At 41.0% G+C, this 224726-nt stretch overlaps 12 protein-coding genes across 23 annotated transcripts; 5 read left to right on the top strand and 7 right to left on the bottom strand.

The window, feature by feature from the left end:
• Positions 1 to 3058: 3058 nt before the first annotated feature.
• On the bottom strand, positions 3059 to 37081 carry LOC124142395 (RNA polymerase II degradation factor 1-like). Of its 5 annotated transcripts, XM_046510841.2 has the most exons (10): positions 36610 to 37081; positions 34973 to 35027; positions 33910 to 33967; positions 27879 to 27989; positions 25262 to 26442; positions 18626 to 18648; positions 18121 to 18264; positions 12447 to 12488; positions 9662 to 9678; positions 6390 to 6525 (listed from the first exon to the last, which is right to left on the bottom strand). In XM_046510841.2, the coding sequence occupies exons 1-9, from the start codon at positions 36982 to 36984 to the stop codon at positions 9667 to 9669; spliced, it is 2001 nt and encodes a 666-aa protein (XP_046366797.2). In that variant the 5' UTR covers positions 36985 to 37081; the 3' UTR covers positions 6390 to 6525; positions 9662 to 9666. The 5 variants fall into 5 exon arrangements, with proteins under 5 accessions (XP_046366796.2, XP_046366800.2, XP_046366798.2 ...); XM_046510840.2 differs by lacking the exon at positions 9662 to 9678 and having other exon boundaries at positions 3059 to 6525; XM_046510844.2 differs by lacking the exon at positions 9662 to 9678 and having other exon boundaries at positions 3059 to 6525; positions 25925 to 26442; positions 36610 to 37077.
• Positions 37082 to 42673: 5592 nt separating this feature from the next.
• LOC124142431 lies at positions 42674 to 45687 on the top strand. The gene is made up of 3 exons (XM_046510895.2): positions 42674 to 42976; positions 43419 to 43593; positions 43915 to 45687. Exons 1-3 carry the CDS (start codon positions 42788 to 42790, stop codon positions 44850 to 44852), a joined length of 1302 nt encoding a protein of 433 aa, XP_046366851.2. The 5' UTR covers positions 42674 to 42787; the 3' UTR covers positions 44853 to 45687.
• Positions 45688 to 47160: 1473 nt separating this feature from the next.
• On the bottom strand, positions 47161 to 49380 carry LOC124142397 (elongation factor Tu, mitochondrial-like). Its single transcript, XM_046510847.2, has one exon. The coding sequence runs from the start codon at positions 49341 to 49343 to the stop codon at positions 47928 to 47930; it is 1416 nt and encodes a 471-aa protein (XP_046366803.2). The 5' UTR covers positions 49344 to 49380; the 3' UTR covers positions 47161 to 47927.
• Positions 49381 to 49562: 182 nt separating this feature from the next.
• Positions 49563 to 57295, top strand: LOC124142396. The gene is made up of 10 exons (XM_046510846.2): positions 49563 to 51151; positions 51404 to 51463; positions 51749 to 51801; positions 52189 to 52333; positions 52785 to 53336; positions 53915 to 54029; positions 54346 to 54478; positions 54693 to 54807; positions 55146 to 55255; positions 56561 to 57295. The coding sequence occupies exons 1-10, from the start codon at positions 50003 to 50005 to the stop codon at positions 56664 to 56666; spliced, it is 2538 nt and encodes an 845-aa protein (XP_046366802.2). The 5' UTR covers positions 49563 to 50002; the 3' UTR covers positions 56667 to 57295.
• Positions 57296 to 62536: 5241 nt separating this feature from the next.
• Positions 62537 to 87441, bottom strand: LOC124142398 (ubiquitin-associated protein 1-like). Of its 3 annotated transcripts, XR_006862177.2 has the most exons (9): positions 87323 to 87441; positions 86049 to 86106; positions 85359 to 85432; positions 78200 to 78259; positions 76392 to 77516; positions 75490 to 75711; positions 69113 to 69214; positions 65844 to 66864; positions 62537 to 65811 (listed from the first exon to the last, which is right to left on the bottom strand). XR_006862177.2 is itself a non-coding variant. In XM_046510848.2 (8 exons), the coding sequence occupies exons 2-8, from the start codon at positions 86092 to 86094 to the stop codon at positions 66739 to 66741; spliced, it is 1755 nt and encodes a 584-aa protein (XP_046366804.2). In that variant the 5' UTR covers positions 86095 to 86106; positions 87323 to 87441; the 3' UTR covers positions 62537 to 66738. The 3 variants fall into 3 exon arrangements, 2 of the variants coding, with proteins under 2 accessions (XP_046366804.2, XP_046366805.2); XM_046510848.2 differs by having other exon boundaries at positions 62537 to 66864; XM_046510849.2 differs by having other exon boundaries at positions 62537 to 66864; positions 76503 to 77516.
• Positions 78352 to 81685, top strand: LOC124114164. Its single transcript, XM_046474733.2, has 3 exons — positions 78352 to 78832; positions 79912 to 80027; positions 80753 to 81685. Exons 1-3 carry the CDS (start codon positions 78379 to 78381, stop codon positions 81527 to 81529), a joined length of 1347 nt encoding a protein of 448 aa, XP_046330689.2. The 5' UTR covers positions 78352 to 78378; the 3' UTR covers positions 81530 to 81685.
• Positions 79218 to 83102, bottom strand: LOC124114165. Its single transcript, XM_048399567.1, has 3 exons — positions 82919 to 83102; positions 81717 to 81904; positions 79218 to 80700 (listed from the first exon to the last, which is right to left on the bottom strand). Exons 1-3 carry the CDS (start codon positions 83100 to 83102, stop codon positions 80359 to 80361), a joined length of 714 nt encoding a protein of 237 aa, XP_048255524.1. The 3' UTR covers positions 79218 to 80358.
• Positions 87442 to 90015: 2574 nt separating the features above from the next.
• Positions 90016 to 105297, top strand: LOC124142399 (putative ankyrin repeat protein RF_0381). 6 transcript variants are annotated; one of them, XM_046510851.2, is made up of 4 exons: positions 90016 to 90055; positions 101275 to 101354; positions 102640 to 102696; positions 103222 to 105297. In XM_046510851.2, exon 4 carries the CDS (start codon positions 103780 to 103782, stop codon positions 104938 to 104940), a length of 1161 nt encoding a protein of 386 aa, XP_046366807.2. In that variant the 5' UTR covers positions 90016 to 90055; positions 101275 to 101354; positions 102640 to 102696; positions 103222 to 103779; the 3' UTR covers positions 104941 to 105297. The 6 variants fall into 6 exon arrangements, with proteins under 6 accessions (XP_046366807.2, XP_046366806.2, XP_048255507.1 ...); XM_046510850.2 differs by having other exon boundaries at positions 90027 to 90146; XM_048399550.1 differs by having other exon boundaries at positions 90027 to 90146; positions 103222 to 103516.
• A 2131-nt stretch (positions 105298 to 107428) lies between these two features.
• LOC124142401 lies at positions 107429 to 110075 on the bottom strand. The gene is made up of 2 exons (XM_046510855.2): positions 109281 to 110075; positions 107429 to 107617 (listed from the first exon to the last, which is right to left on the bottom strand). The coding sequence occupies exons 1-2, from the start codon at positions 109947 to 109949 to the stop codon at positions 107567 to 107569; spliced, it is 720 nt and encodes a 239-aa protein (XP_046366811.1). The 5' UTR covers positions 109950 to 110075; the 3' UTR covers positions 107429 to 107566.
• A 7451-nt stretch (positions 110076 to 117526) lies between these two features.
• LOC124142402 (sorting nexin-24-like) lies at positions 117527 to 133967 on the top strand. The gene is made up of 6 exons (XM_046510856.2): positions 117527 to 118128; positions 119071 to 119154; positions 123542 to 123646; positions 127525 to 127601; positions 129734 to 129825; positions 132836 to 133967. The coding sequence occupies exons 1-6, from the start codon at positions 118063 to 118065 to the stop codon at positions 132910 to 132912; spliced, it is 501 nt and encodes a 166-aa protein (XP_046366812.1). The 5' UTR covers positions 117527 to 118062; the 3' UTR covers positions 132913 to 133967.
• A 2157-nt stretch (positions 133968 to 136124) lies between these two features.
• On the bottom strand, positions 136125 to 146024 carry LOC124142403 (basigin-like). The gene is made up of 7 exons (XM_046510858.2): positions 145848 to 146024; positions 144231 to 144545; positions 142891 to 143073; positions 142501 to 142584; positions 141298 to 141594; positions 140910 to 141042; positions 136125 to 140000 (listed from the first exon to the last, which is right to left on the bottom strand). Exons 1-7 carry the CDS (start codon positions 145903 to 145905, stop codon positions 139940 to 139942), a joined length of 1131 nt encoding a protein of 376 aa, XP_046366814.1. The 5' UTR covers positions 145906 to 146024; the 3' UTR covers positions 136125 to 139939.
• A 22476-nt stretch (positions 146025 to 168500) lies between these two features.
• LOC124142404 (hemicentin-1-like) lies at positions 168501 to 215056 on the bottom strand. Its single transcript, XM_046510859.2, has 5 exons — positions 214711 to 215056; positions 193560 to 193856; positions 183215 to 183400; positions 174489 to 174581; positions 168501 to 173983 (listed from the first exon to the last, which is right to left on the bottom strand). Exons 1-5 carry the CDS (start codon positions 214763 to 214765, stop codon positions 173604 to 173606), a joined length of 1011 nt encoding a protein of 336 aa, XP_046366815.1. The 5' UTR covers positions 214766 to 215056; the 3' UTR covers positions 168501 to 173603.
• Positions 215057 to 224726: the final 9670 nt, after the last annotated feature.

Genomic DNA, 224726 nt, shown 5'->3' with positions numbered 1-224726 from the left:
GGTGCTGATAAACCTAGAAACATAATCAGGGCGAACCAGGATTTGAACCCACAATCAAAGGTTTCTGGCATGCCTAAGGGACGCAACTCTGCACAGCAAATCGCGGCGCCTTAGACACCTGGGCCACCCTTGCCCCCCTTAACGCAAAGATTGCTTTGAGGAACAGGACCCAGGTCTCAACTTGAATCCACAGTTTAGTCACATGTGACAAGCTTGTTGTGCCCCAGTCAGCGATATTCCATCTATAACAGTGACCAGGTAACTGAGTCTAGGCTATGACCCTCACAATGGAATATATTCAGGACATGATTTTACTGCAAACATCCAACAAACACATTAACTGGTGTGTATATAACAATTTATTTCCCTCTGTTGTCTTCGCCCACAATGTACAAAATATGTAAACCACATGAACAAACATATATTATGCACATCTGTATAAAACCCACATATACAGGTAATGAAAAACAACACCAGTCATGGATACCGCTCTGTTGTCACCTAGCAACCTATTAATAACTGTTAACCCAACTGTTACCTGATAATAAAAACCTTTCCTGAAATTTCCCATTTTAATTAATCAGTTTTAATTTTATTGTGATTAATTGAAAACCATTGTTATAAATCTTCCAAATAACAAAACCCTTCACATTTCAAAACAGAACATACCCCTGACTGGAGAGGATGAGACAAGCGCAAGACACAGAATGTGGTTGAAAAATAGCATCAGTGATGGACTTTGTGTTGAGTAATTTGTTTGCAAATATAGCAGGTGTCATTTGAACAATATTGATGGTCACAGACAACACATAACTGTGTCAGCAATAAATATAATCTTAATCATACAAATTATATTTACCAATTCGACAATTCAGAAAAAAACATGAAACACGTCACTTTTAAACTAGGAAAATACGGACTTTGTTCTTGTAGAAAGCCATCTGCCAATATTATACCACTCACAAGAAGACAAAGAACACCCAGTGATAGCCATGACAGATTAACTATAGTCACATGAAAAATCGGGTGTTTTTAAACCTCTTTTTAGTAGTATATATTAAGCACCTTTTAGAGAAAATGGAAACGTGATTTATTTAAGCCTGAAAATACAGTTACAAGAAAGCACAACTCGGATGATTATGGGCCACAGTGAAAGACTTTCAGTCAATAAATATGATGCGTACTGAACAAAAAGACAACCAACCACATTACTTCAAATTTTGACACGAGTAAATGAATCGAATGACTTAGAACCCACCCACAGACAACCAGTTTAAAGTAACACTGATCTTTTCATGTGTCTTCACACTAAGTTCTCACATTTTCTGAATTGAAAAATGAAATGTTAGTCTTACAAACGGCATCCATTTGCATAATTCCTGTTGAAAGTGATGTTTCCATGTGCCTCCTATGTAGAACACAGGCACAACACAGACTGAAGTGGGAAGTTAGGGGCTTCACAACATTATTCCCACCGATTCCCAGGCCACTATGTACATGCATAGTTTTTGTTGTTGTTGTTGTTGTTGTTAAGCCATGAGTGTGAGTGAGTTGGGTTTAACGCCGCTTTTAACAGTATTCCAGTTATATTACGGCGTGTCAGCTTAAAGTGGGAGGAAAGCCAGAAGTGATGGACATCTCTGACGTTTACCACTTTGGTGAAACCCACGAGCACGGGTATGGTGTTGACAAACCTAGAAACATAATCGGGGCGAACCAGGATTCGAACCCACAATCATAGGTTTCTGGCACGCCCAAGGGATGCCACTCTGCACAGCAAATCGCGGCGCCTTAGACGACTGGGCCACCCGTCCCCCCCCCCCCCCCCCCCCCCCCCCCTGTTAAGCCATGAAATCTCTACTGTCTACTGAATACTGTCCGATCATGTCCCGCTGCTGCAATATGACAATGTGAATCGTGAGAAGGAACTATAGCTGTACATTTCATGAAATACTCACTACTAAGGTTGTTTTCAAATCCATTAGGTCAGGAAATATTTAAATAAAAATTGCAAAAGCACTATTAACAAGGATTCTGAAAAGTAAGTGAAACTAAATTACAACATAAAAACTGTATCATGTGTTCTCCATAAAATGACAATGATAAATATTCAACTGATCTTGAGGACTAACTATAGTTCTGAAATTGTCATTAAGAAAAAAAAAGCTTATATCATTTCTATTCCAAATTTGTGTCTTCTTTGGTTATCACATCATAACCAAGCAGTACTTCCCCCTGCCATATCAGATTCAATAACAACCACTTTCTTCATGCATAACAATGTTTCCTTGTGTCCACCTCTAATTACCGTATTCGACGTAATAAGCGCCCAGGGCGCTCTCAAAATTAGAAATAGGGGGCTCTTATTAGAATATTATTTTGGTAGGGAAAAAAACAAAATTGAAGGATAAATTTCAAGGTTTATGCTGACAGCCTGAAATGTTTATATACGACAGATATATTTTTCCAAAGTTTAATTGCCCATAATTAAGGATGCATATAACACACGATTGTGTATGTACACGAATATATAGGTCTTATGTACACTGATCAATCCGAAGTGGTGCTAATTGGGATTGTTCACTTGCCATTACATTAGCAAATATTGCAGGGGGCGCTTATTGCTTATTAGAGCGGGGCGCTTATTACGTCGAATACGGTATATAGTAATCCTAGGCAGTATCTTTCCAAAAATTCTCAGTTAATCATTTCCTTGCCATTTCACCACCAATTTCATTACAGCTCATAATCTGACAAATATTGTGAGAAATTCGAGAGATCTGATTTCACACGAACAGATATCCATGCTAGACTATTTGTCCAACTAAGTTACTGCCTCACTAACTCTGAATACATTATGGCCAGGCTTAAACACGAAAAGCATTCGGCCATGACAAAAGATGTGATTTTTTTCTCAAATGTAAGAAACACCACTGACAAATAAACACTGACATTGCTCTCCACTTGTCACACCACACCATGCAACATAACAATGTTAGCGAGACTACTTCACGACAAGTGTTTTAAACTGAGCAAGTTGCAATATATAGTCTCATTCTTGTTCAGTTTCGTAATCATTGGATTTTATCACAGTTTCACAAGCAAAAATGGGTCTATAGACTGTGATATATATATTAATATATGAATGTTTGTTCCCCATAGCTTTTGTTCAGCCATAACTACAAATATTCTAATATAAAAAAACATAACTAAACAAAACACTATTACAATCTGAGAAAATAATTCAGACCAGAATTATGTAAATAAATACATCTACATGAACATGAAACATGTACACATCAGTGAGGCCCCTCAAATACACATACTTACTGAAACTAAAGTGAGATCATTAATGGGGTGTTTTAAGGTCCTACTCTCTCTTTTCTATATTCAGCTGACTCAATCTAAAAGATCTAATAGTAAGTAAATCCAACGTCAACATGATCACTTTTAACAGCTGATTGGTTGGTTTGTTGTTTAACGCTGCACTCTGGTCTGTAAATAATTGAGTCTGGACCAGACAATCCATTTGGTCAACTCTTGCTACTAACAATGGTTGCTGGGGACCTATCCTGAGCCGGAATTCCAACAGGGGCTTAGCATCATTTAGTGGCTAGGTGCAAACAGTATTACAGTTATATGGCAGTTATATGGCATGGCATGTCAGTTTAATGTGTGAGTGAAGCCAAAGTGATGCAGGCCTTTGATCACTGTGAGCCCCACATACATGCATGGGTGTGATACAAGACACCAAATTCCATATCAACGTCAAATCAGTAACATCGGCTAGTGAATCATGAAAATATAAAATGTTGCCCTTTTGATAGGAAAGAAGGAAAAAGAAAGGATTTCTCTCGTGTTCTGACTATGACGCTTCAAGTGAAACTAAGCAGAGTGTTGTGAAATGGAAGCATTACTCTTCATCATCATCAATAAGTGAGGGAGACTGAGGTGCTGCAATCTGTTGCTGTAACAGACGGTGAGCACAAGGGAAACTGACCCAGGGCTGATGTGCTTTGGTTGGCCTGCTGGGCTAGCCTCTCACACCAACTGTTACTTGTTACCAGAGTAAGCTGTCAACACAACATACGCGAACATCACATATATCTGCACACATCGGTCACACATCGATCAGTCATCGAAGTCACAACCTGGATTAATGCCTTCGATAATGTACCAGCGATATTTAAAACAAAACATTATTATTTCTGTTTACGATGAAAATCAAATTTGAGGTTGTTCAGTTAACATGGCAAGTGAAATATTGGTTCTCATACTTGTCATAATTGTTTTAATATTTTCTGTAGAACTGCAATATTGAATATGAATTTATTTCTTACACATACCAGTTACTTCTTGACTTCAAAGGCAATATATGTACACATTCATCACAAAATCACTGGAAAAATAATAATTCTTTGTGCTCATCGTTATCACACAGATGAAACATATACGTAAGTAGTTTTACCAACAGCTATATTTTCATTTTGCACAAAATCAATGACATCATACAGTGTTCGAAATTAAGGGGGCCCTGGGGGCCTTGAGGTCTTGTTTGGAATTTGAATCTATAGACCCCCTGATTCTCTAACTGTTATCAGACCCATGAAGATTCGGGGAAGATTAGGTCTTCAGCAATCCATGTTTGCCGTAAAAGGTGAATATGTTTGCCGGAAGAGGCGACTAATGGGATCGGTGGTCAGGCTTACTGACTTGTTGGATGCATGTCATCGTATCCCAATTGCATGAAGCGATGCTAATGATATCAATCACTGGATTGTCTGGTCCAGACTTGACTATTTATACAGACCACCATCATATAGCTGGAATATTGCTGAGTGCGACGTTAAACAACAAACAAAAAACAAACCTAACTGTAATGAAGCTCATGCCAGTGAGTGAGTGTGTACGGTTTTACGCCGCTTTTAGCAATATACCAGCAATATCACTGCAGGGGACACCAGAAATGGGCTTCACACATTGTACCCTAGTCGGGAATCGAACCTGGGTCTTCAGCATGGCGAGCGAACGCTCTAACCACAAGGCTACCTGACCGCCCCGAAGCTTATGCCAAGGACCCCAAGACTATCATGCTTAATTCCGAACACTGTCATTCAAAAAAAAACCCAGGCAGGACAGCATTTTCCCAGCAAATCTGTCCGTCCTATTTAATCTATGTTACAACAACCATCCACTCAAATATACAACTGCAAAGACACATTAAAAATCTCGGAATGTAATGTTCATAAGGAATTGTGATTATGGTGAGTTAACATTGTTAAAGCCATAACCTTTAACTAAAATTGATTCACAATTTTTCATCCAAAATTTAAGGATGGTAGGGAAGTGGACACGCAGAGCCCAATCGAGGGATTGAATAGTTTTTCTCTGTGTTCACCCCGATCATGAAGAGAATATGTTAATGATGATATAACTAATGACAGTAATAGTTGAATACCAGGAATAACTAAAAGCTAATGAAAGAAGATTTCATGCACCATAAATCCAATGCAGGATAACAAAACGTTCTCGAATCTAAGTATGAATGGTGTTCCAGGTACCTTCATCCTGGGATATAACAAACCTCAGCATGCATAAAAAGAAAACCAAGTGCTACATTCCGATGTTCTCAGAAACAACCCCATAATCTAAATCCATGGATCAAAAGGTTATCCAATCAGCCAAACTACTGTATTCAAATGTGCACCCTGCTCAAAAATCATCCTTACATCCCTTATAAGAAGGATTTAAATGATAGAGATATACTTCCGTCTCCAGTTGTATAATTGCTGAAGTACTGAAATGCTAAATCTACTCAAGTCGATGTGAAATATGTAGTTTTTCATAAGTGCCATCACTGGTAACTAAATACCAGAGCTTAATACATTGACAGTCTGTCTTCCCTTAAGATTCCCAAGAGTATATTTTGCAAAAGGATGGGGCATTAATATCATGTCGAGTCTAAGTAAGCAACATTACCACATTCTCTCAATACTGAGGCAAACGACATGTCTGTCACAAACAGCCAACAACAGACAGTACAAATCAGCCTGCCAGTCTACATGGTCCAGTGACTTCAAATAATACTCCTGTCTTGTCAATAGTAATTGTAATTGACTTTTGCATAACAGCCATTCGTTGTTGGATTTCTATCATATAACTTGACCACAACAAGATAAATATTTAGAAAAGCACTTCTAAAAGTAAAGTTTATCGTAAATCAAGTCCTCTTGATACTTTGAATAATTTCACAAATATGAATACATATTCTCTGATCCTTGTTTTCCAGATAAGTAACATCAACTAAAGAAGATATTTCTAATAAAAACTATTCGATATCTTGCAATAAACACAAAGAGGCCATTTACTAAGTATATTACAAGCATTTGTCTATATTCCTTCACTTTCTTCAATCTTGTACGCCGCCTCAGGTTTTTTGTCATCAAGAGCCATATTGTCATTCATACGGTCGATTGCATCTTCATCCTTTTCTATATCTCCTTGATGTTTCAGTTCTTCTCCAAGCTGCAAAAATACAAACATAAAATAATCATTCTTCATGAAGTGTCTGCAAATTCAAAGGTAGTGTAATATTTGCTGTAAAAATATCATTACTGAAAATTAAATTCTAGGTGTCTCATATATGATATTGCCAAGTAAAACCCAGTTTACAAGCCACGATAGGCTTTTCTATGTCTGTCTTTAAGAGTCAATTCAGAAGCTATAGTTTCAATGAAGAGAGAGTTGAAATGGAATTCAACATCTATATTCTTTCAATGCAACACACACTGAAAAAACCAGTGATTGATATTCTGCTGTTGGGTCATATTTTATGACCAACATAGGTTGGTGGGGACCAATTATAACACAGAACTATAAAGGCAAGATAATCCTAAAACTACATCTTGCATATAGAAATAAATAAACAAACAAGGTTCAGTAGCTCCCCTTACTTACGAAGAAATAATTCTTTGACACTTTAACCATATTTTGGAGCAAACATCTGCAGAGGGCTTAAGAAAAATTTCTGCCAAAGATAATTTCCGACAACACTATTGATTGATAATAGTGATGCCTTGAACAAGCTTGGAAGACGGGTTCGATCAAAATTGGCAATAAATCTTGCAAAAAGATGACATAATTAATAGCCAATAATGGGTTTTTAAATATTAGCACTATAGTGGCCATGTTTAAAAGCAGATCATCAGTATTCTGCAAGCACTTTCCAGACACAATAGCTAAGATCATTCATGCCAAGTATCAGCTTCAAAGCCCTTGCAGTTTCAGAGATGTCGAAAATGCAAAAGTTAAAGACGGATGGACAACCACAACATACGTTCACTTAACTTTCACTCAAGTGAGCTAAATATAGAATTTTTTGTTTGTTTTGTTTGTTGTTTAACGCCACACTCAGCAATATTTGATTTATATGACGGTGGTCTGTAAATAATCGAGTCACAGACAATATCGTGATGGACATCATAAGCATCAATCCACGCAATTGGGATACGATAACATGCATGAACTAATTCAGCGAGCCTGATCAGCCGATCCCATTAGTCGCCTCTTACGACAAGCATGGGTTGCTGAAGACCTATTCTCTACCTGGATTTTCAAGGGTCCTAAATATAGACAGAATTCCCTTTTAGTAAACAACATTGATTTGAACCAATTAACCATAGGTGAGGTGAAATGGGGTTTAACGTTGCGTCCAAGATTATTGCACTTTTATAGCGACGTGCATGCACGTGTGTGTGGCTGCTTGTGAGCATTAACATTTCCACTGGTAGTGGTGGTTCTTTAGACTTTCATCAATATGAGATCAAGATCACATGTAGGTGAGGTGAGGTAAAATTGGGTTTAACGTCTCATCCAAGGTTATTGCACTTATATAGCGATGTGCATGTACGTGTGTGTGTTTGTGTGGCTGCTTGTACTAGTCCGGACTGATGCTGATTTATAGTGCTAGCTCACTGAGATACCATGCCGCATTTTAACATGAATATCCCTCTCAGACACAGTATACTGACTCCGAGCAGACAAGTCCTTGTTTTAGCCTTAATGCCGAGCGCCAGACAGGGTAACACCAGACTCGATTATTTACAGACCACCATCATATTGCTGGAATATTGTTGAGTGTGGCGTTAAACAACAAACAAACAAAAGAAACAAGACAGATTAACTATAGTAATATGAAAGAATTGAGTGTTCTTTAACTTCTTTTTGTAGTACATATCACAGTTGAGTGAGTGAGTGAGTATGGTTTTACGCCGCTTTTAGCAATATTCCAGCAATATCACGGTGGGGGACACCAGAAAATGGGCCTCACACATTGTACCCATGTCGGGAATCGAACCCGGGTCTTCTGCGTGACGAGCGAACGCTTTAACCACTAGCCTACCCGACCGCCCCCCATATCACAGTTGCATGCAGGGTGTTGGATAAAGTAATGATGTAAGCAGGTTTGTTTGTTGTGTAACTCAGGTATATTCCAGCCATATAATGGTGGTCTGTAAAAAAGCGTCAGGACCAGATAATCCAGGGATTAACATATTGAGCATCTTTCTAAGCAACTGGGTTAAAATATGCATCAACCAATTCAGTGAGTTTGCCACCTCTTACTGTGGGCAGGGGTTGCTGAAAACCAATTCTTTTCCCAACCTAAATCGGAGAGCCAATTACCTGAAGTAGGTGAGCTTGGGTTTTGTCTAAGGTATGCAGTGTCTTGGGGCAGACACCAAGAATGCCTTCACACAGAGCATCTATGTGGAGATTTGTACCCGGACCTTTGGCATGTCAATTCACCATTTTAACCACTACGCTAACAAGTCAAAGTACTACACTACAGTGTAGGCAATATTAGCCACAATGCTTACACCAGTTTGCATTCATGAATAAGACTTTTCACCACTCGCCCACATAATGATTGTAAATATGTACACTTTAAAACAGACAATTTCTACTAACCAGGATGCCTTAATGGGCAGATATTTAAGGTAAGTGTGCCATTTTAATTTCTGTCCTTGCATTTGAAAATGCTGTAAATATCATATGGATGTTCAAATTAACTGAGTACCATTCCACAGAGCGATGTAAGCACAACAATTATTGTAAGCCTATGTTAAAGCATGGGAGTTACGATCATCTTGGTACTACTTCTATGGTAAGCCTATGTTAAAGTATATGAGTTACGATCATCTTGGCACAACTTCTATGGTAAGCCTATGTTGAAGTATATGAGTTACAATAATCTTGGCACTACTTCTATTGTAAGCCTGTGTTAAAGCATAGGAGTTACGATCATCTTGGCACTACTTCTATTGTAAGCCTGTGTTAAAGTATGGGAGTTACGATCATCTTGGCACTACTTCTATTGTAAGCCTATGTTAAAGTATGGGAGTTACGATCATCTTGGCACTACTTCTATTGTAAGCCTATGTTAAAGTATGGGAGTTACGATCATCTTGGCACTACTTCTATTGTAAGCCTGTGTTAAAGTATATGAGTTACAATCATCTCAGCACTAAATTTGATGAACAAAACACTCAAAAAAGGATTCATTGGTTTCAGGGAAGACTGCATTCTCATATTCTCCCTCAACACAACTTGGGCCATAACACCAAACAAAACCCGGCACCAAGTAGCTAACATAGTCTGTTACCTTATTTAGTTATTGTGCTGGAAGAAAAACAGGCATGAAAACATATAGCATTACTGTTTAAGAAAGGTTTGCAAAAACTAATACTGTTTCAAAGCAATATATTCTTTACAAACAAAAACATGAGGTATGTATTGTTACATTTTGTGAAGGTAAATGTGGTTGAAATTGCTAGAGAACTTTTCATGTTTCTCCAAGGCATTAACATATGGTATACTGAAAACACACAAATTAAGGATCACGAATATCTTGGGAAATATTTTTTTGTAGTAAACACTGAGCAGTCAGTCTTTACGGTCGAGACTGAGCACACAATTTCATAAAATTTGTTTGTATGTTTGTTGTTATATGAGCATATGACGGCCCTCTATATATAATTGAAATCTGGACCAGACAATCCAGTGATTGATATCATGAGCATCAATCCACGAAACTGGCATATGATGACATGCATCAACCAAGTCAGCTTGCCTGACCACCCGATTACCTCTTACAACAAGCTTAGTCGGCTTTTACGACAAGCATGGCCAATCGGGTGCCTGTGTTCTGTAATATTTGGTTGACATTAAATATGTAAAAATGTATTAGGGCTGGGAAGTGTAACTTGGGTACTTGAGTCAGGTGGGTCCTGAGTAGGACACAGGTACCCACAGGACTTCCCAGACCAATGGTTAGTCACATGATATTTTGCTTAATGACAAAAACAATAAAACTCCTTGGTTACACCACAACTTGCTGATGTTCGTATCTCTTTCTGACAATGCACGCATTCCTTCTGACTTTTACATGTTTGAGTGAAGACAAGTATTTGTCACAGAGTGACGAAATATCCCCCGCCATATACACCATAGTACCAAATATGAAGACAATCCAGCAATTAGTTCTTGAGATATTGTGGCAACACCGTTTTCCAACTCCAAAAACAGATTTGCCTGCTGTGACCTTGAAAATGGGGTCAAGGTCACCAAATCTGACAGGTGTATGCGGTGTCTGTATATACACTATAGTTCCAAATATGAAGACAATCCAGCGATTAGTTCTTGAGATATCGCGGCAACACCGTTTTCTAACTCTAAAAGCAGATTTGCCTGCTGTGACCTTGAAAATGGGGTCAAGGTCACCAAAACCGACTGGTGTCTGCGGTGTCTGTATATACACCATAGTTCCAAATATGAAGACAATCGAGAGGTTTAGTTCTTGAGATATCGCGGCAACACCGTTTTCCAACTCTAAAAGCAGATTTGCCTGCTGTGACCTTGAAAATGGGATCAAGGTCACCAAAACCGACTGGTGTCTGCGGAGTCTGTATATACACTATAGTTCCAAATATGAAGACAATCCAGTGTTTAGTTCTTGAGATATCGCGGCAACACCGTTTTCCAACTCCAAAAGCAGATTTGCCTGCTGTGACCTTGAAAATGGGGTCAAGGTCACCAAAACCGACTGGTGTCTGCGGTGTCTGTATATACACCATAGTTCCAAATATGAAGACAATCCAGTGTTTAGTTCTTGAGATATCGCGGCAACACCGTTTTCCAACTCCAAAAGCAGATTTGCCTGCTGTGACCTTGAAAATGGGATCAAGGTCACCAAAACCGACTGGTGTCTGCGGAGTCTGTATATACACCATAGTTCCAAATATGAAGACAATCCAGTGTTTAGTTCTTGAGATATCGCGGCAACACCGTTTTCCAACTCTAAAAGCAGATTTGTCTGCTGTGACCTTGAAAATGGGATCAAGGTCACCAAAACCGACTGGTGTCTGCGGAGTCTGTATATACACCATAGTTCCAAATATGAAGACAATCCAGTGTTTAGTTCTTGAGATATCGCGGCAACAAACAGGTGGGATGTACGGACGGACGTACGGACGGACGTACGGACGGACGTACGGACGGTCGTGAATACTATATCCCCCGCTTCGCGCTTTCGCGCGGCGGGGGATAATAAAGATTCAGTCAACAGCAGTGCATCCAAGATCAGATCGTTCTATATGTGTATCTACATAAATTTTGCAAGGGCTCCAATAAAACAGTTCTGAATCTGACATTTTGTATCCAACTACAGCAGGAATGCGGGTAGGGTTGGATGATCGGGGGGTTGAACTCAGGTAGTAAATTTGGACTAATCCCAGCCCTTAAATGCAGCTCTCTAAAACATTATAGATAATATATATGTATTCCCATTAGCTTGATGGTAAACATGCCCTTGTTTGGGCTATAAAAAGTCCATCCTATGTATGTTAATCAACTTCAACTTAAAAGTAACTTTTCCAGTGTTAACCAGCTACTAACAGTACAATATCGTTACATCCTTGTCAAACACCTTTCAACAATTATATCATTTGCATTCAGTAGCTCTCTTTCAGACTTCATCATGGATTTTCTGTCAAATCCATATTCGTCTCATTGATTTGCAATTTGATGTTTGTTTGTTTACAAAAAAAATTCTGAAATCAAACTGTGACTTGGACATTGAGTGTCTGATCCTGTAACCATGGTATCACACCAAGCCATGAAGCTCACTGTCTTTTAGTGACATGAAACAGCTTCAACAAACACACACAACTTCAAGTTGTAACGTCTCCTTAAGACAACTTCACGGGTAACGTGAGATTTTCGTACACCATACAAAATCCTTGAACAAACATGGAAAGTTTAATTTCAACCCACATCTTCCTTGAGGGCAACAATGAACACAGGTATAGCTCAAATTCCTGATTGATCGAGGTTGGGGGATATCTTAACACAGCAAACTGTTCACTGTGTAAGGAGTGGGGTATACTCACAGGTTCGAACTTGAGTTTATCATCCCCCTCTTTGTGTCCTTCCTGTAAGCAAACAAATAGATCATTTATTACATGTTTTACACCCATCATTCACATTGTTCAGTTGCAATACATTAATTTACCGTATTCAACGTAATAAGTGCCCCGAGCTAATAAACACCCACAGAGATATTTGCTAAGATATTGGCTAGTGAACAATCCCAATTAGCACCCCTTCCGATTGATCAATGTACACAAGACTTATTTATTCGCGTATACTCGTGTGTTTTTGCACCCTTAATTATGGGCAATTAAATTCTGGAAAAATATATCTGTCGTACATAAACATTTAAGGCTGTCAGCATAAACCTTGAAATTTATCTTTTAACTCTGTTTTTTTCACCAAAATAACATTCTAATAAGAGCCCCCTATTTCTAATTTTGAGGGCGCTCTGGGCGCTTATTACGTTGAATACAGTTTGTGGTTTTCATACGCTACACAGATGTGCTAGCTGTTGTATTTAGTAGAAAAATGTACTGTTCGTGGATGCACCATTGTGGATGAGATTTATCAAAGTTGGTTTCTTTAACTTGAATTCTTGGTACTTCAAACAAAACGTTCTTTACCAAGGTAAATGTCAGTAATTATCAATCATATCTAGTCATGTACAATCACATATATTGAGGACCATGATATCAGTAATTTCCTCAAAGAATCTATCAGATAGATATGAGAATGTAATTGTACCATCATATCTTGTTATATACCATGAACCAAGTGATATTGTTAGTATTGTTTATACACGTACACACTATCTCTCACCTGGTATGAAAATGATATAGTCTTCAGTGATCTTGTATTTGATTCATATGAACTTATTATTGCTCACAAGATCATGGTAATGCATCAACATGAGTAAAAACATGGCTACTTCTTACAAAATACAAGCAAAGCATCACTCATGTTTTTAACATTTAACTCCATCTTGCAGGTTCTCAAAAATTATGTTTGTTTGATGGTAGTGTTTAATGCAGCACTTAGAAGCCTGTAAAGTATCAAGTCTGGACCACTAATGCCTACTTGAAGCCCTACCTCAGCACTAAGATTTTCCTATAAAAAAAAGTTTTAAAAAAGTAACCAAGTTTGCTTTTCTTTGTTTGTTGAATGTAATCCAATCTGGACCAAGCAATCCAGTGCTTGATAACACAATCAACATTCCACGCCTTCAAGGCATGAAGGGGGCACAGGTGGCCCAGTTGGCTAAGGCGTTGAATTTGCTGTACAGCTGCCTACCTTAGGCAAGTGAGAAACCTATCATTGTGGGTTGGAATTTCGGTTCAACCCGAATAGGTTTGTCTATACCATACCCATGCTCATGGGTTCCACCAAAGTGGCAAACATCTGAGACCTGCATCACTTTGAGCTTTCCTCCCATTGTGAGCTGACACTCCGTGATACAACTGGGATACTGTTCAAAATGGTGTTAAACCCAACTCACTCACTAACTCAGGGCATGAGTGAGTGAGTGAGATTGTTTTTACGCCGATTTTAGCAATATTCCAGCAATATCATGGCGGGAACACCAGAAATGGGCTTCACACATTGCACCCATGTCGGGAATCGAACCCCGGTCTTCGGCGTGACGAACAAACGCTTTAACCACTAGGCTATCAGACCGCCCCTGTCAGGTCATGAAGACACAAAATCAGACACAATCAGACACAAAGCCTTACCACCCTATCCCCATTTTGTCAAATGAAAAGCAAGATATACTGGAGACCAACACTATAAGCTTTCTGATACGATGAATATTGCCGGAGATAAACGTTCAGGACACTAACTAATTAGTGCTCCAAGAACAAGAAAATGACAGAGCTAAGCAAACTTTCAACAGCACCTCTGTCTATATTCTAGTGCGCCTCCCTACATCAGCAATGGCACAATACACAATCAGACTTATTGTCAACATTAGTATCCTTGCAGAAAAAACGCAAGACAAATTGTGGCGGGATAAGCTCGGTGAGGCAGGGCAATGTACTGTGATGTGTGTCTGTTGACACGCTCTCTAACTAAACTATTTTCCTAAAGTTTTACTGCAACAAATGGTAGAATAACATGCTGTAGAAAAATCAAAAGAAAGATAGAAAATTGAAGTGAGTGAAATTTCAGGCTGAAGTGGCTATTGTGTTTATGTGTTAGTAACCTATTACCTGCAAAAATTATGGAATCAATGTGTATAAAAGTAGTGGGCTTGGTGTATGAGATGATCCATATTGTCATATTGTTTCAGACCTTAAACCCCTTGCCAAGTCAAAGTAATGTCAATGTGTCACATAGATATCTTTCTCTACCATGTTACAAAAAATTACCTTTCCTTGCTTTGAGTCTTTTATTCAAGAATGTATCATTTAAATTTAAGGGAATGTATTTTATCATAAATGGAAATTTTGTCCCCATTTCTGAAATATCACCAGTATTGCAAACCAGTGTTATTATTTCTTGATAAAGTTCATTTGTGAAAGCTGTTTATTAAATCTGTATTGTGTCACGTAAACTACCGAGCAAAAGAAAGTAAACACAGAGCTCCAGATAAGCTTTTGGTGTTGTGGGTATTTTACCCATGCATTTTAAAATCATTGGGTATCAGTAATTCTATCTGGGTATTCAAATTCTGTTACCCACTAGTTTTTACACATGTTGGTGTTTAAGTTAAATATTTAAAAACACTATTCATCTAGTCCCTGCAAACTGGTGTCGTGTGGGTTCGAAAGCTTTATAGGACTCAAAAATACCAAGATACTTCCACAAGAAAGTGTGATGGCAAGTGATCATGATGTAACTGTCATCGTGGAGTTTGGCAAGGTTGACGGAATGCCCGTTTATAATTTCAAAATATGTTGCTGATTTGCTAGTCGAATACGCAAGGTTACTTCACAACATTTTGATGATACGCACAAGTTTTATTTTTGTAGCGTATCTGTAATGTTCGTTGTGTATTTGATACGCTTGGATTTTATTTTACTGCGTATTTCTGCATTTCTGATGCGTATTTTACGCAGATATGCAGCTTATCTGGAGCTCTGATACACTTAAAAACTGAATTTGACCCAAATTACAAACGTTATCAAAATTCTGATGCGTATTTTACGCAGATATGCAGCTTATCTGGAGCTCTGATACACTTAAAAACTGAATTTGACCCAAATTACAAACGTTATCAAAATGTTACTAGGCTGAAAACAATCACTGCAAACTTAAGGTTCAAAACACAACTTTGATCAAATACATCACCATGAATAAACATTTCTTGCATTTTTCATTTTAAGCCATTATGAAACATTGACATATACTTTCTTGGGCCTGCAAGTTTAATTCTGCACATCTATTTACACCATGTTGTATGAGACACCGACAGACTGGAAACAAACACACATTTGTGAAATCCAGGGTGTAGCTTCTACCCTCCTCCCTCTTCATGTGATCAGGAACAGGTAACCACATTTAACTCACAAATTCTTATTTTGGCCAATATTGGAAAAAAACAACCTGCATGATTAGTGATGATGCAGGAAGTGCTCTTCATCATTAGACCCAGCCTTAAGTCTGGAAGGACTAGTTGCTTTCTCCAAATATCTAGTTATAGGGTGTCATGGTTCACTGATGTATACTACTCAAAAGAAGTTAAGGACCACACTGCTTTCATATTACTGCAGTAAATCTGTTATTCAAAGACAAATTAACTATAGTACTATGAAAGAATCAGTGTTCCTTAACTTCTTTTGAGTTGTATATCAATGCATTGTGAATTTAAACCTGATGATACGTTACACAATTAATCTTAATGCTGAACTGATTTTCAAAGAGTAATATTTACCAAGTTTTGCAATCACTGCCAATTATAAAACAAAATACTAATGTGATAAGACAACAATGCTTGAACAAGCCTAAATTAACCAGTCATGTGAGGGAAATGACAACTGGTTGACAGCAGTGGTTTCTGCCTGGCACATTGAGAATTCACTCGAATAAAGTATCATGATATCTTTCTAGTATTGCCATTTGCATTGTATCACGTGGTAGACATTACATGACATCCCTCAGGGCTCCAGATAATAGTCTTTGCATTACATGACATCCCTCAGGGCACCAGATAATAGTCTTTGCATTACATGACATCCCCCAGGGCTCCAGATAATAGTCTATTCATTACATGACATCCCTCAGGGCTCCAGATAATAGTCTTTGCATTACATGACATCCCTCAGGGCTCCAGATAATAGTCTTTGCATTACATGACATCCCCCAGGGCTCCAGATAATAGTCTATTCATTACATGACATCCCTCAGGGCTCTAGATAATAGTCTTTGCATTACATGACATCCCTCAGGGCTCCAGATAATAGTCTATTCATTACATGACATCCCTCAGGGCTCCAGATAATAGTCTATTCATTACATGACATCCTTCAGGGCTCCAGATAATAGTCTTTGCATTACATGACATTCCTCAGGGCTCCAGATAATAGTCTATTCATTACATGACATCCCTCAGGGCTCCAGATAATAGTCTATTCATTACATGACATCCTTCAGGACTCCAGATAATAGTCTTTGCATTACATGACATCCCTCAGGGCTCCAGATAATAGTCTTTGCATTACATGACATTCCTCAGGGCTCCAGATAATAGTCTATTCATTACATTACATGACATTCCTCAGGGCTCCAGATAATAGTCTATTCATTACATGACATCCCTCAGGGCTCCAGATAATAGTCTTTGCATTACATGACATCCCTCAGGGCTCCAGATAATAGTCTTTGCATTACATGACATCCCCCAGGGCTCCAGATAATAGTCTTTGCATTACATGACATCCCTTAGGGCTCCAGATAATAGTCTATTCATTACATGACATCCCTCAGCATGCTCAGGGCTCCAGATAATAGTCTATTCATTACATGACATCCCTCAGGGCTCCAGATAATTGTTTTTCGGCACTGAGTATTTATTCACATGTTAACACTCACACTGGATATTGATAGTTTTCTTTGGGTCCAGCCTACTGGGTTCTACACCAACCAGTAGACATTTTTTTAAATAATTCTAATTGAAATGCTGTTTCAGGTGAATTCTAATTTGCATAACAGTGATAGTTTGTCTCATTAACAACAAGCAGGAGATGGTGCCTCGTTTATGCATTATTCCCTGCAGCAGAGTTAATGTACGTGTGATGCTGGACTCGATCAGTAAATAAAGATGTGCAAAGCAATACAGTATACATTGCAATACAGGAATACACAGGGTGTTGTTTTTAAAATTGTTCAACTCAAATTAACTGGGTAATGGTGATATATTTTACATATTTTATGCAAACATGCAGCTGATCTGGACCCCCAATGTTACATACCATGAGTGAGTGAGTGAGTGAGTGTGATTTTACGCCGCAATATTCCAGCAACATCACGGCTGGGGACACCAGAAATGGGCTTCACACATTGTACCCATGTGGGGAATCGCCTTTGGCGTGACGAGCGAACGCTTTAACCACCAGGCTACCCAACTGCCTCTCATAACCAAGATAAACCACTAGTCCATAATGATCTGTGTATTAGATGGATTGCCTCCATTACAGCAAAGCAAGGTTAAAGCCCAATATGCAGACAAGGCTACAGTAACCATAGTAACAATACCTCCTCTAGGCCATCAAGACCTTGAGCCGCCTTGTCATCTACCTCTTCATTATCAAAGACTATGTTGTCACCATCACCAGCGAGCAATGGAATTGCCTGGCCTCTCCCATCATGCAATGGGTCAGCAGGGTTCAAGTGAGCTTCCTGGGCGATACCAGGTTGATTGGGTAGGTTGAAATGAGCAAGGTATTTATTTATCAACAGGTATATATAAGTCAAGGTTTGTAAAGAATATGAGTTTTTGAAAAAAATGTATATATATAAAAACCTTCCGTCTTCTCAGGGCACATTATCAATTTTCAAAACCTCTTCAAGGTCAAAGTTGAAGCACTTTCAAGACAGACCTAAATATTCAAGACCTTTTGAAGTCAATCCAAACCCTGAACAATAATCAACTCCATTTGTAACAGAATCATGTCCTATCCGATCAACAGCATGAGGAACTGCCACATTAGCATGTTGAGCAACTCCCTTTATAACAGTCTGGAATATAATCATGTCTTACCTGATTAGCAGCATCTTTGTCACCTGGAACACAAACAGAGATCATTTCAGAAACAGACCATCACTGATTCACGTTCATCAGTTTCCAAGGTTAAACTAACTTGTCAATTACAATCTTGTAACCAGAGGGGTACAAAAAGTATGTGATCTAGACTACCAGTTGTCAGAGTTTCATTCTTGTGGAAGCCTCGGTGGCTGAGTGGGTTTGATCGCTGACTTTGTGTGCTGAGCGATTAGGTGCCTCACTCTGGCAGTGTGGGTTCAAATCCCAGATGGGACTCAACCCCAAAAAGTATGAGAAACTGTCCTTTACTAAGAAAATGTTATTCCACATATAACATTTGTCACAATTACAATCTTACTTTCAGCATTACGTCAACTTATAGCAAGGTCGTTCTATCATGTCTTGGAAAACATTATCTTCTACAACAATATCTGATGAAGCTTTCCAAACACAGTATCAACACTGATTCCAACAAAGTTAAAACATTTAGGCTAGGTGTTAGAGTACTATAAATTGAAGAACAAATACTCCCACAGTACAATACAGTCAACTCCAGATGTTTGAGACAGAGGATATCAGAATCGTGGGGCTCTTTAGCCTATCCATCTTCCTGAGGCAAGCGTATCCACTAACCTACACCAACCCTAGTTTCTACCCTTGCCACGTCAAGGAGACTTTTCTTGGCTCAACCCTGGTGCCACCTCGCGAGTTGTGCCCCTTGTATTGTAAACGCGATATCCATTTAGATTGCTGTTCTTATCTCGCATAGCTTCACAAAGATGGTTACTACCACAGGTGACGACCTTGTCGATCAGATTACAAAAACATTCGCAATTTCATCCCTGACCCAAAAACATAGGCAATTGTCGGAGAGCTTAAAAGATTAAAAAGACACCAACAAAGACAGGCAGCGGTAAATCACTTTCATACAAAGGTGTACAGTCTTGGATGTTGATTTGTTTTAAACGTTCTCTGACAGGACTATCAATATGCGCAATAGTCCAATCATATTTAGCACAGGAAAGTTGGGCTTGATGTGGCAAAACTTTGATAAAAAGGCTAGTGGACACTCTTGTCTCGGGAAGATGTAGCTTATCTGGATTAGCGATAGAGTCAGTAAATGAATCTGGGTTTTTTAACAATATTTTGTTGTATCACAGTGTCAGCTTAACATGGCAGGAAAGCCCAAAGTGATGCAGGTGAGACAAATAGCGAATTGCATCGGCTTAGACCGGGCCACCTGTGTTATGATGGTAATCTAAACCCCTGGACAATGACCGACTTTCATCAGCACATGACTCGGGATCACAACCTTCAGTTCAGATAAACAACAGTTGTACCAAAATACAACCTAAAAGAGTCACATAATTTTCATAAATAACAAAATGATTTGTAAAGTCTTTGGATTTCTGGAGTTGATAGCAGTATCAGTGTCTAATTGTAGCACTATATCTATGTGATAGGCTATGTTAAGAAAAAGAAGAAAAAAAACCTCATTAAAATCATATTTTAGTTCTCACTATCGCTAAACAGACACTGAGGACATTCCATTACAGGTCACTTCAATATGACCTTTTCGCGGACTTTGACCAACAAATGAAGTGACTCACAGAGAGCTCAACATTTGCCAATCAGAAAGGAGCTTTCTCGAGCTCCACAGCACTAGTTTCAAAATGGTGACTTCTACTGCAGACTACACTTGAAAGATATTTTGACAAAGTTCTTGATTCAAAATTTGGAGATTTTTGGAATGTCGAATAAGATAAGATAAGAGCAAGAAAAAAGATTCTGTAGAATGGGGTCAGCTTATGTAAAATTTATACTTTCATGAAAGTACATCGTATCGCTTCATGTAATATATATGACAGAGATTGTGTGGCAGGACTTCCCACAAGCTATTGAAAATCTTTCGTTCCAAATGTGTCTAATTGCATTGAAGCGAAAAATAGATGATGTCTATTATTCTGAATCAGTGGAAAAGTTCGAAGCTGTCCTTCGGAAACCCAGTGTTAATTTTTTTTAGGTTGCATGATTAGAAAACACATTCCAACAGTAACTTTCCCAATCTGAAAAGCAACGCTCTGATTGGTCAGATAAAAGACCTAAGCTTAGCTGTTACGAGAAGATTGCATACCCCAATCAATATACTATTTACACACTGAAGCATCAAAATAAGTGCACAAAAAAAACAGGTGTACAAAATAAGCACATAGATTTTGAACAAGAACATAATAATTCTGAGGATGAGTTATTGTTGTCATAACCATGATAAATAAATGGTTCCAAATAATTGGCCATTAATCAAATAAAACAAACAATAACATAAAAAAAAACATGTTGATAATCTTAATCTTAAACATGTTAAATGAAAGTGGTGACTAGTTGTTGAGAATGTTCATATACGGCCTTACATATAAAATAAGATGATAGGTTGACTTTCAGTATAAAAATATAATCCAGCACATTAATTCATCCCTACTTTAGCACAGGGAACTGATTGACTATAGATTATAACTGATGATGATCACTGGAAAATGAAGCTGAATTGCAGTTGAAAGCAGACGTCTGGTTCAAGACATCTTCCCCTGGGTCAGGGGGATATCTGACTATAAAAGTCTAGTTTCCACTCTTGCCAAACTAGGCTGCAATCATGGAATTATGTTTTGGCTGGACTACAGAGTCTATGCATACTCAAAATTACGTAACGAAATCGACATCCGGTTCAATTGCAGTATTTGCAGAGCATGTGTTCCGTCAAATGGGCGGTGACAGATATTTTCCAAATTTTTTGATGTTTTTAATCAAGGTGCTCATGTTATTTGATGCACTTTGCGAGGTAAGACCCATTTTATTACAAAATAGATCTTCACTATCGTTGGTTTGATTGGATGGTTTGTTGTTTTACGCCGCACTCAGCAATATTCCAGCTATATGTTGGCGGTCTGTAAATAATCAAGTCTGGACCAGACAATCCAGTGATTGATATCATGTGCATCAATCCACACAATTGGGATCGATGACATGCATCAACCAAGTCAGGGAGCCTGATCACCCGATCCCGTTAGTCGCCTTTACGGCAAGAATGGGTTGTTGAAGACCTATTCTAACCCAGATCTTCAGGGCTTCGATCAGACTGGACGCCGCCATTTTGTTAGAAGCAAAAGCAAGTGAAATGAGAGGTGGAATCTGATTAGTCAATAGGAGGGACATAGAATGGACGTAACTTGTAACAGCCACTGGTGCCACTTCAACCAAGCCCAGAAATTCCAGCATAGTTCGGCAAGGGTGGAAACTGACCTTTTACAATCACTTAACTCCCTTGATTCAGGAAGATGGGTTCAAGAAAGCATGCTGCCTACATTTAGATTGAGCAGTTGAAGTTAGCATAGACTTCACCTGGCATGGCCACCCATGACGGGTTGTCAGATGCTGCCTAGAGGCATAGAATCAGGTAAATTGGAGAATTGTCCTTCCTACACATGCCTAGGATCTCCTTATCCTGACGATGATTTTGTTTGTTTGTTTGTGTTTTTGTTGTTTAAAGTGGCACTCAGCAATATTCCAGCTATGTCACAGCGGTCTGTAAATAATTGAGTCTGGACCATGATTCACATCATGAGCATCAATCAATGCATGGGATACGATGACATGTATCACCCAAGTTAGCGGGCTTGACCACCTGATCCTGTTAGTCGCCTCTTACAACATAGTCGCCTCTTACTGCAAGCATGGGTTGCTGAAGACCAATTCCGCCCCAGATCTTAAACAGGGTTCCATAGTATGAAGGTCTCAGACAGGTTCATACTTAAGATATATAACAGAGATTATTTCCAATAAATGTCATTGAGATTTCAAGTTTTGTTTCAAAATAATAAGAGATTTCTAGAAAAATATTGAAGACAAAAGAATTTTATAATGGGGTAAGGTCATTTGTTTCGAGAAAAAACCCTTGAATTCCCATAATGCAATAAACAGATGCTGAACATCAATAAGCATAACAACAGAGTAAAAACCTGGCTGCAACAATTGAACCAACCATCTTACCTGAAACTTGAACAGAAAATATTGTCATACAAGCAGGAACACTTCACACACTTTTGTTTGGATGGTTGTTAGTTGTGTAAAGCCACACTCAACAATATTCCAGCTATATGATGGCGGTCTGTAAATAATCGAGTCCGGACCAGACAATCCAGTGATTGAAGTCATGAGCATTGATCCACGCAATTTGGATAAGATGACATGCATCAACCAAGTCAGCATGCCTGACCACACAATCTCGTTAATTGCCTCTTACGACAAGCATAGTTGCCTTTTACAGCAAGCATGGGTTGCTGAAGGCCTATTCTAACCGGGATCTCCACGGGTAACTTCACACAGTAAAAATCCTAGATCACTGGTGAATGGTGAAACAGTAACCTCCACTAGATGATTGTTGAAGCAATATCAATACATAGCCATGGATTCCTATACTTTCAGTCTTTATGTAATGATATTCAGTTGTCCATAACCTGATAAATTTCTTTTTTAATCAGGTCACAAGTTTCTTAACTTAAAAGGTTACCGGTACTTGGCCTATCAGGAAGTTACCAGTCCTTATAATACTTGTATTAAGAGATAAAGGTACCAACAAACAACTAGAATGGTACATGTTGGACGTGCAACATGAAACGTTGCCTGAGGGGCATCTGTTGTGTGCGTAGATGAACAGGGCCGAGTAGTAGACTTAATACCCGTCCTGACTTCCATTCAGCCTAAGATGATAGTCTTTCATAGTGGATGATTAAGTCAGGAGGGTCAATAACAGACATTTATAAGGAAATATGATAAATTCATAAGGACCAAGGACATAGTCATCAACGTGGGTAGATGAAAAACAAGATAAAATCTCATTGGTAAAGGACATAGACACTAATAAGGGTAGATGAAAAACAAGATAAAATCTCATTGGTAAAGGACCTAGACATTAATAAGGGTGGATGATAAACATGATAAAGACTCAAGGGTAAAGGACATAGACATTAATAAGGGTGGATGATAAACATGATAAAATCTCATTGGTAAAGGACATAGACATTAATAAGGGTGGATGATAAACATGATAAAGACTCAAGGGTAAAGGACCTAGACACTAATAAGGGTGGATGATAAACATGATAAAGACTCAAGGGTAAAGGACATAGACATTAATAAGGGTGGATGATAAACATGATAAAGACTCAAGGGTAAAGGACCTAGACACTAATAAGGGTGGATGATAAACATGATAAAGACTCAAGGGTCAAAGGACCTAGACACTAATAAGGGTGGATGATAAACATGATAAAGACTCAAGGGTCAAAGGACCTAGACACTAATAAGGGTGGATGATAAACATGATAAAGACTCAAGGGTAAAGGACATAGACATTAATAAGGGTGGATGATAAACATGATAAAGACTCAAGGGTAAAGGACCTAGACACTAATAAGGGTGGATGATAAACATGATAAAGACTCAAGGGTAAAGGACCTAGACACTAATAAGGGTGGATAATGAACCGTTGGAAGAAGAAGACCAGGGTGAGGTGAGGTGAAATTGGGTTTAATGTCGCGTCCAAGATTATTGCACTTATATAGCAACGTGCATGTACGTGTGTGTTTGTGTGGCTGCTTGTACTAGTCCGGACTGATGCCGATTTATAGTGCTAGCTCACTGAGATACCATGCCGCAGTTTAACATTAATATCCCACTCAGACACAGTATACTGACTCCGAGCCGACCAGTCCTTGTTTTAGCCCCTTAATGCCGAGCGCCAGACAGGTTAACAACAAGTACCATCTTTTAACGTCTTTTGGTATGACGCGGCTGGGGATCGAACCCCAGACCTTCCGCTCTCCGGGCGGACGCTCTACCACAAGACCACGGAGGCGGTAAGAAGACCAGGGTGCAGTGGTACAAAACAACCTCAGCGCTACGACTGTCGTAGTCTATGTCAAGGTATGGGAGTTACAATCACCTTGGCGCTAAGATCGCTTTGTACAATGGCACCCTGGCACTGTACCTAGCTATCTAAATGCAGTTATCCTTCCCTATATTAAATCCTATAACATATTGCAATTTGTTGATCAAACATGTTGACCACGTCACAATAACGACATATACCTTTTGATTATGGATACAAATCATCCCCATTTCCAGATATGACGATAAAATATACTCACCTGCAACATTCTTACTCAAAAGCATAAGAAAATAGCATGCATCAGAAATGCTCTAAAATAAGCTGAGAAACAGCTTGTGACACTACAAGCAGAACCACAGTTAGTTAACTGCAAAAGGGAGGTGCCAAACGTTTCACAACACCAGGATAGGATGTGGATTTATCATAAACTAGTTCAAAACTGCCAACGATATCTGTTTAATGTTACTTACATGATGAAGGATGTTTTCAGTTCCATGATCTTTGAGCGATGATGCTAAATGTCATTATCTGATTGTAACTCATCTGTAATCAGTGTACTCAATGAATGTGACATGTATACTACATTAGTGATCATAATCCATCCTATCCTGGTCACTATTACCTAACTTGAACAAGCGGTAACCTCACGGGGGCAATGATAATATCTGTTAGAGTCCCATCTAGCTTACCATGCTTCGACTTATTGAGTCTCTTCAGCTCTTTTCCAAACTCATCAAGAACTTCGAAGCCTTCTTTGCCTTTAAAGTTCTCTACTGGGCCTTGACCTTCTTTAAAATTATATCTTGTTTTCTTGTCTTTATCTCCAGTTTCTTTGTCGTCAGCTGCAGGTTTTTCGCCGTCTGCTACTATTTTGGAAGTACCATTTGTGCCAGACTTGGTTGTTTCAGTGTCCTTGAGTTCCTCAGCAGACCCTGTGACATCTGCTGCAGGTTCTTTGCCGTCTGCCACTGGCCCTTCTTTGGGTGTACCATTTGTTGTCGGGGCTTCTCCAGCTTTGGTAGTTTCAGTCCTGTCTACTTTCCCTGCTGAACCTTTGACATCTGTTTCTAGCCCCCTCGCATTTGCCAACAGCCCTTTCAAAAGACCTCCACTTTTCGTTTCTCCAGTCTTACTGGTTTCTTTCCTCTCTGGCTCTCCACTGGTTGTTGTGATGGTGGTGGTGGTTACATTTGACTCCTTTGCAACTGCTTTACTATCAGCCTTTCCTTCACTACTTGGCACCTCCCTATTACCCTGTTCATGCATGGCACTACTATTTACACCAGCAGACACACCTGCTTCATGCTCTGAGACACCACCCTTCCCTTCTACCCCAACTACATTCTGCTGACCTGGATTTTCCTCTTGATTCACATTGGGCTGCGGAACAACATTGAGCCCCTGCTGAGGTTGATCGGCAGGATTCTGGGGTGGTTGTTGGCCAGCGTTCTGTTGCTGTTGTGGATCGGCAGGATTCTGGGGTGGTTGTTGTCCAACGTTCTGTTGCTGTTGTGGATCGGCAGGATTCTGGGGTGGTTGTTGTCCAACGTTCTGTTGCTGTTGTGGATCGGCAGGATTCTGGGGTGGTTGTTGTCCAACGTTCTGTTGCTGTTGTGGATCGGCAGCATTCTGGGGTGGTTGTTGGCCAGCGTTCTGTTGCTGTTGTGGATCGGCAGGATTCTGGGGTGGTTGTTGGTCTGCAGGATTCTGCAGTTGTGGCTGTCCACCAAGGTTCTGACCGGACTGGTTCACTCCTGCAGGCTGCCCCTGGTTGTTTACAGGCTGTTGATCACCAGTCTGTGGTTGGCCTGCAGGATTGAGTGGCTGAAGATTTGGGTTGACTCCGGGCTGCTGGGCACCTTCAGCAGGGCTGGAAAGGTAAGCATGAGTGAGTGAGTTGGGTTTAACACTGCTTGGAACAGTATTCCAGTTATATCACAGCGTGTCAGCTTGATGTGAGACGAAAGTCAGGATTCAGTCAGGATTGAATCAGGATTCAAACCCAGAATCAGAGATTTCTGGCATGCCCAAGAGACGTAACTCTGCATAGTGTAAGCAAGTAATAAGATTACAGATGTAAGAAACTTCAGATTGGCCTGCAGGATTGATTATCTATCATGTAAGGTTGATACATATTCCAGAACATTACATCAAACTCACTTGTATTCAACTTCACATAAAAAATTTCACACTGCTTTGATTTTTTGTTTGTTGCTTAACGCTGCACTCAGCAATATTCTTGCTATATGACGGAGGTCTGTAAATAATTGTGTCTCTAATAGACAATCCAGTGACTGATATCATGAGCATCGATCTATACAATTGGAATACGATGACATGCATCAACCAAGTCAGCAGGTCTGACCATGCCATCCCGTTAGTTGGCTCATACGACAAGCATAGTCGCCTCTTACAGCAAGCCACCGCTTCGAACAGTAATTTAGTTATATCACTGCATGTCAGCTTCAAGTGGCATGAAAGACCCAAGTGATGCAGGTCCTAGACACACCCAAAAGATAACTAAACACAAGTAGTATAACATTGAAATCAGCTACAACATGTCTTAGATGAGGATATTGAATTCTCTAATCATTGTTGAAGAGCAATATCACAGCAGCCTGTACATAATCAAATTTAGGACAGGCAAACCAGTGGTTGACAGCATCAGAAGCCATCCAAATCCTCTGGGCAACACCCAACACAAACATCAAGTCACATCTTGTTATTGATTGTAACCACCGAATCCTCAGTGGTCAGCTTTTAGTTGTGGGATAGTGACAACTATTCTGACCCAGGAATCCCTGTGAACTTCAGAGACTCATTTGACGATGTAACTATTGCTCTTGTGACAAATATGTGGTGCTGCATGGGGCCCTATTCTTACCAGGAATCCCTGTGACAATGTAACTACTATTTTGTTTGGGTGTTAGTTTGTTGTTTAACGCCACACTCAGCAATATTCCAGCTATATGACAGTGGTCTGTAAATAATCGAGTCTGGACCAGACAATCCAGTGATTGACATCATGAGTATTGATCCACACAATTGGGACACGATGCATGCATCAACCGAGTCAGCGAACCTGACCATCCGATCCCGTTAGTCGCATCTTACGACAAGCACAGTCGCCTTTTACGGCAAGCATGGGTTGCAGAAGACCTTCACTACCACAGATCTTAACGGGCCTGTAACTACTTTTGTCCTTACTATTCTGTCCCCGACATCCCAGAACCCCACTGCGATGGAATACTATTGTTCCTGTTAGATACAATGCTGGTTAGCTGACACAGGGCACTGAAGACTCACATGAACTTGTTGGCGTCAATGTTGTTGCTCTGAAGTGTCGCAATGATCTGCTGTCTTCCCAAGCTGTTTACCAGTACAGTCAAAATGTTCCTGATAGGTTCTTCACAGGAACTGAAACAACATGACAACTTACAACATACAACATACTGTTTGTCACACTTTCAGTCTCAGACACACTTTATCTTGGTTTACTAATCATAGAAACAAACATACTCAAGTAGAACCAAAACACTTGCTGACCACTAGACTGTGTCATGATTTTACATAAATATTGCTGTAAAACGTAATAATCTTGAAGCATCCACAGTCAAGCCCGAGAAAATATGATAAATTACATACAACCCAGGGATTAATGATGTGGTATGGTACATAAAGCTTGGAGGTATTCACTGTGTTCAAAGATCATTGCTGTGTAGAAAAATAAGGGTTAGTTGGACACAAATCCTGCCAACATCCGGCCTTGTGCTTTCTGAGCGTTAGATTCCTAAACATTTATTTCAATGCATTCAGTCTACTTATGATGCCGTTATCCCTTCAAAGGTTCGGAGAAGTAGTACACGTCAACTAAAGGAGAACAGACCATGCTATAACTATTACCGTATTTGACGTGATAAGCACCCAGTGCACTCTCAAAATTAGAAATATTTGAATATTATTTTGGTGAAAAAAAGTTGAAAGATAAATTTCGTGGTTAATGCTGAAATGTTTATGTACGACAGATATATTTTTCCAGAATTTAATTGCCCATAATTAAGAGTGCATATAACACATGAGCGCATATTATACGCAAATAAATAAGTTTTGTGTACATTGATCAATCGGAAGGGGTGCTAATTGGGATTGTTCACTAGCCAATGTCTTTGCTAATGTCAGCGTGGGCGCTTATTAGAGCAGGGCTCTTATTACGTCGAATACGTTAGCTCATTCAGATCTTCTGTGCTGGACAGCTTACTGGCGGACCAGAACACTTCAATTACTTAATTTAACTTAAACTGCGAAATACAAAAATATTATTTGAACAAAAGTTATTAACTCTAGAACGTTTATTCATTTATTTCATGTCCATTTATTAAAGATTGTTCAGCTGTTACTAACTATCAATCAAATCTTGGTTAATCCTATTGAAAAACCATGTTAACAGTATCCTATAACTGTCATCTGCCACGGATTAATTGTCCCTACTGTCCTACCACTAGTGGGATCATGTGCCACATCCTCAAGCCCAAGTTACCATGGTTACAAGTGAAAACTAACACTGTCACAATTGTTGGATATAAACAGTCTGTGCCCCAAACTTTTGAGTCTACGAGCTAAAAACTTGACACTTAGCATCATGTCTGGTACATTTTAGTGTTATATATCTAAAGTTGCGGACTGCATAAAATATATTAACTTAACTTGAAATTTATAGAGTGAGTGAGTGAGTATGGTTTTAGATTGCTCTTAGTAACATTCAAGCAATATCATGGCGGGGGACACCAGAAATGGGCTTCACACATTGTACCCCTAACCACTAGGCTACCCCACTGCCCTATCATCTATAGAAAACATTATTGATCAAGGTGTAAAAATTGTCACCTGTGCCATAACTGTTCCCCTGTATATAGCATAAACACCTTCCATTATAATTCTTGGGATAACAATGCCCAGTGTTCCCGTCTACCGGTAATTACCAGTTTTTTACCGGTAAAATTAGGCTTGGACTGGTAATTCATGTGACGGCCGGTCCCTATGGACCGGCAAATAGAGTACCTTATAAATCTTTGTTGTTGAACAAAACATTAGCAATATTCATATAAGTATATTTTTCGAATGAAGTCAGCTTGTCTGTCACCATCAGGGTTTCCCCTTGTCAAATTTAGTGCAAGGAAATAACATTTTGCATTGCTTCCAGGTTAAATTTGTATTTTTAGTGACTTAGAGTAAAAATATTGTTAAAAAGGAGAAATTTATGACTGGACTTTGTGTGAATGACCTGTAGATCTAACTAAGTTACTGCAAACAGGAAGTCATTGCATTGAACATGATGTTGAAGGAATTAAAACCAGGTAATTTTCATACATTTTTTCATTTGTTGAAAGTTGGGACTGACAAAAATTAGAGGGGACTGGTAATTTTTAGAGTTGCCAGACACCAGGACAAGCAGTTTCAAAAGCCAGTGGGAACACTGAATGCCTCAGAAATATTTCAGCTTGACAGTCATTATTATGAGGAGATGGGGATATGGCATCTTCCCGAGGCAAGAGAGTTAACTGACTTTAAAAGTCAAGTTTCCACCCTTGCCGAACTACCGGGGTAGGCTGGAATTCCTGGGCTCTATCGTAGCGCCACCAGTGGCTATTACGAGTTATGTCCTTTCTATGCCTCTCCTATTGACCAATCAGATTCAACCTCTCGTATCACTTGCATTTGATTCAAACAAAACGGTGGCGCCCAGTCAAGACGATCTGATTGATAATCAAGATCTATATTGTGATAAAACGAGTCTTACAACGCGAAGTGCATCAAATCACGTGATCACCTTGATTAAAAGCATGAAAACATTTAGAAAATATCTGTTGACAACGAGTTAGCGGTGAACATGCTTTGCAAATCCTGCAGTCGACTGAAATCTGCATGACACTTTAAGAACCGGATTTCGATTTCAGTGCGTGATTTTGATTGGACTATGCATAGACTCGTTAGTCCAGCCAAAATGTAACTCCATAATACCAGCCTAGTTCGGCAAGGGTGGAACCTGGACTTTTATAGTCAGTTAACTCACTTGCCTCGGGAAGATGGGGATATGGCAGCTTAACATGCTTAAGGAATATGTGAGCCTTTAAATTCATGGGTACTTGCTATTAATGTAAATTAATGTCTAATAAAACAGATCAGATACAGGCAAGAGGCATTATCAATCATTTTAATAAGTCATTTCTTAGGTAAGAATGTTTTTAAATTTGTATTATTTGCCACTCAAATGATCAAAAATTGAACTTGAACCAAAATGAATGATAGATCAAGACCAATTGTTTGATAGGCAATACTTAGAAGTTGACTGAAGGTGATGTTTCGGTATAGAAGCAAGGTTGACAACAGTATAAGGATCTATTCCAAAACGTTACCATTACAGTAAATAAAGAAGTTGTTATCCATTAATTATCTCTACTTTGAGATCAAGACCATCAAAGAGTGGTCATAGTCATATTCAGCTTGGTTCAGACTTGTGGTTAAAGTAACACAGCTAGATTTGGGGAGAAAACAAGTAGTCCTTCTCCATTTCCAGGACTAACTGACCGGTGTCCATGTCTTAATCATGCATGTGTTAATAGCAAAATGTGTCGGAAAAAAGGGGATTTCTCATAAAGCATATTTCTGATGATTTTGGTCTTAAATATAACTGAGCGAACTAGACCAAAACAAATCATACTAGTATAAAATACAAATGAATATTTTTATCAAACTGTTGGTTAAATCTACAAATCATGTGTCTATGTTAAGATAATGGACTTTGTAAATAGTATTCTGTCTGCCATGTCTACAAAAATGTTGAAGCCAGCGTGGTGGAAAAGTCATTGATTGAGATACAATACCACATCGATATGAGGCAGAAGGTTTGCTGTCCACTATTGATCCCCAAAGTCCTCCGGCAACAGATGTGGCATGCCACATTGACAACTCATGGCAACACACTGGCTGCAGTGGCTGAACAACGTCTGTGTGCACAAAATGATTACACCCCACTCAGTGATTCAAAGAAAACCTACTCTGATGTCACCATTTTGCTTTCACCCTTAATTCACCCTTGCAGTCAAACCTTAGATGGTTCCAAGTCAATCTCTTGTATCATTTTTACTTTTTCAACCTGGGACTTTTCAAATTGATTTTCAGGATCTACAGATTTCTCATCACTTGACATTCCAGAGACTTACTTTGAATATATAAAACACAGCAGTAGGGCTGGGATGAGTCCAAATTTACTCCCCATGTACCCAACCTGCTATTACTCGACCCTACCCTGATGGTCACTGTAGATCTCAAGAGCTGGAACAAAATGACTGATTGGGAATTGTTTTACTGCAGCCCTGGCAAAAACTATTTAGATACATGTATCAAACAATCAGATCACGCGTACACTGAATTGACTAAAGCTTTATCTTTACTCAAACATATACAAATCAAAAGGAATGTGTGCATCATTAGAATGAAATGGGAACATTAGCGACTTGTAGCATAACCACTGAGCTATGGTGACTTTCTGTCATTAAACACTATATCACTTGACTACCCACGGGTCTGGGTAGTCCTGTGGGTACCCGGGTCCTTCTCAGGACCCACCCGAACTGGGTACCCAAGTTACGAGTCCCTGCCCCACAAAGCAGCATTGAATAAGCCAGTGATAGCCTGTGCAGATAGCCCTCAGCCTAGTTCAGACTGGAGGTTAATTATTATTGCCAGAGCTAACGGAAAAAAACTCCACTGAATAGTGGAATGTGTTTAAAAAGGGCATTTCTCACAATGAATACTTGTTTTTATCTGAATTACTGGCTAAGCTAACTAGAGCAAAACAGATCATACTAGACATGTTTTGTACTAGTGGTAAAGTCAGAAGAAGCTGTGACAACAGCATGACGAAGAACTCTGTAAGTCGTCCTCATGCTGCAGGTCCCCAGTAGAACCCCCTTCCATAATACTGTTGTTAATTCACTCTTTGTTTGCCATCACTCATACAGAGATGACTCACCACCCCAACCCCAAGTAGAGGCAATAGGAATATCTGGGAAATCACCTTATGCATGACTAACTATAAGGTGTCAATAAACTTGAATCATCCATTGCATGTCATCATCAAATCTCCTAAAAAACAAACCTTTAAAATCACAAGCTAAACCAAATGATTTATCGTTTACAACTGGTTTGTATGTGACAATGCCTGTAACAAGGTCAATAACTAGTGTAAATGACAAGGATGTTTCTCAAGAAAATTGTAAATATAATCGGATTGGCAGTATATGGTTCACAATAATGGAATGACTCATTCCACCGAAATCGTAATGGCTGGTACCTCTGGTGATAAACACCCCTAGCAATCATGGTAATGTAGCCCAGCCTGAGGATCAACTTCATCATGATAGTGTTATAATGTTTCTGTTAGATATCAAGTTTCTTATCAACAAGTAATAGTATTATGTACATACATGCTCATGACCTCAGGCTACAAGTGCCCTCCAGACGGCCGTGATAGTGGAAGGCTTTGTATTACTTGATGTTATGATAGGACTCAGGCACTATTGGTACAGATTACAACCTGTTTTATTGTTGAACTGACAGAACCTGTTTTATTCATGACCTGGCTGGATCTGTTTTATTGGTGACCTGACTGAACCTGTTTAATGTCTGAAATGAACCTATTTTTTGTGTTTGTCCTGTCTAAACCTGGTTTCTTATTTCGATCTGGAGAACCCGTTTTTGTGTTGACATGACTGAACCTGTTTTATTAAAGATCTGACCATGTTCATTGAACCTGTTTTGGGGGGTCCAAACTGACAAAACCAGATTATCTGACCAAACACATATTACCACATCGAACATGTTGTATTGTAGACCTTACTAAATTTGTTCAATTGTATGTGACCCCATTGAACACATTCTAATTCTACCTGGATAAATCTGTCCTACTGTATTTGACTTCACTGGATTGTGTTATTGTTGATCTGACTGAACTAGTTGTTTGTGTTTGCTTTTATAACTCACCACCCCACCTGTAACTGAACCTACTTTATGAAGAAAGTTTGTTGTTTAACCCCACACTCAGTAGTATTCCAGCTTTATGACTGTGCCTGTAAACAACCAAACCTTGCCGGACAATCCAGTGATCAATATTATGAACAACAATCCACACCGTCGATGACAGACATTCAACTGTAAGACACCTACCCTGACCCGATCCCTCAAGTCGCATTATACGACAAGCATAGGTTGTTGCTAGGGACAAATAGTTTATTCTAACCAGAATCCCTACAGGGATTGATAGAAAGACAAAACTTACTTCTGATCACACTGCACTGGCTTTTTGTCCATACTTCCCTTCAGAGACTCTGTCTCCTCTGAAAACAAAAATTACCAGAACAAAATGTTAATGCTGCTGGTCTATTAAATGAAAACCTTGTCTTTTATTCATTGCATTATTCATGTCCATCAACTGCAAATAAAACAAGTTTCATTACATTGGTAGTGTAGTAAGCCCTATTTCCATTTGCACATTAACAATTACAACCTTAAGCTCTTTAACTGATGGACACAAGGACCAGAAAACACCTTCTTTGTAAGACACACTCTTTGACTTGTACTATACATGCTATAAGTAGAATATATCTCAATGGCAACAGCATGTACCACATAATTTCCAAGAGACAACCACAATACTGAAGCTGTTATTCCAGGTTGGCAATGGTTATGTTATGAATCGGCCCCAAATCTGAAGCAAATATCATTCAAAACTCCAAAAGTGGAACTAAAATGTTCCCAATTCATGTTAAAATATACAGTAAAATATGTTTATGACGAACATGCTTATAACAACAAACGGACGGATACTGGTATTATGACCTTTATTTTTGGTCCCGGTCATTTATTGTATAGATGTTGTCAATATGCTTATAACGAACTACTTTTATAACGAACTAAAATTAGTGGTCCATTTGAGTTCGCTATATCTGTAGTTTACTGTTTAACTAAACGCTAATGTTACTGCTTTGTAGGGATAACCTGTATTTCACTGACGTACTAGACCAATAAACACATCTCAACTTAAAGAAATGCCATTTTGAACAAAGCAATGATCAGGGCCTTTAGTTTAGAATTCTTGATAAATCCCAGTGCTTAAAACAAAGCATGAAATCAATGGGTCTTTGTCATGACCTAGTCATTAAAAAGAAATGCAAAATATTTAGAGCGTCTCCAGATTACATTCCATAGCAGCAAACACCAAGGGCCCTTCAATTTCAAACAGTGTTAACAAAAATCACCACTTATGCGATCTTGTATGAATCCTGGCACATGATCATTAAATTGGAACATTATTGAAATATTAATAGTTAGTTGTAAATTACCTTTCAATTTTTGGAGCTCTTCTTTAATTCCATTTGAGTCTTGTTCACATTTAGTCTGAAATCACAGAATCAGCATGTTAGAAGTCTTTAGACAGTTCAGCATGTAAAGACAGTGTTCACAGAGAGATTACTTCCTCAAAATGTCCTGTATAGATCGAAGAAACTTACATATGGCAATCTAACTTCCCCTAAATCATGAACCAGAATACCACAGGTACGGAAGCTCACCTTTATTCAGTGATACAAAAACATTTGAGGTTGGAGGATGTGCTCAAACTAATTGTGTATACTACCTTACCATACTAACTGTATAGTCTCACTATAGAAAACCTCAATGAAGGGTTGAAGGATGGAATGTATACAGGAAATGAGTGAGGACTGGGGGGCTCTAGTATCAATATACAAAGCCATCCAATCCTTTTTGTTGTTTCTTATAATAAGCATGGGATACTAGGGACCTAGTATTCCCGGGTATCCCTACTTTGGTATATCACAATAAATGAACAGCAGTGATTGCAGTCTGTATAGAGTAATCATCTGATACTTACATCATGTACATGTTAAAAGAAAACATTTCAAAATGTGTAACTTTCTAATTCTATTAGCCCCGAAGGATATATTAACTTAATTTGCATGTCATCTATTAGGATAATTGTGGGAGTCACATGCTCTGTGTAGCGACAAGTCAATATCAAAATCGTTTATTGGGTGCAGCGCGGAGATATGGTTACTGCAGCTTATTCTGCACCAGCCTACATCAGCATGGCCACGGAGCAAATTTCATATCATGGAAACTAACTTTACCCACACCAAACCATTTACTTTTGAAAACAGACAAATCTTTCGGGGAACTCGAAGAGGTTGAGCTTACTGCCTCGACTGCTCTTACTATTTTTATTACATCATGCATCATAGTTTCTTATTAAACATGTTAAAAGCATGACTAGTAACACAAGAAATCAGAGCATGACATGACCTATGAGTAAGCAGTTATTGGTAAAAGTCTTATGCTAACCATGTCTTCACAAGAATGGTTCAAGTTTTTATACATACAATTTTTGGAATTAGCATCCCAGAAAAAACTATCAGAGGAAAAAGCAAGTGCTTGTCGTAACATGTAGGGCGGGGACGAGACCACATTTACTACCAGGGTACCCAACACCCTATCACCCGGTATACACTGCAGTTGATTGACGCTTTATCCCTACTCAAACATATAAAAGTCAGAACGAATGCCTGCATAGTGAGAAAGAAATGTGAACATTAGCTATGCTTGTAGTGTAACCATTGAGTTTTGTTGTTAATGTCATTAGACAGTATGTCACGTGACTAACCAAGGGTCCGGGTAGTCAAGTGGGTACCAGGGTCTTACTCAGGACCTACCCAACATAATAGTATATATTTCCATTTAAAATTGTCTCAACTGTGTACTAACGTTTTTTTCATGTAAGAGATTACGTACTCAACTGTGTAGATCGAAGAAATTACCGAAATTTCCGTGTGCGAGGTCGTTTTGTGTACGAGATTAGGACCCACCGCAACCCGTTATAACATGCATAACCATGGAAACATGTATGTTGAATTTTGGTAGCTTTTTTTAAGCAGTAAACTCTGCTCAAACACTGAGAACAACTCACCAGTCCTTCTGCTTTGTTGTCCAATTCGGTGTTAGAATTCCTGAGGTCCTCTTCTTTCCGACTGAGTTCACTCTTAACTGATTCCATTGCTTTTATTTTTTCTTGTAACTCAGACATCAGATTTGTGTTTCGTTTCTCAAGAGTCCCAATTTTGTCATTTGAAGATTCACTCCGTTTGTCAGCTTCCATTTTTCGCGTTGACAATATTCTAACTTCATCTTGTAGTGTCACGATTTGTGAAGCTTGGTCGCTGCTCGTACTTGCTACACTCCAATAACTGTACCCAAGGATACACATTACTACTAACAGGCCAATTAGGAGAAAAGGTGGTGCACGTCCTTGGGGTCTCATTGTTCCTCGACCGTTTGCTGTCATAATCTGAAACTACTCAAATTATGACGTTAAATTTGAGGCACCTGTCGTGTTGCTGTGAACGTGTCAGTGAGAAATAAAACAAGTGTTAGCGCCCTCAGCGGTTTAGTTGGCCACATCAGGGGAGTTAACTCTGATTTCGCGAACTTCAACACAATCTCACGTTCGGCTATTTCCGTCAAGCCTGGAAAAAAATCACTAGACTGGTTTGCCTGCCCTTCGCATTTTGTGCAGCTGCTAAGGAGAAGGAGAGGATTACAGTCTAAAAAAAATTACTGGTTATGCCAGCGACCTCTGTTGGCAGACTGGCTTCAACGTAACAATGAGTTGATACCATTTAGACCAGAGACCGTAAAAATATATATATATATATATATATTTTATGGTCTCTGTTGAGACTAAGTTCTATCATACAAGTCCGTCGTTCTATTCCACAGGGCCACGGGTAGCCATACTATACTGACTGTACTGATTACATTAAAAAAAGATGTAATCAGTACAGTCAGTATAGTATGGCTATCCGTGGCCCTGTGTTCTATTCGATGTTTTCAACAACGGTATTCATAAACCTGTTGATAACTTTTTTTTGTATTGTATGGTTCATCCAAGTCTCAAATATGAAGTTGTTTGGGGAATAATAACGACTTAGGTATTTTGCTAAATGAATTTGGGTGTGTCACCAATTAATGTTACCACCTCGTGTCATTCCGGGACACGCCGAATGCCTTGTTGTGTTACGGAAAGATGCGATTGGCGACGAATATTCACAATACATTTTAGTCAACCAAAATGTGTGCTGATTCGCACCCAAGCATTTTTCTATGAGAGGACGATGATGCTGTGTTTTGTTTGTTTGTTTGTTTTATAGTTTCACGATATGAGCGACAGTCGGTCTCGTGACGCCCCGGTACACTGGTACCAATAACATATTTTTTACCAGGAAAGTTTGTTTGTTGTTTAACGACGCACTCAGCAATATTCCAGCTATATATCGGCGTTCTGTAAATAAACCAATCTCGACTAGACAATCCAGTGATTGACATCATGAGCATCGATCCATGCAATTGGGATACCATGACATGCATCAACCAAGTCAGCGAGCCTGACCACCAGATCCCGTTAGTCGCTTTTTACGGCAAGCATGGGTTGCTGAAGACCTATTCTACCCCGGACCTTCACGGGTCCAGAGTAGATGTAAAAGATGTTTGATAGTGCTGACGTAAAACAGTTTTCTACATGTGTGTGAATACTCGTGTGTGATGTATGGCTATGCGTAGATGTTTGATAGTGATGATCGAGGTAACCATCCTCTATTTATAACAGTGTATGAAAGGACACATTGTTCATAAAAAAAACCGTAAAATAAAAGCCATTATCACCATCCTCTCTTTCTTTGTACAGTTTTTGGTAACCACTTATGAATTCAAGAGCTGGATCTTCGAATTCAACACCCCTATCACTTATAATTACCTAAATCAAGTAATGCAGTCCACATCTCCTGATTTCTTTTTATTCCTGTATTTTACATAAAATGTAGGTGAAGTGTACCATTATTGTTAACAATCTATGTCAATTTAATAATGACTAGCTTTAGTAGCTTATGCAACACTGTAGTGTCATGCGCCGTGTCTCTTATAACAGAAGGGTCGGCCATTATCCGATGGGTTTGGAAACGTGTTCAAAGAATACAAGTGCCGATCGAAGCGCTATATGTTAAGAGAAAAACGGAATATATCTACTCTCAAAATCAGTATGCTTATTTTCTGAATGCATGATAGACAACATCTTAACATAAACATTGAGAGAATATAGCAACGAGCTAATACGAAGTATTAATTATCCGTCCTCAGTGAATGAATTTCGCGAGACTTGCAACATTTATTTACCAGGGACAGATAAACCAATGACGAGTTCACAGTACGTTATTAAGAGAATAATATACGAGCAACGAGGAAGTGCGGATTGTCTTTCCATCTTGACTTAATGTTGAACATTACTCGCCAAGGCCTGGAGTTTAAAAAATAATTCACAGGAGACAGATACTCCGTAATTAAGAGTTGCGTGTATATTATTCTCTAAATAACGCACTGTGAACTCGAAATTTATATATTACAAATAGGTATTGTTCTGAGGAAAAGAAGAGTAAGTGGGTTTCCTGAGCTCAAGTTGAAATATGTGTTGTTGGAATTACTAAACTAATTTACAATTGTTACCTCATTTCATTTATTTTTAACAATGCTACGCTGCCGTCCATGGGACTCTTCGCAAACATTGGAATAGGTCATAAACTGACGGCCAAAAGAAACTAAGCCACTTCAAAAATGAAATTGCAAGAATTTGAAAAAACACAAGTTCAAAGCAAACCCATACACAACACATCGTCCAAATACAACAATGCTCACGGCACGTTTTTTATTTGTAGAAAGTGCGAAAAAGTTAGAAAAAAAACGTGCTACGTGCACAACCGAAACTACGCGAGCAATAAGGGTAAATAAATGATACGGACGGCATGTCAGACACTCACACTGATAAACACCACCCAAGAAATGCCACGAGTGACACCCGAACAACGCGAGCGAGCCCTGGGTATGAAACAGATGGAAGCCTACCATGCCCACATTGCTAGAACTCTTGACTGCTCCCGGGCACGGGTGGCCCAGTCGTCTAAGGCGCCGCGATTCGCTGTGCAGAGTTGCGTCCCTTGGGCACGCCAGAAACCTATGATTGTGGGTTCGAATCCCGGTTCGCCCCGATTATGTTTCTATGTTTGTCAGCACCATACGCGTACTCGTGGGTTTCACCGAAGTGGTAAACGTCAGAACAAGTTGGGCGTTAACCCAACTCATTCACTTGATTGCTGTGCAGACAGACAGACAGACCGGGTAGACAGCAGACAAGCCAAGAACAGACATACCCTGGGTAACTACGCCCAATGAAGACCGGTCATTGCGTACTTTCACTACTTTGCATCTCTGGAATCGATTCCTGGCAGTGACTTCATCAGCGACGAATGCCTTAGGGCATATGGTTAGTCGACAGACAGTCGATTCAGGGCTCAAGGAATTAGGGCTGACAGACCGTGATAGAGGACAGGTTTTGACAGCGCAACATCGTCGTCAGAGATTGAGATGGGCCTGGACTGTACGTCGTTGTCCGCGACGTGACTGGCAGAGGGCCATCTTCACTGATGAAAGCCGCTTCTGTTTGTTCAGAGTTGATGGAAGACAGCATACTGCCGAATGGGATAACGAACGGCGGCATGTTGCGTTCAGGAGGTCGTGCCGTATGGTAGACGGGGTGTTATGGTGTGGGGTAGAATATGTCCTACCATTTCTACAACAGATGCCATGTTATGTATTTTATCAGCATGACAACACCAGACCCCATCATACAGCCCGAATCGTACAGAACTTCCTTGCAGCCAACGTCAACGTGTTGCCGTGGCCTGCACGCTCCCCAGACATGTCCCCCCCCCCCCCCCCCCCCCCCCCCCCCCAAAGAAGAATTGGGACGTATCCCACATGACGTCATCAGACGACTGACCTTCTGAGCGCCGGAGAGTTTTTTCGTGTCTTATAGCAGGGAGTGGTTATACACGCTATTAATGTGACGTGTTATTGAACTTAAGCGATTTTTAGATGTGTGCGCACTTTGTCAGTTTATATTGTGTAGATGAAAATATAACAACTATAAATACTGAACCAAATTAAAAACTTTATAATCCTAAAATTTTAACATTTTGACCAGTTATCATTGTGGGCCCTTATTGTGTATTTAAACAGTAATGGCCACGTATTGTCTTCAGACAACACCGGTTTTTGTGCAGGTGAATCGATCAAAATCATGTGCACAGCACTATAGTGGCAAAAGTGGTTCTTCACGTGCAACTGGTCACGTGGCCATAATATCGCACGTGTTTTCAGCCATACTTGTTAGCAGTCATTAACAAAAAAAGAAAAACACAAGAAAACAAAAGTCTTTACGGCCATTTGTCATGCCACGCCTTTCAAATGTGCAACGTGAACGTGCCATCGGCATGTTGCAGACGGGAACGTCCGTAGCTGAAGTCGCAAGGACGATGGGTTGTAGTCGACGGACTGTTTATGATTTACAGACGCGTCTACAGCAAACGGGTACAATCGCTGATCGCCCTCGGCCAGGTCGACCACGTGTCACATGCAGAGGATCGTCAGATTGTCTTACGTCACCTCCGTAACCGATTTTTGACGGCTACATCAACCAGAAATGAACTGTCTGAGAACTGCTCACCTTCAAGCACGACGGCCATACTGCGGGCCGATTCTGACTCAATAACACAGACGTCAACGTCAATTGTGGGCACAGCGACACTTACGATGGACTCAGAGGAATTGGAATCAAGTCGTCTTCAGTGATGAATCCCGATTTAATCTTCGATTTGCTGATGGTAGGGCGAGGGTGTGGAGGCGCCGTCATGAACGTTACGCCCAGTGTTGTGTACAGGAAGTTGACAGATTTCGAGGCGGAAGTGTCATGGTGTGGGTTGCTTTCTGTGACAATGCACGTTCCAGGCTTCTTGTCATCCGCGGCAACCTCAACGTTGCTGCTTACCGCGACCAGGTACTGGCACCAGAACTTCTGCCTTTTATGGCAGCACATGGACCCGGTTTGATCTTCCAACACGACAATGCCAGACCCCACACAGCAATTTTGACAAGGAATTTCCTTCAGAATGCGGGAGTCAACGTCATGGACTGGCCGTCAAGGTCTCCCGACCTCAGTCCCATCGAACACGTCTGGGATGCTCTTGGCAGAAGTCTGCGCACTCTCCAGAACCAACCACAGAATTTGCAAGATCTTGGCACCATTTTGCAGCAACAATGGCGTAGTCTTCCCAATCATGTGTTCACAAGCATCACAAGGTCCATGCGGAGGCGTTGTGTGGCAGTTGTCAGCGCACATGGTGGCCATACACGCTACTGAACTTGTGTGCCATCAGATTCTCGTGCTTGGGACTTATGATTTAAACTGTTGATGCTATTACCGAATACCGTATGTGCTTGGAACAAATTATGGTTACCACCGTTAATTAAAATTCTTCTTTGGACATTAATGATAAAAAATTACCTTCTCTGATACATTTGTCCGTTGTATAATATCATATATGGGATTACTTTTAAAAATGTGAGGTTTTTAATTTGACTCAGTTATTTCAGGTCACGAGATAAGTCAGGTGACGGGTGCCCCCGTCGGTGCAGGATACACTCACCTTGTCGCGAACAACTGGCATCATCACTTATTGATAGTGATTCATAAACATATGCTTATGATAGTATGGACTCTGCTTTTTTTCAGGGATTTTGTGTGATTTATGTGGAAAGCGTTTCGTCGCTTTTGTATGTAAGGGCGGATCCAGCATTTTTAAAAGGGAGGGGGGGTCCGGACCCCCTGGGACAGTCTATATAATATATATTGTCTAACCGCCCTCAGCCATGTTCCAGCTTTATGACAGCGGTTTGTAAATAATCTAGTCTGGACCAGACAAACCAGTGGTTGATATTATTTGGAGCGATTCCCCTCACACCGTTCCGATGGCATTTTGCCAAGTTCGAATCTAATCATTGAAAAGTAGGCTCCATTGTTATCTGTATCCTGATTGGCCACTTCAAAATTTCCGCCTGCCGTGTGATAAGTTAGAAAGGTTGGCTGGGTAATGGCCCTGCTGATGTCAAGTTGACGATATCAGCTGGACAAGTACTGATAATCAAGTTGTGGTAAAGAAAGGAAGGTATTCTATACTACATCGTAAATTTTACTTTTGTCGGCCATGTCAAGTTCTGATATTGTTACATGTGAGCTCTTCAGCAATGGTCTCGTGTGTGAGTTGTTAGCCGGTCATGACCAGAACGTTCAGAAAGTCATGAAAATAGCAGACGACACTGTGGCCTTGTCCAACATATCGCTACTCAGTACTCTGTATGGAGATCTATCATGGAAGACACTTTGGAAAATGTTGGTAAGTAGAACTAAGCACCAGGGGAATGTTTTTTTGTGGAATACATATTTAAATTAAATTTTCTTTTCCGACGTAATTCTGTGTTTACGCAAATTATTTAAAGGGTGGGTAGTAGGTTCGGCTATCCAAGTCCAGGTATTCAAACACACAGCGACCTCAAATCGTATAATATGTAACGTTCAAAAAGTTGATAATTGCTCTCATAACCTAGAGAGACGTTTCTCGACCTATACACAGTAAATCCTGAAATTGATTACTGGTCAAAACACTGCCTGTTCGAATTAAGAAAAATGGTATTCTTTTCCTGTAAAGTAATGGGAGTTGGCAGTTTAGCTGCATGTTTGTATACAATTCACAAACAAGCAAATAAAAATATGACATTGCTCTAAATTTGTTTTTTTAGTCCTCAAAGAGCAAAATATGACAGGGTACATTTTTTCAGTATCTCGCCCAGTCACAGGATGTCACTGTGGATCGATGCACCATGCTAAGCCTCTTGACTGACTATTTGGTAAACAACAGTACCTTCCTCACAACTAATGATGTCCATGATCCAAAAAGACTTCTGACTCATCTTGCCAACAGTTGGATTACTACCATCGAACACGGAAAACAGGGTCAGGACATACTATTTTTGTTTCATGTTTTTTGGATGTATTTTGTATTGATTTGACAAACCATGTATCATAATCAGAGCAAATAAGGGGTTCTAACCCAGATGATAGGATCCTGGCATGTCACAGGGAAGCAACTCTGCACAGCAAAATGAGACCCTTTTCATGACTGGGCCAACCATGTCCCCTCATATCAGCTCAACTCATACCAGTCTCTTAATGAAGAGGGGATGGGATGGGGGAATAATGATGGTAAACCAAGAAACTAGTGAGGAGGGTTCTGAAGTTTGCATATGTGTAAGAACCAGTATCCTTTCATTTCAGATTTATCAGAGAACAGCTTCACAACATTGGTCAAGATCCTTGATAGATGCGTGGGGACACTGATGTCATTTAACTGGCATCATGAACTGGCATCATGTCTGAATCTGGCTCAGGCATTAAAGCCCCTAAACAGGAGAGAGCTCTCCATTGACAGCTACCCGTGCAGCCCTTTGCCGTTTCCACCTTTTGGTCGTATAAGCCCTGACAAGCTGAGGAGAATATTTGAGGCTGGCAGTGAAGTATTATGTCTGTCAAAAGATGTATTTGAACTGTGGAGGCAAAGAGAATCGAAACCTGCCAATGGTATGCTTATGTTCCACAAGTTTAGCCAAAGTGATCAAAGATTCAATTGCTCTCAGGCTCATCACCAATTTGAACAAGATACAGGACTGAACACCAGTAACAGTCAAAGAAAACATGTTGGGAACGGGAAAGGGTTAATATCTTGTGAATCTAAGTCTGAAGACCAGAAAGGGACATCTTTTAGTGGCAAGGCTGCCACAGTCATCACTCATTCTATGTCTAGGAAGGAACCTCGCATGAGAACGTTGGACACATACTTCAAACAGAATTCTCTTCAGTCACAAAGCTCTGGATCAAGAACACATCCTTCTTCTCTTTCCCTATCATTGACTCTCTCCCAGTCAGACATCTCCCAGGTGAATCCATGTGGCAGCAAAGAACCAACCACAGATATGTCCGATACTGCCTCTACAAGCATGGGCCAAACATCAGCACCAAAGTCCACCAAGCTGCCTCTCCAAATAGATCTGATGAACTTCATCTCCAACAAGCATGGTCCACACAAGGGACATGTGAAGATAAGCTCTAATAAGACCAATGACATTTCATATCCTTTGAGGGGGCAAGTGACATGCTATGCTGAGAATGCCAAAGACACAGAAACTATGCTGGAGAAAAGATGTCCTGCTCTTTGAGGGTACAGAGAGATGTATTGTCAACAGGCCTATTGTAATCTCAGAGCAGAATCATTCCAGACTGATCATTGGACCTCCTTTGTCTCCTCTGACCTCAGAGCAAAATAAAAATAATAATGTGCATATTTATAATGCACCAAATCCACACCCTAAAGTGTGCTCAAAGTGCTACATTCCAAACACTTCCCTGATGACCTCCTTCACCTCCATTAACCTCGGCGCCATTTCTTCTAGACGACCTCCTTTGCCACCACTCAAATGATATTTGATGAACAGAAACACAGGTTTCCACATCTGAGAAGTGAGCTCAGCATGCTCTATTCTGATGGTACAGATTAAACTGAGATCAAACAGGAAGATGAAGCAGTGACCCTAAGTGAATATCCAATATTATCAATGTGTATTGTTTTTCTGTTTCTCTTAACTCATTTCATGACACCATATCTATCATTTCACCATATTTACTGAAGTTGTGAATTTATCTGTTCATTAGACACTGAATATGACATGCTGAAGCAGTTTTTCTATTTATTTACATTTTGTTGCAAGTTGTTGAAAAGATTCCACTCAGATTCATTGTTTTCATAAAGTTAAGAATTATGTTTAACAGTTATGTGTCTTTCATGTTCACAGTAATTAATTTGTTAATTTGTTTATACTATTCAGTCCAATCAAGTCAGACATTTTTAAGTTAAACATCATATATCTTATGCAAATGTAACCTGAAATGTTAATACCTTTCATAGATAAAAAAAAATGCTTTCAGGGGCCAAGACAAGATGGCAAATTTGTTAGGCCATTAATGAAAGTTGTACAATGTCATAAACATGATTAAAGAACACAATTGTCTGTCTTTGTCTTTTTTGTTGTTTCTTCATATTAATATTAGGTCAGGTTTGTGCAGAATTCTGCACATTGTGTGCAAGTCTTAGGTAATGCAGGCATGTCCCACATAAACAGAGAAGCAAAAGAAAGTATACTGAGTTTATATTTTATGTTGTTGAAGATTGAAAGAGCTGTTGTTTAATGTAATCATGTCTAAGTAACCATCACTCTTTCCTGCAACAGTAAAAAGAAATCTGTTGCTGGTTTATTTTGTGTAAAAATATAGTGGTTCAATGAAGACTGGGCTAAGAAATGAATTTGCCACCACGACATATCATATTTAAAATGTAAATTTGTGCTGTAAAAAAAGCAAATTTATTGATTTTCAAAGATAAGATGTCTAAGATACCCTTGAGCAGCTGTGAATTATGAGAGAGAAAAATATTGTTTATATCTTGAAGAGTTATAAGTCAAATTATCATGGTAGACATATTCTTTGAGATGAGTGCTGACTAAGCACCAGTACAGTTAATGTTTAAAATATAATATTGCTAGCTTAAGATATTTACAATTGAAAATCAAACATGATAAAATCAATGGGGAGGTATTGTTTCTTTTGCACCTCAGTCTATTTAGATCAGAAGCGCATTGTAGTAAATATGGTGAACGAGTTGGATGTATTTCTGCTTCTCACAGTATTTCATTGATATCCCAAGGTGTCGCCTTGATGTGGGATGAAAGCCTGAAGTGATTCAGGTCTTGAATGTTTTTATGCATGTATGGTGCCGAGAAACCAAGAATCTGAACCAAAGCTAATCCGGGATTCAAACACGGTCAGGATTCTGGCACACCTAATCACACAACTCGGTACAGTGAATATCCAGCTCCTAAGAAGAGTTGGGCACCCCCTAACTTATTGTTTTTGTTCATCATATGGTTTCAGAGCAGGTGTCAAATTGTAATAATATAGCGGACAACAGAAAATGCTACATGACACAAGCTCACGTGAACTTTCAATGATGCCCAGAGCGACATATTGTACTCAACAGTGCGTGAATGTTGTTTGAAGCTGGAGCCAGCAATCTCCCAGCAGAATCAGGACGACAGGTAAAAAATAGAGTCTGGCCATAAGGATATGATGACTCACAGTCTGACCATCAGATCCATTTTTGTTACTGGGGAACAATTCTAACACAAGTCCCAAAGGGGCTACCAAACACAGAACAGGACAATCAAATGGCATGCTTACTGAAATAAGCTCTTTGATAATTGATTGGTCCTTATTTTCTTCTGTTATAGTAAACTCCAGACCTGAGAGTCCAGAAACCCTGCTCTACATTTATACAAAGGATACTCCTCTTTAAAAATGACTTATTTATCCAGACGAATTCAGGGGAAATATTTCAGTCTGGCCTGATGGGGTTTCACAGTACATCATAATAGGTCCTGTAAATGTGGTAAAGAAGTACACTTAGAATCTGAATTTAATTTGTAGTCTTTATTCCACATTCTTTCATTGCCAACATATTATCACAGCAAATCCACCACTAATAACTACTCATCATTCTCATGGTGTTGGGCCTATCACACAAACTCTGCACCAACCTGCACTGGAAATAGTGATGGCACCCTTACTATTGACATATAGAGTTGCCATGAAGACTGAAATTCATTTCCCAAACTAAGATGCAATAGCTGTTAGGCTGTCCATATATATTTCTGTGTTTCCCATCTGCCCACCCTGAATTCCCCCCTCTGACATGAAATAAAAAAGTTTTCTATTTCAGTTTCCCCTGCCGCTGTGGAAATTTATGCTACGATGTAATAATAAAAGTACTCATACAATTGCACATACATAAAAAACCAGGCCAGCATGATCTTTCTTCAGTTGTATTTATCAAAACTTCCCTGAAGCAAAGCGACTCAATCTGCGTCATAAATTTATTTAAAGACTATTAACAAGTGTTCAACTTCAAAATTTCATAAAATAAGTTACACAATTATTGAAAAAAAAAAAAAAAATTAAACAAAAAATAATTATTCATTTTTTTAACCCGCCCACTGTCTTGCTGGTTGAGGTTGGAGATGAGAAACACATAAAAGTGTGGATGGCCTTATGTCAACAGAAAACTTTGATCATGCTGATATCCCATTAATATATTTCTGATTTCAATAAACATGATGAATAAACAGTTTCTAGTACATCATAATCATGATATTGATGATTTGCTTCCAGTGTCAACTTGACAATCATGTCAGTCTTCTTTTCCTAGTTAGCCAAGCATTTCCTTCTATTCTGTGACTTCTTGGTCGTTCAAAATTGAAACCTTGGATTCTGATGTCCAGCGAAGGCAACACTTTAGTTATCACACCAGTGAGGGCAGTCAGTTTATTTTCTCTAACAGTGTATCGCTGTCCTACAGTGAATACCATTGGTTTTCTAAGTAGCACAGTTGCTGTAACAGTGTCTCCTCCCATCACAATATCCCTTCCTTCAGGAAGCTTCACCATTGCCGAAATATTCCACATGTTACAGAACAACATTTGAATATATTTGTCTGTCAAAGGTTTTGACCGACCACCTTCAGTCTTTGTTAAGACATAAAGCTGAGTCTCAAACGTATCTTTCTGTTCAAACAAATCAGGATGACATAAAAACATTCCTCTTTGAACAAATTCAGATTTCACACCTCTGAGAAGAATGCCAACATTTTCACCTGCACTACAATGAGGAATCGATTTATTGAAAACCTGAATATCAGATGCTGCGGTTTTCAGAGCATTTCCAAATCCAAGAATATCAGCGCTATCACCTTTCCTTATAAACCCCTGTTGCACAGTACCAATGACAACTGTTCCTCTGCCACGAACAGATATTGCTGCTTCTATCGGCATGTAAAACGGACCGGATGTGTCTCGATTTGGAATTGGCACATGCTTATCTATGCTTTTCAACAAACTGTGAATCGAGTCCTCACCAATACTTGGATCAGTCCCATGTAAAGCCTTAAGTGCTGATCCAGCAATAACAGGAGTTTCATCTCCGTTGTATCCATATTCAGTCAATAGCTCTCGAATTTCTAATTCCACAAGCTCAACAAGTTCTCCATCTACCATGTCTGTTTTATTGATATATACAACAATATTCTTTATCCCAATCTGTCGTGCCAGAAGCAAGTGTTCTCTTGTTTGTGGCATAGTGCCATCTGTAGCTGCAACCACTAATATTGCTCCGTCCATTTGCGAGGCTCCTGTGATCATATTTTTGACATAATCAAGATGACCTGGACAATCTGTATGTGCATAATGTCGGTTATCAGTTTCATATTCTACATGAGTAGAATTAATTGTTATTCCACGAAGCTTTTCTTGGGGCGCTCTATCAATTTCATCATATTTGATAAATCGGGTTCTGCTTCCTGTTTTACTTGCAAGTACTTTGGTAATAGCGGCTGTCAAAGTGGTTTTACCGTGATCAACATGACCTATCGTCCCAATATTACAATGGGGCTTATCAACAGTGTTCGACGGTGGCGTATTTGTGCAAAAAGGCTTTAGGGCATTCCAAGTTATTTTAACCTTGGTGTCATTCAACAGCGATCTTGTAGTAAGCAGATTAAAACGCCCTGGCACACGCCACAGACACTGAAACATGTGCGCGGCCATGTTTGTACTTCTGTGACCTTGACCCTGCGTAACAATATTCAAGATATATGTTAGAGACCATGAAAGTCTATCACAATTTCCTACCTCCAATTTTTTTTAACAAGGGATTATCATTTTTACAATTGTATGTTAATAATGTTCACTTGATATGTTTAATTTTAAAAAGTGTTTACAGAACTAGGATTTAGCGTGTAGTAATTTCCTGTCATGTGTTGTAAGGCACTTCCGGTAACATCATTGCACAACTTCCTTCAACTGATACACTGAAATTTGGAGATATTGGCCCTTGTGGTGCAATACCCACCAGGTGTATATATATACCGGCGTCTTCACTGATCATTGCTCCGAGCCTATTCCTCCCTTCTTGTAGGAGTGAGGTAGTAAGGTTAAGTTTATTACAGAGGTTTTACATTTTGTACTTTTTTCATCTTTGTTTGCATTATTTAGGTCTTGACCGAGTGAGGTAGGACAGTCACCTGACAATCTAACCAGTGATTATTTTCGCCAAGTCTTTTGCAGACTTAAAGGCAGCGTTGTTGCTGGAAACTTCAAACAGCAGAAGAAATTTAATCACGTTCAAATCAACAAGTTCAGAGGATTTGAAAACAAAGATCAATCTGTTCAAGCAACAGCCAATCGAAGGTTCAGTTGATCAGGTTATGTCATTTGCTTCAGGACAATTGTGCAGATTTTATTCACGAGGAAAGATATGTCGGTACGGTGACGCTTGTCGATATCAGCACACAGTGAGAGATTTATCAACTGCTAGTGATCACCAAGCTGGTAGACCACTTGCTGAAGAATCTCCTCCGTCACTCTTGAACCCAGGTGAAAGTTGTCCCAAGATCACCCCTGAAGGTAACTATGAAGGCCTAAATCAAGAAAACTGTGATCAGGTTGTTTCTCAGGCGAGCAACAGTTTAAGTGAAACTACCTCAGGTATCAAAATATGCAGTTTTTTTGCTAAACGCAGGTGGTGCAGTTTTGGTAAGAAGTGTCGTTTTCTTCACGAAATTCCTGACACTCAACATGCAGTAAGTCAAGCATCTTCAATTGCTCCAGTCCCATCCACTGCAGATTCGTTACCTTTTCAACAAAAAGATAATGAAGATGATTCACAAGCAGTAGACAGACAACAAGGACCTGAAACATCTTCTCATGATGACAAGAAGAATGAAAAAAGAATTTGTAATTTCTTTGCTAGAACTGGACGTTGTCACTATGGGCAACGGTGCCATTTCCAACATGACAAAAACCATCGACAAGTTGTTAAACAATCACAAAATATCGATCGAGAAAGTAAGAAAGAGACGGTGCAAGCCTCAGAGAAATCAAAGAGTGTGCTTGATCGGCCTGACCCAACCAGAAGCAATAAGAGACTTTGTCCTTATTTCAAAAAAGGGTACTGCAGATGGGGAGAGAGATGTCGGTTTTGGCATCCCATGGACATGATGGATGATTTGATTGAAAATTTTGATGAGTCAGTTGATATTCAAGAAACAAGCAATCATGGCAATACCAAGATTGCGGCTGAATCTAAGGATTCTACAAATGGTTCTGGAGCCAGACAACAGATGAGCTCAGGTCAAAGACAGCAGACCTTTCCCAGCAGGCCCCCTGTTAAGCCCCCAAATCAGAAAATCCTTTTGAGAAGAGAGACAGCTTCTCAAGAGGAAATGGATAAGCTAAGAAAGACAGAGATTGATCAACTGAAAAAAAGGTTCCCCAGAGACAGATGCAAAGTCATAAATGATGATCCGGACACTTTTCAGTGCAATGTCAACTTCCATCCAAGTGACCCTGATTGGGTAAGTACCGGTACTTTAACGCCGTACTGTACTTTAATTGAATATGCTGAAATAGCACATAGTAGATATGTTAAACCAATGTATATCAAACTACTAATTTCTAAGTGGATTGTACACCTGATGAAGATCAACATTTTGTTAACATGATAAATTTATTTACTCATAATTACTCTTACTTTGTGTTAATGATAGCCATCTTTGAGAAAAGAACTTTTATTTATTGCTGTTACCATGGTTACATCTTTTTTACAGCCATATGATGTCAAGAACTTTGAACTTGAGTTCACTATTCCTTCTACCTACCCCCGTGAGGTAAGTTTGTGACTTTATTGCCTATTACTACAGTGTACTTTGTGTTTCTTGTTTAATAAGAGAAGAAATTGTCAGATGTTTTATTTAGAAAAGTCTTTTTAAGTTAGGGTATTTGCTTGATGATCCTTTTGAGTGGATTTTCTCATTAAAATTTAGCATCAATTATAACTAATGATGACATGTATGACAGATAAAACAAGGTACTTGACATGCAGATGTTGTTTCCACCACATGATCTGGACAGAAATAAATTGTGTGATACAGTCTCGATTCTAAATGTTTCAGATGCTGAGTATCACTCTGCCAGAGGATCAAGATTTGCCAGCTACAGTGGGAAGGTTAAATCTGTCTTGTTTTTGTGCATGTTGAGCAAAACAGTTAAGCATAAAATGATTAAAAAATGAAGTAACATTACCAGTACAAAAGAATCAGCTTGGGTAAATTATTTGTCTTCTACTAGAGTTTCGAATATGAAGATGTATCGCATGATAATTTAGAGATTATCTAAACATGCTAATACAGCTGAATAAACAATTTATATTCCATGAATATGAAGGATGCACTATCAAAATATTTCCAGTATGGATTGCAAAATAATTATAATATGTTTAACCATGTTAACCATGATCACCTACTGAGAACTTAAACATGATTATTTTTAAGCTGTCAGATCTTTTGATTATCTTTATGTGGTTGATCTCTAAAAGATCATATGATTTCCACAGATACCTGGACAGTTGTGTTGTTGGTTGGGTGAAGGAGAAAAGGGACTATTTGGAAACACAAGGAAATTATGAGATTATCTTCAGACCATTTCTCCGATGGTTTGACAAGAGCCTTGAAGCTAATGTTACTGAAGCACTGAAACAGGTAAATTATGCACTGTTGCACTGGTAATATATAAAGGTTGTTTGTCCTGAGATATTAGAAATAAAACCTGTATTGTGTGAGCCAGTGGTGAGAACAAGATTTATTTCTTATTCCTGATTTATGATATTTATGATATGGAGACACAGGGTAGTAATACATGTATCTTTATTCTTTATCGTATTGTGTCTTGCTTAAAATTATGGATGTTTAAGATGTAATTTCATTGAATGAAGTAACTTTTGAGACTGTGTATGAACACTATGTTTTAGTGAATCCCCCAATTTATCAAACAGTGCCAAATGATTTGCCGCCATGTTTCGTCTTCAGATATGTGAAGCCCCTGTCTGTGATGTTGCTGGTATGTTGGTGTTAGCAGTGTGAAACTAAACTTGTGTATTCTCTCATCCAGTCATCCATTTAGGTTCAGGCAAGATATGCATTTTATTTACAGATGAAAAGAGAAATTGTGGCGAAGGCAGCTGGTTTCCAGTTCATTAATGCCACTGAGCTGCAGACTAAGTACAAGGCATCGGAAAATAATGAGGACTTGGAACTGGACGGCTCAGAGGAAGATTCTGATGAGTACAGCGACGTGGATTCAGGGGAAACTTGCTCAGATGAGGACAGCGAGCCTACACCTGCCTCTCACAATACTGACCGTGATATGGACACGGAGAAGAAAGGAACAGAGATCACTTTGAAAAATCTGCAGTTGCGAGAAGGAGCAAACACCCTGATGTGTGACAAGATTCACATAACTATTCAGTGTGGACGATGCAAGAACCACACTGACTTCAACACTCCTTCTCATAGAATCAACTCCGTGTCCTGCACCAAGTGTAACCAGTCCCAACTGCTCACCTTCCGACCAGTGCTCATGCACCAGTTCTCCTCAGTCATGGGTTACCTTGACCTTGAAAACTGCACAGCCTTTGACCTTGTGCTACAAGATTGCGAAGCAAGGGTTGGCTGTGTCAACTGCTCTAAAGAGTCGAAGATCAGTGTAAGCTATCATCTTGCCAACTTCATGTTGAACACAACATAATATTATATATATAATGGTTTATCTTGGGATAGGCATTGGTGCACTGATTAAGATTTTTGATCTAATACAGTAGTCAGTGCCCGAATTTAATTAATTCAGACTTGTTTGTATTTCTTGGACTGTATACCTAATCGTATCCTTAGTCTGGGAAGTAGTATTGTGGGTTTGTTTTTGGTGGAATCTGTTGGTCTCCTACTAAGTAGCTGGTTGACTTTCAAGGTTCATACTCTTGATTATGTTGGGGTGATATTGTAGCCTAGTGGTCCAAGTCTGCTTGTCAGACCCAAAATAGGGTTTTATACCTATGTGAGGCACACATCAGGATTCCCTGTCCCATATTGCTTGAAAATAGCTAAAGCAGCATTAACCCATTGTTATTTCCAATCAGTCACAAACTATCACAGAGGTAGATCATGAAGGGGGGATCCAGGTCGCCTGGACAACCCTATCCAATTTGAAAACCAAATGTAGATGTTTGACTGAGAGAAGATTTTGATTATCATTCAATAGTTTTAGAATTTTTTGTTTAATTTTAGGGTCTGCTTCCTGGTCAGGTGTCCAACACCTGGTGTCGTCACTGCCATCAGAAGATGAAGATTGCTACGGATACTGTACAGTTTTTTCAACTTCAGCCATCTGGTGTTGTCACAGGTAGGTTGTAGTGGGAAGACAACAAGAGCAACTTGCTTTTGAATGTCTGCTAACATATGCACTAATGCTGTGTGCTTACGAGTAATTTAAACGTGAAGTCACAAGCTGGAGGCTGTGTACATCAGTCAAATGAGTGAACTTCTTGTTTGTTATTTATTTGCCTTGTATTTGACTGAAACTGCCTTGAAAAAGCCCAGAAAAGGCCTTGAATTTGTTGAGGACAAACTTGTACCACCCTTATTATTGATCAAACCCTGCATATAATCTTGGGAGTCCACTTAAAAAATTTCTTCTAACCTCAGTTTCTCTATTTCAGACCCCAAGCAGAAGGTTCACGAGGTTGCAATTAAGAAACGAAGGGTACTGAAGGACCCTGCAATAAAGGAGGGCAAGCCACTGCCAGACAATGGTGCCTGCAAACACTACAAGAAGAGTTACCGCTGGTTCAGGTGAGTGGAAACTGACAACAGAAATGAATCCTGCTGTACAACACTAAAACTGTTGACCACGTATAACACAATTCACTCAGAAACTTCATACTTGACAAAAATCAGCATTGAACCTGTGTAACTTGTCACAATGTGTTTGTGATGCTGTGACGGCTATTAACCAAGGTTTCGGCCCCCCCTGACCCCTCCTGACCAACTGCCTGGTGTATTGCAGGTTCCCCTGTTGTGGCATGGTGTACCCTTGTGATGTGTGTCATGACGAGCAGTCCGATGGCCATGAGATGGTGTTTGCCAACAGAGTCATCTGTGGCTTCTGCTGTAAGGAACAGGTAAGCATTCATGTTCTTAAATCTTCATATTATTCATGTTGTGAAATCTTATTAATATGCTCATGTAGTGCAGAATACTTTTCTCACTTTGAAAATTGAAAAAAGTTGATTAACATTAGAACAAATTAATGAAAGAGAAATGCATGTTGTCCTATCATTTGGCAGAGACTCATATACATGTATACAATTTCATTTTACCAGTTGTAGAAGTTGCCCCAAAACGGTCATAAAAATTATTTTTCTTTAAGCATGTTTAGCCACATCTACAGTTTCCTGACCATGCCTGGTGATGTAAGATTTGTGACATCTAATGTTAGTGTAATTATTCTTTTGTTCAGATGTATGCCCCAGACCGACCGTGTGTGACTTGTCAGCAGATGTTGACCCGAGGGAAGTCCTCACACTGGGAGGGAGGTTTGGGATGTCGCAACAAGGTCAAGATGGGCAAGTAAGTGCACTGAAGTTCTTTCATAGGTAGTATTTTATATACACTACAATATTTATTATATCTTAGTATACTTATCATAAAATGTTGTTAGCAGCATTCAGATAAGTGGAAAGTGGGTGTTCAAGGGAAGGTCAGTGACGGGGAGAGAGCTCCCCTGATAGAGGCATGTTCTGGGTTCCGTGTCATGGGATCGAAGGGAGAGGTATTGTGAAAAAGGTTGTATGAGGATAAGAAACTATTAAAATATGGGTAAGTGGTGACTAACGGGATCGGGTGGTCAGGCTCGCTGACTTGGTTGATGCATGTCATCGTATAACAATTGCGTGGATCGATGCTTATGGTGTCAATCACTGGGCTGTCTGGTCCAAACCGTAGTCATATAGCTGAAATATTGCTGAGTGTGGTGTTAAACAACAGACAAAACACACGTAAATTTATAGTATGACCTACCTCTGGACCCTCAAATTGTTTTATCTGAGGTTTGTCAGTACATGTTGTACATGAATCAGTGACATTTTGTTTTGTTATCACTGATATGTTCAGTAGGTACAACATTATATCATGAAATGTTTACTGAGCTTAATTAGTATTGGTTGAACTATGTCTATGAATACTGTCTTGGTGAATGGCTTTGTCATCTGTAAAAAGGTTGTAAAATGGAAAAATCTTATGATTTACTATTTTCACATCAAATCTATGTGTTCACTCACTTTAAGATATCTAATCTGTTGTTTGTGTACAGTACATAACATAATATTACATATATATCCAGCTTGTTGTTTGAGTGGACAGTTTGTTGTGTACCAGTAAAAAATAATTAAACTAAGGCTTAAGAAAATAATAATTGGTTCTCAGGCTATAGCTTTTGAAAATATAGTGTATTCGGGTGGTGTTTTTTTGTTTTTGGGGGGGTTGTTCAAACTAGTATGTAACCAAAAAAACAGTTGTGGGAAAGGGGCACCGGACATAAATGTATTCCTTGATGAGTTAAATACATGTGTACAGGAATACGATTTTTGACTTTGAATATTTAGGGAAATGGAAATTAAAATGAAGCATGTGTCAAACTTGATGATGATGCAGGGGGTGCCTGGGAACCAAGACTATTTTTTTTTTTAGCCTAATACCTACTCATAATTTAACATCCTTACAAGTATTACGATTTGAAATACCCCAGTTGAAGTTGTATTCCGTTGTCATTGAATGCAGATGGTCAATCTTATTTCCTTTAATTACGTTGGCTTTGGTATCAATCAATATTATGGTCCAAGGAGGATAACTCTTGATTATCACCTTTTCTGACAGGAATGACAGCCAGAAGTACAGCAGTTTGAACAAGACGATATCCAGACAAGCTCAGAAGCTGAAGGAGAGCAGGCTCAAGAAGGGAAACAAACACCGAAATGCTTAGCATCGTTTAGTGTGCTTGCTGCTTTGGTCAGCATCTTCAGCTGTGCTGCCATGATTGTAGACGTCATGTCCACATCATACAACATTGTGGGGGTGATACCACCATCTACTATCGGCCGACTCAAAGTACATAAAGGCAGCCATATTTGAGTCCTTCACCTACCATATATATTTCTGTACCACGTTCATTACTCGACCTGCTTGACAAAGGTATAAGGTTGTATACTGAAATGTCGCTATTACAGTATATTAAAGTTGTTATCCATAAACTTGATGCTAATAAAGCCTTTTATTTGAAATAAAGTTGACACATTTAGTTTTGAACTTATTTGATCAGATTAAAAATTCTATTATAATGTGTACTAATGTTTTAAACTTTTCTAAGAACTTGATTTCAATATGATTATTAACTATTGCCTTTATGTTTTTAAGATAATTACCAATTATTACAGAAATTTGAATATGCGTTTTCCAAGTGTATCTGTATTATTGGTCTTTATGTTCAACTTGTAGGAATTATGTACAAGTCCTATCTGCTTGTTTAGATCATAGTATAGTACATTAAGTATAAGAATAAAATATGCAGCTAGACACTGTGGTAAATCTGTGAATAAAGCATTTGGATCTTGATTGGCTGGAGAGTTAGTTCTAATTGCACACTGACAAGTAATAAATCATCAATCGATGAGTGAGTGATGGCATACAGTAACAAAATACAAACAGTTATGGCAGCTGTCAAAATGTATTGTCCTAGAGCAGGGAAATCATTGATTGGTTTTGTGAGTATTGATCCATCCCTTCACGGTACGATGATCCAAACCTGAGGCAGATCACAATCGAGTTTCTGCCCTCAGATGGCCACTGATGCATGTACTACCCAAAAGAACAAGCTTATGGCATTGATGACTTGATAAACCTAAAGCTAGGACTTGAAAATTGTCTGCCCCTAACATAGTCAGTTTGACAGGTATACTAGCAGTGTTTTGGATGACGGATGGGCCGTGCTGGAAGTGAATGAAAAAATGATGTAACAAAGCTTTTCCGTTTACTAGATGATGTCATCACTAAACAAAACACTTAAAGGAAACAGAATAAATGCTTAACAGATATTGATTTTCTTGGAAAGATAGTGCCAGTTGGAGTAAGTCACTGGAGCTGTGTATATTCTGCAGGATCTGCCTGATTCTAGTGAGTGAGTGAGTGAGTGAGAATGGTTTTACGCCGCTTTTAGCAATATTCCCGCAAAATCAGGGCGGGGGGACACCAGAAATTGGCTTCACACATTGTACCCATGTCAGGAATCGAACCCGGGTCTTCGGCGTGACGAGCGAACACTTAAACCACTAGGCTACCCGACCGCCCCCTTCCTGACTCTAAGGGAGAAGTGCTTACACAGATGTATCCAGAACAGTTACTATACTCCATATGACTCGGTCATTTTTGGTGGACTGAAACGAAGAATTGTTTGTTTAAAAAATAATTAGTTACTATTATTATCATGATTAACTGTAAGGTAGTGATAAAAATAAATCACCTATTAAATTTCATCACCAGAACTCTAAACCTTCAAGCTAAAAGAATTAGGACTTATTTATTGGTCATGTGACAGTGCCTGAAACAAGGTCAGTCACTTGTCTGAATTACTGGTAATGTATTTTCTTATCAAATTAATAATACAAAAGAACACTTGATTCTTTTATATGACTATAGTAACTCTGTCGTGACATGAAAAATTATGTATGACAGGCAGATTAACTAGAGTCATATGAAAAACTGGGGTGTTCAACTTCTTTTGCCTAGTAAATGTGATTTAATCATTAATTCTGGAATTTATTCCCAAATATTGTAATGATTCTGTCAAAATCGAAATTGCTGGCATCTCGGCTAAACATGGAATCCATTGACAAAATGTCGCTGCTACAATTACTTTGAATAACAGGAAACTTCTTACTAAAACTCAGAACCCTTGTTCAACAGCCTGGAAATACAAGCTACTCTTTGTTGAACTTACCAAATAAAAACAAATACACTTTTCTATAGATCATCATTTAATATACATTCTGTACATCAGCTGAAATTTTAAACACCTTTGAATTTACAATGATAAATATACATGACAGCTCCTCTATACCGAGTCAGGTGGCACGAATATACACATGCAAATCAATATATACACATACAGGATGGTTGTCTAGAGCCGAGATCCACACAGAAACAACAGCATGTATATACAGTCATCTGAGTACAAAACACATGAAAGCACAACCATATTGAAAAACAAAATATAATTAACAATATTCACTGTAAAACTGACTACATATTCTGTGTATGAAACATGAGAGTGTACAAAATCCTGACAATGAGTAAGCTGGGATTTTCACCACATTGAATTTTGCATTTCAAATACCGTATTCGACGTAATAAGCGCCCAGGGCGCTCTCAAAATTAGAAATAGGGGGCTCTTATTAGAATGTTATTTTGGTGAAAAATACAGAGTTGAAAGATACATTTCGTGGTTTATGCTGACAGTCTGAAATGTTTATGTACGACAGATATATTTTTCCAGAATTAAATGCCCATAATTAAGGGTGCATATAACACACGAGTGCGTATTATACGCGAATAAATAAGTCATGTGTACATTGATCAATTGGAAGGGGTGCTAATTGGGAATGTTCATTAGCCAATATCTTAGCAAATGTCGCCGTGGGCGCTTATTAGAGCGGGGTGCTTATTACGTCGAATACGGTAAATCATGATAGCTTTCTGAGTGAGGAAAACTCAAAGTGATGCAGGTCTTTGATGTTTACCATGTTGGCTAAACCCATGAGCATGGCGTTGAAAAAGCAAGGATCAGAATCGGGGTGAATCTGGGATTCTCACCCATGGATCCCTCACTGCCTACCTGAAGGATGCAAGTCTGCAATGTGAAATGTGCCACCTTAGAAAATCGGTCAGGACATTGATCGCTGGTGTATAATTCATCTTAAAATGAATTGCCTAACTCTCATCCACCGCAACTTCAAAACAATACCTCAAACAGTCGAGTGTGAATGGGAACTCAGTATTTTGATTGTTAACCAAAGAAAACCTATATCATCGAGGGAGAAGTTTTACATCCACTTTGTAATGTCTGTTAGAGACAATACAGTTCAACAGCAGACTATTAGCACCTGGGAACATTGTGAAAATAAATTTGACGTATAGAGACTAGAACAGAATTAATTTTTAACAATTTTATCACTAGTTCAAATAACTAATTTCGACACATGTTTATGAGTATCTAAGTCCTTTGGCACAGTGGAGTAGCGAACATCAGTGTCTCTAATTTATCCCTGGATGGAAGATAGTTTCACATTCAGGCTACTCCATGTAATACATACCTTTGACAATATATTATACCTAAACACAGTTAAGGATCACCCGATTCTTTCATATTAGTATAGTCAATCTATCAACTACAGTTACATGAAAGAATCAGGTAGTCCTTAACATTGTTTTAGTAGAATATATACTGACCATTTTAAAACACAGGTGATAATACAAGTGAGTTTTGATGCAAAACCATAACAAACCATATAAGCATGACAGTGCATCAATATTCATTGCTATGAGATTATGTTAATTTTCCTCTGCTTATAAAAATGATCGTAACAGAATAACACAAATAAGAAAAAATGTGCCTTTTGAATAAATTAAAGTGATGAGAAATGATTTTATGGTGACAATGAATTGGCGCTCACACTTAAGAATATTCAATGTTAATATTTTAGTGTTGTGATCAACAGGTAACATCTAGAAGAAGCACAGGGCAGGTGCAAACAAAGGCTCTGAATCAACTGAACTGGGGACTTGACCCCACAATAAGCATATCCTGAAACTAAATGCAACAAAGCTTATGACAAATAAATATTGACAAAACACATTGTCATACCCCCATGTCAGAATGATGAGATCTGATTGGTCCACGTGATCTTGATAAAATACTGTGTAGCGCCTTAGAGGGTAATAAATTTCTCAGCGGGGGAATAAATCTTTTATACCCTGCCACAAGCAATACAGGCTGCACGTGGATTTCTGAGTGGCAGAATAAATCCCTTATACCCTGCTTCAAAGCAAAAAGCTGCACAATTTTTCCAAGTCAGTGGAAGTCATATGACATGGCACAAACTAACATCAGCTCAATTGAACAGCTGCTTTCTATCAATTTTGAATTTGTTTGTATTTCTTTTACAATGTCGCATTAAAACATGTTGGTAAGATACATTCATTGAAGCGGGATCACTCGGGGTACATGGGGTTTTATGCGTCCCTCATTAGGTTTTATACCAACCGCTTCCAGCTGTTTTCTATGGCCCGTGGTATAAAACCTAACGCTGGACGCATAAAACCCGCTATACCCCAAGTAATCCTGCTACACCTTATAGTGTACTAACATGAGGCTCTGTTGAAACTTAACTAGGTTCTTAACAAGAGAAGTTACAATGTCAAGTCTTATTACACGTGAAGACATCTCCCAATAGCTCCATTCCAGGTGGAGATAGATTCCCCTGTGTGTCCACACTCCTTGCATGTCATCAGCAACATGGAGCAAATACCACAGGGTGCATGCAGCTTTGACATACCGGTCTGTGACCTAATGGATCCTGGCTGAACATGGCTGTGTGAAACATTAAGCAATAAATTTAACCGTCATGAGATGTTACTTCCTCTTCTACAGAGCCAATAAAATACTCTTGTATTAATAAGATGAACCTGCCACCATAAAAGTTCAACGCAGTCTGCGACTTTAGCCACTTGTCCGAGTGAGTGAGTGAGTTGGGTTTAACACCGCTTTTAACAGTATTCCAGTTATATTGCGGCGGGTCAGCTTAATGTGGGAGGAAAGCCCGAAGTGATGCAGGTCTCAGACATTTACCACTTCGGTGAAACCCACGAGCACGGGTATGGTTCTGACAAACCTAGAAACATAATCGGGGCAAACCGGGATTCGAACCCAATCATAGGTTTCTGGCGTACCCAAGGGACGCAACTCTGCACAGCGAATTGCGACGCCTTAGACGACCGGGCCACCCGTGCCCCCGCCACTTGTCCGAAGTCTGAGAAGAGTAAATTTCCTTTCTGTGTCGTACACTAAGCTTACATAGTAACATTAAACTTAATAGTCAATAGAATCTGTTATTACACAGAAGTTTCTATCACTTTCATACAGCTACTAGAAGTAATTGCTAATTTTTATAATCTATTTTTGTTTTAATTAAACAAAGACTGGTGAATGAATGTTGTTATATGCCACAGTCAGCAACATTCTGCCATGTTGCAATGGCTTGTATGTAAAGGTAAGTCTGGGCCAGGTAAATCCGTGTTTGATCTCAAGAACAATGACATCATATGTCTGGACACGATGACACACAATCAGGCAGGTGACCAACTGATCCTCACTATAGTCACTTCTTCTGATATATAGTACTCAAAACAAGTTAAAGAACACATGATCCTTTCAAATTACTACAGTTAATCTGTCATGCCCTAACTTCTTTTGAGTAGTATACATTGGACCAATCCCCCACCAGGGTTGGGTCATTACCAGGTAACCAGGCACATTATGACACAAAGGTTACTTATACACAGGCCTTTTCGACCTCACGTAACACCCAACCACAGACAGTATTCCCTTACCAAACTTGGGAAGTTATAAACATAGTCACATCCATCAACACCACAGATTTATCTACGATTCCAAACACAGTGCCTCTGGCAGACAAATTGCTGAAACAAGTCGTTATTTTTCAAAATTGGGATTTTTCGTTCGTAGTTCTTATTTTCGTACAGGTATTTAACCTTGCATTCAATACAATACTGTACAACTAATCATTGTAACCTTTGCCTCTTTATTGTCTTGTAATCTGTGTAATACAAGTTGCCACAACAAAGCCATAGCATTTCATCATAATCTTACTACATGCATTAGGAAAATATAATTTCTAATTTGAGAATTTTTGTACTGGCATCTGCTGCAGACTTGGGGACAAATATTGGCTTGTAAGCAGGTGTAGATACATCCTTGAACACACACTGAGGTTACATCCCAGCTTATCACGCTAATAATATCATGCATGGAAAATAGGATCACAAGTTGTTTGTAGGCCAGACTTTCATCACTGTTTGTATGGACTTTTTATTCTGCATGTCCCACCTAAAGCTCCTGTAAATCATATATACATTTTCAAAGACAAGGATCTAAAACATTTCAACAAGCATAACAAGTGGGGATATGAAAAAACCCACATACATTTAATGAAACCTTTTTTAATCCAGTGACCTTTTTTGTACTTCTGCAAAATTTGCAACAGGCCGATTGCGAAATAAGAAAAGAACAGGCTGGCCTTAATAGTAATACATACAAGTTGTGATCAAGTAAACTGACATGATATACAATAATTAAATTAAAATTGTTTTTCTTTACAAAAGTACAAAAACGTGTTACAAACATCATGAATATAGAAAGACAGCAGAAATTACATAAGATCTCTGTTAATATTGCACAATTGAAAAAAAGAATTGGCTTCAATTTATCCTCATCTGACAATGAGCAAATAATAAAAGACAAAACATTAGCTACAACACAGTTCTCCTGGCAAGCCCTGCAATATAGCAATACTGTTGATGGGCCCTACAAGCAGGCAACACAGTATGACAATGTTCTAACCATTAAATAATATTCAATTCAACATTTGCTAAGGACCACACCTTAAACTGAAGATGACTATTTTGGTCCTTAGCAAATGTTGAGCTCTATACATGAACCCTTCATTCTGAATTGATACTTAATGTTTCTTCACTTCAGTTACCATATATCAACATTGCCCTTAATCACCTGCTCGTTGAGGAATTCGTAAGACTGGGTGCATGGGCTGTTTCGATTCACAAGATCATGCCCAATACTAAATAAGAAACATGCTGTTGTCAAAAATGATGTTGAAAATATCACTTGTCTGCCTTAGTTATTTCAGAACTTAGACATAATCAGGCACTTCTTGTGCCACAGCATCTATATATACCCTGGTAAACATCATGACGAAGAGTAACATGACTGCATCCCGCTGCTCTCATTGTAGCAGCAACTAGGTCATGTCCCGGACAGATGTGTGTTCATTCAAAACTCCTACCCACACACATGAGAATGCGCATATATCAATATGGGGAAGTTTCTACTGCAGATATACAAACTTGTAGCCACACACAGTAGCTTTCTTAAGAAACATGTGTTTCCATCATTGGTGTGTTTGCTCACAAATATCACAGTTTTTCAAAGTATTCTTCCTAAAAACAAAAGTAAATCACTTGGCTATTTCATGATCAATCTACCATAAATCTACTCTAACTCATCTATTCTGAATCATTTGACTTCATCAATATTCACCCTCATACATACCTAACCTAGTGACAGAACAGACATGTAATGCCATGGCCTAGTGACAGAACCGACATGTTATACCATTGCCTAGTGACACAGCTGGTGTGTCATACCATGGCCTAGTGCCAGAGCTGGTGTCATATACCATGGTCTAGTGACAAAGCTGGTATGCTATACCATGGCCTAGTGACAGAACCGGCACGTTATACCATGGCCTAATGACAGAACTGGTGTGTTATACCATGGCACAGTGACAGAACCAGCATGTTATACCATGGCCTAGTGACAGAACCGGCATATTATACCATGGCCTGGTGACAGAGCTGGTGTATTATACCATGGCCTAGTGACAGAGCTGGTGTATTATACCATGGACTAGTGACAGAACCGGCATGTTATACCATGGCCTAGTGACAGAGCTGGTGTATTATGCCATGGACTAGTGACAGAACCAGCATGTTATACCATGGCCTAGTGACAGAGCTGCTGGTTATACCATGGCCAAGTGACAGAACCAGCATGTTATACCATGGCCTAGTGTCAGAACCGGCATGTTATACCATTGCCTAGTGACAGAGCTGGTGTATTATACCATATAATAGTGACAGAGCTGGTGTATTATACCATATACTAGTGACAGAACCAGCATATAATGCCATGGCCTAGTGACAGAGCTGGTGCGTTATACCATGGACTAGTGACAGAGCAGGTGTGTTATACCATGGACTAGTGACAGAGCTGGTGTCATATACCATAGCCTAGTGACAGAACCAGCATGTTATACCATGGCCTAGTGACAGAACCGGCATGTTATACTATGGCCTAGTGACAGAGCTGGTGTGTTATACCGTGGCCTAGTGACAGAACCAGCATGTTATACCATGGCCTAGTGAAAGAGCCGGTGTGTTATACCATGGCCTAGTGACAGAGCTGGTGTGTTATACCATGGACTAGTGACAGAGCCGGTGTGTTATACCTTGGCCTAGTGACAAATCTGGAGTTATACCATGGCCTAGCGACAGAACTAGTGTTATACCATGGCCTAGTGACAGAGCCGGTGTGTTATACCTTGGCCTAGTGACAAATCTGGAGTTATAACATGGCCTAGTGACAGAGCTGGTGTGTTATACCATGGCCTAGTGAAAGAGCTGGTGTCTTATAACATGGCCTAGTGACAGAGCTGGTGTGTTATACCATGGCCTAGTGACAGAGCTGGTGTTTTTTATACCATGGACTAGTGACAGAGCCGGTGTGTTATGCCATGGCCTAGTGACAGAGCTGGTGTCATTTACCGTGGCCTAGTGACAGAACCGGCATGTTATACCATGGCCTAGTGACAGAACCAACATGTTATACCATGGCCAAGTGACAGAGCTGGTGTGTTATACCATGGCCTAGTGACAGAGCTGGTGTCATATACCATGGCCTAGTGACAGAACCGGCATGTGATACCATGGCCTAGTGACAGAGCTGGTGTGATATACCACGGCCTAGTGACAGAGCTGATGTGTTAAACCATGGCCTAGTGACACAGCTGGTGTGTTATACCTTAGCCTAGTGACAAAACTGGAGTTATACCATGGCCTAGCGACAGAACTAGCGTTATACCATGGCCTAGGGACAAAACTAGTTTGACTGCAACTAGACTGACTGCAATCAAACATGGCCTAGTTACAAAACTTGAGTAATACAATGGCCTAGTTACAAAACTGGTGTGTTATACCATGGCCTAGTGATGGAGCTGGTGTCATATACCATGACCTAGTGACAAAACTGGAGTGTTATACCATGGCCCAGTGACAGAGCTGATGTGTTAAACCATGGCCTAGTGACAGAACTAGTGTTGTACCATGGCATAGAGACAAAACTAGAGTTATAACATGGCCTAGTGACAAAACTGGAGTAATACCATGGCCTAGTTACAAAACTGGTGTGTTATACCACGGCCTAGTGACAGAGCTGGTGTGTTAAACCATGGCCCAGTGACAAAACTGGTGTGTTATACCTGGCCTAGTGACAAATCTGGTATGTTATACCACGGCCTAGTGATGGAGCTGGTGTCTAATGTGAACAAGTAAGGGTATTTTAAGACAAGGCTTCACACACATTATCCTTGTGATGATCTGCAACACTAACCCCTGAGTTACCTCAGTGACAGATCCCAGGGTGCATTACATTAAACCTATAAGTTACTTTGTCGTGGACTAGGATGAAATGCTGTTTATGACTGACTGCAATCAAACATGTCATCCTGTTAGACTGAGGTTAAACAGGAGATCACTAAGTTGAAAACAAATCTCAATGGACAAATGGTGAAGCTATCACACACCATTTCACTACAGTGATGCATATCCCCACCTCGCAACACTGGTTCTGGAGTTACCTCCACTATTTCTGTGCATCAAGCCAGGCATGACACATTTTACACGACTTGGTTTCGTTAACAGTGAAATGTCACACTAGTAAATGTTTCCAGTTGACAAAACAAATTTAACAGTAGAACAAAAATATAAAATAAACTGACTGATCAAGATAACATAGTGTTTTGTCTTGTAGTTGTACATGTACTACACATGGCTAAAAGATCGTGTAACAGAACTAACAATCGAAGGAGGTTGATCATAGTGACGGTGTCAGCTCTATCTGGTGGCGTGTGTCACGCAGTGAGGAAGTCCAAAGCTTTGTCACGATCCATGTTCTCCTTGACAAGGGCTTCTCGGATCTTGTCCTCACCAAATCCTAATTCCTGGAACTGCACAAACATCTCGAGGTACTTCTCAGCCTGAAATATGAACAATGTGCCACGTCAAGACAGCTATTCAGATTCAGTCCTATTTTTGAAAACAAGAAAGTCTCTTTTACATCCCTAAAACTATAATAACCTTTACCCAACCTTTCAGTGTATAGGACCTCACTAACACATCCTTCTTGAATCAAGAGCTAACAATTAAAAAAAATAATTTTAAAGTAAAATCGAAATATTTTTTACATTTGGATAGTGGCGATGGGTCCTTTCAAAAGTAGACCGAATGTGAAAACATCATTTTTTCTTCATCAAGGACCATCACCAGGTGCTGTTTCTTTGTTGTCAGGTAAGCGGTGGTGAGGTGAAATTGGGTTTAACGCCAGGTCCAAGATTGCACTTACATAGCGATGTGCATTCAAGTGTGTGTGTGTGTGTGTGTGTGTGTGTGTGTGTGTGTGTGTGGGTGTGTGTGTGTGTGGGTGTGTGGGTGTGTGTGTGTGTGTGTGTGGGTGGGTGGGTGGGTGGGTGTGGCTGCTTGTACTAGTCCGGACTGATGTCGATTTATAGTGCTAGCCCACAGAGATACCATGTCGCAGTTTAACATCTATACCCCACTCAGACACAGTTTACTGACTCCAAGCCGACCAGTCCTTGTTTTAGCCCCTTAATGCTGAGCACCAGACAGGGTAACAACAAGTACCATCTTTTAACGTCTTTTGGTATGAACGTCGCTATATAAGTGCAATAATCTTGGACGCGACGTTAAACCCAATTTCACCTCACCTCTTTTGGTATGACGCGGTGGGGGATTGAACGCTCTACCACTAGACCATGGAGACGGTCTGTCAGGTAAGCAGCAGATGCATTAAGGAGTAATGTAGGATAAGTAAAAATATATGTTCAACATTTTTTCAAGATTTCTTTCAAAATATTCTTTGTTCTCAATCATTAGTGGATCAACATATACACCAAAAACAGGGAAGTACAAGCAATCCATTCATTTCAGAGATTGGGTAAGATGGGTCTTAACACCATGTTGAACTTTAGGTATCACAATCATGTTAATGGCAGTGAAGCCCAATGTGTACGCAGTACACAGCCCCCTTCTTCAAAATCCTGGATCTGCCGGTGTGTGGACAAACCATGGGCAATCTGTTACCTCTTTTTCATCTTGCATTCACAAACTGATGGGGTCTTTGTCCTATGAGATGTTTTTTGTTTGTATGTTGTTTAACGCCACACTCAGCAATATTCCAGCTATATGACAGCGGTTTGTAAATAATTGAGTCTGGACCAGACAGTCCAGTGATTGACATCATGACCATCGATCCCTCCAATTGGAATACGATGATATGCATCAACCAAGTCAGCGATCCTGAACACCAAATTTGGTTAGTTACTTCTTACGACAAGCAGTCACCTCTTAGGGAAAGCATGGGTTGCTGAAGACCTTATCTAACCTGGATCTTCACAGGTCTGTGCAGTACATGATTCTATCCCAGGTACCTCCACTAACTAATTTGTTAGGCAGCCCACAACCAGCATCTGTTACACTAACAGTGAGTGAGCTTGATGTTACTCCGCTTTTAGCAATATTCCAGCAATATCACGGCGAGGGATACCAGAAATGGGCTTCACACATTGTACATGTCGGAAATCTAACCCTGATTTTCGGCATGACAAGCAAACGCTTTAACCACTTGGCAACCAAGACCACTGACCCACGTCCATCATGGTTTCAAAACATGCATAACATGGTTAAACAAGTGCAAAAGTGAGCGTGGCTAACTAATACTCCCGACATGCCTAGTGTGTCAGTAGTTACAAATTAAATAGCTAGGATAGGGTTAGCCTTTAGGGTTTGAAAAATTCATAAAAAAATGGAAAATTAATCAAAACAATTTTTTTCTTTTGACTGCACCCCTCCATAGCACACAGATTACATGTACTAAGTTTGAGATAAATCCACTGAATAGTTTAAGAGAAATCTCGTGGACAAAGTTTTCAGACGGACGTTAGGGTTTGAAAAATTCATAAAAAAATGGAAAATTAATCAAAACAATTTTTTTTCTTTTGACTGCACCCCTCCATATGACACAGATTATATGTACTAAGTTTGAGATGAATCCACTGAATAGTTTAAGAGAAATCGTGCGGACAAAGTTTTCGGACAGACAGATGGACGGACGGAATCTTGGTATAACTATAAACCCCCGACATTTTGTCGGGGGTATAATAAAACATATAAGTTCAATCAAATGAAACGCAGTCAAGCCAACTGTACCTTTGGGAAATTGTTGTCGAACAGATTCAGTGCCAACTCAGCACGGATTGGATTGAATCCTTTCTCCACCAGATTGTTAACATGACACAAGTACTCCACCACCTGAAAACAAGACCACAGTCAAATTAAATGTCTACACTGTCCACAGGGACTTAAACTGAACTGCCTGATGTCCATGTATAGTAATATGTACAGGTTGGACAGGTATAGCATCACCTGCAATTGATTTATTTCTGATACAAGCAAGAATGTTCTGACTGAAATTACGCATGTTGAATGTCTAATACTCTATGAAAGGGCTTTTAATGACATTACAGATGACTGGGTGGTGGTCAAGTGGCAAGAAACTATTTCATTTGTTAACCAAGCAAATTTATGCATTTCTGTTTCCATAAATGAAAAGGACTAAGGCCATGCCCACTAATGGACCACCATTTTCTGATTGGCTGATTATAGAATAGGCCAGGTTTGTCTCGCATTATTGCACTGAACTATGTCATCATTTGTTTGTTTTTTGCTTAACGCTGCACTCAGCAATATTGCGGCTATATGACGGTGGACTGTAAATAATCAAGTCTAGACCAGACATTCCAGTAATTTTGTAGAATTTTCCTATTCGGAATATTCTATAAGTAATACGTTACCACTGTTATACCGAGGCTGTTGTCTCCCACAACTGCTGCTATAGCGAAATCTACCACAGAGATCTCAATTACCTCATGCAGCACGTGCGTAACCACCTAGCTGCCATGTGACACCCTTCACTCTTGTCTCCTGCGAGAGCAAGTGCTCGGGGGACGGACGGGCGGGCAGCAGCCCAGTGGTAACGTATTACTTATAGAATATTCCGAATAGGAAAATTCTACAAATTACATTAAGTAATACGTTACCACTGTTATACCGAGGCTGACTACCACAGTAGGCGGTGGGGAGCACCTACAACCCGAATCCTGACTGCTAGCGTTCCTTCCGACCAGCGGAAGTAAACACCAAGGCGGAAGCACTCGATGCGCATGCACCTAGCTAGGCATTACCCTATAGGAATACCAAAGCACTGTCAAGCGCATACCGTAAGGCTCAATCGTCATTGCCAAAACGATTGGTGACTCCAAACAGCCCCACTGGATAGGTATTTCATCGCAGCAGCGGATGAGAACACTGTATCCGCGTGAGCTTAATCTTAGATCAGGTTAAACAGTCGAAAAGAGGGAAATTAATTTCATTCAGACCGTATATCCCAGAGCAAGCCTACTTAAAGTATGCATTAGGCGCGTGACCTAATTCCAGTATTTGTAAGCATGCATCACAAGGTTGGGATACACGACAGACAATTAAAGACATAATTGTCAAAATACAAATAAGGACAAAGCACACAAAAAGCCGCCCTCACCTGTGGTGTGAGTGCGCTGGTTTGCGGGACCCCAACTCCTGTACCCACGGCAGTGGGAACATTGGAGTCGACCCAGATTGACCACCGTGCAAGGTCAGACGCCTGAGGAGTTCGGAATTGCGCTGGGCACACCCCTTAGGTGCCCGCTTGCGCCGCGATCCGCGGGCCAAGACGGTGCACACTCTCCACGACGGCATCAGCGACCTGTTTGAGGTAATGATTGGCAAAAACCGAGTCAGAACGCCAGTAACAACCTCGTAATATTCTGCGAACAGAGATATTCGAGTGTAGGGCAAATGTCGCCGCCAGCGCCCTGATCTCGTGCGGGTTTGACCCCGCTACCGGTAACCCCCGAGACCGGTACGCCAGATTGATGACAGAACGAAGCCACAACGCAATCGAGTTGCGAGTTATGTCAACCGTGCGATTAGGGTTACACGATATGAACAGACGGTCACGCCCTTGTCTACGTTCATTCGAAGCCTTAAGATAATACTTAAGGGCCCTAACCAGACACAGCGCTCTGTCCTCAGTATCAGCAGGATGTAAGATTTCTTTGAGTGATCTTACAGTGAATTCTCTGCCCGACTCTCTGATTCTTGGCGACGAAGCCCATGAGCAGGCCCAGGCGGACCGCTCCTTCGTCACCCCTATCGAATCATACCTTGGCGACATCGAGTGCATGAATTTCGGATACACGTGCCGCCGTGGCAAAGGAGAGGAGAAATGCTGTTTTCCAAGTCACATGCCGGAACGAAACACTATGCAAGGGTTCATACGGAGCTTCCGTAAGTGATTGCAACACTAGGGAAAGATCCCAGGCCGTCGCCCGAAGGCGGCCCTTCTTAAGATCGTGCTGTTTGAAACCCTTGATAATACCCCGTATCACCGGCTCTTTGGAGAGACTGGTACCCATAGCAACGTCCCGTACCGTAGCCACGGACGAGACATAGTTGGCAATGGAACCCCCGGAGAGTTTCCGGGTCTCTCGCAAGTGAGACATGAAACGAGCAATATCCTGCACAGATACCTTATCTGGCGAATGAATGTGATGTTTACAACACCACTTCGTGAAAATAACCCAAAGTGCATTATACATGTACACCTTCTGGATAGAATCACGATGCATACTAACGTATGCCCGAGACGCCCGGCGAGAAAAAACTTTACTCCTCAGACGCTCGGTGACAACATCCACGCGTGCAGATTGAACTGCCCTGCGTTTGGATGAAGCTGACGGGTGTGAGGGTGGATCAAGAGATCCGGTCTCACAGGCAGTGGAAGTGGCGACTGCGTGACCTGGGTCAGCAAGTCGGGGTACCACGATCTGTTCGGCCACATGGGCGCGATCAGTAACATTCGACAGCGAACTCCTCGGAGCCGGCTTAGAATGTGTGGTATCAATGCTGTCGGCGGGTAAGCATAAGCGACCAAGCCCGTCCAGTCTAACGCGAGAGCATCGTGATCGATGGCCCTTGGGTCCGGGACTGGTGATACAAACAACGGGAGTTGATTGCCGGACCACCGGACGACCCAAACGTTCGCACAGCCACTGAAACACTACTGGGTTCAGCATCCACTCTGTGGGGCTCGGATCCTGAGGCCTCGATAGAGCATCGGCCAGAACGTTCCGCACACCTTGGATGTGACGGGCGCGTATCTGGCACGGGACACTGTCCACCAGAGCGTAAAACTCGAACGTGAGATCGAGTAGCGAGTGACTGTGGGTTCCCCCCAGTTTGTTCACATAGGACACTACCGTCGTGTTGTCGGTCGCCAGCATGAGCCGAGCGTCGACGAGACGATGCTTCCAGTGATTGACTGCGTTGATCACTGCCTTGAACTCGAGACAAGTGATGTGAAGACCTAGTTCGTCTACGCACCACAGCCCCAAGCTCACCTCCCCCTTTAGATGGGCGCCCCAGCCCACTAGAGAGGCGTCTTTATACAGGGTCAACGTGGCCCGGTAGGGCCGCATAGAGACTCCTGATAAGACAATGTAAGGGACCGTCCACCACTCCAGATGCGGACGGAGCAGATCCGGGAGGGCGACGGTCGCACTGTTCACCTCCGTTGCTAACAACTGGATTAAAAACCGTTGCAGCGGGCGGAGTTGGAGACGACCCCGTGCGGTGCAGTCCTGGGCTGATACAAGTAGCCCTAACAGCTGTTCCCAAAAGTGAACAGTCTGTTGCACCGCTAAGACTTTGGCAATCATCGCCTGAATTTTGTGCCACCGGTCTGGGGGGACAAAGAGGCGATGGGACACCGTGTTGAACCGACCTCCGATGAACAGCAAGTTCTGAGAAGGGGTTAACTCGCTCTTGGGGAGATTGATAATCCACCCAAATTGCTCCAAGAGCCGACGTGCGAAATCGAGATGGCGTGACAGGGTGTCCGTCATTCGATTTGCTACTAGCGAGTCGTCCAGGTACGCGAAGTACCGGACACCCCTCCTGTGGAGGAACCCCACTATGGGGGTGGTTAACCGGGTGAACAGCCAGGGAGCGGACGTGTGAATCATTCTGAGTTCGGCACTGTCCTACTTGGGAACGAGAAATATCCTGGAGTAAAACCCCGGTGTTATTTCTAGTAGAGCTAACTCCCGTACTGCCCCTTCTCCACCAACCTGCCGATGGCATCGGCAAGGATGGGAAGATCGGTTTCCGAATCGAAACCTGCCAACGGGGCAACGGATTCGCTTTGAGATCAAGCCGATAGCCGTCCCGAATCGTGTTGACCACCCACGGGTCGTTTAACAGTAAGTCTGGAGTCTGGCTCCCACTGGGGAAGGAGAGGGGGCCCTGACAGGTTGCGGCAGGCGCAACTGTCCAGGGCCAAGTGACTCGGGTTCACCTAAGGGCCAACCGAAGTTGGCGCTGTCGGCATACGAACCCCTCCAATGAGAGTCACCTGGAGGGGCCCTTGCCGTCCGTCGACGACTTGGGCTCCCCCCAGTTCCTCGTCTTCCCGCGAAAGGGCAGCTGATTGCCCATACTGGAGCCCTCAGGGCGGGGCTACTTCCCAGAGAAGAACCCGACCCCTTAGACCTACAGGCCGCAGCAGTCTGGGGCGCGCTCCGGTTAGGAGCGGCACCCAGGCGCCTATGCAGGGACCCAACAAGAGCAAGTGTGTGCCGAGAGTCCTCGGCAACGTACTCCAGGGAAGCATTTAAACTGAGCAGGCAGTTGTAAATGCGCTGGTCACGGTCCGTGGGAGAACCTTCGACCAGACGGGCCGCTGCAGCCAAGTAAGTGTCTCAGTGAGACATGGAGTCCAGCTGGTGCAAGGTAGCTTGCGTTACCGTAGCAGCCGGTGGGGCACGGACACCCAACCGCTCAACATGGGCCTCCGCGGTAGGACCAGCCTCGGGAAAGGCAAGGTCATGTACCGGGAATAAACCCTTTCTCCACGACGTCGGAGGTAACGGGAGACCCCGACCGGAGGCCGCCGCGAAGGCGTTCTCCAAGGAAGGCTTGAAACCGCGCAGCAAGGTCGATGCGGGGAAAGCCGTGTCGGAAGACTCATCGTATACCTCGGAGGAACCCACAGTCGTGGATTCCCCGCGGTACCGGCCGAGGCATGTCCTCAAAGAGGTCCTAAACCATGGCCACGCGGTCCTAAACCGATAGCGGGAGCAACGGTTCGGGGGAAGGACCGGTGACCACGGGAGCCGCCGCCGTACCGGTGGACCCCGCGGCCACCGAAGTGGCCGGGGACGGAACAGCCAGCGGCCTATCCTGAGATAAGGCCGCCAGCTTGGAGTCCACAAGTTATGCAAGTAATGCAGCGACGGAATCCCCGGACAGCACACGGGCCGCCAAGAGATCCGCCGCTTTACCGGTGGACCCCGCGGCCACCGAAGAGGCCGGGGACGGAACAGCCAGCGGCCTATCTTGCGATAAGGCCGCCAGCTTGGAGTCCACAAGTTTCGACAACAATGCGGCGACGGAATCCCCAGACAGCCCGAGGGCCGCAAGGGGATCCGCCGCAGCCGAGGAGGTGGTACCCGCACGGGGACCCCGACCGGACGAACCGGCCACCACAGGGGTGGAGACGGACTGTACGTACAGCCGGTACCGCTCAAACTCCGCAGGCCCCAGACCTTCGCACAGGATGCACCGGGTGTCCCCGCAAGGAACCCTGCACCGCGGGCAACGATCGTGGGGATCCCGGGACGACAAAAACTTTCTGCACACCCCACAACTCCTAGGAGCAGGGGTAGAGGGGGTGGATACTGGGGACATATCCATGTCAGACATTGATTGTTTGCTATAAACAAAGAACAAAACATGGTTACAACGCACGCACCACAATGATTCACAAACGAACATTTTCACAAGAAAATAAACGAGCAATGTGAACATATAACATACACATATAACTTTTATTAAAGAAATAAGTTATGTTAACCCCCAAAACATACAAGAACAGGGGAAACGTAAAACACAACGTGCATACGCGAACCCCGCAAGTATATAGAAAAAAGGGCGGGAAAATTTTTTCGTTTGGCGGGAAAATTATAACCAAGCGTAGCTACCGCAACGACCCATAAAAACACAGTTTATTAGAGAATAAACTATAATAAATATCACCAAATCTTCAAGGAACGCTTCAGCAGGAGAAAACACGTCTTGCTAAGCAGACGAAGGAGACAAGAGTGAAGGGTGTCACATGGCAGCTAGGTGGTTACGCACGTGCTGCATGAGGTAATTGAGATCTCTGTGGTAGATTTCGCTATAGCAGCAGTTGTGGGAGACAACAGCCTCGGTATAACAGTGGTAACGTATTACTTAATGTAATGACATTGAATTTAAATATGATGTTTATTTATTTCTATTTTTTTAGCTTCCTGCCAATTTACCACAATTTCAATGTAAAGGTAACCATATAAATGTAAAGAATATTATGCCCACAGATCTGATATAGATAAAAGAGTTTTTAAAAAAACCAAAACAAGTTAATTAAATAAGCATGCAGTCCTCACCTGTTTTTCGTCTGTTCCCTGTTTATGTACAGCTCGAGCCACCTGTGGTCGAGAGAAGCCCATGGAGATGAGGTTAGCAGCAAACTTCTGCGCCTCGCTGGAGAGGGTTGTGTACGGGTCAAACTCGGAGGGACTGGTGAGGTCCGAGCTGCTGGAGGAGGAGTGCACCGAGGAGGACATGACGTCAGGTGTCGGGGGCAGGGGCTTGTAGGGGTTCCAGGTCTGCAAGCAAATATACACAACATTTAGGTCATGAGGCTGAAGCATAAACTTAGGATACTAGGAAAAATTATATCAATATGAGGTCTAATACTTGTAATAATAATATAATTATTAAGAAGGAAATGTTTATCATGTTTATCACAATCTTATTAGATCAGATTAAAATAATTATTTTTGATAGCTTGTAAAATTGATCAAACAAAAGACCTGACTTCAAACTCCTGAAGAGTCAAAACCAAAAACAACAAAGAAACAACGATATATTACAGACAATATTAGTAGTTGGAATAGTTCGTAGCATGGTTACCGTAATTAAATGTAACCATGGTAACGTGCAATTTCTTACAACAATCAGACAAACAACAGAAATAGGATGTATGCAAAGAATCATGCATGCATGCATGCATAAGTCAGGTATGTTATTAGTCTGGTATTAACTAATGCGTGCATATATCAGGAATATTATAAATCTGGTAATAACTCACTCATCCAGCATAATTAAATAAGCATCGGCCACTGATTAGCACTGATGGTAATGCTGTAAAGAATCAAATAGCCCATCATCACTGTGTCAATATGATCTCAACAAAGCTGACACTGTAGGTCAAGGGGTATGATTTATACAGGGCCAGGGTGTCAGTAGGCATTTCAGCCATGTTCCTAAACTGCAGGCAACCCACCTGTCCTGACGACGGTCTTGACGGTGGTGAGTAAGAGAGAGGATACACGGTAGACACGTTGCTATGATCGGAGTACAAGTCAGGGTTACTTCGGGCCGTTCTCATACTTGCCTCACTCTGTTGTGCACATGTGACAGAAGAAGTCTCACAATGTCGACTGTACTTGTTCAATACGCCATTGCTAACAGCCGACGGGTTCGCCGCTACAGCCGCCGCACTGGGCTCAGGGACAGTGTTTTCACTTAATGTCTTCGCTAAACTATCAAGCCCTGGGGACAACACTGGTCGGACTTTGGACATGGGGGTACCTATAGGGGGTAACACTTGTCTGTATATCTTATTGCTAGCAGCAGGATCAACTCTGGGGCTGCTGTTGTCAACACTGTCCACTGTCTCTTTGTCACTGGCCTTGAAGGAGACACTGTTACTCCCTTGACTGTTGTAGTCTAGCCTCAGTTCAACATAGTCGCCCTCCTCAAAGGGCTGACTCTGAGGAACGAACACTGGTGCTGGACTGTGTCTGTCCAACCTCTCCCCATCACTGCCAGGCTGTTGTGCTGTTGTGCTCTGTACATCTGTTTTTGACATGGCGCCATTAAGAGCAGGACTGTTGCACGTGTTATTTGACATGTTGGTATCACAGTTAGTTGTATTGTTGCTAGGCGACAAGTCTGATGGTGGATTATTTAGAGGCCCTAACAGAGTTTTGAGCTCCTCCATTTCATTTATCAACTGACGTTCAACATTCTCAAATGGGTCATCCTCCCTCTCAAACAGGGCGAGATCAAGGTCAACAGTTTTTGTGGTTTCTTGTTGAGCTGGTTCAACAGTCTTTGCTGGCATGATAGGAACTGGTGTGAGGATATCATTGGACATTGTAGCAAGGGCTGGCTGGGGCTGAAGTGCAGGTGCTTGCTGGGGGAGTAATGCACTTCCCTGGAATGGTGCCTCAGCTGTTCCGTTTTCCCCCCCATCTGAGCTATCACTGTCATCTGAATCCTGTGGCTGAGATAACTCCTGGATGGCATTGGCCACTTTTTCTGCCTTCAGCCTCTCTTGTTCCACCTTGGCCTCTTCTCTGGCTTGTGCCCACCGCAACACTGCATCTTCCGTCTCAAACAGGTACTGGAAAAAACAGCAGCATAGAAATAATCAGGATAATAGTGGCAGTGAATGCAGCTTCAGCAAAATTTCAGGAAGTTCAGGGAAGGTGCACAAGACATGGACACACATTTTACCCATGTGGGAATCAAACCCACAACTTCAGAATCCTGAGCAAGCACTTCATCAACCATCCCATAGATATATCACAATTACATCACTGTCACAAAATAAGCATTGCCATGTTTGTGGTGTCACTTGATTGATTATTTAGGGTGGACGACACTAAAATTGTCTAAGTTAGTCATCGGGAACATCCCTATCAACGGAATCTAATGGTCCCAGGACAAAACCACCCTCACTCAAGTCACAAATGACAGAACAGAGTTTCATGTTACCTGCAGTTTAACTTGGTGTGTTCTGTCTTAGATATTAGAATTAAAAAAAGTAATAGTCTTGGTTCCCAGGCACCTCCTGCATCATCATGAAGTTTGCCGCACGTTTTATTTCTATTTCCATTTTTTTTTTAAATAAAAAAATCCTCAAATATAAAGTCCAACGGTAGACAAATACTATATTCCAGTATTTTACTCAGGCAAGGAATACATTTATGTTGGAAGGCCCTTTCCCACAACATCTGTTTATTTGCCTGAGAACCATTTATTTTATTTTTTTAAAGCCTGAAGTGACAACTGTATTGCACCTACTTCATCATTCACAACTTGTGAGGCACTGGCTGTATCCCTCAACTCAGGTGGTAGGAAAACCTGCAAATTGGCAAAATCATTAAAAACTTGTATGAGTGATGGAATCATAGGTGAAATAAAGAACTACATTATGTAAAGGGGCATTCACACGGTACAACTAGTTGTATACAATTTGTTGCATGCAACTAGTTGCACGAACTGAAGTTGTATACAACTCGGCATTCACACGGCGGCGAGTTGCATACAACTCGGATCTCGCGAGATCTCAATTTTTAAGACGATGTTTACATTACGTCATGGCGTCCGCGTATGACTATGATAGCGATGACGATATACTTGAGATTGCCACAGTTGCGTTGCTTGTGGATTGTTCACAAGTAAGAACCAAGCGGTCATGTTGGGTCAGGCCATGGATTGCTAGGCGAGGGCAATTTGGAGCATACAGCGCTCTTTTGGCTGAGCTCGAAGCCGAGGATACAAAGGCCTTCTCCAATTTTCTTCGCATGAACAAGTCAAGCTTCACCGATCTCCTAGATCGCGTGTCACCTCTTATTGCCAAAACAGACACCCCCATGCGTGATGCCATTCCACCCGGTGAGAAGTTGGCCATTACTCTCCGCTATCTAGCCACCGGTAAGTATACTCTTGCGAAAAGAGATCTATTGTTTACCCGTGATCAGCTGTTATTGAAGGGCAAGGACACGATGAACAGGCAAATGCTCCTCACATTGTACAATGGCATAATCGCTTGTTATGCATCAACGGAATAAGTGTGCGAGGAGCTTTGAACGAGGGTCTAACTGTGTGCCCGCCAGCTTTTCGCATATGTTATTGTATCTGTTACGTTACCTAAAATAAAGATTAGGCCAATCACTACCTCCAACAAACACATTGCTACATCTCATCATACCAGTATATAGGCAAACAGTAAAACTGAGTATGGGTGAATGAGAATGCTTGATTTTCCACTGTAAGTCTATTATCTTTAATGTATTGCCATAGAAAACATAAACGCTCATTTTGAAGATGAATTGTATTTATTTTGTACATGTTCAGGTATATTTCATCAATGTGAAGTGTCTGTTTTGAAATATAAATATGTTAAGTGCAGACAATTTCTTCTTCGCACAATTGATCACATACAGCTTTATTATTTCAAAATATTTTTCTTATTACATTTTACTCAATTAAATTATTCAAAACCCGCAAACAATTCTTTATTTGACACCAATACATAGGCACTTTAAATTGGCATGTTAACATTAAGAGACACAACCACCATCTTTGGCATTTACATTCTCATTCTGGGTCTGTTACTTAGAATTTATTAATTAGAAATGTTAGTTAGAATTAATGTTGTTTTTATTCTATAAAAAAATAATTACAAGTTCAGATCATGACATATTTTCATCAATTATTATTGTGAACTGTATATATCAAAGTGATATAATAATTGACACAAGTGTGTAAATAACCAGATGCCATGAAACAGTTTCATTTACATTTGTTATTGATTCAAAGATGTGAAAATTAGTACATATGTACTACATGAAGTGGGTATGCAATTGTAAATGATATAATAATTGATTTAAGTTTAAATTCTACTTTGTATTACATCTTTTTATGGTAGGTAATGTTATCTCCAAGATTGAGTGATGCTATAATGATAATCTATGAATACATATTTTTATGGTTTTTTTAATTTTCAACAGGAGATAGTTACAAGTCACTGGAATATCTATACAGAATACCAAGCAACACAATATGTGGATTTATTCCTCATGTCTGCCAAGCGATTTATGACTCATTGAAGGATGATTACCTGAAGGTATTGTTGATATTTTTATTAAAAATTATTTCCTGAAAGCAAAGTTTATTGAAAACAATATAAATAGCATAGGCACCAGTTGACAACCTGGTCTTTTGTGTGTGTACAGTTTCAAGAAAGAGTACTGGTCTGGATATGGTCTGGAAAAACACACCACTATGTACAGAGTCAAAGTAAAAATTGTTGCCATGGAAACATGAATTTTTAAAAAAATTCTAATTGACAAAATGCACCACATCATCCCCTGATTAATACATATACAAGATTTGGTCAAAACTCTCATGTTTTTCAAATTGTGCATCATAAATAACCTCTAAATAACAGTTCCACTTCAGTTGTCTAACTGAGCTTCAAAAATTAATTGTTGTATTTTTATTTTTAATTCTTGTCTCTTTCTGTCATTGGTGACATTTGTTAATTCACTCGCTATGTATTTAGCAAACAACATGTCCCCACTATTCTCTTTTGCTGCCCTTCTTTGCTCAAGTGATTTCAGTGTTTGCAGAACTTGTGTTTGCAAACTGTTATTGTCTGAGCGCCTTGCTTTCTTGATTGGTGTTGACTCTGCCAGGGGCAGAGAAGGGCAGTCTTCTGTATCCATTTGACTTGTGAACAAACTGTCAGAGGCGCTGCTTTGCTCCTGTTCATCTGTGTCTTGTCTCTCTGAGCTGTTCTGTAAATTTAAGGTTCCAATGTTATCCTTTATTTTTTATTTCCAATTTCAGGTTCCAACCACAGAACAGGAATGGGCAGACATTAGTCAGGGATTCAGTGACAAGTGGCAATTCCCACACTGTATAGGAGCACTGGATGGGAAACACATTGCCATTCGGGCCCCTACAAACTCTGGATCATTGTATTACAATTATAAAAATTTCTTCAGCATTGTTTTGTTGGCCCTTGTTGATGCAAATTATAAGTTTATTTATGTTGACATAGGAGCCAATGGAAGAGCCAGTGATGCAGGTATATTTGCAAACTCCTCATTGTATGCAGCTATGGAGAACAATACTCTGAATGTACCACCCCCTTCCCCCCTTACTGGACGCCAAGAACCTGTGCCCCATGTCATTGTTGGGGATGATGCTTTCCCACTAAAGACATATATCATGAAACCATTTCCCTTTAGAGATACTACAGAGGACAAAAAGGTCTTCAATTATCGCCTTTCTAGAGCTAGACGTGTCTCTGAAAATGCATTTGGCATACTTGTAAACAGATTTGCTGTATTTCAAAGAACTATTACTGTTGAACCTGAAAATGGCATTAAGATTGTTATGGCATCTGTGGCTCTTCACAACTTTCTTCGCACAAAATGTGACAATGTATACACAGAATCAAATAGCACTGATATTTCTGTTGTAAGAGAGAGTAGAGCAACATCACTTGTCCAGCAAGGGGGAAACAGAAACACTGCCAATGCAAGAACTGTTAGAGAGGAATTTGCAGAATATTTCTCTACAAATGGTCAGGTTCAGTGGCAATGGGACCATGTCATCTAAAGTTATATTTCTAATACCCTTTACCTATAGTACAGATGTATATCACACATTGTACCCATGTCGGGAATCGAACCCAAGGTCTTCGGCGTGACAAGCGAACCCTTTAACCACAGGCCGCCCTCATTTGAATGAATTTTATCAACAAAATAATGATAATGATAAATATGCCTATTTTCATGACACCAACCATGTTGTTCACTGTGTTCTTTTGATGAACCTGCCTCCTCAGAAATGGATCCAGAAGTTGGAACCATTCCCATGTGGAAACATAGACCTCATCGGTCCCTGCTCCACTCTTCTTGGACAGGGTCTCCTTCCTCAGCTCCTTACCATAGTATGTTCGTAAGGTAGAAATTTTAGTTGGGACTTGATCAACTAGAAGAGACATAAATATTGTCATATTAGTATCAAATGCTGGAAACAAGAAAGTGACGGGTAGTTGGATTCTTTAACAATGTTTACTGATGGAGTGAATGTAATTCAATATTACATTTAGGGACTGAATTTATTAAGATTAAGATACACAACACAGAGCAATTTAGGTTTTATTACATAAGAACATAAATAAACATGAACTTGAGTTCATTAGTGTGAACAATCTGATAACATTATAGAACTGTGTGGAATTAACATAATGATTGATAACACACACACATGACAAAGTAAGACTATTTGTAAGACTGTTATTTGGAATATGCTCATGTACTTTATGATCATGTCTGAAAATCATCATGGAAATATATGTCTACTTGAATTAACTGTGATATGAATTGTTGCTAATATAATTTAAATGATTTTTGTATGTATATATGCAGCTGTACAATATGATTGATTGTTAATATTTCATTGTTGTAAAATATCCAGATAAAATATAATTAATCACTGAGCCGGAATATTCCTTATCATTTCATAGAATAACATACTTAAGCGGTCTCTATTCCAACATTAGCATGACATGTATCACTCCAATGGAGCCTCTCGCATGTAGGTCAAATAGTGTAAACAGAAAAGCGTGCATCGACATTAAAAAGGGTTGTAATAACATATATCGGTGACTGCACATAGTATGAGATATAGCTTCTCAAATTCAACATCATTTCAAGCTGAACACGTATTTCTGATTCATTTTATGTTCGTTGATCTGTCTGAACACGCTCGAAGAGCAGACGTACGTTGTACACACCTATCAATCGCCGAAGTAAGAGGTCAGAGTTCATCACATAAAACAATGAATTAGAAGTATGAAATCGTTATCTGACCCTTCTATGTGTACACATGTACCAAACTAACCATTTCCGCATTGTCATAATACCCGAAAACGAGTACAGCTTCTACAAATGCCGTGTGTCACCAGCTGATACTTCGCATATCATGTTCATCAATTCTCACCTGTAATCCCATTACCCATCATCTCTGCAATAGAGATGTAGGCTGCTTGTCGGTGTTCCCGCTTGGAATAAAATGGACTGGATACATTCCACAAGCAATCATGGGACGCATAATAGCCGATAAACCGCTCCGTTTCCACTCTAGACATCTCAAATTTCTTCAAGCGGGACGCTGGGGTCGCCATGATTGTTTACATTTGGAGGTGAAAATATCACGTGATTTGGATACGCGTTTTGATTGGCTGCGTACGTACAACTTGTCGCATGAAAATAGAGCATGTCCTATTCCGTACAACTCACGTCCAACAAGTTGCATGCGTCAAAAGTTGGACCGACTTGCCCATTCACACGATGCAATGTGTTGCATGCAACAAATTGTATACAACTAGTTGTACCGTGTGAATGCCCCTTAAGTAGTGTAAAAAGTAAGTAGTAAAAAAAACTGCCAGGCTACCATCAGGACCCACAGATTTTAGAAGCTGCAGGCCCGAGGAAAAATCTTTAGGTCCTCATTTAAATAACTGCAGCTTATTGTGACAAATAAATAGACACATAAATTGACTGCAGGCCATAGGGACCCATGCAAATTTGAAACTATGAGCCCAACACAAGATCTGCCTGCCACAGGCCTACGTCAGGTGCATCCTTCGAACACTGCTTGTAACACCTGTAAGCAGGCAAGTCTGCTTTAATGCCGCTTTGAACAGAATTCATGATCATATAATGATGTGTCAGCTTAATAAGGGAGGAAAGCCCAAAGTGCTCAGACATTTACCACTTTGATGAAACCCATGACATGGGTATGGTGCTGACAAACATTGAAATGTAATAATTGTGGGAAAGCAGGATTCAAACCCACGATCATCACGTGCCTAAATTGACGCAAATTTGTACAACAAACTGCGGCACCTTAGACGACTGGGCCCCCAATTATTTGTTAAAGAATCCAGCTATCTGATTGGCCAGTTGCTGTCTTGTCATGACTTCATGATATAACCTTTGATGTAGCATCACTTGCTTGTCACGTCATAATTGATCCTGTTAGTGTTACGACACTGTAAGTCGGTCACACGATAGAGGTTATTGTCACAGAACCATATTCTCACCAATACATGCTTGCCGTAAAAGGCGACTATGCTTATAAGAGGAGGTGACTAATGGGATTGGGTGGTCAGGCTCTATGGCTTGGTTGATGCATGTCATTGATCCCAATTACGTGGATCGATGCTCATGATACCAATCACTGGATTGTCTGGTCCAGACTCGATTATTTACAGACCGCCGTCATATAGCTGTACTATTGCTGAGTGCGGTGTTAAACAACAAACCAATCAATCTCACCAATAATAAGTCTTTGTTACACATAATGATAAATATGTTCCATGTGTCACCAGTGGGGCATACAGGATTTTATGAGATGAACATTTGTGTACACCTCAAACCTTCTACTTTGACCCAGATTTAAAGATTTGCACCATGTGCATGTTGACATGAAAACCTATTTACACCAAACAAAACCAGATTGCACTCTGGTCCCATAAATGATCAAAGTTCAAACATAAGTTCAAACATAGGCCAATCTGCGACAAGTGTCACATAAATTAGAGACGTATTGCTGTTAGATGTAATACATTTTACGAACATGGGCACTGTACCCACAGTTTGATGACCTCAAGCCCAAGAAAGCATGACAAATTACCCACAACACAGGGATTAGCGATGTATGGTAAATAAAACGTAGAGGTATTGAGATATTTGTTGAGTGTGATCGATGTTGTGTGGACAAGTCATGAAAAAATTTGAAATATACTGACATGCACTTGGTTCATGCAGACAAAAATATTTGATTGCATTTTGCAATTACAGGTTGCAACAGTGCATGTTATTATATTCATACATAGCTAAATCAAGCCCTGATACCATGTTGCTGATCATGTCGATTGTCATGATCGTAATTATAATAGAAACATGAATGACTTTCATGAACATGACGAACATAGTCGCTGATAATGAAACAATGGATCATATTGAATACAATTTCTTGTCAACAATTTGTAAATTTTACATTAAGTTATATTTCTATATACTTATCCTATCTCACACTATGCATTTCTTCCTAATTTTTCCGATCCTTATGTGAAAACAAGGTTGAATAAAGTTTCCAGCTTCTAAAAATAATTCGCCCAAACACATCCAAGCATCACCATGGTCACTACCCCAACAAATGGGTCACGCAAAGTAATCCCGTAAGTTCGGGTGAACTGCTTTTAATAGCTGGAAACGTTTTTTTCCACATAAGGATCGAAAGAAGAAGGAAGAAATGCAAAGTGTGAGATAGGGTAAGTTTAAAAATTAAAGTTAACATTCCGATGTTCATCTACTATTTATTCTGAAGCATGCATTTCTCAGGTCATAGTTGTTAACAAAATGCTAAAACTTACCCTTGGTGGCGGTTTGAATTTCGGTCCCACTTTAAAAGGCACTCCATCGAGACAAGAATTACTGGATGCTAGACCTGAAACGTCATCCAATAACCATGATCAAAAAGTCAGCCAGGAGAGCCAGACTCATTTATTATCCAACATCTGTCCAATTCAACAAACATGCATTTAACATGTTTAGCAGTCACGTTCCGTGTTTACACAAATGCCTACATCACTAGACCGAAATGAACTGTGGACTAGTTACATATTACCAATGACATCTACCCCTGCCATGCATACACAGGTTACAAATAGGTGTGTTCATTAGTGGTGGGGCAATACACCAATGCATCGCTGGATCGCGATATTTTACTTCCCGATACAAGTATCAATCTTACTTCTTAGTCGCACATGAAGTAAAAAATATCGATTCATACCTTAAATGTTTACTTTAATGGCTGTTACACCAAACACTAATTAGTAGTGAAAATTAATATTAAAAAAGTTCATATTTTCATCCGCTGCATTATACTTGACACTGCCAGCTGTAAATCGTCAGTGTGCCAGGTAGTTGAGCATGTTGAGTGAGCGAGTTTGATTTTTGCATCTTCAAATGTCAATGCACTTTATCATGTTTATCATGTTAATCACTTTACACATGCTGACTGATGTTTAAAAGAAGATGAGAATGAAATAATCAGTACATACCTGTGCTGGAATTTCTAGAATGACTTCTGTTGTATGAGTAAGCCATTTCTCTTGTGATCTGCAAGAAATGGAACACACCAGAGTCAGTGTTTCTGAACCTGCTGAATTGTAGGCAAGAAAAAGTGATATTATTCACAAATGTACACAGGGGTACAACTTAAGTATGAACATTCTTAGAATTAGAGGCCCATAGCTCAACATGCTCAATGTTATTTACATCTTCCTGAGGCAAGGGAGTCAACTGACTATAAAAGTCCAGTTTCTACCCTTGCCGAACAAGGCTTGAAGTATGGAGTAAGATTTTGGCTGGACTAACGTCTATGCATAGTCCAATCAAAATTGCTAACGAAATCGATATCCGGTTTGTCAACTGTTGTGCAGAGATTTCTGCTGGTTGCACGATTTGCACAGCATGTGCACTCCCAACGTTCATATGTCTTTCAAGACAATTTGGCAGACGTAGCACTGCTGAAACTAATATTGATAGAAACATCCTTTTTTTCAGTCATTGTTGGTAGGTTGTTTAAAATAAAATATATATGGGTCATTGGGGAAATGACTATTTGGGGGAAATTGGAAAAATCATTTGACTACTAAATACATTCATTTATAAAAGTATAAAAGATTTAATCATTTTTTACGCAATTTAATCATATTAAAATATAAATTAATAAAAAAATTAAATTTGAAACCTCACACTGCACATTTGATTCCAAATAATTAAATTGAGCATGGTTAACTCTATTTAAAACATAGTGTGTTCATCTGCTAAATGAACTCACACAAAGTGAAAGTCAATTCTTAAATATTGCGGGTTGTGGTAATAGGTGGCCAAGATTCCTTTCCAACATACACACACATTCAAACAATTGACAAATATAAAAAAAATTTAAACTAAAATAATTCTATTGTGTGAAGCCATAAATAACAACATAAACATGATGGACCTCGAAGTTGTAAGATAATTACGAGATATTTTTAGGTTATCCGGAACCTGACAGGAAGCCATAATGTGATAGTACTCGTCACAATCAAGACTCCCAAACATGAGTTCCAAAGAGATGTAAACGTGCTCCTGTTTCCTCGAGGCAACATTGACAACATATTTGTGTAGCACTTTTTCAACATGTACCATCTCTCAGCTGTCTCTTCTTCTTGTGCGATGTAAACTAGCCTAGGCCTGGCCTGCACGATAGTTGTTAAACAAAAGAGGAAACCCTTTAGGGATACAACCGAGGCTAAATTGTTTCTAAATAATCGGAATCAGAACTCACACATCAGTTTATCTCCAATGAAACCATTGCGAAATCGTCACAAGATCTTGACATCTAGTTCCCTTTTACTCATTCTACAGCCATTTTCTCCACGGACGTCACTTCCGGAAACAACAGAAGGGAGGTAATCAGTGTTTACAAACGAATTCTTGTAATCAATCCAAAAGATAATAATGAATGTCCTGTTCCAGAGTGCATTTATTTTTGTTCAAAGTTTGGGTTGACTTTCTTAAGTGCGAAAGAATGATATTTATTGAAAGGTCAGTATTATGGACTATAAAATATGAACGAGGTGCATTTAATTTTTCTAGATTACGTAATGTACTTTTAATAGGGCCGAGAGCATATATCTGGTCACACAGTAATTAATCATCAAAAAGTTGCATGTACCTTTGCTGGCTCAAGTGTTATGACACCTTAGGTGGGACGTACAATCTAAAATTAGACACAAATGTCACCGAAGAGACACAACTTTACCTAAGAGATATCTTTTCTATCAATGAAATACTTAATACAAGTATATAATATTTTTCTTTTATTACTTGCCCGTGAAGAGACCACCTGTTTAATAAACATACAGCTGTATTACACATTGTGTCATACCATAGCGCGTGCTTATGTAGTGCCGGAACAAGTTCCACGAACAAACATTGAAAGCAGTGTTATATAGTTTACCAATGGTCTGGTGGATAACGCGTATGTCGGGTGAGGGGAAGGTCGGTGGTTCGATCCCCTGGCCACGTCATACCAAAAAGACGCTAAGAGGTGGTACTTGTTGTTACCTGGCGTTCGACAATTACGGGAAAACAAGGACAGGTCGGTTCGGAAACAGTATCATTATGTGTCCGAGTTGGGTATTCATGTCAAACTGTGGCATGCAATATCAACTGCATGGCTAGCACTAAAAGTTCGGATTAGTAAAAACAGTCACACCCGCACATGAGCAGTGTACAGCACGAGATTGAAATGCTCGTATACAAAAGAAATAATCTTAAACGCGATGTTCAACCCCATTTCACTTCATCGGTAAATAATCGAGCCTGCATGATCAAGTAAAAACAGTGGTTGATATCATGAACAATAGGGTTGCCGTTGGGAGTATGATGACACACAATCAACCTAGTAACCGAGTCACCACTTACTTCCTTCAGTTGCATTTAGCAATCTATTTGCCTTTTTCTAACATACAGATTATTTTCTTTCTTGCAGCAACTTAAGCCGCTTTGAACAGTATTTCAGTTATATGAGGAAGGCCCGGCGTGATGCCTATCTAAGATGTTTACCGACAAGCGGTTGTATAGTGCAGTCAAACCTAGAAACATAACTAGGGCGAATCTTGAATTCGAACCCACCATCATGTTTCCGACACAAGCTCCTCACAGCGATAGCCCGTTCGCGGAGCTCTCGATACCGAGTGTGTAAGTGAGTGAGTGAGTGAGTGAGTATGGTTTTGCGCCGCTTTTAGCAATATTCCAGCAATATCACGGCGGGGGACACCAGAAATGGGCTTCACACATTGTACCCATGTCGGGAATCAAACCCGGGTCTTCGGCGTGACGAGCGAACGCTTTAACCACAAGGCTACCCGACGTTCCCTCCGAGTGTGTAACGAAGGTGTCACGCGCTGGGAAGGAGCTTGGTTTCCATCACACCCTAGGGACACAACTCTGAACGGCGAATCGCGGCACTTTAGAAGACTGGGTCACGACAGATTCTTAATATGTGCAATTACGTTTAGGACTATACACCCGGCTGTCATACTGAAGCACTATGAATATTGGTAACACGATTGTATAAAGATAACTATCATGTTGTATGTTACTAGGACGAGGTAGGTGTAATAACACCTCTTTCGGCCAACTGGAATAGGCCTACATGTTTGTTTATTTGTTGTGCAACGCCGCACTCAACAATGTTCCAGCTATATGACGGAGGTCTGTAAATAATCGAGTCTGGACCAGACAATCCAGTGATCGATATCATGAGCATCGATCCACGTAATTAGGATACGATGACATGCACCAACCAAGTCAGCGAGCCTGACCACCCGATCCCGTTAGTCGCCTCTTACGACAGGCATAGTCGCCTTTCACGACAACTTGGGTTGCTGAAGGCCTATTCTACCCCGAACCTTCACGGGTCCCAACTGGAATGTCAAATAATTATTTTAAAATTAGATGAAACGTTGATAGTTTTATGAACATTATTGGGCATGTGCGTATGCGTTATATACTGACTTTTTGCGTCTTTCTTTATTACGCTTTCACATGATGGACATTTGAAATAATAAAGCACCCCGGTAAGTTTGACGATTTTCGAACTGTCGAAAAGAAAACTGACTATGAGACAATCCGTAACCCAAGAAGAATATTTCACCATGTCTGAACTGTTTTACCATTATCACCCAAGAAATCATTTTGGGTCAACGGCTTGCTAATGTTCAGATAATATTAAAACACTTCTTTCCTGCGCATTACAGACAGTGCTTAACCGCTGCATTTGGGGTTGCCATAAGTCCAAAACATGTGAGAAGTTGAAAAGGAGCAAGTCAAAAAGAAATAACACATGATTTTATATTTAGAAATGTATAATTAAAAGTTTTTAATAACTATGGTATCAAAAAGTGAGATTTGACCTCGTTAAGATATATAACGAATGCTTCACGTTGATAAGACACACTCGACGCGACTTACCTCCCTTTGACTAGTCACGGAAGTTGTCACCACTGTGTAGGTAAGCCCTTCCTTTTCGCTTTTTCATGTACAGTGGACCAAGCCTGTGACCAAAATGTATCAAGAGGATTATGATTCAAGGACACTGTCAGGTCAATATGCTCAACAGTTCAATCATTGTTGCAGCTTAGCTGTTATCGCCCTCGAAGGTGTTGCCTGAAGCTGTTGTCCCTGTCCGAACGAACGTGTCGATCGTCACTCGGTGGGGCATGTTTACACTCAATGGCTATTGGCCTATATTTAGAGTATTTTGGCGAAATATGGGCATATGACTCACTTGAGTAATCCTTCATCGATACGATCCTGTTGTGTGTACTTGAGTGAGGAGGGGACAGAACATGAACTAGTGGATACAGAGCAAGTTGGGTAAAGATTCAGTGTCAAGTGGATATCACAGGACCTCCTTATTGGTCAGTAAGTAAGATATGAACCCCCTTTTAGTAAGGAGAGAATCTGTGCTTACATGTGGGGGCTACATGTTTTATTCACTGCCCAATACCGAGTTCCTGTGGTCTCTGCTTACATATGGGGGCTACATGTTTTATTCACTGACCAATACCGAGTTCCTGTGGTCTCTGCTTATATATGGGGGCTACACGTTTTATTTACTGATCAATAACGAGTTCCTGTGGTCTCTGCTTACATATGGGGGCTACATGTTTTATTCACTGACCAATACCGAGTTCCTGTGGTCTCTGCTTACATATGGGGGCTACACGTTTTATTTATTGACCAATAACGAGTTCCTGTGGTCTCTGCTTACATATGGGGGCTACATGTTTTATTCACTGACCAATACCGAGTTCCTGTGGTCTCTGCTTATATATGGGGGCTACATGTTTTATTTACTGACAAATAACGAGTTCCCATGGTCTCTGCTTACATATGGGGGCTACATGTTTTATTCACTGACCAATACCGAGATCCTGTGGTCTCTGTTTACATATGGGGGCGACGTGTTCTATTTACTGACCAATAACGAGTTCCTGTGGTCAATGCTTACATATGGGGGCTACATGTTTTATTTACTGACCAATAACGAGTTCATGTGGTCTATGCTTACATATGGGGGCTACACGTTTTATTTATTGACCAATAACGAGTTCCCGTGGTCTCTGCTTACACATGGGGGCTACATGTTTTATTCACTGACCAATAACGAGTTCCTGTGGTCTCTGCTTCCATATGGGGGCTACACGTTTTATTCACTGACCACTAACGAGTTCCTGTGGTCTCTGCTTACATATGGGGGCTACATGTTTTATTCACTGACAAATACCGAGTTCCTGTGGTCTCTGCTTACATATGGGGGCTACATGTTTTTTTCACTGACCAATAACGAGTTCTTGTTGTCTCTGCTTACATATGGGGGCTACGTATTTTATTTACTGACCAATAACAAGTACCTGTGGTCTCTGCTTACATATGGGGCCTACATGTTTTATTTACTGACCAATAACGAGTTCCTGTTGTCTATGCTTCCATATAGGGGCTACATGTTTTATTTACTGACCAATAACGAGTTCCTGTGGCCTCTGCTTCCATATGGGGGCTACACGTTTTATTTTCTGACCAATAACCAGTTCCTGTGGTCTCTGCTTACATATGGGGGCTACGTATTTTATTTACTGACCAATAACGAGTTCCTGTGGTCTCTGCTTACATATGGGGGCCACATGTTCTATTTACTGACCAATAACGAGTTCATGTGGTCTATGCTTACATATGGGGGCTACATGTTTAATTTACTGACCAATAACGAGTTCCCGTGGTCTCTGCATACATATCGGGACTACATGTTTTATTCACTGACCAATACCGAGTTTCTGTGGTCTCTGCTTACATATGGGGCCTACATGTTTTATTCACTGACCAATACCGTGTTCCTGTGGTCTCTGCTCACATATGGGGGCTACATGTTTTATTCACTGACCAATACCGAGTTCCTGTGGTCTCTGCTTATATATGGGGGCTACACGTTTTATTTACTGATCAATAACGAGTTCCTGTGGTCTCTGCTTACATATGGGGGCTACATGTTTTATTCACTGACCAATACCGAGTTCCTGTGGTCTCTGCTTACATATGGGGGCTACACGTTTTATTTATTGACCAATAACGAGTTCCTGTGGTCTCTGCTTACATATGGGGGCTACATGTTTTATTTACTGACAAATAACGAGTTCCCATGGTCTCTGCTTACATATGGGGGCTACATGTTTTATTCACTGACCAATACCGAGTTCCTGTGGTCTCTGTTTACATATGGGGGCGACGTGTTCTATTTACTGACCAATAACGAGTTCCTGTGGTCAATGCTTACATATGGGGGCTACATGTTTTATTTACTGACCAATAACGAGTTCATGTGGTCTATGCTTACATATGGGGGCTACACGTTTTATTTATTGACCAATAACGAGTTCCCGTGGTCTCTGCTTACACATGGGGGCTACATGTTTTATTCACTGACCAATAACGAGTTCCTGTGGTCTCTGCTTCCATATGGGGGCTACACGTTTTATTCACTGACCACTAACGAGTTCCTGTGGTCTCTGCTTACATATGGGGGCTACATGTTTTATTCACTGACAAATACCGAGTTCCTGTGGTCTCTGCTTACATATGGGGGCTACATGTTTTTTTCACTGACCAATAACGAGTTCTTGTTGTCTCTGCTTACATATGGGGGCTACGTATTTTATTTACTGACCAATAACAAGTACCTGTGGTCTCTGCTTACATATGGGGCCTACATGTTTTATTTACTGACCAATAACGAGTTCCTGTTGTCTATGCTTCCATATAGGGGCTACATGTTTTATTTACTGACCAATAACGAGTTCCTGTGGCCTCTGCTTCCATATGGGGGCTACACGTTTTATTTTCTGACCAATAACCAGTTCCTGTGGTCTCTGCTTACATATGGGGGCTACGTATTTTATTTACTGACCAATAACGAGTTCCTGTGGTCTCTGCTTACATATGGGGGCCACATGTTCTATTTACTGACCAATAACGAGTTCATGTGGTCTATGCTTACATATGGGGGCTACATGTTTAATTTACTGACCAATAACGAGTTCCCGTGGTCTCTGCATACATATCGGGACTACATGTTTTATTCACTGACCAATACCGAGTTTCTGTGGTCTCTGCTTACATATGGGGCCTACATGTTTTATTCACTGACCAATACCGTGTTCCTGTGGTCTCTGCTCACATATGGGGGCCACGTATTTTATTTACTGACCAATAACGAGTTCCTGTGGTCTCTGCTTACATATGGGGCCTACATGTTATATTTACTGACCAATGACGAGTTCCTGTGGTCTGTACTTACATATAGGGGCGTTATATTTTACTGAGTTCCTGAGATCTCTACTTACATATTGAGGGTAAATGTTTTATTTACTGACCAATAACGAGTTCCTGTGGTCTATGCTTACATATGGGGGCTACATGTTATATATACTGACCAACAACGAGTTCCTGTGGTCTCTACTTACATATAGGGGCTACGCGTTATATTTACTGTGTTCCTGAGATCAGATATCAGTTCGCTGTAGAGAGTTCGTTATATACGTACATTTTAAATGATATTATATTGGAGATAATGCGGGGATTTTTTAACAGTTCGTTGTATCCGTTTGTTCGCTATATCCGTGATCGTTATATCCGTGTTCTACTATATTTGTACTGAGAAATATGGAGTGCGTGGCTCACATTCTGAATAAATCTATATTGAAGTCGCCTCTTACGACCATGCAGCATTGATCTCGGGTGTCATCTTTACATCTTTCATCATATGTATAAGTCCAGTTTCCAACCTTGACGAATTAGGCTGGAATTATGAAGTAATAGTTTAGTTGGACAAACGAGTTTATGCATAGACAAAATCGCGTAACGAAATCGACATCCGGTTCGTAATTTCTTTTATTACAAGATAGATTTTGATTATAGATCACATCGTCTTGACAGGGCGCCGCCATTTTGTTTGACGCAAATGCAAATGATATGAGAGGTGGAATCTGATTGGTCAATAGGAGGGGCATAGAAGGGACATAACTCGTAATAGCCACTGGTGCACTACGATCGAGCTGGACTTTTATAGTCAGTTAACTCCCTATCCTCGGGTAGATGCTAAATCTTATGCAGATGAAAAATAATTCTCGTATTTTACCTGAGCATAATCGTTGCAACTTGCTCTTACTCTGAAGTATGGTTAAAAGCAAAATGTGTCAGTAATCATACACATATATACGATCCATATGAAGGTGGCTGCATAGAAAGGTGTGGCACCAAGGGGCTACAGAGTACTCATGGGAGAAAACGCCTCGAATAATTTGGCTTTTTGAGAATAAACAGTTCCTGTCAGATTGAACTAGATACAAATTGCTGGATGAAGTGGAATGTATTGATAACTGAAGCCAATCAAGCATGCAATGCTTAATTTAAGGGAGACCACCCACCAGTAGGATACGAGGCCACAATTCGATACTGATTCTCGTAACTCTTCGAAAGTCATATTTTTAGTTAAAGACGTTAGTGAACAATTTCGATCCATTTGCTGAGTTGTCAATTAAAATGCACACATTACTCCAGGGAAATATGGACTTTTTAAAAACTATTAACTGTGATTCTCAAAAGAAATCATCTTGGTAAAATCGATCTGGCTTACGGAAAGGCTTGAAAAGACATTCAATGACTTGAGTTCCCTCGGCTCTTTAATTAAATCTGTCCGAAGGAGACGTAAAATATATCCATATTAACTACCATGACCGGTCACATCATACATCACGCATTTGAACTCCATTAGAAATGTGTGTTTATGTCTCGTGGAAGTGGTCTAGGAATGGTGATGCGAGTGCGACTCAATTTGACCTTTTTCACACTTTCGCCATCTTGGATCGAAAACGAGGCTTGGAGAGCATAGCTCCATGCAGTGAGAGTCGCATCAGCTCATAGGGAACAGGCAGCATGTTGTGCATTTCACTGATGGACATTTCAAACAAACCAAAAATGGTATCCTCTGTATCTAATACAGAAGATATTTCACATTTAATCATGAGGTCCAACTAAAATATGCCTGTAATACACTGGAATTAGCATTTTGCTGTCAGGATCCCGGAAGTGAATCGAAAGGTGCATTTCGAGATACGTATTTTAGAAATAGATTGTTTTATCATAACCTCGTCGGCATATAGGTACAATGTGACAGTACATTCAATGAGAGAAGTTTTGTATCGTAAATAAACCGCATAACATGAAACACGTCAGTGTACTTTTGCAAAATTGCTCAGTCAATGTGTGGCTTGGCGAACTCTAGATCAAGATTGAGATCATGTTTATTTCACGTTTCATAGTGGTGTTTGCTGCACAACGCACTGTCGTTTTGCCATGAGTCCAGTTGACAAAAGACACTTTTTCTGCTATGATTTTCATTTTAACATATTACAATGTTAATAATGAAAATAATTCGTGTGTCAAAATAAACATTCAGAAGGCGCGATAACTCTATTCAGTGTGTACAATGACAGATGATACTTTACTTGTTCTTCAAAAATCACTTACTTAACCGATTATTGCCGATTGAGATTGCACCGGGCACGACAAAAGTAGTAATGTGTGAACTGTTTAAAATAAGTTAAAAGGAAAGTAAAAATTGATAAATATAAATAATGCATGAAATTGAAGAAATATAAGAATTGATACAACTACCAACTTATTGAACACCCTCACCTAATCCCGTATGATGATAGGTAATTGTATATCAAAAGGAAGCTACTAATACATTTATTCTGAATAGTTTGAAAATGTCTTGATCAGATATGAGTACAGATAAAATAACAAAAGATAAAAAGGAATCAACTTCAATTGGTAATCAAGCCAAGATAAAATATATGTATCGGTACAAATTATGTTGATAGAACAATCTGGATTTCTCATATTTAACAAAGAAAAACAAACCAAAATTTTCATATCTTTATTTCTCACAATATAAGTTTTCAAAACTTAACATGGACTGGGTGTCTTTGTCAGTCAAAAGCACCTAATTAAATTCCAGGAGAAAATAATTTTCTTGCTTGTAAACAAATGGTACAATGTGCTTTTTAAGTGTCCAATAAATATTGGCCATGTTGATTTGTGAGTGAATAAGGCTTTTCACTTCCTCGTCCTATTTAAGTGAAATGTGACAGGAAGCACATTTGTTGATTGAATGAATATGGCTTTCCACTTCCTCGTCCTTTGACAGGACGCACATTGTAACCATTGTGTTACTGTCAGCAGAAAGCTCCTCCGGTTTTCACTATGGTTTTCTGAGTAACGTCGTGAAGATCACAAAGAAATATAAGACTTGAATTTATTTTGTCAAATGCAATGTTTATCTCTTCATGTGGTTTACTAAAGTTGATATCTTGACTTGAAAATATTAACTTTGTCAGATCACAAGATGAAATATTATTAAACATATTTTATTGTCCAAAAAGACAAAGGGCAGCACTTATTGCCGCCTTCTCCCTATATACAGTTATACATAATATTGCATAATGAAAATGAACAATTTACAGTTGAAGCTTCACATTGTGCGCAATATATATACAGTGCTCATATGAAGGATATGTACAATGTGCTGGAAAGTGAAGACAGTGTGCATCTCATACATATCCTTATATTATACATTTTAGTGTTGAATATAGATTTAACAATATTAATGATTAACCGTTTGGAAACAATAATATGCTAGCTACTGAATCTGTTAATCGTTTCTATAAATTTGTGTACAGACAAGAATATTTTTGTATTTAGGAAAACAAGTTTGGATCACCAAAAAGAATACTATGTAGAGTTTTTTGTCCTCCAAGATTATCGATAGCTGTCAGTAATGTCTCCCTAAAATCATCATATAAGGTACATTCGAAAAAGAAATGGAATGAATTTTCACAAGGAGCATGCTATACAAGGAGCATGAGATAAGTTTTATGCTATCATCGTTATTTGAAAAGGAAAACAAATTTCTTCTATGTATTTATATTGTTTTATTTTTTCTCGTTTTGATTGAATTATAAAAAAATATCAAAATGATCACACCACTTGACTTGATTGAAATAAACTAAAGTTCTAAAGATAGTTAACAATAGTAAAATATTACATCATAACAATATAATTATTGCAAAATGACACAGTAAGCACAACTATAATCTTATATATAAATTGATATGATTAATAATCAATAATACATTGCAATTGCTTGCACAAAAGAAATCTTTTTGTTTTAAAAGTTTCAAAACATGTTTGTGGACATAAAACCAGATGGGTTTCACAATTAAACAAAGGGAATAAATGAGTTATGATTGCAATACGCATGGGAATTAAAAATAATTCTTTTTATACTTTAAAATTTTAGTAATGTCAATATCAATTTATGCATTGAAATATTTGAATACAAACTGTTAAAGAGTTATCTGTTTCTGTAAATTATATAAAGATCACATGTAGATTGAACATTTACTGGCCATTAATTAGTTGGGTTTTTGTTCATTTCATGACATGATTAAATTGGTACAGTAAAGCAAATATCATTTTGGTAGAAATATTAATTGTTACCAAAATTGCAGATCAAACTGTACCTTACTTTAAATATTTACACACCCTTTATGTAATAATTCAGTTGAAATAATACACCTCATGCTATCTAATCTGTCAACATTGACAATCAGAATAACAACTGTTCATAATCACAACAGCACAAGAAGATCTAGAGGTCTAATATTTTATTGGAATGCATTTGAGTCCATTACAATTAACATCAAATACGCAACTGATGCAAACTTCTGATTTGTTACGATTGTAAATTCTCAGTAGGTTACAATTTGATACATTATATCAACATATCAATTTAGTTAGTTTCTGACATATATCTAGATATGGTCAAAAGGTCAATATTTCGACTTCAAATACAACCCGCAAAGTTATTTAAACTCACAATAAATAGTTTTGCTTAATGGTGTGTAAACAATGAATTATTCTTTACAAGATTTCAGTAGCATTTGTATTAAGTCTGTTCAGCTACTATAAACTGCACTTGGAGTTACCAGGTGGTCATGGATATTTTAAATTGAAATCACAACACAACGGCCAGACTCAAATTTATGTCGGTAAGGAGACCAAATAACAGTAGAATAGTTTGTCAATAAGAATAATGTTCAATACTTACGATAAATGTACCGGGATGGTTAAATTGTCACAGTTTGTCCCGATTGCGTGCCTTGTTGACATCTCCATGTGTTTCATGTGCTATCCAGCCTTCAACTTCTGCTCTCCAAGCCTTGCTTTCAAACCGGAAGTAGCGAAGTGTGTCTCTTAATATTTATGCGTGACCCTGGGGTCAAACTCCAACATTCCATAAGGGGTATGACGTCATATTTTGTTGACCATTGTCGTATGACGTCGTGTATTGTTCATGACGTCACAGATTGAACTGCGGGTGCGTTGCAAAGCGCCAATCGCTTGTAAGCGATGTACAGCGATTCGCCTCACAACAGTGCGCTAACTTATAGCCGCTTGCAAGCGAAACAATCGCTGGCTGAGGTCGCTTCGTTGTCAAACCAAAATGGCGGCTGACTTTGACAGCGGAAGAAGAAATTCTTGACTGGATCAACGAGGAAATGAGCAAAGGCAGCTGACACCCCATCATCCTCAGTCTGCTCCACATTTTCAAAGTAGTCATAAATTTCATCAGCTCGTCATCGAGCCTCTTCTATTATGATCTTCATAACGTCAAGGCAACCAAGCGGTAGTTGCGCCGCCATTTTGGAAGAGTGCGCAAGCGCTTCCAACTGTTGCAGACCTCGGGATGAGCGATAAATTTGCTTTCTCTTAGCGATTCGTGGCTTGCAACGCCTATTGTTAAGATGGCGTCATGTAATCAATTTGTGACGTCATAAACAATGGAAGACATGTCGCATTTTCCCGACGATGAAGCGTTGTGGCGTATTATGGAGTCAACTGCCCAATCAGCATTGAGAATCGCTAAACTGAACATCTGAAAATATTGGACAGTTATTACACGATCATTCTACCATTATGGGTGAACAAGGTACGAATTAAGCTGACACACCGTGATATAACTGGAATTTTGTTCAAGGCGGCATTAAACCCAACTCACCCACTCACTCACTCACTCACTCCGTGGGTAATAAAGAGCAACGTGCTCGGGACGCACACCGATATTACACGAGTCGGGGACAGATAATTCCATATAACTTCTCACATTTCGTTGCTTATTCTCCAAATGAAACATAGTTGGATGAAATATAGAATCCAGACAACTTTGCAGTTTTTGCACATATGCACTTCAGCCATTCTAAAAAAATGATTGGTCAGTTATAGCAAAAGGTCGTAATACAGCATCCGGGTACCCTGGGTCAGAGCCGAGAGGCCATGCGGCTGCACGCTTGATACATGACGATGTATGCCACCAAACAACAGGATTACTTCAGAGAAGAATTTGTAACCGTCGTCATATACATGTAGCTGGAATATTGCTGAGTGCGGCGTTAAACAACAAATAAACGAAACAAAAAAGTGAGGAATGTTTAGGTTTGAACGTCCATCCATGTTTTTTTCTTGAAACGATTATGGTTATGTGCAGATTGACCGACTCTAAACTCGGCATTGCCAATTTTCTGTTTCCCGAATACATGCATGTTGTTAGCCCCGGCGTTACGTACACCATTAATTTATCTCGAGACCGGTAACCATAATTTAGCTTTGGTCTTTGATTATTTTCTGAGGAATGTGTTGCATTTGTAAATGCTATATACATACAACTGACTGGATGTTTTTGTCAATACATCGACGTCACGTGTGACCCGTTGATCACAGACATCGCTACTTGCTATGCAGAGTTATATCCCTTAGGTCTGCCAGGATAATTGATCGAGAGTTCGAGTCCCATATTCACGTGGCCTCCGGTATGATCGATGGATTTTTAATTCCGTGGTCGGTGTCAGTACTGAAACCCTGCTCGGGACGCCATTAAGCCCAACTCACTCATTTCCGTACAACGCCATAGTTCCTTCCCCATTAGAATATTTCAGAAATAGCAATACAATTTCAGATGCAGCGTTATAGCAGTATCCATTCAGTCAAAAGCATCCTCAAGTACAGATACGTCACGTGACCCCTTATATGCACTTGTAGCAAGGGTTATTTTGGCTGAGAAGGAATATGCGAGAAAGTCCCAATTGGCATCAAACCGAAAAGATAATTTTCCATTGCATATTATTTTCACATTGCCATGCTGTGCACTCATTGCAATCGCTACTGGTATTCATATATGGTAGGTGCAGTTCTGTTATTGATTGTTGAAATAGCTTGTGCAACTCAAGCGTATAACGAAATCATAGCAAACAAATATCATGTCCTAAACGTGTGATGTTCTATTGATTGCTTCTCGCCGAAGGTGCTTACCATATGATTTAGATCAATTAGATTATCAAGATAGTAACCCAGTGTTTTCTCACACTGAAGTTGTTGTGATGAGAGGATCTCTACCCCTCGGGACTTGGCTTAGAATATGCCCCAGCATTCAACTGCAAGTCTTGATAGCCGGATAAACTGGAAACCAGTGGGAATGCCAGGTTAGAATTGTTTCCTTGTAGTGTGCTAGTATTGTTTTACGCCGCGTTTAGCACCAACAATAATCACGACGGGGGCACCAGAAATGGGCTTCACACATTGTAGCTCTATGAGGAATCGTGTCTACTGCGCGACGAGCGAACACTTTAATCGCTAGGCTACCCCACCACCCCTGGTTCCTTGTTACCTATGCAGAGTTGCGTCCCTTGGGCACGCTAGCAACCTATGGTTGTGAGTTCGAATCCCGGTTTGCCCCGATTATGTTTCTAGGTTTGTCAGCACCATACCCCTGCTCGTAGGTTTCACCGAAGTGGTAAATGTCTAAGACCTGCATCACTTGGGGCTTTCCTCCCACATTAAGCTGACACGCCGTGATATGACTGGAATACTGTTAAAAGCGGCGTTAAACACAACTCACCCACTCATTTACTGTTACCTATGCTACATGGTCGTATACATGAGTGGCGACTTTATGGATCGGGTGGTCAGGCTCGGTGACTTTGTAGATCGTTGCTCGCTCATGCCTCTATTAAGGCGGATCACGGAATTTATAAAACATTTTTTTGCTTTCCACAGGGCGGCCGAGCGAGCTGCATGGACTTCAGATGAAGATAGCAGATAAATACAACGTACACGAAATCACACGCAGGCTCCAGGTACCCAGTATTCTGCTCAGTAGTTATGATCGGGAGTATGGGTGATCCGGCCCAGCACCTGTGCTACAGTTGCACCCCTTTGTCATTCCAGGATCCGGTGATTGTGGCTTCGAATCTAAGTTATGGTCCTTTGTTTGGGCTTAAGGTCTACGACCTGCTTCAGTTTGGACACTTCTTTGACATTAAGCCAGCACGGTAACGTCGGTCTATTTGAAGTTAACTTTCTGGATAATTCAATGTAATAAAGCAGATCATTTTTAACACATTCATGATGATATTCATCTATTCAGGGTTGTATTCCGATCACCCAGAATCACTGATCTACTGGTGGAATCACTGATCTACTGGTGGAATCACTGATCTACTGGTGGAATCACTGGTCTACTGGTGGAATCACTGATCTACTGGTGGAATCACTGGTCTACTGGTGGAATCACTGATCTACTGGTGGAATCACTGGTCTACTGGTGGAATCACTGATCTACTGGTGGAATCACTGATCTACTGGTGGAATCACCGATCTACTGGTGGAATCACTGATCTACTGGTGGAATCACTGATCTACTGGTGGAATCACTGATCTACTGGTGGAATCAGTGTCCTATGTGGCGACATGCCACACGTTCCACACAACTGTGGTTTGGCCACGCGAGGTTTAGATGCCCAAGACACCGTAATTCGCTTTGCCGAGTAGCTACCGTCAGTCGTACCAGAATCCAATGGTCAATTATGATCGTTAGTTTATCAGCATATCTCGAATATCCTTCTCCAGTATCATATTATGTTCACCAGGATGACGGCAGTCAGCAGTTTTCCAGCTATCTGACAGCGGCCATGGGGTCCGACCATTTGTGTGTGTGTGTGTGTGTGTGTGTGTGTGTGTGTGTGTGTGTGTGTGTGTGATAGATAGAGGGGGGGGGGATTCTTGAAAAAAGGTTATGGTGCTTCAGACTGTTAAATTTGGTTTATACAACACCAAGAGTGGTGGGGTAGCCTAGTGGTTAAAGCGTTCGCTTGTCACACCGAAGCCCTGGGTTTGCTTCCCAACATGGGTACAATGTATGAAGACCATTTACCCCGCCGTCATATTGCTGGAATATTGCTAAAAGCGGAGTAAGACCATACTAACTCACTCACTCTATTACGACAGGCCAAAAGCCCAAGCGGCATGACTAAACTGTGACTAACACCTGAACCATCACATTAAGTTCCTCTACCTAAAATGCCGACGTGGCACTAGCCAGACAATACAGCGAAAGTAATGTTTGAGTCAATCCTGTTTCAGCTGGACGGACCTGAGTTGAGTAACCTGAGGGACAGGTCGGATATGACAAAATACCAGGTAGGCTAAATATAATGTTTGTTTATTTGTTTGTTGTTTAACGTCGCCCTCGGCAATATTCCAGCTATATGGCGGAGGTCTGTAAATAATCGAGTCTGGACCAGACAATCCAGTGATTGACACCATGAGCATCGATCCACGCACTTTGGATACGATGACATGCATCAGCCAAGTCAGCGAGCCTGACCACCCGATCCCGTTAGTCGCCTCTTACGACAAGCATAGTCGCCTTTTACAGCAAGCATGGGTTGCTGAAGACCTAGTCTACCCCGTATCTTCAGTGGTCTAAATCTAATGTGTAATAGTTTGAAAATAAATGATCTTATATAATTCAAACTCACACTCACCACCCACCATTGCAGGTAAATTAGTTAAATCATGTTTAACCATCTATTTGGAGTGGGACTGAGTTTAGCCATATCAATAACTCATGGAATCACATTTTACTTACCCGGTGACAGGTCGGGTAGGTTGTAGGATGCTATGCTACGTACATGCACTAGCAAACACTTCTCTCTGTTTCAGTACTCCTTTGAACTAGAACGCCGTGTTCTGCAGAGAATCGACGTAAACAACTTGATGCAGTCGGCATCGTAGGGCAGCTTACAGAGGAATAGACTACCCAGATCTGTGACCAGGAACGCCTTTCATGTTACGTTGGCTCTTTAGCACAAACAAAATAATCTCATCTGTTGCATGTTATTTTGTGTACAAGGCAATGCTATCATTATGATGTTTACGTTCCCTTCCTGTTACGGTTCAGCTTTCTATCCCGTGCTGTATATAGGTCTGTAGATTCTGAAGAATTTGTCTGCATTTATTTCTGTCTATTTAGCTTTTTTCTTTTGTGTGTGTGTGATATGGTACCTGTTGGACTGCATAATTCATCGACGTATCTCCATCAATGCCCCATAAGACCATAATACCATTCATTGTTATGGTTTTGGAAACCTTGATCCTTAACCAAAATCTGTCGGCATCACTCCTATGGTCAACTGTCTTGCCCAACTACAGTACAGCCATGGTTTATTGTACTGATTGACTCAGACTGATTACACTGATAAGTGCTTAAACATCCTTTCTATGACCATGATGAGGAAACGGATGAATCACAGTAACATTCACGACCTATTCTACTCTTTGATCCACGGGGGATTATCTGTCTTGGATAGTTTTGTCAGAAATGGCGGCTCACTAAAGATCAATGGTCCAAACCGGAAGTCTCTCCTGATTGGATGCATTGAAGAGGATCAACAACGTATGTTCTATAGGTGTCTTCAGTTAGGTGTGGATGTTTCAGCAGCTGATGAATTTGGAAAAACTGCATTACACTGGGCGTGTGTGGAGGGGAAGCTTGAGTTTGTGAAGGCCCTGCTTGCGCGTGGAGCAAATGTAGATCAGAACGACAAGGAGTTGAAAACATGTCTGATGCTAGCCGCGAAGAACGATCATTATGAAATCGTAGAACAACTTTGTAGATCAGGTTGTAATGTCAATGTCAAAGATGAAGATGGCGTTTCTGCTTTACATTTTGCTTCTCAAATGATGCAGACAGAGACTGTGAAATTGTTACTGCAGTATGGTGCTGATAGTTCAGTCAAAACTGACCGGGCAGAGTCCCCAATAACTTTCTGTCTGGCCAACAAAGACATTAAGACTGTTCAGATTCTCCTCGAATCAAATGCGAGCTTTGCTGAAGGCGAAACATTTTCTCGAGATCTACTAAACGCTGTGGACAGAAATTATACAGATGCAGTACAGTTACTCCTTTCTTCTGGTGTAGATCCGTGTCCAGACAACGTATGCAATTCCTTTAAGACAATAATAGTATCAAATTTCACATGGCCAATACTACGTAGTGCTCTTATGTCAGAATACGGCTACCTTACATCTTCCGGTACTGAAAACAAACTGGTGCGACACATAGTCAGTAATCACATGTTTGAGAAAGGATCACAAATTTTGGAACTAGCATTTTTGTATGGCCTACAGATCACCAGCTCGGGGAACATGTGGGTTTGTTCAAAGGGTTTATCTACATGTATTTGTAGGACGTATGTGTCAACGATCAAGGACGAGAAAGGATACCAAATGCTCAGCTTGAAGATGCTGTGTAGAACCAGGATCAGATGTGGTTTGGGTCTGGGTGTGGTTCGGAAGGTGAAGACGCTACCTCTGCCCAGTAGGCTCCAGCGATACTTGTGTTTCTCTAGAGAATATTGCCTTGATAAGCCACTGCTATAATGGTCAACACCGATGCAATCGTAATAGGACCAAGGGCACAATATGGGAAGCCCCTTTATAGTGTGCCCCGCTGTGATATTGCTGGAATATTGCTGAAAGTGTCGTAAATCCATACTCACTCTCTCTAGTCGCTACGTTAATTAGCTTATCAGTAACCAGGCATGAGGCAGTATGATGGTCGCGGGATGTATGATTTTGGAGAGTATATATTTGATATCTGTATATGTAAATAATAGAAAACGTTATTGTTGTTTGTAATAAGCTTCGAAAACCGCAATTACATTGATATGCGAATTGGTTAAATTGGAACATGGGTATATATATTTTTCTAAATAAATAAATAATATATGACTGAAAGATGGAGTTATATTTTTCAGTTCCCTGCACAAGATGGAATCCCTACGCCTTCCACGTTGCAGTACAAATTGCTTAAGTGTCAACCTACCCGCACATGTAGGTTACCAGTCGTATTCTTTCAACAATGCACACTAATAATCAGCATAGATTTACAGATATCCAACAGTAAGAAGAGTTTTCTGACCCGCAGCCCACATAGAAAGTATTCATTCAATCTTGCTTTAGAAAAACAAAATCACTCCAGTGTTCCTGGTTTTAATTTGGCGGATCAATAATTACACGAGAATCGATGACCACTTAGTAATCAGGTGTGACGTTTTTGTACGCACCGTGCAGGTACGTACGTTGCCAAACTCTGTTGATGAAGGTTTTAAATCTTCTTTTTTCCCAACCGCTTTGCCTTTGTCAGGGTAGACCCCAAACAAACACGTTGGATGTTCAGTGTTTAACGCTGCACTCTACAATATTCCACATTGGGATAATCTACCAATAACGGGATCGGGTGGTCAGGCTCGCTGACTTGGTTGATGCATGTCATCGTCTCATGATATCAATCACTGGATTGTCTGGTCCAGACTCGATTCTTTACAGACCGCCGTCAAAACGGCATCACAAAGATAAGTATGGCAAGCAATGACGCATTCTATCATGAAACCGTGGTAATTCTGTTTTTTATCAAACTATTAATATCTTCATGCTTATCCGACACTTCGTCCAGTATGGCTATGACTGGCAGGAACGAAAAGATGCAATTCACCGCTATGTCGACGAGCTGGTTAACTGCTATACATACGAGATGCAGTTCACACACAATACATTTCCCATTGCATAACATCTTTTCGACATCACAGACATCGTTCAATACACCTAATAGCTACGTGAGGACCTCGTTTAGCAATAACAGGATACCCAACCCTTCGACTGATGGGGACATTTGTAGGCGTTTACACTAAAGGGCAACTGATAAATGATTTACAGTACAGATACGTAAACATTGAAAATCCGGGTCATATCGATCTGTGGAGCTAACAGCGGAAGCCTGGATGAGTACGTGAATGTAATTTTAATCCGCAGACAGAAATATTCCAGCTATATCACGGAGGATTGTACGTAATCCCGCCTGGCATGCGGTCTGTAGTTGTTAAAAGCATGACCAACTACTATCTGTGCCCAGTACGATGTCGGATGACACTATTTGTAAGAGATACACATAGTGGGTTAATGACCACCCTGTCTTTATTTTGGTAGGGTCTTCCGACAAACAATAGGTGCTGGAGACCTATTCTGACCAGGATTCACCTTGGGGGTAAGGGAACACAGCAGTAGAAACTCATTTTGATCAATAGTCCCTATAATGAACATTGATTTATGAAAACCTTCAAATCGTTCGTAATGAAAACTTGTCTTGTGAAAGGACTGGAGGAAATTACAAGTATTTGTATGGTTGTTCTGTAAGAATGGGATACCTTATCCTTATCCATTGGGGAACTGTAGTCCTCGCCACTTGACACGGAATCACGAAATAACGCGATGATTAATTGACGAAGATAGCTTCACGTGTGCTAAAACAAGCCATTCCGCCGAGTATTTCTTACAGTAATGACAAAAAATACAAGTCTGCTTTTCAAAAGATGTCAATTTTCTTCGCTATAAACATCATCACTGAGGATCGGCAGTCAGGTGACTGCTCGCGACTAAATTTAGTAGCGTGCAGCGTACGTACATTACCAGCACGAAGTGATAGAAAAGTACCTACAGAGTAGTATAAAAAACGACGTTGACCAAGATCACTGCTAAATTTTACCGCTCGCAGTCACCTGACTGTTGATTATTACCCTGATCGAAGCCACCTTATAAAACTCAATGTTTATCGCTAAGAAAATGGACATTTCTTTAAAAGTACACTTTGCAATTTTTGTCATTACTGTAGGTAATATTCCTTATCAACGGAATGGCTTGTTTTCACGTTATAAGTATTAACACACGTGCAGTTATCTTCGTGAATTAATCATGGCGTTTTTCGTGATTCTATTTCAAGTGGCGAGGACTACAATACCAGGTTCTAACGCAGAGGCATGCAGCTACTCAACGACACTGAATAGTACATGGTTCAATAAGTCAAAGTGTTTCACAATTTATAAAATTAGTTTAATGACAGTAAGTAAATATACATCATGCATAATGTTTGTAAGTGCACAGATATGTAAAACCACGTTGAATGAAGAGTTAAGTGCGCCCCGACCAGTTCTTTGAAACTGAGAAAGGGAAATCAGTTTCCAGTGTCTTTGATATGGTCCTTTGAATCAATAACGGTTGCATTCTGAAAATAGGAAACATAATGTCACTTCAAGTGAAAATATTAGTCAATATTGATTTAGCTGTCTGAAAAACCCTGTCACTTTGACTTAGAATTCAAGGTTCAAGAACTGAGAGTGGCCTCCTCTGGGGACATATATATGATTAATAAGGCCACATCCATTCTGTGTCATACTGCGTGCCACAGTGAACAGAATATAAGAACAAACAAATGAAGTCGGCTCATTATAAAATTTCTTTGGCAAATACCGCAACCATAACTAAACATAATCAATCCATTATAATTTCTATTGTGGAAAACTAAACGAGCTCACGATGGAGTCTGGCAGGAAGAGATGTTTGTATTTTTTCGTGTTTCCTTGCAATGTTTGAAAGCATTGTTCGGTTTAATAATGACTTAATAACATGAATCGTGAATATAGCATAATGTGTGATGTCATCCCTATTTGTAACCATGAAAGTAGCATCTCTGATATAGTAATCCTTGAAATATAAATACGATTAACAGCTTTTGCCTGGATAGTCAGAAAAAAAGAGGAATAAACTCAATAGTCAATATATGTACATTTGATACATTGAAATAAATATAGGGGAATACAAGCAATATCATTTTAGTAGCCATTGTAGGCTTTTATCAATGTGCTAAAGAACAATGAGGGATGGACAGAATATAATGCAATTAATGGCTAGGTTGTATAAATAATTCCAATGACACATTTCATGGGGAGGGAGCCAGCATTTTTAAAAAGGAGGGGACCAAAATATCCAAATTCTCCCTAAGATAATTTTACTGCCTACAACATTCTGCCTATGCATTTAATAGTTTTCTTCTAGGCCCAGGGGCAAACATTAGTGATATGTACTCCATCATTTCCATTCTAAACAAAGACCAATTAAGTACACTGGTCATTTGACATAGTACGTTACATTAACACTAAACAGTGAACCAATGTACATGTTTAAGGTCAATCCATTTCCAAATACATATACTATCATTATAGTTATCGTGGCAGGCTAAAGAAAGCACAGAAAGAGTGTCTACACATGTTACCGAATCAATTTTGAAAAAGTAACACGTGAAATAGTTGGTTCTTGATACACTGGAATTCGTAGCTGTTCACAAAAATAAATATACAGTTTTAATGGCCCACGTGTCATACGAGGCTTAAATTCGCTTTGAGCTTTGAGCTATGAACCACATGATCTAGGCCTACAGGAATATGAATATGAATTCCTGTAGTTCGTATCAGAGTTAGATTTTTGGCAGGAGAAACCAATAACTGTCGGAATAACGATAACATATAGCAACAATAGTAGAAATTGAAAGGGCAAATAGTCCAAAAATGACCAATATATTCCTTACCTAAATTAACATTTTTTTAGAAAGGCGTACTGACCTGTTCATGCAAGTGGTAGCCTATGTGACATTTGATTACCAACCCCAGAAGCAGGCAAAACATGATAGAATATTCTGAAACGCGCGTAGCCCTAAACAGACATTAACCAGATTACAACTTAGACTCTAATCAATTTGATCCAAAATAGGCTACACGTTACTGATATACATCTAAAACAACCAAACACAAATGCAGGAAGGGAATAAATATCAGTAGGCTACCGACCCCCCAATTGCCGTTTCTGATAAAGGGACCAGTAATCATCTGTACCGGGTTATCCACGGTGTTCAGCATGTGCAGATCAATAATTTCTAGTCTTGGCGTGTTTAAATCCCTCTCGTGTTTCGCCGACAGATACGGTGTATCATCATCGTCGTCTTCAAACCGCTGGCCTCCCAGACAAGCGAATGATGTCAGCGCTGTGGACAGTGATCGCCGTGCCCTGATGCCGATTTTTCTAAGCCTGTCCAAACTAGAACGCCTCTCCAAACTATGCCCCCTCAGTTTAACATGTTCCTCGGATTCCTCTAATTTTGAACGTTGCTCCCTTTCCAGTGTATTCTCGGGGCTTAGTTCTTCGATCAGTTCCCCGTGAATCGCTGTTTCCTTTTGCCGAGACCAACGCCAGCTTGGCACGCGCAATCGGTAGAATTTGAATGATGGGAATTTAAATGTCTCTTTGCATTTATCGTCTCCTGACTCGTGTATGGATGACTCTGACAACGCAGCTGACCCCTTTCTTGTTTCCTCCCCTGAAGAAACTGTTGCGGAAAGTGTATCATTCGAACAGTCCATGTCTTCTTGATACTCATATTTTGACCACATCGTCATATTGGAGAGTCCATCACTGTCTATTCGTTTCTTGCGTTTAGGGTGACAGTTGTCGTCATCCTCCGGGTTAAAGGTGAGCTCAAGCCGCACTGTGGTATCTGTGGCCATTATGCATGGAAACAATCACACATGGGTTCCAGTAATTCTATGTAAAGAACATTATTATTCGAAACATCAACATCGTTCCTTTCTGATTAGCAGACGATGCATCGAAGTGCGCATGCTCAGACAAGGGACGTAACTGTTCACAAACTATTTCCCCACCACCAACCAGAACTGTTGAAGACAATTGATCAATAAGTATAGAAAATGTCACGTGTTCGGTGTGCACACATGTGTATCAAACATTCAACGGCGCACTAGCTGTGCACAAATCAATTATGGAAACTCGATCCCTAAGTATGGATTGATCATGAACCATTGCAAGAATGAAATCTTTAAAAAATAATAATCACATAGATAGGGCTGTGTATTGCCCCAAATTTCGTATTGCGATATATTGCGATACATTCCTCTGTATTGCAATACGTACTGCAATATATTGTGGAAGAAAACTTATTGAGTTCTGTCCACTGTTTAAGATTCTTTTACCTCCACATTGAATCACAGTACAATCATACAAAGTTTAGCTTTATTCAAAGTAAAAAAAAGGGAAAAACCAGAACCATCAGACAAAACAGACAATTGTATATTGTGTCTGACTGGCTGTGCTATTCGACTCAAGAATAGCTGTTTAAGGCACCATAATGGTAAAGTCCAACATGCAGTAAATATTAGTGGTATCAATTCTCCAGACTCAGTGACATCATGGGTGCGTTTAGCTCATAGGTTCAGGAAGAAATGTTAGAGGTATTTATGTATAATATGGGTCCAGTGTTTGTGGTAACGTAAGTTTGTAATTGTTTATCAAAGAGCTGTTCGTGCAGTTTCATCACAATGACATCGCAGGTAAAAAGATGGACAATATTAGTTGTTTTAACTCTTTCAACACCAGTCAACCAGAAGCGTTACTGCTGTGACACCCAGTAACCAGAGATTCCTGTGTGATAGATGAAACCAACATTTATCAAAGAAAATATCTGCTTGTAAAACATCTTTGCAACTCTATATTATACACCATTTGAAAGGTCTGATCCTATTGTTTATAAATATGAAAGTATTGTTTATCACATTATTTAAATAATGCATTTACAACTTAATTATGTTCAGTCACAACGTCCAGATTAAGGACCAAGGAAGCGAAAATTTGACGATTTTCGGCAAATATACGATTTCATAAAATGCACTTACCTATTTCCTTTTTATTTTTATTGTTTACGTTATTGAAAAAGCTTTTGAAAAAGAATTATCAATAGTATCTGTCATCACCCATTTCCCGATAACAGCGCCTGTCCGCTCAGTAACATGAAGAAATACCACTGTTTTCGAGGCTTCGTATGAATAACACGTTCGTCGAAGACTGGCATATGACACATCGCTAGAAAGCTTATTCTTTCATCTTCACGCTCGTAACATCGCCTGGAGTTTTTCGTAGTTATAACAATCGATTTTATTGGATAACAATTGGTTTCTAATGACGCTTTCGCGCCAAAATCTGCTACAAGGTTTGTGATTGGTCAAATTTGAGCACGTGATCTAAGGCAGTCAATCAAATTACAGTTGTTATGAATCTTTTTGTTTATCCTGCCATTTTTTGAACATCTTAAGCAGGAAATCGCAATTTATATTAAAAATATGGTGCTTTGTTGATGTATCATGCTAGGTTACGAGCTGTGACAAAGTTTTTTCATGCATAATTTTGGCATTAAACATCGTGTCCGAGCCGAGAATTTAGGCGACGAAAGCCGATGTCATTTGATTTACATTACAAGCGATCGCACGAAAAGATGGAAATAATAACTTGGCAGTAAGTTTAACAACTTTTAGATATCTTTTTGTTGATTGTATCTATAACTTTGTATACTATATTCAAAGCTTTGCTTGAAACGTCTTTATTTTGCTCTTTGACATGTTCGATGTGGACCCGTTTTCGAAGTGCGTGTCTGAGATTTTTATTTTAAATAACATTACGGGAAATAGTGAATAATTTCTTAATCTATTGATAAAAAATGATCAATTGAAATTGAATACGTATTTCAGACATTGTGAAATGTGATAGATTTAGTAAATGAAAGATATGACTGGTAGGTTTAAAAAATTATATACTATTTTGACGTGACTACGGCTTGGCCGGTAGGGCCTATACCGGCCTACGGTGTCTGGGAATGCTTCTTGGCCGGTATTACGGGCCTACGGTGTTGAATGAGTAATAATAATTAATCATAAGCAAGTTCAATTTGAAAACACAAAATCATTGTCAATATACCGGTACATCACAAACGTATCGCGATACGTAGTTGTTTCATTTTCATATTGCGGTATACCGGTATACCGGTAATACCGTGCAGCCCTACACATAGAGTATATATAGTGCAAGACTAAAGCTTAGAAAAAATATATAATATTGACGGAAACAAGCTTCATTTAAATTAAACAGGAGCCCCAGTTGTCGAGATGGCATATACAGAACGTGTAGAAAATCTAGACTTGCTTCATTTAGGGCCATATAGCATTACAGTAAAGTTGTGTGGAAAGAAAATATACAGTCCAGTGACTGTGTGACAGACTAATATAATGCAAGGTAATAATTTACAAGTAAATGTGGGAATTTCGGGGCAGAATACGACCCCTGACGCCATGCTAAAAAGAACACATGGGACCAGGTGGTTATGAGAGCTGTCACCAGGCTGACTGTGTTTCATCATGTCCCGATGGCGTGGTTCGTTGCCCATGTCTGGTTTGCCCCGCCCAGACACGACTAGTTACATGATTAGAACTGAAATATTGCAAACTGAGGCATTTTAAACAACATTCACTTGTACACGTAGGAACATACTACAATTTCATTAATAAGACAAAATACGCACAGTCCTCTATGTCCTATAGAACATTATTAACGATCTGTAGCACACTATTTAATTACGGACTGAAATAATATCCCCACTTAAGACGATCTCCGTTCTGAAATGGTCACAGTACGTCACCTTGCTCCCCTTTCACAAAGCGATCTTAGCACTAGGACTACCGTTAACCTGTGTTAAAGTATGGGAATAACGATCATCTCGGCGCTCTCTGATCGTGTTGTGCAAGTGGACTGCATGGCCCCATTCCAGAAAGAGTTCGTAGCCCTAAGTTGATCTTTACTCCCATACTTTAACACAGACTTAGGACAGTCATACTGCTTAGATCGCTTTGTAGAACGGGGCCCCAGGCTAATATCGTGTTGACGTATATAGCGACGGCGTGGATCGTTGCTCATGCGATCAATCATCAGTTTGCCTGGTCCAGGCTCGGTTACAGTAAACTACGGTTATAACGAACTCAAAGGGACTACTAATTTTAGTTCGTTATAACCGTAGTTCGTTATATGTACATATACAGCATGACTACAGCAAGTAGTCGGGACCAAAAAGTAAGTTCGTTATATCCGTCAGTTCGTTATAAGCGTGTTCGTTATAACCGTAGTTTACTGTATATACGTGCCGCCGTTATATAGCTGAAATACTTCAAACCGTGGCGCAGATACCATTCATACAACCAAATGTGAAGGGCGTCACTAAACACAGTAAACCAGTAGCATGTTCCTTTCCGTTGTTGTATGCCCCCGTGGGGATTCCGGGTTAGAATAGGTCCCCAGCAACCTATGCTGGTCGTAAGCTGCGACCACAGTGGTCAGGCTTGGTGACTTGGTTGGTCGCTGTCATCGTACCCTGACATCTTCCCGAGGCAAGGGAGTTAACTAACTTTATAGTCAGTTAACTCACTTGCCTCAGGAAGATGTACCTTTACGGCGTGGGTCGTTGGTCACAATATGAATCACTGGATTGTCTGGACCAGACTCTAAACATGTTTACTACAAAGTGCATATCGTTGTGCATTATTCTAATGATATAAACATGTTTACTACTAAGTGCATATCGTTGTTATTCTAATAATATAAACATGTTTACTACAAAGTGCATATCGTTGTGCATCATTCTAATAATCTAACCATGTTTACTACAAAGTGCATATCGTTGTGCATCATTCTAATAATCTAACCATGTTTACTACAAAGTGCATATCGTTGTGTATTATTCCAATAATCTAAACATGTTTAGAAATTAAAACATGTTTAAATAGTGTGCATATCATTGAGCATTAAGTCAAATTTTGATAAGATATATATATTATAAGAGTAAATAAGAGTATTTATTATAAGAGTAAGAAATGCACTTTAAATAGTGACGGGGCCGTTGGTATTGTAAACACATATAATGAGTAATGTTTTTTCATCGTTTTACGCCGGTGGGCAGATGTTTGTAACAACACCTCTTGTTATCACATATCGCCAAAGAAACCAGTTTTAGACTAACGGGATAATTTATAATTGTGTCAGTTCATGCCATTAGTTCTTTTTTACTAGGATTTGTTTGTTTGTTGTTTAACGCCGCACTCAACAATGTTCCAGCTATATGACGGTGGTCTGTAAATAATCGAGTCTGGAACAGACAATCCAGTGATTGTTATCATGAGCATCGATCTACGCAATTGGGATACGATGACATGCATCAACCAAGTCAGCGAGCCTGACCACCCGGTCCCTCTAGTCTCCTCTTACGACAAGCATAGACGCCTGTTACGGCAAGCATAGACGCCTCTTACGACAAGCATAGTCGCCTCTTACGACAAGCATAGACGCCTGTTACGGCAAGCATCTGTTGCTCAAGACCTATTCTACCCCGAATCTTCACGGGGTCCCCATGACACGTAAACGTTCAGCACATTGCAAACGGCGCATGCATGATCAATACTGTTGCTTCCTTAAATGTGTTTAACAAAGTGTCTTTGGGCGTTTAGCTCCAAGAAAACAATATGTGTCTGCTCACAACCGAGTTTGAGTGACAACGGTAACACTGGCATGCTATCCCTTGCACGTGCTGTTCGAGGTCACGTGCTTCTTGGCTGTCACAAGGTTGTGTTTAGGTGCTTGATTTCCTTGGAAATGTTCTTGCCACATTAATCACTTACTTTCGTGTAATTTCCTGTAGTTTCACCTCAAAACAAAATATCCCATGCTTTTATGGCATAGTATATATTTTAAACGATCACCGCCATTGCATTCTCATACTATTTTCCGTTTTAGCATCCCAAACTCATCCGTTTTTAGGGTCCCTGAAAACTCAAGGGTTTCTTTTATAGAATTACCAGTTATTTTAGTTAACCTTATGCATAACTCTATTTCGTGGACCATATATGAGACTATCCAACAGGTAATATGTAGAAGAAGCCGAATCAGCTGAAATTACACAACCAAAGAGCTATAAATGGTTAAAGACGATTAACCCGCTTAATTTTACCCCAGCTGAAAGTAATTTGGTTGTCTAATTACGGTTTACTTTATTTTCTTTGGCGATGATAATTTTGTGACTTATGAGTTATTAATATTGGGAAATAATGTTTTATCAATCTGTTCACAGTGTCTTTTCTATATTACGGCTTAACAGCAATATGTGTGTGGTTTGTTTGTTTTTTAACGCCGCACTTCTAGACATATATGGGGGTGGTCGGGTAGCCTAGTGGTTAAAGCGTTCGATCGTCACGCCGAAGACCCGGGTTCGAATCCCGACATGGGTACAATGTGTGAAGCCCATTTCTGGTGTCCCCCGCCGTGATATTGCTGGAATATTGCTAAAAGCGGCGTAAAACCAAACTCACTCACTCACTCTAGCCATATATGACGGCGGTCTGTAAATAATCTAGTCTGGACCAGACTAGCCAGTGATAATTACTCACTCACTTGGAAAGCATAACATGAAGCTTTGCAGAAAAATCAGACATGACTGCCGAACCGGTGCCTTTTGCTTTTCGTGATCTGTCTGTATTTTGTTAAACTTTTCGTTCAAATGTTAGATACAGGTTTCACTTCCGGAACATAACTCATTAGTTTAAAACAGTTTATATATATATACATCCGGCAACATCTGAACGGGTGCCTATTGCTATTCAGGAATTTAAAATATTCATGGGGCGTTGGGTTAGCCTATAGTGTTTGCTCGTCACGTCGATTTCCACATGGGTACAATGTGTGAAGCCCATTTTTGGTGTCCCCTCGCCGTGATATTGCTTGAATATTGCTAAAAGCGGCGTAAAATCCAACTCTTTTACTGTCTCTAAATATTCAACTGTAGGCTGTATCTATAGTCTGTCTTGCAGACCCTGAAACAAATATATATCAAATACAGCCCATGCAAGTCTATAATGTTTGGCAAGTCTAGATTACTGCAGTATCTGAAAATGAAGAGAGTCACTGGGCTCCCTTTTATTATATTTTTTATTAAGATAACTGAACAACTGTTTTTTTTCTGTACGATATGTTCATTTCAGAGACTAGATGTTAGTCAAGCTGTGTGTCCAGTGTCAGACTTCTATAATACTGAGGAATTGTGAGAACTGGGCATACGTTTTGAGTAGGTTATGTTTTAAGAATATATATATATATATATATATATATATATATATATATATATATATATATATATATATATATAATAAAATAATAAAGTCCACGTTAGTCCATCATCTTCTTTATATCAGTTTCATACATAGTACTTTCGCTGTCTCATGACAGCTCTTCAGTGTAACTGACATTGTCAGTTACACTGAAGAGCTGTCATGAGACAGCGAAAGTACTATGTATGAAACTGATATAAAGAAGATGATGGACTAACGTGGACTTTATTATTTTATTATATATTACATGTACACCGAGTGAACATTTACCTCATTTTTCTGTATATATATATATATATATATATATATATATATATATATATATATATATAGCTTTCTGTTACTTTAGCGGGATTTGCGTAATATTGGTGGAATTTTGCTAAAAGCGGCGTAAAACCATAACCACTCACTCCACCAATTTAGACGGCTCCTCAATAAACGTCGTGTGCAGTACGTGGCGGACCCCGAGGGATTTTGAGGGTGACCATGCATGCACCCACCCCGTTTTTTCACATCTGGTGACATTTTGTATGCGTATTTCCTACCATGATGAGGGCGGTCGGGTAGCCTAGTGGTTAAAGCATTCGCTCGTCACGCCGAAGACCTGGGTTCGATTCCCGACATGGGTACAATGTGTAAAACCCATTTCAGGTGTTCCCTGCCGTGATATTGCTGGAATCAGAGACCATATATATAATTATATGGTCTCTGCTAGAATATGGTTAAAAGCGGAGTTAAACCATACTCACTCACTCCTACCATGATGACACGTGAATTGGTTGTTAAAGTAAAATTTCTAATAACTGGCCCAAGTGGAACCCTTTCCCTGTCCCTTTCTAAAAACCCGGATCCGCAGTATCCTTATTATCTAACCTACTGAAGAGGGTCCTGATGGGTTGGTCCCATAAGCAGTAAGGAGTAAAACTTAGGGTACTTTTCATTAAGCAGTATTTTTTCTTCTTTTTCAATGAAATCGTCGCGAAAATTTCCTAAATCGGCCATGGTGGGACATGGGACTTTAAATTCTGCTTTCGTTTCATCCTGACAATTCATATTTTTAATACCGGGTAAAATCTCACATCGCTAAACATTCCAGACTGGTCCCCTGCGTCCGTTGCGCAGCCTGCTTTCTGTGGCGAAGCATTTGGGTCTTGAAGACAGACTGCTTTTGACCATTTTATTCATTATACGATTAGCAGTAAATTATTTATTTACGTTTAGCAGTTATTTTTTGGTATTTTACGATAAGCATTTACGATAACAAAAGATGAATTTTACGTTTACGATAGTGTTTGAAGGGTGTTTAACGTTAAGCATTAAAACCCATCAGGACCCTCACTGAAGACATGCAGGATCGAGTCCATTTATATTTATAAATCTAGACTGCTTTGATCATATTTGTTCTGTGTTCCAAACATTTTTTAACATCATATTTATACCGATGTTTAGTTGCATCCAGATTTTGACGTTCTGCATCACTATTGTCTTGTCGTATTGATTGCAACCGCGACTGTAACATTAATCACTGAGATTTTGTATCAACCAAGGGGAAGTCACTCTAGTACACGACCCTCCCTCCTTCAGCTAACAGCTGTCAACATACGAAGGCATTTTATTACCATCCTTCGCAATGTTCATACGAGCTTCTGTGCCAAGTTTTCGGAAAATCAAAGATGAACACGAAAACACATTCACGGTGAGTGCTACCTGAGGTTACGTTACAATGTATACGTCTATTGCTGCAGAAATAATAGCAAGCTTCAAGGACGTAAGGAAATTCAGAAAAATGAAAAGCCAGTCTCTTCATAAACAAACACAACATCTGTTTAAATGTTAGATCCACATGCTCTCAACATTACGTGACATTTTGCTGACACCAGCCAGTAGGTCATAAGAGGTATTCCCTGACCTTACAGTGACCTTTTCAGTTTACAGAGTAGCCTAAATATTTATGAAAATACTTTGAAGGAAGCAGGCAGGTGCTTGCGTTTAGATGTAGGTCCTGTGTTAGCAGTTTAAGCAGTGATTTTCCTTTGTACTTTGAAAACAGTGCTGACAAACTAAAACTAACTGAGAACCATGAGGGGGGTAAACGGGAATGCAGCCTAACCTGAATTTGCAAAACATGTAGGCTTACTGGCCTGTGTAAACTATAGTAATATATATATATATATATGAACACCAATAACAAGTGTACTTGCCCTCAGCATAGCTCCAGCATTAGACAAACACACCAACCAATTGGCATCCCTTGTTAATCTATCTAAGCATACTATGGGGGGGTGGGGGGGTGTTACCTAGTGGTTAAAAAGTCAGCTCGTCACCCTAAACACCCGGGTTCGATTCCCCACATTGGTACATAGTCTGATGCCCATGATAGTGCTGGAATATTGCTAAAAGCTGCGTAAAACCATACTCACTCACTCTAAGGTGTATTGTGGGTGTAATGTGGCCAGATATTAGTTAAGGAATGATCATTCATATGACAATTTAATAAAAGGTCATCTGTTTTTGTAGCCATACATGTTTACTGTTACCATTTGATTTTGATGCCATTGTCTTTCCTCAATGACTGGTAATAACTTAAATATTAGTTCGATTTTATTTTCCTGTAGAACCTTCAATTTCTTAATTGCAGGTATTTTTCTTAGAGGTTTGGGTATCTGGCAGATTACACACAGTGGAGAAGAGATACACAGAGTTCGAAGAACTTCATAAGCAGGTAGAATAATTTGGTTCCAAACATCTGCATTGGTGATGTACACAACCGTGTTTGATTTAGCAATGTGTTATTAATAATTTCAATATTCATTAATCTGATCTTTATGATGTATGCAAAACATTCCTTCAGTAGATTACTGTGAATGTAATCTCTGTGCCTCAGTGAACCCAGGGTGCTCTATGCCATCATCTCTGATCCGTCATGTACGTTCTGTTGATACAAGTGTCAACGCGCATGTTGACGGGAAATAGGCTCTTGGGGGAATCAAGGACAAAATTGACATCACAGTCCCGGAATGTTTTATGCACACCATGTAAACAATAAACAACAATTACACAATGAGCGGAATACCTGCTCTGACAACACAAACACAGCGATGAGCGGATCTTCCAGCTCAGGCATACATGAGGTGTGCGGAGCTCCAGTTCAACCTCAGGACGTCTACTATGAGCGGCACATCCTGCTCGAGGTCGTCTCAATACCAGCACTCGGAATACTAAAGTGACTAACAGTGTAATGATAACACTTATATAGAAACAAACAATGGACAGACAAAGAGACAAAAGAGACGTTGCTCTGGACATTTGACATATGGCCCTGATGAACCGACACAGTTCAGGGGATGATCAATTAAGGCAATAAATGTCATACTATAAATAACAGTAATTAACGGGATGTGATATGGTGGCCCAGGTTGGCTCACAGTCAATATACAATGAAATGTTGGTGAGGATTAACAACGGGGATGAGCGTTATAAATAATGGCAATTAAGTTATGGAGACATATACATGTCATGGCTACAGGGTAATGAGCCTTTGGAATCAAGTGATCTTCAGACAATGGTTGTCCCAAATCAGTCACAATGATACAAGCATGACAGGACATACTGTATTCGACGTAATAAGCGCCCAGCTCTAATAAGCGCCCACGGCGATATTTGCTAATATATTGGCAAGTGAACAATCCCAATTAGCCCCCCTTTCGATTTATCAATGTACACAAGACTTATTTATTCGTGTATAATATGCACTCGTGTGTTATATGCACCTATAATTATGGGCAAATAAATTTTGGAAAAATGCATCTGTCGTAAATAAACAGTTAAGACTGTCAGCATAACTCACGAAATTTATCTTTCAACTCTGTTTTTTCCACCAAAATAATATTCTAATAAGAGCCCCCTATTTCTAATTTTGAGAGTGCCCTTGGCACTTATTACGTCGAATACGGTAGGTGCAGTTTATTCATCATCACTTATCACATATATGCTGCTACACTCACCACAAATAGATGCAAGAATGCTTAGGCGTATCAAAGAAATATGCTTGGTTCTGGTTACCCGACCCTACCTTCATCTTACTCCCTATTATACCTATTCTTGCTCACATTTATTAAATAAGACAATCCCCCGACGCTATCTTGATGTTTTCATTATGTTGTTCAGTGCTGACAATTTGGTTTCAACATGTTCCATTAATTTTTTTTACTCTGTTTAAAGATTGATTGTAAATCTGACATTGGTGAAAAAAGTTTTTGTTGTCATCCATGCAACAAGAGACTTTAGTGATAGATATGCTGTGTAAAATATTTGAATAATAAAGTCATTTTCCTACCTACCTACCCTCTTTTATTTTTCCACGTAAGAGGACCCAAACATATATTTTGATAGGCCTTATGCAGCACTCAGCAATAGTCACACTCTCTTACACTACAAGCAACACATCGAAGATACCGTATTTGACGTAATAAGCGCTAAGGGCGCTCTCAAAATTAGAAATAGGGGGCGCTTACTAGAATGTTATTTTGGTTTGAAAAAACAGAGTTGTTTATGCTGACAGCCTGAAATGTTTATGTACGACAGATATATTTTTCCAGAATTAAATGCCCATAATTAAAGGTTCATAAAACACACGAGTGCATATTATACAAGAATAAATAAGTCTTGTGTACATTGATCACTCGGAAGGGGTGCTGATTGGAATTGTTCACTAGCAAATATCTTAGCAAATGTCGCCGTGGGTGCTTATTAGAGTGGGGCGCTTATTACGTTGAATACGGTATATACATATACTACTTAAAACAAGTTAAAGAACACCCACAATTGGAAGGCAGTGTGTTGCAATACCCACCAGCCGTGACAAAATAACTATAGTCATGATAGTCATATGAAGAAATCAGGTGTTCTTTAATTTCTTTTGAATTCTATACATGTTCTGCTACTATATAGAACAGCTGCAACATTGCTGATGCGGCGTTAAGGAAACATTACTCACTCTGCTACTACAAACAATACCAATGCATTTCATTATCATCACAGATCATGCTTCTTTGTCTTGTCTCATGTAGTCTAGGCTTGAGGCAAGTATCACAGAACATATACACAAGTGTTTAGAGGATGTCATTGTACGTGCTTTCATTGTTAATTGTCGGCACACCGAAGACCCAGGTTCGATTCCTACATGGGTACAATGTGTGATGCCCATTTCTGGTGTCCCCGACGTGATATTGCTGGAATATTGCTAAAAGCGGCGTAAAACAATACTCTCACTCATTGTTGGTTGTCCATCTATGACAAAATTTCCAAGAACTGCATGTGTGATATATTTTTAATGATGTGCTATTGTCGATGGCGTCAGTGAATGCACTAAGACCAGGCACAGTGTACATGGTGAACCCTGGTTTCTGCAGATGGACACTGATGTCTGGGTACTTCATGATGTCTGTGCTGAACTCAAGGGTTGACCTGAAGAAATATGTGATCCGATTTATGGCCACAATAAATGAATTATTACCTTTGCATCCAAATAAAAAAATGTGAGGCAGGAGGTATTTTATTGTTTATGTTTATTTTATAACAAACTGTTTAAGACATCTGTGTACATAAACTGTTGATGGATGTGATTCACATGACGCATGATGTTTGCTAAGACTGTAGATGATGCATTTCTTCAAAGTACAGAATGAAGGCAACACACAGTGATTTCTGTAGGTACTTGAGGACAATAACATGATGTGCGGCATGTTTGGCAGAGAGCCAGGTTGGGATGAAAATGTAATAATTGATTTATTGTTTGTTTGTTGTTTAACACTGCACGCAGCAATATTCCAGCTATATGATGGCGGTCTGCAAATAATTGGGTCTGGATCAGACAATCCAGTGATTGACATCATGAGCATCGATCCACGCAATTGGGACATGATGACATGCATCAACCAAGTCAGCGAGCCTGACCACCCGATCCCGTTAGTCGCCTCTTACGACAAGCATAGTCGCCTTTTACGGCAAGCATGGGTTGCTGAAGACCTATTCTACCCGAATCTTCACGGGTCAATTTATTTATTACGGCATGTCCGAAAATGTTTAGGAGGAAAACAGGACACCGATCAACCACTAGACTTGCACAAGTCTCTAAGGCAATAATTATAAGTTTAAATCATAATTTCTAGATTTTATAAATGATAAGAACATGTCCCCATGTCATTAGACTGTCCGCTTATCTAGACTTGCCTATTATAAGGATAGAATTACTACACATCTATGGACTTATCTTTCAGTAGAGCCATGGAGCAAGGCTAAACAAAAAGTACCTGTTGTGCTTATTTTCTGGAGATATAAGGCTTAAAAAAATAAAAGAAGTTGTTTCCAGGCAATGACTTTTGAATATATAGCGCAGTTTTTTTTTGGCTTGTTCGAAATTAGTATGTAACCAAATAAACAGTTGTGTACCATCAACCTGGGAAAGGGCCTCCCTACCTAAACAAGCATACAAACTCCTGATGCCAACATAACACGAGATGCACAGTAAGGCAGTGAGCATGTAAAGGGAAGTAACTGTGTGCTATATTGGATCACATTGTTTTAAGTATTAGGAATTTTTATTTTTTTTAAAATGGAAATAAAAACGAAACACGTGGCAGACTTTCTGATGATGCGGGCGGTACCTGAGAACCAAGACTGTTATTTGTTTCTGCCTAATGAGTATCTACATGAGTACTTTGGACTTCACAACTCTATTTTAATCAAATATGGAGAGAAAAAATAATCAAAATTTACGATGTTTCTGCCAACATGTCACACATATAGAAATATAATGTGTTTTTATATGTATTATTAACACAAATATGATGCTCAATTTGACATTCATATTTTCACCAAATTGATCAGTTTAATATATCAGGAGTTCTGTCCCTTGTCTTTGATACACAGACCTTGTTGAAATAAAATCCCTTAGCCGTCCAAGAAATGCCACAAAAAATCAATCATTTGTTTTCGATATTGCCTCATTGTTTTTATTCCTGTCATCATGATCACATACAAATATTGTTCAAATGTCTTTGACATACTATGCTACATAAACATGACTTCAGCATCACATTGCTTTTCAGCTCAAGAAAGTTATGAGAACACCTGAGTTTCCTCCTAAAAAGGTTCTCAAGTGGAATTCCAAAGTATTAGAGCAAAGACGAAGTGGTTTACAAAGCTATTTACAGGTAGGTACATAGGAATGTCTTTCAAACTGTATCTTGTGCAAGGGAGCGCTGGGGTGGCCTCATGCTCTCAGGGTTGGCTTGCTACATCAATGACCCATTAGCTCTATCTTGATTTTGTTGTAGCTTCCATTATTTACTTATTAACAGGCAGATATGTAGGCATTTTTAGAGAAAATAGAATTTGTAAAAGTGGTTGTATTAAAGTTGAATTTCACTTTTTATGTGTATGTACAGAGGGTAATGATTTAAGAACAAAATATTTAAATAACTACTTCTACCACAATCCACATGTTAACAAATTTTGTAAATTAATGACATGTGATTGTACAAAAACTATCGGAAATCTGACTGTGTTTATTTATCATGCTATGAAATTAAGAAAGTGTAATAGTTTGTAACACGCCCCAGACAATGTACTGTAGGCATTTGGCCTCATCAGTATCATGAATAGAGATTGTTTGGTTGGTCGGTCGTTGGTTGGTGGTTGGTTGGATGGTTGCTTGCTCCTCATTGTGATATTCATTCATAAAACTCTATTCACTCACCCATCTTGTGCACATGGAAGTTGAAGACAACACTTATCATCTGTGCTATCCATACATCATCTACCCGAGGCAAGGAAGTTGACTAACTATAGAAGTCCATTTTACACCCTTGCCGAACAAGGAGTTATTTTGTGGCAGGACTGACGAGTTTATGCATAATCCAATCAAAATTGTGTAACGACATTGCCATTTTGTTCGTAAACATGGAGAGCATGTGTACCGTCAACTGGGCATTGATCAAGGTGCTCAAGTGATTTCAATAAAGGTCTTGATAATCAATCAGATCATCTTGACTGGGTGCCGCCTGTTTGAAGGAAATGCAAGTAATATGAGATGTGAGATCTGATTGGTCAAAAGGAGGGATGTAGAAGGGACATAACTCATATTAGTCACTGGTGGCGCGACAGACGAACCATGAAATTCCAGCTTAGTTCGGCAAAGGTGGAAACTGGAATTTTACAGTCAGTTAACTTCCTTGCCTCAGGAAGATGGCCATATATTATAGGGTTGGGAATTCACAGGTGTTGTTCCACATTCCTGGTTGTGTGTTTTTTTTGGTATTTGACAATTTTCCTCAAGCAGTGTCACTGGTGTAAGTTCATGCATTCCATCACAAATCCAACGTTTGAAGAAATACAAAAACAGATGGCTCATGTGTTTGGTATTTAGAGAGCAAATTATCCAACAGCTGTAAAACTAGGCCATGTAACGAGTGCACAACCCAGCTGTCTTATACGGGAGGGGCTGCTTGGTAGCCTCGTGGGTAAAGAGTTCACTCTTGTCAACAACTGATGTGTTGCAGTTGGTCATGGTCTGATGGCAAGGTATTGATCAGTGTTGGTACCAACTCCAAATGTCAATATAGTATCAATAGTTTTCATCAGTGGAATACAGTGTAAAATACAGACAGTTTGACCTGCATGTCTATATTTGCCAAACCCTGTAATCAAGTTTTCTCGCACTAACTGACATGATAAACGACTGTGTACAATGACAACAATGTGCCAGGACAACACACACACACACACACCACTGAGAGAGGATTTTGTTATTGGACACCTGCCTTTATAAAACTCCTGGATCCGCCCTTGTGGCTGACAATAAAGGTACAAGATAATGCAACTACAGAATAATAAAGCAAGCTCTTACAGAGATTAGCATCTGGCTGCATAATTAATGGCCATTAGGTGATTGCATGGTAGAGAATATAACATAGCTACATGATAAATCGCAAAAAGCAATAAAGAACGTAGTGTGTTTTTTTTCACAATAATACATTGTTCTATCATGACATCATTTCTGGAGATTCTAATATGCGCTCACAACTTGATGTCGCATATCGGACGATGTTATTTTTGAGACGGACGTGTCTAGTGAGTTGTTTCCCATTTCCAGCTGGGGTACTTAGATAAATGCAGTGGCCGAACGATCACATTGCATCAAAAAGTGGGAGAGATGTGACAATTGGTATTAGGAGAAAATCCGTATTAGGTTCAGATAATCGATGTGAGAATTGTGAGAATATGCAGGAAATACCAAACTTAACCCCCCTGTTAATAAAATGGACCTGAAATGGACTTCTCCGACATTGCCGAGGTCGGATTCCATTCAGGGATCATTAGGTCATTATTAGTTTCAGGTTAGTTAATTATGGTTTACTGCCGCTATGCCCGCAGGTAGCGGTAGCGGTAGCGTAACCATGGTAACCATGCCACTGTTGTCACAAGCATGGGGTTGCTGTCAAGGATACATAAATGATGGTCCGAACCGATATTTCAAATAAGAATTTCAAAAGGACAGACATTTCTTTTTAATTTATAATTTACAGTTTCATACGATCAAAATTTACCAATTTTCACCAGATGCACAATTTACATAATGGCACTCACAGAAAAAAAAATTATTTGTGAAATAGTATATAGAATATGACACTATAATTGCCCATTTATGTTTTTATATTAGCACATTTACGTTTACAAGCCATCATAATGTGACACAGTGTCATGATATTGCTGGATGGTTGTGTGGCCTCCCCAACGCCTTACATCTTTTTCCTAGGTAGCAGGCAACCTCCGCCGTTCATCTGCGTGCCCAAGATTTCTGTAGCAGTTTGTTCTTTCTATAACTTTGAAAATATTTGGATGGCTTCGACCTCGATCATTAAAACTAGAATGACACACTTCAATGTGGGTGGTAGTTTGGGTTATGTTGAAACTCGTGTGACCTTAGTTCCCCATTGTTAATCTAGCTCACTTGCTGGTGGGATGGCCCTATCATCCTAAACCTTCATTGGTTTGCCAATGACATGCATCACCAACATCTGGTGTGTAAACTGTCGTGCAGATTTCGGTTGATTACAGGATTTGCAACGCATGTGTACCATCAACTTCGCGTCAACAGATATTTTTCAAATCTTTTCATGTTTTTAATCAAGGTGCTCACATGATTTGATGCTCTTTGCGTGAAGTAAGACCGGTTTTATTACAATATTGATCTTGATTATTGATCAGATCATCTTCACAGGGCGCCACCGTATTGTTTGAAGCAAATGCAAGTGATATGAGAGAAGGAATCTGATTGGTCTATAGGAGGGACATAGAAGGAACATGCCATAATAGCCACTGGTGGCGCTATGCTCGTACCTAGAAATTCGCAGCCTAGTTCGGCAAGGGTGGAAACTGGGCTTTTTCAGACAGTTAAATCCCTTGCGTCAGGAAAATGTCCTTCGTCATTACGAATTATGTAACAGTATTACAAAACACTGAAAGGTTACCTGACCTTTCATTTTTGCATATTTATCCATATATGACCCCAACAGATACTGTTTTATATCTGTTATCTTTATCTTGCCAAGAAACATACTTTTTTTTTGCAAAATAAAGGTATTCCGTTATTCATTTTTTTTAGTATTTATCAGGATGGGATGGATATCTAATACACTGGATAATGGAGGATGTGTTCAAAGCAGGGTTCAACACAATTCACCAATTGATTTCAGAAAATATGATCATACAGGTGCGCTGTCTATATTCAGTTTGAGGCTTCTTGTTTCTGTTGCGGGGGCGGTCGGGTAGCCTAGTGGTTAAAGCATTCGCTCGTCACGCCGAAGACCCGGGTTCGATTCCCGACATGGGTACAATGTGTGAAGCCCATTTCTGGTGTCCCCCGCCGTGATATTGCCGGAATATTGCTAAAAGCGGCGTAAAACCATACTCACTCACTGTTTCTGTTGCAGTGTCGGTTTCAGTGTTCTCCTGTACATCAGTTGGTTGACACTTACTTTGTTCTGGTTTCTTGTTATGTCCTTGTTGTTCATCATACCTTCTGTTTCAGGGAACACTAGACGGGGATATTCTCCCGAAATCCCTCCTGAAGTTTCTGGGCATTAGCAACCTCTCTGACAGTATTGAGTGAGTAAATTAACACCGTGAGGATACAAGTTACAAACAGTTTGACAGGGTTTGTCGTACAAGGCCACTTAATGTTTGTTTGTTTGTTGTTTAACGCCACACTCAGCAATATCCCAGCTATATGATGGCAGTGTGTAAATAATCAAATCTGGACCGGATCATGGGCATCGAGCCACGCAATTGGGATACGATGACATGCATCAACCAAGTCAGCGAGCCTGACCACCCGATCCCGTTAGTCGCCTCTTACGACAAGCATGAGTTGCTGAAGACCTATTCTACCCCGAATCTTCACGGGTAAGGCCACTTACTGGATCAAGTGGTTAGACTAGGTGACTTGGTTGATTATGTTTCATCATACCCCGATGACCTGGGACGTTGCTCATAATGTCGGTCACTGGTTTGTCTGGTCCAGATTCAAATATGTACTGACTGCCAACATATTTCTGGAATGGACAATAAACAAACAAAAAAAGGATACATATTGATGATGTTTATAGCATGAATTGTTCATAATCACTGTGAGCTATGTACACAGCACCTGGGTACCTTTCCATAAAGTAATCTTAGCGCTACAACACTCATAAATATGTTCACAATATGCGTAGTGCTAAGATTGTTTTGTAGAAATATGACACTCGTAACTCTATGTTAATATTTGGGAGTTATGATATGTGTAGTGAAGGGCTAGGACAGGTAACTCGGGAACTCGGGTCGGGTGGGTCCTGAGTAGGACTCGGCTACCCACAGGACTACCAGGACCCGTGGTTAGTCACGTGATATATTGTTTATTTTCTAAAACTCTGTGGTTATACTACAAGTCACTAATGTTCCCATTTCTTTCTGACAATGCACCCATTCCTTCTGACTTTTATATGTTTGAATAAAGATAAAACTCCATGCAGTAAACTACAGTGTATGCATGACCAGATCGTTTTACACATGTATCTTAATACATTTTGCCAGGGCTACGGTCAAACTTTTGCAAATCTCTGAATATCTACAACGGGTACCCGGGAGGGGTCGGGTAATATGATGGAGGGTACCCAGGTCGGGTCGGGTAACAGGGTGGAGGGTAGCTTCGGGTAACAGGGTGGAAGGTGGAGGGTACCCGGGTAGGGTCGGGTAATAGGGTGGAGCGTACCCGGGTAGGGTCGGGTAACAGGGTGGAGGGTACCCAGTTAGGGTCGGGTAATAGGGTGGAGGGTACCCGGGTAGCGTCGGGTAACAGAGTGGAGGTCGAGGGTACCCGGTTAGGGTCGGGTAATAGGTTGGAGCGTACCCGGGTAGGGTCGGGTAACAGGGTGGATGGTGGAGGGTACCCGGTTAGGGTCGGGTAATAGGGTGATGGGTACCCGGGTAGGGTCGGGTAACAGGGTGGAGGGTGGAGGGTACCCGGTTAGGGTCGGGTAATAGGGTGATGGGTACCCGGGTAGGGTCGGGTAACAGGGTGGAGGGTACCCGGTTAGGGTCAGGTAATAGGGTGGAGGGTACCCGGGTAGACTCGTCCCAGCCCTTGTGTAGTGATAAGACTGTTTTATGGAAAATGTGACACTTGTAAATCAATGTTAATGCATGGGAGTTGTGATAAGCGTAGTGCTAAGATTGTTTTATGGAAAATGTGGTAAACATAAATCTGTGTTAACGTGTGAGATTTACATTTGACCTTGTAACTCAACAGTGCTTGGAACATCAAGGTCAGCTTTGTTACTAATACTTTGAATTACTGCAGCATAGCCCTACAAAACAAACAAATAATAATAACATGGACACTCAGGCAGAAGTGACTTTGTTCTATATTTCAATCTTGAGACATGAATTTCTGTTGTATATTTCAGCCGTCAGATGTGTTACCATAGTTACGTTGTTGTATATTTCAGCCGTCAGATATGTTACTATAGTTACGTTGTTGTATATTTCAGCTATCAGATATGTTACTATAGTTATGTTATTGTATATTTCAGCCCTCAGATATGTTACTATAGTTACGTTGTTATATATTTCAGCCCTCAGATATGTTACTATAATTATGTTATTGTATATTTCAGCCCTCAGATATGTTACTATAGTTACATTGTTGTATATTTCAGCCCTCAGATATGTTACTATAGTTGCGTTGTTGTATATTTCAGCTCCCTAGACAAGTTGAGCCAGGACATTCGGGTCAGCCATCAGCCGGTCATCTCATTCCCCGCCGACTCCTTCCTCCAGGAGAATACTACCAGTGAGAACACATTCATACTCCCCTTCCATACCCTTCTACCCTACCCTACCCTACTGTGCTTGCACCCTACCCTACTGTTATTGTGCCATTCTGTTCTCATACCATACTGGACCCATGAAGATTCCGGCGTAGAATAGGTCTACAGCAACCCATGCTTGCCATAAAAGGTGACTATGCTTGTCGTAAAAGGCGACTAACGGGATCGGGTGGTCAGGCTCGCTGACTTGGTTGATGCATGTCATCGATTGCGTGGATCGATGCTCATGATATTAATCACTGGACTGTCTGGTCCAGACTCAATTATTTCTACAGACCGCCGTCATATAGCTGGAATATTGCTGAGTGCGGCGTTAAACAACAAACCAACCAACCAACCAATCATACCATACTGATCTGGGTCCACTTGCACATAACATTCTTAGCTCTACAATTATTGTAAATTCTTAAGATCACAATCTTAGGCTTTGCCATCCACTTGCACAAAGCAATTGTAGGCTAAGATCATTGTAAGCTACAAGCTAAACTTAAAATTGGTCCGGACCAATCTTAAGTAGCTAAGATTGTTGTAGTCCTTGGATAAACTTGTCAAGATGGTGTGCAAGACAGGGTCTGTTTCACATAAATTATCTCCATTTCATTCAAACATTGCCTCTTTATTTTTTTAATTTTGTGATTCGAATCAACACTTCAACAACACGAAGAACCCACCACAGATTTAACGTCAGCAATATTGTTAATTGCGATATAGAACCACATAAATATCGAGTCGATAGCTAAAAGTACCATTCCCACCTGACACAATGCTGAAAGAAAATTTAAAAACATACCTTTTTGCTAAACAAGGGAAGGATAAGAACCTAAGTTGTCTGCAAGCGATTAGTAACGTCTGTGACCTTTTGGATAACTCAAGGGCAGATAATCTTAGTTCATATACTAGATGGGAGTCGTTTCCCTTTGTATAAGCATATAGCGTAGAATCTACCTTGACCAGTGTATTAATATTATAGAATCGCTGAGCTCCCCCTGTATTTCTTTTGTGTCACGGGGCGGTCGGGTAGCCTAGTGGTTAAAGCATTCGCTCGTCACGCCAAAGACCCGAGTTCGATTCCCGAAGTGGGTACAATGTGTGAAGCCAATTTCTGGTGTGCCCCGCCGTGATATTGCTGGAATATTGCTAAAAGCGGCATAAAACCATCCTCACTCACTCACTCTTCTGGGTCACATTCATGGCAGTTCTTTTGTCTTTAGTTTATCATTAAATTAATCTACTATAAATACAAGTCGGACTGCAAAATCATACATGTTGAATTCTAAAATCGAGTGGGGAGGGGACAAGGGTTTTTATAAATGAATTTAAAAGAAAAATATACTACTATTCATCAAACAAACAAATACGCATGTTGAGACATTTGAAATGTGTGTAAAATATCCCATGAATAGCAAAAGTAAAATTCACTCCTTTTAAAAATAATTATCAATATAATTAATACCCAGTGAATATATATTAAACAACTGTTTTCTCGAAACATTATTCATTATTATTATTTCCTGTCCATGCATTCTTGAAATCCTTTGTCTTTCTGTGTTTTTAAAGGTAGTCATAACATCCTTTGTTATAGCAGCGAAGCAAAAACAGGAGGGATATATTTAGTATTTTACGGAAAGCTCCCCCTAATTGATGACGATCATACATTTACTTGTTATGTTAATAGGACATATTATTATTATTCATATAAATTTTCATAAAGAATGTATGTATTCGTATTTCAATTCTTCAAAACATGAGTAGGTATTTCTCTAATTGCGATATCAAACAATTCCTAAATCACGACAGTATTAATGCCAACAAAAATATATACCATCATTCTAGTAATCATTTCAATCAAATAATTGGGGCCTTAATCTGTGCAAGGTGCGATGGAGGCAGGTACTGTTGTGTGTCGTTATCGGTTCCATTACTGTGTGCACAACAAACTATGCGCCTTTGCAGAAAACTAAAGACAGGAGTTGAGTTTTAGATAATTGTACTGCCACCGTTGAAGGATTCGATTTTAGCTAAAAGCGCAATCTTAAATCCAAGCCGTCTTACAATTGCGCTAAGATCGGTTTGTGCAAGTGGAATAGGACAATTGTATGGTGGTTGTAAAGTTGATTGTAGGCGCCAATGATCAGTTGTAACTAAGAGTGTTCTGTGCAAGTGGGCCCAGGACTGTTCTTATACTTTGCCTTTCTTCAAGACTGTTCTGGAAAATAACAAATTTTGTTGAATCATTAAAATCATTTGTATTATTACCAAAACATGGTTGTCATAATCACAGCCCATTACCATTTTATTACACATTCTACCATGACTTTGAAACACGCGATTCTCATCGGTCAGTCATTAGTTTCAAATCACAGTATCATACCTCTGATATCCTCAAACAGATAATTTGATCTTGCCTCACTGTGGAAGCAAATGTTAACATGATTAAGGAGGGCACGGGTGGCCTAGTCGTCTTGGGTGCCACGATTCACTGTGCAGAGTTGCGTCCCTCAGGCACGCCAGAAACCTATGATTGTGGAAACCTATGAATCCCGGTTTCGCCCCGATTATGTTTCTAGGTTTATCAGCACCAAACCCGTGCTCATGGCTTTCACCGAAGTGGTAAACGTCTGAGACCTGCATCACTCCCGGCTTTCCTCCCACATTAAGCTGGCACGCCGTGATATAACTTGAAAAATGTTAAAAGTGGCGTTTAACCCAACTTACTCACTAAGTTGATTAATGATTAATGAATGATTAATGTGAAATACTATCTCAATCATGGCCAGTAGTCACTATAATGACATACTCAAATATAGGTGCCAAATATATCTCTCTCTCTCTCTCTCTCTTTCTCTCTCTCTTTCTCTCTCTCTCTCTCTCTCTCTCTCTCTCTCTCTCTCTCTCTCTCTCTCTCTCTCTCTCTCTCTCTGTGTCAGATAAAATGTGTATGTCATGGAGTATAACGTTGTTTCCGTACCGCAGGTACCCTACCCGACATAGTTGCTGAGGGGGTGACAAGGGGGCTGTACTCCCCAGGAGATGCTGGCTGCCCAAGATGACACAGACTCGCCATCATATTGAATCATACATTGTGTTGGTCACCAAATTCCTTGTGAAAAGTGGAAGAATTTTTTATTTCTAAGTTTTACCGATATTGGAGGAAGTTTTGTGTTATGTGACATGACTCTTTGTACATGTGTTTGTCTTTGTACTTTGCTTTCCACACATTTAGTCTCTTCAAAGATCAAAAATGAACTCTAGCGGGATTATTTTGCTAGCCCTGCAAAAGGTTACTAGTCCTTGTCAATGAAAAAACTTTCAAATCTTTAAGAACTCGAAAGGTTATGCCAAATGTCTTGCAGAGCGATTTGGGCAATCAAGAGAATGATAGGTAATTCACAGCATGTGCCAAAAAGCTAGGAAACCCTATGTGCAAGTAGAATTATAATTTTATTAGTCTGAGGTAGTTTCTACTAGCCTCTTTATAAGAATGATTTGTTTGAAATATGGTCACAACCAGGTCAGCCAAACGGGTATTTTACCTCGATTTGATTACTGGAGGAGTTGATGCATACCGTAATCGTTGCAATAAGCACCCTGTTCCAATGAGCTCCCCTGATCCTCTTCTAGACCAGTCTGTGAGAAATGTTTGTATGTGGACCCTACTAAAACTAACCCTTTACATGACAGTCCATATTTGTTGGCATAAAGAAAAATGTTTTTACAGAAAACAGTAGTACCAGCAGGGGTATATATAAATGTCCACCGGGTAGTAACGTTTATGGAAAAGCTTCACCTCTGAAAACAATTTAAATTGTTATGTATAGTTTAAATAAAGCTCCCACCTTTGTCAGTTTTATTAGTGCCAGGGCACTTATTATGAAGGATACACTATCAACAAATTCTTGTTATGAGGATTAACATGTGTAGAACAAATGAATATTTTATTTAACTTAACTTGTTGATTAAGTGTTCTAGTTCTGTACCGCCCATAGGACTGACCATCTAATACTCCCATTATTTTAATTCAGCACTTTAAGACATTTCATTCTTTGAAAGGGGGCACGGTTGCCCGAGTCGTCTTTGGCGCGGCGATTCACTGTGCAGAGTTGCTTCCCCCCGATTATGTTTCTAGGTTTGTCAGCACAATACCCGTGCTCGTGGGTTTCACCGAAGTGCTAAACGTCTGAGACCTGCATCACTTCTGGCTTTCAACCCACGTTTAGCTGACACATCACGATGTAACTGGAATACTGTTAAAAGCGGTGTTAAACCCAACTCACACACTCATTCTTTGAAACGTGGAGCCAGACATTTTTGTTTTGCCCCACAACACATTATTTTATTTTCAGAACGTGTCCAGTGAACAATTATGTGTGTTGTGTAAACTGGAGGATAATTGTTGCTGGTTGCCCACTCCCCATTTAGTCATGTCAATCACTGGATTGTCTGTCCAGACTCGATTATTTAGAGACTGCCGTCCTGTAGCTTTGATTTTGAGGAGTGGGACGTTAAATAACAAACAAACAAAATAATGTCATTCATAACATATACAAAAGTCCAACAAAATTCCATTTCACGATTTTTAGCGTCTTCTCTAGTTTGCTGCCTGAACGTTTGTTTTAAGATACTGCTCTGACATGCCGCACTACTTCTGTGTTTGCTGGCCGGCCCAAAGTCTCCCGAGGTGCTTTTGTCAATCAATGTTGAATCAGTCTGCTGTGCTGCTATTGATGCAATCGTGACATGTTGTCTACCCATACTAATACTGGCAATTACTGGGGCGGTCGAGTTGCCTAGTGGTTAAAGCATTGGATCGTCACGCCGAAGACCCAGGTTCGATTCCCGACGTGGTACAATGTGTGAAGCCCATTTCTGGTGTCCCCTGCCGTGATATTGCTGGAATATTGCTAAAAGCGGCGTAAAACCATACTCACTCACTCACTGGCAATTACTCTTTGTCACTTGAAATATGACCGTCATTTGCCAATCTGCATCTATGCCTTACTGACAGATCTATTCTTATGTTTATTGAGCAATGGTTTCCACCAGAGTGGTAACTGACTACAAATGTCTCCACTTCCCTCCACAGTAAGCAGACATGTTACTGGAATACTGTTCAAAGTGGCATTAAAATCAACTCACTCACTCACTCATGAGGCAGTCAGGTAGCCTGGTGATTGCGTTTGTTTCATTGTTTTTGTCAATAAATTGTTACTTGAATCATGCACTGATAAAATACAGCGATGTAATTTGACTTGTTTTGTTTACTTTGGTTATTTTTCTTGACTTACTTCCAATGTTGTCTGACTGCCACTGTAGTCCAGTGGATAGAGCATCTGCTCCAGCAATGGAAGGTCGGTGGTTCGCTCCTTCAGCTGCATCATACCAAAAGACGGTAAATGATGGTACTTGTGTCCCTGCCTGGTGCGACCCATGAAGATCCGTGGTAGAATAGGTATTCAGCAACCCATGCTTGCCGTAAAAGGCGACTAACGGGATCAGGTGGTCAGACTCCCTGACTTGGTTGATGTATGTCATTGTATCACAATTGCATGGATCAATGCTCATGATGTCAATTGTCTGGTCCAAACTCGATTATTTACAGACCATCGTTATATAGCTGGAATATTGCTAAACAACAAATAAACAAAAATCTTGCCTGGTGCTCGGTACTAAGGGTAATGAAACACTGCCTTGTCTGCTTGAAGTCAGTACATTGTGTGTGGTGTATCCATGTTAAGCTTAAGCGTAGTATATCAGTGGGCTGAGATAATGCATGCACGAGTGTGAAGGGGTGATTAGCCCTAACGATCGTGAAGGGATGTTTGATCGGCAAGGGGTACCTAACTCAAATGATCGTATACAGTATAAGCATACAGTTGGGCGTAACCTTCTATGACAGAAGGATCGAAGAGTCATGCGAGATCTGTGAAGCTGCGTCCTGTAAACTGCATTGTTACTTAGTCCTGACTTATGAGATGTTATGTTCTAGCTTGCAGTTACACCTCTAAATTGTCTAGTCCAGACTTGCAGAGATTGTTACATGAGTTGGTGTGTTTTACTGAGTTTAATAAATGTAACAATGTTTGTTTTTCCTGAAGCAATCATGTTTATATTAAACATTTCCTATTGATTTTTTTTCCAAGGACCATCATCTTCGTTCTGCAACTGGTAAAATTTTTCACCTTTTTCGGCATATATGATATTTTAGATAAACATGCCACTGTTACTTCATGGATTCAGATACTGTCCAAACAAAAACACATAATAGAATGAAATTATTTATTCAATCAAATGTACACGCATTCACAATACAAGTGTGTACATGTGTACGCCAGTAAACAAAGGGAGATAACTTTGTAAAGGTGGAAACAACTTGTGAATACAGATGTGAGAATGGACATGTAGAGGAATCGGGCTGGGATTTCTATCTACATTTCTAACAAATACTTGCATGTAACATGAATACAAACGTAAACCACTTGCTTTTCAGATTACAGTCATAAGGTCATTTCGAAACTTAGAAAAATCTCATCCTGTAAGCCTGAGAAACATTGAAGCAAATATTTAATAATGACACAGGATCCGAATAATATACATCTATGAATGTCTACATAATTCAAGTCCAGATATGCAAATAATAAATGTAACTAGTTTCTCATTAACATTCTACCTCCACTAGACTATTTACTCATCTATGCACTAATTAGGTAACTTAATATTAGATATAAAAACATCAGAACACTGATTACTAATAATTATGACCTGAAGATAGACATGATAAAGTAAATATAAATCATATTGCCCATGTGGGAATTAAATTAAGAAAGAACTTTCCTCATGTAAACATTTCAGTGCTATGAAGCCTCTGTCAACAATGAAGGATATTGACACTTCATGTTTCAAATCTGGGCAAGTGATGGAGAATTGGTATCATCAATATTTAGTTCCACTATATCTTTGTGAAATCCAAACTGAAAAAGATTCTTGCTGGAATGTCGCAAGAATAACAGCAAGTTTATACAGCTCAGCTGAATATGTGCAGTGACTATAACCATCAACACATTCATATTACATACATGTTCATAACAAGGTGACGCTTCAATGGAAGTTCAAGACAAATACTTCTACACCACAGGTGTTTAAAAAGATACCAGAATTTATTTGTCAGCATCACTGGTGCCTTGTACATATATATTTTCTTCAAACAATTCACACACGGAGCAAGAGCCTAAAGAACTGCACTGACAATACAAACAATTAGTAAAGTTCAAATTCACATATATCACTTGACCCACTTTCACACTATGTAAGAATATAAAAATCCTGCATGATGATATATTATGATGAAGCATCTTTGTGAATACTGCAAGAAAACCAGTTGGAGAAAATCTACATAAGTCCAACTCTTTATGTCTGGGAAATGGAGTGCATAGACCCCACACCTCCATCACTCCAAGAAGTTCAAACAATATGGAGACCTTATGTCATAAGTCGTAACTATGTCATGACATGAGTCTCCATAGCAATGAATAGTCTCATGCCTTGACAACATGACCTGTTTCTCCGGATGATCATCACATAACCAGATGACAAAACAGCCCCTGCATCAACCTACCGGTACTATCCTTGTCATCCCTTCTTGGCAGTATACCGGACAGCAATACTTCAGTGTGTGTTACACAGTGTTAGAAATTGGCACTAGTCCTATAGTCCTTGCCAAACTGCCCAATGGTTAAGGTATCATAAGGTTAGTAGAAATTTTCCATTTTAAGGGTTTTGCTATATGTTATCATTATAAGGACGAATGGACTAAAACTGTTAGTTTCTACCGCTGGTTACACCTAGCTGGATCTCTGAAACTGGTCTAGCAGTATTCTCCTAAACCATCCTACATATGCTATTAATAAGCTAAAGCAAGATGCATCCATTAATTACCTCACTGCCCGTACAATATCCATCAAGGATCATTTATCTATATATATTAGAGAATGTTTGTAAAATTCGTTTCAGATTCAAACATGATTCATAAGTGCCCACATCCAACTTCTCCAATTATCAGAAAAACAATCAACTTCTATTTCCTTGAAAACGATAAACCGTTCTATGTGCTACACACTTCTGGATATCATGGTACAATATATACAGGTTCATAAAACAAATGCAGTATGGAAAGCTCCACTACAGAACTGTGAAAAATATGATCAACAACAACAACAACAACCATTCTCACATCATTTCAAATGATACCTTGGTTTTAAACGTGATCAAATATTTGAACAATTCTGGTATGTCCAACAGACAGAGTTTGTCCAAATCACTGAGTGACTAATCACAAGTGACCACGTAACTTGATTGGATTAACCGGTCCAGAATTGATTATGCTGAAAAAAGAGTTGAACAACAAACCAATATCTTGCTGATGCAGGAGGGGCTTGTGGACCTGGTCTATTTTTTTTAAAAACAAAGGTACCATTCAATGTCTGTCACTTTCTCACTCCTTCAGACATTCTGTATAAATATACAGTGGAGCAGGCGATCCTGTCAGCAATATCATGATCCACTGAGAGGTATGGTTGGTTGGCATTGCACGCCACCATCAGCTCTCAAGGTTGACAATAACAAGCTATAGAACTACTATTAGCCCATTAGTTGTAGGTACCTGGAGGGCTAATAACAGTTCCAGCTTTTGAAGGTGTTTCCTGGCTTTACCACTACTGGTTCCAGTGAACGTGTAGTTAGCGATATTCGTAGGAGCTGGCTCCACGACGGACCTTACTGCTCTAGTTTGGAATCCTACACAGCTTCACAGGCCCTTCCGCCGTGTCTTAAATATTTTGAAATCAATTAATATTACGAGTGTCAGAAATGCACTATCCTATACTTTTAACTTTATTGATCTAGACATATTTAAGCAATGACAAAGAGCCTGTGCTTCAACTGGGGTATAGTTAAAAAACATGAGATCACTAACAGTTCCTTTAGTTTAAACTTTCAGCATAATATGTGGAGTTACATACTTAAAACACATTGCATATTTACAAATAGTCAAGAAATTACAAATTTATAACATTTACATGACCTTTATGTTCCTGACATAATAAAATACTAATGACTCCAAGATATCTATATGAAGAAGTTTGAAGAGAAAAAATGTATAAATAAAAACTCCAAATTTGAAAGCAAGGTTGTACAGAGAGCAGTATGACGAATCAACAGCAATAGCTCATATGAAGGGTAGCATTGATACAGTGTAGGTTACACTGAACAAGGAGGTCACTGGCTGAAATACACACCCTTCAAATGTTGGAACAATTGTTGACCAGATATTAACACCTTCAATATATATATGAACATATATCTGAAGTGTTATGATGCAAGTCAATAATTATTTTCACAAAAATTGAATTTTGGAACATGTGAAACGGTGGCAAAATAAATAGTTAAAATTTGAATTAACCTGAACCATGCTAAAACAATCCAGTCATGTCTTCCAACTGACACATTTTAGACCTTAGTCAATAGCAGTAGAAATTACTTCACTAAAATCTGTAATAGCGTACCTATTTACAATTTCAACAAACACGATAAAAGGTATAATATATAAACAGAGAGAGAATTTATGAACACAAAGCAACATTATCAGTCAATCATAAGACCCAGAAATTTGTAACAATTATGAAAATAATAGTAACCATTGCGACACTATTGTAAATTCTCCCTCTGTTTTCTAGCAATCTGATATTTTAAAATGATCACAATCTGTAGAGATCTCCAACTTCCCTCCAATGTTGCGGAATGCCTAGACTGATGTAAGGAGGTGAATCTAGGCCAACTTAAAGAATGGTATCTGTTATTGAGATTGTTCTCTCTGATGTCGCATTTTCCATTTTATCATAAGGGTGAACCATGGATCTCCCTGAACTGGTACACCATATAGCTAGTGTTTTTGTACAAAACATTTCTTTAAATATGTTCTTACAAAGTTTGAATTTTGTATTCCAGAACATCTATATTTACTTGTTCCATAATTTATTTCTGTAACACTATGACGCCTGAGAACCTCTTGATGTACTGTGCCACTTAAGCTCGAACATTTCTCTGCCTTACTTCATCCTTGCCCTTGTGGTCTGCAGCATTAGCACTGAAACATAAGGGCATCAAGTCAAACAACAATTCCTAACACTGATACCATTAGCATAGAAACAGTGGCATCAACATGATCAAGGCAAACATTATTCCTAAATCCAATACCGTCAGCATAGAAACAGTGGCATCAAGTCTAACATTATTCCTAATTCCAATACCGTCAGCATAGAAACAGTGGCATCAAGTCTAACATTATTCCTTATTCCAACACCGTCAGCATAGAAACAGTGGCATCAAGTCAAACATTATTCCTATTTCCAATACCATTAGCATAGAAACAGTGGCATCAAGTCAAACATTATTCCTTATTCCAATACCGTCAGCATAGAAACAGTGGCATCAAGTCAAACATCAACTCCTAACTCCAGTATCAAGAAAACAAAACTGACTTAAAAAGGGAAACTCAAGGATTTTGTTTGGATGTAACAAGTTTTCATGCGATATAATTCGGGATTAGAGACTCTTTTTGATTGCCAATCACCTTACATGTATGTCTGTTATCATGCTTCTAAAGATGACTGATCAACATACTGACATTGAGGAAATTAGAGGCTTGGGTTTATATTTCATCAAGGTTGTATCATCACACTTGAAAAGTAAAGACTTTGGGGAAGGCAGGTAAGGCCATTGCTTAAATTTAAGATGACAACGACTTTGATCAGCATGATCAGCATATGATTATGACAATGACTATGATCAGCACACGATTATGACGAGGACTTCGATCAGCATGCGATTATGACAAGGACTTCGATCAGCATACGATTATGACAAGGACTTCGATCAGTATATGATTATGATGAGTACTTTGATCAGCATATGATTATGACAAGGATCTAACATATAAGCCCATGAATATTCCCCATTGCCTTTGGAGGAAAGTTGTAAATATAAAAATACTCACGAGTTTGCTGCATCAGCATCATTGACCTCATCCTCAGATTTGCTGCGCTTCTTTTCGTAAATGAAGATGATGATGCACAGGACAATCACTTCAGCAACAATGCCAAGGAAGGGCCACAGTGCAGCCAACTTGTCTGCAAAAGACAACACAGACCCTTACTAAAGACGCTACATATTTTACAGATCTTAGGGAGGGGACTAAGTGAATATTTCAATATGGCCGTCACAGTAGACATGTCAAAACCTGGATCTAGGATCATGATTTAATGGACAGTACATGCAGATAATCTAGCTTCATTACCCCTTCAATTCTCCACATTACCTATCATGGACCAGCGTTACAGAGAATTACTGCATGAAACTGCATTATGATATCAGTGTGTACATACCCTTGACTCGGACAACAATGGTGCCATTGGCCGATTGGTTGAAGTAGGAACTGTAGGCGAGACACATGTACTTTCCCTTGTCATCAAAGTCCACTTTAGCGATTTGCAGCATGCCGTCTTCGTTGTTGCTGTGGTCGTCGACCGTCACTACAATTTTCTTGTGATCCTCAATGCGGACATCATCCTTGAACCAGGTGATGGCAGTGGCTGGGAAGCCGACAACGTCACAACGGAGAGTCAGGGGATCCCCCTCAATCAGGTTCTTGGACTTGTCAAACTTGCGCACATAGGGTGCAGCTGCAATTACATGGAATGTTACAACAAGACCTGGTTGTTTGTCAGCTGGAAATACAGTAGAATCTATCAAAACTGGATACTGATCAATAATAATATGCAGACACTGTCTCTCTCTTTGTATCTCCATGTAGACAGTTGTAACACTAACAGTAATATGCAGACACTGTCTCTCTCTTTGTATCTCCATGTAGACAGTTGTAACACTAACAGTAATATGTAGACACTGTCACTTTGTATCTCCATGTAGACAGTTGTAACACTAACAGTAATATATAGACACTGTTTCTTTGTATCTCCATGTAGACAGTTGTGACACTGACAGTAATATGGGGTACTGTCGCTGTATCTCCATGTGAACAGTTGTAACACTAACAGTAATATGTAGACACTGTCACTTTGTATCTCCATGTAGACAGTTGTAACAGCAATCATGACTATCATTTGGAAGGCAGGGTTGCTGGATCAAAGTGAATGATATACCATGTATGATAGATAATGTTTTTGGAAATGATGTAACGAAAACAAGACTAGTCATCTTTCAGTCTGAAATAACATCAGCATGATCAGTGAGTGAGTCTTTATGTCAACTTTTAGCAATATTCCAGCAACAAAATGGCAGGGTACACCAGAAATGACAGCATAAAGACATTATGCCCATGTGGGGAATCGAACCTGGGGCTTTGGTGTGACAAGTGAACACTTTAACCAAGAGGCTACCCAACATAACATTAGACCAGTAAATACACTGATCATGCCAATATGGTATTGTCAGATGGAGATGTGTGCTCACCAATCACACACGCACGCACATGACCAACACCTGTATGAAGTCTATACATGAAACCAGCATGCACTTAGTAGTGTTCCAGTATCACGCTCACCCTGATCAAAGCTAAAATAACTTACCATAGAAATTAACAGGGACCTTGGCAACTTGAGAATTTTCCTTGAATGTGAACACACAGAAATACTCGCCACAATCATTGCGAACTGGAAATAAAATGAACAAATCTGGATTAAGATTTACCTATATTTTAAGATTTGTGATTGATGTCAGCATGATGATGGTGGTACAATCTTCACATGTTAATAGACCCCCGGAATCATCAATACTGTGAGTCTGTTGTATAAAATACTGATTCAACAACTTAATGACTATCTGTAATTAACCGTAAATCAGTTCATTGTCACTGACAATTACGTAAGACTTTGGATCCTAGAAACACAAGTAAACAAAAACACATGTTATCATGCCTAAAACTTGACTATTCTGAAACAGCCTGGAGCAGAACCTACTTGGATCAATGACGACAAGGCTGTTGTTGGCTTCAAATATGTCATACTTGTCATCTTTCACCAGCTTTTTGTCCCCCTTTCGCCAGTGCATGGTGTATTTCTCTGGAGCAATGTTGGTGGCCATGTTGCAGGCCAAGGTGGCACTATGCATGTTCTTCACATACTCACTGTTTGTGGTTGTTACTGAAACCAAAACGTATAACACATAATCCTGATTACAGTATTCAACGTAATAAGCACCCAGGGTGCTCTCAAAATAAGAAATAGAGGGATCTTATTAGAATATTATTTGGATGAAAAAGTTGAAAGATCGTAAATTTTGTGTTTTATGTTTACAGCCTGAAATGATACAAAAGAAAAGTCTGTGCGTATCATACATGACATATATTTTTCCAGAATTTAATCTTTGTAATTAAGCGTGCATATAACACGAGTGCGTATTATACATGAATAAATAAGTCCTGTGTACATTGATCAATCGGAAGGGTGCTAATTGGGATTGTTCACTAGCCAATATATTAGTAAATATCGCCGTGGGCGCTTATTACGTCGAATATGGTATAAACACACGAAATCCTACAGACAACTAAACTGTGGTTAAGAATCAATACCACATGTGTCTAAAGCTGATAGCTTTTCTGTTAGAATGCAATCTCGAATCAATCCAACTGAACAAACAACATGTTAATCCATCTGGGAAATAGTAAGACAGTTGTAAACATTTTCTCTCTCATTATGTTGGAACTCCCAAAGACATACACCAATGTCATTAAAATCAGTTCTTATTTCTCACAACAAAGATCTGAGGACATCCCATTACGGGTCACGCCAGAACAACCCTCCATCAGTTTGGCACTAGTCATATCATGCCTATAGTCCTTGCCAAACTGCCCAATGGTTAAGGTATCATAAGGGCTAGTAGAAATATTCCATTTTTAAGGGTTTTGTTATATGTTATCATTATAAGGACTAGTGGACTAAAAATGTTAGTTTCTTCTGCTGTTCATCCGACCAAACTTGGGACTAAGTTATTAACATCTAAATCTGCTATTTAAAATGTTCAATCTGTAAATCTCATACGGCTAGAGACTACACTGCTGACAGACTAAAAATTAAATTTAAGTTTCAGTCATATGGAAAATTAGAAGTCACCTGCAACAGCATTTTAAGATGGCTGAACTAAAGTCAGTGCTTACAAAATACATAATATTGACTGGAGCCAAGTAAGTTAAAACATTTTGATTACCCAAATAAAAGTTGAAATACCCAATGGAAACGATTACCTGTGAGAAAATACTCAATAGCTAAAAAACAAAGCAAAGCAAAGATAATATTCTTACCATTTAAAACCATCACTGTTATGGTTCTGTCTTGCGCTCCTGTCAGTTTACATCTATACTCATCGGAATCCGCAGAGCTGGTTGAGGTTTTCTGAATAGACACCAACTCTGTCTGGTGGCTTCCGTCCCCTGGGATGTAACTCATCCTGGTGACCACATTGAATCCTGCATCAGCGGCCTTCTCAGCCCCTTTATACCACACTACATCTACCGTCCCCTCGGTAGTATCTTGACCGCTGCAGGTCAAGTTGAGGCCATTTGGAGCCACCACGTACAGTGTAGCATAGTTGGGTTCTATGGTTAACTCGCATTGCACTGAAACACAATTAACAAGTGAAATAAGCAGGAAACAAACATCAGAAGGGAGGCATGATAAACCTGGGGAAGGCCTTGGGGTATATTGTTGAGTATCTAATTTCCATAACCTTTATTCAGTCCTGTCTGTTGATTTACAAATAAATCGTGAGGGAAAAGCCAATGTCACCAACATGATCAAGGCAGGGCTTGAAAAATTTCTTTAACCCAACTTGTCCTGTAGGGCAATTAGATATTATTTCGCACTCGGGCTGCAATATTTGCACTTTTAAGTTTTATACAGTTATATGTTCTCAGTTATTATTACCATATCTGTAATTAACCTTTGAGTTGAGGGTATATATGACAGACAATACATTCACCATGTTCACAGACATCTACATTCATCTCTGTCCCTTCAAGTCACCCAGATGTGAACATTTTGTTTACGTTAATATCGCTTCTTGCTGTTTGTCATTCTCTTGAAAATGTTTTATAAACTGTAAATTTCTCATTTAACTTGTCAATTGAGACTTTTTCGCAAAGTGCCATTTTTACTACTTGACCAGCGTGTATTCCTTTGCTTCCAACAGAGGTCTTGTAGCTTTCAAAAATATTTTTGGGGGGTCAAAGGACATCCTCCAAACAAGAGGATTCCTTTCTAACAAATTTTGAATGGAGGTTTGGGTAATTTCACTTTAAAAACATTCCAGAAACTATCATAAAAAAAGTTAATGTGTACACTTTCCACTTTTGAAAATATCTCCTCTCCACCGTTTCTCGATGAAATGAACATGATATTTCGCTTGACACATGAAATATCCTCTATATTTCCCCAAGTAAAATGATGAAAGAAATGGACTTTGACACTTCAAAAGACAAAGAGGAATGGCCCAAGGCTTACTAAATATCAACCCAGGCTTAGCAAGGATTTAGAAGAGGGTTAAGGTTTAGTGTGACTTTCAAGGAAATATTGTGAAGATAAGTGGCTCTTGCTGGTGTGCAAAATATCTACCCTCTTCGCTTTACGTACACCGACAGGGAGTGTTACACTGCACACAGCATATCCCATGGACCTAGGCTAATATATGTGTGCCGTGTGTACAATATATAAGCACTCTGATGTCTTTCACGTTACTGAAGCGTGATTGACACGGTGGGGGGATGTATATCAAACTGGCTATTTCTGGTTATAAACACACAATGCATAAACACGGTGCGTAATATGTGACTCGGTTGGATCAGCTGATTTCAAGCCACGGAATCTGACCTTGGCTTGATTTCATATCGCTGTTATAAATGGGCTTTGAAGAATGTACTCACCATAAACGGCACTTAAAACCACGGCAAGTGGTGCTAGAAGCTTGAATAATTTCGCCATTGCGTACTGATCGAAGACTTCAACACACAACTAGGTATTTGAAGGCTGTTTCCACTATTCGTCGTTCCTTGTATGCTTTCGACGATTACTTCAGCGACAATGGAGGAGGAGCTTCGTGCGCATGCGCGAATTTCCCACAACTTACACCCTGTTTCATAAAAACGAACCTCATCTTCAATGCAGATCTAATTATGTTAATTAGGCATACACAAGGTCTAACTTCACAAGTCTCAAAGGGATTATATACACGTGTCTTTATGTAGAAATGATTTCTTGTAGACACACCTAGACTAAAGTACATATTAAATGGCTTAGATCCTCAAATGTTTTACAAATCAGAAACGAGAACTAACTGGCCCACTTAGGGTTCAGACGACTTGGGTAATCAGCTGTTGACCTCTATTTACCGTTTACTCCATTTTCCTTGTGAACTCTTCAACGACATTATTTGATATATATGGTAATTGTTCTTGAATATATCTTAACTGTGTAACCTATGAATTTCGCATTTAATGCAGATGATCTAGTTTACAATGTAATGACCCATAGGAGTAGATAGCTGTACACAAATATTTTTTATTGACCCATGTCTCCCACCTATGAAACAGAATTAGGGTCGCAATATATCTTAATATATGGAACAGGCCTAAACGCTTATTCAAAGTATTGCGGTCAGAGTGTGTGGTAAACTGTGCTATGCATGGCGTCCCGTGCAGCTTCTACGTGCAGAACTTGGGTATAGTAAAGGTTGCTATCGAGCGTTTATTCCACGCGCTGCTTAATCATGAACGTGGATATTTTTTAGCGCAACTGGTTTTTTTTACATATCATATGTATTAGTACTGATTGGTAGGCGTGGCACTGGTCTCGTTTGCGGAAAGGGATTTCTATTATGATGTATTTAGCTCACGTGGTACTTTATGTCTTCTAGCCTTTGGGTGTCACTCGATTGCACCCTTTAATTGTAATATCCCACTGAGGCATGTGTATTCGTCATCAGGACTATGTGTGTGAGAGTTGATAATGGAACGAATCATCTTTACAGTAATGAGGAGTATTTCATTTATATCACAGCGTGTCAGCTTAATGTGAGGGGAGTATTCACATAGGATATGATGACCTTGGTGAAACAAAGCACAGTAGGTATGATGTTGGCAGACCAAGGATCATAGGGATCATAATCAGGACGTGTCTGGGATCCGAACCCATCACCAGCGGACCCTGGCAAATAGAGTGGGCGGAATTCTGCTGAACCAATTGCGGCGTCTTAATTTATAACCAGTGGTCCAGTCGTGCCTTCGCAATCCCTGTGAGGTGATGTTAGTTTCAAGTGACTGCAGCTATTAATATACAAGACCACGTACAGAGTGTCTTGGCATAATATGCTGGCATTTCTATCGGTGTTGCAATCGTCATAGCGTTATAATTACTTGTAGAGAACTTGTGAAAGGGCTATCCTCTCTCTCTTCCTGTGGTGTCTCCCCCACCACCGTTCTCTCTCTCTCTCTCTCTCTCTCTCTCTCTCTCTCTGTCTCTGTCTGTCTCTCTCTCTGTTCTGTGTCTCTGTCTGTCTCTCTCTGTGTTCTGTGTCTGTCTGTCTGTCTCTCTCTCTGTGTGTTCTGTGTCTCTTTTTGTCTGTCCGTCTACCTCTCTCTCTCTGGTGAATAAAGTGCGACTCTATGTAGCTATTTGTATGTGAGATAAGCGGCGCATGAACGTCAGAGGACAGGCGGACTGATGTGACACATACTAATGTGACCATGTGTGGTGCTCAACACAGGAAGGATCCGGCCGACGGGAATCTCGCAAACACACTACAAAGGTTGAATCCGCCATTACTTACAGCTACTCACAACCATAAGTTCTTGAAGCAGTTTGCATACAGCGATCAGCAGGAACGAAGGTTGACACCAGAGACCCTAAAACAAACTTATTTTATGGTCTCTGTTGACACAAAACGTGATCTTTTCTAATGGATATTTATTCGGGTACTGTCTTCATAACAGCCCCAAACTAATCCAATCTTATGTTGACGAAAAAACCGAAATGTTACCAGTAACGAAAAACGTAGCTTTGGCATATCCGATGTTCACAGTGTCAATTGAAAACAGTATGATAAAATATGTTTATGGATGTCAACTTCTTTATTATTAGGCACACACCGTGTCGGAGTACATACTTACTCCTTCATTAGGTGAATGAGTGAGTGAGTATGGATTTACACCTCTTTTATCACGGCGGTGGACACAGAAAAATGGGCTTCACACATTGTACCCATGTCGGGAATCGAACCCGGGCCTTCGGGGTGACGATCGAACGCTTTAACCACTAGGCTACCCGACCGTCCCTCAGGTGAATGAGAAAGCACATACTCCGAAACGTCGCGTTCCTAATAATAAAGAAGTCGACATCCACAAATTCTCTTCTTATGAGTATCACTTCTAAATGTCACTCAAAGACAGGGGCACGGGTAGCCCAGTCGTCTAAGGCGCCGCGATTCTCTGTGCAGAGTTGCGTCCCTTGGGCACGCCAGAAACCTATGATTGTGGGTTCGAATCCCGGTTCGCCCCGATAATGTTTCTAGGTTTGTCAGCACCATACCATGTATACCATGAACAAAGTTGTCTGCAAAGGACTGTAAATGCAAAGTGTTATTTATGAACTTTAGACTGTCAGAACTCATGCGCCTGTTAAGCTACTCCCTATCATGTATAGCACAATGGAAGCACTTTATAACACTCTGTCGGGGGTCAGCGAGTCCTGTCATATAGTATAGTCTATTTCATCATACGATCTGCAAACCTGCGAATACTGCATAGATGGAGAAGTCGTTTTGCTGACAAGCTGTATGCCGCGTCACATGCCCTCTTAGACTAACATTTAGTCTCTGAAATCTTATATTACACAATATCCTTCTTGACTCTAAAAAAATTAAAAAATCCTTATGCTGATTTGTGGAATAGAGCTAGCTTGAGTTGGCTAGACTTGCTTTTGTATGCATTTCTAGATTATTATTTTTTCATAAAATAAATATATTCCACGGTCATGGTGCAGGACTAGCCCCCTGTAAACCCACCTCCACTCTTGTTTATAGTATTGTAGGGACGATGTTTTGTCACGGTAATCATGTGAGAGGGACTACTTTCAAGACCTGCTTGGATCTTTTATATTTAAGACCTAGATTTTACAGCTGAATTCTAATAACATCCTTTTAATGTGCATCTACTGGTTAAAAGTCACAAATATTTTCAAATGAAAATTCCATGACGTGAATAGAACCTGCAACATGTTTATTGAAACCCACTGTTTTCCCTCTAAACCAACGTTGCACGTGATGAAAGGGTGTTCAATCTTATATGCATGTTCTGACTTCAGTTGTCTCTTACCGCAGTCATGTGACTTCTATAAACAGTATTGTTTCACTATAATGCATCGTGATGTTGTCCTACCCTTTCTGGTATTTCTTGAATTAGGCGATTCTTAGGTTGGTTAAAACACGCCTCTAGTTTGTTTGAAAACCCCGGACTAGTGTTTTACCTATAACTTCAGAAATACACAATGCCTTTTTAGAAAGTGGTCAAATGTCACAAATATCATTTTTGGGATTACACTTTCTTAGTATGGTACAAATTCGTGTACTTTTTTTTTGGGGGGGGGGGGGGGGGGGTTAAGACCCATTGGGGATTTAAAGAGTGAGTGAGGCACCTAATCGCAAGCTTACTTTACTAAAAAAGTGTAATCCCAAATATAACATTTGTTAAAGTTGTGTGATGGATAGAACACTCTGTGTTTATGTCTCCTAACAATATACAAAATACCCGTGAAGATCCGGGGTAGAATAGGTCTTTAGAAACCCTTTCCGTAAGATTCCGTTGGACGTGAATATCCAATGCATTTCTGAATTTCCTCTGTTACAAACAAAACATGCTATATATAATGGTTTTTCATTTATGTGTCTACTTGTATTGCGCTGACTGACTGACTGATATAGGAGATTTAACGTGCGCTTTCCGACTGTAGCGTATTTCGCACACGGGCCTGGCCGGGCCATTTAGTGTATTCCGAAAAGGGTGAAAGTGTTGTGTGCAACCCAAGAGGGGGCTTTAAGGGGTTGCTTATATTAAATTTTTGGAATTTTTAAATTTGGAATAAATCCCGAGGTGGGTGGAGGAGGGAACTAAGGGAGCCGGGTGAGGTGGGTGTTTGTATGTTTATTGTATTGCGCGTCAGATGTGTTCATATATATGTACGTGTGCCAGGTTGCCAGTCCTAATTCCTTCAAACAAAGCCCCCAGCGTTGATGCTACAGCTTGCATAATAGTCTATACACTTTGTGTTGTGACGATGTAGTTGTAGTGCACAACGGTGTACAATGACACGTGTTGGGTGGTGGTTGACAGGGGGTGTTAATCTTGTAGATAAGCCGACAGCCGCGTGAGATTACGTACTGCTTAACCAATCCGAGTCTTAGCTCTTCCTGAAGCTAATACCGACCCATGCTGCGACGGTAATCCCTCTTGAAAATAACTTGAAATTTGTAAGTGTTCTTTAAGTGCCATTTTAATATCTGTCGTACCAATTAAGACACCATTGACAGAGATATCATGCATCACTAGCTTGATAAAGGTACCAGCATCAGTACTGAAACGTCGCACTGAAAAACGAAAGAAGTTGACTCTGTCTTCTTATGTAAGGTAATCAGGAATTCAAATCAGAAATAGTTGAAACAGAAAATGGAAATAAAAATGATTTTTCGTCAGGAAATGAGAATTCCGTGCATGTTTGTGATGGATATAACACTCTGTATTTATGTTTCCTACAGTATACAAAATACCCGTGAAGATCCGGGGTAGACTAGGTCTTTAGCAACCCTTTCCGTAACATTCCTTTGGACGTGAATATCCAATGCATTTCTGAATTTCCTCTGTTACAAAGGAATCTTCAGGGATTATATCTATTATGACTGCCCATTTGATACAATATCTATTATGACTGTCCATTTAATGCATAATCTATTATGACTGCCCATTTGATACAGTATCTATTATGACTGCCCATTTGATACAATATATATCATGACTGTCCATTTGATACAATATCTATTATGACTGTCCATTTAATGCATAATCTATTATGACTGCCCATTTGATACAATATCTATTATGACTGCCCATTTGATACAATATCTATTATGACTGCCCATTTGATACAATATCTATTATGACTGTCTATTTGATACAATATCTATTATGACTGCCCATTTGATACAATATCTATTATGACTGCCCATTTGATACAATATCTATTATGACTGCCCATTTGATACAAAATCTATTATGACTGCCCATTTGATACAATATCTATTACGACTGCCCATTTGATGCACAATCTACATGTATTATGACTGTCCATTTGATATAATAGGTATTATTAATGCCCATTTGATACAATATATATTATGATTGTCCATTTGATACAATATCTATTATGACTGTCCATTTGATACAATATCTATAATGACTGTCCATTTGATATAATATGTATTATTAATGTCCATTGATAAAATACCTTTTATGACTGTCCATTTGATACAATATATATATTATGACTGTCCATTTGATACCATATCTTTTATGACTGTCCATTTGATAGACTATCTATTATGACTGTCCATTTGATACAAAACCATTTTGACTGTCCATAAGCTCCAACCAAGCGAATCATATATTTTTAAAAAATATCTTTTTTGACAGCAAATGCATGGAGACTATCTTTTTCCCTTACCAATTAAAAATCTATCCTACTATTCCAGGAAAGGAATTCAGCCCTAGCAATGACGCACAGGGGCTGACGGTCGTAAACTCTGCTTATACCGATCTGCTTAACGGCATATGTATACGCTTGAGTCGAAGCCATGCTAACCTGATATAGCTGATGCATATTAAATAGCTCTCATGGCAGAAATGGAGTTGTTCTACGTGCACAAAATATCATTGTGCGCTGTACAGTCAGCTGTTTGTGGTAACGAGGCAATGTATCCATGGTTTGGGCTGTACCGTGGTACATCTCGGCCTCGATTCAGCATAGCTAATGTGGGTTTGTGATGCTGGGATTCACGATCCACGCTGCTACTCAAGCATTAAGGACAGTGCACTAGATTGGAACATCCTCCGTGTGTTATTGTCGGTTTGAACTGCTTTGGGTCGACCAGATCCAGTGCATTCCAGTCACTATACCAGCTGTTTGTGGTTGAGGCGTGTGACGAACGCGACGGAGTTGACCCTGGGTACGTTTCACTCCGCAAGATGTGTAAACTTGTTGACAGCTCTACATTAGAATAAAGGGGCGGGCGGGCAGCCTTGTGGTTAAAGCGTTTGCTCGCAACGCGAAGACCCGGGTTCGATTCCCCACATGAGTACAATGTGTGAAGCCCATTTCTGGTGTCTCCCGCCGTGATATTGCTGGAATGTTTCTAAATGCGGTGTGAAATCACACTCACTCACTCTATATGTATAGTTACGCTACAAAACGTGCAAGCGTTCAAATTTGCATTGTAAATGAGATTTGACATCACGCGTCCCTGCATATATACTGAACCGCAATAAGAAACGTCACCCCAAGTAACATTGCATGAAAAGTTGTTATTTAAATATCTGGGTAATTTTTGTCAAGGTTTCTAAAATTTAACATTACCTTGTCCGGAAAAATGAAATTTGATGATAAAAAACAAAGCAGATGATAATAAAACCGATCGCCCAAACGCATCACGGCAACGGCCATGGTAACCCGATGCACGTGAGTTCCGTGCACATTGAAATGCAGATGCGTTCCCCCATTTCTTGCCCTATAAAAATCCACCTAGATCGGTTAACATTCATTCGTTATTGAATTGCCACCACATGCCAAGATTGACAGGAAATCAGCGACACCAATCCCTTAGACGGTTGTAAGCTGAACAAACCGCCCGGCAAGTAGCCAATGCATTTCAAGTCCACGTGTGGACCATATACAGGCTCCAGCAACGGTACCAGACCACAAAACCTACCAAGGGTCACCATCTGACGTCAGGATCGTCAGATTGTGCGACAGCATCTTTAAGAGACCATGGGGACACACCAGTGACACATTAGTGCGGACACCGTGCGTCGACGATTGACGAGCAGACACCTCCACTGTCACAGGCCACACCGAGGACAGTGGGCAACACAGCACCAGCGCCACCAGCAGTTGAGAAGAGTCCTCTTCTCAGACGAGGACCGTTACTGTATCTCAACAGCAGATGGCAGAGAGAGAGACAGAGAGAGAGAGAGAGACACACACACAGAGACAGAGAGAGACACACACAGAGACAGAGAGAGAGAGGGAGAGAGAGACACACACAGAGAGAGGCAGAGAGAGAGACAGAGAGAGACACACACACAGAGACAGAGAGAGAGAGGGAGAGAGAGACACACACACAGAGACAGAGAGAGAGAGGGAGAGAGAGAGACAGAGAGAGACACACACACAGAGACAGAGAGAGAGAGGGAGAGAGAGACACACACACAGAGACACACACACAGAGACAGAGAGAGAGAGGGAGAGAGAGACACACACACAGAGACAGAGAGAGAGACACACACAGAGACAGAGAGAGAGAGGGAGAGAGAGACACACACACAGAGACAGAGAGAGAGAGAGGGAGAGAGAGACACACACAGAGAGAGGCAGAGAGAGAGACAGAGACAGAGAGAGAGACACACACACAGAGACAGAGAGAGAGACACACACAGAGACAGAGAGAGGGGGAGAGAGAGACACACACACAGAGACAGAGAGAGAGACACACACAGAGACAGAGAGAGAGAGAGGGAGAGAGAGACACACACAGAGAGAGGCAGAGAGAGAGACAGAGACAGAGAGAGAGACACACACAGAGACAGAGAGAGAGAGGGAGAGAGAGACACAGAGAGAGAGAGGCAGAGAGAGAGACAGAGAGAGACACACACACAGAGACAGAGAGGCAGAGAGAGAGACAGAGAGAGACACACAGAGACAGAGAGAGAGAGAGGGAGAGAGAGACACACACAGAGAGAGGCAGAGACAGAGACAGAGAGAGAGACACACACACAGAGACAGAGAGAGAGAGGGAGAGAGAGACACACACACAGAGACAGAGAGAGAGAGGGAGAGAGAGACACAGAGAGAGAGAGGCAGAGAGAGAGACAGAGACAGAGAGAGAGACACACACACAGAGACAGAGAGAGACACACAGAGACAGAGAGAGAGAGGGAGAGAGAGACACACACAGAGAGAGGCAGACAGAGAGACACACACACAGAGACAGAGAGAGAGACACATACACAGAGACAGAGAGAGAGAGGGAGAGAGAGACACACACAGAGAGGCAGAGAGAGAGAGACAGAGAGAGACACACAGAGACAGAGAGAGAGAGGGAGAGAGAGACACACACAGAGAGAGGCAGAGAGAGAGACAGAGACAGAGAGAGAGACACACACACAGAGACAGAGAGAGACACACACAGAGACAGAGAGAGAGAGAGGGAGAGAGAGAGACACAGAGAGAGGCAGAGAGAGAGAGACAGAGAGAGACACACACACACACACAGAGACAGAGAGAGACACACACAGACACAGAGAGAGAGAGAGAGAGAGAGAGAGAGAGAGAGAGTCTGGCGACGCCGTGGGGAACGTTATTCGGATGCTTGTGTTTTTGTGTGAGACTCGTGGGGTGGTCCGAGCATCATGATGTGGGGTGGAATTGGTCTTGCATAGAGGGTCGGCCCTGTGGTCTTCCAGGACATCGGTCCAGGGAGAGGCAATGGTGTCACAGCAGCTCGGTACATTGATCAAGTCTTGAGACCACACGCCATACATCATTTGGCACGTCGCCGCAACCACGAGTTTCAGCATGATAACGCCCGTGCCAACACTGCGAGAGCAACACGAGACTTCCTCCAGCGGAATGGCATCAGAACCATGCAGTGGCCTGCCCTCAGTCCCATTGGGCACCTGTTTGACGAGATTAAAAGACGGCTGAATGACGTCCGACCAAGGCCGACAACTGCAGCTGAACTGCGTCAGGCGTTCCCCAGAGTGTGGGCTCAAGTGCCTATGGCCTTCATCAACCGCCTCATTTATTTCATGTATCATCAATGCACATGGCGGACACACGAGATACTGACTTGTGATGCCATTTTCTCAGATACCAGTGTTGTGTTTCACTTTAAGAACATTTGACACTTTAATTTCAACCTGGACGGATCAGTTTTGCCAAGTTTCTTTACAGTTTAACAGTGTTTGAACAAATAGGGTTTTTCATATATCTATCCATGGTGACGTTTCTTTTGCGGTTCAGTATATATAAACGGCTGAATATTTACATGGAAATTGAATCTGTACATCTTTTTTCGTATTATGGCATAGCCGTTGCCAATGGTTACTGATTGCATGGATCACGACGTAATATACAAAAAGCCATCTGGTAGCGATTTTCGGTCAAGGTCCAGGTGTACTTGGTGTCACGGGCCGAATTCACAGGGGCTTATGAAGCACAAGTCAGCAGCTACAAGGTATATGGTCACAACCAGTGCCAGCTCTGTAAAAGGAGTGAGTGAGTGAGTACGGTTTTACGCCGCTTTTAGCAATATTCCAGCAATATCACGGCGGGGGACACCAGAAATGGGCTTCACACATTGTACCCATGTCGGGATTCGAACCCGGGTCTTCGGCGTGACGAGCGAACGCTTTAACCACTAGGCTACCCGACCGCCCCCTGTAAAAGGAAAGTACTGCTACTGGTTGTGACCATATATCTTTTAGCTGCTGTGTGTGCGTTACAAGCCCATAGTACTGTTTATTTGTTAAACGCCGCACTCATAAATATTCCAGCTATACGACGGCGGTCTGTACATAATCGAGTCTGAACCAGACAATCCAGTGATTGACATCATGAACATCGATCTACGCAACTGGGATATGATGGATCCACTGTGATCCCGTAAGGCCAGGTTCACACAGCACCGATTATGGCTCTCATTTGAGATCAGACAGCGCTACGACACGAAAAGTGAATAAGTCGGATTACTATCCTCAATTATCTGGAATGTCCTATCATTGTCTGAACGTAGGGGCACGGGTGGCCCAGTCGTCTAAGGCGCCGCGATTCGCTGTGCAGAGTTGCGTCCCTTGGTCACGCCAGAAACCTATGATTGTGGGTTCGAATCCCGGTTCGCCCCGATTATGTTTCTAGGTTTGTCAGCACCATACCCGTGCTCGTGGGTTTCACCGAAGTGGTAAACGTCTGAGACCTGCATTACTTCGGGCTTTCCTCCCACATTAAGCTGACACGCCGTGATATGACTGGAATACTGTTAAAAGCGGCGTTAAACCAAACTCACTCACTCACTCATTGTCTGTACGTAGTCGTATACGTTTGTAACAGAGTCCTACGGATCGGGAAAGGCCCAGAGAGGTCGCCGAAGTACTCCCGACAGTATGGTGCGTCCCGTAACATTCGGGAAACCGATTTTTTTCTAGTCGGGTTACAATCGTGACTGTTGTGACAGATTCTGCTGTATAGGATCAAAAACGTAACAATGTCTTGTGTTGTTTGGACGGTGTCCTGTGGATCGGGACGCTGTCGTGATGAACGGGCATGAATTGTTCATTGCCGTTTCTTGTCGAATGAGTCCAGATTGCATCCAGATCTTGCCGAATGCGAACCGTCTTTGTCGGTTCACTGTCCGGTCACTGTCTGATCTCAGTGGGATCGCATTCGGGAGAATCGGGACGCTGTCGGGACAGATTCGATCCTTTTCTACCATACACAAGATACAAATCGGATCAGATTCGGGTTGAGAACGGGAGCATCGGGACGAATTCGGCTGGAAACGGCTGAATCGGGACGCTTCCAGAACAATATCTGATTGTTTGTTAATTTCCCGCCACGAATCACAGGATCTTGATAAGACTTTTGACAAATTTTAATCGGGAATGGTCCTATCAAGGACGGCAGTAAAAATCCTGGATGTGTGACTGAGCCCTTAGTCGCCTTATACAACAAGCGTGGTTCCTGAAGACCAGCTATAACTCAGATCTTCACGGATCAGATTCATTTGTAAAAATGTGATAAATATCATTTGTAAATCAAATCAAATATTTAAACGAAGACAACAATAATGGACAGTGTGAGCAACGATCCACGCCGTTGGTTACGATGACGCGTTATCAACCATGTCACGGAACCTGACCACCCGATCCATAAAGCCAACCAGTCTGACCACCCGATCCATCAAGTCACTGAACCTGAACAGCAGATCCATTAAGGTCACTGAACCTGACCACCCGATCCATCAAGTCACCCAGTCTGACCACCCGATCAATCAAGTCACCCAGTCTGAACACCCGATCCATCAAGTAACCTAGTCTGACCACCAGATCCATCAAGTCACCCAGTCTGACCACCCGATCCATCAAGTCACCCAGTCTGACCACCCGATCCATCAAGTCACCCAGTCTGACCACCCGATCCATCAAGTCACCCAGTCTGACCACCCGATCCATCAAGTCACCCAGTCTGACCACCCGATCCATTAAGTCACTGAACCTGACCACATGATCCATCAATCACTGAACCTGACCACCCGATCCATTAAGTCACTGAACCTGACCACCCGATCCATCAAGTCACCCAGTCTGACCAGCCGATCCATCAAGTCACCCAGTCTGACCACCCGATCCATCAAGTCACTGAACCTGACCACCAGATCCTTTAAGTCACTGAACCTGACCACCCGATCCATTAAGTCACCCAGTCTGACCACCCGATCCATCAAGTCACCCAGTCTGACCACCCGATCCATTAAGTCACCCAGTCTGACCACCCGATCCATCAAGTCACCCAGTCTGACCACCAGATCCATTAAGTCAACCAGTCTGCCCACCCGATCCATCAAGTCACCCAGTCTGACCACCCGATCCATTAAGTCACCCAGTCTGACCACCCGATCCATCAAGTCACCCAGTCTGACCACCAGATCCATTAAGTCACCCAGTCTGACCACCAAATCCATTAAGTCACCCAGTCTGACCACCCGATCCATCAAGTCACCCAGTCTGACCACCCGATCCATCAAGTCACCCAGTCTGACCACCCGATCCATCAAGTCACCCAGTCTGACCACCCGATCCATCAAGTCACCCAGTCTGACCACCAGATCCATCAAGTCACCGAGTCTGACCACCCGATCCATCAAGTCACCCAGTCTGACCACCAGATCCATCAAGTCACCCAGTCTGACCACCCGATCCATTAAGTCACCCAGTCTGACCACCCGATCCATTAAGTCACCGAGTCTGACCACCAGATCCATTAAGTCACCCAGTCTGACCACCAGATCCATTAAGTCACTGAACCTGACCACCCGATCCATCAAGTCACCCAGTCTGACCACCAGATCCATTAAGTCACCCAGTCTGACCACCCGATCCATTAAGTCACTGAACCTGACCACCCGATCCATCAAGTCACCCAGTCTGAACACCCGATCCATTAAGTCACTGAACCTGACCACCCGATCCATCAAGTCACCCAGTCTGACCACCAGATCCATTAAGTCACCCAGTCTGACCACCCGATCCATCAAGTCACCCAGTCTGACCACCCGATCCATTAAGTCACTGAACCTGACCACCCGATCCATCAAGTCACCCAGTCTGACCACCAGATCCATTAAGTCACCCAGTCTGACCACCAAATCCATTAAGTCACCCAGTCTGACCACCCGATCCATCAAGTCACCCAGTCTGACCACCCGATCCATCAAGTCACCCAGTCTGACCACCCGATCCATCAAGTCACCCAGTCTGACCACCCGATCCATCAAGTCACCCAGTCTGACCACCAGATCCATCAAGTCACCGAGTCTGACCACCCGATCCATCAAGTCACCCAGTCTGACCACCAGATCCATCAAGTCACCCAGTCTGACCACCCGATCCATTAAGTCACCCAGTCTGACCACCCGATCCATTAAGTCACCGAGTCTGACCACCAGATCCATTAAGTCACCCAGTCTGACCACCAGATCCATTAAGTCACTGAACCTGACCACCCGATCCATCAAGTCACCCAGTCTGAACACCCGATCCATTAAGTCACTGAACCTGACCACCCGATCCACCAAGTCACCCAGTCTGACCACCAGATCCATTAAGTCACCCAGTCTGACCACCAGATCTATCAAGTCACCCAGTCTGACCACCCGATCCATTAAGTCACCCAGTCTGACCACCAGATCTATCCGTGAGTCACCCAGTCTGACCACCAGATCCATTAAGTCACCCAGTCTGACCACCAGATCCATCAAGTCACCCAGTCTGACCACCCGATCCATCAAGTCACCCAGTCTGACCACCAGATCCATCAAGTCACCCAGTCTGACCACCCGATCCATCAAGTCACCCAGTCTGACCACCAGATCTATTTAGTCACTGAACCTGACCACACGATCCATCAATCAGTGAACCTGACCACCAGATCCATTAAGTCACCCAGTCTGACCACCCGATCCATCAAGTCAACCAGTCTGACCTGCCGATCCATCAAGTCACCCAGTCTGACCATCCGATCCATTAAGTCACCCAGTCTGACCATCCGATCCATCAAGTCACCCAGTCTGACCACCAGATCCATTAAGTCACCCAGTCTGACCATCAGATCCATTAAGTCACCCAGTCTGACCACCCGATCCATCAAGTCAACCAGTCTGACCATCCGATCCATCAAGTCACCCAGTCTAACCATCCGATCCATCAAGTCACCCAGTCTGACCACCCGATCCATCAAGTCACCCAGTCTGACCACCAGATCCATTAAGTCACCCAGTCTGACCACCAGATCTATTAAGTCACCCAGTCTGACCACCAGATCTATTTAGTCACTGAACCTGACCACACGATCCATCAATCACTGAACCTGACCACCAGATCCATTAAGTCACCCAGTCTGACCACCCGATCCATCAAGTCAACCAGTCTGACCTGCCGATCCATCAAGTCACCCAGTCTGACCATCCGATCTATCAAGTCACCCAGTCTGACCATCCGATCCATCAAGTCACCCAGTCTGACCACCCGATCCTTAAAGTCACCAAACCTGTCCACCCGATTCTTTTAGTTGCCTGTATATTGATTTCGAACAGAGCAGGGGAGAAAGGCTAAAAGACATATAGAAGTTAAGTCTATTGACAACGGTTAACCATCCAGCCATGCAGCCACAACCGAGTCTATCTTCTGATTTGGAATCCTCGAGCAGGGTCATCATGCCCCATATATTGACCCAGTTCTTTTATCCCGACATTGTGATCCCCCAGGACGCGGCACAATGCCGCCATGCGTCACTACCCGACCCCTGTTCTTGTGTCAATATGTTCCATGGTGGCGGAGGCCTCCCTAGCTCTCCCGTACACAGTGTGCAGACTCCGGTGACCCCAGGCCCGGGCTAATCATTGCTACTGTTCACAAACACAACCTGTCGCACCGACAGCTCTGTACACAAAATGATGTAACACATTCCCAAATTGGGATCACTTTGTTATTATGAAAACCCCTGAAGCCATCGGTTTAGAAAATAATTTCAAATGAAATAATGAAACTTCTTATTTTCTATTCATTTGTTTTTAAATTGCAAAAGAATCGTGGGAAACTCATGTATAAATACGACCACGTCAGTTCACGGTCGTTAACGAAGCGTTGTTAAAATGTCCCGTTTTCCCTATCCCAACTTCAACATCCTTTGCTTGTAAGAGTTATATCCCTTTAGCCCAAACCTCAACATGGCTTTTAAAAGGTGTGTTAGTGCACGGACTTGTATAACCTGGATAGGAAAAGCAACAGATAGCCTCTGGTCATCTCCGCATCGCAGAGGCTCATGGGTAGATTCACTAACCAGCTCTTCAACTTTTGTCCGCTTGTCGCTTAAAAAAATCCGAATTTCTCAATTGTCACTTTCCTAACTTACTGAGTGGCACACAGTAATGCCTTGTGTCATTATGTGGCTGTCGGAGTCATATATCGGCACAGACACGAGAGAAATTCGCCCTGTGAATGGGGTATTCGGTGGGCAACTAAGGAACGTTAGGGGTATATTTCAATTCTCATCTTTCGTTTCCTGTGTGATAGAAATACTATAAGCTGTTCAGCAAAAACAACTTTTTATGTCTACAACACTTTTAAAACGTCGCCGGGATACGAACCTGCAGCCTCTTCATTTGTAGTCATTCACGCTCCAACCTTTGTTCCAGAGTTTGTTAACATCACAAATGTATGTTTTTCTAGTCTAGTCACTATTATCTTAGCTTGGTTTATTTGTACGTTATGTTCTTATACATCTTCCCCCAGTGGGGTGTATGTCGAGGGTATGTTTCTGCTCTGTGGTGGATGTCCTCTGCTAAGATCGAAATTTCCGAAACGAGCTGGTAAAGAAACGAAGCCAAATCGATTAAGAAAGCTGACATCTGACTGGCCCAAGAACTAACGGATCCATAATTAAAATTGGGTGGTCAAAGGGACAAGATAAAATCTTGGCCAGCAACAACACTACAAACGACACAGTCCACACAATCAGAATCTTCCGACTCCAATCGTGAATCAACAGAGGTCAAGGTTACGGTCATTATCTCCACAGCGTACACAAACAGGGCTCGGTTCCACGAGTGAGTGAGTATGGTTTTACGCCGCTTTTAGAAATATTCCAGCAATATCACGGCGGGAGACACCAGAAATGGGCTTCACACATTGTACCCATGTCGGGAATCGAACCCGGGTCTTCGGCGTGACGAGCGAACGCTTTAACCACTAGGCTACCCGACCGCCCCTCGGTTCCACAAAGCGATTGTAACGCTACGACTGTCCTAAGCCTATGTTAAAATATGGGACTTGCGATCATCTTAAAGCTGAGATCGCTTTTGTGGAACGGTAGCCAGGAAATTATTAGACGAACAGTTGTAACTCACCTGTGCCACTTTATTCCATAACCTTATTCTCTTACTTAAACTGTGGGGTCAACGTTCCTGTTTCGCCCTGTCTATTTTTCTAGTGTTTCTTGTTTATGTTTGTATTTATGCAAACACTGGCACACTAGCTTCAATTACTTTGATCCGTGCCAGTTTATCCACTGTGTAAATGTGTAAATGCTGCAACTATAATTACGTCTTGTATTGGCATCGGCTATACTTCATGGATACAGAGATGCATACTTTGCGGTAGTTTATTGCCGAGTGCGACATAGGTTCCACCGGAAGCGCTCCTACATCATCAAATTTGTACATCACTTTTCAAAATGGTGTCAGAATCTGTCAGCAACCTCATATTTACAACTGACTGGCATCGTTTCTTCCAAAACAGATATTTCCTGATATAAACGATTGACTGGCGTCGTCTGTTCCAAAAACAGATATTTCCTGATATAAACGATTGACTGGCATCGTTTTTTTCCCAAAAAACGATATTTCCTTATATAAACGATTGACTGGCATCGTTTCTTCCAAAAAACAGACATTTCCTGATATAAACGATTGACTGGCATCGTTTCTTCCATAAACAGATTTTTCCTGATATAAATCATTAACTGGCGTCGTCTGTTCCAAAACCAGATATTTCCTGATATAAATGTTTGACAGGATCTGTTGATCCTGAAACAGATATTTTTATTTCCTAATATAAACGATTGACTGGACGGGTTGTTCCTGAAACAGATATTTCCTGATATAAATGATTGACTGATTCGGTTGTTCCTGAAGAGATGTCTTGATATAAATGATTGACGGGATTGGGTATTCCTAAAACTGATATTTCCTGATATAAACGACAGTCAGGCATTGGTTATTCCTAAAACAGATATTTCCTTGTATAAACGATTGGCTGGCATTGTTTGTTCCAAAACCATATATTTTCCTGGTATAAAGGATTAGCTGGCGTCGTCTGTTTTTTTCTCTCCAAAAACAGATATATCCTGATATAAATGTTGACTGGATATGTTGATCCTGAAACAGATAATATTATTTCCTGATATAAACGATTGACTGGAACTGTGTGTGTGTGTGTGTGTGTGTGTGTGTGTGTGTGTGTGTGTGTGTGTGTGTGTGAGAGAGAGAGAGAGAGAGTGAGTGTGCACCATGCTATTCGGCGCAGGTTGTCTTGTCCAAAACACACATGACGCACATGAATTGTTATAAGATCTATCAATGGCTTTATTAGTCCGGGGCGGTTGGATAGCCTAGTGGTTAAAGCGTTCGCTCGTCACGCCGAAGGCCCTGGTTCAATTCCCCACATAGGTGCAATGTGTGAAGCCTATTTCTGGTGTCCCCCGCCGTGATATTGCAGGAATATTGCTAAAAGTGGCGTAAAACCATACTCATTCACTGTATTAGTCCGTTGCAATTACAACATTTGGAACATAATCTAAGTAAGGGCTGATACAGCATCTCGAGCCAATATATACCAATTTATTTAGTTGTAGCGTTGTAATAGTTATGTTTCACTTTGTCTATCCAATCACCTATACACACACCCCTCTCTGGATGCTAATACATGCTATGTCAGTTCCGGAAAGTGCTTTTCGTTCACGTTTAATCAATAAAAATGGTTATACCTGACATTGGATATTTTCAGTATTTATGGCATGTGACATTTAACATCTTCATCTGCAGATATATATTTATTTATAGAAAGGTTCTACGTGGTATTGGGTATAAACTGACGGACAAAAGAAACGATACACCCATGTTTGATGGTGGCTACAGGTGAGGTGAGATGAAATGGGTTTTAAGTCGCGTCCAAGATTATTGCACTTATATAGCGACGTGCATGTACGTGTGTGTGTTTGTGTGGCTGCTTGTACTAGTCCGGACTGATGCCGATTTATAGTGCTAGCTCACTGAGATACTATGCCGCAGTTTAACATGAATACCCCACTCAAACACAGTATACTGACTCCAAGCCGACCAGTCCTTGTTTTAGCGTCTTTTAACCATCTTTTAACGTCTTTTGGTATCGAACCCCAGACCTTCCGCTCTCCGGGCGGACGCTCTACCACTAGACCACGGAGGCGGTCTGGTGGCTACAGAATGAAACAAGCAGGAAATGGCTATTCAATGGTAATGTCTTTTGTACAGCTATCTCTGGCGATATTACATGCATCACATCAGTTGGTATTTTCTCAAGAAACTTTGGGGTCGTAATTTCACAGGACACAGTAATCATCAGAGTGAGACATGCAGTATCATGTCCATACTTTCTTAGTCCGTTTAGTCTTCTGTACGTAGGTTTTAGTTAATTAAAGTCATATGTGGCTTTGGGTATGTTCATATTCATTTGAGTTCATAAACAGGCATGGGCATTGTCCTCATCTGGGAGAGAACATTGGAGCGCAGAGCATCAACACCTAGCCACAAAGACGTAACAATATAATTATGATGTAACAAACGTAAAGATCAGTATAAAATCGAAACAGCCACTACACCCAACCTTCATAAAAGAGGGCTACGGCGGAAAATGGAGGTGAAGTGAATTGATTAAATTGCTTCAATAGTAATAATCACTTTCCTAGTTTGACCTGCGCACACGCGGCACAAAGGCTTGATATTTGTACAAATGCACCAAAGTAATGCAGTAAGTTTTTAGATGTAAATGTCTTGAAAACCTAATTATGTGTAAACGGAAGCCTAGCTTTCATAATGGTAAGGTATAAAATAATTGATTTTACTTATATACTGTAAATCGTGAACTTGATGAATCGCCAAAAGAATGCGACCGCTGGCGCCTAGCCAAAAATGCGACTCAATATGAATGCGACACCCCCCACCCCTCCTCTCAAGCATCAGTGGATTTATATATAAAGAAAATGTCTTGTGTCAGGTTTACAGGAGAATCCTTACCGTAATCCAACCTTACATTAATCCAATCACACACCAAATAGCACCGCTTATTCGCGTTGAGTAGAGTACTTCCGCTAAAACAATACATAGTGTTTTCCTAAGAATAGTATTACAGATATATCGTATTGTTTATATGTCTAACACTGGAAATAAATCCTAGGCTCAGTAAAATGTATGCCAAGGAAGCGCAAAAACTTAAAATGTTAAATTCCTCAACAGCATAAGGCCCCAGATCAGCACTCACCTGCTTGATGTTGTGCCGGTTGTGACCGTTCGGAAACGAACCTTACTTTCATTTGAGGTCCACCCTATGCCTTGGAAACACATAACCTTGATAGCACCTAATAGCTTCAACAGATGCAATGAAAATGCATCGAGGAGAGACATTTGAAACAACATTGACGAAGACAAGGTATACTCTCTTGAAAAGGCAAACAAAATAAAACAGGACAACGTTGCCAAAACGATGTCTGTTTGTTTTTTAACGCCGCACTCAGCAATATTGCAACTATGTAACGGCGGTTCGTAAAACATCGAGTCTGGACCAGACAATCCAGTGATCGACATCTTGAGCATGGATCCACGGTGTTAGGGTACGATCTCATGTATTAACCAAGTCGGCGAGTCTGACCACCCGATCCCGTTAGACGCCTCTGACGACAAGCATGGTTTACTCATAAGACCTATTCTAACCCGGGTCTTCACGAGTAAACGCGTGCATGTTAATGTTTGCGTGTTTGTTGGGAGCATTATGCTCATACATATTTTTTTAATATGAACAGCACACAATCAATGCTTAGCTATCAAGTGCTCATAAAACACACCTACTAATGGAAATCCGGGTGAGACTAGGTCGTCAGCAACCCATGCTTGTCGTAAATGGCGACTATGCTTGTCGTAAGAGGCGACTAACGTGATCGAGTGCTTGCTGACATGGTTGATGCATGTCATCGTATCCTAAATTGCGCAGATCTATGCTCATTATGTCAATCACTGGATTGTCTGGTTCAGACTCGATTATTTACACATCACCGCCATGTAGCTGGAATATTGCTGAGTGCGGCGTTAAGCAACAAATAAACAAACAACTAAACACAAAAACACCGTAAATAACGCTTACGCATTGACACGGGTTTCTGAAAATCAACGTCCACGAGCCCTAGGTATACTGCAAGCGGGAATGGCGCAAAACCAAGATGCCAGACAGTTTAATGTTTATCGATACACAATACTATCTCTTTGGAGACGTTACCAACAGCAGGGGATGACTCATGACTTGTTCGGTCGGTGCATCTACGGCATCTATACCAAACTACAACATCAACGGATAGGACTATTTCTGGTTTGATACCAATGAGTGACACAACCGAACGCACCCGGAGTACAATATCTGTTCCCGACGTCCAGCGATACATTCGTAATCAACTCGTGTTATTCCGGGACAACTGCAGGTTACGGAAAGGGGCGAGTGGTGACGAATGCCAGCGATACGCCCGATTTTGCTTCCACGTCACCGTAAACCACGCCTAGCTTGGCGCAGACAGCATCTGAGTTCCAGAAGACAAGCCTGGCACAGTTTACTGTTCACAGATGAGTTAAGGTTTCCTCTGGACAGCTCTGGTGGTCGCGCAAGGGGTCTATAGGTGTCCAACGTTGGGGTGGAAGTCACTGGAAGTCTAATGGTATAGGGTGGGATCACAACTCATGGGAGAACACTCATGTTAATGACAATTTGAATGGCGTACACTACCGGGACGACATCGTTCGAGATTATGCTCTACCCTTTGTGTAATGCTGGGACGTAACGTCGAGCTGCAGCAGGATAATGCCCGCTCACATGCTGCACGTGTTCTGCCATACTTTTTGAGGCAGCACAACATTGCTGTACAGCCATGGTCGGCTGTTTCTCCAGGCCTCTCCCCAAAAGTACATGTCCGGGATGAGAGAAACGACGCCTACGACAGGATAAGAACCAGCCGGTAACACCAGCTCAGTTGGGCCAATATTTGGTTGACATTTGGAACAACATCCTCAAGATTGTTTTCAATCTTCTGATGTACTCAGTGCGGCGCCGCTGCCTCGACTGTATCAACGAAAATGGTGACGACACCCGATATCGACATGGTTAGTTCCACCACCCCTGGACCGCCTCCGTGGTCTAGTGGTAGAGCGTCCGCCCGGAGAGCGGAAGGTCTGGGGTTCGATCCCCGGCCGCGTCATACCAAAAGACGTTTAGAGATGGCACTTGTTGTTACCCTGTCTGGCGCTCGGCATTAAGGGGCTAAAACAAGGACTGGTCGGCTCGGAGTCAGTATACTGTGTCTGAGTGGGGTATTCATGTTAAAACTGCGGCATGGTATCTCAGTGGGCTAGCACTATAAATCGGCATCAGTCCGGACCAGTAAAAGCAGACACACAAACACGTGCATGCATGTCGCAATAATCTTGGACGCGACGTTAAACACCAATTTCACCTCACCTCCACCACCCCTGTTTTAGGGCGGGTCGCTCTGTCTCCTGTTACCAGGTTTATGTTTGTCAATGAATTTGTTGTGATAAAACATTGATCAGACGAATGACCAAATATTAGGTTGTTAGTTTCAATAATATAACATTTACGACAATTTATATGAAGCCGTTTTCTCCCGCCAGTAAATATTCACAGTTTAGATATCTTCACACTTTCAGATTAATTTCCAACTATGAAGGATACCAAAAATAGTAATCATTCTATAAATAGCTGTAGAAACATAATTATATATAAGCGTCGACTGTATAACATGTCCAATAGTCACAGAAGCGTACGTAAAATATTTTCAGGAATTGACAATGCATGTATGTCTCATTTAGAGTCCCATTGTCCAACAGAGGTTAGGGTAGCGGTGGCCAAGCCGTTTAAGGCGCAATTTGCTGTGCAGAGTTGTGTACCTTTGGCGCGCCATAAACATATGACTGTGGTGTGCGATGTAAATAGTAATAATGACCTGCATGTCAATGTGTGATATAAATATCATTCAGGACCTACACGCTACGATGTGATATGTCAATAGTAATAATGACCTGCATGCCAATGTGCGATATAGGTATCATTCAGGACCTACACGCTACGATGTGCTATGTAAATATACTAAATTAGCTATATGCCTATGTGTGACAGGAACCTTTATATATATCACAGTCGGGTGTTGACAGGAACCCGTATATATATCACAGTTGGGTGATGAACAGGAACCTGTATATATATCACAGTTGGGTGATGAACAGGAACCTGTATATATATCACAGTTGGGTGTTGAACAGGAACCTGGATATATATCACAGTCAGGTGTTGACAGGAACCTGTATATATATCACAGTTGGGTGATGAACAGGAACCTGTATATATATCACAGTTGGGTGATGAACAGGAACCTGTATATATATCACAGACGGATGTTAACAGGAACCTGTATATATATCACAGTTGGGTGTTGAACAGGAACCTGGATATATATCACAGTCAGGTGTTGACAGGAACCTGTATATATATCACAGTCGGGTGTTGACAGGAACCTGTAATGCTATGTATATCACGGCATCCAGGTACAGACAAACGTTGGATGCAGATCATAGCCACACTCCCCACGTGTGAATAACCACCGGAAAAGAAAACATTGCGAAAGTTAAACACGGATATTTATTTTCTAAAACATATAAACATTCGACAGTTACATACAAGCAAATCGCCATTGCACCACCGTTGACCTCTCACGGTAGACGTTCACGCGAACTTCCGGTACTTACTTTCGGCAAACCCCATGACATCACCCAGTTCAGTTGACCTGTACAGGCGGGAGGGCATTCTTTAACCAAACACTAAATGATCACCTGACACTGCATGGGCTATTGTCTACGTTCTGCCTACATCCTAAACGTAGCATCAACATAATAGTCATCTAAACTGATGCCTTCTTTGTCCGGGCATAGTTTTAAATTTCGACTAAAACCTAGTCAAATAAGGAATAAAACCTTGTCAAATAAGGACTAAAACATTGTCAAAAAAGGACTAAAACGTTGTCAAATCGTGGTAAGTAGTGATTTTAGAATTTGTTTCTGAAATCGTGGGTTAATTTAGACATGGTGTAAATTTGAGTTTCAACAGACATTAACCTTAAGTTTTGTTGAGTTATTTTTAAGACTTCCACTGCGTATCACATTGCTTTCAAGTATTCTTTTATTTCGTCTCAACTTCCTCACCAGTTAAAAAGGTAAACAGTGGGCGATGAAAACTAAAAATGCTCATTTATAAAAAAAATAAATCTTCCATTAAAAATCTCCCTTCTCCATTTACCTTCGCGTGAGTACACGTTCAGCAACAGTATTATTTCGTTCTTCTCATGTTACACAAGGACACTGACATACCTCACACCGTACTCTGTTTCACAGGTAACCTTCTGGTTTTTACCAAACATACTATAGAGTCTTTGAAATAATCAGATTAAACACACTGACGGACAAGCCACAACGGTCGATTATCTTTACTGCATTATGAAAGCGATGTACAGCGTGTGTGTGTGTGTGTGTCACAACACATGACGGATGCATCGATCGCCATCAACAAACCAGAGCTTGGACATATCTTCAGTATACTGATTGAACTATATGGGGGAACATGATACATTTACACATATCTAATGACATGATGGATAGTATAGGAATTCCGTGTTTTCTTTCTCCCTCAGTGTATATACGTGTGGTAAAGACATGGTATGTGCGTTACATTTCATGACACTCGTTCACAGAGTAATGCCCTATATTTTCAATAGCACTGACAATAAAACCGATATTCTGCACTGATGCAGAATAGAAAAGATTCCAATTCCACAGATACATATTTAAGACCTCCATATTTAGTGATCTATGTTCCGTACAAAAGTGCGTTAGTTCAGGATCTAGTGCAATGACATCACTTAACCTCCAGCGAATTACGCGGCTGGATTTCGAGTAGAAAACGAGCTGTGCTATTCTTTCCTTAGCATGTATCAATGGTTGATATAATCACAATACTGTAGTATTCACAGGATACCTTGAGTATTATTTGTACCTACATCACTATTTGGTGTGAGTTGGGTTAAATGCCCAGTTGTATGCTACTCAAAAGAAGTTAAGGTCCATCTGATTCTTTATGTCATGACAGCCTAATTATAGCAATATGAAAGAATCGGTGGTCCTTAACTTCTTTCGAGTAGTATTTTTCGAATAGTTCACGGCGTGTCAGCTTAAAAGGGGAAGGAAATACAAAGTGACGCCGTTAGACTTTCACTACTTTTGTGAAACCCACGGGCATGGTGTTAACTGGTCACGCATCCGGGCTCGTGAACATCCAGCTAGAATCGGTCTTGCTAAAGATGGCGACCAACTGGATCGGGTATTAAGGCTCGCTGACTTGGTTGTTGCATGTCACAGTATTCAAATTGCGCAGATCGATGCTCATGAGGTCAATCACTGCATTGTCTGGTCCAGAATCGATTATTTACAGATCGTCGTCATGTAGCTGGGATGTTGCTGGGGACAATCACTCAAACAAAAAACTAATCAGGTCGAATCTGATAGCGGTACTCAGGACCAGAAAAGTAAGTTAGTTCAATCTAAGTTTGTCACAGTTGATGATTCTTCAACGTCCATCAACCAAACCCAGTTCGCCATATCGACAAGCATTTCGGCAGATTGGGACACCATAAGCAATTTAAAAACAAACTACACCAACGAAGCTTATGAATGGTTAAATGAGGCAAACACTGGCTCGTTAACTGTGTCGCGCAACACATGAAAACCCTTGTTATACATGTAAGTTACAGAGCTCATATTAGATGACTACTTCATGATCGGCGTCGACCAGTAATCACATACAATGCAAATTTACTGATTACTTACTTAGCGTGAATTATAAAACATAGACATATTTCAAACAGAGCTGGGAACATAATGATAACGGTATATACATCACACAATGCATTTATAACAGTACACAGACCATGGCCAATATAAACAGGGACATTGTGGCATGACATACGCAAGTCCAAGACTTGTAAACGTACGCCAATCACATACTCACTACCATCAGAAACGCGAACCTCACTACAAAAAGAAACGCGAACCACAGAAACATATGGAGAAATATGCAAGTTAAGGAGAGATGTTTCCAATGTGTACCCATTAATAACAAAACTAACAAGCAGTCAAGTGTCACCACAAGTGTCTTTTTTTATTATCACAAACGCTGCACGTGATTTACACGCTAATTCTGCACGAGACAAATGGTGCATCTCGAGTAATTGATCTATGACGTGTGCTGCGTTCAAGAGCATCGATTGACAAAACATACCAGTATGTTTGTTTGTCTGATCTAATGTATCTTGAATAGGAGTGAGTGAGTGAGTGAGTGCGGTTTTACGCCGCTTTAAGCAATATTCCAGCAATATCACTGTGGGGGACACCAGAAATGGGCTTCACACATTGTACCCATGTCGGGAATCGAACCCGGGTCTTCGGCGTGACGAGCGAACGCTTTAACCACAAGGCTACCCGACCGCCCCTTGAATAGGAGTGGTTCTTTACATATGAACTAACATGTATGGGATTCGCGTTTCTTTTGGTAGTGAGAACATCGTATGTGCATGTACATGTAACACTCTTTGGTATTTCACATCACAAAAACTGTATGATACCATGGATATTTACCATGCGTACGTTGCCATATAGCAGACATGGGTTATTCGACAAGCAGCCCAACTCAGATATTGTGGATCTGTCTCTTTCCAGCACATTGCCTTCAATATTCCAGATACTGTGTTATCAGAATAAGTGTTCAAATGCCGGATTAGGACTTTTAATGCATTCACTATATTCATAGTTCTTAAATGAAGGAATGAGTGGGTCGGGTTTAACTCGAGATTTGAACAGTATCTCTGGCGTTTCTGGCGTGCCCAAGGGACGCAACTCTGTACAACAAATTGCGGCGCCTTAGACGACTGGGCCACCTGTGCCCCTTTGTGTGTACATCAAAGAGTAGAATTATTTTCAAAACTAATAAGAAGTACATTAAATATCATTTAAGTCTACAATTTCGAGATGACATATTCAAGATTAGTGTCAGCTGCGGAGTAAACAGGCGTCAATGATGTCGTAAACTAAACTAAGTGAGACACCTGTTTCCCTATAAACTCTTATAGCCTCCAAATATACGATGCTCAAAATATCCAATATGCTTACAAAAAGTATCTGTATCAACATGAAGCAGTTATTACGGGTAGGCAGGGAACCCAGGGGCTCCCCGAGACGCCACACCCTGCACATGAATACCCGACAGCAAGAGTGTACGTTTGCACGATGACTCTAAAGGGTAGATTCGTGGTTCTATTCTGTGATTGTTTTGAACAATTCTCTACGGTATTCCTCCCCAGCATAATATATACAGTGCTGGGAATGCAACCGGGATTGTCACAAATAGGGGACAGGGTCGTAATGTACCATTAGATCAATACTAACACGCTTTTTTACAAGACCTCAAGTCTTGTATCGTTTTAGCACATGTTTATAATGATCCAAATCATAACGGAAGCGGTAATGTTTGCGGCTAAATACATGCAATGCTAGTTACAAACTTGAATTTATAGATATTATATAGGCGATACATAGCACTGGTTTAGACTTGGTTTCAATATATAGAAACTAGTCGTGGTGTGATTTCTGATGATGATCTCCAAAATGAACCAGTTTGATGTCTTGTGGAACACGACTGCTGAGATACTATACTAAGTATGGAGGGACATCTTAAAGCGTTCTCCTGACTTTGCTCTGTTTCTACAAGCACGGAGTGCAGGGAGTGGAGCTTAAGACAGAGGCCATTGTAAAGACACGTGTAGCTCCCAGAATACACTTGGTGTCACTTCCGCTTTCCATACATTCAAGTAGTTGGCTGTACCTACACTGAAGGAGCTGGCTGTATCCGTTTAGAAATTGGCTACTCACGATGTAACACTGATGAAACAATCAGGACATGTATTACACAACTATTGAGGGGGATACTGGGATAAAACACAGCCTGGTGGGAAGCACCCAACTGTTTCACACGCATGTGGGACCAACCTGCCTCATCTTCTGGTTCGCTTCGAGACTGGCGTCTCTTAGTCTGACCCCACACTCCCGACGCCCCTCACAAAAATGATGGACCCTGCCTTCCACTGTGCCTAGATTCCGAGGATGAACTTATGTTTTGTTGTTTTACATTGGAATGAAGCTGAAAATGCTCCGTTCCTTGGCAATGTCGAAAACTATTCGCATGACATGATAACATATCAAAGAATCAGGCCCATTCATTCCCATCTTCACACTCAGAACCTTATCAAAAGTTGATTAGTGTTGCATCATTACCCCAATAGTGATTGAATACATAAATTACTTCAACAGAGCCAACTGATCTACACGCATTGGGTGTACATGTATATACGTTTATAAATATCAGAGTAATTAGAAAACATCAAGTATGCTAATTTTTCGAAAATCGTTTTCGTCTGAACTGTCTAACCATATCATATCGGTTGGAACTATTAATGAACATTACAATCGATCTGTTCATTCATTTATGATATTTAATTCCTTCGGTCATGTATACCCGATTTCCAAACGAATCTGCCACTGAGCACCAGTCCTCATCTCCCGCCTCAGCACCTGCACGCCGAGCCACTGCAAGATCGTACATGACACAGCAAGCATCCCCAGTTTACAAAGTCAAGAACAACACACTGGCGAGCAGCAGCACTTGACTCAGACCGGAACACAAGTACACAGCACAGTTAGTGGTGATGTCATATGCATTGACGGTAACCTTGAAAGACCGTTGCTTCCGTCCTAGCGGGTTCTCAATGTTACAGACATAAGCACCTGTGTCATTCTTTGTCACCTTGGTGATGAGAAGTCGGGAACCGTTCGCTTTCTCTTCAATCGTGGCTCGCTTGGAATCTGGTTGAATGACCTCGTCGTCTTTCAACCACGTGACGTCCGGTTTGGGGTATCCGAAGGCATTACAACTTAGGTCTATGCTGTCGTTACCGCTAATAGTAATTTCCTTGTTTCCGTCGCCATTTTTAAAATATGGTTTTCCTGGGGACAAAACAGTAAAGAGTGATCATTACTTTGTTATGTAGACAGGAAAGGAATAAGCACTTTGTGGCTAGCCACAACTTAATTTTTTATTCAACCAGCAATCAAGGGGCAGTTGTATGATCTTAAGGGACTTCCGGTCCCCGAATAAGTAATTTGAAAAAAGACCCGAGACTTGAGCATAATAAAGAGGCTACAGTCACTAAAGTTCAAAGTCTTAAACATTTAGTCCCAGAAATATAGTTATAATATTTTAAAAAATGTATCTACAAAATCCAAATGGAGCCAAGAACATTGCTTAATGTCAGATGAGGCAATCTAGACTTGAGTTGGGTTCATATCTTTCTTTATTCTCTGGGGTCTGCAAGACTGACGTTCTGTCGTGTAGGTCGTACATACTGTAACATGTATTCTTCCAGTGTTCTGGTGAAGAGTTCTGTTGCGCCACAACCCCGTTACCCAATAATTGATGAGGAACCTTTATGATAATAAAATGACTACTCACCTGACATTTTTACCACGACATTGAAGGCCTGTATCAGGTAGCTTTCGGGGAAGAAGATGACCCTGGCCGTATACTCCCCAGCATCGTCTTCCACTGTAAGGAGCAAAACACACGCCATGAGGAAACGAATAGAGCCAAGCATGGCACACCCAAGGCGGTGTGAGGAGCCATTGTATATGTAAACCTAATTGAACCAATTTCAGCACATATCGTTCTCTGACTTACATGGGACGTCTGAAAGTATCCCCTTTCAAAATTAAACGTGATTTCTCCCAACAGGGGGCGGTCGGGTAGCCTTGTGGATAAAGCGTTCGCTCGTCACGCCGAAGACCTGGGTTCGATTCCCGACACGGGTACAATGTCTAAAACCCATTTCTGGTGTCCCCTGTCGTGATAATGCTGGAGTATTGCTAAAAGCGGCGTAAAAAGACATACTCACGCACTTTTTGCAATTTTCACCTCTTCCGAATATATACAAATCAATCGATGAATAAGTCAGTGAATGTTATTTACGTCACAGGCAGCCATATTTCACCTACATCATGACGTCGTGTGAATGATAGAAGCAGTGAGTAAGTGAGTGAGTTGGGTTAAACGCCGCTTTTAACAGTATTTTATTTATATCACGGCGTGTCAGCCTTTTACCACTTTGATGAAACCCATGAACACCGGTATGGTACTGACAAACCTAGGAACATAATCGGGGCGAAGCGGGAATCGAACCCACGATGTTAGGTTTCTAGTGACCCAATGGACGCACTCTGCACATCGAATCTTGCCCCGATGATGGAAGGGCTAGAAGAGCAGCAGTTGTTAGCACGATCCACACCGTCACACCGTATTGGGTACCTATTCTTGCCTGGATTACCCACGATAGTGGACATATAGAGTTAATCAATACATGAAAACATTGCATTTGTCAGCGGTATCAAGTGCCCTGGAACTAATGTGTGGACCCCACAATCCATTGGTGGATAGAATTAGCAATGGTTGTTGAGATAGCGTTCCCTCGTGAAATGAGGCTCTACTCATTTCTTCTGCATGTCTTTAATACAATATTCATTGTTTGATTTTTGTGATTAATGAATTGTCATACATCATTAAATGAATCAGTAGAGCCATACCATACCATGACAATACTCATTGTGAACCAACGGGGCCTGGCATGGTGTTGACAGACCAATGGTCGTATTAGATGATTTCTGATCACGGCTAAGGGACGCAACTCTGCACAGGGAATTAGATCACCCGGCCTTCCACGACTCGCTTTGGAAACACGTCCCGTATTGAGATAACACCACCTCAGTGTGTATAGGGGGGTTGTTTTCATTCATATCAAGTCATGTGACCTCAACGAGGGAAAGGGGGCACGGGTGGCCCAGTCGTCTAAGGCGCCGCGATTCGCTGTGCAGAGTTGCGTCCCTTGAGCACGCCAGAAACCTATGATTGTGGGTTCGAATCCCGGTTCGCCCCGATTATGTTTCTAGGTTTGTCAGCACCATACCTGTGCTCCTGGGTTTCACAGAAGTGGTAAACGTCTGAGACCTGCATCACTTCGGGCTTTCCTCACACATTAAGCTGACACGCCGCGATATAACTGGAATACTATTAAAAGCGGCGCTAAACCCAACTAACTCACTCAATGAGGGAAACACTCAAAGTGACGCAGGTCGACGTTTACCAATCCGTTGAAACCGGGGGCACTGACACAGCCCGACAAACCAAGGGCCATAACGAGGGCAAAGATCAGCAGTTCCAAGGGCCGCAACTCTGACTGGTTCAAATCAGGCGGTTGTGAACCTCCTGTACATGAGTGAGTGAGTGAGTTGGGTTTTACGCCGCTTTTAACAGTATTCCAGTTATATCACGGCGTGTCAGCTTAATGTGGGAGGAAAGCCCGAAGTGATGCAGGTCTCAGACGTTACCACTTCGGTGAAACCCAGGAGCACGGGTATGGTGCTGACAAACCTAGAAACATACTCGGGGCGAACCGGGATTCGATACCACAATCATAGGTTTCTGGCGTGCCCAAGGGACACAACTCTGCACAGCAAATCGCGGCGCCTTAGACGACTGGGCCACCCGTGCCCCCACCTGTACATGAGGATTACAAACATGTACCATTGTCCCACTAAACATACATGTGCAGACACACGCACACACGCGCGTATCCGTGACAATTAAATAAAGTAAATGCATGCTGTCACCAGTAACTCATAGAAAATGCCCTTATCTATAAGAATCTTGTTTTGTAATACAACTGTCGACATGTCAGTAACGTGATGTCAGAGAACATTCCTGATTTCTTCACCCACTGTCGACCTTCCTTGTTTGTTGTGTAACGTCACACTCCGCAATACCACAGCTATATGAAGGTGGTCTGTAAATAATCGAGTCTAGACCAAACACTACAGTGACTGACATAATGAACATCGATCTACGCAACTGGGATACGATGACATCAACCAAGTCAGCGAGTCTGACCCACCCAATCCCGTTAGTCGCCCCTTACGACAAGCAAAGTCGCTCTTACGGCAAACATGGGTTGCTGAAGGCCTATTCTAACCCGGATCTTCACTGGTCCTTGCGTGCGTGCTTGTCGAACTACATACAAACAAAACAGACCTGTCTAATGGACTGCGAGAAACACCTTTTGTAACAGGACAGAGCCGGGCGGAAGACGAGCCAAGGCAGGGGGTATTACTATTAGATTAATTGACTTTCACCTACTTTCTGCTATAGGTAGCCTCGTGCGTCTTCAAACGGCGTTGTTTGTCTATTGCAACAATGCACAAAGTCACTCAGGTCTCAGACGTTTACCACTTTGGTCAAGCCCACGAGAACGTGTCTGGTGCTGACAAACTTAGAAATGATTATCGAGGCGAGCCGGGATTCGAACCTACGATCATAGGTTTCTAGTGTATCCAAGGGACGCAACTCTGCACAGCGAATTGCAGCGCCTCAGACGACTGGAACACCCGTGCCGCCCAATGCCAACCACGAAGTACTTTAACAGGTTGGAAATTCCCTAAAACACCATAGTTGTGTCTTCGTAATAGATAAACATCTAGTCTCTGGAATGAAAATATTTCACAGAAAAATGTTGTTCAATTATCTTAGAAACCCTCTTCATTTCCTGAAACTGCAGTAATCTAGACTTGCCAACTCTCCTAGACTTGCATTGGCTGTATTGGATATATTTGTTTCGGGGTCTGTCTTAGAGAGACTATCTATGTAAGAAACATCAATCTTTCCCACCTACTGAGTGGCGACCTCGAGGTCTTGCCACCGGCCAGCAATCATTGAAAGAGCTCATTGATTACGACTGGCAATTTTGTAATTGCATCCAGCAGCTTCTGAGTCGTGCCTCGGCCAGTCTAACGTTGCCGTGACCTGCAAATAACCCCCGAATAGAGCCAGTAGCGATTGTCGGTCAGCGGACATATAATATCTAACAAATATGGCTGCGGATGCTGCGTGTCGGATTGGCGTACACTCGTCTAAGATGCTGGCGAGATGAACCATGTGTAGTACCCTGGCGCAAAATCGATCACTCTTTTCTTCACAGCTGAATGTCTCAAGGGGACGATGATGTTTTATCCATATGAAAATTTGCTCGCTTGCCGCCTACATGGCTCTTGGTCAAAACGTTGACGGATAAATCAGGGAATGCTGCGACGTTCGTAATGCCCTTCACTGCCACAGATAATCCTACCCTGAGATGTAAGATAATCATAGCGTTATTCATTCAATCGTATCATGTTTATTTGACTTGCGATGGACGCACTGTGCCTGTAATCTCTAAACTAGCCGGGATCAAACACGGCTGTTGGTTTAAAGAAGAATTATTTCATTCACTGACAAGAAAACTTCTGATGCGGTGCATCAACATGGCGGCAGACTCTTTGTTCGTCAAATTATATTTACAAAAAAATAGTTCCCCCAGACTATTTCATCAACACAGGCATGTTTAAAACAATCTGAACAATATTGGTTTCAATAAATTTCCATTCTCATATCTTAAACCATACTTTTGACTACTATGCGATTACCAACCTCTCATACTGAATTTGATAAACAATGTCTTTCTACGGTAAATAAGCGCAGTAGCCAATTCAGGCTGAAAGCAGGTCAAGCCGCAATCATATTATTGCGGTAAACTTTCAAGCAAATGTCGTCCATTTTGGGGTTTAAATAAAAATATAACTCAAACACTAACAATATATCGAGACGTTTGTGAACCAGTAGACCTAGTATGACATCTTTTAGACAATTGTTTCTCAAAAAATAGAAATGGACCCACTCGGAGAACTGTCTCCTCTCATTGCCGTAAACTTTTAACAAATAAATAGAACTAAAATGAACAATTAATAAATATATCGATAATTTTAAATAATCGGGCCTGGACCGGACAATCCAGTGATGGCATCATGAGCATCGATCTGCGCAATTGAGATAAGATGACATGCATCAACCAAGTCAGCGAGCCTGACCACACGATACCGTTAGTCGCCTCTTTAGACCGATTCTAACTGGATGTTGACCGCGCCCGGATGCCTCACCAGTTAACACCATACGCCTACTTTTGGAGTAAGGTTTTACCATAATTTCTTGCAAGTTATAACGTAAAGTTAAGATGTCACGCTACAAAGCTCAACACAAAACCTGTTTTGTAAGGTTTTCACAGTCAGAAAACAGCAGTGTGTACTACACGTCTTGGCTAAGGAAAATATTTAGACGTAACAAAATCGCACCTCCTTTTTCCAAACACATTCATAAATATTAATCCAGCCAAGAGGGAGACAACCGGAGCCAAGCAGACTGGTATGGGTTTACTGCATACCACTGGAATGTACCAGTGGTGAAAATCTGAAGTGGCATGCTGTAAAGACACACATGTTTGTATATTGATTTTAACCTGTAAATTAATTGTCCACGTAGCCCCTTGGGACGAAAAGTTTGACACTGTCATTAAATTATCACAGAATATCTAATGTATTATTTGAGTATTTCCAACCTCGAGGGAGGGGCCCTGTGACTCACACCCCTCGTGGACACGAATTTCACGCGTTTCACGATCTGCTGCACGTGCTGAGTCAAACAGCGTTAGAGTCAACATCCGGGCAGTGGGTTACGTCATCGTAGGATGTGTGAAGATGATGTGTAAACCGTACAATGAACCGACTTCAGCGACGATTACCATAGAGCTATGTTGACAGATCTAGTACAGGGTCTGTGATTCATGCGGTGTGGAGTGAATGGTATGGAATGATGCATTTGAAATAAATGTCAAAGCCAGTGATCTCTGGAAAACCCTAAACCTTCTTGTTTCCTTATAGCTAGTCCTGCACCATGACCGTGGAATATATTTATTTTATGAAAAAAACATGATCTAGAAATGCATACAAAAGCAAGTCTAGCCAGCTTAAGCTAGCTCTATTCCACCATGACCGTGGAATATATTTATTTTATGAAAAAAAACATAATCTAGAAATGCATACAAAAGCAAGTCTAGCCAGCTCAAGCTAGCTCTATTCCACAATCAGCATAGGGAATTTTTATTTTTTTTAGAGTCAAGAAGGATATTGTGTAATATAAGATTTCAGAGACAAAATGTTAGTCTACCTTATAGCTTGCTCTGTTTAGTTTATCACGTCAAATGTATCAGAAATACATATAGTCAAGGTCTATATAAATATTTATCATCTTTTTCTGTATTATGTTGCTGACCAACCAATACGCTCTGTCAAGTTTGTAAATACAGGCCAACTGCTTGCTTCCTCGATTAGAATTAATCTTCCCATGATTGTCGCAAGACTCGAATATGCGTGTCGGTAGAGGCGACTAACGGGATAAGGTGGTCAGTATCGCTGAATTAGTTGATGTATGTCATCGTATCCCAATTGCGAATATCGATGCTCATGATGTCAATATCTGGATTGTCTGGTCCAGGCTCGATTATTTACAGGTCGTCCTGGAATATTGCTGAGTGAAGCGTAAAACAACAAACCAAACCAAACTTTCTTCCTGGAAGTTGAGGGGGCACGGGTGGCCCAGTCGTCTAAGGCGCCGCGATTCGCTGTGCAGAGTTGCGTCCCTTGGGCACGCCAGAAACCTTTGATTGTGGGTTCGAATCCCGGTTCGCCCCGATTATGTTTCTAGGTTTGTCAGCACCATACCCGTGCTCGTTGGTTTCACCGAAGTGGTAAACGTCTGAGACCTGCATCACTTCGGGCTTTCCTCCCACATTAAGCTGACACGCCGTGATATAACTGGAATACTGTTAAAAGCGGCGTTAAACCAACTCACTCACTCACTCCTGGAAGTTGATCATTGGGGCAATGTAGGCGTCAGGCTGTTAAAGCATTGGTTCAAGCTTTGTCTGAATCAACCACGTCCCGAGAAAAACACCAGAGTTCCTGGCTACAAATTAAACTTCTTTCACTGGTCATTGATAAATTTATTTTACTGAGGCCAACGACCAGCTTTAGTGTCAAACACTGTGTACGATTATCTGTTGCCTGAAGATTCACGGCCCATTTGTCTGAAGCATTGGTTTTTCATGTGGGTTACATACACAAGAGGCGACGATTGACAAATAGGTTTGCATCAACGTTTTACGTCTGAAGTGAACTGTCTTAACACTTCCTCGGAAAACTTTAAATCCACTTACTTTTCACTCTTTTGGGGTTTAGTATCTAATTGTTTCGAAAAAACCACCGTCTCTGGCCTCAACAGGGTGAAAAACAATCTCGCGTTCTTGGTAGACAGACAATGAAATGTAATCTCAAGGCGTTCAATATCGCCTGGGTCCAAAATGTGCACAAAACGATTGCAGCGTTACGAGTTTAGATTAGACAGACTTGCGGGAAATGTGTTTTCGTTTTTGTTTTTTTTAGTTTGCCAGATGAAATATTTATGTTTTCTTTGTAGTTAAAACATATAACATGTCGGCCAAACATTATCTGCCGTGTATAACCAAACGCATCACTCAACAAATACAGGTCTTATTGTCCACGTTATGCCATGGCACGGCAACATCAAGACCTCATATTAACCTGTCACAAAAAAAAATAAACAAATGAAATTAGAATAGGTCTTCAGAAACCCATGCTTGCTGTAAAAGGCGACTACGCTTGTCGTAAGAGGCGACTAACGGGATCGGATGGTCGGGCTCGCTGACATGGTTGATGCATGTCATCGTATCCCAATTGCGTGGATGGATGCTCATATTGTCAATTACTGGATTGTCTGGTCCAGACTCGATTATTTACGGACCGCCGTGATATCGTTGGAATATTGCTGAGTAAGACGTTAAACAACAAACAAACAATCAAACAAACAAGAAAAGACAAATACTTTCACATATATCAACGTGAGACAACACCCTGTGTTTTCCTGATGGGATCATAACGAATTGAAGAGTGAATGTCGAAGATAATATTTCAGCAGTATCGCGGGGGACTGTTAATAATCGAGTCTGCAGCAGACTGTCTATTGAGCAAGGTCGGGGTACGTTGGAACGAAACCTACTAAGTCACCGAATGTGACCAACCGATCTATGATATTCGCGTCCTCCATCACAGGATGATGTGGGCCGATCCCGGAATCCCCCCTCACTGCGAGTGAAGGAAAGGTCCGTCCTCCATAGTCCCAGTACGATGCCAACTGTGAAAAGCCATCAGATAAAGGTGATATTCAGCAAGACTGATCCACGCATCAATATTTGATTCTTGCCATATCATTCTGACGCCAGGATACAGACATAGAAAATAGTAGTTGCGATAAACAGGATGCAAAATTCACCAAACACTCTGGAAATCTACAGCGCTGGGTGGAGTTGCGACCCTCAGACGTGTCAAGATTCGCTGGTCGTGAGTTCGATTATGATTATGACAGCACCACACCCGTGCTCACGGAGTTCACTAAACTGGTAAATAACTACGGCCCGCGCGTTAAGCGGACACAAAACTTAGATTCTGCTGAAAGCGGCATTAAACTTAACCCACTCATTTGCACACTTCACCGTTAGGTTCATCTTCCCAAAACAAGGGGGCGTTAATTGACTATAAAAGTCCAGTTTCAACCCTTGCCGAACACGGCTTGAATTTCCAGGCTCGATCCTGGCTTTTACGAGTTATGTCCCTTCTATATCCCTCCTATTGGCCAATCAGATTCCATCTCTCATATCACTTGCATTTGCTGCAAAATGGCGGCGGCCAGTGAAGACGATGTGATCGCTAATCAAGTGAGTGAGTGGGTTGTATTTAACGCCGCTTTTAACAGTATGATCGCTAATCAAGATCTATATTGTAATAAAACGTGTTTAACCTGCGAAGTACATCAAATCACTTGAGCACCTTGGTTAGTAACATTGAAAGATTTGCAAAAAATCTGTCGTTGCCCAGTTGGCGGTACACATGCTTTGCAAATCCTGCAGTCGACCGAAATCTGCGCGTTGAAATCCACGTTGTTTACGAACCGGATGTCTAGTAGGTTGCGCGATTTTGATTGGGTTATGCATAGACTCGTTAGACCAGCCAAAGTGTTACTCCGGAATTCCAGCCTAGTTTGGCAAGCTGGAATTTTGTAGTCAGTTAACGCCCTTGCCTCGGAAAGATGCGTCAGGTTTGTCATCGTGAACGTTTTCACTTATGAGTCAGTCGTAATGATTTCTTGATATGACCCCCAAACACATTCCCTGTTACGGGGTCTGGTATACTCACCAGTCTTCCCTAGGGTGAGCGTGAAGTTCTTGTCCCCGTACGTCACCCTGTCCTTCACCCCAGGGATATCATCCAGCATCTTGCCATCCTTATGCCACACCGTACGCAGCTGTTCGAACGTAGTTTCTGCTTCACACTTGATTGTCACGTCCTCGCCGACTGTCACGTTAGAATTCTGCGTTAAAACTGAAATGAAGAAATGAAAAATGTATTATCTATTAAGTATTGCACGTTTCAAATCCACCAAGGAAAGGGTCGCGGGTTGCTTAGTGGTCCACAGCACCGTACTTTGCATATAGAGTTGCGTCCCTTAGCTCCCGGTTTCCGGTGTCAAATTTCAGCAGTTATGTTTCTTGGTCCCATTTTCGTGGGTTTCATTAAATAAAGTGGTAAACGCCTGGCAGGATTGGTTTCATCATACAGCAGACAAATGGAAACAGTTATAATGATCATTGTCCCAGGATAAAATAATGTTTAAAAGGTAATATCCTGCTTACAAAGCTAGCTACTTTAAACCAGCATTTTCTCGTTTCTCATTGCCAAGACTTTGCAAAATATAGCCCAGTAATATGCATAGAAATCAGTTGATTTCATGAGATGGATAAACTTTTAAGTTATTAAATATTGTTTGTGTAATGTGGATGCATATTACTCCTTTCTTAGATGAGAGAAATGTTCACATAGCTTCATCACCACATGGTATTCCTCGTACACACACGTCATTCACAGCACGTCATTATGAGGAATATTAATGGGGGGGGGGGGGGGGGGGGGGGGGGGGGGGGGGAGGGGGGTAGTAGTATTCTTATTAAGTCGACCTGTGAAGATCCGGGGTAGAATAGGTCTTCAGTAACCCATGCTTGCCATAAAAAGGCGATTATGCTTGTCGTAAGAGGCGACCAACGGGATCGGGTGGTCAGGCATGCTGACTTGGTTGATGCATGTCATCTTGTCCAAATTGCGTGGATCGATGCTCATGATGTCAATCACTGGATTGTCTGGTCAAGACTCGATTATTTCCAGACCGCCGTCATAAAGTTTGAATATTGCTGAGTGCGGCGTTAAACAACAAACAGACAAACAATGTGCAGAATATAATCTGTATACTTTCTATTAACTTGTTGCGTGACGTTCCTCAGATTTCAGCTCAATAACGTAATATTGGAATAATACATACAGTGACCTGATATTCCGTGATAACACTGAAATAGTTTGAGGCCGAGTTGAAACCAAACTAGACGCCATGCGACGCCTGCAACAAAGGCCCTATATAGTCACTGTTGTTAATACGCATGTCGTGTATATAATTGTATAAATGCGGTATTGGTCGTCATCAAACACATTTTTGACCGCCTCCATAGTGTAGCGGATAGAGCGTCTGATCGGAGAGCGGAGGGCGGTGGTTCGATCCCCTTGCCGCGTCATACCAAAAGACGTTAAAGGATGATACTTGTTGTTACCCTGCCTGGCGCTCGGGGATAAAACAAGGACTGGTCGGCTCGGAGTCAGTGTACTGAGTGGGGTATCCTTATTAAACTACAGCATGGAATCTAAATGGGCTAGCGCTATAAAATCGACATCATCACGAACGGACAAACGCTCACACATCGCTATATAAGTACAATAATCCTGAAGGCGACGTTACACCCAATTACACCTCACCTCAAACACGTTTTACCTTCTAGTCCAGCTGTGTGGTGCGGACCAATACAGACGTATTAGGACAGTTGATTAATAAAGGCCCTTGTTTCGGACACACAGAAGGTCTGGACTCCCGGCCCGACATGCAGCACACTGGCTGACGTCATCCACCCGTCACTGTCACGTAGTAGTTCGAAGTTCAAACGCAGACATATCGAATTTATAAACGTCGCAAAGCCAGTGTATGTATCGGCCATTGAGAAATAAATATTGAACCATAAAAGAATCAATATAGACATAATTAAGAGTGTGTCGTGTACAACCTATTTTGTTTAAGACTGAATCTCGTGCAATGTTTAAACATTTTTATGTTGTGTCCTTTTGGCGGAGTATATATCATTGCGCTGACAGAATATAGCTGGGCATTCTTGAACTATTTTCACATGTGTATCAAATTAATGCTTTTAAAGGAGGAACAATTACTCAGTTACGATGAGAATTGAAAAAAACTCTGTGAGTGAAGAATAATGATTACTTAATAAAGTTTTTCAAATCCCTTCACGGCGCCGGACTGGCTGGCTCCCGCTTTTGGGTTATAAAACATGATCAAAATGCAATTTCATCAGACGCGTTTCTGATTACGTATAATTAACAAACATAAAGAACGACACGTAGTTTATAGGGACTTTTAGATGTGTGATTTAGCTAGTTTGTGCATGAAATTCCCTCTTCAAGTTAGGCAATCGATGAGGCTACAAATTGAGGGGCCATCATCGATTGACAACCCAGCATTACACGCTTGTCTTGTTTGGACATGCATCTGACGTGGTGGAGACGTGGCGTTAGGTGTCATTTGTCTACTTCGATGGAGAAATAATCAACATAAACTAAAAACCAAAGGAAAATGATTCTTACTTGTTACTTATTGGTAATATAAATACCTGGGTGTGGAATGAGTGGGGATGGGGATGGGTTGTCTGCAGATGAGATATTTTTTCAGATGGAAAACCTGATACTTTTTTATTAGAACTGTGAGCTTGAATTTTTTTAATCGTTTTGAGGAACGGGGCCAAGTTCCACCAAGCGATCCTAGGATTACGACAACAGTAAGTCTATTTCAGACAATCACAGCCTCAGTGCTTAAGGAAACGCCTAGCTGTCCGGTTTGGTAGTCAAGTAGTTCGTTTGCTCGCAACACCGAAAAATCCGGTTCGATTTCCCACATTGCGAAATGACAAAAAGTGCACAACAATATTCCCTCTCAGGGATTCTGTCCAAAGTATACAGACATTAGAACATTACAAAGTGCCGTCGAATTGTTTCAGAATGCATGCATAAGTTCTCTTACGAATGATTTGACGATTATTTGGACAATATTCGGAATGGCGGCCTTTTGTTTGTGTTCAGGTTGATGGTTGCTATGCGACTGCAAGTCTATATAATGAGGAACCGTCTCTGAAGAAACGAACGCCAGCGAGATAATTGATCCCCAAACTTAAACAAACACATGTACATACAAAGACCATATGAAATCAGATCTGTGTTTTTTGCTTGTTTGTTGTTTAACGCCGCTCTTAACAATATTCCAGATATATGACGGCGGTCTGTAAATAATCGAGTCTAGACCAGACAATCCAGTAACTGACATCATGAGCATCGATCCACGCAATTTGGACAAGATGACATGCATCAACCAAGTCAGCGAGCCTGACCACCCGATCCCGTTAGTCGCCTCTTACGACAAGCATAGTTGCCTTTTTATGGCACGCAACTGGGATCAAATGACATGCATCAAGCCTGACCACCCGATCCCCTTAGTCGCCTTTTATGACAAGCATAGTCGCCTTTTACGGCAAGCATAGTCGCCTTTTACGGCAAGCATAGTCGCCTTTTACGGCAAGCATGGGTTGCTGAAGACCTATTCTACCCCGGATCTTTACGGTTCGAGATGTCAGATGACAAATACGCATGGGAAGACATTACGCTGATTTTATATGCTGACTTGTCCCCTTTATAACTATTCCTCTGCATCTACTGATCAAAACAAACGTTCTATCGATCGTGTCCGCGACGCGAATGTTTAAGTGAGTGTTGTTTTACGCCACAGTCTAAGGTATAGAGTAGGTCCTCTGTAACCTATGCTGGTCGTAAGAGACATCTAAATGGATGGCGTAGTCAGGTTTAGTGACTTCGTTTATTGCGTGTCATCGTACCCCGACGATATGGTGTTCATAATATCAATCACTGGTTTATATGGAAGAGATTTTTAATTACAAGCCGCCGCCATATAACGCCCTGGATTGTTAGTGAGTGCGACGTTAAACAACAATCAAACAAAGTAAAGAAGCCCTGTGACTCTTAATAAACGTTTTTGTCAGGTCCCCGAAGCTGAGTGAATCCATGGCATACGGGCTATGATGAAAGGCAATCAAATCACCGAGTCTGACAACCGTTCCAGTTTAGTTTAGTTTGTTTGTTGTTTAACGCCACACTCAGCAATATGCCAGCTCTATGACGGCGGACAGTAAATAATCGAATCTGGGCTAGATAATCCGGTGATTGATATCATGAGCATCGATCTACGCAAACGGGATGCGATGACATACACCAACCAAGTCTGCGAGGTTGACCACCCGATCACCAAGTCGCCTCTTCCGGCAAGTATAGTTGCCTTTTACGGCGAGCATGGTGCTAGTTTAGTCGCCTCTTACGACAAGCAGTAGAATTGTTTAGACCTGTTCAAACCCAGGTCCCTATAAGTGGCTCAAAAGGGTGGTCGCCAAGGTCATATACTAATGTCAGATATATACTGATACCCAAAAAATAGACAGTGGTCTATTATAACAAATGTCTATATATCTAGCAACGTAATATGTACTGAGGGGGCACGGGTGGCCCAGTCGTCTAAGGCGCCGCGATTCGCTGTGCAGAGTTGCGTCCCTTGGGCACGCCAGAATCCTATGATTGTGGGTTCGAATCCCGGTTCGCCCCGATTATGTTTCTAGGTTTGTCAGCACCATATCTGTGCTCGTGGGTTTCACCGAAGTGGTAAACGTCTGAGACCTGCATCACTTCGGGCTTTCCTCCCACATTAAGCTGACACGCCATGATATGACTGGAATACTGTTAAAAGCGGCGTTAAACCCAACTCACTCACTCACTCAGTCATATGTACTGATTCTTCGGGGAACCTGTATTACTGCTCCGGGCATTGTTTAACAGCATCAGTGATCGTTATAATGGAGATGGTTGTCCTTGAAGAACTGTCACATCAGCGTCACTACTTACAACCACGATACGTTGACCCGAGTCGCCAATCGAACAGTGTCAACTTGTCTAACTGTGGGACAAACGAAGCTGATGTCTAGGGTTGGAGGTCTCAATAAGACTAATAAAGAGACCCTAGGAGTGACAATCAGCACCGATAAGGCTCTGGCGTCCCTGGGTGTAGTTCTATCTGCCTCTGCTGCACAAGAGATACTGATGCTGGATTCCAGATAGGCCAAGCATCCGCGCGAAGACGCTAGATGAATACCAAAAACTCTTTTCAGTTGAATTAAGAAAAGTTTACACGTAATTGAAAGTTGACCTTTACTGCTACTCTCGGGGATCAATACTTTGGCATTTTTATTCAATTGGCTTTTCTTTCCCAGAATTGAATATTAATGTTTTTACCATCTCATTGCATTGACAGTCGGAGACAGATCACTGTATATCGTCACATTATTAGCAACAAAGCATCGTAATACCTTCTGTCATACACGAACAGAAATATATCAATGCAATAAAAAGTAATAAAACAAGTGGATAACGGTCTAATCATTTAGATGTCATTACCCCAAGCACGGCTACAGAAAGTAATTGGAGATGCACCATGAGAGTACTCCATGTGGTTATAGCAGGCATTTTGAAGCTTATTGATTCTGACGCCGCCGAGCCTCCATACAATTATCAATACGAGACTTGATAGCCCCCTCCTTATGTTAAGCCTGGAGTGTCCGCCAGCGTGATAAACAAGACTTGACGGTATGCCTTCTGTAATGCTATGTCTACCATGAAGACACGACTGTGACTGGGAAGATTTATGGGTCATGCAGTGATCCCCGATTCCGGATTCTGGAGCCACCGCCGATATAAGATGTATGCATCCCTTCAGATGAACAAATGACTTTCTGCTAGGGACTGTTCAGTCAGTGTCCCGATATACGGATCTCCCTCAGTTCCTAAGACAGCCATTATGTAACCATTAAGAAGACGCATTGCCCTGGATGGACTGGAGACCCTGAGACTGATCAATTAATGTCTGCATCGCACCTATCAAAACTCCATTGCACATCGCCATTGACAGGACTTGCGCGTTCTAGTCTATGAACAATTACATTTTAAACGATGAATTGTCAACATAGCGGTATCATTACGACTTTCTTTCTCTTCGTAAAAGGCAAAGATGTCTTGAATATGTATAACAATGGTTTTACATGGATTTTGTCTTATCACAACTGGAAAATGGCAATGTGTTCAACAGTAAATGATCAGCAGTTTCTACCGAAGAAGCATTAACGTTAACGTCTCGGATTTGGGGCGTTTATTATTAGGGGGACTCTTAAATAATTTAAAGCTTTTGTTTCTTTACAAATTTCTTAATGCTTGCTGTTTAACGCCGCAACTGTATGACGACGGTCTGTAAAAGATCGAGCCTGGACCAAATAAACCATTGGTCGATATTATGCTCCACGTTCCACACCGTCGGGGCCGAGGACACGCAAACAATCAATTATCACACTTCGGAGTTTGGCGATCTTAGCAGAAAGTTCGTCTTCGGGTCTACAACTGTTGTTTAAACTATTAGTCTGGGTGTCGTTGTACAGAACAAACTTAGCGCTACGACTGTCGTAAGTCTGGGTTGAGGTATGGGAGTTTCGATCACCTTAGCGCTAAGATCGGTTTGTACAACGGTACCCTGATGTGTTCAGGAGAAGTCAAGAAGAGTGAACAACGGTTATAGCGAACTCAAGGGGACCAGTAATTTTAGTTTGTTACAACCGTAGTTCGTTATAGGTGAGTTGAAATGGGGTTTAACGTCGCGTCCAAGATTATTTCACTTATATAGCGACGTGCATGTACGTGTGTGTGTTGGTGTGGCTGCTTGTACTAGTCTGGACTGATGCCGATTTATAGTGCTAGCACACTGAGATACCATGCTGCAGTTTAACATGAATACCCCACTCAGACACAGTATACCGAGTCCGAGCCGACCAGTCCTTGTTTTAGCCCCTTAATGCCGAGCGCAAGACAGGGTACCATCTTTTAACGTCATTTGGTACGACGCGGCATCTACCAAGTCCCTCCGCACCAAGTCAACAACCCACCCGAGCCATTTCGTCGACAAACATCATTTGTGGTTTATAGACACGTATCTAATCGAGTATGTATTGTTCTACAGTTTTTTAGATAATACCAACCTCCTATCTACTCGATAAGGTGAAATAAATCCACGTCTAATTGTTGAAAGAAAAAAGTAGAAATAAAACATTCTCCTCGTGTAATCTCTCTTTCGCACAGCAACTTGAACCCAACTCATGAAACATTCATGAAGTGAAAACGTCAGTACGTTCTCGCATGCAAAAGATGTGATATCCTGGAAGTTCCATGTTACTTCATCTAAATGTCAATTCAATATTGTCAAATAGCCAATATATCTGGAAACTGGATCGATTTTTGGCGTTGGGTGTGTCTGAGTTTATAATGTCTGGCAGATATTGCTCACTGACGACACAGTAGAACTGTAACACCGGTCGCTAGAATTCCCATGCACTGGTCCACACTCAAATCGATCCTGAGAGCTGCTCTTATCCAATGCCGCGCCGAGTTGGCCCGATATTTCAGGGCTGTGCAGTTTGTTTAGGATGTAACGATAATCTAATGTTTAGCGCGACAAATCAGGTATTAATGACCGTAGTGTTGGTTTTGGAAGAAAACCAAATTTTGTTAGCAATCATTTTTCATGTTGTTTGAAACAGAATCCGTCGGAAGAAAATGTTATTACAGATAGTGTATTGCTGATGATGTTGCAGGTTGAAAAAAGTGTATGATGGTATGATGGTGTGATGGTGTGATGGAATAATGGTGTGATGGGATGATGTATGATGGGATGATGGTGTGATGGGATGATGGTGTGATGGGATGATGGATGATTGTGTGATGGGATGATGGTATGATGGAATAATGGGATGATGGATGATGTTGTGATGGTGTGATAGTGTGATGGGATGATGTATGATGGGATGATTGTGGATGGTGTGATGGTATGATGGGATGATGGGATGATGGTGTGATGGTATGATGGGATGATGTATGATGGTGTGATGGGATGATTGTGTGATGGGATGATGGATGATGGTAAGATGATGTGATGGGATGATGGTATGATGGGATGATGTATGATGGTGTGATGGGATGATGGTGTGATGGTATGATGTATGATGGTGTGATGGGATGATGGTATGATGTATGATGGGATGATGGTGTGATGGTGTGATGGGATGATGTATGATGGTGTGATGGGATGATTGTGTGATGGGATGATGGATGATGGTAAGATGATGTGATGTGATGATGGTATGATGGTGTGATGGTATGATGGGATGATGGTATGATGGGATGATGGTGTGATGGTATGATGGGCTGATGGTATGATGGGATGATGGTGTGATGGTATGATGGGATGATGGTGTGATGTATGATGGTGTGATGATATGATGGGATGATGGGATAATGGTGTGATGGTGTGATGGGATGATGGGATAATGGTATGATGGTGTGTTGGTGTGATGATGTGATGGTATAATGGTGTGTTGGTGTGATGGTGTGATGATATGATGGTGTGATGGTATGATGGTATAATGGTATGTTGGTGTGATGGTATGATGGGATAATGGTATGATGGTGTGTTGGTGTGATGGTATGATTGGATGATGTATGATGGTGTGATGGGATGATGGTGTGATGGTGTGATGGTGTGATGGAATAATGGGATGATGGTGTGTTGGTGTGATGGTGTGATCGATTTATAAATGAATATTGTGATTCAACCTACTTTGATATGTCTGGTGAAATATATGACGTCATGTTCCAGTAGAGTTTCAGTGAAGTTAAGAATGAAGGCCAATGGCCCACATACATGATGGTTACATAGATATGTACACCAAAATTTAACACATCGTGGTAAACTGTGTTTATAATTTTCTGTCTCTTATCGTAGCTTTGCGACACGAATTTACATAGTGTTTTTAGCAATATTTCCCAATTTCCAGATGATAGCATTTGGAACCTATTCAAGGATGAATATGGACAATACATTTTCGGTAAGTAAATAATTTCTAAGGTCACCATAAGAGTTAAGATCAAATCATAATCATCAGGTATTCCAAGTTTACATGTAGGACATGTGTGTTGTGACCCGTGAAGATCCGGGGTAGAATAGGTCTTCAGCAACCAATGCTTGCCGTAAAAGGTGACTATGCTTGTCGTAAAAGGCGACTAACGGGATCGGGTGGTCAGGCTCGCTGACTTGGTTGACGCATGTCATTGATCTCAATTGCGTGGATCGATGCTTATGATATTAATTACTGGATTGTCTGGCACAGACTCGATTATTTACAGACCGCCGTCATATAGCTGGAATATTGCTGAGTGTGGCGTTAAACAACAAACCAACCAACCAACATGTGTGTTGTGATTCCTAACCATCTACCTTCATTTGCCTTCAGGTTTAATAATCCGGCTCTATGTCTAATAATCATGTTGCGATGTATCTTGTCTTAGATTACTGATAGACACCTTTCGGGCTCTAATAAAGTTCTGAACCATCTCTACAATCTGTACCTTGACGGTTATGGGAAATCGACAGATCTGGGGGAGTAAAGGGCTTCTACGATTCTGGGAAATCAGCAGATCTGGGGGAGTAAAGGGCTTCTACGATTCTGGGAAATCAGCAGATCTGGGGGTAAAGGGCTTCTACGATTCTGGGAAATCGACAGATCTGGGGGAGTAAAGGGCTTCTACGATTCTGGGAAATCAGCAGACCTGGGGGAGTAAAGGGCTTCTACGATTCTGGGAAATCAGCAGACCTGGGGGAGTAAAGGGCTTCTACGATTCTGGGAAATCAGCAGATCTGGGGGAGTAAAGGGCTTCTACGATTCTGGGAAATCAGCAGATCTTGGGAGTAAAGGGCTTCTGTTTCGTATTCATTAAGCTGTCTGTACAACAGTTAACTGAGTATTGTCATGACATACTTGATATGTTGATCCTACATTGATCTCTTGCTAACAAACACCTGCTTTATCGATCCGGGTCGGTGTGTGGGAAAGACATTGTAGGGACTGGTCATTTTCATAGGGGAGGTTGAGGTGGGGAGATTAAGGAGTAGTGTCGTAAAATAATGACACAGCGAAATGGAGCGCGCCCAAATGTAACACAACTCCGTGGGGGTGGGGGTCATGAAAAAAAGGACAGTTCTATATTACTCAATTATATATTTGAATATTCTTTAGGGTTTGGTCATTTATTATAGGGAACTCCTTGGATGCTTGAACATTGCCTTAAAAACAGTCACGGTTTAGTCACAACATACATGTCCATACAAAATCTATCATCCGATAACTCCCAGCTGCCAGCGTCAAGTAGTGTACCGGTAATATCTCACCTCTAATGACTACCAGATTCACCGACTTTTCCTTGGAGTTGGCTTGGCACCAGTAGCTCCCACTATCGCTGACTTCCACGGAGTCCTTCGTGATTGTCTTCGACGTCACCTGCGTCTTCCCCACAACGTCAGTCTTTTCCTCGACGTAAAAATTTTGAAGCTTAGGATCTCCGAAGTTAGATTCCATGTCAATCGTTGCCTTCTCCGGTAGGTCCTTCACCTTGCATGTGAGAGTGAACTTGGTGTTGACTAAGGCGAACATCGGACTGTAGGACGGGACCAGTTCCATCTCGAAACCTGCAGAGCACAACATGTTTATGTCAGTCACATAGATTCTTTAAATGGAGACACAATTTTAATATACCACAACATCTGATTAAACCCATAGACAGCGGTGGCGTCAGGTATCAGGGAATCTTCCACAGAGCCATCGCAACTACAAGTCAAAAGGAGGGACCTTTAGACAAATTTGATAACTTGATTTGGCTGGAATTTACGTCCGTTCCACAAATCCATCTTAGGACGATGTTCTTAAGATACCAATCCAAGTTCCATCCAGCACACAGATGGCCCTCAGGAAACCAGCCATGTTCGTCAGTCGCAGTGTCGGCAGATTTCAATGTCCTAAGGAGATCGATCCAATGCAAGAAAAAGTTAAGTTAAAAGCAGATATTATAAGAGGAACGAGGCAGGGACGCCGAATAGATGATGACACTACAGGCGATACCATATCAGCATGTTGTGTGAAGGATGTCACATAGCAAGCAGTACCTTCCAAGAGTGTGTGAGTTGGGTTTTACGCCCGTTTGAACTGTATTCCAGTTATATCACAGCGTGTCAGCTTGACGTGGGAGGAAAGCCCGAAGTGAAGCAGTTCTTAGACTTAGACATAGTTCTTCACTTTGGTGAAAGCCACGAGCACGGGTGTGGTGCTGACAAACCTAGAAACATAATCGGGGCAGTTGGGATACAATGACATGCATCGACCAAGTCAGCGAGCCTGATCCCCTGAACCCATTAGCCATGGGTTGGTGAAGACCAATTGATTAGGAGAAAGATGCCAGATTAGTATCTGTTAAGTACAAACGTATAAAACTATTCTTCCTGTCTCTTCAAGTAAGGAATATTGTGGATCAGAACAAAGACTTACTTTTTTAACATTAATTTTATATATTATTACGTTATCGATACTATCGCTAAAGTAGCTCGGCACCAGCATATATTCATGTGATACTGTTGCAATGTATTTGAATGGGGCCATGGACGCAACGAAAATTCGATCAAAGGTTATACCCCTACTCTTGGTAGTTTGTTATTGTCGGAACATTCATGTTACGGAACCTTGCGTCATCTGAGACAGGTGAGTGATTGAGTTAGTGAATGAGTGAGATGGGTTTAACGCCGTCGCTTTGAACAGAATGCCAGTTATACCATGACGAGTCGGCTTGATGTGAAAGGAAAGCTAGAAGTGATACAGGTCTTAGACGTTAACCACGTTGGTGAAACCCACGGGTATGGTGCTGACTCCCCAAGAATATAATGAGGGAGAATCGGATTCGAATTCATTATGATAGGTTCCTGACAGGCCTAAGGGATGCAACTCCGTACGACCAATTGCGGCGTCTCAGAAGATTGGATACACCCGTGTCTAGTCATTTGACGCAAAATACAAGAAACAAGAAACCCAGTGAATAAACAGCTTTCAAAAACTAGCTTTTGATGTTTAAAGAAATAAAATGAGAATTGTCGAAAAAAACCATTTGTTTCTGTAACTGTGTAAGACTCGCATAAATTGTTTCAAGCTAGGAATCGACAAGAAAAGCCAAAATGGCCACTGAAGCATTAAAACATCAGGCACCGGGATCTCTCTCGTCTACTTGATCGCTGTGAGTACCTGCTTTTATCGCTGTAGGCCTCATAACTCGCCATTCATGTACCCAGTCATGATCACTCGCCTACCATTATAGACTATGGAATATGATACTATAGATGCTGACCATAGCTCAACTTGACGTTGTCCGGAAATTGCCAAGTTTCGATTAATTGCCACTCTATTCAATGGTGGCCTGGGCAAGCAAACTGTGCGTGAGGCCCTGGTCACGAAACAAGGAAACAGAGACCCGAAGTTTATCAGCATCCATTACTCGGTGGTGGGGCAATGATGGTTGACTGCGCGGAGCCCAAGAATAAAACATTCGGTGAAACACATACATCATCTGAGAGGGTTGATTAGCGATAGGATGAGTGAGTGAATGGGGTTTTATGCTACATTCAGCAATATTAACGCCATATCAGGCTGGTTTACAACGTATTTTAGGGTTTTGGGAAGACAGATTAGCAGCTGACGGGCAAAGGTTTCGCTCAGTCTGCCGGCAAGTCACTACTGAGCCATGTCACCAAGTGTGGCCGAAAACCACATACATGTTGACCTTCTTTAAACAAGAAGAGGTGGGGTAGGCTGGTGGTTCAAGCGTTCGGTCGTCATGCCGAAGACCCGGGTTCTATTCTCCCCATGGGCTGGCATAAAAGCGGCGTAAAACCATACTCAATCAATCCCTCCAAAACCTAGCGTACAGGCGATCATGGGACTTATAAGGATGATAGGCGAGGTTCGCTAAAAATCTAATTCGTCCCAATAAAAAAACAGGCTCCTCCCTGAATGTTAAATGATCGATCCCTAATGTTTACTTAACAAATATCCCATCTGTTTTTTACAGAATACTATTTTTCTAAAATGCAATGAAATGAAAGCACTATTAGGCCACTATCGACAGCATATGGCGAGAGCGAGTCTGTAAACTAAATATTCACATTAACGTAATCAACATTCATAATTAGCAAAATATACAAAGGGGAAAAGGTACATTTCGAAAACACTATTCTTATTGAATGTAATTAATCTCCAGTCGCTCCGACAGCCAAACTGCGCGGTCTCGACGTCCTTCAAAGCTGAGCATTTGCCGTCCTGGTTTATTGCGAGAGATAGGAAATCACTTCAGCGTCATTATTTCAGTTGCTATGCAACATAAACAATTCATTACGACCCCTAAGCCGACAATTCATTATTAAGCTGGACTATTTACTATTTGGTCCATTGGTGAATGAAGAATAATCCTTGCGATAAATCACAGCCGAAAGTCAAACACTCCTGTCGAACGACATCAGCAGCGAGTAGTTTGGTAAAACAATTTGTTATCTTTACCAATTGATCTCTAAGCTATTGTTGCATGTTATTGCTGTGATTATTCTCTGCTCTTGTGAAGCTCTCAGAGTTAATTTGGTGATTTAGAGAAGGAATAAATCCGCGGTGTTGCCCTGTTGACTCGAACAAAGGAGTGGAGGGGAGTGTAGGGGCGTGGGTGAAGTTGGGAGTGGAGTTGGAGGTAGGGTGAGTTCTTCATACGCTCTTACCTTCTGAATAACAAAATACGGTAAGTTAACGGGAGCATAATGTATTTGTCCGTCCTAACTAGTGACGATATCACCCTGTGCATATTTCTATTGTTCCTATATCTGTGGAATATTCTACCTTTGCACATTCGCTCACTTCAGGAACTCGCAACCAATAAAAATAAACAGAAAACACATCTTTTGAGCAGGCCCATGATCGAGTTTTCTGTAATGACATTACTAAGACTTAAAGCACTTTTGAGCAGTACTGACATTACAAATGTGTTATTATTATTAATATTATTATTATAATATTATTATAATATTATTATTATTTACAGATTAAAATTAAAAATGCAGCAAAGAGGGTTTGAGTGATCCTATTATTATTAGTATTATTATTATTATTAATATTATTATTATCCGACGAATAAATCATCCATTTGTTATTGCCAAGCTCATTTGTTTTGTAACGGCACGTATCTGAAAGAACGATCGCATGTCTCAATGTCCAAGTTTTCAAGTTTCTTGTACCAGCACCGTCCTGGAGATTGATTCGACGCTCCGAAGAGCAATGAATCTAACTATGAAATACACGTTTACATAACCATGCCTATTCCGTATTGATTCGTTTAAACTGTTTTCTTGCGCATACAAACTTCTTCTGTGTTAGTTTGGGCAGTTGGCTTCTTCCCAAAAGTAATTAGTTTACGATTTTAAACGAAATACGACCCCATAATCAATCTTCTGAAGCATATACGTACATAACATCAAACTGCTCACACAAAAAACAATTCAAACAATAGTAATGCTGTTATGCCTATATCATCCTTTGTAGTTGATTGCTGCTGATACTGCGTTAAGCAACAGCAACATTACATCACTATCGATCGCTGGATTCTTCCGTTGTCGACACAGTCGCTGTACACACTTCAAAATACAATACGACGTCGTCGTTGCTCCTATGTCAGTGTAATTTACAAATATACAGAGCGGGTACCTGGAAACGTATGTTGTTCAATAGAAAACATTGCATGCTAATTTCCTATTTATGGCGAATGGGTGAGTGAATGCTCAGGATGGCCTGAAAAACTCGATTTGCGGTCTGGCTGACAGGTAGTTTCTACCATGCGCAGCTTTGTACGCTGCCGGGTGTACATCATAGTGTTAGCCAGGAAACATCGAGTAACTACCCCATCATGACATCTTCTACATGCATGTACCCTAACAACCTTCACCAACAATATATGGATATTTAGGGAACAACACGTTGGATATATCGGTCGCATATAGGAGGAACTGAAATAATGAAGGGCAACATTTCATTTCAGAAGACCTGTGAAGATCCGGGGTAGAACAGGTCTTCAGCAACCCATGCTTGTCGTAAAAGGCGACTATACTTGTCGTAAGAGGCGACTAACGGGATCGGGTGGTCAGGCTCGTTGACTTGGTTTATTCAGTAGGAAGCGGTGTACGTATATTACCAGCACGAACTTGAAAAATAAAACGTGCAGATGTAGCGCTTTGCAATTTCTGTTGTTACTGTAAGTGATATTCCTTGTCCCAATAAGTCTATTTGGCGAAGACTATAGCTGGGGTGTCTGCAATACCCCCCTCCCTCCAACTTCCCGAGGCAAGGGAGTTTACGGACCATATAAGTCAAGTTTCCACCCTTGCCGAACTATAGACTGGAATTTCTGAGTTATATTTTGGCTGGACTAACGAGTCTATGCATTCTTATCAGAATCGCGTAACGAAATCGACATTCGGTTCGTAAACAACATGGCGACTGCCGTGCAGATTTCTGTCGATTACAGGACTTGCAAAGCATGTGCACCATCAACTGGATGTAGACAGATATTTTCCAAATCTTTTCATATTTTTAATCTAGGGATTCAAGTGACTTTATGCACTTTGCGAGGTAAGACCAGTTTTAATATAATATAGATCTTGATTATCGATCAGATCGTCTTGACATGTCACAGTTTGTTTGAAGCAAATGCAAGTGATATGAGAGGTGGAATTTGATTGGTCATAGAAGGGACATAAATCGTAACAGCCTCTGTTTTTCTCAACGATCGGGTCAGGAAATTCCAGCCTAATTCGACAAGGATTGAAAATGGACTTTTATAGTCCCCGGAAGATGACTTCTACTTCAGGCGTACCCGAACCCTATGCCCTGGGATGCGAACCCCAGACTCGCTCGTTTTGGTTTGTCAGTAGGTAACCAATGGCTCTAAATCTTATTTAAAGCACTGAAGGTCTGCATCAAAGTGGGTGTTCCTCCCAGTTTATCTGACACGTCGTGATCTGATTAAAATCAGGCGTTAAAACAAACGGCATTCACTTCAGGACAGGGAAGCAATTATCTGTGATCTATTCACGTATCAAAAACTAATCACACAAACACACTTCAGGAAATGAACGAGAAGGCGGCAGATAAAACAGGATATTAAAACTACAGGGTCTATAGGAATAGTAGATATGCAGGAATGTCTGAAATATGTCATCGATCCCACAGACGCTAATGACATCATTACGCCTCTAGCCGCCACGCTGTGGTTACACCTAAAATCACTATCATCGAATAACGCGGAGTTCATTAGAGGAATACTATACCGGTATTATTGACTCTCTAGCACATAATGGAGTGACAATGTCTCTGGTGTATACATAAACTGGGTAGCTAACCCAACTCATCAAGCAGTGAAAGGAAATCGAACCCCGACCCGAACCCAATAGACAGTGTGATGGTGAACTTGGTAACATGAACAGATCAAGTTTCATCGCTGTGTCCACTGGGACAAAAGCTGAGACCGCGCTCCACCAATCAGAATGTCTGGTGGTAGTTTGTCCTGATGCACTTCCGTTGCGGAAAAAAACCCAGGATTTTTTTAGCAAAAATGTTTTACAGTATTATATAATTGTAAAACATTTTTGCGAAAAAGAAATTATGCAAGTGAATATATATCATAAGATCAACCACTCGTTTGTCTGATCCAAACTCGATTATTACAGGCCGCCGTCCATGGTATAGCTGGGGTATTCAACATCATGCACTCACTAACTAACTCACCCACTCATAAGGCTTGAGTTTACCCAATGTTGAGGGGATGTCTTCAAATTGCTAGCTGACGCTGCACATTGTCTCGCCTTCTCAGCGCACAGCAAGGTACAAAACGTGCAACACGTGAGGAATACCGACTGTAATATTCCGGCTTGTTGGTTGGTTGGCTTGTTGTTAAACGCCGCACTCAGCAATATTCCAGCTATGTAATATTCCGATCGAAGTGTCAAATGTGCAAAATCAATGTGTAGCGAACGGGTGGTATAAAGCATTGGCAAACACAAAATTATTAAATTTCGTCTGAAAGTATAAGCTTCGCTAATATTGAAGAAGGGTATCATTGACTTGCTTTGTCCTGATGTCGATGCGTGGGGTGCACATGCTTGGTGTGAGGCAGTTGCAGCGAGTAGCAACGCTAATGTCGTAGTCAGCACGATTCTACCTCCTTGTATATCAGGGCGGCATGTAAGTGGTCAGACGAAATGGTCTTTAACGTCGCGTTCACTTATATAGCGACGTGCATGCACATGTATGTTAGTATGTGTGTGTGTAGCTGATGTTCTAGTCCGGACTTATGCCGACTTCATAGTGCTAGCCTACTGAGATACCATGCCGCAGGTTAACATGAATTCCCAACTCATACACAGTATACTGACTCCAAGCCGACGAGTCCTTGTTTTAGCCCCTTTATGCCGATCGCAGGCAGGGTAACAACAAGTACCATCTTTTAACGTCTTTTGGTATAACGCGGGATCGAATCCCTGATCTTCCGCTCTCCGGGCGGACGCTCTACCACTAGTACCACGGGAGCGCTCGCTGCCTGTAACTACTGCAGTCAGGACAAGGCAAACCAGCGATTTGAAAGCAACTTAAAAAAGGATATTCCCCCAAATCCTGGAAGATATATTTATTTCTCATGCGCTAAAAATAAACGCGTCCACTAGAGATAATGGATGTTATGAAAGTTGCGAGTCCAAGAAGTGCTGACTTAAACACAAATCCAACACCAATGTTTGATGGCGGCTGCCCAGCGACCCATGTTTTGTTGGCTAAAATGTAACATACAAGAAATGGTTATTCGATGGTGATGTACTTGATACGGGTATCATAGTTCTGCTATGGACCTTAAGTTTACTGCGTTTCGGCGACTGTTCTGAGCCTAGTTACGCTTCTATATTTGGGTCCCAAGCAATACCTGTTATAGTCCTACTTTCTCTTGCCCAGCATTCTATTTAGCACCTCGTAGAACGTGTCTTTTACCAAGACACCTCAAGCGTGGAAAGATAAGAGAATTATCTACAATATAAATTGCATTATATTAGTAACAGACTTGAATGTTTTATTTTCTTTGTGCGATAATGTATCTTTCGTTCTTATGAACTCTTAGGGTGTGTATAGAGGGAATAAAGTAATTAATTCGTTGATTTTAACGTCTTTTCAGAATCAGAACTGAACCATTCTAGCGAGTTGACCCATGATATTTATTATCATAGAATGGAGATATATTACACTTGATTATCGAGGATGATATTTTGATGTCTATCATTCCTAAATGAGTTCACAAGACATTTACAGAACGTACCACCAGAACAAAGAGGATTATGTAATGGCTTATACAAGTGAATCACCACTCGAAAATGGAGATAATATTCATTTCAAGTTTGCCAATCTCTTCACTTTATATTGGCATCTTCCACTCATACCCATGCCGTTTTTATAACACACGAGATTGCCATCAACATTTCAAATTCGATTTTTTTTATCAAGTGACTGATCGCTTAAATGTAACTTAGAACAGAATAAATTGAAAAGATTTGACAATAAATTAAGGAATATTTGCCTGAGAATCACTTCACCCCGCATTCCGTGAATATAAATAAAGAGAGAGCTTCAAACGGAACTCAAATTGATCTCGTCTACTTCTGTCAGATCTCACGAGACTCTCCGAGAGTGCGAAAATTGTGGTTCTCCCAAACCGAAGCAGATCGAATAAACCGATCATCAAGTCAGCCGTCTGCAGAGGGAATACCATGATGAAAACACAGGGCCAATTAATCAAATATTCAGCCCATATATTGCTCGACCAGTGTCACAATGATCTAGTCGTATTCAGACCTAACCTGATTTAGCAGTGAAAACACGTCAAGGGCTTGAGCACTGGGTTCTGCTCGCGGCTAGATGGGGCAGAGGGCCATCACCGCATCCGCAGGTTGCAACAACTATTTGTAAGGCTGTTCTTTGTAAGCACTGCATTAGTTTGAAGCACGGTGCCTGGGGAGGGAAAATGCGGGCTGTTTCATGCATAGAAGTCAACAGTGTCCTCCGGGTCATTATCGGAGTTCCTGATGGGGATAAGATTGGGAGAGTTGAGTGATCTATTGCTTTTAAATTGAAGAAATGTAATAAGAAACGGAGCATTAAAATGAAGATTCCAACGATATGAAAACCAAATGTTTTACAAGTCATCAATTGTTCTGATTTGTTGTTTTACCAATACACTTATGAAAATATGGTCAACGACACTGGAGGTGGCAAAACTCGACATTTTATACGTTGACTAATAATAATCTTTAACACTCTAACGTGATGGGTAAGTTAAAAGCCATAATGATCAGACACACTCCTTCAAAACGTAAATACACATAGTTCCAGGTTTCACTGAAAGTCAATGTAAGCATTCATGTAGTATTGTATTTTGGCTCATACACATTAAACTCACGGAAGGTAAATTGTGCATCATTTATCCAGTCCTGAATCCTGATAAATTAGATAAACTGTGTTTCCAAAGGTATCATCCATTTTGTTGGGGGTGGGGGAGATTTTTAAATGAAAAGTTCAGAAATATGCCCAAGATAAATAGTTTATTGGCAGTGTTGGAAAAAATGAATAGTTTGTTTTGCGGAAAATACCCAAACGTCACTTTTTGGTGTAAATAGTGAATGAATGAATAGAGTGTTTGATGGTGCTCAGTAAATAAATAGTTTGTTCGATACATCTGGGAAGAAATAGATTTTTCTCAAAACAATTTTTCACCTCCACCACAAAAAACAAATGGATGCTCCCTCACTCGTGGCGAGTGTATCCAGGAGTACCAGCCCTGAACGAGGACATGCCATATCTAATTTAAGACGTACTTCACGTCAAGATTTGTTAAATGCAGCAGGTCTCCCTTGACAACGTCAAAATGACACGCCTTGCAGATAATCGACCTCGTTGCCGCCCTTTGATGGCAGTCGAGGCAAATGCTGCAAAACTGAAATGTTTTTTTTGAGCTTGTAGCCGTCCTCAAATACAGCCGATGACATTTTGCATTAGCAGACGTCTTTGAGGAGCTGCTCGCTCAAGTTGAACGCGACCTCTATTATCAATATGTCAAAGACATTTGACTTTGAACATCACGGCTGATGATGTAAGAAATCGAGCAATGGGACTATACGGGATTAGAAACAAATCTGTAAAAGGAAAGAAACGGAGTCAGTTATAATGCAGTGTCTTAAAGGGATCTTAACAACGTCATCTCGACTACTCGACAGGGTGGTCTGTTCCAACACGAAGGGTTCTGAACAGTGATGTCCCTTCAATATATTATCCTAAAATGTCCTTTCAAGTCCCGCGCATAACTGTTTGAGATAGACTAACAGTGCCTGATATTATTCATATGGAACATCACGCAATCCTTGAGAGATATACATGTAGAGGAACAGTGTTTGGTTCGGGCCATCACACCACAGCAGTCAATGTTCTATCTCATTTCTCAACACTATTTGCTAAATCATTGACGCTCGTTCCCAAGCAGGGCAAAGAACAAGAGTGCCAATTTTAGGATGGCCGCGCTATTACAGTAATCATGCGAAGAGAGTATCTTGTAAATACAACCCTGTGTGCATCAGCCTTGTTTCACAACGCAATTACATGAAGGCTTTTTTAGCGACTGCAAGCCTGTCCGCATCAAATGTCACAAAAGTCGCGTGCGAACGTGAGACCCCAAAGTAAATCCCCGCGCAGACAGCCATGGCTCTGAACCAAGGGCAGATAATCGATATACTGCAGAGACTTATATCACAACCAGGTGGGCAAGCCAGTATGTCTGTCTGGCTGTGCAGATCACGCTATTGGATCTAGCTCTGCGTGTCATGGACATCTTATAGGGGGATCATTTTCAATCCTCATTACTAATGAAGTCGTTTCATTTCAAACTGTCCACTTCGTAGAGTTTTGGTTGTAATTTCGCTATATGGATCGAAGTGATGTATACCACACTGAGTGTGCACTTGTTATTTTATGACGCAGTAATCCATATTCAAGCTTCATCAAGACTGCGTGTATATAATCAGAGTCGGGGTCAGGCAAACCAGTGGCTTAGAAACGGTGAAACAAATTATTCGTCTAATGCAACAAGCAACTGAGGGCTTGGGGCCAATTCTAACCAGATCTACACTTCCTATAAAATACCCAGGTCTTATTGATTGGTTTCAATACACTCACGGGGTTTGTAAGGATGTGTCTCGCTAAAAGTAGCTCAACAGAAAGATAGTAAGAAACAAATTTGCCATTTTTAGAAGTTACATTCCACCATCGAGGGATCTTACTCCAAATTCAACACAAATTTGTTTGTTGTTTAACGCCGCACTCAGCTATGTGAGGTCGGTGTGTAAATAATCGAGTCTGGACCAGACAATCCAGTGATTGATATCATGAGCATCCATCCACTCAATTGAGATATATAATTTATCGATCCTGACCACCCGATCCCGTTAGTCGCCTCTTACACAAGCATAGTCGCCTCTTACGGCAAGCATGTGTTGCTGAAGACCTATTCTACCCCATATCTTCACGGGTCTTCAACACATGTGTACTAGCGTCAAGCAGACTTGAGTTAATCCTAAAAACAATAGCTGGGAGACCATGGAACATAACATCAACAACAACAAATTCATTTGTAACGCGTCTTATAATATAACACATGTTATATGTAGGATAACACTTTCTGAGTAAAGTACAGATTACAGTACTTGTTTGGGTTGAGTCCTATCCGGGATTCGAACCCACACTGCCATTGGGGTACCTTTTTGTTTGTTTGTTTGTTTGTTGTTTATTGCCGCACTCAGTATTATTCCAGCTATATGACGGCGGTCTATAAGTAATCGAGTCTGGACCAGACAATCCAGTGATTGACATCATGAGCATCGATCCACACAACTGGGATACGATGACATGCATCAACCAAGTCAGCGAGCCTGACCACCCGATCCCGTTAGTCGCCTCTTACGACAAGCATAGTCGCCATTTACGACAAGCATGGGTTGCTGAAGACCTATTCAACCCCGGATCTTCACGTGCCCAGTGAGGCACCTAATCGCCAGCACATTAAGTCAGCGATCTAACCCAGTCAGGCACCGAAGCTTCCACAAAAAAGAAAGTCCGACAACTGGTAGTCTAGATCACGTACTAGATTAGTGTACCCCAATGACAAGTGTAATTTGGCACGGCTCCCATGGCGGAAAGCTGTGAACACAATGCCATTTAGAAAGTGGTCACATGTACCAAATGTTAGGGAAAGAATTTATGGATGTCAACTTCTTCATTATGACGAAACACAACGTTTCGGAGTATATGCTTACTCCTTCATCATTTAACCTGATGTAGGAGTAAGCATATACTCCGAAACGTTGTGTTTCGTCATAATAAAGAAGACATCCATAAATTCTCTTCCTCATGTGTATCCCTTATAAATGCCAATCAGAGACTTGTAACAAATGCTATATTTTGGATAACACTTTCTGAGTAAAGAACAGATTCGAGTACTTTATTGTTTGAGTCCAATCCGAGAATCGAACCTACACTGTCTTATCGTCTTATAATATAATTTGCATACCAAATATTTACTCCTGTCATACCCACTGGTATCTATACCTGACCTGACGAAGCGCAACTCGTTCATGGCACAAAGTATCACGACGTAGAGAACATTCTGTGAAAGAGTCATGTGATGGTCCTGCTACAACATCAGGGCCCACTTGCACAAAGCGGTCTTAGCGCTAAGACTATTGTAAATGTGTAAGCCGATGTTAAAGTATGGGAATTACGATCATCTTAGCGCTAAGATCGCTTTGTGCAAGTGGGCCCAGATGATAACCATTACTACTTTATATATATATGAATACAGTAAACTACGCTTATAACGAACACGCTTATAACGAACTGACGGATATAACGAACTTACTTTTTGGCCCCGACTATTTGCTGTAGTATATGCCGTATATATGCTTATAACGAACTACGGTAATAACAAACTAAAATTGGTAGTCCCCTTGAGTTCGTTATAACCGTAGTTTACTGTTTACCATTCTTTACCAACTCTCTTAACGTGATTGGGTAATAAAGCAGTCCTAGATCTGAGAGGAAACGGATCGATATTTAACATCATATATCTATACCCATGTGGGCAAACTATTTGGATTTTGGGCGTGAAGAAACAACAAAGTAGCAATAATACTAGAATGATGCGTTATTTTAAACATTTATACTAATAAATGAAGAATACGTAGATTTAATAATACAGCACTAAATCAATTTATAATGCGTTAAAAACACATTTGACAAATATTTGAAAAAAATCCTTATTTTAATTTCACACTTAATCAAAATTAGATTAAACGACTCAAATTCGTTTGATGACCTCTACTTATTAAGCCATTTATTGAACTGCAAAAGCCATTGATATATATTGATATTGTTGCCTTTATTTGAAAATCTTTCCATCCGAAAAATACCCCAACCCCGCGCAACAAGTCACCTTATGATATACACGCCCTCGTTTGCCAATCGTTGCTACTACTATTAATGACCGGCGCCAGGACTAATTTCGCGCGTCACAATAGGCAATCAACCAGTTCTTTACCAGCCAATTTTTTCACACTTGAATGCAGAGTGGGCGATGAAATATCGATGTGACATTTCCCTTGCAGTAGAATAGGTAAACCCAAGCCGGGACGTCAGTGCTCACACAACCAGGACTCGTCCGAGTCCGCCACTTGAGCTGAGGACATTAATGCAATGGGCTGTCGATAGGTGCAACCGCGACCGTCATAATAGACATGTGGGCATTCGGGTCCACTTGTGCTAGTCCGAATACTCGACACTAAGAAGGTATAATAATTTAGTAATGCTATTTTGATGGGAAATCAATTGGGACGCGGCTGTGATTGTGGTGGAAACCGTCTGAGTATATCATAGCCATTGAGGTGGCCGAGGGACAATCAGGGCAGGTAGCCGCATGTAATGTTCCGTCATCTTTCTTTCTCAGTACTATTCATGATTTGTACAGTAAACTACGGCTATAACGAACTCAAAGGGACTACTAATTTTAGTTCGTTATAACCGTAGTTCGTTATAAGCATATATACAGCATAACTACAGCAAATAGTCGGGACCAAAAAGGAAGTTCGTTATATCCGTCAGTTCGTTATAAGCGTGTTCGTTATAACCGTAGTTTACTGTATGTTGGATTGTTTAGTTTACACTCGCATACCCATGCTCAAGTCCATCCTGTTTAGAATACAGTTGTTTTACGCCGCACTCAGCAATATCCCAGCTGTATGACGGCGGTCTGTAAATAATCGAGTCTGGACCAGACAATCCAGTGATTGACATCATGAGCATCGATCCACGCAATTGGGATACAATGACATACATCAACCAAGTCAGCGAGCCTGATCAACCGATCTTGTTTGTCGCCTCTTACGACAAGCATAGTCGCTTTTTACCGCAAGCATGGGTTGCGGAAGACCTATTCTACCCCGGATCTTCAAGGGTCAAGCAGGATTGATGGGTGATTGTTGACAACGCCATCACCAGCAGTGTTTCCGTCTAATAGGCACCATTCAATGTTTTGTTCTGGGTGTTTAAGTACATTCGCTGTCGGTATATGATGACAATCCTGATCAACCAGCTCAAACACATCCAGATAACCACCAACCACTTCCTGGCTATTTTAGGTAACAGTAAGCTACCCATATTCAGCCATGGCCTCCACTACATCCCCCTTTACTTGCCTCACCGGGGAACAAACCGCAGAAGAAAATTCAATAAAAACAAACAGTTGATTAATTCGACGCCTGTCGTGTCCAGCAAACCGTCTCCACAAGCAGTTTATTCTAGAATTCCTTGCAGCTACACTATAGGTGACAAACCATCCCTTGTGGTATGAATAACCTATATGGGGTTGACCCACCAGTTGGGGTTAACCGTCTCCACAAGCAGTTCAGTCTTGAACCTTACGTGCAGCTACACTATAGGTGACAAACCATCCCTTGTGGTATGAATAACCTATATGGGGTTGACCCACCAGTTTGGGTTAACCGTCTCCACAAGCAGTTCAATCTTGAACCTTACGTGCAGCTCTACTAGGTGACAAATTTGTGGTATCGATAACCTGTATGGGATGACCATAACAAGTTGGGCTCATACACGTGTATATTGTCAGTAATACCCCCCACTGGGATATGTTTGTACATCCATGTAAGTGCTTGGCCTCGTGAACAAGAGTGTGGTGTTCCCAAGCCCGCTTTTACAGCACAGATGGGACCTAATTGGATTAAGTGCCCGAGATTCTAACGTTAATCAGGATGTTTAGCAGTCATTTGACATTTGTGCTGGGATGGTGGTATTTTTCAAGACGAATAAACGCATCTGCTTTAATAAATGTCATACAAATACGTGATGCAGGTTAAGCAAACAATGATATTGACCTTCATTTTAGTGCATATTTCGTTGAATGCATATATATTGCATAATTTCACCAAGGGAGCAATTATGAATTTCTCTTTATGCTGTAACGTGTACCGGCTCCGTGGGAGGGAACCCAATTAGCGGGTTCTGTATGCTAACTTTAATGGCATTATGGTGAGTACCTCTGTGCAAACACACCACACCAAACATATCGATGTTGTCGCTATTTTGACCTTTAATATTCCCATCTGGAGGTGATGGATCTGTACCACGAATTCGTCGCTGTCTATAGTTTCAAACTACAGTTTAACAAAGGTTTCTTAATGCAAATCAGGTATATAAAGAAAAGGATAATCTGGCACCGGCCCTGCATACTTCTATGACATTATATAATGTCCATATAAAACATTTCGCTATGACGCAACTCCTTCTATGCGGTATCAGAACTTCCTAGATTCGTACTGATTATGATCCTTGGTTTGTCCGCATCCTACACGTGCTCTTGCGTTTCCCTCCAATCTGCATCCCATCATCACACGTTGTGATATCCTGTCACACAGATAGACTAATATCTAGTCTCTGAAATGAACATATATTACAGAAAAAAGTTGCTAAATTATAGTTATAAAATATAATAAAAAGGAGTCCTGAGACTTTCTTCATATTCCTAATACTGCAGCATCTAGACTTGCTAAACATTATAGTCTTGCATGGGCTGTATTGGATATATTTGTTTCAAGGTCAGTATGACAGACTAGCTCACTGACATAGGGTCGAACGTTAGCTTTTATTCCTTTTGCATATTTGTAATGATTAACGACAGTTACTGGTACCCCTAGAGATTAGGGTTGCGACCGGGTACGAAAACTGAACTCGAGTACCCGGCAGACAATACCCGAACCGGACTCGAGTACCCGTAGTTCAATGTTGTCCCACTTGTTTGTAACGCTTTTGCGAATAAAAGGTCATCAAACATCTATTGATCTATTCTAAGGTATTATTCATCGGTTTAAGATTATATTCCAAACGCCCCTTGCGTTAAAGTTGCTTCAACGGGTCACAATGACACGTAATGAACAACAGAGCCTGAACCCCCCTCCCCCCAACACACCTCTCACCCCTCGGGTCATCTTCAGTCAGTTTTACGATGAGCATGGGGACCCGTGAAGATCCGGGTTAGAATAGGTCTTCGGCGTGACGAGCAAACGCTTAACCACTCGGCTACCCCTCTGCCTTTATATACCACGGACATGGCCTTTCTTGTCATTGCATCGTCCTCTGTCTATACCAGGTCGCTGAGTTGATTAAAGATGTTCATATGCCGCATTTATACTTTCATTTACAACATATTGAATGTGCAAGAAGGTGGTTTCCATACTGTTTTCCCGTGTCAGGCAGGTTTATTTCTGAGGTTCACAGGCGATTTACAGGAGCTTTTCATTGCCCCATATAACGAATGGAGAGAACTCCAGTAGCATAATCGGCGTATAATACCAGTGTTTGTTTGGGCTTAGGGTTGTGGTGGCATGTTGGCCTACCACGCAGTCCCTTGGACAAGGATTGATGATGCAGGACCGTGTAGACCAAACATTGATTATCGTTTCAACTCTCATGTACGTGTTGAGACTGTTGTCTGAGCACACCGTGATAAGTGTGACAGAACCCCCATACCGATCACCGCTCCCACCCAGACCGTTATCGCTCACCCCATACCGATCACCGCTCCAACCCAGACCGTTATCACTCACCCCATACCGATCACCGCTCCAACCCAGACCGTTATCACTCACCCCATACCGATCACCGCTCCCACCCAGACCGTTATCACTCACCCCATACCGATCACCCCTCCCACCCAGACCGTTATCGCTCGCCCCATACCGATCACCGCTCCCACCCAGACCGTTATCGCTCGCCCCATACCAATCACCGCTCCCACCCAGATCGTTATCGGTCACCCCATACCGATCACCGCTCCCACCCTGACCGTTATCACTCGCCCAATACCGATCACCGCTTCCACCCTGACCGTTATCACTCACCCCATACCGATCACCGCTTCCACCCAGACCGTTATCGCTCGCCCCATACCGATTACCGCTCCCACCCAGATCGTTATCGGTCACCCAATACCGATCACCGCTCCCACCCAGACCGTTATCACTCACCAAAAACCGATCACCGCTCCCACCCAGACCGTTATCGCTCACCCCATACCGATCACCGCTCCCACCCAGACCGTTATCGCTCACCCCATACCGATCACCGCTCCCATCCAGACCGTTATCGCTCGCCCCATACCGACCATCGCTCCCACCCAGACCGTTATCACTCACCCCATACCGATCATCGCTCCCACCCAGACCGTTATCACTCACCCCATACCGAACATCGCTCCCATCCATACCTTTATGCCCTATCTAATCCTCTCGTTCCGGATACTCATCCTCACCGCAGTGACCCAGACACATATTTTCATCCCACAGTCAACACGACTCTTACCCAGACAGTTATGCTCATCTCATCCCATCCTCATCACCATCCCATCCCCAACTAGTCTTCACCCACTCAGGTCCTTCTAAACATCATCTCCAACCAGACCCCCTCCTCCCCAACCCCTATTGCCGACCCCCAGATAACCACCCCAGCCCTCCTCAGAAGAGGAGTATCAGCTTCAGATTGACATACAGGCTAATTAAGATGGTTCATCAACTATCTAGACCGCGAGTCCCCCGGGGCGATGTGGCGTAGATTCTGTTTCTGTATGCTGGCGTGATGTCCGTCACTGCCGCCACTGCACAACATGCCCCCTTTGAAGTGCAAACACAATTACGTCACACCATTTCCTCTGAGAGAGACGACTTCCGTCGGTGTGTTCTCTCAACAATTTTGTATCACAAATTACATGAACGTATGAATCTGGCAGTACATTGCTGGTGTCTGTAGGCCGAAACTGATGGAGGTGAAATGGGGTTTTAACGTCGCGTTCAAGATTATTACAATTATGTAGCCACGTGTATGCACGTGTGCGTGCGTAAGTGCGTGTGCGTGGATAATACCGGTTTTATAGTGCAAGATCACTGAGATACCATGCCGCAGTATAACATGAATACCTACAATAACTAAGAGCCGACCAGCCCTTAATGCCGAGCACCAGGCAGGGTAACAACAAGTAACATCTTTTAACGTGTTTTGGTATGACGCTACGGTGGATCGAACCTCAGACCTTCCGCTTTCTGGACAGACGCTGCATCCTCTAAACCACGTAGGCGGTCCGCTACTGATGTTAGCGTACAGATGATTGACTTTTTAAATCTGCCCGACTTCAAGACTTGAACGATAAACCTCTTGAACCGCGTGAGAACATGAACTATGTGTATTATATGTCTCTCAGCCTTAGACCCTATTTTTTATTGCCCTTAAATACTACCAGTCAAAAAGGTCTACCAGCATTGGATTTTTACTAGTCCCCAGCAAAATTGAGTAGTCTCGGGCCAGCGGACTAGTGGACATGGGAGAACTTTCAAGGATATGTATGCCACTAATAATAATGACAAATGTGGGAAAGAGACTTCGAACAAAATTAGTGAAAACATTACCAGCTGAGCCGTCCCAGCTCGCTGGAAGGGTTGTACTTTTGTTTGTTTGTTTGTTTGTTGTTTAACGCCGCACTCAGCAATACGGAAGGGTTGTACTAGCAATCTGTACATAATTAATGATCACTTTTACCTTGTATCAAGTCATATAGTAAAAAGGATAACATGATCGATTGATAAGTATAAAACATTACTTCATTTAGCAGAGATGAGACACTTTTTTTAACACTTACAATCAGCCCTGGATATAACAAACTTCTAGTAACCAGGCCCACACGTACTTTCTCACATGATTTAAAAATAGCTTATCACCCGAGTGAGCAAGTACGTGAGTTAAAATTTAACGTCGCATCGGCATTATTTGATCCATATAGCGACGAGGACAAGTTGATATGAACTAGTATACATGTAAATCATGAGAACACGAGGATGTGCATGAGATTCACTGAGGCGACAGACTTCTGAGGCTACATACAGAGTGTATGTGTACGGTCTTTGATGCTACCACCCCGACACCCCTCAACCTGAGGCTACATACAGAGTGTATGTGTACGGTCTTTGGTGCTACCACCCCGACACCCCTCAACCTGAGGCTACATACAGAGTGTATGTGTACGGTCTTTGGTGCTACCACCCCTCAACCTGAGGCTACATACAGAGTGTATGTGTACGGTCTTTGGTGCTACCACCCCGACATCCTCAACCTGAGGCTACATACAGAGTGTATGTGTACGGTCTTTGATACTACCTCTCCGACACCCCTCAACCTGAGGCTACATACAGAGTGTATGTGTACGGTCTTTGATTCTACCACCCCGACACCCCTCAACGTGAGGCTACATACAGAGTGTATGTGTACGGTCTTTGATACTACCTCTCCGACACCCCTCAACCTGAGGCTACATACAGAGTGTATGTGTACGGTCTTTGGTGCTACCACCCCTCAACCTGAGGCTACATACAGAGTGTATGTGTACGGTATTTGGCGCTTCCATCCCGACATCCCTGAACCTGAGGCTACATACAGAGTGTATGTGTACGGTCTTTGATTCTACCACCCCGACACCCCTCAACCTGAGGCTGCATACAGAGTGTATGTGTACGGTCTTTGGTGCTACCACCCCGACATCCCTCAACCTGAGGCTACATACAGAGTGTATGTGTACGGTCTTTGGTGCTACCACCCCTCAACCTGAGGCTACATACAGAGTGTATGTGTACGGTCTTTGGTGCTACCACCCCGACATCCTCAACCTGAGGCTACATACAGAGTGTATGTGTACGGTCTTTGATACTACCTCTCCGACACCCCTCAACCTGAGGCTACATACAGAGTGTATGTGTACGGTCTTTGGTGCTACCACCCCTCAATCTGAGGCTACATACAGAGTGTATGTGTACGGTCTTTGATACTACCTCTCCGACACCCCTCAACCTGAGGCTACATACAGAGTGTATGTGTACGGTCTTTGGTGCTACCACCCCTCAACCTGAGGCTACATACAGAGTGTATGTGTACGGTCTTTGATACTACCACCCTGACATCCCTCAAGCTGAGACTACATACAAAGTGTATGCATACAGTCTTTTACATGCCACTTTGTGTCAATCTCTATCTTGTGTTAATATTCCCCTCGTGACTTTGAAAGAATTAAAAAAAAACGTTTTTGAAATCCTGTGTCTGCAGGTGTACCTAGTTTGTGCTGTATCGTTTGACTAACTCGACACTGCACAAATGGAGGAGCAGACGTCAGTTTTAGTTATAATGTTTCTTTGACAAAGCAGAGAGACCCAAAGCAATTGGCTTTGATATCGATTTGTGACACAAAGTAACCCAACTCTAATTCGTTTTCACTGGAATGTCTTTCTCAAAAGTTTTCGCAAGCAGTTCTGTTTAGAACACCTCACACGAGCTGCCGTGCCATCAACCAACGACGACATATCGCACAGGAAACAAGTAAACATAATGTATATAGTGTAGCTATGGAAACATCTATCGGATCAGCGAAGGGATTAACACCTAGATGGTATTGACCGTGCGATGTTAATCAGACAAACTGAATAATCAGCAACACGAAATGACAGACATTGTTCTTATACAGTCGGACTAATTTGATGTAACGGCAATAACGATTACCATACAAAATGAGATGGCGGGTTCCTATCCGAGCTCCACACCAGTAAATAATCACATATTTATGACAGTCCTTCCGAAATCACCAATCTTCTTGTAGGAGATTGGCAAAGAACCAACCCAAATTACTCTTCAACGCAAGCGTAAACTGAAAGACACCGGTGCATTGTGGTCCCGTTTGTGTGCTCGTGGCTTCCCACTGTTGATGTTAACTTGAATTAAAACTGCACCTACCTCGCGCTTGATATATTCCACAAACAAAAGCCAGTGCAAGCAGTAACCACGCCATTGTCCCCGCTGTGAGCTGCCGTCTGCTCGTGCTTCTCCCGCCCTTCCTTCACACAGCAGACAAGATGAGGCGCCGATCGATAGAATTTATTCCACTGAATGTCTGCGATGTGCGAGTTCACCGCCTTCACTGAACTGTAACCGTGGGTCAGTGACAGTCAGTTTTAGGCTTCGTGTACGTCTGTAATTAAATTGGGAATATTTATGAATGCAGAAATACTGACCGCAGATCCATGTACGCCAGCTCAATACCGTGCTTAACGTGCAATTGAAGAGAGATCCAAAACCAGCTATTTTTAGCCAAACGACTATTCCGCGTTCTTTTGCATATTTAATGAGATGGCATGTTTTGGTGACATGCACGCGCCACGTGCTGTAGGGCAGACGGTCTGCATGAATAACGAGTGAAATGGCGGGGGTTCCTGAAAAGCCCTTGATCAATATTAGAACCTGCTAATTTATTTTGGTCAATGGCGTGGTCACTTGCTTTAGATCGATTCGGATAATAAACATTGGTTTAAGTGGGATCAGGTGCTTGGCCAATTACTGCACCTTGCATTGCAATCTGCGTCATGGTAATCACTGAATACATCAGCGGAGTTGTGTCTTGTTTAAAAGATTAAGTATGCAACAATTTTGATACCGTTTATCTTAAAAACAATTTAAATCTTAAGAATTTTAAATCGTAAGAACTAATATTCAAGATGTATTTTACCATTAGGCCACGAAACGGTTCAATGGCACCATCACACACACGCCTTAAGTGAATATATGTTTTTAATGACAATATATATATTTTTAAAATATTGTATTTGGTTCATTTATCACATTCTCATAGATTACCAACTTCGTTTGGAGTTGGACCTTAAGCGAGAGGTCATAACTGCCATACACCCGAATTACCAGATATAATATAATAACTTAATCAAATAATAACGATACCACAAGCAATAGATTTTTTGTCGAAAAGATGAAGAAATTCCGAAGAACAAATAATCCTTCTTTGCGGCCGTACAGGAAATTCTTCATCAATCACGGGAATGATATTGATAGTTCTTGGTGTCACCAAGTCACTACCCAATCCGTTGTCACTTATGGGTTGTTGTCACAGATAGTTAATGGTGCGTCACAGTCACCACCTAGAAGACCTAAGGGGATCGTGATTAATAAGTATTAAGTGAGTTCAGTCACCTCCTTACTGGCTATACATACAATGGATGGCATACAAGACATAAGTATTAAGCGTTTCTGTATTAAGTCATCGTTCTTGAGGCTGTATGTGTCGTCCATGCATTGCCTCTTACCTCTCGCAAGAGCTGAGACTTGAGCTCTGGTGAATACTCTGAAGATGAACGGTACATAGACGATACACATCATGATGTTGTCCTAACAGGTGACGACATCTTGCAATCACGGATGCTAAAGATAATGAAGCTGTCGTACCTGGAGACTGTAGTCCCCCACCTTCTTGGCATATTCTGCAGGTAGTTGAGAGGTGTTGGGAAAGTCCGGATCTCACACCAAGTGTTACTTATTGTGTGAGACCAAGACACTATCTAACCCATTGTTACTTAATGCTGATTGTTACTTGTCGGTGTCACCAAGTCACTATCTAACCTATTGTTACTTAATGGTGATTTTTACTTGTCGGTGTCACCAAGTCACTATCTAACTCATTGTTATTTAATGGTGATTGTTACTTGTGGGTGTCACCAAGTCACTATCTAACCTATTGTTACTTAATGGTGATTTTTACTTGTGGGTGTCACCAAGTCACTATTTAACTCATTGTTACTTAATGGTGATTGTTACTTGTGGGTGTCACCAAGTCACTATCAAACTCATTGTTATTTAATGGTGATTGTTACTTGTGTGTGTCACCAAGTCACTATCTAACCTATTGTTACTTAATGGTGATTTTTACTTGTGGGTGTCACCAAGTCACTATTTAACTCATTGTTACTTAATGGTGATTGTTACTTGTGGGTGTCACCAAGTCACTATCTAACCTATTGTTACTTAATGGTGATTTTTACTTGTAGGTGTCACCGTGTCACTATTTAACTCATTGTTACTTAATGGTGATTGTTACTTGTGGGTGTCACCAAGTCACTATCTAACTCATTGTTACTTAATGGTGATTGTTACTTGTGGGTGTCACCAAGTCACTATCTAACCTATTGTTACTTAATGGTGATTGTTACTTCTGGGTGTCACCAAGTCACTATCTAACTCATTGTTACTTAATGGTGATTGTTACTTGTGGGTGTCACCAAGTCACTATCTAACCTATTATTACTTTATGGTGATTGTTACTTGTGGGTGTCGCCAAGTCACTATCTAACTCATTGTTACTTAATGGTGATTGTTACTTGTGGGTGTCACCGAGTCACTATCTAACCTATTATTACTTAATGGTGATTGTTACTTGTGGGTGTCACCAAGTCACTATCTAACTCATTGTTATTTAATTGTGATTGTTACTTGTGTGTGTCACCAAGTCACTATTTAACTCATTGTTACTTAATGGTGATTGTTACTTGTGGGTGTCACCGAGTCACTATCTAACCTATTATTACTTAATTGTGATTGTTACTTGTGGGTGTCACCAAGTCACTATCTAACTCATTGTTACTTAATGGTGATTGTTACTTGTGGGTGTCACCAAGTCACTATCTAACTCATTGTTACTTAATGGTGATTGTTACTTGTAGGTGTCACCAAGTCACTATCTAACTCATTGTTACTTAATGGTGATTGTTACTTGTGGGTGTCACCAAGTCACTATCTAACCTATTGTTACTTTATGGTGATTGTTACTTGTGGGTGTCGCCAAGTCACTATCTAACTCATTGTTACTTAATGGTGATTGTTACTTGTGGGTGTCACCGAGTCACTATCTAACCTATTATTACTTAATGGTGATTGTTACTTAATTGTGATTGTTACTTGTGTGTGTCACCAAGTCACTATTTAACTCATTGTTACTTAATGGTGATTGTTACTTGTGGGTGTCACCGAGTCACTATCTAACCTATTATTACTTAATGGTGATTGTTACTTGTTGGTGTCACCAAGTCACTATCTAACCTATTGTTACTTAATGGTGATTGTTACTTGTGTGTGTCACCGAGTCACTATTTAACTCATTGTTACTTAATGGTTATTGTTACTTGTGGGTGTCACCAAGTCACTATTTAACTCATTGTTACTTAATGGTGATTGTTACTTGTGTGTGTCACCAAGTCACTATCTAACTCATTGTTACTTAATGGTGATTTGTACTTGTGTGTGTCACCAAGTCACTATCTAACTCATTGTTACTTAATTGTGATTGTTACTTGTTGGTGTCACCAAGTCACTATCTAACTCATTGTTATTTAATTGTGATTGTTACTTGTTGGTGTCACCAAGTCACTATCTAACCTATTGTTACTTAATGGTGATTGTTACTTGTATGTGTCACCAAGTCACTATTTAACTCATTGTTACTTAATGGTTATTGTTACTTGTGGGTGTCACCAAGTCACTATTTAACTCATTGATACTTAATGGTGATTGTTACTTGTGGGTGTCACCAAGTCACTATCTTACCTATTCTTACTTAATGGTAGATTAAGGCTCATGATACCAATCACTGGATTGTCTGGCCCCGACTCGATTATTAACAGACCGTCGTCATATAGCCGGACAAGTGCTTAGTGTGGCGTTAAACAACAAACAAACAAACAAACCAAATCATCAATGTAGTCCCCCTGATTGATAAAACAAATAAACAAATCCCAAAGGTGATAAATAAACGCTTCAATGATAAAACAAACAGGTAAATATAGAAACAAGCAAGTAAAAAAGAAGCTGATTTAGGCTGTAATAGACGTATCGCGTTTCATTCATCAGTTTTATGTAAAACGCTTTCAAATGGCAGTATCACTAAGTGCCTCGCTTGTCCCTGATAACGCGGCTGACATGGGCCAAGCGTTGTTCCGGGGGTAACATGCATGAAGTGTGAAGTCTCTAGAGTATACACCACTCTGCTTTATTTGCAAACCGAAATGTTGAATATTTACGAAGAACCCTTCAATGCAGAAACTATTCAAAACGTGACTTCCAGCAGATCTTTATCTAAAACCGACCAAGCTGTAAACCGGAAAATCGATGTGTAATTTCATGGGCTACCATTATGGTTGTAAAAATACAAAATCGAGGGTGGTTGTTTCCATAACGACATCGCCTGATACGCGCGTGTTACGTGTAGCGACCACCAACCCCACACATACATCATCACAACATATACTTGTTAAAACCCAGCTGCACAATCCGCGAGCAAGCTTTAAATTGACCAGTTACAAAGGGAGATAATTGAAGGGGATGGAATGCCCGCGCGCGGCTATTACCGTGGTGAGTGTTCGTTTGTAAAACTTCATTAAATCAAATTTAGCCGACGACTGAGATTCCACATTGTTTGAGAAATGCTCCAGTCTGACGGAAGATTACCCCAGCGGATGTCGTTCCATTGAAGCTAAGCCTTTTCCGGCATTTGTACAAGAGAGTTGATTGTATATTCACATTATACTATAGCAATTAGTATTGTACAGCTATGGTGTAGCTCTGGATAGTGTGGTGTTGCAACTATAAATGGCCGTACGGTGGAGCTGTGGCTGCATGTGTAGCTAAGGTGTAGCTAGGGATTGTGTGGTGATGCAACTACAGATGGCTGTACGGGGGAGCTGTGGCTGCATGTGTAGCTAAGGTGTAGCTAGGGATTGTGTGGTGATGCAACTATAGATGGTTGTACAGGGGAGCTGTGGCTGCATGTGTAGCTAAGGTGTAGCTCTGGATTGTGTTGTGATGCAACTATAGATGGCTGTACGGTGGAGCTGTGGCTGCATGTGTAGCTAAGGTGTAGCTCTGGATTGTGTGGTGATGCAACTGTAGATGGTTGTACGGTGGAGCTGTGGCTGCATGTGTAGCTAAGGTGTAGCTCTGGATTGTGTGGTGAAGCAACTATAGATGGTTGTACGGTGGAGCTGTAGCTAAGGTGTAGCTCTGGATTGTGTGGTGAAGCAACTATAGATGGTTGTACGGTGGAGCTGTGGCTGCATGTGTAGCTAAGGTGTAGCTCTGGATTGTGTGGTGAAGCAACTATAGATGGCTGTACGGGGGAGCTATTGCTACATGTGTAGCTAAGGTGTAGCTCTGGATTGTGTGGTGAAGCAACTATAGATGGCTGTACGGGGGCGCTATGGCTACATGTGTAGCTAAGGTGTAGCTAGGGATTGCATGGTGCCGCATCTATATGTAACTGTACGCTGGAGCTATGACATTATGTCAGTGTTTCCTGCAGGTTTTGAAAAGGGCAGGTTAACTCTCTCTCATAAAAAGGGCAGACCCGTGAAGATCCGGGGTATATTAGGTCTTCAGCAACTTATGCTTGCCGTAAAGTCGACTATGCTTGTCGTAAGAAGCGACTAACGGGATCGGGTGGTCATACTCGCTGACTTGGTTGATGCATGTCATCGATCCCAATTGCGTGGATGCTCATGATGTCATTCACTGAATTGTCTGGTCCAGACTCGATTATTTACAGACCGCCATCATAGCTGGAATATTGCCGAGGGCGGCGTTAAACAACAAATAAACAAACAAAAACAAAACGGGCAACCCAAGCGGCCCGAGACAAAAATATGCATATGCATGATTCCAAATACCCTTCCTAATTTGTGTTCCGAGTTACTTATTTAAAATATTTATGATTTTGTTACCATTTTTTTGAATGGATTGTCATTTAAAAGTAGAAACATGGAATAACACACGCCAAATTAAATATGAGGATCATCTGTATGGAACCAGACATAGTTTGCTAATACCAATAAATGATACAACTATTCATGAACAAAAACATACTATGTCATATTGTACCTTTATTAAAGGCCTGTGTCAAACAATTACTGGGCACATTAGACTTTGAAGGCATGTGCTCAAGCAAGGTGTGTGAGGTGAGTGAGTGAGTTGTGCTTTACGCCGCTTTTATCATTATTCCAGTTATATCACGGCGTGTCGGCTTAATGTGGGACGAAAGCTCGAAGTGATGCAGGTCTCAGACGTTTGCCACTTCGGTGAAACCCACGAGCACGTTTATGGTGCTGACAAACCTAGACAAACCGAGATTCGAACCTACAATCAAAGGTTTCTGGCGTGCCCAAGGGACGCAACTCTGCACAGCGAATCGCGGCATCTTAGACGACTGGGCCACCCTACCACCTTGTGTGAGTGAGTGTGTGTGCGTATGTGTGTGTGTGTGTGTGTGTGTGTGTGTGTGTGTGTGTGTGTGCGTGCGCGTGTGTGTGTGGCGGTCTGTTCAAGCAAGGGATAATGTCATGAACACGTATTCAGAGATCAGCTGTCACAGCAAATATTCACATCTTGAAAGTCAATAGCTTCACATTCTTCTTTGTTTTCTTTTCATAAACTTCTTTACCACAGATTCAATGTTAATGTCAGTGTGTGAGTCTGAGTTGATGCAGATCATGAGGAGTTTATTGCTGTTGCTGTCAACTTGCTGACTTTCAGTCTGTCCTGTGCTCTGTCACAATTAGCTTCACTTGGGAAAACACCCTCTCTACCTCTGATGGGGGCAGGATCAATGTCCCATACACTCCCAAGAGCTTCACAACAGTTGGCTAAAGATCTCCAGTCTGCGGCTTCAAAGTGCTCAATGTGTGCAGCATATAGATCGGGAAACTGATACCAGAATCTTCAGAGAACATCTCCTTGATTCCTGTCCATTCTGTTAGGGTCTGGTCAGGATCCAACCCAAAGTGGTCTGCAAGTTCTGACACCGGAAATAATAAACATACTATATTAGCACAATATTCAAGGGACCTTGCGTGGCCATAATGTTCATAGAATCATGCATATTATCAATAAATAAAGGATGATGATGTATCTTTTCAGAAACTTTTGTCTTATTACAATGACTACACAAAGAGAGTTTATCATATTAATGTAACACTTAATATTTACACATCTCTGCATCTCAATAAAATCTCAAGAACGTAGCATCACCTGCTTTCCTGATGTCAAGGGATGCTATACTGGTTAAGCCAAGTGTATTGATGAGCCTCTCTTTCAAACTGGTTATCAGTCTGTCAAGGAACGCGTCCCTGGAGTGTTCAACAGCCAGTCTTCGTCTTGATCCGTGCACTTTTCTCAATCTCATATTTTTCAGCCAACTGATCAACCTTCCTAAATAGAGACCAGAGTTCTACTTCATCTGTTGGAGAATGTTTATTACCCCCGATACGAAGTCGAAGGGGTATACACCATATAGGGATGGGTGTTGTTCGTCCGTCCGTCCGTCTGGGGCAGAACTCAAAACCATGAGTGATATCTTAACCAAACTTGGCACATATATAAGTCTAGTGGTGAACCCGTGCCTTTTGATAGTTTGGGATTTTGGAAAAATATATTTTTTTAGTTTCAATGGCAACGACTTTGACTTGGATTGAAAAAGGCAGCGGCGGTTAAGTAGTTTGTATAGTCCTTCTGCAGTTGTAGTAAGTCTGTCTCCAGCTCTCTTGTCATTCCCAATTCCCACAGCATTGTCCAGGTCTGTAAGAATTGCATAGTGGAGCTGACGGACAGCAGGCATAGCTTTCTCATGACTAAGCCATCTTGTATGTACTGCTCTGCTATCTTGATTGTGAAACTAGTCATTCCTGAGTTGTCTAGATCTGATGAATCATTCTCGTTAGCCAATATTTGTATTTGTCCTGACAGTACTGTAGTGATATTATTTAAATAGTCCCATCAAAAGTTCAGCAACAGGTTCAATGTCTGTAACAGACTTGACTGCAGAGCTAACAGCTAGGTGCATCCCGTGGTTAATACACTAGCCATCAATGAGGCGAGGAGATGCTCTCTGCTACTGAGCAGCAACCCCATGTTTCTACCCAGTCCTAACAGCTGGACAGTCGCTGGCAATGCAAGTAATTTTCTTCATATCAAGAATAATGACAGTAGTTCTGCATATCTTCCACTATAGTGTTTGCAGTCCCGTTTGAAGATGTTGCTGAAAAGCATGATTTGATACTCTATTTCCAATGTAACGACCCACAAAGGCTACTGTGCTGTTTCTATGGCTGTATATGTAGCTATTGTGCTGCTTCTATGCCTGTTTGTGTAGTTATTGTGCTGCTTCTAAGCTTGTGTGTGTAGCAATTGTGCTGCTTCTAAGCCTGTGTGTGTAGCTATTGTGCTGCTTCCAAGCCTGTGTGTGTAGCTAGTGTGTGGCTATTGTGCTGCTTCAATGAATGTATTTGTAGTTATTGTGCTGCTTTTATGCCTGTGTGTATAGCTTTTGTGCTGCTTCTATGCCTGTGTGTGTATAGTTATTGTGCTGCTTCTATGCCTGTGTGTATAGCTTTTGTGCTGCTTCTATGCCTGTGTGTGTGTAGCTATTGTGCTGCTTCTATGACTGTGTGTGTAGCTATTGTGCTGCTTCTATACGTGTGTGTGTAGCTTTTGTGTTGCTTTTCTGCCTGTGTGTATCTATTGTGCTGCTTCTAAGCCTGTGTGTGTAGCTATTGTGCTGCTTCTATGCCTGCGTGTGTAGCTTCAATGAATGTATTTGTAGTTATCGTGCTGCTTCTATGACTGTGTGTGTGTAGCTATTGTGCTGCTTCTATGCCTGTGTGTGTAGCTTTTGTGCTGCTTCTATGCCTGTGTGTGTAGCTATTGTGCTGCTTCTATGCCTGTGTGTGTGTAGCTATCGTGCTGCTTCTATGCCTGTGTGTGTGTAGTTATTGTGCTGCTTCTATGCCTGTGTGTGTAGCTTTTGTGCTGCTTCTATGCCTGTGTGTGTATAGTTATTGTGCTGCTTCTATGCCTGTGTGTGTAGCTTTTGTGCTGCTTCTATGCCTGTGTGTATAGCTATTGTGCTGCTTCTATGCCTGTGTGTGTGTAGTTATTGTGCTGCTTCTATGCCTGTGTGTGTAGCTTTTGTGCTGCTTCTATGCCTGTGTGTATAGTTATTGTGCTGCTTCTATGCCTGTGTTAGTGTAGTTATTGTGCTGCTTCTATGCCTGTGTGTGTATAGTTATTGTGCTGCTTCTATGCCTGTGTGTGTAGCTTTTGTGCTGCTTCTATGCATGTGTGTGTGTAGCTATTGTGCTGCTTCTATGCCTGTGTGTGTGTAGCTATTGTGCTGCTTCTATGCCTGTGTGTAGCTATTGTGCTGCTTCTATGACTGTGTGTATAGTTATTGTGCTGCTTCTATGACTGTGTGAGTAGTTATTGTGCTGCTTTTATAATGTATGTGGAGCTATTGTGCTGCTTCTATGCCTGTGTGTAGCTATTGTGCTGCTTCTATGACTGTGTGTATAGTTATTGTGCTGCTTCTATGACTGTGTGTATAGTTATTGTGCTGCTTTTATAATGTATGTGTAGCTATTGTGCTGCTTCTATGCCTGTGTGTAGCTATTGTGCTGCTTCTGTGCCTGTGTGTGTAGTTATTGTGCTGTTTCTATGCCTGTGTGTAGCTATTGTGCTGCTTCTATGCCTGTGTGTAGCTATTGTGCTGCTTCTATGACTGTGTGTATAGTTATTGTGCTGCTTCTATGACTGTGTCTAGCTATTATGCTGCTTCTATGACTGTGTGTATAGTTATTGTGCTGCTTCTATGACTGTGTGAGTAGTTATTGTGCTGCTTTTATAATGTATGTGTAGCTATTGTGCTGCTTCTATGCCTGTGTGTGTAGTGATTGTGCTGCTTCTATGCCTGTGTGTAGCTATTGTACTGTTTCTATGACTGTGTGTATAGCTATTGTGCTGCTTCTATGACTGCGTGTATAGTTATTGTGCTGCTTTTATAATGTATGTGTAGCTATTGTGCTGCTTCTATGCCTGTGTGTGTAGTTATTGTGCTGCTTCTATGCCTGTGTGTATAGTTATTGTGCTGCTTC

The sequence above is a fragment of the Haliotis rufescens genome, unplaced genomic scaffold (assembly GCF_023055435.1).
Source record: "Haliotis rufescens isolate VD_foot unplaced genomic scaffold, xgHalRufe1.0.p SCAF_1, whole genome shotgun sequence".
Taxonomy (NCBI): Eukaryota; Metazoa; Mollusca; class Gastropoda; order Lepetellida; family Haliotidae; genus Haliotis; species Haliotis rufescens.
The sequence above is the reverse complement of the archived record's forward strand: the minus strand, read 5'-3'. Positions and strand labels throughout refer to the sequence as shown.

Bases quoted from the DNA above. Each gene is read 5' to 3' on its own strand.
- LOC124142396 (XM_046510846.2), top strand. From the start codon at position 50,003: ATGTCATTTGCTTCAGGACAATTGTGCAGATTTTATTCACGAGGAAAG. The intron at 51,152-51,403 runs GTAAGTACCGGT...TCTTTTTTACAG, and splicing joins ATCCAAGTGACCCTGATTGG to CCATATGATGTCAAGAACTT. The intron at 55,256-56,560 runs GTAAGTGCACTG...CTTTTCTGACAG, and splicing joins AACAAGGTCAAGATGGGCAA to GAATGACAGCCAGAAGTACA.
- LOC124142398 (XM_046510848.2), bottom strand. From the start codon at position 86,094: ATGGCTTACTCATACAACAGAAGTCATTCTAGAAATTCCAGCACAG. The intron at 85,433-86,048 runs GTATGTACTGAT...ATGACGTTTCAG, and splicing joins TTCTAGAAATTCCAGCACAG to GTCTAGCATCCAGTAATTCT. The intron at 66,865-69,112 runs GTACAGTTGGCT...TTCATATTTCAG, and splicing joins TCGACAACAATTTCCCAAAG to GCTGAGAAGTACCTCGAGAT.
- LOC124114165 (XM_048399567.1), bottom strand. From the start codon at position 83,102: ATGGCGACCCCAGCGTCCCGCTTGAAGAAATTTGAGATGTCTAGAGTG. The intron at 81,905-82,918 runs GTGAGAATTGAT...TGTCTCTTCTAG, and splicing joins GATGGGTAATGGGATTACAG to TTGATCAAGTCCCAACTAAA. The intron at 80,701-81,716 runs GTTGGTGTCATG...TTAAATTTACAG, and splicing joins AGAACACAGTGAACAACATG to AACAGCTCAGAGAGACAAGA.
- LOC124142395 (XM_046510840.2), bottom strand. From the start codon at position 36,984: ATGACAGCAAACGGTCGAGGAACAATGAGACCCCAAGGACGTGCACCA. The intron at 27,990-33,909 runs GTAAGTTTTGTC...ATGTTGTTTCAG, and splicing joins CCAGTGCAGTGTGATCAGAA to TTCCTGTGAAGAACCTATCA. The intron at 26,443-27,878 runs GTGAGTCTTCAG...TTACCTTTCCAG, and splicing joins ATTGACGCCAACAAGTTCAT to CCCTGCTGAAGGTGCCCAGC.
- LOC124142402 (XM_046510856.2), top strand. From the start codon at position 118,063: ATGTTCATACGAGCTTCTGTGCCAAGTTTTCGGAAAATCAAAGATGAA. The intron at 119,155-123,541 runs GTAGAATAATTT...ATTGCTTTTCAG, and splicing joins TCGAAGAACTTCATAAGCAG to CTCAAGAAAGTTATGAGAAC. The intron at 123,647-127,524 runs GTAGGTACATAG...CTTCTGTTTCAG, and splicing joins GTTTACAAAGCTATTTACAG to GGAACACTAGACGGGGATAT.
- LOC124114164 (XM_046474733.2), top strand. From the start codon at position 78,379: ATGCAACTAGTTGCACGAACTGAAGTTGTATACAACTCGGCATTCACA. The intron at 78,833-79,911 runs GTAAGTATACTC...AATTTTCAACAG, and splicing joins TCTCCGCTATCTAGCCACCG to GAGATAGTTACAAGTCACTG. The intron at 80,028-80,752 runs GTATTGTTGATA...TTCCAATTTCAG, and splicing joins TGAAGGATGATTACCTGAAG to GTTCCAACCACAGAACAGGA.
- LOC124142399 (XM_046510851.2), top strand. From the start codon at position 103,780: ATGACCATGATGAGGAAACGGATGAATCACAGTAACATTCACGACCTA.
- LOC124142401 (XM_046510855.2), bottom strand. From the start codon at position 109,949: ATGGCCACAGATACCACAGTGCGGCTTGAGCTCACCTTTAACCCGGAG. The intron at 107,618-109,280 runs GTACAGATGATT...TCCTATTTTCAG, and splicing joins TGAACACCGTGGATAACCCG to AATGCAACCGTTATTGATTC.
- LOC124142431 (XM_046510895.2), top strand. From the start codon at position 42,788: ATGTCAAGTTCTGATATTGTTACATGTGAGCTCTTCAGCAATGGTCTC. The intron at 42,977-43,418 runs GTAAGTAGAACT...ACATTTTTTCAG, and splicing joins AGACACTTTGGAAAATGTTG to TATCTCGCCCAGTCACAGGA. The intron at 43,594-43,914 runs GTCAGGACATAC...CTTTCATTTCAG, and splicing joins CATCGAACACGGAAAACAGG to ATTTATCAGAGAACAGCTTC.
- LOC124142397 (XM_046510847.2), bottom strand. From the start codon at position 49,343: ATGGCCGCGCACATGTTTCAGTGTCTGTGGCGTGTGCCAGGGCGTTTT.
- LOC124142404 (XM_046510859.2), bottom strand. From the start codon at position 214,765: ATGGCGTGGTTACTGCTTGCACTGGCTTTTGTTTGTGGAATATATCAA. The intron at 193,857-214,710 runs GTAGGTGCAGTT...TGTGCTCTGCAG, and splicing joins TGGAATATATCAAGCGCGAG to GTTTCGAGATGGAACTGGTC. The intron at 174,582-183,214 runs GTGAGTATACCA...TGCTCCTTACAG, and splicing joins GCTCACCCTAGGGAAGACTG to TGGAAGACGATGCTGGGGAG.
- LOC124142403 (XM_046510858.2), bottom strand. From the start codon at position 145,905: ATGGCGAAATTATTCAAGCTTCTAGCACCACTTGCCGTGGTTTTAAGT. The intron at 143,074-144,230 runs GTAAGAATATTA...TTTTGGTTTCAG, and splicing joins AACAGTGATGGTTTTAAATG to TAACAACCACAAACAGTGAG. The intron at 141,043-141,297 runs GTATGTACACAC...TGTCTTTTGCAG, and splicing joins CATTGTTGTCCGAGTCAAGG to ACAAGTTGGCTGCACTGTGG.